Consider the following 288,358-nt stretch of genomic DNA (forward strand, 5'->3'; position numbering starts at 1 on the left):
GCAGACCATTGTCTTCAAAAACAGGTAGGAAAAAATATAAAAGACGAGAAAGGAGACAAAGGAGGTGGGGAGGGAGCTCCGTCCCGGGAAGGGAAGCCCGGCCCGGGAAGGGAATTTTAAGAAGAGAGGTTTCCAAACACCAGGGAACACTCTCCCTGCCGAGTCTGTGGCGAGCCTTGGAAACACAGAGGGCAACATAACAGGAAGGAAAAATAAAGAAATAATTAAAACCAAGAGATTACAAGCCCAACAGTAACTCCCCCAGCGGAAAGGCAGCACAGACGCCTGCATCCGCCACTGGGAAGTGGGGTCAGGGCAGGGACGCGCGGGAGGCGTGGGCTGCAGTGCTTTGTAAGAATTGGGCAGGAATGCCCCACGCGCAACCAGAACCATCTAACTTGGGCTAGGAAACCAGACTGTGGGATAGCTACCACGCGAAAAGCTCGAACATAAGACACCGCCAGGACAGAGCACAGAACAAAGGACAGAATGGAAAAAGCCGGGTGCAGACCATCACCCACCGGGGACAGGCAGCCAGAGCCATAAGGACTAGAAAGGGGCAATTGCAGACCCGGAGAGACTTTACGTACCTAACTGCAAGCAGGCTCCTTTGCTAAGACTTCTGGGGGTGCTGGACAGTCACAATCTGCCTCATGGGGTGCGCCAGCGGTCCACCCAGAAAGCTGAGCAGCAGCGGCAGAAAAGGTGACAAGCCGTGGTGATCGCGCTTGCCAAACTCCTGAGCTACTCGAACCTGGGAAGGGCACAAAGCGCAGTCCCAGCCGAATTTGTGCCTCTGAGGGCTGCCTGAGCACCGAACCTGAGCAGTTTGGACCCGGGAAGTGCACGTAGCCTAGGGCCAGCCCCAGACGGTTCCCGGCTGAACATTGTAGAGCCGAGCGGTTTGTGCGCCTCGAGAAAGGACAGGTCAAGCGGGGCTGAGATACTGTGTTCACACGACAGTGCTATTTGTTTGCAGCATTCCCCCTCCCCACAGCGCGACTGAACTAGTGAGACTAAAAAAACAGCAAACAGAAAAAGTTAAACAGAGGGAACCACCTTGGAAGTGATCCCACACGGACCATAACATCAGAGAAATCAGAGAAGGGCTAGATATATTTTTAGTATTTTTAAAATCATTCCTTTTTTTTTTTTTTTGCTTTTTTTAAAAATTGTTAAGTCTTCCATTTCTCCTCTAATTTTTATTTCTATAACCTATTATTACTATTTTTTTCAAAAAAAAAGGACTTTTTTTTTTTTTTAAGGCAAACACCATATATAGTCTTTGGATGGTTGTTGTTGGTTTTTTTTGTTTGTTTGTTTGTTTGTTTGTTTTTTAAAATTCTTTTTTTTTCTTTCTTCCTTTTTCCTTCTGCTTTTCTTTAATATTGTATCTTTGAAAATCCAACCTCTACTCTAGATTTTCAATCTTTGCTCTTAGGTTTTTGTTGTCAATTTTGTACATTTAAAAACCCAAACTTCACTACCCAAGTTTACCTGAGAGCGAGATTACGGGCTTGACCACTCTCTCCTCCTCTGGACTCTCCTTTTTCTCCACCAGGTGGCCTCTGTCTCTTTTCTCCCCCATCTCTTCTCTATCCAACTCTGTGAATCTCTGTGTGTTCCAGACGGTGGAGAACACCTAAGGAACTGGTTACTGGCAGGATTTGTCTCTCTCCTACTCATTCCTCTCTCTTATCCTCCTGGTCACCTCTGTCTACTTCCTCCCTCTCCTCTGCCCCATATAACTCTGTAAATACCTCTGAGCGGTCCAGACTATAGAGCGCACATAAGGAAGTGACTACTGGCTAGCTTGCTCTCTCCTCTTTTGATCTCACCGCATCTCATTCCCATTACCTCTAACTACCCCCTCCATCTTCTCTTCTCCTTATAACTCAGTGAACCTCTCTGAGTGTCCCTCAATGTGGAGAAACTTTTCATCTTTAACCTAGATGTTTTATCATCGGTGCTGTATAGATGGAGAAGTCTAGAGGCTACTGTAAAATAAAACTGAAAACCAGAAGCAGGAAGCTTAAACCCAAAGCCTGAAAACATTAGAGAACTCTTGAATTCAGGGAACATTAAGCAATAGGAGCTCATCAAATGCCTCCATACCTACACCGAAACCAAGCTCCACCCAAGGGCCAACAAGTTCCAAAACAAGACATACCACACAAATTCTCCAACAACACAGGAACACTCCCCTGAGCTTCAATATACAGGCAGCTCAAAATTATCCCAAAACCTTTGATGTCTCATAACCCATTACAGGTCACTCCACTGCACTCCAGAGAGAAGAAACCCAGCTCCACCCACCAAAACTCCAACACAAGCCTCCCTAACCAGGAAACCTTGACAAGCCACTGATAGAACCCCACCCAAAGTGAGGAAGCTCCATAATAAAGAGAACTCCACAAATTACCAGAATATAAAGAGGCCACCCCAAACGCAGCAATATAACCAAGATGAAGAGACAGAGGAATACTCAGCAGGTAAAGGAACAGGAGAGTTACCCACCAAACCAAACAAAAGAGGAAGAAGTAGGGAATCGACCGGAGAAGGAATTCCAAATATTGATAGTGAAAATGATCCAAAATCTTGAAATCAAAATGGAATCACAGATAAATAGACTAGAGACAAGGATTGAGAAGATGCAAGAAAGGTTTAACAAGGACCTAGAAGAAATTAAAAAGAGTCAAAATATAATGAATAACGCAATAAATGAGATCAGAAACACTCTGGAGGCAACAAATAGTAGAATAACAGAGGCAGAAGATAGGATTAGTGAAATAGAAGATAGAATGGTAGAAATAAATGAATCAGAGAGGAAACAACAAAAATGAATTAAAAGAAACGAGGACAATCTCAGAGACCTCCAGGACAATATGAAATGCTCCAACATTCGAATTATAGGAGTCCCAGAAGAAGAAGACAGAAAGAAAGATCATGAGAAAATCCTTGAGGAGATAATAGTTGAAAACTTCCCTAAAATGGGGAAGGAAATAATCACCCAAGTCCAAGAAACACGGAGAGTTCCAAATAGGATAAACCCAAGGCGAAACACCCCAAGACACATATTAATCAAATTAACAAAGATCAATCACAAAGAACAAATATTAAAAGCAGCAAGGGAAAAACAACAAATAACACACAAGGGGATTCCCATAAGGATAACAGCTGATCTTTCAATAGAAACTCTTCAGGCCAGGAGGGAATGGCAAGACATACTTAAAGTGATGAAAGACAATAACCTACAGCCCAGATTACTGTACCCAGCAAGGATCTCATTCAAATACGAAGGAGAAATCAAAAGCTTTACAGACAAGCAAAAGCTGAGAGAATTCAGCACCATCAAACCAGCTCTCCAACAAATTCTAAAGGATATTCTCTAGATAGGAAACACGAAAAGGGTGTATAAACCCGAACCCAAAACAATAAAGTAAATGGTAACGGGATCATTCTTATCAATAATTACCTTAAACGTAAATGGGTTGAATGTCCCAACCAAAAGACAAAGACTGGCCGAATGGATACAAAAACAAGACCCCTCTAATGCTGCTTACAAGAGACCCACCTCAAAACAAGGGACACATACAGACTGAAAGTGAAGGGCTGGAAAAAGATATACCACGCAAATAGAGACCAAAAGAAAGCAGGAATGGCAATACTCATATCCGATAAAATAGACTTTAAAACAAAGGCTGTGAAAAGAGTCAAAGAAGGCCACTACATAATGATCAAAGGAACAATCCAAGAAGAAGATATAAAAATTATAAATATATATGCACCCAATATAGGAGCACCGCAATATGTAAGACAAATTCTAACAAGTATGAAAGGGGAAATCAACAATAACACAATAATAGTGGGAGACTTTAATACCCCACTCACACCTATGGACAGGTCAACTAAACAGAAAATTAACAAAGAAATGCAAACTTTAAATGATACATTAGATCAGTTAGACCTAATTGATATCTATAGGACATTTCACCCCAAAACAATGAATTTCACCTTTTTTTCAAGTGCTCATGGAACCTTCTCCAGAATAGATCACATCCTGCGCCATAAATCTAAACTTGATAAATTCAAAAAAATCGAAATCATTCCAAGCATCTTTTCTGACCATAATGCATTAAGATTAGATCTCAATTACAGGAGAAAAACTATTAAAAATTCCAACATATGGAGGATGAACAACACACTTCTGAATAACCAACAGATCACAGAAGAAATCAAAAAAGAAATCAAAATATGCATAGAAACTAATGAAAATGAAAACACAACAACCCAAGACCTGTGGGACACTATAAAAGCAGTGCTAAGAGGAAAGTTCATAGCAATACAGGGATACCTCAAGAAACAAGAAAAAAGTCAAATAAATAACCTAACTCTACAACTAAAGCAACTAGAAAAGGAAGAATTGGAGAACCCCAGAGTTAGTAGAAGGAAAGAAAATCTTAAAAATTAGGGCAGAAATAAATGCAAAAGAAACAAAAGAGAGCATAGCAAAAATCAACAAAGCCAAAAGCTGGTTCTTTGAAAGGATAAATAAAATTGACAAGCCATTAGCCAGACTCATCAAGAAGCAAAGAAAGAAAAATCAAATCAATAAAATTAGAAATGAAAATGGAGAGATCACAACAGACAACACAGAAATACAAAGGATCATAAGAGACTACTATCAGCAGTTGTATGCCAATAAAATGGACAACGTGGAAGAAATGGACAAATTCTTAGAAAAGTACAATTTTCCAAAACTGAACCAGGAAGAAATAGAAAATCTTCACAGACCCATCACAAGCACGGAAATTGAAACTGTAATCAGAAATCTTCCAGCAAACAAAAGCCCAGGTCCAGACGGCTTCACAGCTGAATTCTACCAAAAATTTCGAGAAGAGATAACACCTATCCTCCTCAAACTCTTCCAGAAAATTGCAGAGGAAGGTAAACTTCCAAACTCATTCTATGAGGCCACCATCACCCTAATACCAAAACCTGACAAAGATGTCACAAAAAAAGAAAACTACAGGCAGTATCACTGATGAACATAGATGCAAAAATCCTCAACAAAACTCTAGCAATCAGAATCCAACATCACATTAAAAAGATCACACACCATGACCAAGTGGGCTTTATCCCAGGGATGCAAGGATTCTTCAATATCCGCAAATCAATCAATGTAATTCACCACATTAAAAATTGAAAAATAAAAACCATATGATTATCTCAATAGATGCAGAGAAGGCCTTTGACAAAATTCAACATCCATTTATGATAAAAACACTCCAGAAAGCAGGAATGGAAGGAACATACCTCAACATAATAAAAGCTATATATGACAAACCCACAGCAAACATTATCCTCAATGGTGAAAAATTGAAAGCATTTCCCCTAAAGTTAGGAACAAGACAAGGGTGTCCACTTTCACTGCTACTATTCAGCATAGTTCTGGAAGTTTTGGCCACAGCAGTCAGAGCAGAAAAAGAAATAAAAGGAATCCAAATTGGAAAAGAAGAAGTAAAACTCTCGCTATTTGCAGATGACATGATCCTCTAGATGGAAAACCCTAAAGACTCCACCAGAAAATTACTAGAGCTCATCAATGAATATAGTAAAGTTGCAGGATATACAATCAACACACAGAAATCCCTTGCATTCCTATACAGTAATAATGAGAAAGTAGAAAAGAAATTAAGGAAACAATTCCATTCACCATTGCAATGAAAAGAATAAAATACTTAGGAATATATCTACCTAAAGAAACTAAAGACCTATATATAGAAAACTATAAAACACTGATGAAAGAAATCAAAGAGGACACTAATAGATGGAGAAATATACCATGTTCATGGATCGGAAGAATCAATATAGTGCAAATGAGTATACTACCCAAAGCAATCTACAAATTCAATGCAATCCCTATCAAACTACCAGCAATATTTTTCACAGAACTAGAACAATAATTTCAAGATTTCTATGGAGATACAAAAAACCTATAATAGCCAAAGCAATCTTGAGAAAGAAGAATGGAACTGGAGGAATCAACTTGCCTGACTTCAGGCTCTACTACAAAGCCACAGTCAAGACAGTATGGTACTGGCACAAAGACAGACATATAGATCAATGGAACAAAATAGAAAGCCCAGAGATAAATCCACACACATATGGACACCTTATCTTTGACAAAGGAGGCAAGAATATACAATGGAGTAAAGACAATCTCTTTAACAAGTGGTGCTGGGAAAACTGGTCAACCACTTGTAAAAGAATGAAACTAGATCACTTTCTAACACTGCACACAAAAATAAACTCAAAATGGATTAAAGATCTGAATGTGAGATCAGAAACTATAAAACTCCTAGAGGAGAACATAGGCAAAACACTCTCAGACATAAATCACAGCAGGATCCTCTATGATCCACCTCCCAGAATTCTGGAAATAAAAGCAAAAATTAACAAATGGGATCTAATTAAAATTAAAAGCTTCTGCACAACAAAGGAAAATATAAGCAAGGTGAAAAGACAGCCTTCTGAATGGGAGAAAATAATAGCAAATGAAGCAACTGACAAACAACTAATCTCAAAAATATACAAGCAACTTATGCAGCTCAATTCCAGAAAAATAAACGACCCAATCAAAAAATGGGCCAAAGAACTAAATAGACATTTCTCCAAAGAAGACGTACGGATGGCTAACAAACACATGAAAAGATGTTCAACATCACTCATTATTAGAGAAATGCAAATCAAAACCACAATGAGGTACCACTTCACACCAGTCAGAATGGCTGCGATCCAAAAATCTGCAAGCAATAAATGCTGGAGAGGGTGTGGAGAAAAGGGAACCCTCTTACACTGTTGGTGGGAATGCAAACTAGTACAGCCACTATGGAGAACAGTGTGGAGATTCCTTAAAAAATTGCAAATAGAACTACCTTATGACCCAGCAATCCCACTTCTGGGCATACACACCGAGGAAACCAGAACTGAAAGAGACACATGTACCCCAATGTTCATCGCAGCACTGTTTATAATAGCCAGGACATGGAAACAACCTAGATGTCCATCAGCAGATGAATGGATAAGAAAGCTGTGGTACATATACACAATGGAGTATTACTCAGCCATTAAAAAGAATTCATTTGAATCAGTTCTGATGAGATGGATGAAACTGGAGCCGATTATACAGAGTGAAGTAAGCCAGAAAGAAAAACACCAATACAGTACACTAACACATATATATGGAATTTAGGAAGATGGCAATGACGACCCTGTATGCAAGACAGGGAAAGAGACACAGATGTGTATAACGGACTTTTGGACTCAGAGGGAGAGGGAGAGGGTGGGATGATTTGGGAGAATGGCATTCTAACATGTATACTATCATGTAAGAATTGAATCGCCGGTCTATGTCTGACGCAGGATGCAGCATGCTTGGGGCTGGTGCATGGGGATGACCCAGAGAGATGTTATGGGAGGGAGGTGGGAGGGGGTTCATGTTTGGGAACTCTGGTAAGAGTTAAAGATTTTAAAATTAAAAAATAAATAAATAAAATAAAATATTAAAAAAAATTAAATAGGAGACATTGTTGATCACTGCCTTTACCAAAGGAGATATGAGATTTTAAACAACTCAGAAATTAAGAGGAGAAAACAAAAAAAGGTAAAAAGAAATAAGAGATTGTTTATGGTTATTTATTGCCATTCTGTGATTTGAAAAGTTTTTCATCTTTAGAAAGACTAGAGTTGCCCTGCAATTAATGATGAAGACATCAGCTCATCCACACTTTCTCTTACTTCCCCCACCACCTGTGGTTCAATCTCCAGGGGTTCTAATATCCCTTTACCTCTATAATCACAGCAATCTCCTAGAGCAGCTAAGAGTAGGGCTCCTCCTGCCTAGAGAGTCTTCATCTTCATGTATGTTCCTCAGTGCAAGAAGGAGGACAGTCTGTGGAGCTTCCTTGATGAAGAAACAGGAAACATGGGGGGTCAGAAGTGTGTCTTCTGGCTGTGAGAACTGTCTACCCACCTCTGTGCTCTTTCCAATGTGCTAATACTTTAGTTTAATCCTTACTCCACATTAACTATTGCTGTACCATTGGGCAAGTTCTTTTAAGTATCTAAATTTTCTATATATCTATCCTATTCTACTTTCTAGGCACTTTCAGGAATAATCATACTTGCAAAAGGGATATTAAAAGAACAAATTTGATGCACATTTAAAGATGATCACTCTTTTAATTATTTTTTCTCTAGTCTCCTTTATGTGTTTAAAATTGTTTTATATTGAAGTAAAATTGATCAACAATGTTGTGTTAATTTCAGGTGTACAGCAAACTGACTCAGTTATACATATCATGTACTTTTTTTTTTTTTTCAAATTCTTTTCTCATTTACGTTATTATAGAGTATTGAGCACTGTTCTTGTGCTATACAGTAGATCCTTATTGGTTATCTATTTTAAATATAGTAGTTTGTACATGTCAATCCCAAACTACCAATCTATATATTTTTAAATAATAGGCAACTGTTAAATAACAGGGAACTCTGGATTTCTCTTCTTCCCCAGGATTCATACAATCATACCAGTCCAATCTGTTTCATCTATTTTTCTCTCACTTTTAATCATAAAGTAATCAAGAACTTTCAAACTTTACTGTTTTCTTCCTGCAGCCTACAGTCCCTCAGTATGTCTCCTTTGCAGCTGCTGTCAGCTGTGATTTTCCACTAGAGAAGTCCTTTTGTATTTCATCCTGATAATCATGGTGTGTGCCTTTTCAGCTCTTTCGAGTGCAAGAGTTCTCAAATAGCAGTCATTCTTTTCAGGAGAATCATTAGTGAGGCTCATGTTTAAATCTGGTGAATGAGAACATGTAGACAATGAGCTGAAATCGTTTGCTAAAGGTCACATCCTGAGTCAAGGGCAGATATGGAAACAGATAAAAGCAAACTGAAAGTTTAATGTCTTCAAGAATATGACAGCTTTTATGGAGAATATTGTTGAAATTGTTGATCTTTGCTATTTCCTCCCTTCACTTTGACTCTTTCTGGACATTTCCTAAGAATGTGCATTACATTTTATTCTTCCAATCTTCATTCTATAGCCATATTCAAGCATAAGAACCTAGTCCTAAGTTGTTTCCAAACTCGTCTGCATCCTCACTCCTTCTATTCTCACTACAACCACCACTCCCACCAACATCACCATGACCAATACCAAAAGCAACCACAGCTCTAGCCTATTATCTCTGCCACCAAAACTCTAAGACCAGCACTGCCAACACCACCGCTAATACTGCCAACAACAACAATATTGGTGCTACAAGCACTGCCACTGCTACTGTTAACACCGTGATCAGCAGCAGCAGCAGCATCATTGCTCCCACCTCTTTCATCATCATACCAACACCTCCAAGACCACCATCACTGCCACAATCTACCATACTAACCAGCAATTACCACTACTACCAGCAAGCACCACAGCCATGAACACCATCACCACCACTACTGAAACTGTGTAGGTGAGATGGCTGTTATGGAGAACTTCTCTTATTGAACTTTATATTTGTGGATAATTGTAAATTCACTAACAGTTGAAACATTAATAATATAGAGGTCTTATATTCCTTTTATCCCACTTCTTTTGTAATAACACCTTGAAAAATTATAGTTAATTATAGTAACTAGGATATTGACATTAATACAGTCATGATACAGAATATTTTAATAAATTTTCACAAACATACTATACTTTGTCTGCCTTTCAACAGCCACACTTACTGTCCTCCTTTTTCTGCTACCTCATTAATCCTCATCTCCATTTCTATAATTTTCCCATTTCAAAGATGCTATTTAAATGGAATCATACAGAATGTATTCTTTTGAGACTGGCTTTTATTCATTCAGCATAATTCTTTGGATAATCATCAGGTTGAGGGCTTCAGTATCTTTTTATTTTCATTGTTAACTACTGTGTCATTGTATGTATGTATATATATATAAACATATATGTATATAACTATATAACTGTAGTGTGTGTGTGTGTGTGTGTGTGTGTGTGTATAAAATAGTTGATTTACCTGAAGAATGGCTACTAGGTTGTTTCCAGTTTTTCATTTTAACAAATAAAGCTGCTGTAAGCATTTGTGTACAGATTGTTATATAGATGTTAATTCTTTATTTCTCTTGGAATCTATTTCTTTGGGAATTTTCTAAGTGAACTTGGTGAGTTATATGGTAGTTGCATAGTTAGTCATTTTCATGAAACTCCTAAACATTTTCCAAGTGACTGGACCACTTTATATTCCTACAAACACCATGTCAGTGATCCAGTTTCTTTTTATTTTTGCTAATATTTTATTTGCCACTATTTTGTATTTTAGACATTTTATTAAGTATACTTTGATATCCTGTTGTGGTTTTAATTTGTATTTTCCTGATGACTAATGAACATGAATATATTTTAATGTGCTTATTTTTCATCTGTATAGCCTCAATGATAAAACATCTTTTTATGATACTTTTGTCCATTTTTCTAACTGAGTTGAATTTGATATATATACATTCAATAGATTCTGGGTTCTAGTTGCTTATATGATTCATTTGTGGTTTACTGATTTTTTATCTTGGTTAATAGTTTGTCTTTTCATTTTCTTAAAAGGATTTTCCACAGACCAAAATATTTATTTTTGATGAGATCTGATTTATTATTTTCCCCTTAATGGACAGTATTTTTTAATTAATTAATTTACTTTAATTGGAGGCTAATTACTTTACAATGTTGCAGTGGTTGTTGCCATACATTGACATGAATCAGCCATGGGGGATTGTGTTTTTTCTGTCAAATGAGAGATCTCTTTACTCAGCCATAAGTGCCAAATTTTTGCATATTTTTTCTAATATATTTATAGTTTAAAATTTTATATTTACATCTGTGATACATTTAATAACATTTTATATAAGACATAACATTTAGGTTGGGGAGATTCATTTTTCTTTGCCTATGATGGCATGTTGCCTTATTTATGTTTGTCAAAAATGTTAGGGGAAACACTGACAGAAACAGCCCACCCTGGCCAGGCACTATAGTAACCATTTGCTTGAGTTACTTTACAATGGGAGATCCTGGTAAGGAACACAGAACTAACAAACCACCACCAGCTAACAGAATTGGAGAAAGGTTAAAAGGGATGCCATATGTCCTACCAACTTCCTAGAATTTTCCTCATGAGAATCATCTCGGCTGAGCAATGATTGGCCAGAGACAATCTGGAAACTAATATAATCACCATAAAACCCAAAACTTCAAGCCATGTGGCAGAGTAGTCCTCCAGGGTTCCCTTACCCTCTTGCTCTCCACCTGGGCCCTCTTGCCAGTAAAGTCTCTTGCTTTGTCAGCATGTATGTCTCCTTGGACAATTCATTTCTGAGCATTAGACAAGAGCCCATTCTCAGCTCTGGAAGAGACACCCCCACCTCACCCCCCCCAAAAAGTGCTAGTTTTCCTGCACTGAATTTTGTTTTACTTTTTATAGATAGATAGATATAAACTAACAAAACCTGAGCAACATTATAAATCAGCACTATATAATTGATATTTATAAAATATTCTATATGACAACAGTAGAAAGCACATGCTTATCAGGCTTATATGAAATATCCACTAAGATGTGTCCCATGGTGTACCTCATCAAGGTCCTAAACCATATATTAACATTTAAAAGAATAAAAATCAGATAAAGTATGTACTCAGATCACAGTGGGATTAAACTAGAAATCAATCACTGAAAGTTCAAAATTGTACAAATATTTGGAAATTAAGTAGTAGCTTAATTTTTGGCCACATTGAGCAACATGTGGGATCTTAACTTCCTAGTTCAGTTCAGTTCAGTCACTCAGTCGTGTCTGACTCTTTGCGACCCTATGAATCACAGCACGCCAGGCCTCCCTGTCCATCACCAACTCCCAGAATTCACTCAAATTCATGTTAATTGAGTCGGTGATGCCATCCAGCCATCTCATCCTCTGTCATCCACTTCTCCTGCCCCCAATCCCTCCCAGCATCAGAGACTTTTCCAATGAGTCAACACTTTGCATGAGGTGGCCAAAATATTGGAGTTTCAGCTTCAGCATCAATCCTTCCAATGAACACGCAGGCCTGATCTCCTTTTGGATGGATTGGTTGGATCTCCTTGTAGTCCAGGGGACTCTAAAGAGTCTTCTCCAACACCACAGTTCGAAAGCATCAATTCTTCGGTGCTCAGCTTTCTTCACACTCTAACTGTCACATCCATACATGACCACTGGGAAAACCATAGCTTTGACTAGACGGACTTTGGTAGCAAAAAAAATATCTCTGCTTTTCAATGTACGATCTAGGATGGTCATAACTTTCCTTCCAAGCAGCAAGTGTCTTTTAATTTCATGCCTGTAATCATCATCTGCAGTAATTTTGGGGCTCCCAAAAATAAAGTCTGACAATGTTTCCCCATCAATTTCTCACGAAGTGATGGGATCAGATGCCATGATCTTAGTTTTCTGAATGTTGAACCTTTAGCCAACTTTTTCACTCTCCTCTTTCACTTTCATCAAGAGGCTTTTTAGTTCCTCTTCACTTTCTGCCATAAAGATGGTGTCATCTGCATATCAGAGGTTATAGATATTTCTCCTGGCAATCTTGATTCCAGCTTGCGCTTCTTTCAGCCCAGAGCTTCTCATGATGTACTCTGCATAGAAGTTAAACAAGCAGAGTGACAATATACAGCCTTGATGTACTCCTTTTCCTATTTGGAACCAGTCTGTTGTTTCATGACCAGTTCTAACTGTTGCTTCCTGACGTGCCTATAGGTTTCTCAAGAGGCAGGTCAGGTGGTCTGGTATTACCATCTCTGTCAGAATTTTCCACAGTTTATTGTGATCCACACAGTCAAAGGCTATGGCATACTCAATAAAGCAGAAATATATATTTGTTTTTTTTTCTGGAACTCTCTTGCTTTTTTGATGATCCAGCAGATGTTGGCAATTTGATCTCTGGTTCCTCTGCCTTTTCTAAAACCAGCTTGAACATCTGGAAGTTCACGATTCATGTACAGCTGAAGCCTGGCTTGGAGAATTTTAAGCATTACTTTACTAGCGTGTAAGATGAGTGCAATTGTATGGTAATTTGAGCATTCTTTGTCATTGCCTTTCATTGGGATTGGAATAAAAACTGACCTTTTCCAGTCCTGTGGCCACTGCTGAGTTGTCCAAATTTGCTGGCATATTGAGTGGAGCACTTTCACAGCATCATCTTTCATGATTTGAAATAGCTCCACTGGAATTCTATCACCTACACTAGCTTTGTTCATAGTGATGCTTTCTAAGGCCCACTTGACTTCACATTCCAGGATGTCTGGCTCTAGGTGAGTGATCACACCATCATGATTATCTGGATCATGAAGATCTTGTTTGTACAGTTCTTCTGTGTATTCTTGCCACCTCTTCTTGATATCTTCTGCTTCTATTGGGTCCATACCATTTCTGTCCTTTATCGAGCCCATCTTTGCATGAAATGGTCCCTTGGTAGCTCTAATTTTCTTGAAGAGATATCTAATCTTTCCTATTCTGTTGTTTTCCTCTATTCCTTTGCTTTCTTATCTCTCCTTGCTATTCTTTGGTGCCGGGGTCCAGCCCTGGTGGATCCAGGGTGATTCGAAGGTGGGGACAGTGTCGGCGTCCTTGGAGAAATACATATTTAATTACAGATATATAGAGAGATTAGAAATGGAGAGTGTAGTGGGAACATTAGTGGAGAAAAGAGGCTGAATAACTTGGATTACGTGGAATAGCATCCATGCTTCAGATGGGAATTCAGCCAGAAAAACGAGGAGCAAGAAAGAAATGACATGGGGGTATCAGTCTTTCCAGAAACTGATCCGATTTCTTTATTCTTGGGTTTGCTTATATACCTTTTGTTACATGTAGGGATGAATACAGAGTCCTGACCTTTATCAAAATCAGGTGTTTCACATAAATGTATATAAAAATAAAGGTCTTAGGGATATTACATCATCTTCTGGCCATGAGTGAGACCTGCTGACATTTTATGATCCTTTCTTTCTAATAACCAAAAATCATTTTTTCCAAGGGTGTTTTTTCTTAAACCAGGCACCACCCTCCAAATAAAGTTACATTCCTATAGGGTGAGGATCTATTGAGTTACAATCAAGAAAGGAATCTATTTAACCCAAGGTTAACATGATTAATCTTAAAGGTTAATACTTATTTCTCCTATATGCTTAAAGGTTAATACTTATTTCTCCTATGTGTTATATTCATTATAAGGGCAGGGAACATGGAGATTTAGCAGCAAACATCAGCCCAACAAATAAAAATCCTTTTCACCAATGCTCCCCTTAAGATCTATTTAGTCTTAAGATAGTGATAAAGTTACATTTTTACATAGCAAGGACACAGTAATTTATAACAAAATACAGTGATCTATTACAAAAGAGAAAATCCATTAACTCAAAAAGTCTAGTATTGCTAACCTTAAAACTACTATATTTCCTTTTCTATATTCCAAATACATTGATTAATATATTCCCAGGTGCCTAAGGATATGGAGGCTTGGCAGTAATCATTGACTCAACAAGAAGAAAAAGCCCTATGCTAATTAAGACTCTCAAAATACTCCAAAACTCTCTGTGCTGTTTATGGTTAAGAGGTAGTAAACAATAATGTGGCAGGAGTATGGATAATCCTGTCACACAAGCTAGTCTGTCAGCAGAGAGGTTTGACCTGAGACATCCTTGTCCCACACAGATCAGGGAATTAGCAGCGATTATTGACACAACAAATGAAAAACCCTTCACCAATATAATTCCTAACCAACCCACTATACTAATAATTTCTACCTCCCCAAAAGAATTTGCCTTTAGTAAGTGTAAAACATCTCGTGCCTCTCAGTTTGGGAGACTGTAAACAATCACATGTGGCCGGACGAACCTATAGAGGTGGGCTAGATAACCTTCAGAGGAGTCTGTAAGCTGAAACACTCTTGTCACACCCAGGAATTTTTATTGCCTTGGAGCTGCACGTTTACTCCTTCTCCAAGAGAAACAGTTATGGGGGAGAGCCCCCGTAAAGTCAGAGGTGTAGGTGAGAGCATAAAACAGACTCTGGTTTGGGGGTAGATGCTCGGGAAAAAGGGGTTTCCTAAGGCTTGATCACGCCTTTGCGTATGCCAAGCCTCCTTCCTCATGACCTTTGCCATGGGCGGAGTTCTTCACACTGGCCCCCGGGACTTTGGAACTCTGCATTCGGATGCTTATATCTTTCCTTTTCTCCTTTGCTTTTTGCTTCTCTTCTTTTCACAGATATTTGTAAGGCCTCCTCAGACAGCCATTTTGCTTTTTTGCATTTCTTTTCCATGGGGATGGTCTCAATCCCTGTCTCCTGTACAATGTCATGAACCTCCATCCATAGTTCACCAGACACTCTGTCTATCAGATCTAGTCCTTTAAATCTATTTCTAATTTTCATTGTATAATCATAAGGGATTTGATTTAGGTCATACCTGAACGGTCTAGTGGTTTTCCTCACTTTCTTCAGTTTAAGTCTGAATTTGGCAATAAGGAGTTCATGATATGAGCCACAGTCAGCTCCCTGTCTTGTTTTTGCTGACTGTATACAGCTTTTCCATCTTTGGCTGTGAAAAATATAATCAATCTGATTTCGGTGGTGTCCATGTGTAGCGTCTTCTCTTGTGTTGTTGGAAGAGAGTGTTTGTTATGCCCAGTGCGTTCTCTTGGCAAAACTCTATTAGCCTTTCCCCTGCTTCATTCTGTATCCCATGGCCAAATTTGCCTGTTATTCGAGGTGTTTCTTGACTTCCTACTTTTGCATTCCAGTCCCCTATAATGAAAAGGAATTCTTTTTTGGGTATTAGTTCTAAAAGGTCTTGTAGGTCTTCGTAGAACCATTCAACTTCAGTTTCTTCAGCATTACTGATTGGGGCATAGGCTTGGGTTACTGTGATATTGAATGGTTTGCCTTGGAGACGAACAGAGATCATTCTGTTGTTTTTGAGATTGCATCTAAGTACTGCATTTCTGACTTTTTTTTTACCATGATGGCTACTCCATTTCGTCTAAGGGATTCCTGCCCACAGTAGTAGATATAATGTTCATCTGAGTTAAATTCACCCATTCCAGTCCATTTTAGTTCGCTGATTCCTAGAATGTTGATATTCACTCTTGCCATCTCCTGTTTGACCACTTCCAATCTGCCTTGATTCATAGACCTGACATTCCAGGTTCCTATGCAATATCAGTCCTTCCTTCTATCACCAGTCACACCCACAAGTGGGTATTATTTTTGCTTTGGCTCCATCCCTTCATTCTTTCTGGAGTTATTTCTCCTCTGATCTCCAGTAGTATAATGGACACCTACCGACCCAGGGAGTTCCCCTTTCAGTATCCTATCATTTTGCCTTTTCATACTGTTCATGGGGTTCTCAAGGCAAGAATACTGAAATGGTTTGCCATTCCCTTCTCCAGTGGACCACATTCTGCCAGACCTCTCCACCATGACCTCCCTGTCTTGAGTGGCCCCACATGGCATGGCTTAGTTTCATTGAGTTAGACAAGACTGTGACCTGTGTGATCAGATTGTCTAGTTTTCTGTGATTATGGTTTCAGTAAGTCTGCCCTCTGATGCCCTCTCACAACACCAGCCCTCTTACTTGGGTTTCTCTTACCTTGGATGTGGAGTAGCTCCTCTCGGCCCACCTGCACCCACGCAGCCACCACTCATTGGACATGGGGTTGCTTCCCTTACCTTCCTAACCAGGGATCAAATCCATACTCCTCTCAGTGGAAGCATGGAGTCTTAACCACTGGACCCCCAGGCAAGTCCCAGTAGCACCCTTTTAAAGCACATTTGAATCAGATATTAATTTTTGTGTGGCTATTCTGCCGGGGTCCAGACCAGGTGGATCCAGGGAATTTGAAGGGTGGATGGTGTTGGCGTGAGAAAAACTTATTTATTGATTGATATAAGAAATATAAGATTAGATTAGGAAGAAATAGTGTAGTAGGAGAATTAAGTGGAGGAAGAGGGCTGAACAGCTTGGATTACATGGTAGACCAATAAAATTCCAGACAAGGAATTTGCACCATCTGCGTTGGGCCACCGGCGCTCGCTTGAATATCTAAGGGTGCCTCACCTTAGGCTCCCTTTTGCGCTGGTCTTAACAGCCAGGACAAGTAAGTAGACTTGGCAAGCCTCCACGCCCCAGGTAGAAATTCAGCCTGAAATTAGAGTGAAGAGGAGAGGGAGGGAAAGGGAGAGAAGAAGAGAGGGAGAGAAGAAGAGAGAGAGAGACACGGGGGAAACCAGTCCAGCGACTGGCTCTGGCCTCTATCGTTCAGAAGGCCTTTTATACCTTTTTGATTGTACATAGAAATCAATGGGTAATACAAAATTATTCTGCATTAGCAGCCCAGACTCTTATCAAAACCAGGCTTTTCTCTCTGCATACCTAGATGTATACACAAGTTTTAGGTAATTTACATCTTCTTCCAGCCAAAAGAGCCAATTAACTTTTTACAGCCTTTTTGTGATAAGGGTTTGTCAACCAGAAGACTTATTTGTGTTGATCTTCCCAAGGTCTGGTGTCACTCTCAGAAAAGTACTAAACAAAGTTACATTCTCACATAGCAAAGATACAGCAACTTATAACAAGTAGAGGGAGTACAGTGCTTTACAGCAAAAGAGAAGCAATTAATGTGTTGTTGGATTCTGATTGCTAGAATTTTGTTGAGGATTTTTGCATCTATGTTCATCAGTGATATTGGCCTGTAGTTTTCTCTTTTTGTGACATCTTTGTCAGGTTTTGGTATTAGGGTGATGGTGGCCTCATAGAATGAGTTTGGAAGTTTACCTTCCTCTGCAATTTCTGGAAGAGTTTGAGGAGGATAGGTGTTGGCTCTTCTCGAAATTTTTGGTAGAATTCAGCTGTGAAGCCGTCTGGACCTGGGCTTTTGTTTGCTGGAAGATTCCTGATTACAGTTTCAATTTCCATGCTTGTGATGGGTCTGTTAAGATTTTCTATTTCTTCCTGGTTCAGTTTTGGAAAATTGTACTTTTCTAAGAATTTGTCCATTTCTTCCACGTTGTCCATTTTATTGGCATACAACTGCTGATAGTAGTCTCTTATGATCCTTTGTATTTCTGTGTTGTCTGTTGTGATCTCTCCATTTTCATTTCTAATTTTATTGATTTGATTTTTCTTTCTTTGCTTCTTGATGAGTCTGGCTAATGGTTTGTCAATTTTATTTATCCTTTCAAAGAACCAGCTTTTGGCTTTGTTGATTTTTGCTATGGTCTCTTTTGTTTCTTTTGCATTTATTTCTGCCCTAATTTTTAAGATTTCTTTCCTTCTACTAACTCTGGGGTTTCCATTTCTTCCTTTTCTAGTTGCTTTAGTTGTAGAGTTAGGTTATTTATTTGACTTTTTTCTTGTTTCTAGAGGTATGCCTGTATTGCTATGAATTTTCCTCTTAGCACTGCTTTTATAGTGTCCCACAGGTTTTGGGTTGTTGTGTTTTCATTTTCATTTGTTTCTATGCATATTTTGATTTCTTTTTGATTTCTTCTGTGATTTGTTGGTTATTCAGAAGTGTGTTGTTTATCCTCCATATGTTGGAATTTTTAATAGTTTTTCTCCTGTAATTGAGATCTAATCTTAATGCATTATGGTCAGAAAAGATGCTTGGAATGATTTCGATTTTTTGAATTTATCAAGTTTAGATTTATGGCCCAGGATGTGATCTATCCTGGAGAAGGTTCCATGAGCGCTTGAAAAAAAGGTGAAATTCATTGTTTTGGGGTGAAATGTCCTATAGATATCAATTGGGTCTAACTGATCTAATGTATCATTTAAAGTTTGCGTTTCTTTGTTAATTTTCTGTTTGGTTGATCTGTCCATAGGTGTGAGTGGGGTATTAAAGTCTCCCATTATTATTGTGTTATTGTTGATTTCCCCTTTCATACTTGTTAGCATTTGTCTTACATATTGTGGTGCTCCTATATTGGGTGCATATATATTTATAATTGTTTTATCTTCTTCTTGGATTGTTCCTTTGATCATTATGTAGTGGCCTTCTTTGTCTCTTTTCACAGCCTTTGTTTTAAAGTCTATTTTATCGGATATGAGTATTGCCACTCCTGCTTTCTTTTGGTCTCCATTTGCGTGGTATATCTTTTTCCAGCCCTTCACTTTCAGTCTGTATGTGTCCCTTGTTTTGAGGTGGGTCTCTTGTAAGCAGCATATAGAGGGGTCTTGTTTTGTATCCATTCAGCCAGTCTTTGTCTCTTGGTTGGGGATTTATCTCTGGGCTTTCTATTTTGTTCCATTGATCTATATGTCTGTCTTTGTGCCAGTGCCATACTGTCTTGATGACTGTGGCTTTGTAGTAGAGACTGAAGTCAGGCAAGTTGATTCCTCCAGCTCCATTCTTCTTTCTCAAGATTGCTTTGGCTATTCGAGGTTTTTGTATTTCCATACAAATCTTGAAATTATTTGTTCTACTTCTGTGAAAAATGTGGCTGGTAGCTTGATAGGGATTGCATTGAATTTGTAAATTGCTTTGGGTATTATACTCATTTTTACTATATTGATTCTTCCGATCCATGAACATGGTATATTTCTCCATCTATTAGTGTCCTCTTTGGGACACCTTATCTTTGACAAAGGAGGCAAGAATATACAAGGGAGTAAAGACAATCTCTTTAACAAGTGGTGCTGGGAAAACTGGTCAACCACTTGTAAAAGAATGAAACTAGATCACTTTCTAACACTGCACACAAAAATAAACTCAAAATGGATTAAAGATCTAAATGTAAGATCAGAAACTATAAAACTCCTAGAGGAGAACATAGGCAAAACACTCTCAGACATAAATCACAGCAGGATCCTCTATGATCCACCTCCCAGAATTCTGGAAATTAAAGCAAAAATAAACAAATGGGATCTATTTAAAATTAAAAGCTTCTGCACAACAAAGGAAAATATAAGCAAGGTGAAAAGACAGCCTTCTGAATGGGAGAAAATAATAGCAAATGAAGCAACTGACAAACAACTAATCTCAAAAATATACAAGCAACTTATGCAGCTCAATTCCAGAAAAATAAACGACCCAATCAAAAAATGGGCCAAAGAACTAAATAGACATTTCTCCAAATAAGACATATGGATGGCTAACAAACGCATGAAAAGATGCTCAACATCACTCATTATTAGAGAAATGCAAATCAAAACCACAATGAGGTACCACTTCACACCAGTCAGAATGGCTGCGATCCAAAAATCTGCAAGCAATAAATGCTGGAGAGGGTGTGGAGAAAAGGGAACCCTCCTACACTGTTGGTGGGAATGCAAACTAGTACAGCCACTATGGAGAACAGTGTGGAGATTCTTAAAAAAATTGCAAAATGAACTACCTTATGACCCAGCAATCCCACTTCTGGGCATACACACCGAGGAAACCATAATTGAAAGAGACACATGTACCCCAATGTTCATCGCAGCACTGTTTATAATAGCCAGGACATGGAAACAACCTAGATGTCCATCAGCAGATGAATGGATAAGAAAGCTGTGGTACCTATACACAATGGAGTATTACTCAGCCGTAAAAATAATTCATTTGAATCAGTTCTGATGAGATGGATGAAACTGGAGCCGATTATACAGAGTGAAGTAAGCCAGAAAGAAAAACACCAATACAGTATACTAACACATATATATGGAATTTAGGAAGATGGCAATGACGACCCTGTATGCAAGACAGGGAAAGAGACACAGATGTGTATAACGGACTTTTGGACTCAGAGGGAAAGGGAGAGGGTGGGATGATTTGGGAGAATGGCATTCTAACATGTATACTATCATGTAAGAATTGAATCGCCAGTCTATGTCTGACGCAGGATACAGCATGCTTGGGGCTGGTGCATGGGGATGACCCAGAGAGATGTTATGGGGAAGGAGGTGGGAGAGGGGTTCATGTTTGGGAACACATGTAAGAATTAAAGATTTTAAAATTAAAAAAATAAAAAATAAAAATTAAAAAAAAAGAGAGAAGCAATTAACTCAAAAGTCTAGTGTTGCTCACATCAAAACTACTATGCATCTTTTTCTACATCCTGCTTACATTGAGTAACATCCTTCCAGGTGCCTAAAAGATAAAGAATATGGAGGTCTGGCAGCAATCCTTGAGTCAAAAGTGAAAACCCTCTACCAATATAATTTTTAACTCTTTAGAAAAGGCTCTGTATCTTTAAGATGCTTTCAAGCTTTGTGCCTCTCGCAGTTGGGGGGGCTGTAAGCAATTCACAAGCTGTAAGCAGTCTGGGGAACCTGTTAGGGAAGCTAGAGAGCTATCAGAGGGGTTTTAACTGAAACATCCCTTTCAAATGCAGAAGACTAAAGCCCTGAGTTGACTTTTTCCAGAGAATATCAGAAGAGTGGAAAAGCAGGCAGATTCTTATTTTTTGGGGGGGTGGATGCTCAGGAATTTCCAGGGGGAAAACCTGAGGTCTGATTAGCCTTGCCATCAGAGCTCTTGCCTCATGACCTTGTCACTGGTGGAATTCCTCATGCTGGCTCCCGGCACTATTCCTCTGTCAATATCACAGTTTTGATTTTATACCAAATAATAATTCTTGACAGCTGGAGGTTGATTCCTTCCATTTTGTTTTTATTTTAAAATTATTTTTAGCTATTTTAATTCTTTTGTCTTTCAATATAAATTTTAGAATAATTTTGTCTGTGTGGACAGAAATATCTTACAGGGATTTTGATAAGGAATTGCTTTCACCTTGTATATTGGGAGAACTAACACGTTTGATATGCTTTCTGCAAATTCGTAATCACTGTATACTGCTGCTGCTGCTACTGCTAAGTCGCTTCAGTCGTGTCTGACTCTGTGCGACCCCATAGATGGAAGCCCACGAGGCTCCCTGTCCCTGGGATTCTCCAGGTAAGAACACTGGAGTGGGTTGCCATTTCCTTCTCCAATGCATGAAAGTGAAAAGTGGAAGTGAAGTCGCTCAGTCGTGCCTGACTCTTAGCGACCCCATGGACTACAGCCCACCAGGGTCCTCCATCCATGGGATTTTCCAGGCAAGAGTACTGGAGTGGGGTGCCATTGCCTTCTCCAATCACTGTATAGCTCTCCTTTATTTAGATCCTCATTGAGTCTTTGAGTCAACATTTTGTAGTTGTCAGCATACAAGTACTGCACTGGCTTTGCTAAATTTATGCCTATACATTTCATATTTTAAGCGATTTTACACTTTTATTATTTTTTTTTAAAATTTAATTTGTCTCATTTTTCATTGCTAATATGTGTGTATGTACAGTTAATTTTTATGTTGATCTAATAAAGTGCAACTTCACTGGAATCACTTAATAATTCTAGGGGTTTTGAGCAGATTCCTTGGGATTTCTTATGCACACAGTCAACGGCAACTGCAAATAGTGGTAATTTTATTTATTCCTTTGTGATCTGTTGGTTTTTTGTTTTCATATGTTGCTTTCTCACACTGTCTGAATCTTGACGCACTGCACTGAATAAGAGTGAAGAGAGTAGGCATCTTTACTTTATTCAGTCTTTTAGCATTAAATATAATGATAGCAATAGATTGTACATGTTGTTTAACAAATTGAGGAAATTTTCATTTATTCCTATTTTCTGAGAATTTTTATCACAAATGTTACCTATTGCCAAATGCTTTTTCTGCATCAAATAATATGATATGTTTTTTATTCTTTAGTATGTTAATGTTAATTAATTTGAAATGTTTTATGCCTAGCATTCCTGGAATAAACTACACTTTATCACAGTGAGTAATTTTTAAAAACTGTTACATTTTTTGTTTGTTAAGAATTTTTGACTCTATAGTCATGAATAATATTGCTTTTCTCTTATGGATTAATTGCACTTTTTTCCTCTCACAAATTTAAATAATTTTTCCTTAGTTTTAGTTTTTGGAATTTTATGATTTATTTTGGTTTGGACTTCTTTTTAAAATGTATTTTATTGAAATATGATTGATTTAAAATGTGTTAATTTCTACTATACAGCAAAGTGACATATGTATGTGTATATATATATATATAAACATTCTTTTTCATGTTCTTTTCCATTATGTTTTATCACAAGATACTGAATATAGTTAGTTCCCTGTCCTGTACAGTAGGATCCTGTTGTTTATCTATGCTATATATAATAGCTTGCATCTGTTAATCCCAAACTCTCAATCCATCCCTCCCTGACCCACCTGCCCCTTGACAACCATAAGTCTGTGTTCTGTGTCAGCAAATCTATTTCTGTCTCATAGGTAGGCTCATTTGTGTCATATTTTAGATGTGAGTTTCTTTAATTTTGTTTGTGGTTAACCAGATTCATGGATCTGTAGTTTATGCCCTTTTTTTCTCTGAATTTGAGAGGTTTCCATCCAGTATTTCTCTTGAGTACAGGCTCGTTCTCTTCTGGAGGAGAATCTTTGTGCACTAGAGGACTCCACTCTTCTCATGAGTGTTTCTGCAGGGTTGGGCCAGACCACGTCAAGAAGAGAGGTGAAAATAAAGAGATAAAGTTATAAAGGATAAAGATACATCCTCTCCTGACAGCTGAATGTTTTGTGCCTGCCTCACACTGGCAGCTTCACAGAACATAAATGAGTCAGATGCAGGACCTACAGTGACAAAGGCCATTTCTCACTTCTTCACAACATTGAAAGGTGAGCTGACACAGTATCATGACAATTTCTATATAGCTACATGACCTGTTTCAGGTTGTATGTTGTTTGGTAGTAGAGATTCTCCATCAACATGCCTGGTTCACAGTCCTTTGGGAAGGTCTATTGATACCAAGGGTGCTAGAAGCTAAACTACGGATGGACAAAGTGCCCAAGCAATGCTCCTATTGCCACTGTTTGTGCTCCTGAATCTCTGAAGACTGAGAATAAATGCTGTTACATCCGGATTAGATGACCCAAAAATCACAAATCCAACAGAAGGCTATTAATTACTTTATTCATTGATGTGTGTGTGATTCTCCACTGACTTGAAGTAGATGGGAAGAGTGGGAGAACAGCTATCATATGAAAATTGAGTCAAAAATGTGGAGAAAGAATGCCATCATGAGAAGCTGTCCAGAATTGTCATTAACTGAGTGGGATTTCTAACTGTCTGTGCCAAGGAATTCTTGTCCCTTTGGGCCTTAATTCACTATTATACCTATCAGTATTTAGGAAAAAAAAAAAAAAAAAAACCTTTAACATAGTCCATTTCTTTAGAAAATAACTCTGTTCCTGGAGCTATTATTGATAGAGTTACTGCTGCACAGTAATGCTTATGGCCATACTCCAAATCGTACCCTGAGTTTAAGAAATGTCCTGATTGTTCATGAAGCAATATGGTATCTAAGACGCTAGTCTGTAACTTTACCCGTGTCCAACAAGGCCATGCCTTTGCTTTCTGACTATCCAGGTGTGTGCAGGCATACACAGATGCTTGCACACACATGCCCATCACACAGCTGGAATGACATTGCTCCTGGGTTGGTCTCATTCTCATAAAGGGACACAAGCCTGGCGGCCACACTATTGGCCTAAATTGCTCTGACAAGAGACTGGATGCTGAGTGAACTTCCCAACGAGCTGATGTGTGTTTTTCTTCATTGAATCTCCTGTCTTCTCTTTCACTCCTGCGCCCTAAGGCTGAAAAAATTTACTGTAACTCTGAGCAAGACAGGAGAAGCTGATCCTGCTTCCCATTCCCATAGGATTTCATCTTAGTTATACCATCTGAAAGCCAGTATTTCCAACGTTTTTGATAACTGTTTTCCTTCAGTAAAACCCCAGGCATGACGTGTTGGCTGTCTTGTTTGTCAGGGGTGCATGCAGGCGGTCTTTTCTGCTGCTATGAATGAAAGAGCTGGTCACTGATGATCTCTGGTCTGGTATTCCCACAGACGGCAGTAAGATCTCACCTGCCTGGCCCTTCAGAAAACCCTCAGCAGAGGGAAGCTCAGGACCAGTTCTTGAAGGATGAGTTGGAAATAGTAGGAGTGGAGGATGGAGTCTATATATGTGGTGATCTGCTCCCACGTGTGGTCTCCCCACTGCAGGTGTGTCTGGGATCATCCACCTGACCAAGACATCCAAAGGTGAACCCTTGAGCACTGACCTTAACTCCTAAAGAGAAAATATTTTTCCTGAGAGCATGAGAAAGCTATTTCCTCCAGGGTGAAGTGTATGAGTCAAGAGAGTCCACCAGGTGAAGAGGAATAATGTGAGATAAGTGCTCCCATAACCAGTTGCTAAGTTTATTTCTAAAATAAGAATAAAAAGTCTCAAAGAGGCTTGAGCACTTCTTCATAGCAAATAGCAGGTGTTTTTGACAACTTAGATGCCTGGTCTTGACTCTTCCGTTTTTTCTCAGTTTCTTCCTGAAGAAATAAATGAGGTCTCATTGCACTGTGGGTGCTTCACTTGTTCTTATATGTTTGGGAGTTTGTGACAATTCCCATTTTATTCTCTACAATCTCTAGTAAGAAGTCGGTCAGCTCATATTCTGGTAGCATTTGATGTTTTGTATTCTACACGTCATCCTCATTCAATTCAGTCTTGATGAATTGAACTTTCAACCATCACAAATAACAGGTAAGAATACTTCTATTTATACAGAATAGGTCATTTATTGGTGAACTGATTATTTATAAAAAAAATGAGTATATCATTATACAGTTTATAGCCAGATATAATTAATTGATTTTATAGTTTTTAATCTTGTTCCAGAACTCTAATAGGATTGACTGACTCATCAATTGCAAACATTTTTGCGGTTCAGCTTCTCCCTTTGCTTAGACCTGCTTTCCTCATGACCTTACTATTTTATCTCCCCAAAACTCTCCCCAGTGAACCTTCTGCAGCCTGAGCTTATTTCCAGGGTACACAATCTAAGACACACACAAAGCATGCAGAGCACAAATATGGAAAGAGTCCAATGTCACTGGTTGGATATCATAACTGCCCTGAACTGCACTCAGGTGTTTTGCAATACAAGACAAATCAAACTAAATGCACTTAAGCTTCTACCATTTGAACTCCTATTTCTTTTAGCAGAATCCAGTTCTAACTGGCAACTGTAGTCTCACATGCTTGGAAAGTGCTCAAGGTCTTGTCAAACTTGAGAGTGTTATGAATATTATGTTTTTCCTTATGTTATGAGGTTATGTAAATACAAACAGGGTGAAAATGATCCTCAGCTTTCCCTCCTCTCATTCTCCCAAAACCGCTCTTATTCTATGCTTCAGCAATATGGAAGTATCTTTAGAACTCAGATTCTGCTTTATTCCTCTTTACCACATGCTATTATTTCCATCTGAGAATATTTCCCTGAATCTTCCCCTGAAAGGGCTTCCCTAGTGGCTCAGACAGTAAAGAATTCTCCTGCAATCCAAGAGACCTTTGATCCTTGGGTCCAGAAGATCACTTAGAGAAGGGAATGGCAACCCACTCCAGTATTCTTGCCTGGAGAATTCCATGGACAGAGGACCCTGGTGGGCTACGGTCCATGGCATTGTACACTACTGAATGACTAATCCCCTGAAAATATGTCATTCTTCACAACCCAGAGCTGGCTCATTTGCATCATTCCCTGGATGTCCTACACTTCTACTATCTTCCTGTGGTGGGCATAGCTCCTTGCCTGCACAATACCTATTATGCCTTCTATCTTGATGGTGTTTTGAACTATGTTCTCTTAGCTAAATTGGAGCTAACTTCTCCAAATTTCCTCCTGTATGTTTTTGGATAAGGGTTAACCAGAAAATAACTTGTGTAAGATTTAAAAGGCAGAGGTGAAACAGCAGGCATTGTTTAGGCACTGAAGTTTGCATAGAACACTGGTGCTGTTGTTCTCATATATGTTGTCTCTGCATTTTTGGCCCACCTTGCTAGTTCATGGCTCCTGCAGATCCACTAGATTGCCTCCTCCGGCTTCTCTGTGTTTTGGGCAAGGTGTATGCATCACTCCTTGGCAAAGAGCACTGACTTTTCCCATAGGCCACCCATGTGATTAAGATTAGAGGCAGTGAAAGACATATGTAGATTCCACTTTATTCTCATAGCTTGCAGGCTGTTCTCATGCTTAAATCACAGGCTTTGCTTTGTCATTGCAATGACCCATCTCACATCCACCTTTCTTATCTGATTGCCAGGCTGGATTTAAGCTCAGAACCAAAACTGGACATACAGGCAAAAGTCTACATACTTTACTGTCTGCAACTTCAAATGATCTAATGCTGCCAATAAATTTCTTATTCTGTACAACACAGTGATTCTGTTTCTGTTATTGAATTATGACAGATACCCTTAAGAACACATTCCTGACTTATTCAGTGTTAATATGATCAGCTACAAAACTAAATTACCCATACATTACAGTTCAGTTCAGTTCAGTCACTCAGTCAAGTCTGACTCTTTGAAACCCCATGAATTGCAGCATGCCAGGCCTCCGTGTCCATCAACAGCTCCCAGAGTTCACCCAAACTCACTTCCATCGAGTCAGTGATGCCATCCAGCCATCTCATCCTCTGTCATCCCCTTCTCCGCCTGCCCCCGATCCCTCCCAGCATCAGGCTCTTTTCCAATGAGTCAACTCTTTGCATGAGGTGGCCAAAGTATTGGAGTTTCAGCTTTAGCATCATTCCTTCCAAAAAATACCCAGAACTGATCTCGTTTAGAATGGAAAGTTTGTATCTCCTTGAACTCCAGAGGACTCTTATGAGTCTTCTCTAACACCACAGTTCAAAAGCATCAATTCTTTGGTGCTCAGCTTTCTTCACAGTCCAACTCTCATGTCCATACATGACCACTGGAAAATCTATAGCCTTGACTAGACGGACATTTGTTGGCAAAGTAATGTCTCTGCTTTTGAATATGCTATCTAGGTTGGTCATAACTTTCCTTCCAAGGAGTAAGTGTCTTTTAATTTTATGGCTGCAATCACTATCTACAGTGATTTGGGAGCCCCCCAAAATAAAGTCTGACACTGTTTTCACTGTTTCTCCATCTATTTAAGACTGGCTAATGATTTGTGAATGCATACCATTGGATGAAGCTTCTGGGAAACTGAAGGTGAATGTTCTTTTTGTTCCTTGACCTTCCTCTACTTCCCTTTTGGAACTCAGATATAAAGTTGGAGCTCCAGCAGCCATATTGAAACCTTGAGAAAGGAAGATAGAAACCAACATAGTGAAGCAGAAGGAAGGAGCCTGGGTGTCTTGTGTCTTCCTTCAGCTTATAACACAGCCCTGGAGAGTCAACTCTAGGTTTCTTTATGTAAAGGAAGAAATCTACAATTTAATGAAACAACAATAATAAAAACAGCAAAAACACTGAGTCGTGAGTCGATAGTCACTATAAGGCTGTCCAGTGGACAATCCACAAACCAGAGAACAATTATACCAAAGAAGCTCTCAAACTGTTGTGAAAGTTCTAGGCCCTGCAACAGGCTTCACAAGCTGGGGATCTGACAAAGGACTGAGGATCCTCAAGGAATCTGATTGAAAGTTCAGATGACTTTATTACAGAATTCCCACAGGACTGGGGAAATAGAAACTCTTGGAGGGCAAAAAAAAAAAAAAAAAAGAAAGAAAGAAAGAAAGAAAGAAAGAAAGAAAGAAAGAAAGAAAGAAAGTGTGTGCACCAGAACCGAGGAGAAAGGAGCAGGGACCCCACAAGAGACAGAGCCAGACTCCTCTGTGAGTGTTTGGGAGACTCCAGCAGAGGCGTGTCTTGACAGTGGCCTGCCTCTGGTCAAGGGAAACTGACAGTAGCAGTACTGGGAGGTGCAGCATGCTGGTATAAGTTCTTTTGGAGGAGGTTGCCATTTGCCATATCATAGTTTGGCCCCAGGCCAAACTACAGGGAGGGAACACAGCCCTACCCATCAGCAGAAAATTGTAAAAGATTTACTGAGCATGGTTCACCCCACCAGAGCAAGACCCAGTTTTCCCCACAGCCAGTTCTTCCTACCAGGAAGCTTGCACAAGCCTTTTATCCTCATCCAACAGAGGGCAGACAAGATGAAAGCTACAATCACATAAAACTAACCAAAATGATCACATGGATTGCAGTTTTGTGTAAGTTAATGAAACTATGAGCCATGCTGTGTAGGGCCACTCAAGATAGATGGGTTATGGTGGAGAGTTCTGACGAAACATGGTCCACTGGAGAAGGGAATGGAAAACCATTTCAGCATTCATTCCTTCAGAATCTCATCAGCAGTTAAAAAAAAAAAAGTGGCAGGGGAGATATGACACTGAAAGATGAACCCCTCAGATTGGTAGGTGTCCAATATGACTCTGCAAGAGAGTGGAGATATACCTCCACAAAGAATGAAGAGGCTGAGCCAAAGTGGAAGCAATGTGCAGTGGCGGATGCATCTGGTGGTGAAACTTAAGTTCAATACTGTAAAATACAATATTGCATAAGAGCTTGAAATGTTAGATTCGTGAATAAAGGTAAATTTGAAGTGGTCAAACAGGAGATGAAAAATCGACGTTTTAGAAATTAATAAATGAAAATCAATGGGAGTGGGTGAATTTAATTCTGATGACCATTATATCTACTAGTGTGGGCAAGAATCCCTAAGAAAAATAGTCCAAAAAAAAAAAAAAAGAGTCCAAAATGCAATATTTGGGTGCAATCTCAAAAATGACAAAATGATCTAAGTTGGAAAAAAGTACAATAAACATAGAGGAAATATTTAGCATCATTGTGTTATAATGGGGGGCTTAAAGGGACAAAAATTTCTATACTCCATTTAAACTGGCAACATGCCAACAAAAATAGACTCTGCAAAGTTATGTATATACACACATATATTACATATACATAACTTTTCAGAGTCTATCATATGATTAGAGTTCATTTCCAAGGAAAACTACTCAACATCACAATAATCCAAGTCTATGTCCCAACCACTAACGCTGAAGAAGCTGAATGGTTCTATGAAGACCAATAAGATCTTCTAGAATTAACACCAAATAAAAGATGTCCTTTACTTCATAGGGGACTGGAATGCAAAAGTAGGAAGTCAAGAGATACCTAGAGCAACAGGCAAGTTTGACCTTGGAGTATAAAATGAAGCAGGTCAAAGGCTAACATAGTTTTGCCAAGAGAATGCATTGGTTATAGCAAATACCCTCTTCCAACAATACAAGATATGACTTTACACATAGACATGACCAGATGGTCAATACCAAAATCAGATTAATTATATTCTTTGCAACCAAAGATGCAGAAGCTCTATACAGTCAGCAAAAACAAAATTGGAACTGACTGTGGCCCAGATCATCAACCCCTCACTGCAAAATTCAGACTTAAATTGAAGAATGTAGGGGAAAACCATAGGCCATTCAGGTATGATCCCTTAAGATTATACAGAAATGACAGATAGAGTCAAGGGATAAGATCTGCTAGACACAGTGCCTGAAGAACCATGGACAAAGGTTCATAACATTGTACATCAAGTTGTGATCAAAACCATCCAAAAGAAAAAGAAATGTAAAAAGGCAAAATGGTTGTCAGAGGCGGCCTTATAATTAGGAGAGAAAGAAGAGAAGTGACAGGCAAAGGAGAAAAGGAAAGACATAGCCATCTGAATGTAGAGTTCCAAAGGATAGCAAGTGGAGACAAGAAAGTCTTCTTAAGTGAACAATGCAAAGAAATAGAAGAAAACAATAGAATGGAACAAGCTAGAAATCTCAAGATAATTAGAGATATCAAGGGAATATTTCATGCAAAGATGGGTCCAATAAAGGGCAGAAATGGTATGGAACTAACAGAGGCAGAAGATATTAAGAAGAGGTGACAAGACTACACAGAAAACTGTACAAAGAAGATCTTAATCACCAAAGAAGGTTAAGCATCAAAGAATTGATGCCTTTGAACTGTGGTGTTGGAGGAGTCTCTTGAAAGTCCCATGGACTGCTAGACCAAACCAGTTGATCATAAAGGAAATCAATCCTGAATATTCATTGGAAGAACTAATGCCGGCTACCTGATGTGAAGAACTGACTCATTGGAAAAGACCTTGATGCTGGAAAAGACTGAAGGCAAGAGAAGGGGATGACAGAGGATAAGATGGTTGGATGGCGTCACCAACTCAATGGACATGAGTTTGAGCAAACTTCTGGAGATGGTAAAGCACAGGAAAGCCTGGAGTGCTGCATTCCATGGGGTCACAGAGAGTTGGATATGACTTTGTAACTGAACAAAGACCTGGATAATCATAATGGTGTGCTCACTCACTCAGAGCTAGACATCCTGGAGTATGAAGTCAAGTGGACATTGGGAAGCATTACTAGTAACAAATCTAGTGGAGGTAATAAAATTCCAGGTAAGCTATTTCAAATCCTAAAAGATGATGCTGTTAAACTATTGCACTCAATATGCCAACAAATGTGGAAAACTCAGCAGTGACTACAAGACTAGAAAAGGTCAGTTTTCATTTCAATTCCAAGGAATGACAATGCCAAAGAATGTTCAAACTACCCCACAATTGCATTCATTTCACAGGCTAGCAAGAAACTGCTCAAAATCCTTCATGCTAGCCTTCAGTAATATGTGAACCAAGAACTTTCAGATATATAACCTGGATTTAGAAAGGGCAGAGGAACAAGAGATAAATTGCAAATATCCATTGAATCACAGATAAAGCAGGGAAATTCCAGAAAAACAGCTACTTCTGCTTTATTGACTATACTAATGCATTTGACTATGTGGATCACAAGAAACTGTGGAAAGTTCTTAAAGAGATAGGGATACCAGAACAATTTACCTGCCTCCCAGAAGCCTGCATGAGGTCAAGAAGCAACAGCTAGAGCCAGGCATTTAACCATGGACTGGTTCCAAACTGGGAAAGGAGTATGTCAAGGCTGTATATTGTCACCTTGCTTATTAAACTTATATGCAGAGCACATCATACAAAATGCTAGGCTGAATGAAGCTCAAGCTGGCAGCAAAGTTGCAAGGAGAAATATCAATAACCTCAAACATGAAGATAACACCACTCTAATGGCAGAACTGACTCATTGGAAAAGACACTGAAGCTGGGAAAGACTGAAGGCAGGAAGAGAAGGGGATGACAGAGAATAAGATGGTTAGATGGCATCAATGACTTGATGGATATGAATTTGAGCAAGCCTTGGGAGTAGATGATGGACAGGGAAGCCTGGCATGCTGCAGTTCATGGGGTTGCAAAAAGTCAGACACGACTGAACTGAATTGAATGACAGAAAGCAAACAGGGACTAAAGAGCCTATTGGATAAGGTGAAAGATCAGAGTGAAAATTCTGGCTTAAAACTCAATATTCAGAAAACTGAGATCAAAGCATCTGGTCCCATCATATCATGGCAAATAGATGGGGAAAAAATAGAAACAGTGATAGACTTTATTTTCTTGAGCTCCAGAATCACTATGAACAGTGACTGCAGCAATGAAATTAAAACACAGTTGCTCCTTGGAAGAAAAGCTATGACAAAACTAGACAGTGTATTAAAAACAAAGACATCACTTTTCCAACAAAGGTGAACATAGTCAAAGCTATGGTTTTTCCAGCAGTCATTTATGGATTTGAGAGTTGGACCATAAAGAAGGCTGAGCATCAAAGAACTGATGCTTTCAAATTGTGGCACTGAGGAAGATTCTTGAGAGTTCCTTGGACAGCAAGGAAATTAAACCAGTCAATCCTAAAGGAAAGCAAACTGAATATTCATTGGAAGGACTGATGTTGAAGGGAATGCCCAAACTCTGGATACTTTGGCTACCTGATAGGAAGAGCCAACTCACTGGAAAAACCCTGATGCTGAGAAAGAGTGAGGGCAGCAGGAGAAAGGAATGACAGAGGAAAAGATGGTTGCATGGGATCACCGACTCAAAGGACGAGTTTGAGCAAACCCAGGGAGATGTGAAGGACAGGGAGGCCTGGCATGCTGCAGTCCATGGGGTTGTGAAGAGTCGGACATGACTCAGTGACTGAACATCAGCACGTAGTCGGCATGCAGAAAAATCTCTTAACTATGACTGAGCTAAATATTGACCAGGTTATTAATTCCCCTTGAAGAAACTGAAGTCCATTGAAAGAGGAAACCATTTGGAAATCTCATATTGATGCAGACTATCATGAATTGTTTTCTTCCCCATTCATTTTTCCTGTGTCTATCTTTCCTAAAAGAAGTCTAAAGTAGCTACATTTCAGGTTTATTACATGAGCTCACGTTACTCTTTTTTTTTTTTTAATTTTACTTTATTTTACTTTACAATACTGTATTGGTTTTGCCATACATCAACATGAATCTCCCATGGGTGTACGTGAGTTTCCAATCCTGAACCCCCTCCCACCTCCCTCCCTATACCATCTCTCTCTTTACATGAGTTCATCTTCCTCTTCATCTGTACTCTTTCTTCAGTGATGTTTCTGGGGTTTTTCAAAATGTTACAGCCAAAGGTCATGTTCCACTAAGTTGGACCCCAGTGTCTCGGGAAAAAAACAAGATCTGGGTACCAGATAATTCTACAGCTTAGCCACTATCAAGATAAAATAAGGGAAGGGAAACAAGGGAAACTTCATCCACTGGCCAAAAGACCAATAAATGGAAAACCCAGTGGGGATGGGAGGTAAAACTGTTACCAAATCCAAGATCATGCTGCTTTCCACAAAAGGACAATAAATTGAGAGGCAAGTTCTTCTGGCCAAGAATAGTGACTTTGTTTGGAAAACCAGCAGAGCAGCTGATGAACTCATGTCACAAAGAACCACCTTGTCCAGGCTTAGATGCTAGTTTCTATTATATAACAGAGGAAAACATATAAAGGTAAAGTAAAAAAGGTGATAAATTGTTGCAAATATTTCCTGTTTCCAGCCTTACTCAGAGAGGATGTATTAAATTTTCTTTTCTGCAACCATTCACAGGTGGGCCTAGTCAGAATGTTTCCTATGAGCTAAACAAAGGCATTTAGCTTAAAACTCAGGCACCCTTAACAGAAGGGAGGGTTCCTAAAGATGGGCCATTATATATACTTCAACCTATAAGCAATAAACCTCTAGTAATTAACTTGCAGCAAAAGCAATAGAAAACAAAGGTAAAGGTAGAAGAAATGGATTCACTATGTTTTGTTCTTCTCTATTATAAAACCTTCTGTAAGAGGCAGTGACAGCTTATCTGTACACAAGAGACTTTCCAGTGGAATCCAGTGCAGTTCTCCCTCTGCCTCCCACCCACTTGCTGAAACTAGCTTGATTTTCTCAGAATGGAAAAGTCAGCAGAACACTGGAGGGTTTCCGAGCCTGCACACTAAAGCAGGGTGACTAGCGCTGAAACAGCAGATTTAAACAGGATCAAGAATCCGGTAATATAATATCTAAAATATCCAGAACACAGTAAAAAGTCATTTATCACACAAGAACCAGGGAAATAGTGACTTAAATGAAAAAGAAAGTTAAGAGATATCACATTAAGATGAATTTGAGAAGCTGGATATTTTTGCCAGAGATATTTGAGCAGCCATCATAGAAGTGGTTAAACAAAGTAGATAAGAACTCTCTTGGAACAATTGGGGGAAAAAAAAAAAAAAAGGAAGAGTTCAGCAAAGAAACAGAATTTAAGGAAAAAAGAGTCAAATAGACATTATAGAATGGGCAAAGTAAATTAAAATCTTTCTGGAAAGAATTCACCATTACTGATGCCATCAAGAATATTTGTGATTCATAGGAAAAGGCCAAAATATAACATTAATAGGAGTTTGAAAGAAGTTAATTTCAACCCTCGTGGATGTCTTATGTGGAGATGCTTCTTATGGGTTTCAAAAAAGTGGTTTCTTGAGCTGGGTTCTACTCTTGGTGAAGATTCTGTGAAGATTGTTGAAATAACAACAAAAATTTTAGGCTATGATATTGATTTATTTGATAAAGCAGAGGCAGGGTTTGAGAGGATTGACTACAATTTTGAAAAAAGTTCTACTGTGGGTAGAATATTATCTAGCACTATAGCCTGTTACAGAGAGATTGTGAAATGAAGAGTCAGTTGATGCAGCAAACTTTGTTGTTGTCTTACTTTAAGAAATTGTTTTAGCCACACCCACCTTCAGCACCTACCAGCCTGATCAGTCAGCAGCTATCAAAATGGAGGCAAGCCCCTCCACTAGCAAAAAAATTAAACAGAAAAACATTTTTGAAGACTCAGAGGGTAGTACTTTTTTTTTTTCTTTTAGCAATAAAGTGTTTTTAATTAGGGTGAAAAAAAAAAAAGCCAATGTAAAGATCTTGCTGAAATGGCTCAATAAGAGCATGTACATGACAGTAAGTACATATATAGCTTGAAATAGAATGTATTCAATCTGAACAAGAGAGAAAATTGACTAAAATGGACAATGACAATGAAAACAGAGCCTTAGTGACCTGAAAAACAATCATAGAAGATCTAAGATCTATATTATAAATCTGTATCATAAACCTAGAAAGAGTAGGAATGGTACACATAAAAATAAACTCAAATGGATTAAACATATAAACGTAAGACTGGATACTATAAAATTCCTAGAGTAAAATGTAGGTATGACACTCTTTGACATAAATCACAACAGCATCTTTTTAGGATTGGTCTCCTAGAGAAATAGAGATAGAAATAAAAACAAATAAACAAATGGGACCTAATTAAATGTAAAAAAAGTATTTGCATAACAAAGGAAACCATAAACACAACTAAAACACAATTGGGAGGAAATATTTGCAAATGATCTGTCTGACAAGGGATTAATCTCCAAAATATACAAATAGCTCTTATACCTCAATATATTAAAAAAACAACAACAAAAATTAAAAAAGAATGGAATATCTAAATAGACATTTCTCCAAAAAAGATATACAGATGGCCAAAGTGCACCTGAAAACATGGTCAAGATCACTAATTATTAGAGAAATGCAAATCAAAACTACAATGAAGTATCATCTCACACTGATCAGATGGCCATCATCAAAATATCTACAAATAATAAATGTTGGAGAGGATGTGGAGAAGAACGAATACCCCTGCACTGTTAGTGGGAATGTAAATTGGTACAGTCACTATGCAGAACAGCATGAAGGTCTCTTAAAAAAATAAAAACAGAGCTACCATATGGTACTTAAATCCAACTCCTGGGCATATATCCAGAAAAAAACAAAATTCAAAAAGATACATGCACCCTAATGTTCATTGTGGCACTGTTTACAATAACCAAGACATGGAGGCACTCTAAATGCCCTAAAGCAGATGAAAGGATAAAGAAGATGTAGCATGTTTATGTGGGCTTCCCTAGTAGGTCAGCTGGTAAAGAATCTGCCTGCAATGCAGGAGACCCCAGTTCAATTCCTGGGCCGGGAAGAACCCCTGAAGAAAGTATAGGCTACCCACTATAGTAAACTTGGGCTTCCCTGGTGGATCAGACAGTAAGGAATTCACCTATAATGCGGGAGACTTGGGTTTGATCCCTGGGTTGGGAAGATCCCCTGGAGGAGGGCATGGCAACCCACTCCAGTATTGTTACTTGGAGAATCCCCATGGACAGAGGAGCTTGCAGGCTATAGTCCATGGGGTCGCAAAGAGTCAGACACGGCTGAGCAAATAAGCACAGCATAGTAACAACATGTTTATACAATTGAATATTTCTCATCCATAAAACGGAGAAGGCAATGGCAACCCACTCCAGTATTCTTGCCTGGAGAATCTCAGGGACAGAGAAGCCTAGTGGGATGCTGTCTATGGTGTAGCACAGAGTCGGACACTAGTGAAGCAACTTAGCACCAGCAGCAGCAGCAGCAGCAGCAGCAGCATCCACAAAAAAAGAATGAAACAGTGCCATTTGGAACAACAAGTGGCTCTAGATATTATCATATTAAGTAAACAATACTTTGAAAGACAAATGTTGTATCATTTATATGTAGAATCTAAAAAAAAAGGCACAAATGAACTTATATACAACACAAAAAATAAACCCACAGATATAGAAAACAAACATGATTATCAAAGGGGAAAGGGAGAAGGAGGGATAATTAGGAGGTTGGGATAAACATACACAAACTATACTTAACTGGAATGGGTGAATTTAACTCAGATGACCATAATATCTACTACTGTGGGCAGGAATCCCTTAGAAAAAATGGAGTAGCCATCATGGGCAACAAAAGATTCCGAAAGGCAGTACTTGGATGCAATCTCAAAAACAACAGAATAATCTTTGTTCGTTTCCAAGAAAACCATCCATTATCATAGTACTCCAAGTCTATGTCCCAACCAGTAACACTGAAGAAGTTGAATTTGAAAGGTTCTATGAAGACTTCCAAGATCTTTAAGAACTAACACCCAAAAAATATGTCCTTTTCATTATAGGGGACAGGAATGCAAAAGCAGCAAGTCAAGAAACAATTGGAGTAACAGGCAAATTGGACGATGGGATGAGGCAGGGAAAAGGATAATAGAGTTTTATCAAGAGAACACACTGTTCATAGTAAACACCCTCTTCTAACAACACAAGAGAAGACTTTACACATGGACATCACCAGATGGTCAACACCAAAATCAGATTGATTATGTTCTTTGCAGCCAAAGATGGAGAAGCTCAGCAAAAACAAGACTGTGAGCTGACTGTGGCTCAGATCATGAAAACCTTATTGCCAAATTCAGACTTAAAATGAAGAAAGTTGGAAAAACCACTAGACCATTCAGGTATGACCTTAAACAAATTCCTTATGATTATACAGTGAAAGTGAGAAATAGATTTAAAGGACTAAATCTGATAGATAGAGTGCCTGACAAACTATGGGTGGAGGTTCGTGACATTGTACAGGAGACAGGGATCAAGACCGTCCACATGGAAAAGAAATGCAAAAAAGCAAAATGGCTGTCTGAGGAGGCCTTACAAATAGCTGTGAAAAGAAGAGAAGCAAAAAGCAAAGGAGAAAAGGGAAGATATAAGCTTCTGAATACAGAGTTCCAAAGAATAGCAAGGAGAGATAAGAAAGCCTTCCTCAGCAATCAAGGCAAAGAAATAGAGGAAAGCAACAAAATGGGAAAGACTAGAGATCTCTTCAAGAAAAGTAGCAATGCCAAGGGAAGATTTCATGCAAAGATGGGCACAATAAAGGAAAGAATTGGTATGGACCTAACAGAAGCAGAAGATATTAAGAGGAAGTGTCCAGAATACACAGAAGAACTGTAAAAAAAAGATCTTCATGACCCAGATAATCACGATGGTGTGATCACTCACCTAGAGCCAGATATCCTGGAATGTGAAGTCAAGTGGGCCTTAGAAAGCATCATTACGAACAAAGCTAGTGGAGATGATGGAATTCCAGCTGAACTATTTCAAATCCTGGAAGATGATGCTGTGAAAAAGCTGCACTCAATATGCCAGCAAATTTGGAAAACTCAGCAGTGGCCACAGGACTGGAAAAGGTCAGTTTTCATTCCAATCCCCACCCCCCAAAAAGGCAATGCCAACAAATGCTTAAACTGCCACATAATTGCACTCATCTCACTCACTAGTAAAGTAATGCTCAAAAATCTCCAAGCCAGGCTTCGGCAATACATGAACTGTGAACTTCCAGATGTTCAAGCTGGTTTTAGAAAAGGCAGAGGAACTAGAGATCAAATTGCCAACATCTGCTGGATCATTGAAAAAGCAAGATAGTTCCAGAAAAACATCTATTTCTGCTTTATTGACTATGCCATAGCCTTTGACTGTGTGGTTCACAATAAAGTGTTGAAAATTCTGAAAGAGATGGGAATAGAAGACCACCAAACCTGTCTCTTGAGAAACCTATATGCAGATCAGGAAGCAACAGTTAGAACTGGACATGGAACAACAGACTGGTTCCAAATAGGAAAAGGAGTACATCAAGGCTGTATATTGTCACCATGAGAAATGCTGGGCTGGAAGAAGCATGAGCTGGAACCAAGACTGCTGGGAGAAATATCAATAACCTCACATATGCAGATGATGCCACCCTTATGGCAGAAAGTGAAGAAGAACTATAAAGCCTCTTGAAAGTGAAAGAGGAGAGTGAAAAAGTTGGCTTAAAGCTCAACATTCAGAAAATGAAGATCATGGCATCTGGTCCCATCATTTCATGGCAAATAAATGAGGAAACAGTGAAAACAGTGTCAGACTTTATTTTGGGGGCTTCAAAATCACTGCAGATGGTGATTGCAGCCATAAAATTAAAAGATGCTTACTCCTGGGAAGGAAAGTTATGACCAACCTAGATAGCATATTCAAAAACAGAGGCATTATTTTGCCAACAAAGGTCCATCTAGTCAAGGCTATAATTTTCCAGTAGTCATGTATGGATGTGAGAGTTGGACTGTGAAGAAGGCTGAGTGCCGAAAAATTGATGCTTTTGAACTGTGGTGTTGGAGACGACTCTTGAGAGTCCCTTGGACGGTATGGAGATCCAACTAGTCCATTCTAAAGGAGATCAGCCCTGGGTGTTCTTTGGAAAGACTGATGCTAAAGCTGAAACTCCAATACTTTGGACACCTCATGTGAAGTGTTGACTCATTGGAAAAGACTTTGATGCTGAGAGGAATTGGGGGCAGGAGGAGAAGGGGCCGAAAGAGGATGAGATGGCTGGATGGCATCACCGACTCGATGGACATGAGTTTGGGTGAACTCCTGGAGTTGACGATGCACAGGGAGGCCTAGTGTGCTGCAATCCATGTGGCCGCAAAGATTCGGACACGATTGAGTGACTGAACTGAACTGAGTTGAAATAATACAGGGACTTTAGACCAGAGTTGTTTCTTATAATGGTATGTGAGAATAAATTGTTTTTCTGGAGTGATTCATCCTTCCAGAGATAAGCAAGTAAGTTTAACAAGTGCATATTGATTCTCTAACAGACAGTCTTCTATGGAACAAAATCATTTTGCTTGCTAATGAAGTATAATAATCACTTCAATATTATATTAAAATTAATATGTATTTGAAGACTATGTAAAACTGAAATAAAGTTAGACCATAAATTAATAAAAATTATTTTAATGATCCTTTAAAGACTCAAGTAAAGAAGAATAAAAACATTCTATAGAATACTTAGGTGATAGCAAAAGTAAAAAGAGTGCATTATATATAAAAATCTGGGTATGAAATCAAAGCTATACTTACAAAATGTTCAAGTCCAGGAATACTATTACTATTAAATAAGGTAGAATGAATATAACTAAAGTAATTTTTCATGCAAAAAATTAAATACATAAGAAAATCAAATAATAGCTAATAAAGCATATGAAAAATATCATGCCACTTCCTTCTGTTCTCTGTACTATTCAACAAGAAATCTACTGTTATTCAAATTGGTGTTCTTCTATAGTAAATATGTCATTCTCTCTGGTATGCTTTAGGGTAATTTCTTTAATTTTTTAGTAGTTTAAATATAGCTTGTCTTGGTATGAAGTTCTCTGGTGATGGTGGTTTAGTCACTAAGTCATGTTGGATTCTTGCGAACCTATGGACTATTGGGCTCATCAGAATCCACTGTCCATGGGAATTCCCAGTCAAGGATACTGGAATGGGTTACCACTTCCTTCTCTAGGGAACCTTCCTGACCTAGGGTTTACCCTGCTTGGGGTGTGAGAAAGTTTCTGATTCTTTGGGTTTGTCTTATTCCAAATTCAAGATATTTTAAAGCATTGTTTCTCCAAATATATTTTTAACCCATTATTCTTTCTCCGCTCCCTTTTTCTCTTTTTTATTGAAGTATAGTTGGTATACAATGTTGTGTTTAGTTTCGGGTGTTCAGTAAACAGTAAAGTTTCTGGTGCTCAGATTCTTTTCCATATAAGTTATGACAAGATGGTAAGTATCAGTTCGGTTCAGTAGTTGAGTCGTGTTGACTATTTCTGACACCATGAATTCCAGAACAAGAGGCCTCCCTGTCCATCACCAGATCCCGGAGTTCACCCAAACTCACGTGCACTGAGCCAGTGATGCCATCGAGCCATCTCATCCTCTGTCATCCCCTTCTCCTCCTGCCCACAATCCCTCCCAGCATCAGAGTCTTTTCCAATGAGTCAACTCTTCACATGAGGTGGCCAAAGTATTGGAGTTTCAGCTTTAGCATCATTCCTTCCAAAGAACACCCAGGACTGATCTCCTTTAGAATGTACTGGTTGGATCTTCTTGCAGTCCAAGGGACTCTCAAGAGTCTTCTCCAACACCACAGTTCAAAAGTATCAATTCTTCAGCACTCAGCCTTCTTTACAGTCCAACTCTCACATCCATACATGACCACAGGAAAAACCATAGCCTTGACAAGATGGACCTTTGTTGGCAAAGTAATATCTCTGCTTTTTAATATGCTATCTAGGTTGGTCATAATTTTCCTTCCAAAGAGTAAGCATCTTTTAATTTCATGGGTGCAATCATCATCTGCAGTGATTTTAGAGTCCCCCAAAATAAAGTCTGACACTGTTTCCCTGTTTCCCCATCTATTTGCCATGAAAAGATGGGACCAGATGCCATGATATTCATTTTCTGAATGTTGAGCTTTAAGCCAACTTTTTCACTCTCCTCTTTCACTTTCATCAAGAGGCTTTTTAGTTTCTCTTCACTTTCTGCCATAAGGGTGATGTCATCTGCATATCTGAGATTATTGATATTTCTCCTGGCAATCTTGATTCCAGCTTGTGTTTCTTCCAGTCCAGCGTTTCTCATGATGTACTCTGCATATAAGTTAAATAAGCAGGGTGACAATATACAGCCTTGATGTACTCCTTTTCCTGTTTGGAACCAGTCTGTTATTTCATGTCCAGTTCTAACTGTTGCTTCCTGATCTGCATATAGGTTTCTCAAGAGGCAGGTCAGGTGGTCTGTTATTACCATCTCTTTCAGAATTTTCGACACCTTATTGTGATCCACACAGTCAAAGGCTTTAGCATAGTCAATAAAGCAGAAATAGATGTTTTTCTGGAACTATCTTGCTTTTTCGATGATCCAGCAGATGTTGGCAATTTGATCTCTGGTTTCTCTGCGTTTTCTAAAAACAGCTTGAACATCTAGAAGTTCACACTTCATGTATTGCTGAAGCCTGGCTTGGAGATTTTTGAACATTACTTTACTAGTATGTGAGATGAGTGCAATTGTGTGGCAGTTTGAGCATTCTTTGGCATTCCCTTTCTTTGGGATTGGAATGAAAACTGACCTTTTCCAGTCCTGTGGCCACTGCTGAGTTTTCCAAATTTGCTGACATATTGAGTGAAGCTCTTTCACAGCATCATCTTTCAGGATTTTGAAATAGCTCAACTTGAATTCCATCACCTCCACTAGCTTTGTTCATAATGATGCCTTCTAAAGCCCACTTGACTTCACATTCCATATCTGGCTCTAGGTGAGTGATCACACCGTCGTGATTTTCTGTATCATGAAGATCTTTTTTGTACAATTCTCCTGTGTATTCTGGACACTTCTCAATATCTTCTGCTTCTGTTAGGTCCATACCATTTCTTTCCTTTATTGTGCCCATCTTTGCATGAAATGCTCCCTTGGCATCTCTAATTTTCTTGAAGAGCTCTCTAGTCTTTCCCATTCTATTGCTTTCCTCTATTTCTTTGCATTGATCGCTGAGGAAGTCTTTCTTATCTCTCCTTGCTATTCTTTGGAACTCTGTATTCAGAAGCTTATATCTTTCCTTTTCTCCTTTGCTTTTTGCTTCTCTTCTTTTCACAGCTATTTATAAGACCACCCCAGAGAGCCATTTTTTTTTCCCTGCATTTCTTTTCCATGGGGATGATCTTGATCCCTGTCTCCTGTACAATGTCACCAACCTCCATCCATAGTTCATCAGGCACTATATCTATCAAATCCTATCCCTTAGATCTATTTCTCACTTTCACTGTATAATTATAAGGGATTTGATTTAGGTAATACCTGAATGGTCTAGTGGTTTTCCCTACTTTCCTCAATTTAAGTCTGAATTTGCCAATAGGGGTGATGATCTCAGCCACAGTCAACTCCCAGTCTTGTTTTTGCTGACTGTATAAAGCTTCTCCATATTTGGCTGCAAATAATGTAATAAATCTGATTTCGGTGTGGACTATCTGGTGATGTCCATGTGTAGAGTCTTCTCTTGTGTTGTTGAAAGAGGGTGTTTACTATGACCAGTGCATTCTCTTGGCAAAACTCTATTAGCCTTTGCCCTGCTTCATTCAGTATTCCAAGGCCAAATATTCCTGTTACTCCACGTGTTTCCTGACTTCCTACTTTTGCATTCCAGTCCCCTATAATGAAAAGGACATCTTTTTGGTTATTAGTTCTAAAACGTCTTGTAGGTCATCATAGAACCGTTCAACTTCAGTACTTGAGCATTACTGGTCCGGGCATAGACTTGGATTACTGTGATATTGAATGGTTTGCCTTGGAAACGAACAGACATCATTCTGTCGTTTTTGAGATTGCATCCAAGTACTGCAATCTTTGGACTCTTTTGTTGACCATGATGGCTAGTCCATTTTTTCTAAGGGATTCCTGCCCACAGTAGTAGATATAATGATCATCTGTGTTAAATTCACCTATTCCAGTCCATTTTAGTTCGCTGATTCCTAGAATGTCAGTGTTCACTCTTGCCATCTCCTGTTTGACCACTTCCAATTTGCCTTGATTCATGGACCTGACATTCCAGGTACCTATGCAATATTGCTCTTTACAGCACTGGACCTTGCTTTTATCACCAGTCACCTCCACAACTGGGTACTGTTTTTGTTTTGGCTTCATCCATTCATTCTTTCTGGAGTTATTTCTCCACTGATCTCTAGTAGCATAATGGGCACCTACCAACCTGGGGAGTTCCTCTTTCAGTATCCTATCATTTTGCCTTTTCATACTTTTCATGGGGTTCTCAAGGCAAGAATAGTGAAGTAGTTTTCCATTCCCTTTTCCAGTGAACCACTTTCTGTCAGACCTCTCCACCTTGACCCTCCAATCTTAGTTGGTCCAACAGGGCATGGTTTAATTTCATTGAGTTAGACCAGGGTCTGGTCCATGTGATTAGATTAGCTAGTTTTCTGTGATTATGGTTTCACTGTGTCTGCCCTCTGATGCCCTCTCACAACAGTTACTGTCTTACTTGGGTTTCTCTTACCTTTGAAGTGGGATATATCTTCACAGCTGCTTGAGCAAAGCACAGCCACAGCTCTTTACCTTGGACAAGGGGTATCTCCTCACCACTGCCCCTCCTGACCTTGAATGTGGAGTGGCTCCTCTCAGCTAATCTCCTCATGGTGACATTAGATCCTCATGACATTCAGTTCCCACCAGACCCTGCAGGCAGAGCTCCAAGAAGCTAACTCTTGGAATAGAGGCTAACTCTTGAAATAGATGTGGAAACAGTGTCAGACTTTATTTTTTGGGGCTCCAAAATCACTGCAGATGGTGATTGCAGCCATGAAATTAAAAGACACTTACTCCTTGGAAGAAAAGTTATGACCAACCTGGATAACATATTGAAAAGCAGAGATATTACTTTGCCAACAGAGGTCCATCTAGTTAAGGCTATGGTTTTTCCAGTAGTCATGTATGGATGTGAGAGTTGGACTGTGAAGAAAACTGAGCGCCGAAGAATTCCTGCTTTTGAACTGTGGTGTTGGAGAAGACTCTTGCGAGTCCCTTGGACTGCAAGGAGATCCAACCAGTCTATTCTAAAGGAGATCAGTCCTGGGTGTTCTTTGGAAAGACTGATTCTAAAGTTGAAACTCCAGTACTTCGGTCACCTCATGCAAAGTGTTGACTCATTGGAAAAGACTCTGATGTTGGGAGGGATTGAGGGCAGGAGGAGAAGGGGATGACAGGGGATGAGATGGCTGGATGGCATCACCAACTCGATGGACGTGAGTTTGGGTGAACTCTGGGAGTTGGCAATGGATAGGGAGGCCTGGCGTGCTGCAATTCATGGGGTCACAAAGAGTTGGACACAACTGAGCGACTGAACTATATCTGTAAGAAAATCAAAGTAGATGTTCTAATACAGTTTCTAAAGGCCAAATGTGGGCTAGCATGAGAGTATGATAGACTCTAGGGGCTGAAGACAGGAATCTTCACACAAACTTGCAGACTTCCCAGAACTCCATCAGGCTCCTGCAAAGAATGGAGAGACCTGAGAGAAAGCCACCCCCTAGATGGGGGAAGGAAAAAGCAGCCACAGCGAGAGCTGCCAAAACTCATTACAACTATGAATGAACAGTCTTCCCTGGTGGTTCAGCTGGTAAAGCATCTGCCTGCAATGCTGGAGACCCAGATTCAATCCCTGGGTCAGGAAGATTCCCTGGAGAAGGAAGTGGCAACTCATTCCAGTATCCTTGACTGGAAAATCCCATGGACAGAGGAGTCTCATGGGCTATAGTCCACAGGGTCACAAGAATCCAGCATGACTTAATGACTAAACCACCACCACCAAATTTTAGGGGAAAGACAAAAATTATGTAGCCTCAGGGTACCTGTGACAACTCATAACAGCTAGGGGAGAGGGTGGAAAATGGAGGGGACAGCCCTCTGCCTTGGAAGAGGGGTAGGTATATAAACGAGGCCCAGAATTTACCTGGGGGGGAGGGGTATTTGTAAAGACCACACCCCAAGCTGCTTGTTCACAGTGCCTGCTTGAGATTGAGGCTTAAGGCAAACATCAGAAAACATAGCCACAATAAGTTAACATGGATTATGTTAAAATAGGAGATAAGAAAGCTAAGAGAATCTGATGGCACTACCAGAACTTAAAGGCTAATATATGTGCTGTCATAAGTATTAGTGAGAATGAGGAACACAGCTGCTGACAGCATCTACCTGTTCAATTAATGGCTGCCTTCAAATTTTTCTCTTCACCTTTGGTTTTCAGTGGTTTGAAATTTGTTGTGCCCATGGTTTTATGTATATATATGTATGTATGTATGTATGTGTGTGTGTGTGTGTGTGTGTGTGTGTGTGTGTTTATTTCTTAATTTCTGAACTTCCGTGATCTCTGGTTTAGTATATGTTGCTAGTTACTAATTATGGAATATTCTGTTTTTTCTTCAAATATGCATATCTTCAAATCCATTCTCTTTCTTCTTTATCTGGGATTCTAGATAGAGAATTTGTGACTATATCAGTTTACATTTCCATCAGCAGTGAATTAATTTTCTACTTTCTTTGAAAATATGCCAATTAAAAAAAAAGATAATTTGAGCCATTCTGGTAGGTGTGCAATGATATTTTATTGTGAAATTTTCATATTATTTTACTGATAACTAAAAGGTTGGAAAATTGTTTAGTATGAGTAAAATGTTTAAAGAATGTTTATTAAATGAATGACTAAAGAACACAATAAATGAAGCAGAAGGAAAGGCATGACTTAGATTAAAAGTACACATTCCCTGTTTTGTGGCAGGAGAATTCCTCTGATCATTTAGTCCTATGCTCCCATGTGTGTGAAGGTAGATCACCAATGGGACTTAGGTTTGTCTGAACTTGCCATTCCTTGTGCAGTGGCAACCAGTCCTCCTCCTTCCCATGTGCTTGAGACACCAAGTCACAGAATGTTCTCATATCTGCCAGTTCTTCAATTGTGTCTTTTTGTGATATTCGCTTGTTTAGTTGGGTTATCATAAAATAGGACACAGAAACTCTGTGAAGTACTGGCACATGAGTTCCTAGTGAGGTAGAAATTGCTAGGCAGTCAGTGTAGGACTCTGAGACCTTGGTCTTGTTTTCAATAAGCATCTTACTCTGTTAAGCTAAAACTATACCCTTTGTCCTGAATTCCTGGAATGTGTCTTTGGTCTGAAAAATTGTCAGCATTCAGAAGGGCAATAATTAACTTCTCTTCCATATGCCTGAGGGAAAAATAACTGGTGATCATTTATCTTTAGCCCATATATCTGATCCATTGTAAAATGGCTATGGGGCATGAAAAAGGTAAACATAAAGACGTTAAGTTAAACATTTTGACCTCTACACTGATTGGTTAAATATGATGTATTTTAAGGGCTGGAGCCAACCAAAACTGTAGAGATTAATACCGTTAAGGATATAAACTGCTCCAAATCCTGCCTTTACAAGACTCTACGTGCTCTCAGTATTTATGCTGAGAGCTTTGTACTTCCCTTCTCTTTATATATTTTTTAAATTTTTAGTTTTACTTTATTGTACTTTACAATACTGTATTGGTTTTGCCATACATTGACATGAATCCACCATGGGTGTACATGCGTTGCCAAACATGAACGCCCCCCGCCCACCTCCCTCCCCATAACATCTCTCTGGGTCATCCCCGTGCACCAGCCCCAAGCCTGCTGTATCCTGCATCAGACATAGACTGGCGATTCATTTCTTACATGATAGTATACATGTTTCAATGTCATTCTCCCAAATCATCCCACTCTCTCCCTCTCCCTCTGAGTCCAAAAGTCTGCTCTACACATCTGTGTCTCTTTTGCTGTCTTGCGTACAGGGTCATCATTGCCATCTTTCTAAATTCCATATATATGTGTTACTATACTGTATTGGTGTTTTTCTTTCTGGCTTACTTCATTCTGTATAATCAGCTCCAGTTTCATCCATCTCATTAGAACTGATTCAAATGCATTCTTTTTAATGGCTGAGTAATACTCCATTGTATATATGTACCACAGCTTTCTTATCCATTCATCTGCTGATGGACATCTAGGTTGTTTCCATGTCCTGGCTATTGTAAACAGTGCTGCGATGAACATTGGGGTACATGTGTCTCTTTCAATTCTGGTTTCCTCGGTGTGTATGCCCAGCAGTGGGATAGCTGGGTCATAAGGCTGTTCTATTTGCAATTTTTTAAGGAATCTCCACACTGTTCTCCATAGTGGTTGTACTAGTTTGCATTCCCACCAACAGTGTAAGAGGGTTCCCTTTTCTCCACACCCTCTCCAGCATTTATTGCTTGCAGATTTTTGGATCGCAGCCATTCTGACTGGTGTGAAGTGGTACCTCATTGTGGTTTTGATTTGCATTTCTCTAATAATGAGTGATGTTGAGCATCTTTGAGCATCTTTGAGTGATGTTTGTTAGCCATCTGTATGTCTTCTTTGGAGAAATGTCTATTTAGTTCTTTGGCCCATTTTTTGATTGGGTCGTTTATTTTTCTGGAATTGAGTTGAATAAGTTGCTTGCATATTTTTGAGATTAGTTGTTTGTCAGTTGCTTCATTTGCTATTATTTTCTCCAATTCTGAAGGCTGTCTTTTCACCTTACTTATATTTTCCTTTGTTGTGCAGAAGCTTTTAATTTTAATTAGATCCCATTTGTTAATTTTTGCTTTTATTGCCAGAATTCTGGGGGGGGGGGGTGGTGTGTGGATCATAGAGGATCCTGCTGTGATTTATGTCAGAGAGCGTTTTGCCTATGTTCTCCTCTAAGAGTTTTATAGTTTCTGGTCTTACGTTTAGATCTTTAATCCATTTTGAGTTTATTTTTGTGTGTGGTGTTAGAAAGTGATCTAGTTTCATTCTTTTGCAAGTGGTTGACCAGTTTTCCCAGCACCACTTGTTAAAGAGATTGTCTTTTCTCCATTGTATATTCTTGCCTCCTTTGTCAAAGATAAGGTGTCCATATGTGTGTGGATTTATCTCTGGGCTTTCTATTTTGTTCCATTGATCTATATGTCTGTATTTGTGCCAGTACCATACTGTCTTGATGACTGTGGCTTTGTAGTAGAGCCTGAAGTCAGGCAAGTTGATTCCTCCAGTTCCATTCTTCTTTCTCAAGATTGCTTTGGCTATTCGAGGTTTTTGTATTTCCATACAAATCTTGAAATTATTTGTTCTAGTTCTGTGAAAAATGTGGCTGGTAGCTTGATAGGGATTGCATTGAATTTGTACATTGCTTTGGGTAGTATACTCATTTTCATTATATTGATTCTTCTGATCCATGAACATGGTATATTTCTCCATCTATTAGTGTCCTCTTTGATTTCTTTCATCAGTGTTTTATAGTTTTCTATATATAGATCTTTAGTTTCTTTAGGTAGATATATTCCTAAGTATTTTATTCTTTTCGTTGCAATGGTGAATGGAATTGTTTCCTTAATTTCTTTTTCTACTTTCTCATTATTAGTGTATAGGAATGCAAGGGATTTCTGTGTGTTGATTTTATATCCTGCAACTTTACTATATTTATTGATTAGCTCTAGTAATTTTCTGGTGGAGTCTTTAGGGTTTTCTATGTAAAGGATCATGTCATCTGCAAACAGTGAGAGTTTTACTTCTTCTTTTCCAACTTGGATTCCTTTAATTTCTTTTTCTGCTCTGACTGCTGTGGCCAAAACTTCCAGAACTATGTTGAATAGTAGGGGTGAAAGTGGGCACCCTTGTCTTGTTACTGACTTTAGGGGAAATGCTTTCAATTTTTCACCGTGGAGGATAATGTTTGCTGTGGGTTTGTCATATATAGCTTTTATTATGTTGAGGTATGTTCCTTCCATTCCTGCTTTCTGGAGAGTTATTATCATAAATGGATGTTGAATTTTGTCAAAGGCATTTTCTGCATCTATTGAGATAATCATACTGTTTTTATTTTTCAATTTGTTAATGTGGTGAATTGCATTGATTGATTAGTGGATACTGAAGAATCCTTGCATCCCTGGATAAAGCTCACTTGGTCATGGTGTATGATCTTTTTAATGTGTTGTTTGATTCTGATTGCTAGAATTTTGTTGAGGATTTTTGCATCTATGTTCATTAGTGATATTGGCCTGTAGTTTTCTTTTATTCTAGTATCTTTGTCAGGTTTTGGTATTAGGGTGATGGTGGCCTCATAAAATGAGTTTGGAAGTTTACCTTCCTCTGCAAGTTTCTGGAAGAGTTTGAGTAGGTTAGGTGTTAGCTCCTCTCAAAATTTTTGGTAGAATTCAACTGTGAAGCCGTCTGGACCTGGGTTTTTGTTTGCTGGAAGATTTCTGATTACAGTTTCAATTTCCGTGCTTGTGATGGGTCTGTTAAGATTTTCTATTTCTTCCTGGCTCAGTTTTGAAAAGTTGTACTTTTCTAAGAATTTGTCCATTTCTTCCACATTGTCTATTTTATTGGCATATAATTGCTGATAGTAGTCTCTTATGATCCTTTGTATTTCTGTGTTGTCTGTTGTGATCTCTCCATTTTCATTTCTAATTTTATTGATTTGATTTTTCTTTCTTTGTTTCTTGATGAGTCTGGCTAATGGCTTGTCAATTTTATTTATCCTTTCAAAGAACCAGCTTTTGGCTTTGTTGATTTTTGCTATGCTCTCTTTTGTTTCATTTGCATTTATTTCTGCCCTAATTTTTAAGATTTCTTTCCTTCTCCTACTCTGGGGTTTCCATTTCTTCCTTTTCTAGTTGCTTTAGGTGTAGAGTTAGGTTATTTATTTGACTTTTTTTCTTGTTTCTTGAGGTATGCCTCTATTACTATAAACTTTCCCCTTAGCACTGCTCTTATAGTATCCCACAGGTTTTGGGTTGTTGTGTTTTCATATTTATTAGTTTCTATACATATTTTGATTTCTTCTGCAATTTGTTGGTTATTCAGAAGTGTGTTGTCCAGCCTCCATGTGTTGGAATTTTTAATAGTTTTTCTCCTATAATTGAGATCTAATCTTAATGCATTATGGTCAGAAAAGATGCTTGGAATGATTTTGATTTTTTTAAATTTATCATGGTTAGATTTATGGCCCAAGATGTGATCTATCCTGGAGAAGGTTCCGTGAGCACTTGAGAAAGAGGTGAAATTCATTGTTTTAGGGTGAAATGTCCTATAGATATCAATTAGGTCTAACTGATCTATTGTATCTTTTAAAGTTTGTGTTTCCTTGTTAATTTTCTGTTTAGTTGATCTGTCCATAGGTGTGAGTGGGGTATTAAAGTCTCCCACTATTATTGTGTTATTGTTGATTTCCCATTTCATACTTGTTAACATTTGTCTTACATATTGCGGTGCTCCTATATTGGGTGCATATATATTTATAATTGTTATATCTTCTTCTTGGATTGATCCTTTGATCGTTATGTAGTGGCCTTCTTTGTCTCTTTTCACAGCCTTTGTTTTAAAGTCTATTTTATCGGATATGAGTATTGCCACTCCTGCTTTCTTTTGGTCTCTATTTGCGTGGTATATCTTTTTCCAGCCCTTCACTTTCAGTCTGTATGTGTCCCTTGTTTTGAGGTGGGTCCCTTGTAAGCAGCATATAGAGCGGTCTTGTTTTTTTATGCATTCAGCCAGTTTTTGCCTTTTGGTTGGGGCATTCAACCCATTTACATTTAAGGTAATTATTTGTAAGTATGATCCCGTTACCATTTACTTTATTGTTTTGGGTTCGGGTTTAAACACCCTTTTTGTGTTTCCTGTCTAGAGAATATCCTTTAGAATTTGTTGGAGAGCTGGTTTGGTGGTGCTGAATTCTCTCAGCTTTTGCTTGTCTGTAAAGCTTTTGATTTCTCCCTTGTATTTGAATGAGATCCTTGCTGGGTACAGTAATCTGGGCTGTAGGTTATTTTCATTCATCACTTTAAGTATGTCTTGCCATTCCCTCGTGGCCTGAAGAGTTTCTATTGAAAGATCAGCTGTTATCCTTATGGGAATCCCCTTGTGTGTTATTTGTTGTTTTTCCCTTGCTGCTTTTAACATTTGTTCTTTGTGTTTGATCTTTGTTAATTGGATTAATATGTGTCTTGGGGTGTTTCGCCTTGGGTTTATCCTATTTGGAACTCTCCGTTTTTCTTGGACTTGGGTGATTATTTCCTTCCCCATTTTAGGGAAGTTTTCAACTATTATCTCCTCAAGAATTTTCTCATGGTCTTTCTTTTTGTCTTCTTCTTCTGGGACTCCTATATTTCGAATGTTGGAGCATTTCATATTGCCCTGGAGGTCTCTGAGATTGTCCTCATTTCTTTTAATTCGTTTTTATTGTTTCCTCTCTGATTCATTTATTTCTACCATTCTATCTTCTATTTCACTAATCCTATCTTCTGCCTCCGTTATTCTACTATTTGTTGCCTCCAGAGTGTTTCTGATCTCATTTATTGCATTATTCATTATATATTTACTCTTTCTTATTTCTTCTAGGTCCTTGTTAAACCTTTCTTGCATCTTCTCAATCCTTGTCTCCAGGCTATTTATCTGTGATTCCATTTTGATTTCAAGATTTTGGATCATTTTCACTATCAGTATTCAGAATTCGTTCTCAGGTAGATTCCCTATCTCTTCCTCTTTTGTTTGATTTGGTGGGCATTTCTCCTGTTCCTTTACCTGCTGAGTATTCCTCTATCTCTTCATCTTGGTTATATTGCTGTGTTTGGGGTGGCCTTTCTATATTCTGGGAATTTGTGGAGTTCTTTTTATTATGGAGCTTCCTCACTGTGGGTGGGGTTGTATCAGTGGCTTGTCAAGGTTTCCTGGTTAGGGAGGCTTGTGTTGGAGTTCTGGTGGGTGGAGCTGGGTTTCTTCTCTCTGGAGTGCAGTGGAGTGACCAGTAATGGGTTATGAGACGTCAATGGTTTTGGAGTAACTTTGAGCTGCCCGTATGTTGAAGCTCAGTGGTGTGTTCCTGTGTTGCTGGAGAATTTGCATGGTATGTCTTGCTCTGGAACTTGTTGGCCCTTGGGTGGAGCTTGGTTTCAGTGTAGGTATGGAGGTGTTTGATAAGCTCCTATTGATTAATGTTCCCTGAATTCAGGAGTTCTCTGATGTTCTCAGGCTTTGGACTTAAGCCTCCTGCTTCTGGTTTTCAGTTTTATTTTTACAGTAGCCTCTAGAGTTCTCCATCTATACAGCACTGATGATAAAACATCTAGGTTAAAGATGAAAAGTTTCTCCACATTGAAGGACACCCAGAGAGGTTCACTGAATTACATGATATTTCCCTTCTCTTTAATAAATCCTATTATGTTCCTACCATGAGTGTTTGTGTGTTCATGAAGTTCATTCTTCAGCTCCATGAATAAGAACACAGATTCCTGCTTCACTAGTGAGCACACTACTGGAGTCTGACTGAACCATTGCAGTGAGTCTTTGTGGAGACAGCCAAGAATGAAGAATGCCAGAGATCAACTTAATGAAGCCAGGGTTTGTAGACACACGAAGTGTCATAACTGAGGAACACAGTGTAACTATTAGACTCAAAGGGCAAGGTACTGACGAGTATCAAAGACAGGCATTCCAGGGCTATGAGCATAAGGGAGCCAGAAAATATCTGATGTGCTAAATGGTAGGTGAGCAAAGAAGATCCTTCCATGACATTGTCTTCAGTAGAGTCTTGTGCTGAGTAAGCTCAGATGCTGCCAATAATGGTCCCACACAGCATAACTCACCTTTGTGTCCACACCATCATGATGATACTGGTTCATGTCCACTCTGATGCTTAATGAGGTTGACACTGAGTCAGCCTTTCTTTGAAAGAGGACTTTTTTTGAAAGAGGAAAACTAATTGTTTGCTGAGAACATAATCACTGGTATCAGAGTCAGTTCAGTTCAGTCGCTCAGTCGTGTCCAACTCTTTGTGACCCCATGAACCTCAGCATGCCAGGTCTCCCTGTCCATCACCAAATCCAGGAGTCCACCCAAACCCATGTCCATTGAGTCAGTGATGCCATCCAACAATCCCGTCCTCTGTTGTCCCCTTCTCCTCCTGTCCTCTAACTTTCTGAGCATCAGGTCTTTTCCAATGAGTCAGCTCTTCACATCAGGTGGCCAAAGTATTGGAGTTTCAGCTTCAATATCAATTCTCCCAATGAACACCAAGGACTGATCTTCTTTAGGATGGAATGGTTGGATCTCCTTTCACTGCAAGGGACTTTCAAGAGTCTTCTCCAACACCACAGTTCAAAAGCATCAATTCTTTGAGCTCAGCTTTCTTTATAGTCGAATTCTCACATCCATACATGACCACTGGAAAAACCATAGCCTTGACTAGATGGACATTTGTTGACAAAGTAATATCTCTGCTTTTTAATATGCTGTCTAGGTTGGTCATAACTTTCCTACCAAGAAGTAAGAGTCTTTTAATTTCATGGCTGTAATCACCATCTGCAGTGATTTTGAAGCCCAGAAAGATAAAGTCAGCTACTGTTTCCACCGTTTACCCATCTATTTGCCATGACAGGAATCAAGAACATCCCCAAGGGGAAAAAAAAAATGCAAAAAAGCAAAATGGCCATCTGAGGAGCCTTACAGATAGCTGTGAAAAGAAGAGAAGCAAAAACCGAAGAAGAAAAGGAAAGATATACCCATTTGAATGCAGAGTTCCAAAGAATAGCAAGGAGAGATAGGAAAGCCTTCCTCAGTGATCAGTGCAAAGAAATAGAGGAAAACAATAGAATAGGAAAGACTAGAGATCTCTTCAAGAAGATTAGAGATACCAAGGGAACATTTCATGCAAAGATGGGCTCGATAAAGGACAGAAATCGTAGGAACCTAAGAGAAGCAGAAGATATTAAGAAGAGGTGGCAAGAACACACAGAAGAACTGTACAAAAAGGATCTTCACAATCCAGAAAATCATGATGATGTGATCACTCACCTAGAGCCAAACATCTTGGAATGTGAAGTCAGGTGGGCCTTAGGAAACATCACTACAAACAAAGCTAGTGGAGGTGATGGAATTCCAGTTGATCTATTTCAAATCCTGAAAGATGATGCTGTGAAAGTGCTGCACTCAATATGCCAGCAAATTTGGAAAACTCAGCAGTGGCCACAAGACTGGAAAAAGTCAGTTTTCATTCCTATCCCAAAGAAAGGCAATGCTAAAAAAAAATGCTCAAACTACCACACAATTGCACTCATCTCACATGCTAGTAAAGTAATGCTGAAAATTCTCCAAGCCAGGCCTTAGCAATACGTGACCTGTGAACTTCCAGAGTTCAAGCTGGTTTTAGAAAAGGCAGAGGAACGAGGATCAAATTGCCAACATCTGTTGGATCATTAAAAAAGAAAGAGAGTTCCAGACAAACATCTACCTCTGCTTTATTGACTATGCCAAAGCCTTTGACTGTGTGGATCACAATAAACTGTGGAAAATTCTGAAAGAGATGAGAACACCAGACCACATGACCTGCCTCTTGAGAAACCTGTATGTAGGTCAAGAAACAACAGTTAGAACTGGACATGGAAGAGCAGACTGGTTCCAAATAGGAAAAGGAGTATGTCAAGGCTGTATATTGTCACCCTGCTTATTTAATTTATATGCAGAGTGCATCATGAGAAACACGTGGCTGGAAGAAGCACAAGCTGGAATCAAGATTGCTGGGAGAAATATCAATAATCTCAGATATGCAGATGACACCCCCCCCCCACTTTATGGCAGAAAGTGAAGAACTAAAGAGCCTCTTGATGAAAGTGAAAGAAGAGAGTGAAAAAGTAGGCTTAAGGCTCAACATTCAGAAAATTAAGATCATGGCATCCAGTCCTATCACTTCATCTTATCAGAATAGTGGAGACTGATTGATTATTGACATATGCAGAGATGCTGGTACTGCCTTACATCTAAATTCTTGCCCTAAATTAACATCTAGTAGATACTCAGGTAATGATTGATACATTAGTTAATCTAAGATATTTGTTGCTCAGCTGCTCAGATGTTTCTGACTCTTTAAAACCCTTTCAACTGCAGCTTGTCAGGCTCCTCTGTCCATGAGATTTTTCAGGCAAGAATACCAGAGTAGATTGCCCTTTCCTTCTCCAGGGGATCTTCCCAACCCAGGGATGGAACTCATAATCCTGCGGCTCTTTGTTGCAGGCAAAGTTTTTACTGCTGAGTCATTGGGGAAGCCCAATCTAAAGTATACATAAATGAAAAGACTTATGATATATTATGATATATTTTCTGATGTATAATTTTAGTGATGACCACAGGAAAACCAAGTTTCTCTTTTACCCCATCCCTCCCTCTCTTTCTCTCATCCACAGGAGACAGCTCTGTGACAGAAAAAAAATACATACATACATACATATGTACATACATTTATATATATATATAAAGCCCATAGCTAATCAACTCATGACTTAGAATCTTTGCTCTGCCAAGTACTAACTTTATCATCTTGTGTAATTTAAGCTGAATCTGAATTTATCTGTTGATGTGTATTGTACACCTGTGTTCCAGTATTTAGTAATTACATGAGATGTTAGAGCAACCAGCATAAAATTGGTGCTCAAGACATAGCATTTCTTCCTCCTTCTTTCTGCTTTGGGTCCTTATTCTAATTTCCTGTTGACAGGTGAAAGCCACACCACTAAAAGGAATGGTGATCCAATAATACAGGTTTAAACCCTGAACAGCAGTTTTAGAGCCTGATCAGGCTTTTCCTCTACCCTGAGCTCACGTCTCTACCAGATTAATCTTCCTCCAGTTTTCCTCTCATAGTCCCTCTTCTTGCTCACAATCCTTCCATGGTTCCCTGTACCTGAGGATGGATGTTCCAGCTTGTTCACTTGCCATGTCAGAACTCTTTACATTTGGTCAAATCAACTTTCTACTTTCCATCATCTTTTTAATTCAAATGTTATGCTTTTTCAGGAATGAAGACTCCAGCCTATGACTACTACATTAAATGTTCCTGTGTCATTGTCTTTGCTAACGTAATATGTAGCAGACCCTGAAATTTTAACACTCCATAGATTCACTTGACTTTGATTCTTCCAGGCATTAGAGGTATGTTACTCATAACAGGAGCTGGACAAATGGATTCTTGGATCAAGAATGTCTATTGGGAATGATTTACCTTTTAAAAAGGTGACAATTGTACTGTTAACTCAAGCAGTTCTACTAAAAAATCTAAATACTAGACATTTGGATAATTAATGGAAACTCTTAATCTCTTCCACTGGTATTTAATGACAACCCCTGATTACCTTATCATGATGATAATAATCGCTTTACTCTTACCTGGACCCTTTTCTCCATGTATTTACCTCATTCTGCTAATCCACTTCTGTGAGTCCTTAGTGAACACAAATCTTCATGACTATTGTTTTGGCATACTATCTAGTGAAAGATTACATTTTAACATATTTCACATTTTGACAATTCATTATTAATAGTTCCATTAAAACAATGCATGTTAGGATTGGTGAACCTGAATTTTGAAGTTCTATTTCTGCCATGGTTTCATCAAGTAGTCTATGTATGTGAAGAGTGTACATAGTAAACAGAGTTTTCCAGTTTAGCTCATGATTAAAACTAAAACCTCCAGCATCAACTTGTGTTCCTTTTTTGCTTATCCTTTCCAATCTGTAGCTAAGAACTCCCTTTTTTGGGGACAGCATGCAGAAAGCTGGCTGACAAAATGAGTTGTGACTAGACCTAATGGCTAGGGAGAGTTGATTTCTCACCGTCTCTGTGGTGGGTGGTTGGCAAAGTAGTCAAAATAGCTGCTCCAGTCAGTTTCTTAAATGTCTGAAGTTTCACTATGTTCAACTAGTCAGTAGGATCTGTGGGAAATGTATAACAATAGATCAAAGGCATCCAAAATATGATGAGAAGAGACTACACTGAAGAATCTTGTCACTGAGAGTGTAGACAGTAGTCTGAATGCTCTTAATATGTTTTGTACCTTGCAAGTTTAGTTGTTAATTATATTGTTTGGTAATACTATTTTTAAAAGTTTTATATATCCTTTCAGCAACAGTAAAGTCAAAATTTAAGCAGTAAGTCAAAATTTTAAAATAAATGTTTAATGACAAAGTGCTAAAATTAGTTTTTTAAGAATGTTAATAAACATGTACAAAATGCAGATGTAACCATAATGAGAGCTATAGAGCTTTTATTAGTAAAAGTAAAAATTGCTCAGTTGTGTTTGACTCTTTGAGACCCATGGACTATAGAGTCCATGGAATTCTCCAGGTCAGAATACTGGAGTGGGTAGCTTTACCCAGGTCAAACCCAGGTCTTCTGCACTGCAGGCAGATTATTTACCAACTAAACTACCAGGAAGCCCATAGTGTTATTAAGAAACACACAAAAGCAGAAGACAGAGGTCTGAAGAAGGTGCATCAATATTTATTTCAAAAGTCAGTCCTTATTTTAAGAAGATTGCACTCAAAGATAATGTTTTAGTAAATTATCTCCAGAAGGAATATTTACATATTACTCAGTAAAGCACAACTTTTCTTTTAGATCAATTGACTCATTTTCCAAAATAATATATTTTTAATTCTAATATTTCTTGCACACATGCTAAAAAGAGTAGTTGCTGAAAATGAATTGGCTCTGTTATAAGAAAAACTTCCATCAGTTAAATAGTATGAAAAACAGAGTGGGTTGCTAATAAGCAGACCTGTACCAAAAAAGAAATCTAAATGAAAAAAAGATTTGAGCACAAGGATAATGACCGCACAGGAAACAGAACTGTGGGAAAAGATAAAGAGCAATAGACGAGGTATACGTAAAAAAGAAAAAAAAAAAGTGTTTTGAGATTTTAGAACTATTGGGAAAAAGTAAAATTACTAATTTTTCTTAGACTAAGTCAAAATAGCATGCCTTTAGAATATCTAAGATAAATTCTGAATGAATAATGAAAAATCATATCAGTCATAAGTTAATAGAAAAATGCTATTGATGAAAATATCTAATTAATTTAGAAGTTAAACAGGTAAAAAGGAACATTGGAAAGGTATTACAGAAAACAAATAGTAATACAGTAGATAAAAGACAAAATGAATCAATATTTATGTAAAATCAATTTTATATAAAATAGCATGCTTTTCAGGAATGATTAAAACTAAGAATTTTGATAATTGGACATTATTAATATAAAAAACCCAGAATGGTTGCTATGCAAAAACTCACGTAGATACGATGAAAAACAAACTACAGACTGGGTGAAAACATTTGCAAACCACATATTCAGCAAAGTACTACTATATATAATATAAAAGAACTCCAAACATTTAACAGGTTAGAAATTTAAAATTAAAATTAGAAAATGACCAAAGTCATGAACAGAAATTTCAACAAAGAGTTATACAGATGGAAAGTAAGCCCATGAAGTGCTGTTAGCATAATTATCCACCAAGGAGATGCAAATTAAAATCACAATGAGATATCAATATAGACATATGAGAGTAACTAAAGTAAAATTTTAAAAAATAGTGATAACCTCAAATACTTTTTGGACAAGGAAAAACTGAATCCCTTCTATTACTATTGGTAATATAATATGATCCATCATTCAAGAAAACACACCACCACCACTTATGACAAATGTGACACTCCAGTGAATTATGTAAAACTTATTATTTTTAACATACTGTTTTAATTGGCTACCACGTGGGAAAAATAATGTATCTTGGCCCCTACTTCCCAGTTTACACAAAAGTCAATTTCAGGTGGATTGTTCATGTAAATATAGAAAGCAAAACTATTAAACTTTAAGAATACAACATGAAATATATCTTCATGGCTTGATAGTAGGCAGATATTCTTAAATAGGGAATAGAAGTGCTAATTTGTAGAAAACTGCTGCCAACCACACTAAAATTGAGAATTTACATTTATCAGAGGGCATTGTTAAAATGTTAAAAGGCCAGTGCATAGAGCAGAGATTGTATATGATAAATACATCTAGCAATGGTCGTTTGTCCAAAATATATAATACATAGTTTCACAGGGCAAAAGATAAGAACAGTCATTGAAAGGGCCATAAAAAGTAATAAAAATGACAAAATCCATTGATCATCTGGGAAATGTAAATTAACACACAATAATTGCAGCTATATTGTTTGCAAATGAGGCTTCATTAACTTCTTATTTTCTGTAGGCATGGATTTTTGAAATGAGAATTACTTTTTCCTCCCATGAGAAGATAACATTAATTTCTACAAGATTGACATGCTTTCATACAAGACTCCAGAAGGCCTTGAATCTGAAATGACCTTGTAACTTGCTTTGACCAGTAGAATGTCGAAGAACTGTTGCTAGGACCTCCTAGGAATGCTGCAGCTACCATGCAAAAAGCCCAGGCCAGCCCCCTTGAAGATGACAGAACATTTGGAAAGGGAAGCAGAGCCAGTTATGAGTACAAAATGTCCCACATGAGCGTGGCCATGGTGGACCAGCACCAGTTTAGCATCTGCATGACTACAGCAGCATGGGTGTTCCCTGGAAACACTAGCAAAACCACTGCTCTGATGACAATAGGCCAAAACGTTTGACCCATATAATTGGTCCATGTAGCAAAATAATGGTTATTTAAGTGTGTAAGTCTTGGTGCATTTTGTCACACAGCAATCACTAACTAAAACAATGATGCAGCAGTGCACACTCAACAGAGTTACTAAAATGAAAAACCAAATGCAGAGTATCTGGAACTCTTACGGCATAGAGGTGAACAACACTTGACAGTATCTACTAAAGTTAGTGAAGTGAAGTTGCTCAGTCGTGTCCAACTCTTTGCGACCCCATGGACTGTAGCCTATCAGGCTCCTCTGACCGTGGGATTCTCCAGGCAAGAATACTGGAGTGGGTTGCCATTTCCTTCTCCAGATCTACTAAAGTTAGACATACACATACCCTCAGTTCAGTTCAGTTCAGTCGCTCAGTTGTGTCCGACTCTTTGTGACCCCATGAATCCCAGCACGCCAGGCCTCCTTGTCCATCACCAACTCCCAGAGTTCACCCAAACTCACGTCCATCGAGTTGGTGATGCCATCCAGCCATCTCATCCTCTGTCGTGCCCTTCTCCTCCTGCCCCCAATTCCTCTCAGCATCAGAGTCTTTTCCAATGAGTCAACTCTTTGCATGAGGTGGCCAAAGTACTGGAGTTTCACCTTTAGTATCATTCCTTCCAAAGAAATCCCAGGGGGTTGATCTCCTTCAGAATGGACTGGTTGGATCTCCATGCAGTCCAAGGGACTCTCAAGAGTCTTCTCCAACACCACAGTTCAAAAGCATCAATTCTTCGGTGTTCAGCTTTCTTCACAGTCCAACACTCACATCCATACATGACCATAGGAAAAACCATAGCCTTGACTAGATGGATCTTTGTTGGCAAAGTAATGTCTCTGCTTTTGAATATGCTATCTAGGTTGGTCATAACTTTCCTTCCAAGGAGTAAGCGCCTTTTAATTTCATGGCTGCAATCACCATCTGCAGTGATTTCGGAGTCCCAAAAAATAAAGTCTGACACTATTTCCATTGTTTACCCATCTATTTGCCATGAAGTGATGGGACCAGATGCCATGATCTTCGTATTCTGAATGTTGAGCTTTAAGTCAACTTTTCCACTCTCCACTTTCACTTTCATCAAGAGGCTTTTTAGTTCCTCTTCACTTTCTGCCATAAGGGTGGTGTCATCTGCATATCTGAGGTTATTGATATTTCTCCCAGCAATCTTGACTCCAGCTTGTGCTTCTTCCAGTCCAGCATTTCTCATGATATACTCTGTATATAAGTTAAATAAGCAGGGTGACAATATACAGCCTTGATGTACTCCCTTTCCTATTTGGAACCAGTCTGTAGTTCCATGCCCAGTTCTAACTGTTGCTTCCTGATCTGCATATAGGTTTCTCAAGAGGCAGGTCAGGTGGTCTGGTATTCCCATCTCTTTCATAATTTTTGACACTTTATTTTGATCCACACAGTCCAAAGCTTTGGCATAGTCAATAATGCAGAAATAGATGTTTCTCTGAAACGCTCTTGCTTTTTTGATGATCCAGAGTATGTTGGTAATTTGATCTCTGGTTCCTCTGCTTTTTGTAAAACCAGATTGAACATCTGGAATTTCACATTTCACGTATTTTTGAAACCTGGCATGGAGAGTTTTGAGCATTACTTTACAAGCATGTGAGATGAGTGCAATTGTGCGGTAGTTTGAGCATTCTTTGTCATTGCCTCTCTTTGGGATTGGAATGAAAACTGACCTTTTCCAGTCCTGTGGCCACTGCTGAATTTTCCAAATTTGCTGGCATATTGAGTGCAGCACTTTACACCCAACAATTCTACTCCTTAGTTGCATGCTCAAGATAATATGCATCTGAAACACATGTATAATTATTTATTGCAGCACTATTGATAAATATAAAAACTGTGATAACTCAGATATCCTTCTACAGTAAAATGAATAAAAATGTAATTGTGATATAGTTCTACATTATACAGACATGAGAACAAACTATAACTATACACAACAAATACACAGCTATACATATAAGCATCCAAAGCATAATCCTAAGAGAAAGATGTGCAATTGAATTTCTATGAATTTCAAAAGTGAGCAAAAGTAGTTCATTTTGTCAGCAGTGAGGCGAGTAGTTAAATTTGAGGGGGGAGTGTGGGGAGGCAACACAAGCAGGCTTTTGGAGTGCTAGTAACTCTTAATCTCTTGATGTGAATGCTGGTTGCGTGCGTGCTAAGTCACTTCACTCCTGTTGATTCTTTGCCTCCCTGTGGACTCTAGCATGCCAGGCTCCTCTGTCCATGGAATTCTCAGGCAAGAATACTGGGTTGCCATTTCCTCTTCCAGGGGATCTTCTTCACACAGACTTATTTACTTTGTGAGAATTCATCAAACTGTACACTTAGAATCAGTGCACTTCAGTGTGTATATGTGTATGTATATGTATATATATATATAATATATAGTAACATACATGTATTATTCTTCAATACAATTTACAAAAACAAAAACCTACAATGAAAGAGAATACCTTCTTCAGAAAAATAGTAGTGTCTTGTTATTAGAAAGATATGACTGAAAAGTTAGTTGAACTGCATGAATACAAACCAAGGATAAGACTTTAAAATACAATCTTAAGATGTCTACATAATTGATATAAATTTGTTTTTGTAATTTTTGTTTTAAAGTTAATTTATATAGATTATATTTAAAATTATTTTAAAATAGTTTTTGAATAGGATAATTTTGTGGCTCAACAATATAATACAGTTAATTTCTAATCAATAAATAGTTTTCAAACTTTAGATCTTTTTAATGCTTTCTCTCACTCTCAAGTGTTCCCTATTTTTAAACACAAATTATATCATGCTCCACATGTTTTTTCACACACTAACATCTGGAGTTTTATTTCTATTTGCTGATGGTAGCTCAAGGTTTGCTCTTGAGTTTATTTTTAAATATTTTTTCTATAAATGTTTTCTCTGTCTAATAAATTTCATTGCTATTTGCTTCATTTGCTAAACCAGATGGTTTGAGGTATTCAGTTTAGTTGCTCAGTTGTGTCCGATTCTTTCCAACTCCATGGATTGAAGCACACCAGGCTTCCCTGTCCATCACCAACTCCTGGAGTTTACTCAAACTCATGTGAATTGAGTTGGTGATGCCACCCAGCCAATATATCCTCTGTCATCCCCTTCTCCTCCTGCCCTCAATCTTTCCCAGAATGAGGGTTTTTTCCAATGAGTAAGCTCTTCACATCAGGTGGCCAAAGAATTGGAGTTTCAGCTTTAGCATCAATCCTTCCACTGAACATTCAGGACTGATCTCCTTTAGGATGGAATGGTTGGATCTCTTTGCAGTCCAAGGGACTCTCAAGAGTATTCTCCAACACCACAGTTCAAAAGTGTCAATTCTTCGGTGCTCAGCTTTCTTTACAGTCCAACTCTCACATCCATACATGACTACTGGAAAACCATAGCCTTGACTAGATAGACCTTTGTTGGCAAAGTAATGTCTCTGCTTTTGAATATGCTCTCTAGGTTGGTCATAGCTTTTCTTCCAAGGAGTAAGCATCTTCTAATTTCATGGCTGCGGCCACCATCTGCAGTGATTTTGGAGCCCAAGAAAATAAAGTCTATCACTGTTTCCATTGTTTCCCCATCTATTTGCCATGAAATGATGGGACCAGACACTTACTCCGTGGAAGAAAAGTTATGACCAACCTAGATAATATATTCAAAAGCAGAGACATTACTTTGCCGACTAAGGTCCGTCTAGTAAAGGCTATGGTTTTTCCAGTAGTCATGTATGGATGTGAGAGTTGGACTGTGAAGAAGGCTGAGCACCGAAGAATTGATGCTTTTGACCTGTGGTGTTGGAGAAGACTCTTGAGAGTCCTCTGGACTGCAAGGAGATCCAACCAGTCCATTCTGAAGGAGATCAGCCCTGGGATTCCTTTGGAAGGAATGATGCTAAAGCTGAAACTCCAGTACTTTGGCCACCTCATGCAAAGAGTTGACTCATTGGAAAAAACTCTGATGCTGGGAGGGATTAGGGTCAGGAAGAGAAGGGGACGACTGAGGATGAGATGGCTGGATGGCATTACTGACTAGATGGACGTGAGTCTGAGTGAACTACGGGAGTTGGTGATGGACAGGGAGGCCTGGCGTGCTGCGATTCATGGGGTTGCAAAGAGTCAGACATGACTGAGCAACTGAACTGAGCTGAGCTGAACTGAACTGATGGGACCAGATGCCAAGATCTTAGTTTTCTGAATGTTAAGCCAACTTTTTTAACTCTCCTTTTGTTTTCATCAAGAGGCTCTTTAGTTCTTCTTCACTTTCTGCCATAAGGATGGTCTCATCTGAATATCTGAGGTTATTGATATTTCTCCCAGAAACCTTGATTCCAGCTTGTGCTTCCTCCAGCCCAACATTTCTCATGATGTACTCTTCATATAAGTTAAATAAGCAGGGTGACAATATACAGCTTTGACATATTCCTTTCCCGATTTGGAACCAGTCTGTAGTTCCATGTCCAGTTCTAACTGTTACTTCCTGACTTGCATACAGATTTCTCAGGAGGCAGGTCAGGTGATATGGTAGTCCCATCTCTTTAAGAATTTTCCACAGTTTGTTGTGATCCACACAGTCAAAGAGTTTGGCATAATCAATAAAGCAAAAGTAGATGTTTTTTTTCTGGAACTCTTTTGCTTTTTCAGTGATCCCACAGATGCTGGCAATTTGGTCTCTTGTTCTGCTGCGTTTTCTAAATCCAGCTTGAACATCTGGAAGTTCATGGTTCATGTACTGTTGAAGCCTGGCTTGGAGAATTTTGAGCATTACTAAAAATGGTTTGGGGTATGCTCTCCTTCTAACTTACTGCTTCTTAACTGCTCACATTTAGAGCTTTCTTTGCAAATCTTGAGAATTCTGCATCTCCTCTTTGAGAACAGTGTTCCACCTCTTCCACTCACACACATTTTCTTGCAGTGTCAGGGATCATTAGGAGACCTGATCTGAAGGAATCCTCTGGTGGTCTTTAAACCAGGTGCTATTGGTGTGGCCCATTTCCTCAGCTGGGAAGACCCACTTCCTAGCAAAGCCTGGAGATTATAGTGCTGCTCTACGTTTTGCCTGGTGACCTCCTGGGAAGCCTCCTCCCACCACATTCCATGGTAGCTTCACCATTTCTATATGTGGAGCTGGCTCTGCATCTTGTCACCTCTAACTGCTCTCCCACCTTCACTCCTTACAGATTCTGGTGAAACCCCATCAGCACCTTGAACTCTCTCACTTAGCCTATGTGGAATCCTCTCTTTCCTCTGATTTTCTTTGCCATCTGGACTTTGATGAATTTACCTTTTTTAAAATATATATTACTTATTTTTATCTGTAGGTTTCCTGTCTTACCAAGAATATTACACATTTTCTAGGTTTATGGCTGTGATTTGAGATGAACCCATTTCAACAAGATAATCACAATATGAAAAAAATTGCATTTAGTGCTTCATGGATGTTCAACATTATACTTGATTTAAAAACATTTCCCTTGTGCCAACTCCTACTGTGTTAAAGGTATTGGCTATGGATGAAAGAAGTGTTGAACACAGAGGCTCAATGACTTTCATAGGATCTCTTGGCATGATGTGACAGAACTAAAATAGATGCTCTGGTCTGGAATGGGACTCTGGCACATGCCTTGTTCTAGCCAGCTTCTTCTTAGGCCGTGGCTATATCCAGTTCTGACAGGAAACCTAGCTGATTGTGGTGAATTCTTTTTTTTTTTTTTCTCCCTGCATTTATTCCTTTTTGTTTCTCAATACACCACAGCAACCATCAGTTTGGTATCATGTGTTGAAAACTTTTTAATCTCTGGATTTACATAACACCTATTCAAAACTCAGATAAAATGCAGTGATTTTTTTTTTTAACTCAGATAAAATACAGAGGATTGATCGTCTCTTATAGAATTGATTATTTTAAAAAAGCCAAATGTACACATGTACAGATAATGCTGCATATTAAAGATGGGGGAACTTTAAAAATCTGATATCATGGAGCCTGCCTCAGACCACATTATGGTCTCCCTGAGTGCCTGCTTGGAGGTGTCCATGTGTACTTGTCACTGAGCTCTGGTCCCACTACTTGCTTGATGATTGAAAATCGATACCTGTGGGGAAAGTATTGTTCAAAACCAAAATTGCTTTTAAACAGGAAGCCAGCATCTTGGAAGAAAGTGAACTCAGTCTAGTTCAGTTCAATCGCTCAGTCATGTCCGACTTTTTGCAACCCCAAGGACTGCAGCACAGCAGACTTCCCTGTCTATCACCAACTCCCAGAGCTTTCTCTAACTCATGTCCATCTAGTCGGTGATGCCATCCAACCATCTCATCCTCTGTCATCCCCTTCTCCTCCTGCCTTCAATTCTTTCCTAGGATCAGGGTCTTTTCCAGTGAGTCAGTTCTTCGTATCAGGTGGCCAAGATATTGGAGTTTCGGCTTCAGCATCACTCCTTTCAATGAATACTCAGGACTGATTTCCTTTAGGATTGGCTGGTTTGTTCTCCTTGCAGTCTGCACTGGTTTTAGGGCACGTGAGCTCCAGCAGTCACAGCATACAGCTCAGTAGTTGTGGCACATGGGCTTTGTTGCCCCATAGCATGTGGAATCTTCCCAGATCAGGGATTGAATATGTGTCCCCTGCATTGGCAGGTGGATTTCCTTCCACTTTACCACCAAGGAAGTCTGCGGTGAACCCAAATCCCTCAAAACTCTGAAGATTCTGCTTGGCCATGAAAGTCTTTAAAGGGGAAACAGAAAGTAATCTTAGCTAATTATTGAGCTAAGGGGTCAAACTCACAGTCATCTCCCAGTGTTTGCAGGCTTGTTGACTCCTATGATCTTTCTTTAGATGCCATCTTGTTCACACAATTTTCTCACAAGGTGCCTTGTTCACACAGTCTATTCGCAAGATGTCTACTTGCTTAGTTATCTGTTAATTACTTATTCTTCATTTCTACTTCTTTGATCAAGGAAAGAACCAACAAATTAAGCAAGGTACAGTGTGATCAAAAGATTTAAAAGTTGTGCTTGGGCTGGAGATGAGCAGAGCATGGCCTGCTGTTTTAAGGTTGGTTGCAATATAGATCTGCTAAAGTGACAAGACAAAAGGAGCTTCCTGCAGAGAGCTCTTTCATGCAAAAAAAAAAAAAAAAAATTGCTGCTTACATTCACTTTACAAACAAAGGTGAGAACCACAGAGAAGGGGCCATTTCATGGTGAATAGAAATTTCAGTGTCTCTGCCATCATTTCTTGGGGTGAAATATTTCAACATAAGACAGAAATAACTGGTCCCACAGAGATGCTGCAGAAACCTCTTCTTTTCTATTAATAGCTACTTTTTAATGTTTTGCTTTCCTGGAGCATTTTCCTCCTGTAGGGGGAGAACACTGCATGGAAAAAGCAGCTGCTAGACAGACACTTAGGGCTTCACAGGTAGTGCTAGTGGTAAAGAGCCCTCCAGCCAGTGCAGGAGACCTAAGAGATATGGGTTTGATCCCTGGGAAGGGAAGATCCCCTGGAGGAGGCAATGGCATCCCACTCCTGAAGCCTGGTAGGCTTCAGCCCATGGGGTCACAAAGAGACAGACATTTAGAAGAAGCTGAGTCTCAGGCTTCCTTCCTTCATCAAACATACAGTATAGTGCAGTGGTTCAAACTTGGGGGGAGGGGGTGGGAAGCCTGAAAACAATATTGAAATTAATCTTTTTTTCTTCTTAATAAGCTTTGCAGAAAATTCTGTGGCATTAGACAGACAACAAAACAGCATGTAAAATACACAATAAATGTTCAACGTAGAACTTGAAGGTGAGTTATGGAGGTCCTATAAAGGTATATATAAATCAGATCTGGCAAAAGGCAGAGATGAGTGGGCACCAGACATTTGTGTCTCAGAGACTATGTGAAAGACCAAGGCTTGTAGGAGACTGGGGACCCTGCTTTCATCATCTGCTTTCCCAGTGAAGATATTCAGAACTTTCTCTCCAAGATAAAGCAGCAGCTACCAGTGCAGATTCCAGCAATGGAATGATTTGCTGGCTGTGTGATCAAGGGGCATCTCGTGACTGATCTAGTCCCTGTTTTTTACCTGGAACATCTGGATGCTGATGGTACCTATGCTCTGGGGTCGTGGGAACAATTAGACAGGACAAGATGCAGTCTATTACAGCAAAGAGTTTGGTGTATTAGTGCCCAGTAAAGAGTAACTATATGGGTATCACACAGTGCAGTTTTTCACACTGGATGTAAGTGACTTGCTGCTCTACCATACCAGAGATGCCACGGTTTCTCCAAGGGGTGTCTGGGTGCCTCTGTTTAAGACTCAAAGGTCAATATAAAAATAAAAGACAGGACACAGAGTCTGATCTCCTTGTTTAGCATTCTGGAGCAACTAAAATCTCCCTTCCAACCCAAGCATATTTGCATCAGCATTCTTAAATTGAATGCTGTTTTCTGAGGATCATCATGATTTAAATTTTAATAATCTTGTTGAAAAACAAATCAAGAAATGAAAAGAAAAATGAGCTGGAGATATTGCATTTCTCTGGAAGGCTACCACTAATTAAGACATTGAAAGCAATTTTAACACCATTTCTCACCACCGTGACAAATCTGACAGGTTTACAAATTAGCATTCTGGGACTCTCACACTGAATGTTCATGTTTTGTCAGATTCTGTGATGGATCACAAATGGGCTTGATAATTGTCCTAAGTTGATACAATACCTTGCAAAAAGTAAAGCACATTCTCAGGTGATTGCAGGAAACTGGTCTTTTCATTTGCATTAAAAACTATTGTTTTTTGCAGTTATGAGAATAAATGAATAACATTTTGTAAGGCTAAGTTACTAATTCTACTTTAGATAAATTTCAGGTTCAAAAATGATTATATACCAGTCTCTGTGCTAGATATCCAAGCCATGTGGTCTACTTAGTAGGATCCTTCCAGGATATTTGGAACCCAAGATACAGATGGGAAATACTTCACAAAATGTGGGGTGACTCCGAATCAGTACTTTTCCAGCAAATAAGCTGCTCAGAATAATTTCTCATCTTATGCATGGCAGCTGCTACTGGGCTCACTGAATCCCTGTCTCCCATAGGAGAGGAATAATTCAAGGGCAGTTCTGAAAGGTTACTTCTGCCAGGAAATTTTTGATAAATCAGCAGACATAAACCCTGAGTTAGGTTGCAATAGCTGTTTTTTTTTTTTCTTTATCTTTCTTTTTGGTTTCTTCTCCTACACATCCTCACCCCCTTCTTTTCTTCTTCTTAATATAAAGCTATCTTGTGTAGGTAGATTGCTGAGCAGGAGGAGAGGTTCAAGTTGAATTTTTAGAACATCTGGGGTTGAGCTCCAAAGGTTTTGAAGGTTGAGTTTCAAAATAATTTTAGACAGAGGAACCAGAAATAGAAGTATCCCTTTTCTAAATATTGCCCTTTTCCCATACGTAGAGTGTTCTTCCTCTTTAGCCCAAGATAAAGACTTATAATCTTAGCACTGACATCCAGCATAAGTGGATTCTAGCCATGAGTTGGGAAATTACATCCATTATCTTGTTTACTTCCATCAGTTACCAAGTAAATAGTTTTGTTTTTTTGTTTTTTTTTTTCCAGTAGAAAATAGACTCTGAGGAGTTAAGTGACTGATTCAAGGTGACACTGCTAGCAATAAATCAGCATTCAGCTCAAGCCTCTGTGCCTCTGGCCCATGACTTTACTCCTGTTCTGTTTTACTATGGCTTGGTTACTTTTATGGGGCTTCCTTGGTGGTGTGGCAATAAAGAATTTGCCTGCAATGCAGGAGACCCAGGTTTGATCCCTGGATCAGGAGGATCCCCTGGAGAAGGAAATGCAACCCACTCCAGCATTCCTGCCTGGGAAATCCCATGGAGAGAGGACCCTGATGGTTGCTTTTATCTGCTATTCTGTGAAAGACACAGATCATGTCTTTGCTCTGCTTCATAAGTGCCTGTGCAGTGAACCTACAGCAGTTGCTCAACATGGGTTTATTGAAAGAATAAACAAACGAATAAGCAACTGAGTGCATGAAGCTACTCTTGCTCCAATCACTTGCTCAACATTTCTCAATTTAATATCTGCAATGAACCAGGTCAGTGTTCCCAGAAGCACATCCTGAGACAGAGAATCACATGCACTTGATGTGTTAAGAAAGTGATCTCGGGAGAAAGAAGATGAAGAAAGAAAGATAGAACAAGGCATGAAGCTAAACAAAGGTCTCAACTGGAGTCTGACTTCAGCCTGATCTCACAGGGAGTTCTAGAGAGGAGACTGGGCCACAGAGTGCAATTAGACAAGAAGCAGACTTTTCTCAGTCAGTCATTAGCTATGAGCTGCCCATATGGGAGGGGACATAATCTCCCAATCAGACAGTTTCTATCAGTCAAGGGTGATTCTCTGGAGAAAAGGGCAGAAGGAGCTGAGGATGAGTACTCAAGGTGAAGGGGATGGGCAGGACCCAACAGCACCTTTTTGGGCAGACATTATTAGAGTCTTACAGACGTTTCCCGAGAGAAACCTCCATCGGTGTGCACTTCCAATGCCTGAAGCCCACTCTGACATTGCCATTCAGGGCCCACTCTAAGACCAACGTTCCTCAGGATGTCTCCCTGGACCACTGCACACAGGGATCTTTCCTTTTCAGAAGTCCTACAAGTGCTTTCCTGAACCAAATGTTTATACAGTTAATCATTGCTTTTAAATGCCGTGAGATTGTTATATATGCATATGATTATGTCTTTATTAAACCTGAACATTCCTCCAAGGCATAGATTGTGGCATCAAATGGCAATCCTTACCTTGATGCACCTGGCCATGTTAGATGTTGTCAGGGATGTAGTAGAAGGCATTGGTCCTGCATAATAATGAATAATGATAGACTGAAAGTAATAAATAATAATGTACACTCTATAGTGCTTTCTATTTGTCAGGCAGTGTGCTAAGCACTCAAGTATCATTTCACATAATCTCCACAAATTGCTGTCAAGTAGTCTATTATTAGGAATGCTAAGATAAGAGAAAACCTGGATACAGAGTGACTTAAGCAGGTTAGCGATTTTTTTCATCCTGTATCTGGGAAATCTGGAGGGTATTTCTGACCTCAGTTTCAAGGCTCTCTGTGATTCTCTTGGACTTTTCTAAGTGCCTGTTACCCCATGCTTCCACAGTGGCTAATGCTGCTCCCACAAGCATTCGTTTGATTCAAGTCAGGAAGGATAAGTCGTTGCTGGCTGCATCAGACAGAGTAAAACCCTTTCCAAGAGATGCAAGGAAACTTCTGCTTCCATATTATGGGCCAAACCGTGTTATAGGGCCATTCTTTCAGCAGGAAAGGCTGCAAAACTATGCATTTCTTTTTCTCAGATTCTTCCTCATCCCAGTGGGATGAACTACAATAAGAAAGAACAAGAATTTGGAACCTCTATCAGATCAACCCAAAGACATTATCTGCTGCATGTGATTACTAAATTCATCTCCATTTCACAGAATAGGAAACTGATACAATGAAGCAATTATCCACAAACTGGTAAGCAGTGCATCCAGTATTCATATTCAATTATGACTGTATATTTTGCACTTTTGACTACTATCCTGTATTACCTCTTTAGTTACTATATCTTAGAACCACATTTCTATCTCAAAAATGATAACTCCAGGATAAGGATAATTTAGAGCACTACCTTAGAGCATTCGTCATTAACAATAAAAACATCTAAACCTGGGTTAACATTTATTTCCAGCAAAGACTAACTGTGAGGAAGCTGGGTTTAGGTTCATAAGGAGAAGCTCTTATGATGTGAGTACAAAGAGGATGATGACCTCTGTTAAGCAGAGTGATGGAGCAGACATACATGTTGAATCCTCCATGCTTAATACAGAAGTCATCTAAAAAAGTCTACTTTTTTTTTTTTTTTACCTAGGAAAGATCACCACTATTTTTTGATCTCAGAATGCCAAGGTGTTTTATATATCTTCATTTTGGTAGTTCAAACCTTCCTGGGTGAGACAATTCATTTAATTCTTTTTGAATCTCTGTGCAAATAAGACACAGAATAAGGTTTCTTGGAAGAAGGTGTGGTATAAATGTGGAATTCAGGAAAAGTAGGGGTCCTAGCCACCCACTTTTTAATTTACAGGTAGAACTGACTCCCAGGACACAAGCAGAGACAATACAGTTGAGATGGTGTTGCGAAGGTGCCGGACGTGGCACCTGAGTGTACTGGAGTTTGCTCATACTGATACAACAGAGTCCATTGCCACCATTTCTTCCCAACTCTGTGTTCAATGATGTCACATTGATACTTAAAATCATGTACAGTGGAAGTATCGATACTTACAGCACACATGTGATAAACAAACAAGGGATTCCTCCCCCGCTCCCCCGAGAGCCAGTTGTTAAACATTGACTAGCACACCAACTCATTAAACTCTTCAGACAAGTAAAATCACGTTCCAAGACTGAAAAAAAAAAAAAAAAGGAAGAAAGAAAAAAGAGGAAGGGAAACTGAACCAAGCAATATCTAATTTGTCTAGGATTTCAGGGACTCCTCAGATGTGCAATCCCAACTGCTGACTGGACCCCATTATTGATATGAAAGCGATATTATGTTTCCATCAGCGGCCTAGGGCTCTGGGTGGGTGGTGCTTTTTGGGCGACTGGCTTGGATTCCTTTAATCAGTATTTGTTTCTTGTTCTACACACCTGTTATTAACTATTGTAAATCCAATGGCATGTGGTTATATTTATGATAAATTATTTAAATAAGGGGGACACATTTAAACATTATCAAGTTCTTGAAGGCAAGCTTACAGACAAGTTCGCCTTGTGTGATGGAGCTCTACTCTCCCATTCATTATCCCTCTGACGCAATGACTTTTCACAAGCAATCAATAGCTAACCTGATAAATGGGAGGGCTCCTTAAAAATCTATTGCTTGATTGCTGAGACTGAATGTTTTATTCATTGACAGCTGTGATTTATCATTTAGTGGAGAAGAGGAAAATGTTTGTTCTAGCTGTTCTCATCAATGTTGCCCAGCAGTGGGGCTTTCCATCTGCTTCCACAGAGCAGATTGACTTTCAGTTGGGGAATCACAGCTATATTTAGAATGTCAGGTCATTAGCTATCTGTAAACAATCCAGATGCATTATCCTTCTCATTGTTCATAATTAAACTCCTCATTGTGGGAACTGTAGTGCAAAGTCTTTGATCTCATATTCAGGTTCCAAAAACTATGATGTATTTCTATCCACGTGGAAATAGCTCCTGGCACTAGGGAAATAGTCCAGTTCCCTAATGACACAGGGATAGCTACCATCATTGAGGACCTACTATATGCTAGACATTAGATTAGGTCATTATTTGCATTTTATACTCTAAAGTCTTTATAGTAACTATGAATGACTTTCATTATTGGTGCCCATCTGATTCTCTGCAGGGGTGCATGGTGACAATATCAGAGTTCAATATAAAGAGCAGAACCACTAGAAGTGATGAAGAGTAATGGATTGATTACAGGGACTTGATCCTATGCCTTTGTGAAAGCAAGTTAGCACCTTATGTGTGGCTATTTATTCTATATCTGATGTTTTATCTGTGATCAACAGGGCTTCAGCAGGCAGTAGGTAAGGGAAGATGGGCATGCAGTAGAAGAAAGCAAAGACAAATGGAAACCAGCAAAAAGCAGTTGGATCCTATGGAAATGGCCTGGAAGCCACTTTTGATGATGATAATTTGCCATTATTTACGGAGCTGCACATGAATCTGTCCCAAGTGTCCAAGGAGTTGAATGAGAAGACTTCAAAGGAGTTGGTGGAGCTGTCAGCCTAGTTGTGGCCACTGGAATGGGAGCAGACTCAGGAGGAGAGTCAGCAGGGACTGAGGAACTGGCTGCATCTTTACGTCAATGAGTGAGCCAGCAGACCTGCAGCAGCATTCAGGAGCTGCAACACATACTGTGCCTCTGAGGTATAATTCTAGACTGGCTCCATTGACTGCAGCTATTGGCCTGTGTGCTGGTTCTCTCTCCCATGATGGCAGATAACAAACCTTCTATTTCCCACTCTTCAAGAAAGCTCTTCTCTTATCAGGCCTCAGAAGCAATCTGGCCATAAGCAGAAGGGACTCCAGGAGTGGCTCAGGAGCACATACTTGGGAGACCAGACAGAGTTTAAATCTGACTTCAAGTCCTCATGATGATCTCAGGCTTGTGAACTCTGAGCCCAGTTACTTCAAGTGAAAGATAAGTTGGTCATCAGTACACCTCTGGCTTGTGTGAGGATTTCATGAGAAAGGGTTGAATGCAATATGTTGTAATACCCATCAACCATGCTGGCTCCTTTCTCTTTCCCCTGTATCCACAATGGCCTTGTGTCCTTATCCTGACACCATAACCTTGCCTCACTGCCTATTCTTGAAGAACAAGCAGTTCTGTTCCCTTCTCACTGGTGCCCTGATTTGGAGCACAGTCCTCCCTATCCACAGGTCAGAGAATCTTGCCTGGTTGATGGAATCCTTTCTGGGGAACTGCCTTCTGGGAACTTTTAGAGTCTTTCCACTGGTCTCATCAGTGCCTTTGTTCCCTGGTGCATGGCTGAGAGCATGAGGAAAAAGAGTTTTCTGAGCCCTATGAGAACATGGCTTCCCTTGAAGAGTATTATGATGACATGGATGTGGATTCTGTTGAAGGAGAGGATGAGGAAGATCTCAGTGGCTCTGCTACAGATGCCTCAGTACTGCCCCTCTCTGTTGTCCCCACAGATCTCTGTAGATGGTCAGATACCCTCTAGGCACCTGCAGTAGGCTCTGACCCTACCACAACCCCACTCCAGGATGGGGTCCCTTTTCAAGGTCTAGATCATCTCAGTCTTCTCCACTCTTGGAGTTTTCCAGGTCAAGCCTATATGTCACCTGTGTTTATAAATGACAACTAATACTTGGGAATTTCCTAGTTATAAAATATTTTCTCCAAATTTTCTTTACCCATAGATTTTAGGCTTTCATACAGTGATCCCAGCGTGGATATCTTACTCTTCCCTTTGTTCACTCTTCGCTTCCTGAGAGCGGTTGTTCCCATCTCAGTTAACTCTGCCAGTAACCTGTTACACAAGTCATTCCAAATGTCACATTTTCTGTTCACTGACTTCCTGCAACCCTCTGAATAATCTTTCTAATGTTCTCTGTAGTTCATCTATTTCTATTTTGCAGCTGAAGAAAGACTTTGATATTGAGTTCCACAAACTGTTAGGAAAAAAAGTTACACATTGTCTGGTCATCTCCAGTTTTGTAGATGAGGGAATTAGGAATCAGAAAAACAATGGGCTTGTCCCACTCGTGTGATTAATGAGGTTCAATAACAGATCTTTTCTCCCCTTAGTCAATTGACTCTAGTCAGAGGCAACATTCATCTACCTCTAATCTTAAACCAGTGCACTAGAGACTAAGTCCAAGGCCTCTCTACAAGCATGCCCCTTCTTACTTGCTTTATTCTCAGTAGATGCAAAGAGAAGCAACCCCTTGAGTACCATGTACTCTCCCTTCCCAGGTTTATCTGTGATGCCCCTTGATACCTTTGATGCTTTTAAGGAATCAGGGTGAATATCTGAAGTATAAGATATTTTTCCAGCATGATTCAGGCTTTCTTGCCCCTTTTCCTGTAACTCCCAATAGAGTGGTGTCCTCAAGACACAAAGACCCAAGGAGGAGCAGTGATGGGTGAATTAACATCTGGTTCCAAATGTCCTGTGTGGGATCTTACCCAGGAATGGTTGGATCATGCGGCTTAGACTTGTGTGGGGTTTCTTGCTTTCAGTATCCAAGTCTGCTTTCCGGTGGGCCCTAAATCCAAGAGATGACTGATGGTTCCACAGTGCTGCAGGTGCAAGGAAGTAAACTGAAGGCACAATGGCAAGCCTTGTTCCAAAGAAAAACACACAGAACAGGGGCAGGGGGTTGGAGGGAGAGATAGAGAAGACAGGAGGAACAGGGAAAGAAGACTTGACCTCCCCATCTGTCCCCTAAGTTCAGGAAGACACATCTTTCGGACTTCTCTGGTAGTCCAGTGGTCAAGACTCTATGTTCTTCCACTGCAGAGGGCACAAGTTTGATTCCTTGTTGGGGAACTAAGATCCAACATGCCAGAATGTGCAGCCAAATATATGTCAAATTAAGAACATTTCTTTAATAGAAGTTCTTTTAAAATGTGCCATGACAGTGAAAGATTCAAGTGTAAGTGGTCGACCAAAAATCTGAAAAGCAGAAAGAAATGAAGGGCAGAAAAGAGAGGACAGTATAAAAGGATAAGAGAAGACAAAAGAAAAAAAAAAAGAAAAGTAAGGGGAGGGAGCAGAGTAGATGGTAGAGAGGGCAGAGGGAGGGAGTGGAGGAGTGGAGAAGGGGAAAGGGGAAGAGCTCCTACCAGAGCCTGACAAACTGACAGTGCTGGTGGTGGAGGTGTGCAGGGTGTGGACACTCTGCAGGTGGGAGCTTACTTTCTGGTGGAAACAGGGATTAGCTGTTGGCAATTGTCATTTTCCTTCTGTGGTCTACTCTTTGTGAGTAACACTGTCAGCCACCTCCTATTCTAGGATGAAGTACATCTCTGTGATCTCTATAGCCGAAAGAGTGCCTGGAAGAGAGAAGATGCTCAGGTGGGGAAAGGAAAAAATGATTGATTTTGCTCAACACCTAAAGTAAAAGACTAACAGCCACAGACCTAGAAAGGTTAACCCTTTGCAGATAAAGCCTGAATGCACTCTCTGTTTAGCATCAAACCATAGCAGGTGGGATTCAAGGTCAATAAAAGGTCACTTCACTCTTCTCAAGACTTTTCTTTAATAACACTGGTGAGAGCAACTGAGATCCACACCTGGAAAAGCCCCTCTAAAGGTTTCCTGGTAACACAGGAGAAGTGGCATGGGTTAGAAGCTGCTTTCTACATGGTTGGCCCCCATCTCAATTCTTTAGCCAGAGAGATCAGCACAAGTCAGACTAGACCACATCACACTGCTTGGCCCCAGCTAGATTCTTCACATTTAGAAAAAACAAGGGATGAGCTAATCTTAGTCCCAAGGTCTCCTTATCTTTGGAGTAGCCAGGTTCAGGCTTCAGGCTGCAGCCTCTGAGCTTTTCTTGCTACCCAAGATTCTTGCTCTTAATGTCTTTCAGGACACCCTGACTCCACCCTCTCTCTTGGTATTTCACCTGGATGTCCCTGGATCATGGGTACTTTCTTGCAAGATCTGCAAAGGGTCCTTATACTCCTCACCAGTTATCCCTGATCTGATTAATGGTTCAAAAGCCAAACTGCATTCTCTGTGGTAACCCCACATTCTTACAAAGAGGAATATTTTTAAAAATTTATGTGAAGGAGACTGTCAACATTATTATTTAGTTATACTGCTAATTAACCTTCAACTATTTGTATAGCACATAAGTAATAACATTGCCTATATATGCAAGAGAAGTCTGATCACTGAAATCTGCATGACAAAGAGATTATTTAAGTGAATGCCTTTAAAATGTACCAATTAAAAAAATAGCAAAAATATCATTTGACATTTATTTTTGTGGGCCACCATTACAGACCATCACGTCTTGCTGCCAGTTGTGAGACTTTCTTCAAGCACAGCTGCCCTGGATAATCTAACAAGTATATATATCAGCCATATACATAGCATGTATCAATTTTTTTCAAGCCTCACAGCAACACCTCAGAAGAAGGTAAATTCCTTTTACAAATGAATATTTTAATGCACAAATCAATTAAGCAGCTTGGAGCATATCGTGACTGAGTGACAAAGCTGAGACAAAGCTACACTGTGATGTGCTCTGGAGTTCACGCTCTGCTCACTGGACTGGGCTCCTCTCGTATACTATTGGTCAGTGTCTTTCCACTTACAATTACTGTGAGTCTATATTTTCATCTACAGAGCTTCTGGAATGCTAATCTCTGGATGGCACAGTGCTACTCTTAGGGTAATTAATTTTTCTTTCATTAGTTCATTCATACTACATAGACTAGGACAAGAAATATTTCAAAGAAAAACTTCAAAGTGACATTTGGTGATTTTCAAGGAAATTCTATATTCCACCACTTAATTTTGTATTTCTAAAATAATGTCTGTTAATGATTGCTTTTTGTTATGCTATCAATGTTTTTAGTGACCAACTCTTCCTATAATACAAGGCATTCAGATTTGAGGCAAATTGGAGGGAGATCTCACATTGAATGAGAAGAATGAAAAAGATGATCAGACCTGCAAGTTCAGGATACAGAATAGAGAACATGGATTCTGAAATATCCTGTTCTGCCTGTTGTAGTTACAAACAGAATCAGTACTTAGTGGGATGGGAGGAATCCTGTGAAGGTGAGTCATGTGAGAGAAGTATGTTATTGATGCAGTGGTCATAACATCTCTCAAAAACAATGGTTTTCTCTGCTAGCTTCCCAATAATTAAGTATTTCTAATTTAGTTAGCTCACAATTTGTATGCTTTCTGTGCACAAGATAAATTACTGCAGGCTTGAAAAGTAGAGAACCTGGAAACATATTGAGTATAAAGAGAGATTTGACAAAAATGCAGCCAGAATGGGGCTGACTGGCTATGGGCAGGTCTAATCAACTTCTGTCACAAAAGGGCTCTTCTCCCTGACCTTGTGTGTTTGTTGCATTACAGGCCACTATTCAGGCAGTCCTACACAATTTGTGTATAAATAAATTACATAAACAACTATCCAGAGAACTTACCCCCTGAGCAGAAGAACTCAGCTTCAGTGTTTATGTGCTGACCAAGAATTAAACCACTGCTACAGAGTACTTAGGGTTTGTAGGCTAGAAGAGCTTTTAAGTAAGAAAACTGAAGCGCAAGAGGAAAATGAAGATTTGCTCAAATTCTCAAAGATGGTTGTTGGTAGGGGCAGGAAAATTCAGGTCTCTTGATGAAATTCTCTTTTCAATCCTTCTGTGACCCCCACATCAATGTCAGGTAGCATTCCTGAGTATAGGCTTCTTGTTTTTGATGTGTTCAGTGAACACCAAGATCTGTTTTTGGAGAAGTGGCTACTCACTATTCTAAAGGCTACCCACTACTGCCCTGGGTCAGTGACTGCAGACGAGGTGAGCTTTCCTCAGAGAAACCGGTGAGTTGGAACCTCTCCCTATTTCATGAGTTTGATTAACTGGAACAAATCCCTCAAACATCTCGATAAAATTATACCCTCTTTCCACTAGTCGGTAGTCACTAGTGAAGTCGCTCAATGATATCTGACTCTTTACTTCCAGCTATTGTTAATTATTCCTAAAGCAGTTTTATAATCAAACTATATTAGAACAGCTTTCAGTTCAGTTCAGTTCAGTCGCTCAGTCATGTCCGAAACTTTGTGACCCCATGAACCGCAGCACTCCAGGCTTCTCTGTCCATCACCAAGTCCCAGAGTTCACCCAAACCCATGGCCATTGAGTTGGTGATGCCACCCAACAATCTCATCCTCTGTTGGCCCCTTCTCCTCCTGCCCTCAATCTTTCCCAGAATTAGAGTCTTTTGAAATGAGTCCGGTCTTCATATCAGGTGGCCAAAGTATTGGAGTTTCAGCTTCAACATCAGTCCTTGCAATGAACACCCAGGACTAATCTCCTTTAGGATGGACTGATTGGACCTCCTTGCAGTCCAAGGGACTCTCAAGAGTCTTCTCCAACACCACAGTTCAAAAGCATCAATTCTTCTGCACTAAGGTTTCTTTATAGTGCAACTCTCACATCCATACATACATACATACTGGAAAAACCATAATTTTAACTAAACGGATCTTTGTTGGAAAAGTAATGTCTCTGCTTTTTAATATGCCGCCTAGGCCTGGAAAAGGTCAGTTTTCATTCCAATTCCAAAGAAAGGCAATGCCAAAGAATGCTCAAACTACTGCACAATTGCACTCATCTCACACATTAATAAAGTAATGCTGAAAATTCTCCAAGCCAAGCTTCAGCAGTACATGAACTGTGAACTTCCAGATGTTCAAGCTGGTTTTAGAAAAGGCAGAGGAACCAGAGATCAAATTGCCAACATCTGCTGGATCATGGAAAAGCAAGAGAATTCCAGAAAAACATCAATTTCTGCTGTATTGACTATGCCAAAGCCTTTGACTGTGTGGATCACAATAAACTGTGGAAAATTCTGAGAGAGATGGGAATACCAGACCACCTAACCTGCCTCTTGAGAAACCGATATGCAGGTCAGGAAGCAATGGTTAGAACTGGACATGGAACAACAGACTGGTTCCAAATAGGAAAAGGAGTACATCAAGGCTGTATATTGTCACCCTGCTTATTTAACTTCTATGCAGAATACATCGTGAGAAACGCTGGGCTGGAAGAAGCACAAGCTGGAATCAAGATTGCTGGGAGAAATATCAATAACCTCAGATATGCAGATGACACCACCCTTATGGCAGAAAGTGAAGAGGAACTAAAAAGCCTCTTGATGAAAGTGAAAGAGGAGAGTGAAAAAGTTGGCTTAAAGCTCAACATTCAGAAAACGAAGATCATGGCATCTGGTCCCCTCACTTCATGGCAAATAGATGGGGAAACTGTGGAAACAGTGGCTGACTTTATTTTGAGGGCTCCAAAATCACTGCAGATGGTGATTGCAGCCATGAAATTAAAAGACGCTTACTCCTTGGAAGAGAAGTTATGGCCAACCTAGATAGCATATTCAAGAGCAGAGACATTATTTTGTCAACAAAGGTCCTTCTATTCAAGGCTATGGTTTTTCCTATGATCACATACGGATGTGAGAGTTGGACTCTGAAGAAAGCTGAGCGCCGAAGAATTGATGCTTTTGAACTGTGGTGTTGGAGAAGACTCTTGAGAGTCCCTTGGGCTGCAAGGAGATCCAACCAGTCCATCCTAAAGGAGATCAGTCCTGAGTGTTCTTTGGAAGGAATGATGCTAAAGCTGAAACTCCAGTACTTTGGCCACCTCATGTGAAAACTTGACTTATTGGAGAAAACTCTGATACTGGGAGGGATTGGGAACAGGAAGAAAAAGGGATGACAGAGGATGAGATGGCTGGATGGCATCACCAACTCGATGGACGTGAGTTTGAGTGAACTCCAGGAGTTGGTGATGGACAGGGAGGCCTGGCGTGCTGCAATTCATGGGGTCACAAAGAGTCAGACATGACTGAGCATCTGAACTGAACTGAGGTTGACCATAACTTTCCTTCCAAGATGTAAGCATCTTTTAATTTCATGGCTACAATCACCATCTACAGTGACTTTGGAGCTCAGAAAAATAAAGCCAGCCACTGTTTCCACTGTTTTCCCATCTATTTGCCAAGAAGAGATGGGACCAAATGTCATGATCTTTGTTTTCTGAATGTTGAGCTTTAAGCCAACTTTTCACTCTCCTCTTTCACTTTCATCAAGAAGCCCTTTAGTTCTTTTTCACTTTCTGCCATAAGGGTGGTATCATCTGCATATCTGAGGTTATTGATATTTCTTCCAGTAATCTTTATCCCACCTTGCGCCTAATCCAGTGAAGCATTTCTCATGATGTACTCTGCATATAAGTTAAATAAGAACAGCTTTAACACACTTTAAATTCATCTTATGAAGTGAATCTGAATTGGGTTCTAGAACTCTGGAAAGATGGCTCCTAGAACTCCTCCTGGAAATTTTTTTATTGCCTTTGTTCCCTTTTGGAGCGGTATGATGCCAACTGTGCTAAGTTGCTTCAGTCTTGTCTGACTCTTATATCCTATAGACCATAGCCCACTAAGTTCCTTTGTCCATGGGATTCTCTAGGCAATAATACGGGCTTGGATTGCACTTCCTTCTCCAGGAAACCTTCCCCAGCCAGGGATCAAGCCCATGTCTCTTATATCTGCCGCATTGACAGGTGGGTTCCTTACCATTAGTGCCAGCTAGGAAGCCTCACATATGGGCAACAGTTTTCTTCTAATTCTCCTGCCTGTTTTATCCTTATTCAAAGCAAAGAGAAACCCAGGAAACACTAAAACAAAAGTTTTGAGAACAAATCCATTTGATTCTGGGTAGACAGATCATGCTGTAATAACTAACAACCACCAGACTTCAGTCTTACACAACAAAAGTTTATGTCTAATCCCCCTCATGGGATGCCCATTCTGGTATATAGGCAGTTCTTTGGGGCTGCTTTTACTACTTCAGCCAGGAAGAGACACCTGTGTCTGATGCTCTTATTTCATTGACCAGACCTGTCCAGGGCCCCACTTAGTGCCCACTGCAAAGAGCTGGGACTGTAGCCACTTGTGCACTCAGTCAGGAAAGAGGCCTGTATACTGTGAGTGCTTAAGTCTGTATGAGTTTGAGTGAACTCTGGGAGTTGGTGATGGACAGGGAGGCCTGGCGTGCTGCAATTCATGGGGTCGCAAAGAGTCGGACACAACTGAGTGACTGAACTGAACTGAATTGAAGCTTAAGTTCCCATCTTCAGACTCTGTTCCTACTGTTACACAGCCTCCCTTGTGAAGGCTGCCTTATTCCAGCATCCTGAAAGTGTTGGCCTTTGCCATAACTCTTATTTTCCACATCTGATGGGAAAACTGGTCTTGTCAACCTCACCCCCTTAATATCTTCAGTGCACACCTTTCTCTTTATTGCTAATAAGTCCTCATCATGGCTAGAAAGTATCTCTATTAGTAATGTTCCCTTCCAATCTATTCTCCATCTACAGTAAGAATAGTTCTTTAATATAAATCTGATTTTGTCATTCATCTTCTCAACAACCTTTAGGGAACACTTATAGTTTTAGGTTCCTTGGAAGGAAAGCTATGGCAAACCTAGACAGTATATTAAAAGCAGCACCATCACTTTGCCAAGAAACGTCTGTGTCATCAAAGCTGTGGTTTTTCCAGAAGTCATGTATGGATGTGAGAGTTGAACCATAAAGAAGGGTGAATGCTGAAGAATTGATGCTTTTGAACTGTGGTACTGGAGAAGATTCTTGAGAGTCCCTTGGACTTCAAGGAGATCAAACCAGTCAATCCTAAAGGAAATCAACCCTGAAGATTCATTGGAAGGAATATGCTGAAGCTGAAGCTCCAATACTTTGGCCACCCAATGTGAAGAGCCAACTCATTGGAAAAGACCCTAATGCTGGGAAAGATTGAGGCCAGGAAGAGAAGGGGGCAACAGAGAATGAGATGGTTGAATGGCATCACCAACTCTGTGGACATGATTTTGACAAAATTCTGGGAGAGAGTGAAGACCTGGGAAGCCTGGTATATTGCAGTCCATGAAGTCACAAAGAGTTGGACATGACTTAGCAACTGAACAATAATAATAATACATTCAGGCTTTGGTCCAAACTCTGTAGAGGTTAGGCCTTCTTGGCACTCCCTTTCATGGCCCAGTCTCATCCTCCACCACACCACAGCCTGCCCTTTATTCAGGGCACATGGGATGAATTGCAGGTGTGAAAAACCTTTGAAAAACACAATGGCTTTGCACAAATCTCCTCGATTTGCTAGAGTCCCTAATCCCTTCTCTACCTCATTCTTCAAAACCCACCTCACATATCAATCCTTTGTCTAGATGACAACCAGAAGGCATTTACCCTTTCTCTGTGATCCTTTTTTTGTTAGTCACTGTTATAAATTTATCCAGCCACATTTTAATCATTATTTCAAAGGCCTACTTTGACAAATCCAGGGAGACAACTTGAAGGCAGGGCTGTTATTTACAGCCATGTGTCTCACAGGACCAGGCAAACAAATTACCACATGGCAGGAAATCAGTGAATGACTGTGGAATGAAAAACTCTGGAACACCATCTATCAAATGGAGCAAGACTTTTGAGTGACCACAGCCTTATATGTCTGTATGTACCTGTGTGAATTGTTTATGTGAGCATCTATGTGTAATCAAATTTTTCTTAACTTTCTAAATCAATGTGAAGTGCCCATCTTGGTAAGGTATCTTCAGAACTGTGGTTATGGAATGAGAAAAGACAATGGCCTTCAAACCTTGTGCTTATCCTGGGAGGAATTAGATAAAGGCCCTCCCAGAGAGGCCTTCCAAGAAATGCCCACAGTTCTGTTTCTGGGCAACTGGATCTCATTGGGACTGTAGATAAGAAATTTTGTCAAGTTGAGAATTGTGTCATTCCACACTTGGGCTTTAAGTCTCTGTCATTAAGCCTGGGAAAGTTGCTCTAATTTGATCTGGTCAAATTTCCTGATGTCTCCACTGGACTAAGGTATGGCAAGGACAGATGACAGGAGAGCAGTGCTCCAGCCAAGCAGAAGGACAAGGGCAGTGAGTGAACTGGAGTCTTCTTTTGCCAGGAGCCTCCTACTATGAAGCATGAGCAGGTCACAGTTCTGCTCATGAGTCTCCATTGACTGTTTCTTTCCTCCCACCCCCCTCTCTCCATCCCCTTACTCTGAACTCTGGCATTTCCTCAAAATAGGGTACACCATTCATGCCTTTCCTTGCCTATCCTTCCTGACTTAGTGGCTCAGCTATTGATTCAAAGCCCCTCTCATGCCTGTCCCAGCCTGGTTACTTTTCTCTCCTCTGTTCCTGTCCCCCTAGCTCTTCCCCCATCTTTATACCCTCAGTAATGCTACTATGTTCATCTACTACTGGCCCACAAGCCCTTCTCAGCCAGTTACCAGATCTGATTCATCTGTCTCTCACAACAAAACTCACAGCTCCCACAGAGCACTTGGTCAGCAGCCTTTTGTGAGAGAAGCAGGGGTTGGGTAGGCAGCTTAGTGAATGTGGGAGTGGGTGTAGGTCCACATAGGTGAATGGATGGTAGTAAGGGAGGGGGTGAATATGTGGGTAGGGTGTGTTCATGAGTTAGGCAGTGGTGCATGAGTTCAGGGGTTAAGAGTGAGTACATGAGTGAGCTGGAGTGGGCAGTGAGCAAGCTGGCAAGTCAATGGGGGAGTGGGGGTGTCAGTGGGCATCTGAGTGATTTAGGGGTTGAATAGGTGGGTCAGATGTGGAGGGCAAGCAGACAGTGGAGTGGAGTGGAGAAGAGAGCAACATGACAAAGCCAAAGTGGGAGACAGAGCCCTCACTCTCGGCACTTATGCTGCCCCCAACCCTCTCTCTGAATATTAGCTCCTGTCACTTCACACCCTCACTGTCTTCCAATTTATTCAAATATGTGCCAAAGACTCACTCAGAAGCAGAAGGTGCAGACCATGTGGAACCTACTTCAGCCCAGAGACTGATGTGGAGGAAGGCATCTTCTGCTGGACCCTTCACCACAGTCCCTGGAAGAGAAGAGGTGACAAGGCTCAGGATGAACATCTCCTTTCTGAAAGAGCCCTCACATTCAGCTGTGGCACCAAGAGAGACCTGTAGATGACAGGGTACATGCACTACACAGGCACACTGATGTGACCATGGGCATGGCTTTTTGAGAGCAGAGGCAGTGTCCTATTCATCCGTGAGTCCTCAGGACCCAGCTCAAAGCTGACAGACAGGGGCTCAGAGACTAGGAAGTGAAGGGTTCAAGGGAGAGGACTGTCAAATGCCCTGGAGAAAATAACCACCTCTCTGAACTTAACGTTCACATTCACAAGTTGAGAACCCTGAGAGGACCTAGCACTATATTACTTTTGGATTTGAAAAATAAATTGTAACTGAAAAGCTGAGGGCATTAAAAGAATTATAGCAAGTTGGGTAGTGCTTGGAGTCTTAGTTCATGATCAGACTGAAATCACAAGCAATGTCAGTGGGTGAGAATGCTGTTTCCTTAATGGTAGAACCTTAAGAAAGACATGTTTTGAAAGTTAATGAGAAGGGAAGAGACAAAAAGAAACATGATTTGTTTAAAAAAATATGGAGGAAGAATTCTCAACAGATTCACAGCATTAGTAATTCTGATTGTCTGATATTTGTGTGGCAAGGATAGCCCACTGACTTATGAAATCACATTAATGGGCAGTTACAAATTTCATTGCTTTTATTAACTGCTTAAAATGTTATTTACTTGATTGAATTACAGTTCAGGCCATTAACACTTTGAAATAACAGCCCCAGTTAATTAGCATGGCATTACCATGGCAGTGCCATGACTATCCTTGGAGGATTATGTCAGCACCAAAGCGCCCAGGGTGACAGAGGTGCCCAAGGTAAATGCCACCAGAACCAGCAGTATTGGAGTGTCACTGCACACCTTAGCTTATGGGGCTTCTCATCAATACGTCTTCTATTCAGGGAATGAGAAGACCTTCTCCAGGGCTCTTAATGTCCCTTCAGTGGACCCCCAAGTCTAAAAGAGGAGGGACCCAACATGATCTGATGTGCGCCAGGTGACCTAGGTAAGGTATCTCCTTGTAACCTTGTAACAGGAGGGTGCATATTTCTGTCTATATTTACAAATGAGAAAATGAATGTTAAAGTGACTCACTGACATGCCCACATACTACAGCTGTTAAGTGGTAGAGTGGAGCTGGACTCACATTACTCTGGACCACAAGCCACCCAATCTGTCATATTTCAGGAGCTTTCTGAAGCATCAGAATAGGAGGCTACATCGAAGGGTGTGAGTTTTCTATTTCCGCAGTGTGGCAGTGCTGTGACCTCTGCCACCAGCCAAGTTGCCATTGGGGTCTGTGGGCATGTTTTGGATCACATATCAAACCATCAGACTCCTCACAAGGAAGCTCCCCTCTGGTGCAGAGTAAAGTCACGGGTTGCCTGGTAAGTTGAGCCTCTCTTTTGATGAACAGCTTCTGCTACAGTCACTTTTACCTTTTTTTTTTTTTTTCTCTCTCTCTTTTTACAAGAAATAGACAGTGTAATAAACATCTAGCTCCTTTGTTTCTCAGTGGAGCTGTGTGTGTTCAGCACTGGCCTCACTGGCCTTGCATTTGGCTGGAAGCAGTGCTCTTATTAAATCAGAAACCAAAGAGGACCCCTGCCCTTTAGCCCTGACCCCAAGACAAGCCTGAGGCTGGCCTCATCCTGACATCACCAAGGAGTCTGACATTTAAATGCCAACATCTCTCCAAAGATCCGTGATGAAAGCAGTAGGCCATGCACAACTTTTTATACTTCATTTCCCATTATAGGAAAAAAAAGGGAAAATGTCAGAGGAAATTCAGTTCTGAAACCCAAGGCAAATTTCTCATTGGGCAGAGAGGGATACAGCTATGAGGTGACTTCAAGAGACATTGGAGCCCCTCCAGAGTCACTTCATGTCCTCAGACTGCTGTCTGCAATCTTGCCATCAAGTGGCTGGCCATTGCTGAGTATCTGCTATGTGCCAAGGACTGTGCCTGAGCTTTTGCATGCTCTTTCTCTGTTCCTCTACCTCCTTACCTCTCCTGAAAACCAGATGGTGTAGCAAGTCTGAAAAAGATAGGCTTGGCAAAATGGGGAGAAATCCAGATCCTGCCAGACATGTGGCCTTGGCATGGTGATATCCCCACTGTCCAGAGGCTGGTGATCAGCCTGCAGTTTCAGAAATGGAGTTCGGTGAACAGGGCCTTCATTCATTCAGTGTTTGTTGAGTACTTCCTTGGAAAGCTACGTTTATAAGTTCTGAGGATTTACTGGTGCATAATGGAGGCGTTTCTTCATAGAGTTTGTCTTCTGGTTGGGAACCTGCAGGTAAACAAAAATGGTAATTGTGGACCACAGTGCTTACTTGTAAACAACAGTATAGATGAGAGAGAGAAGGGGGGAGGGATGAAAGGGGACAGGTGCCATTAATCAGCTCCTGAAATGACATCCAGAGTATCAGTTCATGAGTTCACTGGGAGAACAAAGTACAAATAGGCCTAGACCCTGTGCTGTTACCAGTGTTTTCTCTGAGATAGATCAATGAACTCAAAACAGTGATGAAAAAGTTCTTGACCAGTTGGGACTCAAACGGATGAGTTCAGTGTAGAAATAGCATGTTCAACTATGGCATATCCACTGAGCCAGCCTGGTGTCTGTGTTACCAACTTGGGAATATTTGAAGGTCCTCTGGACCACACTGACCTTAGGACTTTTGCATTTGTCTTTTTGACTCTGCTTTTGTGACCCCTTGTACCTCTCTTCTAACTGACCTCACGTTTCTATAAGCCACTTTACTTATTGTTTCCCTAGCTTGGCTTCTCAAACAAACAGGGGCTGGAAAAACAAATCTGCATGAGGAACAAAAAGGTAGGAAAATGTCTCAGACAAGAGAAAGTCAAGACAAGGATGAGTACGGAGCTAGCTCTCATGAATACAGGAATCCAGAGAAATTCCTGAAGAGGTCTACGAACACTTTGACCCACTTCAACTCTTGACCCAACTTGGTAGAGGGTGGCCCAAGGTATTAATTCTGTGATGTTTCTATGCTGTACAAGCATCAAGGCTAAGGTACACAGATGCCCCAGCTGTAACAACCGAAGAATCTCAAGGCATAAAGTAGTAGTAGTACTGAAAGTCACTCAGTTGTGTCCAACTCTTGTGGCCCCATGGACTGTAGCCCGCCAGGCTCCTCTGTCCATGGGATTCTCCAGGCAAGAATACTGGAGGGGGTTGCCATTTCCTTCTCCAGGGGATCTTCCTGACCCAGGAATCAAACCTATGCCTCCTGCACTGCAAGCAGATTCTTTACTGACTGAGCTAGGAGAGAATCCCTAAGGCATAAAGGGGGAGATCCAAAACACAGGTCAGAGGTAAGGCTCCATTGAGTAGAACCTGGTAAAGGGGCCTTAACAGTAGTGGCTGGTGTGAGATGAGACTTAGAGGATCTGAGTGGGGCACAAGAGATGTCCTGCACATATTAGTAAAATCCTTCATTTTTAAGTCATTTTTATGCACTAACTTAGCAGTTTATTTCTATTAGGGCAACCAGAGTCTCCAATTTATAAATGTCCCATTAAAACATAAATAAACATTTATCACAAGGCTCAGAAATAAGTTTTCCTCAATTCACCATACCCATTGATGCTGAGAGAGGCCTTAAACATAGTTTGCTACATTTTTACAAATTATGCTCCCAAGAGGCCTGCTAAATTCTGAAATTTTACATATTTTTATTTGGATTGCTTCAATAAATTCTTTTTCTAAATCAACTTGTTTTCTTGTTTGTCTTAATAAGCATTTTAATGCTTCTTCATTGCCTGTAGAAAAGCTTGTGTACACCTTCTAATGGCTTTCAAGATTCTCTAAGAACTTCCCAAACAAAATTCCCTTCTTAATAAACAGTCAGTGAAATGACTGACAGCTCTTAGACACATTTAAGACCTTCATAGTCCCTGCATTTACTATTTATTGTACTTGGCATTCCCTGGAATACAAAAGTAGGAAGTCAAGAAACACCTAGGGAAACATTTGGCCATGGGATACGGAATGATGCAGGGCAAAGGCTAATAGAGTTTTGCCAAGAGAACACATTGGTCATAGCAAACATCCTCTTCCAACAACACAAGGGAAGATTCTACACATGAACATTACCAGATGGTCAACACTGAAATCAGATTGATTATATTCTTTGCAGCCAAAGATGGAAAAGCTCTATACGGTCAGCAAAAACAAGACTGGGAGCTGACTGTGGCTCAGATCATGAACTCCTTATTGCCAAATTCAGACTTAAACTGAAGAAAATAGGGAAAACCACTAGACCATTCAGGTATGACCTAAGTCAAATTCCTTATGTTTATACAGTGGAAGTGAGAAATAGATTTAAAGGACTAGATCTGATAGATAGAGTGCCTGATGAACTATGGATGGAGGTTCGTGACATTGTACAGGAGACAGGGATCAAGACCATCCCCATGGAAAAGAAATGAAAAAAGCAAAATGGCTGTCTGGGGAGGCCTTACAAATAGCTGTGAAAAGAAGAGAAGCAAAAAGCAAAGGTGTCTGATGCAGGATACAGGATGCTTGGGGCTGGTGCACAGGGACGACCCAGAGAGATGTTATGGGGAGGGAGGTGGGAGGAGGGTTCCTATTTGGGAACTCATGTACACCCGTGGTGGATTCATGTCAATGTATGGCAAAACCAATGCAGTATTGTAAAGTAAAATAAAGTAAAAATAAAAATTTAATTAAAAAAAAAGATATACGCATCTGAATGCAGAGTTCTGAAGAATAGCAAGGAGAGATAAGAAAGCCTTCCTCAGTGATCAGTGCAAAGAAATAGAGGAAAACAACAGGATGGGAAAGACTAGATATCTCTTCAAGAAAATTAGAGATACCAAGGGAACATTTCATTCAAAGATGGGCTCAATAAAGGACAGAAATAGTATGGATCTAACAGAAGCAGAAGATATTAAGAAGAGATGGTAAGAATACACAGAAGAACTCTACAAAAAAGATCTTCAAGACCAAGATAATCACGATGGTGTGCTCTCTCACCTAGAGCCAGAAACCCTGGAATGTGAAGTCAACTAGGCCTTAGAGAGCATAACTATGAACAAAGCTAGTGGAGGTGATAGAATTTCAGTCAAGCTTTCTCAAATCCTGGAAGATGATGCTGTGAAGAGCTGCACTCAATATGCCTGCAAATTTGGAAAACTCAGCAATGGCCACAGGACTGGAAAGGTCAGTTTTCATTCCAATCCCAAAGAAAGGCAATGCCAAAGGATGCTCAAACTATCACACAAATGCACTCATCTAACACACTAGTAAAGTAATGTTCAAATTCTCCAAGTCAGGCTTCAGCAGTACGTGAAATGTGGACTTCCAGATGTTCAAGCTGGTCTTAGAAAAGGCAGAGGAACCAGAGATCAAACTGCCAACATCTGCTGGATCATGGAAAAAGCAAGAGAGTTCCAGAAATACATCTATTTCTGCTTTATTGACTATGCCAAAGCCTTTGACTGTGTGGATCACAATAAAGTGTGGAAAATTCTGAAAGAGATAGGAATGCCAAACCACCTGACCTGCCTTTTGAGAAAACTGTATTCAGCTCAGGAAGCACCAGATAGAACTGGACATAGAATAACAGACTGGTTCCAAACAGGAAAAGGAGTACATCAAGGCTGTATATTGTCACCCTGCTTATTTAACTTATATGCAGAGTACATCATGAGAAATGATGGGCTGGAAGAAGCACAAGCTGGAATGAAGATTGCCGGGAAAAATATCAATAACTTCAGATATCCAGATGATGCCACCCTTTTGGCAGAAAGTGAAGAAGAACTAAAAATCCTCTTGATGAAAGTGAAAGAGGAGAGTGAAAAGTTGGCTTAAAGCTCAACATTCAGAAAACGAAGATCATGGCATCTGGTTCCATCACTTCATGGGAAATAGATGGGGAAACAGTGGAAACAGTGTCAGACTTTATTTTGGGGTGCTCCAAAAACACTGCTGATGTTGATTGGAGCCATGAATTTAAAAGACACTCCTTGGAAGGAAGGTTATGACCAACCTAGATAGCATATTGGAAAGCAGAGACATTACTTTGCCAACAAAGGTCAGTTTAGTCAAGGCTATGGTTTTTCCAGTGGTTGTGTATGGATGTGAAATTTGGACTGTGAAGAAGGCTGAGCGCCGAAGAATTGATGCTTTTGAACTGTGGTGTTGGAGAAGACGCTTGAGAGTCCCTTGGACTGCAAGGAGATTCAACCAGTCCATTATAAAGGAGATCAGTCCTGGATGTTCTTTGGAAGGACTGTTTCTAAAGCTGAAACTCCAATACTTTGGCCACCTCATGCGAAGAGCTGACTCAGTGGAAAAGGCTCTGATGCTGGGAAAGGTTGTGGGCAGGAGGAGAAGGGGATGACAGAGGATGAGATGGCTGGATGGCATCACCGACTCTATGGACATGAGTTTGAGTGAACTCCAGGAGTTAGTGATGGATAGGGAGACCTGGCATGCTGCAACTCATGGGGTTGCAAAGAGTCGGGCATGACTGAGCAACTGAACTGAAGTACTTCTGTGTCTCCTAAAATAATGAATGAGATTTGTCAGTGTGTAGAGGATGAATGAATTTGAAAAGCATAATTGGAAAAGCCAAGATTATTTGGAATATAGTGTTAAATATGGAACTCTGCTGAAGTGAATGAGGGAGACTTATAAAAATTCCTCAATTGTCAGGAAAAGCCCAAACTTCAGTGAAGAGACTGTTAATAGACCTCTCTTTTGGACGACACTAGAAGTGAGGACTCAGAAGGAGGTAAGGGATATGGGTTTGGAACTGAAGGAAGGGTCACTCTTGTTATGCAATGGTAGTAGTCTTAGCAACACTGTTCCTTGTACAATCTCACAGAGATTGAAAGAATTAGGAAGATCAGTAAACTACTCGTGGTTTGAAGATGGATGTGCAGTATGTTGGGGAATGCAGTTGGTCTAAAGAGTTGAAAGAAAATCCCACCTTATTGCCACAGGCATGGGGTTCTATAAGTACAAGGCACTGCATTTTGCTAGAAAACCAAATTAACTTAGATAAGAACCCAGGCTGGTCAGCTCCTTGTTTTCAGCCTTGTTAGACTTTAAGGAGAGGAACTGGGTGAACACAACTTACAGGACTGTTTTGTTTTAAGTCCCTGAAAATGAAAGTCACTCAGTCAAGTCTGATTCTTTGTAACCCCATGGACTATACAGTCCACAGAATTCTCCAGGCCAGATTACTGGAGTTTCTTTCTCCAGAGGATCTCCCCAACCTAGGATTGAACCCAGATCTCCCACATTGCAGGCAGATTCTTTACCAGCTGAACCACTAGGAAAGCTCAATTAAAAATCAACTGATTGGCTAGGTTCTTGTCAGTTATTTCTGTAGCCTTGCAGGCAGCACAGTGCTTGTGCTCAGTCATGTCCAGTTCTTTGAGACCTCATGGACTATAGCCTGCCAGGCTCCTCTGTCCATAGAATTTTCCAGGCAAGAATACTGGAGTGGGTTGTCATTTCCTCCTCCTGATCCAGGGACCGCACCCACATCTCCTGTCCCTTGCATTGCAGGAGGATTCTTTACCCACTGAGCTATGGAGGAAGTCCCTGGTTTTGGGTAATTTGTTCTAGCAGCAATGGATAAACACTACACTAAAACACATGGCGCTTCTTAAATCTGTTGTGTGTATCTTTCTTGTTTTGGGACAATTCTCATCCACTCTCACATACGTTTCTTCTAACTCATTCTTCCTATCTCCCCTTTTGTTCTCAAATTATATATGGAATTTAGAGAGATGGTAACGATAACCCTGTATGTGAAATAGCAAAAGAGACACAGATGTATAGAACAGTCTTTTGGACTCTGTCGGAGAGGGCGAGGGTGGGATGATTTGGGAGAATGGCATTGAAACATGTATAATATCATATGTGAAACGAATCGCCAGTCCAGGAACAATGCATGATACAGGATGTTCAGGGCTGGTGCACTGGAATGGCCCAGAGGGATGGTACGGGGAGGGAGGTGGGAGGGGGTTCAGGATGGGGAACATGTGTATACCCATGGCAGGTTCATGTTGATGTATGGCAAAACCAATAAAATATTGTAAAATAGTTAGCCTCCAATTAAAATAAATAAATTTATATTAAAAAATGTATGCTATATATTTTCACTGTGTTCTTTTGTTGTTTTTGTTTTAATGCATGTTTATCTATTTCTCCCCTTAATAATATTTAGACAGATAGGTAATGAGAGTTTATTCTACTAGCTTATCTTTCAGTTTAACAATCCTACTTTCAACTTTGTCCAACATACTGAGTTCTTAATTGCATTTTTTTAATCTCAGTTTTAGAAATTTCATTTGATTCATTTTGATATATTCTAGTCCTCTAATGAATTTATCCATCTTGCCATCTATTTTCTTGACCCTATTATTATGGTTACAGTTATATCTTGGTATATTTTCCATTGTTATATTCCTATTGTTGGATTTGTGGTTATTGTTTTTTCTTCCATTCTTAAGACTCCAAGGGATCTGCTGAGTCACTATTTTCTGCTTTACTTTCTCCTGGGCTGCTCCTCCTTTAACCCACAGCATTTAAACAGCATGTGATGTTGCATTTAAACCTCCATGATGTGGACCTTAGAGATTTGTTAAGGATGTTAGACACTAGAGTGCAGGCTCCTTGGAAACCTTTTATTCTGCCTTGCAGAGAAGGAAACAGGAGGACCTTTAGTTATAGAAGGATTTGATGGGCCAAGCCCAGAAGTAAAATGCACCATTTTGTTCATAATCCATTGGATAAATGTGATCACCTCAATGACAAGGAAGGATGCAAAGTGTGGTCTATACTGGTGACCAGAAAGAAAGAAGACAGAAAACCTGTGTGGTGTCATGGTCTAGACTTAGCAGGTATTTGGTGAGTTTAATAACAATGGAAATGTTGCAAGATAAACCAAATGATGATTGAATATGACTTCAGGCTCAGTCATCCCTGTTCAATTCCTGAATGTGATTTATTTAAGAATTTCCTACAGCAAAATGATAAACAAAAATATAAAAAGATAAAGACTTTCTGCTCATTCTTTTAGGAATTAAATGCTGTATTCATAATAGCAGTGAATTTTCTTGTCTGAGGTGCTAAGATAGTCCTTATGACTTAGAATTTACAATGGACTCTACTAAAAATATCATTCCTGCACAAATTAATTCAACCATAACTCAGGATATTCAGGTTCAATGAGCTGGAATATATGTTCACTGGATATTGGATAACTCAAAAGTTTCATCTAACATAAGGCTAAAATGCTTTCATATCTAAGAAGAATACGAACTTGTTTCAAATTTTCATTATTGTTAAATTATGGTTTAAAGTATGGTTTAACTAAATGCATTTACCACCTTAGGACTTTTAATAGGTATTTGGGGAATGCAAGAAAAGCAAAATCAAAGTACCTTTTCTTGAAGGTATTGTACCATGGCTAATGTAACCTAAGTAAAGAAATGATGATGAAATAGCACAGCCAGAAAACATCAACATTTGGATCTGAATACAAAAATCATGCAAAGAGGGTTTATTATTTGTGGTCAATTTTAGCTTTAGAGAAAAACTGAGCAGAAAAGTTAGATAGCTCTCATAGAGCTCCCTCTTCCTAGTTTCTACTATAATTCATGTCTTGCATTAGTGGGGTACATTTGTTATAACTGATGAATAGATAGTAATATATCATTAATTTGAATCTATAGCTTGCATTAGGGTTCACTTTTCATATTTTAAAGCTAGATTGGCTTTGGAAAATGTGTAATGTCTTGTAGCCACAATTTATGATATCATAAAGAACTGTTTTACTGCCCTAAAAATCCCCTGTGCTATTTCTGTTCATTTCTCCATCCTTCCCCATAAAAGCCCTCTTGAACAATAATTTTTATTTTTTTTTAATTATCCCTGTAGTTTTGCCTTTTCAAGAATGCCATGTAGTTGGTGTTGAGAGGGTAACAGGCAGGAAGGTCAGGGATCTCCAAACGGAGGAAATAGGCCTCAAGTGTCAGACATTTTTCTCTCTCTCTTAAGCATCAGGAGGAAACAAACTACAAGTGTTAAGGTATTTTCCCCTTCGCTATACAAATTTAAAAAGAAATTTGTCTTCAAATTCTGCCTTGCCATGATGATACCTGGCTATATCTGAACTTAACTTTTCTCAAACCTTGGTCTAACCAATGCATTTTTCTTATGGAAATGTTGGTCTTAAGCTATGTTAATGAACTACATATTTACCTTAGACTCTGTCTTCAAGTCAGTTTTCACCTAAGACTAAGAACTGACTTGACAATGCATAAGAAAGCTGTAGTACATATACACAATGGAATATTACTCAACTATTAAAAAGAATGCATTTGAATCAGTTCTAATGATGTGGATGAAACTGGAGCCTATTATACAGAGCAAAGTTAGTCAGAAAGAAAAACACCAATATAGTATATTAAGACATATATAAGGAAGTTAGAAAGATGATAACAATGACCCTATATGTAAGACAGCGAAAGAGACACAAATGTAAATAACAGACTTTTGGACTCTTTGGGAGAAGGCGAGGGTGGGATGATTTGAGAGAATAGCATTGAAATATGTTTATTATCATAGGTGAAACAGGTCGCCACTCCAGGTTTGATGCATGAGACAGGGTGCTCAGAGCCGGTGCACTGGGATGACGCTGAGGAATGGGAAGAGGAGGGAGGTGGGAGGGGGCTTCAGGATGGGGAACACATGTACACCCATGGCTGATTCATGTCAGTGTATGGCAAAAACCACCACAATATTGTAAAGTAGTTAGCCTCCAATTAAAATATTAAAAAAAGAACCAACTTGACAGACTAGTATGTTTTACTCATGAAAATATTCTCTTAAGCTATGTTAATAAGACTTGCATTTGCTCGGAAATCTGCCTTCCTTCAAGATTCATGTCAATTATTTTATGGCCTGGGATGACTCACCTGGTGCCAATGTTATCTCAAAATTACATGTTGTGGGTGAGGGGCCTCGTGTCAGTCTCTGAGTTTTGTGACATTTCCTTTCTCTAATTAGCAGACTTGCAGCCATAAAATTAAAAGACACTTATTCCTTGGAAGAAAAGTTATGACCAACATAGATAGCATATTGAAAAGCAGAGACATTACTTTGCCAACAAAGGTCCGTCTAGTCAAGGCTATGGCTTTTCCAGTGGTCATGTATGGATATGAGAGTTGGACTGTGAAGAAAGCTGGGCACCAAAGAATTGATGCTTTTGAACTGTGTTGTTGGAGAAGACTCTTGAGAGTCCCTTGGACTGCAAGGAGATTCAACCAGTCCATTCTGAAGGAGATCAGTCCTGGGTGTTCTTTGGAAGGAATGATGCTAAAGCTGAAACTCCAGTCAGTACTTTGGCCACCTCATGCGAAGAGTTGATTCATTGGGAAAAACTCTGATGCTGTGAGGGATTGGGGGCAGGAGGAGAAGGGGACGGCAGAGGATGAGATGGCTGGATGGCATCACTGACTCGATGGACGTGAGTCTGAATGAATTTCAGGAGTTGATGATGGACAGGGAGGCGTGGTATGCTGCGATTCATGGGGTCGCAAAGAGTCGGACACGACTGAGCGACTGAACTGAACTGAATTAGAAGACTGCTAGTAGCTATATAAAAGCCAGCTAAAGACTAGCAGGGAGGCACTCTTCCTGCCCCCTTCTGATGTTTATGTCGGAAGCTTTTTCCATCTCTTTTATACTTTACCAAAACTATTGCACAGAAGATCTGAGTGATCAAGCCTCATCACTGGCCCTGGATTGAATTCTCCTCTGGAGGCCAAGAATCCTGGTGTCTTTCTTTCATGGTTCAGCAACAACCTTTCAGTATTAGAGCATGTAAACTTTTAAGATTAACTTCTTTCACTTACCAATATTATCTAAGGTTCTCCCATGTCTTCTAGTTGCTTGATACCTCATTTTTTTTTATTATTGAGTAACATTTCACTGTGTGGATGTACCACAGTTTGTTTATCCATTTACTTATTGGTGGAAAATTTTTGTTGCTATCAAGTTTTAGAATTATTATAAAAATTTGTTTGCAAGTTATTTTGTGAATATAGGCTTTCAACTCATTTAGTTATATTAAAGAATGCAATTATTGGATCATATGGCAAAACTATGTAAATTTTCAACTAACTGGAATGTTGTCTTCCAAAGTGGCTACATCATTATGCATATGTACCAACATCAAATAAGAGTTCTTGTTGCTCACCAGCATTTGATGTTGACTGTATTTTGAATTTAAGCCATTCCAGTAGATGTATCTCATTATAGTAGTATCTATGTTTAATTTGCATTTTTCCAATGCTTTCTTATGCTGATTCCCATCTGTTTATCTTCTTTGATGAGGAATCTGTTAAGGTCTGGGGCCCATTTTTTTTAAATGGCTGTCTAATTTCTTATTGTTGCATTTTAAGTGCTCTTTGTATATTTTGGATGACAGTCTTTCATCAGATATGAGTCTTTCAAACATTTTTCCCCAGTCTGTTGTTTGTTTTTTCATTCTCTTAACCACAGTTTCACAGATCAGAAGTTTTTATTCTTATTGAAGTCCAGTGTATCATTTTTTTTTCCTTTCATGGACCCTACATTTTATTATATCTAAAAAATCATTACCAAACCTAAGCTCACTTAGATTTCCTCCTATATTATCTTTTAGGAATTTTATAATTCCATTTACATTTAGGTCTGTGATCCATCTTGAGTAAATTTTTGTGAAAGGTGAAAAGTAAAACTCCATTTTTTTAATTTATTTTTTTATTTTTTTGCACTTGAATATCCAGTTTCTACAGCACCATTTGTTTCAAGAATTTTATTTCCTCTATTGTATTGTCTTTGGTTCTTTCTCAAAGATCAGTTGACTATATTTATGTGGCTCTATTTCTGTCTCTATTCTCTGTCGCACTGCCCTATTGATCCATTCTTTCACTAAGTGTTGCAATGAGTCACCCTGTCTTAGTGACTGCTGTTTTACAGTAAGTTTTGAAGTCAGGTAGTGTCTACCACCCCCCAACTTTGTTCTTTGATTAGTGATTTTCTTTTTCTTTCTTTTATTACTTTCTTTCTATGGGAGGGGATTAAAGTTTAATTTTGAGTTTTATTTCCAGGCACATGAAAAATTACTTAGAGATATTCCTTATTTATAGGATGAAGTCCAGATGCCTGAGTATTTAAAGACATGTATAGTCTAGATTTTTTTTTTTTTAACATCATCTATTACTACAGCCATTCCATCCACTCCTTGTTCCTCAAATTCCCCCACCTGGATAAATCATCTGATCCTACTGAGAATGTCTCTGAGCCATTCCTATAAATGTGTTTTTGAGAAAATATTTAATTATTTATTTAGCTGTGTGAGGTCTTAGTTGTGGCATGTGAACTCTCAGTCACAGCATATGGGATGTTGTTTCCTGACCAAAGATTGAATCTGGGTCCCCTGCATTGGGAGATTGGAGTCTTACCCACTGGACCACCAAGGAAGTCCCTATAAATTTGTCTTCTGATCTTTCCTAGTCTAATGTGGTACTTCTCTCTATTTATTCTTCCATCACAGACACTGTATTCTAGAGTTACTTTTGGGATACAATAATCTATCCTAGGATAGACCTTTCATCTTGATAAAAGACCAACTAGAAATGTTTAAATAACACAAACCCAGGTCATGTTATGATAATCACTATAAAGAAAAAAAAGGAGGATTCTAGTTCAAGATGGCAGAGTAGAAAGATGTGTGGTCATTTCCTCCTGCAAGAGCACCAAAATCACAACTAGAAGTGTAACAGCCATCAACAGGAGGATGCTAGAACCCACCAGAAAAAATATCTCATGTCCAAAGAGAAAGAAGCTGCAATGAGATGATAGGAGGGGCACAATCACAATAAAATCAAATCCCATGCCTGCCAAGTGGGCGACCCACAAATTGGAGAACAATAATACCAAACAAGTTCTCTGACTGTTGTGAAGGTTCTGAGCCCCATGTCAGGCTTCCTAGCCTGAGGATTTGACAAAGGGATTGGGAATCTGACCTTGAACACTAGTGGGATTTTGATTATAGGGATTCCACAGGACTGAGAGAAACAGAGACTTCACTCTTGGAGGGCATAAACAAAATCTTTCATGCACCAAGAACCAGGGGAAAGGAGCAGTGACCCCACAGGAGCCTGAACCATACCTATTTGCTAGTGTTAGATGGTCTCCTGTGGAGGCATGGGTCAGAACAGGCTCACCACAGGGACTGGGGCACTGGCAGCAGCAGTCATGGAAGTTCCCCTTGGCATAAGTCCTGTTGGAGGTCACCCTACTATGGATCGCATAGAACCCAGGGCTTGGTTGCAACAAGCCAAACAACTAACTGGGAGGGAGTACAACCCTACCAATCAGCAGAAATTAGATTAAAGTTTTACTGAGCAAGGTCCTGCCCACCAGAACAAGATCCAGTTTTTCCCACCCAGTCCTTCCCATCTGAAAGTTTACACAAGCCTTTAAGCCTCATCCACCAAAGGGCAGACAGAAGAAGCAAGAAGAAATACAATTTCACAGTGGCTAAAGCAAAAACCACATTGCAGAAACATATCAGGATAAAAAATCAGGCAGTTATGTCCCAGATGAAGGGAAAGATAAAACCCAGAAAAACTAAATGAAGTGAGATATGCAACTTTACAGAAACAGAATTCAGAATAATGATAGTGAGGGTGATCCAGGATCTCAGAGGCAGAATGGAAAAGATTCAATAAATGTTTTCCAAAGACTTAGATGAACAAAAGAAACAGAAAACTGACATGAACAATACACTAGAAGAAATCAATAGAATAACAGGGAGAATGAATAAGTGACCTGAAAGACAGAATGGTGGAAATCATTATCACAGAACAGAATATAGGAAAAATTTGAAGACAGCCTAAAAGACCTCTGGAACAACATTAAACATACATTGTAGGGGTACCAGAAGGAAAAGGAGCTTCTCTGGTGGCTCAGAGAGTAAAGAATCTGACTGCAATTCAGGAGACCTGAGTTTGATCCTCAGGTCAGGAAGAACCTCTGGAGAGGGGAATGGCTACCTATTCCACTATTCTTGCCTAGAGAATTCCATGGACTGTGGACCATGGGATCACAAAGAGTCAAACATGACTGAGTGACTAATACAGATAAGGAGAAGAGAGAGAGAAAGGCCTAAATAAAATAGTTGAAAAGATAATAGCAAAAGCTTTCCTAACATGGGAAAGGAAATAGTCAACTAAGTCTAATACCAAAGAAGCTGAAGTTGAACGGTTCTATGAGGACCTATAAGACCATCCAGAACTAACACCAAAAAAGATCTCTTTTTCATCATAGGGGACTGAAATACAAAAAAAAAAAAGGAAGTCAAAAGACACCTATAGTAACAAGGAAGTATGGCCTTGGAGTACAAAATGCAGGGCAAAGGCAAACAGGATTTTGCCACGAGAATGCACTGGTCATATCCATCACCCTCTTCAAACAATACAAGAGGCGATCCTACACATGGACATCACCAGATGATCAATACCAAAATTAGATGGATTATATTCTTTGTAGTTTAAGATGGAGAAGCTCTATAAAGTCAGCAAAAATAAGACCAGAAGCTGACTGTGGCTCAGATCATGAACTCCTTATTGCCAAATTCAGACTTAAATTGAAGAAAATAGGGAAAATCACTAGACCTTTCAGGTATGACCAAAATCAAATACCTTATGATTGTACACTGGAAATGAAAAATAAGCTCCAGGGATTAGATTTGATAGACAGAGTGCCTGAAAAACTATGGACAGAGGTTCATGACACTGTACAGGAGACAGTGATCAAGACCATCCTCAAGAAAAGGAAATGCAAAAATGAAAAATGGTTGCCTGAGGAGGCCTTACATATAGCTGAGAAAAGAAGAGAAATAAAAGGCAAAGAATAAAAAGAAAGATGTACTCATTTGAATGCAGAGTTCCAAAGAATGGCAAAGAGAGTTAAGAAGCCTTCCTTAGTGATCAGTGCAAAGAAATAGAGGAAAATAATAGAATGGGAAAGACTAGAGATCTATTCAAGAAAATCAGGGATACCAAGAGAATATTTCATGCAAAGATGGACACAAAAAAAGAACAGAAAATGTACGGACCTAACAGAAGCAGAAGATATTAAGAGTGGTGGAAAAAATGAACAGAAAAACTATACAAAAAATATGTTAATGACCAAGATAATCAGGATTGTATGATCACCTACTTAAGGCCAGACATACTGGAGTGCAGAGTCAGTTGAACCTTAGGAAACATCACTGCAAACAAAGCTAGTGAAGGTAATGGAATTTCAGATGAGATATTTAAAATCCTAAAAGATGTTGCTGCTAAAAATTTGCACTCAGTATGCCAGCAAATTTGGAAAATTCAGCAGTGGTCACAGGACTAGAAAAGGTCAGTTTTCATTTCAACCCCAAAGAGAGGCAATGCCAAAGAATGTTCAAATTACTGCACAATTGAATTAATCTAACATGCTAGCAAAGTAATGCCCAAAATTCTCCAAGCGAGACTTCAACAGTACATGAACTAAGAACTTTCAGATGTTCAAGCTAGATTTATAAAAGGCAGAGGAATTAGAGATCAAATTGCCAACATCCATTGGATCATCAAAAAAGCAAGAGAGTTCAAGAAAAACATCTACTTCTGCTTTGTTGACTATGCCAAAGGCTTTGATGGTGGTTCACAACAAACTGTGGAAAATTCTTAAGAGATGGGAATATCAGATCACTTTACTTGCCTCTTGAGAAATCTGTATGCAGGTCAGGAAGCAACAGTTAGAACTGAACATGGATGAATGGATTGGTTCCAAATCAGGAAAGGAGTATGTCAAGGCTATATATTGTCACCCTGTTAATTTAACTTATATGGAGAGTACACCAAGCAAAATGCTGGACTGGATGAAGCATAAGCTGAAATCAAGACTGCTGGGAGAAGTATCAGTAACCTCAGATGTGCAGATGACACTACCTTTATGGCAGAAAGTGAAGAGGAACTAAAGAGCCATTTGATAAAATTGAAAGAGGACATTGAAAAAGCTGGCTTAAAACTCAACATTCAAAAAACGAAGATCATGGCACCTGGTCCCATCACTTCATGTCAAATAGATGGGGAAGCAGTGGAAGCAGTGACTAATTTTACTTTCTGGGGCTCCAAAATCACTGCAGATGGTGACTGCAGCCATGAAATTAAAAGACATTTGCTCCTTGGAAGAAAAGCTATGACCAACCTAGACAGCGTATTAAAAAGTAAAGACATTACTTTGCCAACAACGTCTATCTAGTCAATGCTATGATTTTTCCAATATGGATGTGAGAGTTGGACCATAACGAAAGCTGAGCACTGAAGAATTGATTCTTTTGAACTGCGGTGTTAGAGAAGACTCTTGAGAGTCCCTTCAACTTCAAGGAGATCCAACCAGTCCATTCTAAAGGAAATCAGTCCTGATTATTCATTGGAAGGACTGATGCTGAAGCTGAAACTCCTATACTTTGGCCACCTGATGTGAAGAACTGACTCATTTGAAAAGATCCTGATACTGGGAAAGATTGAGGGCAGGAGGAAAAGGGGATGACAGAATGAGATGACAGGATGGCATCAGCAACTCAATGGACATGAGTTTGAGCAAGCTCTGGAAGTTGTTGTTGGATAGGGAAGCCTGGCATTGTGCAGTCCATGGGTCACATAGAATTGGACAAGACTGAGTGACTGAACTGACTGAAGTCAACTATACATCAGTTATATATATATATAATATATATATATATATATATATATTAAAGAAGAAATGAAGGACCAAGATAGAAACTAAAAGATAAAGGAGATTATACTTTAAGAAAGAATTAAAGACATTTCTGAGTAGGATCCTTTTGTATTTACTGGAAAAATTGCCACACTGAAAATACATCTCATGAAAAGTCTTGTATTCAGGGAGAAGAGAGCTCCTTGCACTGAAGAGCAAGTATGGGTGGTGGTAGTGAACAAGGGGTGGGGCATGAGATGAGGCTGGACATGTAGTCAACATTCACACTAGGCAGAGCTTTAGATACCCTAGTATACAGGGTCATTTTTATTCTAGGCCCAATGGGCCCAATGAAGGGCTTTATACAGGGCAGTGAAACTATCTGATTTAAACTTAAACACTCATCAACTGCTGTACAGTGAATTATATGAAAGCAGTACTAGGGTCGCCATGTAATTTATCACCGACTGGAACACTTTTCAGTGTGAAAGGGGCATTATTAATAATTATGCTGAGTCAATAGAAACACACTGGGACATGTGAAAGCCCAAGCGACAATAGACACAAGGCAAAACTAATAGTGGCTGCTAGATTTTGAATTAGATGATGGCCTAATAAATAATAAATAAATATTTTAAAAACAAATGATTTCATGATATATTTTTGAAGTAGAATCAAGAATATTATTGCTGATATTGATCTAAAGGATGGAGAGTAATCAAGACCTTTAGTCTCTGATTTAAGCAACTATATGAACAGAATTTCCTGAATTAGGAAAGGAGTTTGGGGGAAAATTTGTTTAGGATAGAGGCAGGGAAAAAGTATATATGTATTCTATGCCATGCTATGCTAACAGAGAAGGCAATGGCAACCTACTCCAGTACGCTTGCCTGGAAAATCCCATGGATGGAGGGACCTGGTGGGCTGCGGTCGATGGTGTCACTGAGAGTCAGACACGACTGAGCGACTTCACTTTCACTTTTCACTTTCATGCATTGGAGAAGGAAATGGCAACCCACTCCAGTGTTCTTGCCTGGAGAATGCCAGGGACAGGGGAGCCTGGTGGGCTACCATCGATGGGGACTCACAGAGTCAGACACGACTGAAGCTGTTGCTAAAATATTTAGTTGAGACAGTGGGTGGATCATTTGTATATGTGTATTCAGGAACTTAGAGGTGCATAATGGATAAGAGATATATGTCTGGGCATCATCAACAAGTAAATGAATTTGAATAAATATAGTGGAAATGGTCAGATATGAAGTGTGAAGAAAATGAATACAAACACAGGTTCAGGCCCTATGAAACAGAAGTATAATATGGCAGAAGACAAGAGAATATGTGAGGCTGAGAAGAAACAGCCTTGAAATGTAAGATGATTCAGAAGACTGTAGACATGGATTTCAAGAGAGGAGAGTGTTTCATGAAGGATTTAACTCTGTAAAATTATGTTGATTGAAGTAGAGGGTATAAGGACAAGGAAGTACCTACTAAATTAGGAGTCATTGTGATCTTAAGAACAGCATTTTCTTTAAGTGGAGCCAGAAGAAACCTGGTTGGAAAATAGTGAAGAATGAATTGCAGGCTTGAAAGAAAGGATACTTTGCTTAAATATCTTTCTATCTATCTTTATCTCTAAATATAGATAGATAGATTGATAAAGTAGATAGATAAATAGATAGACAGATAGATATGTAGATAGATATAATTTCAAGAAATTTGTCACAGAGGGAAAGAAATAATGAGAGGGAAGCCATAGCTGGATGGGGGAATGAGGCTTAAGGAAAGCTATTTTTTTTTTTCTTAAGATGAAAGTTAAAAGAATATATTTGTATTCTGATGAGTATCTATTAGGGGAATTAAATAAATAGTCTTGTTTAGGCTTCAGAGACAAAGTAGGGCAGGCCTCTGACCTTGTTTCTAACCTGCCTGGATAGTGCCATGACTGGGAGTGACTGGGAATGACTGCCTGCTGTGAATGCAAGACTTGCAGCACCCTAGATGAGAGGGGGAGGGGAGGGGAAATCTTGAGATTGTTGAGACCATGGAGGGGGACTGGCCAACCAAGCTACAGCTTAGCTACATTCCAAGTTTTACACAATAAAACAAATAGCGTTAGCAGGAAACCAGGCTGGCAATTTGGTCACAGATTGGTGATAATATCAGTTTTCAAACATTCTGGGGTTGTAAGCGAGAATCCTGAATTGCAGTCTTTGAAGTCTCACCCACGGAGCAGATGCACTGCTTGGGACACTTTCCCAATTGGGACTCCAGATGTACTGTGACACAGGACTTCCCAGTGCTGATTCAGTCTGGATGTTGGTCAAAACCTAATTTGATGATGTATTATCTGCTCTATTTATCTTTTCTTTTAATGTTATTATATTGAAAGTAAGCTAGATAATTCCCAAATAAATATTTGCATTGTTTGTTTGTATATAACGAGTGGCTTATTTTGTTAACAAATCCTTTGTATCTGAGACGAAAGTGAAAAAGTGAAAGTGAAAGTCCCTCAGTAGTCTCCAACTCTTTGTGACCCCATGGAATTCTCCAGGCCAGAATACTGGAGTGGGTAGCCTTTCCTTTCCTCAGTGGATCTTCCCAAACCAGGGATCAAACCCAGGTCTCCTGCATTGCAGGTGGATTCTTTACCAGCTGAGCCACAAGGGAAGCCCAAGGATGTGGGTAGTCTATCCCTTTTCCAGGGTATCTTCCCAACCCGGGACTCAAACCAGGGTCTCCTGTGTTGCAGACAGATTCTTTACCAACTCAGCTACCAGGGAAGCTATGAGGAAAAGAGAAAACTTTCAGCAAAACAATACTCTCCCTTTAAATACCCACAGCAAACTATTTACTTGGTTGTCTTCTCTACTTTCTTTTAAAAATGTTTTATTAAAAGGCTTCAAGGGATCTACTAGATAGCCCAATACAAAACAGTGAACACACAGTCTCTCAGTGAGCTGCACTGAATGAGGACTAGTGCCTGAAAGTACCAGCACTTGTTATTTGTTGTCTTTTTTAATAATTTTTATTTTTACTTTATTTTACTTTACAACACTGTATTGGTTTTGCCATACATTGACATGAATCCGCCACGGGTGTAGGTGTACATGAGTTCCCAATCCTGAACCCCCCTCCCACCTTCTACCCCATATCATCTCTCTGGATCATCCCTGTGCATCAGCCCCAAGCATGCTGTATCCTGCGTCGGACATAGACTGGCGATTTGATTCTTACATGACAGTATACCTGTTACAATGCCATTCTCCCAAATCATCCCACCCTCTCCCTCTCCCTCAGAGTCCAAAAGTCTGCTCTACACATCTGTGTCTCTTTTTCTGTCTCGCATACAGGGTTATCATTACCATCTTTCTAAATTCCGTATATATGTGTTAGTATACTGTATTGGTGTTTTTCTTTCTGGCTTACTTCACTCTGTATAATTGGCTCCAGTTTCATCCATCTCATTAGAACTGATTCAAAAGTATTCTTTTAAATGGCTGAGTAATACTCCATTGTGTATATGTACCACAGCTTTCTTATCCATTCATCTGCTGATGGACATCTAGGTTGTTTCCATGTCCTGGCTATTATAAACAGTGCTGCGATGAACATTGGGGTACATGTGTCTCTTTCAATTCTGGTTTCCTTGGTGTGTATGCCCAGCAGTGGGATTGCTGGGTCATATGGCCTCTAGGAGTTTTATAGTTTCTGGATTTATGTTTAGATATTTAATCCATTTTGAATTTATTTTTCTGTGTGGTGTTAGAAAGTGATCTAGTTTCATTCTTTTACAAGTGGTTGACCAGCTTTCCCAGCACCACTTGTTAAAGAGATTGTCTTTAATCCATTGTATATTCTTGCCTCCTTTGTCAAAGATAAGGTGTCCATAGGTGTGTGGATTTATCTCTGGGCTTTCTGTTTTGTTCCATTGATCTATATTTCTGTCTTTGTGCCAGTACCATACCGTCTTGATGACTGTGGCTTTGTAGTAGAGCCCAAAGTCAGGCAAGTTGATTCCTCCAGTTCCATTCTTCCTTCTCAAGATTGCTTTGGCTATTCGAGGTTTTTTGTATTTCCATACAAATCTTGAAATTTTTGTTCTAGTTCTGTGAAAAATACCGCTGGTAGCTTGATAGGGATTGCATTGAATCTGTAGATTGCTTTGGGTAGTATACTCATTTTCACTATATTGATTCTTCCGATCCATGAACACGGTATATATCTCCATCTATTAGTGTCCTCTTTGATTTCTTTCATCAGTGTTTTATAGTTTTCTATATATAGATCTTTAGTTTCTTTAGGTAAATATATTCCTAAGTATTTTATTCTTTTCATTGCAATGGTGAATGAAATTGTTTCCTTGATTTCTTTTTCTACTTTCTCATTATTCGTGTATAGGAATGCAAGGGATTTCTGTGTGTTGATTTTATATCCTGCAACTTTACTATATTCATTGATTAGCTCTAGTAATTTTCTGGTGGAGTCTTTAGGGTTTTATTTGTTGTCTTTTTGATAACAGCCATTTTGACAGTGGTGCGACAATATCCCATTGCGGTTTTGATTTTCATTTCACTGATGATTAGTGAAATAGAGCATCTTTTCATGTGTTTCTTGACCATCTGTATGTATTCTTTGGAAAAATGTGTATTTAGATACTCTGCCCACTTCGTACTCAGATTGTTTTCTTTTCTTTTTTTTTAATAGCATGTTTTACTGAGTATTTTATTTTTTATTTTAATTTTTTGACTTTACTTCCATTCTTTTTTTTTTTATTTTTATTTTTACTTTACTTTACTTTACAATACTGTCTCGGTTTTGCCATACATTGACATGAATCCACCATGGGTGTACATGAGTTCCCAATATTGTGCTTCTATTAGGTCTTCCAATGTGGCTCAGACAGTAAAGAATCTGCATGCAATGCCAGATACCTGAGTTTGATCCCCAGGTCAAGAAGATTCCCAGGAGAAGGGCATGGCTACCCATTCCAGCATTTTTGCCCAGAGAATCTCCTGGACAGAGGAGTCTGGTGGGCTACTGCCCACAGGATTGCTCTATATTTTGGATATCGATCCTTTATTGGATGTATTATTTGCAAATATCTTCTCCCATGTACTATATGTCTCTTTTGTCTTGTTGACAGTTTCCTTCACTGTGTGAAAGAGAGGTTTTTAGTTCGATGTAGTTCCTCTTATTTATTTTTGCTTTTGTTCCCTTTATGCAAGGTGACATATCCAAAAACATATTACTAAGGCCAATGTCAATGAGCACACAGCCTATGTTTTTTTCTGCATATGCTTTTTATGATCTTACATTTGTTTTCAACCCATTTTAATGAATTTTTGTTCACAACATGAAACTGAAGTCCAATTTGATTTTTTGGCATATACTTGTCTTGTTTTCCCAACACTTTATTGAAGAGGTTCTTTTCCCCCATTTAATGGGCTTGCTGCCTTTGTCATAGATTAATTGCCCTTATATGTTCAGGGTATTTTTGGGCTTTGTATTCTGTTCCATTGATCTATGTGCCTGCTTTTCTGTCAGTACCATCCTGTTTGGATTACTGTAGCTTTGCATTATAGTTTGAAATTAGGGTGTGTGATACCTCTGATCGTGTTCTTCTTTCTTAAGATTGTTTTGGCTTTTTGGGGTCTTTTGCATTTCCATACAAATTTTTTAATTATTTACTCTAGTTATATGTAAATGCCATTGGTGTTTTAATAGATTGCATCAAATCTGTAGGTTGCCTTGAGTAGTAGTATAATTTTAATAATATTCTTCCAATCAAGAATATGGCATATCTTTCCTTGTGTTTGTGTCATCTTCAACAGCTTTAATCATTATTTCATAGATTTCTGAGTACAAGTCTTTTACCTCCTTCAGTGCAGTTCAGTTCAGTTCAGTCACTCAGTGTGTCTGACTCTTTGCAACTCTGTGAATCGCAGCACGCCAGGCCTCCCTGTCCATCACCAACTCCCAGAGTTCACTCAGACTCGCGTCCATTGAGTCAGTGATGCCATCCAGCCATCTCATCCTCTGTCGTCCCCTTCTCCTCCTGCCCTCAATCCCTTCCAGCATCAGAGTATTTTCCAGTGAGTCAACTCTTCGCATGAGGTGGCCAAAGTACTGGAGTTTCAGCTCTAGCATCATTCCCTCCAAAGAAATCCCAGGGCTGATCTCCTTCAGAATGGACTGGTTGGCTGTCCTTACAGTCCAAGGGACTCTCAAGAGTCTTCTCCAACATCACAGTTCAAAAGCATCAATTCTTCAGCGCTCAGATTTCTTCACAGTCCAACTCTCATATCCCTACATGACCATAGGAAAAACCATAGCCTTGACTAGACAGACCTTTGTTGGCAGAGTAATGTCTCTGCTTTTCAATATGCTTACGTAGGCTTTTTCCTAGGTATGTACTCTTTGTGATGCACTCATGAATGGGATTGTCTCATTAATTTTTCTTTCTGATAGTTCATCGTTAGTGCATTGAAATGCGACAGATTTAAGTATATTTACTTGGTATCCTACAAATTTACAGAATTCCTGATGAGAACTAGTAGTGGTAAGGTCTTTAGTATTTTCTATGTATAATATCATGTCATCTGCACACAGTGACAGTTTTACTTCTTCATTTCCAGTTTCACTTCCTTTTAATTATTTTTCTTATCTGATTTTATGTTAGGGCTTCCAATACTATACTAAACAAAGGTGGTAAATGTGGGCATCCTTGTCTTGTTCCTGATCTTAGAGGAAATGCTTTCAATTTTTCACCACTGAATGTGATGTTAGCTGTGAACTTATCATTTACGGCTTTTAATATGAGATATGTTCTCTCTCTACTCACTTTTTGTTAAGAGTTTTTATGATAAATGGATGTTGAATTTTGTCAAATGCTTTTTCTGCATTTATCCAGATGATCATATGATTTTTACTCTTCAGTTGTTAATTTGATATAGCACATTGATTTGTGATTGTTGAGTCACAAATCATTGTGTCTGTAGGATATATGCCACTTGATGATCTATGATCCCTTGATATAGTGTTTATTTTGTTGAGGATTTTTACACCTATGTTCATCAATGATATTGGTCTATTGCTTTTTTCTTTATTTTTTGTTAGTATCTTTGTCACTGGTGGATAAGGCTGAGCTCTGAGGCTAGTGCAGGCCCACTGGTAGGTGGAGTGAATTCCTGGGTCCCTGATAGATAGGACCAAGTCCTGGGGTTGCTATGGGCTTAGAGAGTCTTACCACAACTGGCCTGTCAACCGGTGGAGCTGTTTCCCTGCTCAGATAGTCATTTGACCTGAGATATCCCAGTACTGGTGGTAAAAGGCCAGTGGTAAAACAGGTCTCCGCACTAATAAGCTAGAGGGAGGATTCCAAAATGACACCAACACTAGTGTCCTTGTAATAAAATGAGCTCCTTGGTATGACTGCCACCAGTATCCATGTCCCCAGGGTGAGCTGCAATTGACACGTGACTCTCCCAGAGGCTCTCCAAGATAAGCATCTGGGTCTGAACAGGTCCCTTTCAAATCACTGCTTCTGCTTTGGGTTCCAAAGCATGTGAAACTTTTTGTGCACACTTTATTAGCCTTCAAAGCTGAATATTTTGGGGGTTCATCTTCCTGCAGAGCCCCCAGGCTGCAGAAGGTAATGTGAAGCTCAGCTCTCTTGCTCCTTGAAGAAAACTTCTGCAGTTGCAATTCTATTTCCATTTGTAGCTCAACTGCCTGGGAGTATGGATCTTGACTGTCCTATGTTTCCACCCCTCCCATCCATCTCATTATGGCTCCTTTTTTATATCTTTGGTTGTAGAAGATCTTCCCTAGTAGATTCTGGTCTTCACCATCAATGGTTGTTCTATAAATAGTTGTAGTTTTAGTGCATTCAAGGGAGGAATCGAACTCATGTTCTTCCTACTCTGCTATCTTAGCCATCAATCTCCTCTTTTATACTTTAAATCATATATAGATTATTTATAATACCAAATACAAGGTAAATGTTGTAAAGTAGTTGTCAACATGTGGTAAATTAAATTAAAATTGATTCAAACCAATTGTAATTAATAAATATATTAAATCCATTGTTAATTGAATCCCTTGATGTGAAACCTAAAGATATGGAGGGCCTACTGCCTGGCAACCCACTCCAGAGTTTACACCTGGAAAATCTCATGGACAGAGGAACCTGGCACCTACAAGTGCATAGGATCACAAAATATCAGACATGACTGAAGTGACTTAGCAAACATGCACCACAAATATGATTTTTTATTCACTTATACCAAACGCATAATAAAATAAGGTTGTAAAAGATATTCCAGCTTTTCTGAAGAAATAGAACAAGTGATGACTTGGTCAGTGAGGAAAACCGTGTACTTCTGTACAAACACATATTTTTCCCTGAAAAGAGTTAGGATTAAAAATAAGGGCAGTCCTTGACAGGTGGAAGCAGAAAATGCTTTTGTTTTAAAGTAAAAAGAGTCAGAGTTGTGTTTTGATCAAGCATGAAGATGAGTTTATCTCGACTTTCTTTTTTAGCAAGCAGGAAGTTCCTGATAGAGTGAGCATGGATTCTCCCTTCAGCTCTGACCCCAATCATAGTGGATTATGATCCTATCTAAGAGGGATGATGAGCAAGAAGTCATAGTTGGGGGTGTCAGAGTGTGTCCCAGGCTGACAAAGCAACTGTAGACCATGGCTTTTCTCCCCAGTTCTGGATGCCACAGATCTGATCTTAGCTCTTACTTTTTTTTTTTTTTCAGGTCTTCCTTACTTGTAGCAACTTTCCTCTTTGCAGCTAAAACAAAAGTAATGACTTCAATCTTAATTTTTAAGATTTTAAGCTTTAAGGGAAAAGCTTAATTTTAAGCCTTAAGGGAAATGCAGTTCACTAGTAATAAATACAGTGCAACTAGGTTATAGTATATGAAGCTGAAGATAGGACTTCATATTCAATCACAGTGGCCACTCTTCTGACAGCTAATTCATACATTTTCCCTAAATTACACTGAGACCCAAGAAGGATGAACAAAAATATATTCAGAATAATAATGAAAAAAACAGTGTAATTAAACTGAAATATTCAAGAGTATCAACAAAGAAATGACAACTGGACTAAGGCTTCTCTTTACAATAACAGAAACCAAAAAAATAGTATCTACAAAGTGATCATAAGCAGGTTATTGAAATAAGTTTTTTTTTTTTTCAAATAAACAAAGGCTAATACACAGCTATGGATGTGACTGGTGATAGAAGCAAGGTCCGATGCTGTAAAGAGTAATATTGCATAGGAACCTGGAATGTCAGGTCCATGAATCAAGGCTAATTGGAAGTGGTCAAACAAGAGATAGCAAGAGTGAATGTCGACATTCTAGGAATCAGAGAACTAAAATGGACTGGAATGGGTGAATTTAACTCAGATGACCATTATATCTACTACTGGGGGCAGGAATCCCTCAGAAGAAATGGAGTAACCATCATGGTCAACAAGAGTCCGAAATGCAGTACTCGAATGCATCTCAAAAACCACAGAATGATCTCTGTTCGTCTCCAAGGCAAACCGTTCAATATCACGGTAATCCAACTCTATGCCCCAAGCAGTAACACTGAAGAAGATGAAGTTGAACGGTTCTATGAAAACCTACAAGACCTTTTAGAACTAACACCCAAAAAAGATGTTCTTTTCTTCATAGGGGACTGGAATGCAAAAGTAGGAAGTCAAGAAACACCTGGAGTAACAGGCAAATTTGGCCTTGGATTGTGGAATGAAGCAGAGCAAAGACTAACAGAGTTTTGCCAAGAAAATGCACTGGTCATAGCAAACACCCTCTTCCAACAACGCAAGAGAAGACTCTACACATGGACATCACCAGATGGTCAACACGGAAATCAGATTGATTATATTCTTTGCAGCCAATGATGGAGAAGCTCTATACAGTCAACAAAAACAAAAACCAGGAGCTGACTGTAGCTCAGATCATGAACTCATTATTACCAAATTCAGACTTAAATTGAAGAAAGTAGGGAAAACTACTAGACCATTCAGGTATGACATAAATCGAATTCCTTATGATTATACAGTGGAAGTGAGAAATAGATTTAAGGGCCTAGATCTGATAGATTGAGTGCCTGATGAACTATGGAATGAGGTCTGTGACACTGTACAGGAGACAGGGATCAAGACCATCCCCATGGAGAAGAAATGCAAAAAAACAAAATGGCTGTCTGAAGAGGCCTTACAAATAGCTGTGAAAAGAAGAGAAGCAAAAGCAAAGGAGAAAAGGAAAGATATAAGTATCTGAATGCAGAGTTCCAAAGAATAGCAAGAAGAGATAAAAAAAAAAAAGCCTTCTTCAGCGATCAACGCAAAGAAATAGATGAAAAGAACAGAATGGGAATGACTAGAGCTCTCTTCAGGAAAATTAGAGATATCAAGGGAACATTTCATGCAAAGATGGGCTTGATAAAGGTTCTGTATGGACCTAACAGAAGCAGATGATATTAAGAGGTGGTAAGAATACACAGAAGAACTGTACGAAAAAGATCTTCATGACCTGGATAATCATGATGGTGTGATCTTTCATCTAGAGCCAGACATACTGGAATGTGAAGTCAAGTGGGCCTTAGAAAGCATCACTACAAACAAAGCTAGTGGAGGTGATGGAATCCTAGTTGAGCTATTTCAAATCCTGAAAGATGATGCTGTGAAAGTGTTGCATTCAATATGCCAGCAAATTAGGAAAACTCAGCAGTGGCCACAGGACTGGAAAAGGTCAGTTTTCATTCCAACCCCAAAGAAAGGCAATGCCAAAGAACGCTCAAACTACCTCACAATTGCACTCATCTCACATGCAAGTAAAATAATGCTCAAAATTCTCCAAGCCAGGCTTCAGCAATACGTGAACCGTGAACTTCCTGATGTTCGGGCTGGTTTTAGAAAAGGCAGAGGAACCAGAGATCAAATTGCCAAGATCCCCTGGATCATGGAAAAAGCAAGAGAGTTCCAGAAAAACATCTATTTCTGCTTTATTGACTATGTCAAAGCCTTTGACTGTGTGGATCACAATAAACTGTGGAAAATTCTGAGAGAGATGGGAATACCAGACCACCTGACTTGCCTCTTGAGAAATCTTGCAGAGCAGGAAGCAACAGTTAGAACTGGACATGGACCAACAGACTGGTTCCAAATAGGAAAAGGAGTGCGTCAAGTCTGTATATTGTCACCCTGCTTATTTAACTTATATGCAGAGTACATCATGAGAAATGCTGGGCCGGATGAAGCATAAGCTGGAATCAAGATTGTCAGGAGAAATATCAATAACCTCAGATATGCAGATGACAGCACCCTTATGGCAGAAAGTGAAGAGGAACTAAAAAGCCTCTTGATGAAGGTGAAGGAGGAGAGTGAAAAAGTTGGCTTAAAGCTCAACATTCAGAAAACGAAGATCATTGCATACAGTCCCATCACTTCATGGGAAATTAATAGGGAAACAGTGAAAACAGTGTCAGACTTTATTTTTGGGGGCTTCGAAATCACTGCATATGGTGACTGCAGCCATGAAATTAAAGGACACTTACTCCTTGGAAGAAAAGTTATGGCCAACCTAGGTAGCATATTGAAAAGCAGAGACATTACTTTGCCAACTAAGGTCTGTCTAGTCAAGGCTATGGTTTTTCTATTGGTTATGTATAGATGTGAGAGTTGGACTGTGAAGAAAGCTGAGCGCCAAAGAATTGATGCTTTTGAACTGAGGTGTTTTAGAAGACTCTTGAGAGTCCCTTGGACTGCACGGAGATCCAATCAGTCCATTCTGAAGGAGATCAACTCTGGGATTTCTTTGGAAGGAATGGTGCTAAAGCTGAAACTCCAGTACTTTGGCCACCTGATGCGAAGTGTTCAGTCATTGGAAAAGACTCTGATGCTGGGAGGGATTGAGCACAGGAAGAAAAGGGGACGACGGAGGATGAGATGGCTGGATAGCATCACTGAGTTGATGGACGTGAATCTGTGCGAACTCCAGGTGTTGGTGATGGACAGGGAGCCCTTGTGTGCTGCGATTCATGGGGTCGCAAAGAGTCAGACACAACTAAGGGACTGATCTGAACTGAATTGGACTGAAGTTAACAATCAACAGATTGAAAGAGCTAATAACATGTATACTTCATGGAGAAAGAAATTAAATCCTGAACAAAGGTCTGAGATAAATAAGAAAATAAAGAAAGAGGTAGTGATACAGATAGAATACATTGAATGAGAATTAGCTATGGAAACACAGTGGAAGAGAAATGGTAAGAACATGCCAACTGGTAGGGGTGAGTATTCAGAGCTTCAAGAGACAAGTTTCCAAATTCTTACTTTTTTTTTTTTTCTGACTAAAGGTAGAAATTACATGTCAACTCTATACATTTTGAAATGAAGTATACCTCTTCAAAGCTCAGATATGACCACCAAGAGGACAAAACTCAGATTTCTACCAACCAAAGCAATAGAAGTATAGAGTAAATATAATACCTTAATCAATCTAGTAGAAGGTGAAAAAAGAGAAAAGAAAGAGTAATCATAGAAACTTCAGTGGAAATATCTCAGAAAAACATAGTTATAAAAATAGGTATAAAATTATCACTAACCAAAATAAGTTGATTAAACTTTCTAGTTAAAAACAATGCCTTAAATTATATATTAAACCAAATCTATTTGCTAGTTATGAGACATAAAAATATTAATAAAGTCGCTGAGCAGTACTCATACCAGCAAATATACTTTATTTTGAGAAAAACAACATTAAGGATAAAGAAACTTGCTAGCTGATAAAATACACAGGAAGATATAAGAATTCTTAACTTTATTTGTTAATTTGCATAACATTCAATTGGACAAAGCAAGCATTGACAGGTTTAGCAGAAAATTATAGGTCCAACATCATATGAGTAATTTAATGATTCTCTCAGTGATTTATTTACTTCATGAGAAAAAAGCAGCAAATTTATAGGATTAAAAATATAATAAAAAAATCTTTATTTAAAACCATCTCACCTCAATAATGCAAGAAAATAGCTTATATTTAACTATGCTAATCAAACACTTAACCACAAAGTCCCCACGTTAACTAAGGAACTGGTATTTGAGGTACCTTAAAGACCATTTCATCTGAATAACATAAAATTAAGTAAATCAAGTTTTAAAAATCCCACATATTCAGACCAAAGGGGTGGGGGGGAAAGGGAGAGAGAAACAACATAACTTCTTCATGAATCTTGGGTCAAAGAAGAAAGTAATAGAAGGGAAATTTTGCAAAACCTCTTCCATATTATTAACTTCAGTAGTCAATTCCAACCTCTTCCACATTATTAAATTCAGTAGTCAATTCCAAAGCTTTATTTTGTTTTCTGTTGACAGGATCACTCACCTCATTGTAAAGCTTTCTTTGTCTGTCCTTCCAGCACCTCCTTCTCATCAATCCTTCTTCTCAGTCTCCTTTGCTGCTTCCTCCTCTTCTAACTTCTTCCCACGGGAGCACCTCAAAAGTTGGCTGTTGAGCTAATTTCCTTCTCTCTCCTCTTGGGCATCTCATCCACAGCATGTCTTTAAATGCTACCTGTACACCTAGAACTCTCACCTTGCATTTCCAGCTGGGCAAATTCCCAGGTCTCACCTTCATATCTTCTCCACGTGGATGCCTAAGAAGCACCTTGAACCTTGCTGGCCACCACATGAGTCCCTGATCTTTCCCCACCTTAGTCCACTTATAGATTCCCTTTTCAGTTCATAGAAAAGCTATTCTTTTTGCTACCCAGGCCACAAACCTAGAATCTTTATGGATTATTCTTTTTCTCATATATTTTATACTGAATCTCCAGAAAGTCTTATAGGCAGTTGTTTTACAATATATTCAGAATTTTGTCTTTGCATTGACTGCTACTACCCTGTTCTCAGCCTCTGTCTTGGCTTACCACTTATTCCTGTCTTGCTGCTTTTACTTTTCTAACCTCTACAGTCTATTTCCCATGAAAATTTTAGTACTCTTGCTCAGAATCTCCAATGGCTCTTCATTCTGCTCAAGGTAAAAGTCAAAAGCCTTGCACTATAGCACCAGTCTCTAAAAACCTCCCTCATCCCATTCTGTTTTTGATCTCCCTTGATGTTGTTCAGTCACTAAATCGAGTCCGACTCTTTGTGACCCCATGGACTACAGCACGCCAAGCTTCTTTTTCCCTCACCATCTCCCAGAATTTGCCCAAGTTCATGTCCATTGAATTGGTGATGCCATCCAATCATCTTATCCTCTTTCACCCTCTTGTTCTGCCTTCAATATTTTCCAGGGTCTTTTCCAATGAGAAGGCTGTTCACATCAGGTGGCCAAAGTGTTTGAGCTTCAGTTTCAGCATCAGTCCTTACAATGAGTATTCAGAGCTGACTTCCTTTAGGATCAACTAATTTGATCTCTTAGTTGTCCAAGGGATTCTCAAGAGTCTTCTCCAGCACCACAGGTCAAAAGCATCAATTCTTCATCACTCTGCCGTCTTTATGGTCTAACTCTAGTATCTATACATGACTACTAGAAAGACCTAACCTTGATTACACAGAACTTTGTTGACAAAGTGATGTCTTTGTTTATTAATACGCTGTCTAGGTTTGTCATAGCTTTCCTTCCGAGATGCAATCTTCTTCTAATTTCATGGCTAACGTCACCATCTGCAGTGATTTTAGAGCTCAAGAAGAGGAAATCTGTTACTGCTTCCACCTTTTTCCCCTTCTATTTGCCATGAAGTGATGGGACCAGATGCCATGATCTTAGTTTTAATATTGAGTGTCAAGCTGGCTTTTACACTCTCTTCTTTCACTCTCTTCAAGAGACTCTTCATTTCTGCCATTAGAGTGGCATCATCTGCATATCTGAGGTTGTTGATATTTCTCCCAACAGATTTGATTCTAGCTTATAACTCATCCAGCCCAGCATTTCACATGAAGTGCTTTTCATATAAGTTAAACAGACAGGGTGACAATATACAGTTTTGTCACACTCCTTTCTCAATATTGATCCAGTCAGTTGTCATGTAAGATTCCAACTGTTGCTTCTTGACATACATACAGGTTTCTCAGGTTACAGTTAAAATAATCTGGTACTCCCATCTTTCTAAGAGTTTTCCACAGTTTGTTATGATCCACATATCTCCCTGGTTGTCATCCAAAGTGACAGGCACAGTCTTATCTTCACAGGCCTTTGCATCTGCTGTTCCCTCCAGTTGGATCCTCAACCCCTAGATTTTGCTTATCTCCAAACCTCCTTCAAATCTGTGCCCAAATATCATACGCTTGTTGAAGCTTACCCTCCTGAACCCAGAGCTCCTGTTACCCCTGCTCTACACCATGTTTTCTATCTGGTATTTAGCACCTTCTAACAGAGGACATGAATGAAGCTCCTTGGGTCATTGTCTGCTTCCTCCTCTAGAATATAAACCCTGGGAGAGCAGAAGCTTGGATATTTCTTTCACCAGCTGTATCCTCAGCACCCAGAGCAAGACATCCAGCTCATAGTAAACACTTAAGTAATATTTGTTAAAAGATTAATAGAGAATAATGAAAATGCTATATAAAAATGAATGGGATACAGCTGAATAGTTTCTAGAATGAAATTGTCTTACATGCTTATATTAACAGTGAAGGATACTAATAAGAGATGATTCATTGGAAAAGACCCTGATGCTGGGAAAGATGGAAGGCAAAAGGAAAAAGGAGTAGCAGAGGATGAGATAGTTAGATAGTATCATTGACTCAATGAACATGAATTTGAGCAAATTCTTACAGATAGTGAAGGACAAAGGAGCCTGGCATACTACAGCCCATGGGGTCATAAAGAGTTGGATACGACTTAGTGACTAAACAACAACAAATACTAATAAAATAAACATCCAAATTTACGATATAATAAAAATAACAGATTAAACTAATGGAAAAAGTGAAAAGAAAGAAATATTAAAAGACCAGAGATAGATATAATGACAGTATCAAGAAACACAAAATTGGTTCTTTGGCAATCACTGTCTAATAGTACTTTCTATGTTGTGAGAATGTCCTGTGCTGTATAATATGGTAGCTGTTGGTAGATTAAAATGAGCAACTTAGATGTGTCTCAGAGTCTGACTGAAGATTTGAATTTTTTATTTGATTTAAGTTAATTTCAATAGCCATATATATATACACACATATATATGGAACATTGTGCCCGCTGGGAAGCCCTAAGTGTGTTTGTATGTATATATATATATCAATGTTTATGTATACTTCCCCAGGTGTGCTTCCTAGGAATGTATATTGTGCTTCCCAGCTGGCACACAGTGTTCCATATGTGTATGCATGTGTGTATATATATACATATATATGTGTATATATATATGTATGTATGTATATATATATATATATATATATATATATATACACACACAAAGGGTGACACAGTGATAAAGAATCCACTTGCCAGTTCAGGAGACGCAAAAGACTCAGGTTTGATTCCTGGGTTGGGAAGATCCCCTGAAGCAGGAAATGGAAACTCACTCCAGTATTCTTCCCTGGAAAATTCCATGGACAGAGGATCCTGGTGCGGTACAGCCCATAGAGTCTCAAAATGTCAGACATGACTGAAGTGACTTAGCACACACACACACACACACACACACACACACACACACACACACATATACATATATATACATAAGAATTCTTGTGAAAACAAAATGGGAAATAACTAGAGACACCCTAAATGACTGTCAGTATTTAAATATATAAATAAAGTGTGATAAATTCATACAATATTATTTTTACAATTTATTAACTAGGTTAATTCCATTGAACAATATGTAGTGCTAACATTAAAGAGTCTGAGAAAACAGTTGTTTCAAAGATTTAAACATAATGCATCTATGAATATTTTGCTTATTATATATTCCAAAATATTCTTTTGAGTAAAAACTAAATGAAAAATAATTACTTAGAGTATCATACTATGTACTTAAAATTTTTAAACTGCAAAATTAGTACTTTGTGTTTTCAAGATAGTAATATTTGCAAGAAAGCTGTTTATTGGTATTTGACAAAACTCTTTATTCACAGAAATTGCTCCCTTTGTGATGGAGGTCAAGAATGGCCTTGAGGTGGGAGAAGCAGGGTCCTTGCATTATTTCATTTCTTAAAAATCTGAAGCTAATGGGTAACATATTAAAACTTGTCAAAGTTGGTGGTGGGTAAGTGATGTTCTGGAGAAGGCAATGGCACCCCACTCCAGTACTCTTGCCTGGAAAATCTCATGGATGGAGGAGCCTGGTAGGCTGCAGTCCATGAGGTTGCACCGATTGGGACATGACTGAAGTGACTTAGCAGCAGCAAGCGGTGTTCATTATATCATTCTCTACAACTTCTCGCACATTTGCAATACTTCATAATGAAAAAGAGAAAACAATGAAGAGAAGGAACATGAATATAAACTCTAAAGTTCCTGATCCTGTTTCCAAAACTTCTAATGAGATACTCCCCATGAGGGTCAGCAAGGCCCCTGCTGTGGAGATATACCAGATGCAACCTGTAGAAAACACAGCTTACTTAGTTTCCTTCTGAGCCAAATCCTTTGGAGGTTTAGGAGGGGATGAGCAAGTGGCAGGGCAAGGCTTGACGGGCTGGACACCTCCTGGATCTCCACCCGTGGTGTTTTTTTGGAAGACCACAGGGAGACTTCATGTCACCTGGCAGCATTTCACATGGCAGTTAACAACTTGTCCAAGCCTGATATCAGCATAGGGGGAATCACCTCCATCGTAAGTGGCTTGACACCCTTAACCTAGAATACACTTGCACCCAATACAGTGACACCCAACCCAAGCTGCTTCCTTTATGAAATCATTTTCTGTCCTGTAGGCCTTTCCTTTCCTCAATGTCTCCAAAGTGTCTGTTCCACCTCCATTTGTCAAAAGCACCTGGTCCACTACCCATTCCACTGTAGAGACTGTGGCAAAGCCAGCTCAAAGCCACATCCCTTGCTGTGACAGGGCTAACCCCACCATCTGCTTGTCCTTTTGGTTTAGATTTCCTCAGTCTTGTTTTCTCTGGACAGGGGAAATGCCTCTGAGTGAGAGAAAGCTGTGTGGATGTACATCAGAGTGTCATCTGGCAATGATGGAGTTGCTGAGGAGGACTGTTCTCACACTGAATGGTATGTTGGCTCAAGCCACTGAGTCACAGGAAGGAGCAAAGCTTTAGGACTCCCTTCCTGGGCAGAACCTGTGTCTCCATTTCAGTTCAGTTCAGTTCAATCACTCAGTCATGTCCAACTCTTTGCGACCCCATGAATCGCAGCACGCCAGGCCTCCCTGTCCATCACCAACTCCCAGAGTTCACTCAGATTCACGTCCATCGAGTCAGTGATGCCATCCAGCCATCTCACCCTCTGTCGTCCCCTTCTCCTCCTGCCCTCAATCCCTCCCAGCATTAGAGTATTTTCCAATGAGTCAACTCTTTGCATGAGGTGGCCAAATACTGGAATTTCAGCTTTAGCATCATTCCTTCCAAAGAAATCCCAGGGCTGTTCTCCTTCAGAATGGACTGGTGTGTCCATTTGGGTGGCCAAATTAAGGTTCTCACAGGTGGCCAATTCCCAGGAGATAAGAAAAAGACACTGAACCACACGTGCTCTGTTCCTGCTCCAAAATTTACCAGTCAGCTAATTCACTTCTTTCATTGCAGGGAGAGGGGTTGACTCTTAACTCAGTGCAGGTTCTTACACAGGGAGGGAGCAGTTAAGAGCTTTCCTCCAAGAGATCTCATGAGATTGCTAAGAGGAAAAATGAGATGATGAATGTAATGAACTTGGAATGGTGACTAGTACACAGTAAAAATTCAATAGTGACAGGATCGTTGTCATTGTTGTTGTTGTGTACTATGACCAGGACAAAAAAGTGAAAGCAAAAGTAGTGTCTTCCCAACCCAGGGATCAAACACAGGTCTCCCGCATTGCAGGTGAAGCCCAAATGAAATAAGCCAATCACAAAAGCACAAATATTATATAAGGCACCTACTTAAATTCTGTACCCATTAAGCATGCTCCATTTCTCCTTCAACCTAGCCCCTGGCAACAACCATTCTACTTCCTGTCTCTATGAATTTGACTAATCTAGATAGTCACATGCTTATTGCTTATCTGTTCATCATTTGGGTTGCTTCCCTGGTGGCTCAGAGGTTAAAGTGTCTGCCTGCAATGTGGGAGATCTGGGCTAGATCCCTGCGTCAGGAAGATCCCCTGAAGAAGGAAATGGCAACCCACTCCAGTATTCTTGCCTGGAGAATCCCATGGACAGAGAAGCCTGGTAGGCTACAGTCCATGGGGTCACAAAGAGCACGACTGAGCGACTTCACTTTCACTTTTCACTTTCACTTTTCACTTTCACTTTCCACCTATTGGTTATTGTGAATAATAGTCCTATGAACTAGGGTATATAAATATCTTTCCTTTTACTTCTTTTGTATTATACATAGATGAAGAAGTAAAATTCCACTAATTCCATGGTAATTCCAGGTTTAAATTTTGGAGAATTATCATACCATTCGTCACAATGTCTACACCATTTTATATTCTTACCAGAAATTCACTAGTGTTTCAGTTCCTCTATATCCTCTCTTGCTATTTTTGTTTGTTTGTTTGTCTTAATCTTTGTAGTAATCACCCTTAATGGGTATGAAATGGTATTGAATTCTGATTTTGAAGATTTTAAACATTTTGAAGTGCATAATTCAGCATCATTCACAATGTACATTCAGTACATTCAAAATGTGATGTGATCTTTACCACTATTTAGTTCCAAAATATTTTATCATATGAAAAGGAAATTCAGTACCCATTAGCATCACTCTCAGTTCACTTTACAACTACTGATCTGTTATCTATCCCTATGAATTTGCCTATTCTGAATAATTTATAAAATGGAACCACACAATATGCAACTTTTCTGTCTGATTTCTTTTATTTATAATATTTTTAAGATTCATTCATGTATAGCATGTATAAATACCAGAGGCTGCTAATTGTATGTATCAACTTGGTTAACCACAATGCCTTCCCAGTTGGCTCAGATGGTAAAGAATCTGCCTGCAGTGTAGAAGACTTGGGTTTGATCCCTAGATTGGGAAGGTCCCCTGGAGAAGGGAATGGCTATGCACTCCAGTATTCTTGCTTGGAGAATCCCATGACCAGAGAACTCTGGAGGGCTACAGTCCATAGGGTTACAAAGAATCAGACATGACTGAGTGACTTTCACACTTCACAATTGATTTATACCACAGTAGCTAGATATTTGTTGCTTAGAAGGTATTTTTCAGATGAGATAAGTGTTTAAATCAGTAGACTTCAAGTAAAAAATGTGCCTTTTAAAACTTTATTTTTAATTGAAATATAATTGCTTTACAGTATTGGGTTGTTTTCAGCCAACATCAACATGAATCAGCGATGGGTATACAAAAGTCACCTCCTTCTCAAATTGCTTTTATAATATGGATGGGTTACATCCAACCAGTTGAAGGCATTGATGAAACAGCTGAATTTTGTTGAGGAAGATAGAATTCTGCCAGCAGAATTCACACTTCCCAATCTCCCAGTTCAGTTACTCAGTCATGTCTGACTCTTCGCACCCCCATGGACTGCAGCATGTCCAGCTTCCCTGTCCATCACCAACTCCTGGAGCTTACTCAAACTCGTGTACATTGAGTCAGTGATACCACCCAAACATTCATCCTCTGTCATCCCCTTTTTCTCCTGCCTTCAATCTTTCCCAGCTTCAGGGTTTTTCAAATGAGTCAGTTCTTCACATCATGTGGACAAAGCATTGGAGTTTCAGCTTCAGCATCAGTCCTTCCAATGAATATTCAGGACTGATTTCCTTTAGGATAGACTGGTTGGATCTCCTTGCAGTCCAAGGGACTCTCAAGAGTCTTCTCCAGCATCACAGTTCAAAAGCATGAATTCTTAGGCACTCAGCTTTCTTTACAGTCCAACTCTCACATCTATACATGACTACTGGAAAAAACCATAGCTTTGACTAGATGGACCTTTGTTGGCAAACCAATGTCTCTGCTTTTTAATATGCTTTCTAGGTTAGTCATAGCTTTTCTTCCAAGGAGCAAGCATCTTTTAATTTCATGGCTTGGGAATCCATGAAATTAAAAGTGATTTTAAAGTCCAAGAAAATCTGCAGTGATTTAAAGCTCAAGAAAAAAGAAAATAAAGTATCTTACTGTTTCCATTGTTTCCCCATCTATTTGCCATTAAGTGATGGGACTAGATGCCATGATCTTAGTTTTAATATTGAATTTCAAGCCAGCTTTTACACTCTCCTCTTTCACCCTCATCTAAAAACTCTTTATTTCTGCCATAAGAGTGGTGTTATCTGCATATATGAGATTGTTAATATTTCTCCCAGCAAAATTGATTCCAACTTGTAACTCATCCAGCCATTTCACATGATGTACTCTGCATTAAGTTAAATAAACAAGGGGACAATATACAGCCTTGATGTACTTCTTTCCCAATTTGGAACCAGTCTATTGTTCCACGTCTGGTTCTAATTGTTGCTTCTTGACCTGCATACAGATTTCTCAGGAGGCAAGTAAGGTGATCTGGTATTCCCATCTTTTAAAAAATTTTCCTTAGAAAGTTTTTCTAAAAAATGTTTTCAAAGTCCAGACATTTGTAGCATATATAAGTACTTTATTCATTTTTATTGTTAAAAGGTATATAACTATATGGGTATACCTCCATTTTATTTACTCATTCATGAATTGATAGGGATTTGAGTTTTTTCCAGTTTGGGGATATTATGAAGAATGTTCTGTACAAGTGTGTAGACATATGTTTTCATTTCTATTGAATATATACCTAGGAGTGAAATTTCTGGTTCATTTGGTAAATATATGTTTAGCACTTATTAATAGCTGCACCTTTTGAATCCTATCAGCAATAGATGATGATTCATATTTTGATCTTTGCCAACACTTGGTATTTTATGCCGTCATGTATTTTAGCCATCTTAGTGAATGTGCAATGATATCCCATTGTGATTTTTATTTGCCTTTCCCTAATTGTTGCAAAAAAATTGGGATGTGAGAGGAAGATCATGTCCAGGCATTGGGTGAGTCCCTGAGATAGGCTGGGTTCTAACAGGAAAGAATTCAAGAACAAACTAGAGTAAACTGAAAGCAAGTTTATTTAAAAGAGTACACACTCCTTAGAATCTCAGAAGGCTGAGAAGTGGTCCCAGGGCACGGGGTCATCTTGGAAAGTAAGAGCACCCCCAAAATATGGCATGGTTAATTTTTATGGTCTGGGAAGTTTCATAGGCTAATGAATGGGAGGATTATTCCAACTATTTTGGGGAGTTCAAGGAACTGGACCATATTTTGGCCTTTCCTGGTCAGTCAGAACTGTCAAGGTGCCTGTGGGTGTGTTGCTTAGCTAATGTATTACAGTGAAAATATGAGAGGCTTAAGGACTGCTGGAAGTCCAATCTTCTGCCATCTTAGGCCTAGTGCTTCTGCTATCTTAGGCCTTGGTCATTCTATCCAGTCTATGTCCTATCTGTTCTCAGTGATTATGTCATTCTTTTAACAGTTTTGCTCTGTCTCCTTCCTTCTTATCTCATAACGACTAATGAGAGTAACCATCTTTTCATATCCTTATTGGCCATCTCTGTGACTTCTTTCCAAATTTGCTGACATATTTAATGCAGCACTTTCACAGCATCATCTTTTAGGATTTGAAATAGCTCAACTGGAATTTCATCATCTCTAGCTTTGTTCATAGGGTTACTTCCTAAGGCCCACTTGACTTCACATTCCAGGATGTCTGGCTCTAGGTGCGTGATCACACCATCATGGTTATCTGGGTCATGAAGGTCTTTTTGATACAGTTCCTCTGTGTATTCTTGCCACATGTTCTTAATAGTTTCTGCTTCTGTTAGGTCCATACCATTTCTGTCAATTTTTCCCATTTTTGCATGAAATGTTCCCTTGATATCTCTAATTTTCTTGAAGAGGTCTCTAGTCCTTCCCATTCTATTATTTTCCTCTATATCTTTGCATTGACCTCTGAGAAAGGCTTTCTTATCTCTCCTTGCTATTCTTTGGATCTCTGCATTCAAGTGAGTATATCTTTCCTTTTCTCCTTTGCTTTTCACTTCTCTTCTTTTCACAGCTATTTGAAAGGCCACCTCAGACAACCACTTTGCCTTTTTAAATTTCTTTTTCTTGAGGATGGTCTTAGTCCCTGCCTCCTGCACAATGTCAGGTACTTCCATCCATGGTTCTTCAGGCACTCTGTCTATCAGATCTTATCCTTTGAATATATTTCTTACTTCCACTATATAATCATAAGGGATTTGATTTAGGTCATACTTGAATGGCCTAGTTGTTTTCCCTACTTTCTTCAATTTAAGTCTGAATATGGCAATGAAGAGTTCATGATCTGAGCCACAGTCAGCTCCCACGTCTTGTTTATGCTTATTCAGCAGTGGCCACAGGACTGGAAAAGTTCACTTTTCATTCCAATCTCAAAGAAAAGCAATGACAAAGAATGCTCAAACCACTGCACAACTGTACTCATCTCACCTGTTAGCAAAGTAATGCTCAAAATTCTACAATCCAGGCTTCAACAGTGTGCAAACTGTGAACTTAAAGATGTTCAAGTTGGACTTAGAAAAGGCAGAGGAACCACATATCAAACTGGTTGATCTCTGGTTGGATCATCAGTTGGGTCATCAAAAAAGTAAGAGAGTCTCAGAAAAAAACATCTACTTCTGCTTTATTGATTATGCCAAAGCCTTTGACTGTGTGAATCACAACAAACTGGGAAATTCTTCAAGAGATGGGACTACAAGACCACCTTATCTGCCTCTTGAGAAATCTGCATGCAGGTCAGGAAGCAACAGTTAGAATTAGACATGAAAGAACAGAATGGTTCCATATCGAGAAAGGTGTACATCAAAGCTGTGTATGGTCACCCTGCTTATTTAACTCATATGCAGAGTACATCATGAGTAACGCTGGGCAAGATAAAGTACAAGCTGGAATCAAGATTGCTGGAGGAAATATCAATAACCTCAGATATTCAGATGACACCAGCCTTATGGCAGAAAGTGAAGAACTAAAGAGCCTCTTGATGAAAGTGAAACAGCAGAGTGAAAAAGTTGACTCAAAACTCAAGATTCAGAAAACTGAGATCATGGAGCCTGGTCCAGTTACTTCATGGCAAATAGATGGGGAAACAGTGGAAACAGTGTCAGACTTTATTTTCTTGGGCTCCAGAATCACTGCAGATGGTGACTGCAGCCATGAAACTAAAAGACGCTTACTCCTTGGAAGGAAAGTTATGACCAACCTAGACAGCATATTCAAAAGCAGAGGCATTATTTTGCCAACAAAGGTCCATCTAGTCAGAGCTATGGTTTTTCCAGTAGTCATGAGAATTGAACTATAAAGAAAGCTTAGCACCAAAGAATTGATGCTTTTGAATTGTGGTGTTGGAGAAGACTCTTGAGAGTCCCTTGGACTGCAAAGAGATCCAATCAATCCATCATAAAGGAAATAAGTCCTGAATATTCATTGGAAAAACTGATGCTGAAGCTGAAACACCAATACTTTGTCCATCTGATGCGAAGAATTGACTCATTGGAAAAGACCTGGTGTGCTGCAGTTCCAGGGGTTGCAAAGAGTTGGACACGACTGAGCGATTGAACTGAACTGTTTCTTCATTGGAGAAACGTTGATTGACATTTTCCAACTGGCCAATTGCCAATTGGCCTTTGCCAATAATTATTGAGTTATCTATTTTACTATTGAGTTGTGAGTTTTCTTTATATATTGTTGGTAAAAGTCTTTGTCAAATACTTCTGTTATTCTATTGGTTGTTTTTAACTTCCTTTGGCGGCATATATATATATATATATATATATATATATACATACATATATACATATATATATATATATTTCTAATTTTTACAGAGTCCAAAATTTTAGGTAGCCCCCAGACAAGTTAGAAAAGAAATACACAATAGTTTATGGATAACGTTGTCATGATTTCCTCTGATTTTCTGGAAGGAACTGAGAACTGGGCTGCTGCTGCTCAACACCAAAACCACCGTGGCTATACTGTGAGAGACTGAGGCAAGGTGAGTAAACACAGTATTGAACATTGCTTTTGGATTGGGTGTCTGCTTAGTTGCTGTATGCCTTTGATTGGTTACCAAAGACCCTACAAAGTTGACCTAGATGGCTTTTTGTCTAAGAAGGAGAACTTGGAGCTTTCTAGCTCATCATTTTGATAAAGTTTTAGTCCTTCAATTTTGATATTCTTTTTTCAAAATTGTTTTCACTATTAGATACCCCTTCACTTTTCCATATAAATTTCAGAATTATTGTGTCTATTTCTGCAAAAAAAAAAAAACAGTAAAACAAAACAAACCTAAAACAGCTAGTTTTTTGATAAAGAAATATAGCAATTTTGAAAAAAAATTTTTGAACAAATTGCTCTCTAAACAATTTCAAATCTTATTTGGATCTTTAACTTCTTTCAGTGATATTTTAGACTTTTGAAAATATTAGCCTTCTGCTTCTTTGATAAATTTATCCCTAAGTGTTTTATTCCTTTTTATTCTATTATAAATGGAATTGTTTCCTTCATTTCATTTTTGGATTGTTCATTTTTAGTGTACAGAAGTACAACATTTTTATTAATTGCTGAACTTGTTGCACTTACTTTCTTTCTGAACTAATTTTTAGTAGTGATTAGTAAAAGCAAAGGAGAAAAAGGAACGATATAAGCATCTGAATGCAGAATTCCAAAGAACAGCAAGAACAGATAAGAAAGCCTTCTTCACCGATCAATGCAAAGAAATAGAGGAAAACAACAGAATGTGAAAGACTAGAGATCTCTTCAACAAAATCAGAGATACCAAGGGAACATTTCATGCAAAGATGGGCTCGATAAAGGACAGAAATGGTATGCAACTAACAGAAACAGAAGATATTAAGAAGAGGTGGCAAGAATACACAGAAGAACAGTACAGAAAAGATCTTCATGACCCGGATAATCACGATGGTGTGATTATTCATCTAGAGCCAGACATCCTGGAATGTGAAGTCAAGTGGGCCTTAGAAAGCATCACTACGAACAAAGCTAGTGGAGGTGATGGCATTTCAGTGGAGCTATTTCAAATCCTGAAAGATGATCCTGTGAAAGTGCTGCACTCAATATGCCAGCAACTTTGGAAAACTCAGCAGTGGCCACAGGACTGAAAAGGTCAGTTTTCATTCCAACCCCAAAGAAAGGCAATGCCAAAGAATGCTCAAACTACCACACAATTGCACTCATCTCACATGCTAGTAAAGTAATGCTCAAAATTCTCCAAGCCAGGCTTCAGCAATACATGAACTGTGAACTTCCTGATGTTCAAGCTGGTTTTAGAAAAGGCAGAGGAACCAGAGATCAAATTGCCAAGATCCCCTGGATCATGGAAAAAGCAACAGAGTTCCAGAAAAACATCTATTTCTGCTTTATTGACTATGCCAAAGCCTTTGACTGTGTGGATCACAATAAACTGTGGAAAATTCTGAGAGATGGGAATACCAGACCACCTGACCTGCCTCTTGAGAAATCGGTATGCAGGTCAGGAAGCAACAATTAGAACTGGACATGGACGCAGGATGCAGCATGCTTGGGGCTGGTGCATGGGGATGACCCAGAAAGTTGTTATGGGGAGGGAGGTGGGAGGGGGTTCATGTTTGGGAATGCATGTAAGAATTAAAGATTTTAAAATTTAAAAAATAAAAAACTAAAATTAAAAAAAAAAAAAAAAACAAACAAACAAAAAAAAAGAACTGGACATGGACCAACAGACTGGTTCCAAACAGGAAAAGGAGTGCATCAAGGCTGTATATTGTCATCCTGCTTGTTTAACTTATATGCAGAGTACATCATGAGAAATGCTGGACTGGAAGAAACACAAGCTGGAATCAAGATTGCTGGGAGAAATATCAATAACCTCAGCTATGCAGATGACACCACCCTTATGGCAGAAAATGAAGAGGAACTAAAGAGCCTCTTGATGAAAGTGAAAGAGGGGAGTGAAAAAGTTGGCTTAAAGCTCAACATTCAGAAAACGAAGATCATAGCATCTGGTCCCATCACATCATGGGAAATAGATGGGGAAACAGTGGAAACAGTGTCAGACTTTATTATTTTGGGATCCAAAATCACTGCAGATGGTGACTGCAGCTATGAAAGTAAAAGACGTTTACTCCTTGGAAGAAAAGTTATGACCAACCTAGATAGCATATTCAAATGCAGAGACATTACTTTGCCGACTAAGGTCCACCTAGTCAAGACTATGGTTTTTCCAGTAGTCATGTATGGATGTGAGAATTGGACTGTGAAGAAAGCTGAGCGCCGAAGAATTGATGCTTTTGAACTGAGGTGTTGGAGAAGACTCTTGAGAGTACCTTGGACTGCATGGAGATCCAACCAGTCCGTTCTGAAGGCAATCAGCCCTGGGATTTTTTTGAAAGAATGATGCTAAAGCTGAAACTCCGGTACTTTGGCCACCTCATGCCAAGAGTTGACTCATTGGAAAAGACTCTGATGCTGGGAGAAATTGTGGGCAGGAGGAGAAGGGTCCGACAGAGGATGACATGGCTGGATGGCATCACTGACTCAATGGACATTAATCTGAGTGAACTCCGGGAGTTGGTAATGGACAGGGAGGCCTGGCGTGCTGCGATTCATGGGGTCACAAAGAGTCGGACACAGCTGAGCGACTGAACTGAACTGAACTGAACTGAACATATCTTTTTACCATCAGTGAAGTGAGCAGGGGAAATAACCTCTGGTCTTCTCAGCCTGCTATTTTCAGCATAGAAACTCCACCCTCCATGCGGGAGATGGGGCATGGGATATTGGTGCTCAGTATACTTATTTGGGGTAGAGCTTTCAACTTCCAACTGGGTAGTAGGTAGATTAAGAGATTCTGAGATCTCTTGTAAACTCTTGGTTGATATTAAACTTCTTTAACATAGAACAGTGTAGATGAGAGATTCTGGTGGTCTACTTCTCTAAGGAAGACACTACAGTCTTAGACTAGGAATTGGATAACAGGAAGCCCTGTGTTCTTGGTTGAACCCTCCTGAGATAGAACTTCCATCACATTGAACCAGCGGGGTGGGAGTGTGTCATGGCTTAGATGTCACACTCTTATTTGCTTAATGAGATTTAGTAGATGTTCTTGAATAAATGTTCCCCCATTTCCCATACATCCTTAGGGCCACTTCCGCAGTCTTAAAATATTTTCTAAAATAATTTTCACCATTTATGGTAAGTACACAGAACTCTTCATACTGCCATTCAGGAAGTCACCTACACACTTATAGATAATTTTTACTTCTTACTAATGCTTTAAAAATAAGTTCTAACTTTTCTACAGTAAGCAGAATTTCTCTTTTGAAAGAAAATCCCAATTAGCAACATAAACATTAAAATCTAGGCATTTTCTGTGGAGGGAGTCCACAAGGACAAACATAGACTTTATAACCAATTCATTAGAAGGATATCTGTGCATTTAACCTGAGCTCTAGGAAAGGGTTGGTCTCTTTTGAGGAGGAAAAATAAAATTTCCTCATTTGCAACAGCATGGAAAAGTCTGGTCAGAATGTAACTAAGGCTACCATAAAATGGTTAAGAGGTCTGATGCATTGAAATTTTTATAACATGTGAATCTAGATCTTGGTGGGATATTATTTAAATATAACCTACACCAATTTACTCATTTTATAGATGAAAATTCTGTGTAGTCATAGTGAGATTGCCAGGGCTGGGGTCAGGCCTCCAGATTCCCAGGTCTGGGTGTTTCCAATGGGAATACCATTTGACCTACTATTAGCTTCATCCCTGAAATACATATGATTCTCTGATAAAGGACACAAATTCTGGCAAAGACTTGCAATATTTAAGTCTAAATTCTGGCACCTACTAGTTGAGTTATTACCTAGGTGAGCCACTCCTCTGAGTTGGAGAAAATACTCAGTTTTCAGTATCTAAGGCCCAAATAGAAAATTATAATAGAAAATAACTTTACAAACTCCAAAATATTCATCTATTCCAGGATTTCTAGCCACAAACAACAGAACTTGGGCTAGCTAGCTTAGAAAAGTGCTGATTGAATAAGACTGCATAGTGTAAAGGATGAGTGAGAAGGCTGGAAAATCACACTTAGCAAACAGGGGGCACAGGTGGGGACAGGGCCAACCAGTAGCAGGTGCTGTCACAGTCTGGACACCAAAGAGCTGAGGATAATACTCCTGACCCCAACCAGATCCTCACTGCTACATCTTGTTCTCCCCATCACCCTACTTCTCATTATTGCTACCTCACCTGAATTCCGATCTTCCTCAAGATTTCAACCATCCAAACCTGTCTTTGGATGAGTGATGGGGCAGCAGCATCCAGCTTCTCCAACTCCCATGGTGGGAATGGAGTCTAGATTCTGAGCAGCCAAATGACAAAGATCCACTGTAAAAATTATTGCTGCTAAGATCCATGTGATCTCCCCTCATTCCTGAGAAGCAGTCTAGGAACTTCCAACCTGGCTTGTGATGCAAAAACTTTGAGGCCACAGAGACTGAGTGTCTTGCCCAGGCCAAACAGCCAGGGATTCATGGAACAAAACCAGGAGGACACTGACCCTGGTATTTTCACACAAACACAACACATTGCCCTCTCTTCGATTCTCAAATCCATGTAAATCCATATATTCTTTAGGTTGGATGTGCAGACATTATATTTCACAGTTTGTTACTAACCCTACACATAAAGACATGCATTTTTACAGTTCTGTAAGTGCCATAATTTTTGCCGCGTTTTCTAGTTGTCTTTATTGCTATAGGACAACTAAGAACATGACTAATTTATTGAGACAAATCATACCCCAAGAAAGCCAAGAGGGGAATGAAGAAGGGATTGCTGAGCCTCTTCAATCTTAGGAACCAAATATTTATCATTCTATTAAGATTTTATTTAGTGGCTCTTAGGAATCCAGCATAAGGATTCACCATCTGAGGGGAGACAGAGACAGAAAATATGACCCTTGTATAGAAGCTAAGTTTTGGGGGAAATACAATTTAGATGGTAAAAAAAGCACAAATCATTTGTGATTATTGGGGACCCACAGCTAATAAGGTGAAAAAAGAAAACATAATTTAAAAAATTAGTTTTTTTAAACTTGCTCAAAATTGGAAAAGGCATACAACAAGGCTGCATATTGTCATCCTGCTTATTTAACTTCTATGCAGAGTACATCATGCAAAATACTGGACTGGATGAATCACAAGGTAGAATCAAGATTTCCAGGAGAAATATCAACAACCTCAGATATGCAAATGATTCCATTCTAATGGCAGAAAATGTAGAGAAATTAAAGAGTCTCTTGATGAGAGTAAAAGAAGAAAGTGAAAAGGCTGACTTAGGAGATGGTGTGGAGAAAACTGAATGGTCTTGCACTTTTGGTGGGAATGTAAATTGATACCACCACTGTAGAAGACAATATGGAGATTCCTTTAAAAAATAGGAATAAAACCACCATATGTTCCAGTAATCCCACTCCTAGGCACATACCCTGAGGAAAATAAAATGGAAAAATACACATGTATCCCATTGTTCATTGCAGCACTAGCTAAAACACGGAAGCAACCTAGATGTCCATTGACAGATGAATGGATAAAGAAGTTGTAGTACTTGTACACAATGGAATATTACTCAGCCATAAACAGGAACAAATTTCAGTCAGTTCCAATGAAGTGGATGAACCTAGAACCTATTACACAGAGTGAAGTAAATCAGAAAGAGAAAGATAAATATATTCTAACACACACATATATAGAATCCATAAAAATGGTACTGAAGAATTTATTAACAGGGCAGCAATGGAGAAACAGACATAGAAAGTAGACTTATGGACATGGGGAGAGGGGAGGAGAGGGTGAGCTGTACGGAAAGAGTAACATGAAAACTTACATTACCATACATAAAATAGATAGCCAATGGGAATTTGCTGTACGGCTCAGGAAACTCAAACAGGGGCTCTGTATCAACCTAGAGGGGTGGGATGGGGAGAGAAATGGGAGGGAGATTCAAAAGGGAGGGGATATATGTATACCTATGGCTGATTCATGTCAAGGTTTGACAGAAAACAACAAAATTATGTAAAGCAATTATCCAATTAAAAATATATTTTTTTAAATTCAATGGAAAACTCAACATTCAAAAAACCAAAAACATGGCATCTGGTTCCATCACTTCATACCAAAAAAAAAAAAAAAAAAAAGGAAAAAGTTGAAACTATGACAGATTTTATTTTCTTGGGCTCCAAAATACCTGAGGTTGGTGATTGCAGCCTTTAAATTAAAAGACACTTGCTCTTTGGAAGGAAAGCTATGGCAAGCCTAGACAGCATGTTAAAAAGGAGAGAAATCATCTTGCCAACAAAGGTCCTTGTAGTCAAAGTTTCTCCAGGAGGCTTCTCAGGTGGCCCTAGTGGTGAGGAACCCACATGCCAAGGCAGAAGATGTAAGAGACAGGGGTTGAATCCCTGGGTTGAGAAGATCTCCTGGAGGAGGAAATGGCAACCTACTCCAGTATTCTTGCCTGGAGAATCCTATGGACAGAGAGCCTGGAAGGGTACAGTCCATAGTGTCACAAAGAGTGCAAAGGCTCAAAAGACACAACTGAAACAACTTAGCACTCACGCACATGGTTTTTCCAGCAGTCAAGTATGGATGTGAGAGTTGGACTATAAAGAAGGCTGGACATCAAAAAATTGATGCTTTAGATCTGTGGTGCTAGGGAAGATTCTTGAGACTGCAGATTCTTGAGATTCTTGAGAAGATTCCTTGGACTGCAAGAAAATCAAGCTAGTCCATCCTAAAGGAAATCAACCCTGAATATTTATTGGAAAGATTGATGCTGAAGCTGAACCTCCAGCCTTAGCCACCTGATGAGACAATCTGACTCATTGGAAAAGATCCTAATGCTTGGAAAGATTGAAGGCAAAAAGAGGAGGGGGCAACAGAGGATGAGATGGTTAGATAGCGTCAACTGCTCAATGGTCATTAATTTGAGCCAACTCCGGGAGATAAAGAAGGACAACGAAACCTGGCATGCTATAGTCCGTGGGGTAGCAAAGAGTTGTACAAGACTTAGTGAGTAAACAACAGCAAATTTGCTTCCTTTGTTGAAGTTGACATTTAACTTTGATTTAAAACCTCAACTTTTAAAATTGGATTGCTTTCTTTTCAAATTTAAAATCTCAAGTCTTTAAAATACAAACTCTTAGGTACCATTTGAAATTTTTATTTCTGAAACTGGGCAATTTCTAGATCTTATCTACCAGTCTACCGATCTTTTCCCTTTGTAGAGACATATATGCTGTCATTAATATTTTTAAGTAATGCTCAAAATTCTCCAAGCCAAACTTCAGGAATACATGAACCGTGAACTTCCAGATGTTCAAGCTGGTTTTAGAAAAGGCAGAGGAACCAGAGATCAAATTGCCAATATCTGCTGGATGATGGAAAAAGCAAAAAAAAAAAACCATCTATTTCTTCTTTATTGACTATGCCAAAGCCTTTGACTGTGTGGATCATAATAAAGTGTGGAAAACTCTGAAAGAGAAGGGAATACCAGACCACCTGCCCTGCATCTTGAGAAACCTATACGCAGCTCAGGAAGCAACAGTTAGAACTGGACATGGAACAACAGACTGGTTCCAAATAGGAAAAGGAGTGCATCAAGGCTGTATATTGTCATCCTGCTTCTTAAACTTCTATGCAGAGTACATCATGAGAAACGCTGGACTGGAAGAAGCACAGCTGGAATCAAGATTGCCGGGAGAAATATCAATAACCTCAGAGAGTCCCTTGGACTGCAAGGAGATCCAACCAGTCCATTCTGAAGGAGATCAGCCCTGGGATTTCTTTTGGAAGGAATGATGCTAAAGCTGAAACTCCAGTACTTTCGTCACCTCATGCGAAGAGTTGACTCATTGGAAAAGACTCTGATGCTGGGAGGGATTGGGGGAAGGAGGAGAAGGGGACGACCGAGGATGACATGGCTGGATGGCATCACTGACTCGATGGACATGAGTCTGAATGAACTCCAGGAGTTGGTGATGGACAGGGAGGCCTGGGTGCTGCGATTCTGGGGTTGCAAAGAGTCGGACACGACTGAGCGACTGAACTGAACTGATGCAGATGACACCACTCTTATGGCAGAAAGTGAAGAGGAACTAAAATGTCTCTTGATGAAAGTGAAAGAGGAGAGTGAAAAAGTTGGCTTAAAGCTCAAAATTCAGAAAACGAAGATCATGGCATCTGGTCCCATCAGTTCATGGGAAATAGGTGGGGAACAGTGGAAACAGTGGCAGACTTTATCTTTTTGGGCTCCAAAAATCACTGCAGATGGTGATTGCAGCCATGAAATTAAAAGACGCTTACTCCTTGGAAGAAAAGTTACGGCTAACCTAGATAGCATATTGAAAAGCAGAGACATTATTTTGCCAACAGAGATCCGTCTAGTCAAGGCTAGACAGAGATTTTTCCAGTAGTCATGTATGTATGTGAAAGTTGGACTGTGAAGAAAGCTGAGCGCCAAAGAATCAATGCTTTTGAACTGTGGTGTTGGAGAAGACTCTTGAGCGTCTCCTGGACTGCAAGGAGATCCAACCATTCCATTCTAAAGGAGATCAGTCCTGGGATTTCTTTGGAAGGAATGATGCTAATGCTGAAACTCCAATACTTTGGCCACCTCATGCAAAGAGTTGACTCATTGGAAAAGACTCTGATGCTGGGATGGATTGGGGGCAGGAGGAGAAGTGGACGACAGAGGATGAGATGGCTGGATGGCATCACCGACTTGATGGATGTGAGTTTGAGTGAACTCCGGGATATTGTGATGGACAGGGAGGCCTGGCATGCTGCGATTCTTGGGGTCGCAAAGAGTTGGACACGACTCAGCACCTGAATTGAATTGAATTGAATGTTTTTATATCACCCCTCATTCAAAGCATCTGAATGTGATACACATTTCTTCAAGATTTAACTCATCTTTGAGTGCTTGAAGTTCTGAACACAACACAACTGAACTATTTCAAATACTGTGAGCATTTTTTCTCATGAGAAATTTTAGATTTCAATAAAATATTCAGTGTACTGGAAAAGAATGTAGAAGCAGCAGTGAGTGACCAAGTCCATCATTGCCTTCAGTCACACTGGCAAGGTGTGCAAACTACAGCCGTTTCCTTTTTGTTGATCTAAAGGAGACCTTTCTTTCCAAGGAGACCGAGTTCTATATTGATTTGATTGAAGTCCCACCCCAGGGTTCCTCTAGGGCTCTTCACAATAACTGTGTTTCAATTCAGGTTGATGTTGTGTTCTTGGATGTCTCCTAAAGTGGTTTTCATTCTCACAGTATACACAGCAATGTTATTTTGATTTTGAAGTTTCCTCCAATTGTACTTTACCAAATGCCGTTTCTTTGGTGACATTTCCCCTCCTCTTTGCTTGGATCTAACTCTTCTGATATTAGGAAAAGGAACTATGGGTCGGAAAACCCAACTCCTCTTAGATAGTTTACCACTTATTTTGATGGAAAGCCATTTTTTTTTTCTTTTTGAGTTGTCTTCTTTTGTGTGGTACTAGTCATTCCCAATATAGATGTTGTGTGGGGTGACTTTGATGGGAGTGTTGTGTTATTCAGCTCTCTCTGTCACTGAATCAGCACTTCGCTCTTAGAAAAGCCTGAGGGAGCTACCAAGAAACAATTTAGATCATGAGAGCTTAGTATTTCTGTATTTTCTACTGTGGACTCTGGTCACCAAATGCAGAGAAAAGACCCACTCAGCACCATTACACAGACGGCTTGCTTTTTATTATAACTACTAAAGGTTCTCAAAGAAAAGAGAGTTGTGTAGGATCTGGTGCTCAATCAAAGTTTCTTAAAGGAGTTAGACAGACTACTGACTTAAAAACTGATTTCATAATCCTGAAGCAACCTAACCCCTATAAAACTTAATCAAATGTCTGGGCATATTTTAGAGTTTGTAGATTTTTGGCATGTTCTGAATATACAACCAAAAATAGATAGTTCTGTTGCCAAGTGTGTAGTGTGACAGTCATTATTCCTCTGACTCATGAGTTTGCTAAATTAATAGATAGTGGATATTACATATTCAAGAGAAAACGGAAAACACTTGCAAATGGTATGGTAAGGACTAATGAAAATCTATCTCCCCATAAAGCAATGAGAACACTGGAAAAATTTTTGATGGCAATCTCTCAAAACCCTGGAGAATAACCCAAAATTAACACCCAAGGAAAATGGCTAAATATAAGTAATAACAGAGAGTTTGTGTAATTTTAATTTACCTTATTTCCATCTTGCTATACTCAGTAACCTTGAAAACTGACAGAATTGCCATCATAATAGTTTTGGTAAACAATAGGCTAAAGGCTACCAGGCAGAATAGATTTTGAGGTTCCCCCCAAAGCCTCATTTGCATAGAATTATCATTATTTAAAATATATAGCAGTTCCCTTGAAAAAGCCTCCTCACAGCCTTTGTTTTTATTTGACTTGACCCAGAGCACATTCAATGCAAATAGCTTTTTCCCAAAGTCATCTATCAAATAATCAGTGTAAATTGATTAACATTGCAGCTGCTTTCTGTGGTAGTAACAGTTGGAACTAACACAAAGCCACCAAAAAAATTAAAAGGAAAATCTGAAGAATTCGATATCCATAAAGGGTCATGAATTAGGTATCCATAAAAGTATCCATAAAGGGGGTTCCCTGGTGGCTCAGAGGGTAAAAAGTCTGCCTAAAGTGTGGGAGACGGAAATGCAACCCATTCTAGTGTTCTTGCCTGGAAAAGCCCATGGACAGAGGAGCCTTGCTGGTTACAGTCCATGGGATTGCAAAGAGTTGAACATGACTGAGGAACTTCACATTTTTACAAAGGGTCCTGAAAGCTCTGATGTATTAATGAAAATCTGGAAGATATCATGCATTTGCAGGTCTGAATGTCATAGAAAATTCTGAGACAGTCCTATTCTCTCCCTTGGGGTGAACATGAGTCTATGCACAAACAAGCAATGAGGGCTAAGGCAAAGTTACCATCTACCAGGCTGATTGTTAAACCAGAGCCCTAACCTACATGCAGAGCTCCTCACTAGAGGCTGAAGGACTTCTCAGATCAAAATATTAGATAAGTATCTGTGTAGTCATTGACTGATCTCTTAGATAGCCAAGCAGAGACTTCAGTGGCTACATACAAAAAAGAGTACAGAATTTACACATTTAGTTCAGAAAGGCCAATAAACAAACAATAACTACTAATTGGCCCTAGCATGATAATAGGCATATTGATCAGTTGATTAGTATCAAGAGTCCATTAATAAACCCTTGCATTTATGTTCAATCAATCTTCAACCAGAGTGCTAAAGCAATTAAGTAGAAAAATAGTGTTTCAACAAATTTTGTTAGGATAACTGGATATCCATATTCAAGACAATGAAGAGAACCCCTTATAACTACCTCTTCTTTTGCCTATATACTTTATTTTCCTCCATATAATTCTAAAAAACAATTTCAGTATGCTTCATCCAGACTTGTTTAAAACATAGCCATTTCTTTTTCATTTATTTCTGCTTGGATTTTTATGATTTATTTCCTTCTATTGACTTCTTTTTCGTCCTTCTTTATCTAGTTGCTTTACGTGTGAATTTGTGTTGTTTATGTGATATCTTTCTTATTTCATGAGGTAGGCTGGTATTGCTATGAACCTCCTTCTTAGCACTATTTTTACTGAATCCCACAGGTGTGGGCTGTCATGTTTTCACTGTCATTTATTTCTTTGCATATTTTTGATTATTTTTTTAAATTTCTTTAGTGATCTGTTTGTTATTCAGAAGTGTGCTTTTTAGCCTCCATATGTTTGTGTTTTTAATATCCACCCCCTACCCTGTGGCTGATATCTAATCTTATAGCACTATGATCAGAAAAGATGCTTGTGATGATTGCAATTTTTTTTTTAAATTCACTAAGGCTGGATTTTTTGGCCCAGTATGTGATCTATCCTGGAGAATGTTCCATGTGCACTTGAGAAAAAGGTGAAATCTGTTGTATGGGGTGGAACACCCTGTAGATAACAATTAGGTCTAACTGGTCTAATATATCATTTAAATCTTGTATTTTCTTGTTAATTTTCTGTCTGGATTATCTGTTCCTTGTTGTGAGTGGGGTATTAAAGTCTGCCACTATTACAGTTTTTCTGTCAATTTCTCTTTTAATACTTGTTAGTATTTGTCTTATGTATTGAGATGCTCCTATACTGGGTGCATATGTGTTTATAATTGTTATATATCCTTGTTGGATTGATCCCTTGATCATTAAGTAGTGTCCCTCTTTGTTTTTTATAAGTTTTTATTTTTAAATTGATTTTATCTGATACGGGTATTGCTACTCCCACTTTCTTTTGGTCTCCATTTGCATGAAATATGGTTTGCCTTGGAAATGAACAGAGATCATTCTGTCATTTTGAGATTGCATCTAAGTACTGCCTTTCGGACTTTGTTGACCCTGATGGCTACTCCATTTCTTCTAAGGGATTCCTGCCCACAGTAGTAGATTTAATGGTCATCTGAGTTAAATTCAACCATTCCAGTCCATTTGAGTTCGCTGATTCCTAGAATGTCGACGTTCACTCTTGCCATCTCCTGTTTGACCACTTCCAATTTGCCTTGAGTCATGGACCTAACATTCCATGTTCTTATGCAATATTGCACTTTACAGCATTGGACCTTGGTTCTATCACCACTCACATCCACAACTGGGTATTGTTTTTGCTTTGGCTCCATCCCTTCATTCTTTCTGGAGTTATTTCTCCACTGATCTCTTGCAGCATATTGGGCACCTACCAAACTGGGGAGTTCCTCTTTCAGTATCCTATCATTTGCTGTTTCATACTGTTCATGGGGTTCTCAAGGCAAGGATACTGAAGTGGTTTGCCACTCCCTTCTCCAGTGGACCACATAATGTCAGACCTCTCCACCATGACCCATCCATCTTGGGTGGCCCCACACAGCATGGCTTAGTTGCATTCAGTTAGACAAGGCTGTGGTACATGTGATCAGATTCTGTGATTATGGTTTCAGTGTGTCTGCCCTCTGATGCCCTCTCCCAACACCTATCATCTCACTTGGGTTTCTCTTACCTTTGGCATTGGGTATTTCTTCACAGCTGCTCCTGCAAAGCACAGCCACTGCTCCTTACCTTGGACGAGGTTGCCCCTCCTGACCTTGAAGTAGCTCCTCTAGGCCCTCCTGCACTTGCACAGCTGCCGCTCCTTGGACAACAGAATGATTTCTGTTCATTGCCAAGGCAAACCATTCAATATCGCGGTGATATAAGCCTATGCCCAACCAGTAATGCTGAAAAAGCTGACATTGAATGGTTCTATGAAGACCTACAAGACCTTTTAGAACTAACACCCCCAAAAGATATCCTTTTCATTATAGGGGACTGAAATACAAAAATAGGAAGTCAAAAAACACCTGGAGTAACAGGCAAATTTGGCCTTGGAATATGGAATGAAGCAGGGCAAAAGCTAATAGAGTTTGCCAAGAGAACGCACTGGTCATAGCAAACACTCTCTTCCAACAACACAAGGGAAGAGTCTATATATGGGCATCACCAGACGATCAACACTGAAATCAGATTGATAATATTCTTTGCAGCCAAAGATGGAGAGGCTCTATACAGTCAGCAAAAACAAGACCAGGAGCTGACTGTGGCTCAGATCATGAATTCCTTATTGCCAAATTCAGACTTAAATTGAAGAAAGTAGGGAGAGCCTCTAGACCATTCAGGTATGACCTAAATCAAATCACTTATGATTATACAGTGGAAGTGAGAAATAGACGTATGGGACTAGATTTGATAGAAAACCTGATAAACTATGGACAGAGGTTGATGACGTTGTATAGGAGACAAAGATCAAGACCATCCACATGAAAAAGAAATGCAAAAAAGCAAAATAGCTGTCTGAGGAGGTCTTACAAATAACTGTGAAAAGAAGAGAAGTGAAAAGCAAAGGAGAAAAGGAAAGATATAAACATCTGAATGCAGACTTCCAAAGAACAGCAAGGAGAGATAAGAAAGCCTTCCTCAGAGATCAATGCAAAGAAATAGAGGAAAACAACAGAATGGGAAAGACTAGAGATCTCTTCAGGAAAATTAGAGATACCAAGGGAATATTTCATGCAAAGATGGGCTCGAAAAAGGACAGAAATGGTATGGAACTAACAGAAGCAGAAGATTTTAAGAAGAGGTGGCAAGAGTACACAGAAGAATTACACAAAAAAGATCTTCAGGACCAAGATAATCAGGATGGTGTGCTCACTCACCTAAAGCCAGACATCCCGGAATGTGAAGTCAAGTGGGCCTTAGAAAGTATCACTATGAAAAAACCTAGTGGAGGTCATGGAATTCCAGTCGAGTTATTTCAAATCCTGAAAGATGATGCTGTGAAAGTGCTCCACTCAATATGCCAGCACATTTGGAAAATTCAACAGTGGCCACAGGACTGGAAAAGGTCAGTTTTCATTCCAATCCCAAAGAAAGGCAATGCCAAAGAGTGATCAAACTACTGCACAATTGCACTCATCTAACACACTAGTAAAGTAATGTTCAAAATTCTCCAAGCCAGGCTTCAGCAGTATGTGAACTGTGGACTTTCTGATGTTCAAGCTGGTTTTAGAAAAGGCAGAGGAACCAGAGGTCAAATTGCCAACATCAACTGGATCACAGAAAAAAGAAGAGAGTTCCAGAAAAATATCTATTTCTGTTTTATTGACTATGCCAAAGACTTTGATTGTGTAGATCACAATAAACTGTGGAAAATTCTGAAAGAGATAGGAATACCAGACCACCTGACCTGCCTTTTGAGAAAACTGTATTCAGCTCAGGAAGCAACAGTTAGAACTGGACATAGAATAACAGACTGGTTCTAAATAAGAAAATGGAGTACATCAAGGCTGTATATTATCACTCTGCTTATTTAACTTATATGCAGAATACATCATGAGAAATGCTGGGCTGGAATAAACACTAGCTGGGATCAAGACTGTCAGGAGAAATATCCATAACCTCAGATATGCAGAGGACACCATCCTTATGGCAGAAAGTGAAGAACTAAAAACCCTCTTGATGAAATTGAAAGAGGAGAGTGAAAACGTTGGCTTAAAACTCAACATTCAGAAAACGAATATCATGGCATCTGGTCCCATCACTTCATGGGAAATAGATGGGGAACAGTGGAAACAGTGTCAGACTTCATTTTTGGGGGGCTCCAAAATCACTGCAGATGGTGACTGCAGCCATGAAATTAAAAGACGCTTACTTCTTGGAAGGAAAGTTATGACCAACCTAGATAGCATATTCAAATGCAGAGACATTACTTTGCCAACAAAGGTCCATCTAGTCAAGGATATGGCTTTTCCATTGGTCATGTATGGATGTGAGAGTTGGACTGTGAAGAAAGCTGAGCACCGAAGAATTGATGCCTTTGAACTGTGGTGTTGGAGAAGACTCTTGAGAGTCCCTTGGAGTGCAAGGAAATCCAACCAGTCCATTCTGAAGGAGATAGCCCTGGGATTTCTTTGGAAGGAATGATGCTAAAGCTGAAACTCCAGTACTCTGGCCACCTGATGCAAAGTGTTGAGTCATTGGAAAAGACTCTGATGCTGGGAGGGATGGGGAGCAGGAGGAGAAGGGGACGATAGACGATGAGATGGCTGGATGGCATCATCAACTCGATGCACGAGTTTGGGTGAACTTTAGGAGTTGGTGATGGACAGGGAGACCTGGCATGCTGCGATTCATGGGGTTGGAAACAGTTGGACATGACTGAGTGACTAAGCTGAACTGAACTGAACTTCATGAAGTATATTTTTCCAGCCTCTCACTTTCAATCTGTATACATCTCTAGGCTTGAGGTAGGTCTCTTGTAGACAGTATATATAGGGGTCTTGTTGTTGTATCCATTCAGCCAGTCTTTGACTTTTTGTTGGAGCATTTAGACCATTTATGTTTAAGGTAATTGTTGATAAGTATAATCCTGTTACCATTTACTGTATTGTTTTGAGTTCAATTTTATAAATCTTGTCTGTATTTCCTGTCTAGAGAAGATTTTTTTAGCATTTGTTGAAGAGCTGGTTTGGCGGTGCTAAATTCTTAGATTTTGCTTGTCTATAACTGTTTTGATTTTTCCTTGCTGCATAGAGTTATTTTGATTGTGTGTGTTTTTTTTTTTTCTTTCCTTCATCACTTTATTCCAGAAAAATGCAGAGGAAGGAAATCTCCCAAACTCATCTAAGAGGCCACTGATACCAAAACCGGACAAAGATGCCACAATAAAAGAAAACCTTCAGGCCAATATCACTGATGAATATAGATGCAAAATCCTCAAGAAAACTCTAGCAAACATAATCCAATAACCTATTAAAAAGATCATACCTCATAACCAAGTAGGCTTTATTTCAGGGATGCAAGGATTCTTCAGCATTCACAAATCAATCAATGTGTTACACCATATTAACAAATTGAAAGATAAAAACAATATGATTATTTCATTAAATGCAGAAGAAGCCTTTGACAAAATTCAACACTCCTTTCTGGTAAAAGCTCTCAAGAAAGTAGGCATAGAAGGAACATATCTCAACATAAAAATGACATATACTACAAACCCACAGCAAACATTATCCTCATTGGTGAACAATTGAAAGCATTACCTCTAAAATCAGGAACAAGACAAGGAAGTCCACTCTCATCACTACTAATTAACAGAGTTTTGGAGTCATAGCCACATAAATCAGAGAAGAAAAAGAAATAAAATAAATTCAGATTGGAATAAAGTAATAAAACTCTCACTGTTTGCAGATGGCATGATCTTCTACATAGGCAACTCTAAAGTTGACAACAGAAAACTACTAGAGCTAATCAATGAACAGAGTAAAGTTTCTGGATAAAAAATTAATACACAGAAATTTGCATTCCTGTAAACTAACAACAGAAAATCACAAAGAGAAATTAAGGAACCAATCCCATTCATCTTTGCAACAAAAAAAGAATGAAATATTTAGGAATAAATTTACCTAAAGAAACAAAAGACTTGTACACAGAAAGCTATAAAACACTGAAAAAGAATTCACATATGACACAAATAGATGGAGAAATATACCATGTTCCTGGATTGGAAGAATTAATATAGTGAAAATGAGTATACTCCCCAAAGTAACCTATAGATTCAATGCAATCCCTATCAAACTACCAATGGTATTTTACACAGAATTAGGACAAATATTTTCATAATTTTTATGGAAACACAAAACACTTTGAATAGCCAAAACAATCTTTTGAAAGAAAAATGGAATTAGAGGAATCAACCTTCCTGACTTCAGACTGATTAAACTTAAAATTTTAAGTTTAAATTAAATTTAGTCTAAATTTAATTAATTTAATTTTATACCTAATTAAACTTGCACTCCTATAGACTAACAATGAGAAAACAGAAAGAGAAATTAAGGAAACAATTTCATTCACTATTGCAAAGAAAAGAATAAAATACTTAGGTATATATATATATATATATAATACTTAGGTATATATATATATATCTAATACTTAGGTAATATATATATATAAATACTTAGGTATATATATATATATTATATATATATATTATATATATTATATATATATATAATTTATTTATTTATTTATTTATAATTTATTTATATATAAATACTACATAAATACCTATATATATATATATATATAGGTATATATATATATATATATATCTTAGGTAATACTTAGGTATTTGCAATAGTGAATTTCACTATTCACTTTGCAATATCTAATACTTAGGTATATATATATATATATATATATATAATACTTAGGTAATATATATATATAAATACTTAGGTATATATATATAATATATAATATATATTATATATATATTATGTATATATAATTTATTTATTTATTATTATTTATTTATAATTTATTTATATATAAATACTATATAAATACCTATATATATATAGGTGTATATATATATATCTAATACTTAGGTAATATATATATATATATATACTTAGGTGTATATATATATAATATATATATAATTTATTTATTTTTTATTAATTTATTTATAATTTATTTATATATAAATACTTAGGTACATATATATATATCTAATACTTAGGTATATATATATATCTAATACTTAGGTATATATATATATATCTAATACTTAGGTAATATATATATCTAAAGAAGCAAAAGACCTATATATAGAAGACTATAAAACATTGGTGAAAGAAATCAAAGAGGACACTAATAGATGGAGAAATATACAATGTTCATGGAATGGAAGAAAATGAGTATACTACCCAAAGAAATCTACAGATTCAGTGCAATCCCTATCAAGCTATCAACAGTATTTTTCACAGAACTAGAACAAATAATTTCACAATTTGTATGGAAATCCATAAAACCTTGAATAGCCAATGCAATCTTTAGAAAGAAGAATGGAACAGGAGGAATCAACCTGCCTGACTTCATGGTATACTACAAAGCTAGTCATCAAGACAGTATGGTGCTGGCACAAAGACAGAAATATAGATCCATGGAACAAAATAGAAAGCCCAGAGATAAATCTACACACCTATGGACACCTTATCTTTGACAAAGGAGGGAAGAATATACAAGGGAGAAAAGGCAATCTCTTTAACAAGTGGTTCTGGGAAGACTGGTCAACCACTTGCAAAAGAATGAAACTAGAACACTTTCTAACACCATACCAAAAATAAACTCAAAATGGATTAAAGATCTAAACATAAGACCAGAAACTATAAAACTCCTAGAAGAAAACATAGGCAAAACTCTCTCTGACATAAATCACAGCAGGACCCTCTATGATACACCTTCCAGAGTAATGGAAATAAAATCAAAAATAAACAAATGGGACCTAATTAAAATTAAAAGCTTTTGCACAACGAAGGAAACTATAAGAGAGTGAAAAGACAGCCTTTAGAATGAGAGAAAATAATTGCAAATGAAGCAACTAAAAAAGAGTTAATCTCAAAAATATATAATGAACTCCTACAGCTCAATTTCAGAAAAATTAGAGACCCAGTGAAAAAAATGGGTCCAAGAACTAAACAGTCATCTCTCCAAAGAAGACACACAGATGGCTAACAAACATGAAAAGATGCTCAACATCACTCGTTATCAGAGAAATGCAAATCAAACCACAATGAGGTACCATTTCATGCCAGTCAGAATGGCTTCTATTTAAAAATCTACAAACAATAAATGCTGGAGAGGGTGTGGAGAAGGGAGAACCCTCTTACACTGTTGGCGGTAATGAAAACTATTACAGCCACTATGGAGAACAGAGTGAAGATTCCTTAATAATCTGGAAATAGAACTGCCATATGATCCAGCAATCCCACCGCTGGGCATACACACAGAGGAAACTAGAATTTAAAGAGCCATATAGTAGAGCCTGAAGTCAGGCAAGTTGATTCCTCCAGTTCCATTCTTCTTTCTCAAGATTGCTTTGGCTATTCGAGGTTTTTTGTATTTCCATACAAATCTTGAAATTATTTGTTCTAGTTCTGTGAAAAATCTGGCTGGTAGCTTGATAGGGATTGCATTGAATTTGTAAATTGCTTTGGGTAGTATACTCATTTTCACTATATTGATTCTTCCGATCCATGAACATGGTATATTTCTCCATCTATTAGTGTCCTCTTTGATTTCTTTCATCAGTGTTTTATAGTTTTCTATATATAGGTCTTTAGTTTCTTTAGGTAGATATATTCCTAAGTATTTTATTCTTTTCGTTGCAATGGTGAATGGAATTGTTTCCTTAATTTCTTTTTCTACTTTCTCATTATTCGTGTATAGGAATGCAAGGGATTTATGTGTGTTGATTTTATATCCTGCAACTTTACTTTATCAATATTCATTGATTAGCTCTAGTAATTTTCTGGTGGAGTCTTTAGGATTTTCCATGTAGAGGATCATGTCATCTGCAAACAGTGAGAGTTTTACTTCTTCTTTTCCAATTTGGATTCCTTTTATTTCTTTTTCTGCTCTGATTGCTGTGGCCAAAACTTTCCAGAACTATGTTGAATAGTAGCGGTGAAAGTGGACACCCTTGTCTTGTTTCTGACTTTAGGGGAAATGCTTTCAATTTTTCACCATTGAGGATAATGTTTGCTGTGGGTTTGTCATATATAGCTTTTATTATGTTGAGCTATGTTCCTTCTATTCCTGCTTTCTGGAGAGTTTTTATCATAAATGGATGTTGAATTTTGTCAAAGGCCTTCTCTGCATCTATTGAGATAATCATATGGTTTTTATTTTTCAATTGGTTAATGTGGTGAATTACATTGATTGATTTGCGGATATTGAAGAATCCTTGCATCCCTGGGATAAAGCCCACTTGGTCATGGTGTATGATCTTTTTAATGTGTTGTTGGATTCTGATTGCTAGAATTTTGTTGAGGATTTTTGCATCTATGTTCATCAGTGATATTGGCCTGTAGTTTTCTTTTTTTGTGACATCTTTGTCAGGGTTTGGTATTAGGGTGATGGTGGCCTCATAGAATGAGTTTGGAAGTTTACCTTCCTCTGCAATTTTCTGGAAGAGTTTGAGGAGGATAGGTGTTAGCTCTTCTCGAAATTTTTGGTAGAATTCAGCTGTGAAGCCGTCTGGACCCGGGCTTTTGTTTGCTGGATGGTACTGGCACAAAGACAGACATATAGATCAATGGAACAAAATAGAAAGCCCAGAGATAAATCCACACACATATGGACACCTTATCTTTGACAAAGGAGGCAAGAACATACAATGGAATAAAGACAATCTCTTTAACAAGTGGTGCTGGGAAAACTGGTCAACCACTTGTAAAAGAATGAAACTAGATCACTTTCTAACACCGCACACAAAAATAAACTCAAAATGGATTAAAGATCTAAATGTAAGATCAGAAACTATAAAACTCCTAGAGGAGAACATAGGCAAAACACTCTCAGACATAAATCACAGCAGGATCCTCTATGATCCACCTCCAAGAATTCTGGAAATAAAAGCAAAAATAAACAAATGGGATCTAATTAAAATTAAAAGCTTCTGCACAACAAAGGAAAATATAAGCAAGATGAAAAGACAGCCTTCTGAATGGGAGAAAATAATAGCAAATGAAGCAACTGACAAACAACTAATCTCAAAAATATACAAGCAACTTCTGCAGCTCAATTCCAGAAAAATAAACGACCCAATCAAAAAATGGGCCAAAGAACTAAACAGACATTTCTCCAAAGAAGACGTACGGATGGCTAACAAACACATGAAAAGATGCTCAACATCACTCATTATTAGAGAAATGCAAATCAAAACCACAATGAGGTACCACTTCACACCAGTCAGAATGGCTGCGATCCAAAAATCTGCAAGCAATAAATGCTGGAGAGGGTGTGGAGAAAAGGGAACCCTCCTACACTGTTGGTGGGAATGCAAACTAGTACAGCCACTATGGAGAACAGTGTGGAGATTCCTTAAAAAATTGCAAATAGAACTACCTTATGACCCAGCAATCCCCCTGCTGGGCATACACACCGAGGAAACCAGAATTGAAAGAGACACATGTACCCCAATGTTCATCGCAGCACTGTTTATATTAGCCAGGACATGGAAACAACCTAGATGTCCATCAGCAGATGAATGGATAAGAAAGCTGTGGTACATATACACAATGGAGTATTACTCAGCCGTAAAAAAGAATTCATTTGAATCAGTTCTGATGAGATGGATGAAACTGGAGCCGATTATACAGAGTGAAGTAAGCCAGAAAGAAAAACACCAATACAGTATACTAACACATATATATGGAATTTAGGAAGATGGCAATGACGACCCTGTATGCAAGACAGGGAAAGAGACACAGAAGTGTATAACGGACTTTTGGACTCAGAGGGAGAGGGAGAGGGTGGGATGATTTGGGAGAATGGCATTCTAACATGTATACTATCATGTAAGAATTGAATCGCCAGTCTATGTCTGACGCAGGATACAGCATGCTTGGCACTGGTGCATGGGGGTGACCCAGAGAGATGTTATGGGGAGGGAGGTGGGAGGGGGGTTCATGTTTGGGAATGCATGTAAGAATTAAAGATATTGAAATTAAAAAAAAAAAATAAAATAAAAAAAGAGCCATGTATATACCCCAATGTTCATCGCAGCACTGCTTATAATAGCCAGGACATGGAAGCAACATAGATGTCCATCAGCAGATGAATGGATAAGAAAGCTGCAGTACATATACACAATGGAGTATTCAGTTCAGTTTAGTTCAGTTGCTCAGTCATGTCCGACTCTTGGCGACCCCATGAATCGCAGCACGCCAGGCCTCCCTGTCCATCACCAACTCCCAGAGTTCACTCAGACTCACGTTCATTGAGTCCGTGATGCCATCCAGCTATCTCATCCTCTGTCGTCCCCTTTTCCTCCTGCCCCCAATCCCTCTCAGCATCAGAGTCTTTTCCAATGAGTATTACTCAGCCATTAAAAAGAATACACTTGAATCAGTTCTAATGAGGTGGATGAAACTGGAGCTTATTATACAGAGTGAAGTAAGTGAGAAAGAAAAACACCAATACAGTATACTATCTCATATATATGGAATTTAGAAAGATGGTAACAATAATCCTATATGCGAGACAGGAAAAGAGACACAGATGTATGGAACAGTCTTTTGTACTCTGTGGGAGAAGGCAAGGGTGGGATGATTTGAGACAGTAGTGTTGAAATATGAGTATTATCATATGTGAAACAGATTGCCAGTCCAGGTTCAATGCATGAGACAGGGTGCTCAGGGCTGGTGCACTGGGATGACCCAGAGGGATGGAATGGGGAGGGAGTTGGTTTCAGGATGGGGAACACAAGTACACCTGTGGCAGATTCATGTCAATGTATGGCAAAAACCACTACAATCTTATAAAGTAATTAGACTCCAATTAAAATAAGTAAATAAATAAATTACCTCCTAATTATATATTTTAAGAAAAGCAGAGACATTATTTTGCCAACAAAGGTCTGTCTAGTTAAGGCTATGGTTTTCACAGTAGTCACTTATGGATGTGAGAGTTGGAATATAAAGAAAGCTGAGTGCAAAAGAATTAATGCTTTTGAACTGTGGTGTTGGAGAAGACTCTTGAGAGTCCCTTGGATTGCAAGGAGATCAAACCAGTCCATCCTAAAGGAAATAATCCTGAATATTCATTGGATGGACTGAAGCTGAATCTGAAACTCCAATACTCTGGCCACCTGATGCAAAGAACTGACTCATTTGAAAAGACCTTGATGCTGGGAAAGATTGAAGGTGGGAGGAGAAGGGGCCGACAGAGGATGAAATGGTTGGATGGCATCACTGACTCAGTGGATATGAGTTTGAGTAAACTCCAGGAGTTGGCAATGAACAGGGAAGTGTGGCATGCTGCAGTCCATGGGGTAGCAAAGAGTTGGACATGAACTGAACTTTCTCAATATGATTCTTTGAATTAGGGTTCACATTATTCATTTGACTCCCAAGCCCTCAATTCCTATTTCTTTTTTCCCTGCAATTTAGTTATTGAAGAAAGACCAGTGATCCTACTGAGTTTCCACATCCTGGATTTTCCTAATTGCATCCTTGTGATGTCATTGAGCATGTGCTTTTGTCAACTGAATTTCCTACAAACTGGAAGAGGTATATAAAAAAAAATGACACATCAAAAAACTATATATTCAATTTGATACATATTTAACATTTTGCTGTGGCTTTTTGTGTTTCCATATAAATCTTGGGATGCACTCAAAAATTTTTAGTGGTTTTCTTGATTTATTTACTTCAATTTGCCTTATTTTGGCTCATTTCTTTCTTTTCTTATCCCTGGACTAAATGTTGTTCATATTATATTTCCCAAATAGTTCCAATGATTTCTGAGTCTCTGCTCATTTTATCCAACTCTTTTTTTTCCCCTTTGCTATTTATATTTAATAATTAGCTTGAGTCTATTTCCAAGATTCTGTTTTCTTTTCTTTCCATTCTACTATTGAGCTCATCTAACATTTCCTGTCATAGGCTATAGTTTCAATTTCTAATATTTATTTTATTTTGTTTTCATAGTTTTTATTTCTTTTCTAAGAATATTTATTTTTCTATTCACTGCGAAGTGTTTTGTTTGTTTGCATTTACCAAATATGGGACAAGGTAATTATAGCCACTGTATAATTTTTTGTCTGCATTTATCCATTGAGCACTCAATTTGCTTCCATGTCTTGGCTGTTGGAAATAAAGCTGTAATGAACATTGGAGTGTAGATATCTCTTTAATATCTAGATGGTATTGCTGGATCATATGATAGTTCTGTATTTATTTTTTGAGAATTCATAATGTTTGGGTTTCCTTGGTAGCTCAGACAGTAAAGAATCTGCCCACAATGTAGGAGACCCGGGTTCAATCCCTGGGTTGGGAAGATCCTCTGGAAAGCAATAACAAAACATATTTCCCATAATAGCTACAGCAATTTGCACTCTCAGTCACAATGCACAGGGAGACTTCCCTGGTGTTCCAGGGTTTAACACTTCTTGCTCCCAATACAGTAGGCCTGGGTTGTATCCTTGGCCAGGGAACTAGATCCCACATGCCACAACTAAATGTTTTCATGCCACAACTAAAGATCCTGCTGGCCACGACGATGATCAAAGATCCCACTGCTGCTGCTGCTAAGTCGCTTCAGTCGTGTCCGACTCTTTGTGACTTCATGGACTACAGCCTACCAGGCACTCCCATCCATGGGATTTTCCAAGCAAGAGTACTGGAGTGGATTGCCATTGCCTTCTCCAAAAGATCCTGCATGGTATAGCTAAGACCAGGCACAACCAAATAAATAAATAAAATAATATTGCACAGATATCTCTTTTTTTTTCCATATCATTTCCAATACTTGTTATCACTTACCTTTTTGATAATAGACATTCTAACAAGTGTAGAGATTGATATCTCATTGCAGATTTGATTTGTATTTTCTTGATACCTGATAATTAGTGAAGTCAAGCATCATTTTTATGTAGGAGTTGGACATTTACATGTCTTCTTTGAACATACAAAGAAGATTCTCTGCTCACTTTTAATTGTATTGCTTGCTGTTTTGTTATTGAATTGTGTGAGCTCTGTATAAACTTTTGATATTAACCCCTTTATATGTTTTTATATTAACCACTCTGATTTCTTGTAGGAGATTTTTGTTGTTGTTGTTTCAGTTCTTACATTTAAGTCTATAATTTATTTTAATTTATCTTTTGTGAACAGTGTAAAATAGGCATCTAATTTTACGCTCCTGCCTGTGGTTATTCAGTTTTCAAGCCACCATGTATAAGACACTATACACTCTCTAATTAATATTCTTGACTTCTTTGTCAAATATTACTTGACTGACTATGTGAGATTTTATTACTGGTTTCTTAACTCTATAGCATTGGCAAATGCATCTATTTTTTTTTATACCAAGGACATATGTATTTAGATTATTATAGTAGTATAGTTTGATATTAGGAATTATAATAAATCCAGGTTTTTCTCAAGATTGCTTTGGCTAGGCAGGGTATTTTGTGATTTTATACAACTTATAGGATTTTTTTTTCTTGTATTAGAAAATAGCATTCGAATTTTGATAAGGATTGCACTGAACCTATAGGTTATTCTGGGTACTTTGGACATTTTAGCAATATTATTTTCAATCCATGAACATTGAATATTTGTCTGTTTGTGTACAGATCTTTCAAATCCTTGGTTAAATTTATTCCTAAGTATTTTATTATTTTTTTCCATGAAAATGCATTTATCACCTACTATGTGATTAATAAAGGCTTCTCTGGTAGCTCAGCTGGTAAAGAATCTGCCTGCAAAGCAGGAGATCCCAATTTGATTTCTGGGTCAGGAAGATCCCCTGCAGAAGGGATAGGCTACCCCCTCCAGTATTCTTTTGCTTCCCTAGTGGCTCAGCTGGTAAAAAATCTGCCTGCAATGTGGGAGACCTAGATTCGATTCCTGGGTTGTGAGATCCTCTGTGAAAGGGAAAGGCTACCCACTCCAGTATTCTGGCCTGGAGAATTCCTAGTCCATGGGGTCGCAAAGAATCAGACATGACTGAGCGACTTTCACTTCATTTGTGACTAGTATATGGCAACGATAAAAAAGAAAACTGTAGTCACCGACTCCACAGATCAGCAACGTGGTGGAGCAAAAGCTCCTTTTGTCTTTCCCCTTCAAGCTACAACCAGTAAATGTGACCAGTTAATGCAAGTAAGAAAAATCAAAAGCCTGTGCTAAAGCACCACTTCCTGGAAAACAAAAGTCCTCTAATTTCTCACCTATTGGTACTTCAAATGTGCTTGCAGAAAACACATCAAGTACTATGATGAACCATTGTAACACTGTACCACAAAAATAGAATGACATTTTGTTTATCATTTCCTATGCTGTGCAAAACCTTTTTAAGTTTAATTAGGTTCCATTTATTTATTTTTGTTTTTGTTTTCATTAGTCTAGAAGGTAGATCAAAAAAGATCGTACTGTGATCTGTGTTAGAGAGTGTTCTGCCTATGTTTTCCTCTTCAGAGTTTTAGAGTATCCAACCTTATATTAGGTATTTAGTCCATCTGGAGTTTATTTTTGTGTATGGTGTGCTCTAATTTCATTCTTTTACATGTAGCTGTACAATTGTTCCAGCATCATTTATTGAAGAGGCTGTCTTTTCTCCATTGTATATTTTTGTCTCTTTTATTACAGATTAGATAACCATGAAAGTGAAAGTGAAGTCTCTCAGTCTTAGCGACTTCTCCAGGGGATCTTCCCGACCCAGGAATCGAACCCAGGTCTCCCGCATTGCAGGCAGACGCTTTACCGTCTATAGGTGAGTGAATTTATCTCGGAACTTTCTCATTCCATTGATCTATATTTCTGCTTTTGTACCAATATAATACCATTTGATAACTGTAGCTTTTTAGTATAGTATGAAGTCAGGGAGTCTGACTTCTCCAGCTTTGTTTTTCTTTCTCAAGATTGCTTTGGCTATTCAAGGTCTTTTGTGTTTCCATACAAATTGCAAAATTTTTTGTTCTAATTCTGTGAAAAATTGCCATTGGTAGTTTGATTTGGATTACACTGAATCTGTGTAAACCATAAACACCCTCAGAACAGAAATTATTTGCAAATGAAGCAACTGATAAAAGATTAATCTCCAAATTATACAAACAACTCATGTAGCTCAATTAAAAAAAAAATCAGTGGAAGATCTAAGTAGACATTTCTGCAAAGAAGTCATGCTGCTGTTGCTGCTAAGTCACTTCAGTCGTGTCCAACTCTGTGTGACCCCATAGACGGCAGCCACCAGGCTCCCCCATCCCTGGGATTCTCCAGGCAAGAACATTGGAGTGGGTTGCCATTTCCTTCTCCAATGCATGAAAATGAAAAGTGAAAGGGAAGTCTTTCAGTCATGTCCGACTCTTCACAACCCCATGGGCTGCAGCCTATCAGGCTCCTCCATCCATGGGATTTTCCAGGCGAGAGTCATGGAGTGGGGTGCCATCGCCTTCTTTGCCAAAAAAGTCACACACGCAGTTAAAAAGCATGTTCAAAGATGTTCAACATCACTACTTATGGAGAAATTAAATCAAAACTACAATGAGGTATCATCTAACACCCACAAGAATGACCATCATCAAGAAATCTACAAACAATAAATGCTGCGAGCGTGCAGAAAAGGAAGCCATCTACAAGGTGTATAGGAATACAAATTGATATAGCTACTATGGAGAAAGTTAGAGGTTCCTTGAAAAAAAAGAGCTACCTTATGATCCTGCAATCACACTCCTGGGCATATATAGAGAGAAAATCATAGTTACAAATGATACATGCACCCTAATATTCATTTCAGCACTATTTACAATAGTCAGGACATAGAAGCAAACTAAATGTCCATCAGGAGAGGGATGAATAAAGAATTGGTGATACATATATACAATAGAATATTCCTCAACCATAGAAAAGAACAAAATAACACCATTTACAGGAACATAGGTGGACCTAGAATTTGTCATACTGAGTGAAATAGGTCAGGCAGAGAAAAACAAATATCATACTATATTGTTTATGTGTGGAATATACTTTTTAAAAAGATACAAATCAACTTATCTATAAAACAGAAATAGAGTTATAGATGTAGAAAATGAGGGAGGAAAGGGGAAGTGATAAATTGAAAGATTAAAATTAACATACACAGAAAATACTATATATAAAATAGAAACAATAAGGATTTACTGTACAGTACAGGGAGTTTGCTTCAATAATTTGTAATGGCCTATATAGGAAAAGAATCTTAAAAAGAGTTAATTTAGTTATGTGTATAATAGATTCACTTTGCTGTATAGTAGAAACTAATACAACATTGTACATCAACTATATCTCAATAAAAAGTAAAATAAAATAAAATAGAATAAAATTACCCTATGAGTCCATTAGCAGACTTCTCAGTATAAACCCTACAGGCAAAGAGGGAGTGGAATGCCATTGTTAAAATATAAAAAGATAAGAACTGTCCCCCAAGAACACTCTATCCAGCAAAGTTGTCCTTTAGATACAAAGAAGAAATAAAGGCTTTCTAAGACAGACAAAAGCTGAGGAAGTTCACTAACACTAGACCTTCCTTACAAGAAATACTGAAAGATGCTCTTCCATCAGAAAAATAAAGGCAAAAGTACACAAGACTTTGAGTAAGGTGAGAAATAAACAGAATCAGAAAATTGCAATTCTTCAACAGAATAGGTTATTAAACAATTTATTATAGCATAAAGATTAGAAAGGGGGACAAATAACTATAGTTCCTTCAATTTGGAAACAAACACAAAATAAAAAAAAAAAGATAATTTAACATAACAAAAACAAAAGGGGAAGAAGAGAAGGATGGAACCTGAACAAGTAAATGAAGAAGATACAGTTTATTGGTAGACTAGAGATAGGTTTATCTATTAGATGATTTACACATCTCATGTTGCTGTTGTTCAGTTGCTAAGTTGTCTCTGATTCTGCAACCCATGCACTACAGCACACCAGGCTTCCTTGTACTTCACTCCTTCACTGTCTCCCAGAGTTTGCTCAAATGCATGTCCATTGAGTTGTTGATGGAATCCAACCATTGAATCAGGTGATCAAAGTATTGGAGCTTCAGCTTCAGCATCAGTCTTCCTAATGAATATTCAGGGTTGGTTTTCTTTAGGATTGACTTGTTTGATCTCCTTGCAGTCCAAGGGACTCTCAAGAGTCTTCTCCAGCACCACAGTTCCAAACCACCAATTCTTTAGCTCTCAGTCTTCTTTATGGTCCAACTCTCACATCCATACATGACTACTGGAAAAACATATCTCTGACTATAGACCATTGTTGGTAAAGTAATGTCTCTACTTTTTAATATGCTGTCTAGGGTTGTCATAGCTTTTCTTCCAAAGAGTAAGCATCTTTGAATTGGTGACTGCAGTCACCATCCACAGTGATTTTATTTTATTTTTTTTATTTTTATTTTTACTTTATTTTACTTTACAATACTGTATTGGTTTTGCCATACATTGACATGAATCCAGTGATTTTAGAGCTCAAGAAAGTAAAGTCTATCACTGTTTTCATTTTTTTCCCATCATGAAGTGATGGGACTGAATGCCATAATTTTTTGAATGTTGAGTTTTAAGCCCGTTTTTTTTTTTTTTTTCCACTCTCCTCTTTCACCTTAATCAAGAGGCTCTTTGGTTCCTCTTCACTTCCTGCCATAAAGGTGGTGTTATCTGCATACCTGAGGTTATTGGCATTTCTCCCAGAAATCTTGATTCCAGCTTAAGCTTCATCCAGGCCAACATTTCCCATGATGTACTCTGCATAGAATTTACATAAGCAGGGTGACAACATACAGCCTTGATGTACTCCTTTCTCAATTTTGAGCCAGTCTGTTGCTCCATTTCTAGTTCTAACTGTTGCTTCTTGACATGCATACAAGTTTTTAGGGAGGCAGGTAAGGTGTTCTGGTATTCCCATCCCTTTAAGAATTTTCCACAGTTTGTTGTTATCTGCACAGTCAAAGGCTTTAGCATAGTCAATGAAGCAGAAGTAGATATTTTTCTGGAATTCCTTTGCTATTTCTATGACCCAACGAATGTTGGCAGCTTGACTCTGGTTCCTCTGCCTATTTTAAATCCAACTTGTACATCTGTAATTCCTGGTTCATGTACTATTGAAGCCTAGCTTGCAGGATTTTGAACAATTCCTTGCTAGCATGTGTAATGAATGCAATTGTGCAGTAGCTTGAGCATTCTCTATAATAGCCTTTTTTTGGAATTGGAATGAAAACTGATCTTTTCCAGTCTTGTGGCCACTGCTGAATTTTCCAAATATGCTGGCATATTGAGTGCAGTACTTTCACAGCATCAACTTTAGAATTTAAATAGCTCAGTTGGTCTCTAATAACTTTGTTGGTAGTAATGCTTCCGAAGGCCCACTTGACTTCACACTCCAGGATGTCTAGCTCAAGGTTAATGATCACACCATCGTGGTTATCCACGTTATTAAAACCTTTTTTGTACCATTCTTCTGTGAATTCTTGCCACCTCTTCTAAATCTCTTCTGCTTCTGTTAGGTCCTTATCATTTTTCATTTATTGTGCCCATCTTTATGTTAAATATTTCCTTAGTATCTCTAATTTTCTCAATGAGATCTCTAGTTTTTCCTTTTCTGTTTTTTTTTTTCTTTTATTTCTTTTCATTGTTCAGTTAAGAAGGCTTTCTTATTTCTCATTGCTATTCTTTGGAACACTGGATTCAGATGGGTAAAACTTTCCTTTTCCCCTTTGCCTTTCATGTCTCTTCTAAAAATCTCATGGTAACCTCAAATCATGCATTTAGAGCAGAGACAGAAAGTATTTTAAAGAGGAAACTGATAAAAATTTCACAGAAAACTATGAAACGAAAATGCCAGGCAGAAACACAAGGGAAAAGAAATAATGAAGATACAGAGCAAGCAGAAAACAAAACACAGAATGGCAGAACTAAATCCTCATCACCTTAAATGTAAGTAGATTGAATTCACCAATCAGAAGATGCAGAATGGCTAAGTGGATTTTTAAAAAATCAAAAGCAAAATATGCACTGTCTCCAAGACAATCACCTCTAAAGGTCAGCTCTAGAGAGAAGCATAGGCTCAAAGAGAAAGGATGGAAAATGATATTGCAAGCTAGCTGCTGCCAGAAGAAACTAGGTTTAGCCATACTCATATAAGACAAAACAGACTTCATGTCAAAGAATGTAACAAGAGACTAAAATGGTCGTTTCATCAAGGAGACATACAGTGTTTAATATGCATGCAGCTAACATAGCAGCACCAAAATATAAAAAGCAATTGTTAAGAGACCTTTAGGGAGAAATTGATAGCAGAACAATGATCATAGGAGAATTTAATACTCTACTTACATCAATGGATAGATTATTCAGACAGAAAGTCAACAATGAAACAGCAGCCTTAAATAAAACTTTAGACCAGATGAACTTAATAGATTTATACAGAACATTTCATACATATGCAGCTTAATACACATTCTTCTCAATTGCACATGAAATATTCTCAAGAATAGTTCATATGTTGGGACATAAAACAAGTCAAAATAAATTTGAGCATTTTGAAATCATACCAGTCATGTTTTCCAATAACAAGTATATGAAACTAGAAATCAGCTACAAGAAACTGGAGAAATCACATGTGACAACTTAAAAATATACTACTGAATAATTATTGACTCAAAAAAGATATCAAAGGAGAAATAAAAATTCATCTAAAGACAAATAATAATATATACCAAAATATATGGGATAGAGCAAAAACAGTACTAGGAAGGAAGTTTATCATAATACAGGCCTAACCTAGAGAAATAAGAATCTCAAATAGACAATCTCATCGTATACTTAAAGGAACTAGACAGAAAGTAATGAAGCCCAAAGTCAGCAGAATGAAAGAAATTATAAAAATCAGAGCAGAAATAAATGAAAGAGTCTAAAAAACCAATGAAATTAAGACTTGGTTCTTTGGAAAGAGAAAATTGACAAAACAATAGCTAGACTCACTAAGAACAAAAGAGAGAACGCTCAGATAAAAATCAGAAATGAAAGAGAAGTAACAATGGATACCACAGAAGCACAAAAGATTATAAGAGAATGTTGTGAACAGCTCAGTAAAGAGTCTGCCCGCAGTGTGGGAGACCTGTGTTTGATCCCTGGGTTGGAAAGATACCCTGGAGAAGGAAATAGCAACCCACTCCAGTATTCTTGCCTGGAAAATTCCATGGATTGAGGAGCCTCGTGGGCTAGAGTCCATGGGGTCACAAAGAGTCAGACACGACTGAGAGACTTCGCTCTCATACCATAACAAGTGGGCTTCCCTGGTGGCTCAGTGGTTAATTCTGACTGCCAATGCAGAAGATGTGGGTTTGATCCCCGAGTTGAGAAGATCCTCTGGAGAAGCAAATGGCAACCCCCTCCAGACTCCAGCATTCTTGCCTGGGAAATCCCATTAACAGAGGAGCCTGGTGGGCTACAGTCAATGAGATTGCAAAAGAGTCATGCATGATTTAGTAACTAACTAATCGGATAACCTAGAAGAAACACAGAAATTCTTAGAATCATACAACTTTCTAAGACCAAATCATGAAAAAATAGAAAACCTGAATAGACTGAGTTATTGAGAGGGGCATTAGTAGTGTCTGACTGTTTGCAACCCTATGAACTGTAGGCTGCCAGACCCCTCTGTCCATGATTTTATCCATGGGATTTTTCAGGCAAGAACACTGAAGTTGGTTGCCATTTCCTCCTCCAGGGGATCTTCCTGACTCAGGGATTGAACCCGGATTTCTTCTGTCTCCTGCATTGTAGGCTGATTCCTTATCCACTGAGCCACTGGGGTAATCCCCAAAGAGATTGAAATAGTAATCAAAAACCTCCTTCAAACCAAAAGTTCAGGATCAGATAGCTCAATAGTCCTCAGCTCAGTGATCTGTAATGACCTAGAGAGATGGGATGGGAGGGATAAGAAGGAGGCTCAAAGAGGAGAGGATATATGTATGCATATAGCTGATTCACTTCATCGTACAGCAAGACTCAGCATTAGAAGGCAATGAAACCCCAATAAAAAAAGAAATAGTAAAAAGAAGAGGTGAAAGCCCTTACACATCTGTGGGTGGAGGCATGCTGGAGTATGCTGTGATCCTGCTCCAGTGGTGCTGGGTGCCGTATTCAGGGGTGTGTGGTAGCACTGGTCCAGGAGGGTGGGAGGTCTGGGTCAGGATATTGGGGTCAATAGCATCAACTGTGTGTACTTGTTGAACACTCTAGGGGAAAGCCACAGAAACTGCCAAGGCTGTTAGGGTCTTCAGTGGCACCTCTACGTCCAGCAGCTAGGGACCACAGCAGGCAGTGTGGGAGGCCAGAGCTGTTGTTGTACACCTACAGCTGCAGCAGTAGAGGCCAGCCAGAAATGGCTGGGTATTATCAGGGGCTGATTGCTGACGCACATGTAGTGATGGGGGCAGGTTGGGCGGCAAGGGCAGGGGCCAACTTCAGACACAAAAGTAGTGAAGGAGCGTTTGCTGTTGACATGTACTACAGTGACTGTTGAGTCTCACCATCAGTGCACTGCTGTGTGTGTTGGAGACAGAGGTTGAATAAGGGCCATGTGGATGCCCAGCTGCAGGTGAGTGTAGGGCATAGGCCAGTGACAGAAAGAAGGTACTGATCTGGGCAAATAAGCCACTGTGAGTGGCCTGCCTGCTGGCGGCACAGTCTCCTACTCTGTGCATGCATACAGTGGAAACTGATGAATGGTGTCAGAACGGCAGCATTCATGTCTACAGCTGGAGGGACTAGCCTAGCATATGTGTATGGTGGTAAAGGTCACCTGTTTTTGCTTGTGGCTAGCCATCAACTGCCGATCTTTATGGCGAATTGGAAGTTGGGGTCTTGTTAATGTCACTCCAGAACTGAAATATATTTCTTCTCCTAGATAGTAGCTTCAGACCAGAGGTTTTGCCTAAACTGAGTACAGTATTTTTTTTAAAAGCTTTTGCTGTACTATTGTGGATCTGTCCCACACATGTACTACTCAGGTTGTAGTTTGACTAGTATTATGGTTTAAATTCTATTTCAGTTCTCAAAACCTCCGTGCTGGTTTGGTTTTACTATGCATGTGGTGCTCAGGGGTGACACTGAGATACTGAGTGTGGATTTATGTAGTGAGCAATGTGTTCCTTTCTCAGCAATTTCCTATTAGGGACCACTCCACCAATGCTCTCAGAGCACAGAGCTTTCTGTTAAGAGTTCTAATTTCTCATCCTTCTGCACTGCCTCACAACTGGGCCCGCCATGGGACAGAGTTGTGAGAAAAATGGCATCTTCAGTTCCTTGATGGTCACTTCCCTATGTTTTAATTCTCTTCCACGTTTCTCCTGCTTTAGTTTACATTTATTAGTTCTTAGGTAGCTGCTTTATGTGGATCGCCTTGAGATTTTCATTTTAGTGAGCAAGAAACATATGTTGTGATGTATTTATACGATCATAGCAGGACTGAAAATTCTCTGGCTGCTATTTAAATGTTCTTAGTCATATTTCTAAGAGAAAATTTTCTACTCTTGTTAGTGCACAAAACTTCTTATATATGTATATCTATGTCAACTATTTTAGAATATTTTTTACCTTCTGTCTTCAGTTTTGCTTCCACCCCATTCATCTGTCTTATGGGAAGACAATAGCCCATATTTTAGATTTTCTCACAGTATCTTCTGCTTTCTACCATTTCTTTTCTCTTTTTCATTACTTTTTTCCTCTTTGTGCTTCTAAGTAGTTGTTTTGTTGGTTTGTTTTTTCAGTTGGGTGTAATTTATGAAACCAGTCCATTGAGTCTGTCATTTTAGTTATTCCAGTCTTCACTCTCAAATTTCTATTTGGTCCTTTTTATGGTCTCTGATTCTGTGGTTAAATTTTAATGTTGCTATTTTTATTTATTTGAATAAGTGGAATTTCTGTTTGAGTCATTTACATTGCTTGTCTCCTCATGTGCATGCTTATTTTGTTTGTTTGTGTGGCATTTATTTTGTTAGATGATTTGTAAAAATTATTTGAAGCCTAGGATGGTGTTATATGGGGCTTCTCTGGTGGCTCAGAGGGTAAAGAGTCTGCCTGTAATGTGGGAGACCCAGATTCAATCCCTGGGTTGGGAAGATCCCCTGGAGAAGGAAATGGCAACTCACTCCAGTAGTTTTGCCTGGAAAATCCAAATAGACAAAGGAGCCTGGGCTACAGTTCATAGGGTCACAAAGAATTTGACATGACTGAGCGACTTCACTTTCTTTCTTTTCTTTCTACAGTGTTATATTATCCCAGGGCGGGAGATAAGGGGTGGGAAACTTGCCTGACACAGCTTAGATCCTTGGGTCAGGAATATCCCCTGGAGGAGGGCATGTCAACCCAGTTCAGTATCCTTGCCTGGAAAATCTCATGAACTGAGGAGCTTGGAAGGCTACAGTTCATGGTGTTGCCCAGAGTCACATGCGACTGAAGGGAATTAGCACACATACACATATCGTAGTTCCATCTTGAGTGACTGTCAAACAAACAAACAACAACAAAACCAGAAAAACACCAAAAACCTTCTGTGAGTCACCTAAGTAACCTCTTTGAAATCAACAAGCAATTCCAGGGAAAAAGATGCCTCAAACTCTATGGTTACTTCCCTGAGCCTTCATCTTCCCCTAGATCATTGCATAGAGGTTCACTATTTCAATCTCTTTAAAGTGTTCAAGTAGCCTTTAAAGATACCTTCTTTTGCTTTTATGTTGTCCTTAGTGGCAGCTTTGATTCGTATTCCTTAGTTCGCCATTGCTGCAGAAATCCCCAAGATTAAGGTATAAGCTGCCAGGCAAGTATGCACAATGAAGGATGTTGAAGGTAAACCTGAAAACCAACCAGTTGTTTTATTCAGGGATCAACGGTTGGTTAATGTTTCTTTTCTTTCCTTAACATGAAATCTTCCAAATATTTTATGGACAACTAAAACATCTAATTCTCTTTCCTTTTCAGCTACAAATACAAGGATTTTGAGTCATTTTGTAAAAAGGAATGGCCAAGCCTCCCTTCCTCTTGGTCTCTTCATTGACTGGAATGTGACTGTGGTGCTGAGCCATTTTTCATTATCCAAAGGCAACACTCTAGAGATGTTGCAAAACCATCATACTTGCCTTAAGCTATATACCCAGATATTGCATGAGAAAGGATGTATTTTTATTCTATTCAAGCCATTGTAGGTGAAGATTTCTTGTTTCCAGTCTGTTCTGTTCCAGTCTAATTTCATTAACATAAGATATATTACCAACAGTGGATTGCTGCTAAATGAACCAAATGTATATGTACAAATGTACAAATAAGTTTTTGTACATTTCGTACAATCGCTCAGTCGTGTCTAATTATTTGTGACCCCATGGACTGTAGCCTGCCAGGCTCCTCTGTTCATGGGGATTCTCCAGCAAGAATACTGTAGAAGGTTGCCATGCCCTCCCATAGGGGATCTTCCGAGCCCAGGGAAAGAACCCAGGTTTCCCACATTGCAGGTGGATTATTTACCATCTGACCCACCAGCGAAGCCCAAGAATGCTAGTGTGGGTAGCCTATCCTGTCTCCAGGGGATATTCCCAACCCAGGAATCGAGCCAGGATTTTCTGCATTGCAAGTGAATTCTTTTCCAGCTGAGTTACCACTGAAGCCTAGTGCACATGTAACATTACCTTAGTGCAGGTATCCTATAGAAATAGGAGATGACAAGAAAATGGATTTCCCTTTGGAGCCTCCAGAAAGGTTGGCAGGGTTTGTAGCCCTGCCAGTATCTTGATGTTATCCCTGTCAGATATTCCAGGCTTCTGGCCCTCCAGAACATTAAGGTAATAGAGTTGTGTTGTTTTTTAGTCACCAAGTTTGTCATAATTTGTTAGCCTTGTAAGAACTGAGGTAGTAGATGGATGGGCTCCAGGTTAATAATTTATAAGTAGCCTCCTGTTTACATATCCTGAGGAAGGAAACAGGAGACTTTGAGGCTAGGTATTTACAATCCACCTCTTGTTTGCATTTCAATAGAAATAACAATAGAGATAGGGTAAATAACCAGGCTTTGCCTCCTGTAGACACAGTAAAATAACAGTTATGACAGAAACAGAGCATAAAAGATCAAGATGTCATATTTCCCATCTTTGGGGCAAGGGAGACACTGCACATGCACAGAAAGACTCCTTGGGGGTAAAAAATGAGGGGGTACCACCCAAGAATAAATGATGCCAAGGCCTGCTTCAGAGGTCTCTGGGCTGGATCCATGCAACATGCCTATTGGGAGGAATCTTAAGGCAGGTCAGGTGTGGAAAAAGGAACCAGACAATTGGCCAAAGGTAAACAAGACCTGGAAGAACTGCCCATATACATGGCTTAGCCATCTCTTTACTGTACTCCCCACCACCAAGGAGGACACTCATATGCTTACTCCCCGAGCGTGCATCTCTATATTGCTTCTGGCTTAAAAATAAACTATTCCTCTATGTGCTCTCCCACTTGTGCTGTGTTTCTGGTAATAAACTTTGTGTCTCTCTTTTAGTTTTTGGCTCCTTGGAAATGCATTTTTCAATGGATGCAAGACCCAGGGGAATTTTCCTTCTAGCCTCTAACTCCTGGTGGACTAGTGATTATGATTGCTGGTTTTCATACAGGCTACTCAGGTTCAATTCCTGGGCAGGGAACTAAGGTCTTCCCTCAGGCTACAGCTCACTGATGCCTCTCTGAGGTCATTATGAATAAACTGAGGTAGGCTTCAGATCCACATCATCTAACTCCTGTTCTAAACTATGTCTTTTGTTTAGTGACTTTCATTATATCATAGAAAATCATTTCACAAAATTTTATGTTGCAAAACCTTGAAAAGGAGACCACAATTTCATCTTCACTAAAGCCTTCAAGGAAGAAAAATTTGAGCCTTTGAAGAAAAGTTTCTGAAGAACGTACTTTTCAGTCAACAGATTCTGGTTTGAAGGCATTATGTAGCAGTTTAAGTTATAAACCCTGAGCTAGGAAACGGGGCCATCACTGTGGCATAAATCACTAAAGGGAGTAATTCCTATCCAAGCCTCTGGTTTCAGATGACCCCTAAGACAGGTATCTGTGTGTGTGTGTGTGTGTGTGTGTGTGTGTGTGTGTGTGTGTGTGTGTGTGAGAGAGAGAGAGAGAGAGAGAGAAAGAGAAGAAAAGGAGAGAGGGGAGAGTTCATTAATCAAAGACCAGATGTTTCGAGACTGCATATTTAGAAGGAGTCTCTTGGGCTATAAATGCAAACATTGTAGATACATAAACACTGTTTGAAGAAATTGATTTCAGAAGCAATTCCAAGTTTAGTCTTAGATATCCAGGATGCCAACATTCACCTCTAGGAAACTGCCTATGAAAGGTTAGCAATCCAGCAATCCCCCAAAAGGGCCTTGTCTCCGATGTCCATTTCATACCAGGGTGTGGAGAATAATAGACAAAGAACAACCTCTCAGAGGGAAAATTTGGCATTGCCAGATGGGCATTCCATTCCACTGCCAAGGAAGCAAGTGATTGTGATTCTTGAAAACTGTGATCCCTGCAAGAACTGAATGGGGATTCGGGTTTTGTTCCTTTCAGAAGCAATGAGTATGGTATTTGGTAGGAACAAGGGTACTACTCATGGGTATTTGAGTGTGTTCTAGGAGGTGGACTGGCCCCCTTTCCATAACAGAACTCTTGACTTCCCTACCCTGGTTGCCCTTGCAGTTAGGTGTGGCCGCCTAACAACATTCTGCTCAACCATGTCAGCCTTAGTGGCCTCTCCTCCTTTCTTCTCCATTCTCCTATGGCTAGAATGTGGCTAAGGTTCTGAGCCATCCTAGGCTTTGTGAATGAGTGAAATGTCTTATCCCTGGCAGAGATCCAGGAAAGGAGACTGAGGTTCAGCACCACTGATCCATCACATTTGCCATGGACTGACTGTCCTGATAGCTATTCCGTAGAAAATAAATCTCTGCCTTGTTTAAATGTCTGCCTTTGAAGTCTCTTGTTAACAGTAACATCATTTGTAATTTAACAACATCAACAAATTGACAAAACATTTCCTGCTTTTGATTCAGTAATGAAGAAAATAGTTAAATTTGAGAATGCATAAAACCGGAGTCAGTAAATGTATGCTTTTATTCAGCATTCTTTTCCAAGAAATGGACAGTCAGTATAAAATACTTCTCTCCCATGTAAAAGTATTCTGGCTGTCATGAAGAAAGTTGTTTATGTTACTTTATAGAATGAAGACAAAGATAAAAGTGTATTTCTTCCTGGTACTGAAAATGCCAGCAAAAGCCATTTATGTAGTTTTAAGAGGTTTGTTCAAGTTTCAAGTCCTATATCATATCAGTAAATTGAGTAGCTTGAAAAGCCTCAAACTATCACTTATAGAGCTGAAGAACCTGTAAAGGAGGAAATAATCAGATTTTGTAAGACTAAATGTGGTCCCAACTGCTCAGTCATTGGATTTGACTCATTCTCAACACTTAATGTTTCCTTTTCTCTTCTGATAACGAAATTAAGAAATATGTAAAAACCACATCCAATTACTGCAGCAAATCAAGGAAATGAGACCTTTTGCTTAATGTAATCACACAGGGGGACTAAGAATTAATCTGCTACTCTATTTCAATCTCCCAACCCCCTTTGTAGTGTCTGATGAAGCTCTCAAAATAATTTTTTTAAGAATGGCTTTTATGTAACATTGAACAGATAAAATTTAGGGTGTGTGTGAGTGTGTGTCTGTGTTAGAAGGCACCATCTTATTTAACCTAATTACAGAAGTGAAGTGAAGTAAAATTGCTCAGTCATGTCCGACTCTTTGAGATTCCGTGGACTATAGCCTACCAGGCTCCTCCATCCATGGGATTCTTCAGGAAAGAATACTGGAGTGGGTTGCCATTTCTTTCTCCCAGGGATCTTCCTGTCCCAGGGATTGAACCCAGGTCTCCCACATTGCAGGCAGACACTTTAACCTCTGAGCCACCAGAGAGGCAAAGGGCATCTTATTATCATTTCCCTCTAGAAGTAAGCCCTATCCTATATTTTATGTTTAATTTTTTCTTATTATTTCTTCATAATTTTATTTTGAAAATGCTTATACTTGTCATAATATTTTGTTTTTCATGGTATATCATGCTTTAAACTTTGTATACATTTAAGCATACTGCATACCATAAAACTTCTCTGACTTAAAAAAAACTAATGTGTCCCTGAAATATGTTTGTGTTGTTATATGTCACTGCTGAATACTATTTCATTATATGAGCATCCAGTTGTGACATATAGGCTAATATTCAATTTCCAGTTCTTTGTTATCACAAATGGTTAAAGTGAACAGTCCTTTATGCTTCCTGGTACATGTATTTCAGGTTTTCTCCAGGTAGTAGAACTGTTGGCTCATAAACAGTGCATATTTCTAACATGAACTGGTTATAAAAAGTTGTTTTTTCAAAGTGGTTGAACAATTTATAACATCCACCAACAATGTATGAGGGTTTTCTACATGACTTTTACAAAATTTGGTATTGTGAGATTTTTCAGCTTTGTTTCTAACCTCAGTTCAGTTCAGTTGCTTAGTCGTGTCCGACTCTTTGCGACCCCATGAATCGCAGCACGCCAGGCCTCCCTGTCCATCACCATCTCCTGGAGCTCACTCAGACTCACATCCATCGAGTCCGTGATGCCATCCAGCCATCTCATCCTCGGTCGTCCCCTTCTCCTCCTGCCCCCAATCCCTCCCAGCATCAGAGTCTTTTCCAATGAGTCAACTCTTTGCATGAGGTGGCCAAAGTACTGGAATTTCAGCTTTAGCATCATTCCTTCCAGAGAAATCCCAGGGTTGATCTCCTTCAGATGGACTGGTTGGATCTCCTTTGCAGTCCAAGGGACTCTCAAGAGTCTTCTCCAACACCACAGTTCAAAAGCATCAATTCTTTGGTGCTCAGCCTTCTTCACAGTCCAACTCTCACATCCATAAATGACCACAGGAAAAACCATAGCCTTGACTAGACAGACCTTAGTCGGCAAAGTAATGTCTCTGCTTTTGAATATACTATCTAGGTTGGTCATCACTTTTCTTCCAAGGAGTAAGCGTCTTTTTTTTTTTTTTAATTTTTTATTTTTACTTTATTTTACTTTTCAATACTGTATTGGTTTTGCCATACATTGACATGAATCCACTACGGGTGTACATGCGTTCCCAAACATGAACCCCCTCCCACCTCCCTCCCCATAACATCGCTCTGGGTAATTTCATGGCTGCAATCACCATCTGCAGTGATTTTGGACCCCCCTAAAATAAAGTCTGACACTGTTTCCACTGTTTCCCCATCTATTTCCCATGAAGTGATGGGACCAGATGCCATGATCTTCGTTTTCTGAATGTTGAGCTTTAAGCCAACTTTTTCACTCTCCTCTTTCACTTTCATCAAGAGGCTTTTTAGCTCCTCTTCACTTTTTGCCGTAAGGGTGGTGTCATCTGCATATCTGAAGTTATTGATATTTCTCCCGGCAGTCTTGATTCCAGCTTGTGTTTCTTCCAGTCCAGCGTTCTCATGATGTACTCTGCATATAAGTTAAATAAGCAGGGTGACAATATACAGCCTTGACCTGGTAGGTATTAAAAAGCATCTCATTGTCTATTAATTTACATTTATTGATGGGGTTGCTGCATGTTGGTCTGTTGCTTTCTACTCTGAAGGCCATGTTTTGTTCTTTCCATCTTTTGGTGTTTCTGCTGGTTGCTTTCATTTATTTAATTTATTTATTTTAATTGGAGGTTAATTACTTTACAATATTGTATTGGTTTTGCCATACATCAACATGTATCCGCCACAGGTATACACGTGTTCCCCATCCTGAAACCCCCTCCCTCCTCCCTCCCTGTACCATCCCTCTGGGTCCTTCCAGTGCACCAGCCCCAAGCATCCAGTATCATGCATTGAACCTGGGCTGGTGAGGTTATATCATAATATCATATCATTTCATGTATGATATTATGCATGTTTCAATGCCATTCTCCCAAATCATCCCACCCCCTCCCTCTCCCACAAAGTCCAAAAGACTGTTGTATACATCTGTGTCTCTTTTGCTGTCTTGCATACAGGGTTATCATTACAGTTCATTTTTCAGTCCATGGCTTACTATTTTACTTACTTTCTGAAGCATTATATTTATGTGATAGTATTTATGTGTTTTTATCTTTAGATTTTGCACTTTTAAAATTCTTATTTAAGAAGTTCCCACTCCCCTACCCAAAATGAAAATATAATCTTTCAAATGTTATTATATTGTCTTTAACACATAAGTCTTTTAACCATCTGGAATTGTACAGATGCTGTGGTATGGGTATATCATGTGAGAAGGAGGTCCAAGTTATTTTCTATATGGGTAATCACATGGATCAGCACCATTTATTAAGAACTCTGTCTTTTCCTCATGGATCTCCCATAAAAATGTTTTCTTGCATGATGGTGTCTGTTCTGATGATCCAATTGTCCATTTCTGTTCTAATATCACTCTATGTAAATTATTATGCTGTTTAAGTTTTGATATGTTATTCGTTAGGAGTGCTTAGACTATTCTTATGATTCTGTGTTTCCATGTAAATTTTAGAGCTAATCTTGCAGGGTATACACACACATACACATCCAAAACAGCTTTAATATGCTGATTTGATTTTCCATTAAATTTGTTTACTAATTCAGGGATGATTTGCATTATTTGAAGTTGAGGGGTTTTTTTGCACACAGTATGAATTTTTACTTATTTAAAATGTATTAATAACTGCAAATAATTATATATATTATATATATTTCCATATCATCTTACATTTATTTTGTTAGATTTTGTGTTTAATTAAATATTCTTGCTAAAGTGAAGCTCTTTTCACTATGCCAAAACAGTTCATCCTTAAAATATGTTCATACTTAAAATCTATTGTCTTATATAACTATAGGTGAAGCAGCTTTCTTCTCTTTTTATATTTTTTGGATGCTATTGTAAACAGGCTTAAAAGATATATATATATATATATATATATATATATACATTCTACCTGTCTTTTGTGATGTAGACAGATGCAATTGATTTTGTACATTGATTTTGTATCTAGCAGCATTACCAAATTAATTTCATTTATTCTAACATTTTATCCTGGAATGTTTGGGCATTTGCTATATGAACAATTAAAAGATAGATGTATAATGAGAGTTTTCTTATTTCATAATATTAAAGTCTTTGATATCTATTTTCATTTTGCTCAACTTGCCAAGATATTTAGTATAATTAGAAAAATAAAACATAATAATAGCAAGAAATCTTTCTAATCACAAGGGTAAGCTTTTACACTTGTATATAAAATGTTTATCATATATATTTAAATAAACTATTAGCTTTAAAATAGGTTTAGATTTACAAACAAATTGTGTTTCTAGTACAGAGAATTACCATATACCTCACAGTCAGTTCCCCCAGTTGCTAATATTTTATGTTAGTTTCACCTGTATTACTCACAGTGGCTCAGGCTTTATTTTAAACCACTCCTCACTGTTTTGAGGAGGTAGAATTTTCTCCAGCTGGGGTATTTTTCTCATGACTAGTCTGGTTATTCACTTATCTATTGAAAGATATCTCCATTCCCTCCAGTTTTATTAAATTATGAATAAGACTTCTATAAACTTTTGCCTACTGGTTTTGTGTGAATATAAGTTTTAACTTACTTTGGCAATGCCTAAGAAATACAACTGCTGGATTCTATAGTAAGTCTATACTTAAGTTTTGTAAGAAACTGACATATTGTCTTCCAAAGCAGCTGTACCATTTTGCATTTCCACTTGCAATGAATGACAGTTCTTATTGCTACATATCCTTGCCACAGTTAATACTATCAATCAATATTTTTGTAGTTCAGCTATTCTAATAGATGCATGGTGGCATTGCATTATTGTTTTAATTTTTAATCCTCTAATCATAAATGAGGGCTTCCCTTGTGGCTCAGTTGTTAAAGAATCTGTCTGCGATGAAGGTAACTGCGTGAAATGCAGAAGACCCAAGTTCAATCGTTGGGTCAGGAAGATACCCTGGAGGAAGACATGACAACCCACTCCAAGATTCTTGCCTGGAAAAATTCCGTGGACAAAGGAATCTGTCAGGATACAGTCCATGGAGTTGTAAGAGTCAGACACGACTTAGGGACTAAACAGACACCACCAATCATAAGTGATGTTGAGCAATTTTCACATACATAATCATCATCTGAAAATCTTTGGTGAGATGTATGTTCGGTTCTCTGCTCATTTGCAATTAGGTTGTTAGTTTTTAGTTTTTTTTTTGTTTGTTTGTTACTGTAGTTTCTTACTCTATACATCTTTAATAGACTCCTTACTGTTTTTTACTCAATGGATTTTGAATTTTGCCAAAAGGTTTTTGTTTATGTAAACCATTGAGTTGATTATATAATTAATTTCCCTTCAATCTGACATTGAAATGGATTATATCAATTTGTTAATAAAAACTAAAGTGTGTTACTGAAATAATTTTAACTCACTGTATTACCTTTTCACACACTGGTTAATTGGGGAGGGATAAATTGAGAGGTTGACATATACTAATACATACTACTATATATAGAATAGATAACTGATAACATGGCACAGTGATAAAGAATCCACCTGCCAATGCAGGAGATGCAGGAGACGTGGTTTCAATCCCGGGTTAGGAAGATCCCCTAGAGAAAGAAGTGGCAACCCCTCCAGTATTCTTGCCTGGAAGATTCCATGGACAGAGGAGCCTGGTGGGCTATAGTCCATGAGGTCACAAAGAGTAGAAGGCAGCTGAGTGACTGAGAACATGCGCAGGCACACACACATATGCGCACACAATGAAGACCTGCAGGATAGCGCAGAGAACTGCTACTCAACACTCTGTAATGGACTACGTGAGAAAAGGATCTTAAAAGGAGTGGATATGTATGTATATATTCAACAGATTCACTTTGTTGTACATCTGAAACTAACACAACATTGTAAATCAAACATACTCCAATACAAATTTAAAATAAATAGCTATTTTTTTTTAAATAAGAAAAAAATAGTGCCTCTAATGGTTATAGACGTTTTTAGATCTTTTACCCTCACGTCTTATGTCAATTTTGGTAGGGTATTTCTGGAAATGTGTTTATTTCATCTAAGTTAAAGCTTAGATATAATGGCATGAAACTGGCTAACATATCCTTATCTTAAGACTTTTTACATGTTTGCTTATTTAATGACATTTATCTTTATTGTCACTCTGTTTATTTGATTTATTTGCAGAGTACATCATGCAAAATGCCAGGCTGGATAAAGCACAAGCTGGAATCAAGATTGCTGGGAGAAATATTAACAACCTCAGACATGCAGATGACACCACAATTATGGCAGAAAGTGAAGAACTAAAGAGCCTATTGATGAAAGTGGAAGAGAGTTTAAAAGTTGGTTTTAAACTCAGCATTCAGAAAATTAAGATCATGGCATGTGGTCCAATCACTTCATGGCAAATAGATGGGGAATCAATGGAAACAGTGACAGACTTTATTTTTTTGGAGCTCCAAAATCACTGCAGATGGTGACTGAAGCTACGAAATCAAAAGGCATGTGCACCTTAGAAAGAAAACTATGACAAATCTGGATAGCATATTTAAAAGCAGAGGCATAACTTTGCCAACAAAATCCGTCTAGTCAAAGCTATGGTTTTCCCAGAAGTCATGTACAGATGTGAGATTTAGACCATAGAGAAGGCTGGACACCAAAGAACTGATGATTTTGAACTGTGGCATTGGAGAAGATTCTTGAGTCCTTTGAACTGCAAGCAGATCAAACCAGTCAATCCTAAATGAAATCAGTCCTGAATATTCACTGGAAGGACTGATGCTGAAGCAAAACTCTGATATTTTGACTATCTGATACAAAGAGCCGACTAACTGGAAAAGACCCTGATGCTGGGAAAGATTGAAGGCGGGAGGAGAAGGGGATGATAGAGGATGAGATGGTTGGATGGCATCACCGATGCGATGGACATGAGTTTGAGTAGGCTCCAGAAGTTGGTGATGGACAGGGAAGCCTGGCATGCTGCAGCCCATGGGGTCACAAAGATTTCAACATGACTGAGCTACTAAACAGAAACTGAGATCCTTATGTGTTTTAAAATCGCTGATAGCATTTACATGTACTGTTCTCTTTCTCTTTGATCAGATTCAATATAGGTTTAACAATTTTTCTGTTTTCAAAGACCATACTTTAGACATCCTGATTCTATATATGCTTTCTTTTTATAGAAATACTTTATGGTCTAATGTTTATATTCCCTTCCTTCTACTTTCTTTGTGTCTTTTTAGGTTATTTTTATAAGTTTTAAATTAGACATTTTATTGTAACTTTCCTTCTTTTTATACTATAACATTTAGTGTTAAAAGATTCATGTTGATGTATGGCAAAACCAATACAATATTGTAAAGTAATTAACCTCCAATTAAAATAAATGAATTTTTAAAAAAACTGTCTTCAGCAATATCCCAAGAGATTTGAAACATTATACTTTACATCTAAATTTAAAATCTTAATTGAACTGTGATTTCTTTAAAAGTGTGTTTCTTAACTTTCACATGTATGTGGTTTTAAAGTTCTTTTTCTATGCACTTCTGACATGTTAATTTTGATCCAAGAGCATGCTTGGTGTGCATGGTGGTTATCTGTGACAGAATGATGTTGTGTAATAAACTTCCCTCAAAATAATTGGCTTATCATAAGGTTTTATTTAGGTTCTGGGTCTACAGGGTAGCTGGGAAGTTTTGTTGGTCTTGGTTGGGCTTTGTCACATTTTGGAGTTTAGGTAGCTGTCATTTTATTTAAGATGACCTTCACTTGGATGATTAGGCTGATTCCTCTCTAGCCTGTAAATATATTTCATCTTTCAGTACGTACTCATGGTGATAGCAGAAGACAAGAGAGAAGGTAGAAAGATACCAAAGGAAGGCACAATATCAGCCCACATTTAAGAGGTAGCGAATGGAGTTCACCTCTTTACTAAGAGGACTGACATAAGATACAGGGAGGGAGGAAGTATTAAGCTATTAATACAATCAATCTACACACTAAGTTACAAATTTTATAAATATTTTTATAGCTTGCTTTATGAATAAGTTATCAATTTCTATAAATGTCCTACAACTTTAAAAAATATTATATAGTCTTTTTTGGGAGGTGTATGAAACTCAGAAAAGTCTATTATATTCAACTTGCTGAATGTCTTTTAAATGTATATAAAAAGCACTTTAAAATGCTTTAAACAATCACTTTATTTTCTAGTTTGATTAAAATATTAAGATATAATTGATGTAACACTGAGTACGTTTCAAGTGTATAACAAAGATTTGATATCTGCATATATTGAAGTGATTAGCACAAAAGTTTAGATAACATGAATTACTGCACAGTTATATCTTTTTCTTGTGATGAGAACCTCTAAGGTCTACTCTCAATAACTTCCAAATATGCGACCCAGTAGTGTCAACTGGAGTCACCATGCTGTATGTTACATCCACAGAACGTGTGAAGATGATCAAAAGTTCAAACTTTCAGTTTTAATGAATTTATCTTATACCTGGAAGTTTGAATTCTTGATCACCTTCAACATTTCATCCATCCCCTACCCACTGTTTCTGGCAACAACCATTATACAGTATTTGTCTTTCTCTGTCTGACATCTCACTTGACGTAAAGTCTCCAAGTTTTATTTGTGTTGTCACAAATGAGAGGATTTTCAACTTTTTATGGCTGAATAACATTCGTGTGTGCATGTGTGTGCCACATTTTCTTTATGTGTTCATTCTTTTGATGGATATAGTTTCCATGATTTGATTATTATAAATATATTAAAATGAACAGGGGTGGCAGATATCTTTCAAAATAATGGTTTCAATTCCCTCCAATAAAAACCCAGAAGTGTGATTGCTCAATCATGTGGTAGTTCTATTTTTAACTTTTTGAGAAAACTCCATACTGTTTTCCACATGTGACTGAATAAATTTACATTCCCACTAACAGTATACAAGGGTTCCCTTTTCTCCAGATCCTTGCCATCATTTGCCTTTTCTATGACAGCCATTCTAATAGGCCTGAGGTGATATCTTGTGTAGTATAAATCTGAGCTGTAAAGTGGCATAAGGGTCTCACTGTAGTTATGGATTATTATTTTTTTAAATCACTTAACACAAATATCCTAGGCAGAGAATTTTCTTCCCAGCTTTTGGTGTGTTTGGAGGAGGTTTTATTTAGTTTATACTTACATCAAGTTTTGTAGCCCCTTGGTTGGGGTCCCAGAAATATAAGAATCTCTTATTAGATATCCCTACCTGGGATTTCCCTGAGATTTGTGTCATAAATTTAGAACCCTGTATGACAACAAAAATTAATCCTCAATTTACTAAAGATTTTTCAATTCTCTCAGAGTAAAAGCCTGATTCACTGCACATTGCACCTCTCTAATTTGTCTTTTTTCTTTTACTTTTAAGTTTCTCTTGTAATGGGCCCCTATTCTTAATTTTTTCCTGCTAACTCATCAAAACCTCTAAAATGTGATCTTTAAAAAAGTTCAATCTAGAATTCTATTGTTTTAATGGATCTATTATGGTGTGACTGAAAGTCACTCAGTCAAGTCCAACTTTTTGCAACCTCATGGACTATACACTTCATGGAATTCTCTAGGCCAGAAGGGATCTTCCCAACCCAGGGATCGAGCCCAGGTCTCCCACATTGCAGGCAGATTCTTTGCCAGCTGAGCCATAGAGGAAGCCCAAGAATACTGTAGTGGGTAGCCTATCCCTTCCAGATCCTACAAAACAATAACAACAATCCCAATTAAAATACTAACCTCATTTTAAAGACATATTAACTTTCTAATGGAACCAGAGATCACATTCCTAACATTCAATGGATCATAGAGAAAGCAAGGGAATTCCAGAAAAACATCAACTTCTGCTTCATTGGCTACACTAAAGCCTTTGACTATGTTGATCACAACAAACGGTGGACAATTCTCAAGGAGATGAGAATACCAGACCATTTTACCTCTCTCTTGAAAAATCTAGACAAGGACAAGGGCTTCCCTTCTGGCTCAGCTGGTAAAGAATCTGCCCACAGTGCAAGATACCTGGGTTCACTTCCTGGGTTGGGAAGATCCCCTGGAGAAGGGAAAGGCTGCCTACTCTCGTATTCTGGCCTGGAGAATTCCATGGACTGTACAGTCCATGGAGTCACAAAGAGTCAAACAGAACTGAGTGACTTTCACTTTCCCTGAGAAATCTATACGTAGATCAAGAAGCAACAGTTAGAATTGGACATAGAACAACAGACTGGTTCACAGTTGGGAAAGGTGTATGTCGAGGCTGTATATTGCCATCCTGCTTATTCAACTTACATGAAGAGTACATCTGCAAAATATTGGGCTGGATGAATCAAAAGCTACATTCAAGATTGCTGGGAGAAAGAGCAACCGAATATATGCAAATGACACCACCCTTATAGCAGAAACAAAGAGGAACTAAAGGGCCTCTTGATGAGGGTGAGAGAAGACAGGAAAATAGCTGGCTTGAAACTCAACGTTCAAAAAAACTAAGATCACGGCACCTACTCCCATCACTCAGTTCAAATAGAAGGGGAGAAAGTGGTACCGGTGGCAGATTTGATTTTCCTAGACTCAAAAATCACTGAGGACAGTAACTGCAGCCATGAAATTAAAAGACACTTACTCTTTGGAAGGAAATTATAACAAACAATGTATTAAAAAGCAGAAACATCACTTTGCCAACAAAGTTCTGTATAGTCAAAGCTTTGGTTTTTCCAGTACTCATATATGGATGTGAGAGTTGGACCATAAAGAAAGCTAAGCAGTGAAGAATCCATGCTTTTGAACTGTGGCGCTGAAGAAGACTTTTGGGAGTCCCTTGTATTGCAAGGAGATCCAATCAGTCATTCTTAAAGGAAATCAATCCTGAATATTCATTGGAAGAAATGATGCTGAAGCTGCAATACTTTGGACACCTGATGTGAACAGCTGACTCATTGGAAAAGACCCTGATGCTGGGAAAGATTGAGGGCAGGAGGAGGAAGAGAAAGGGGTAACAGAAGATTAGATGATTGGATGGCATCACTGACTCAATGGATACGAGTTTGAGCAAACTCCAGGAGACGGTAAAGGGCAAGGAAGCCTGGCGTGCTGCAATCCATGGAGTCGCAAAGAGCTGAACATGACTTAGTGACTGAACAACAAAGACAATAAAACTTTTTAATGAATAAAAGAGCTACAGTTGATAAAATTTCACTGTAATAAAACACGTGAGAGTAATCTGATGGAAGCGGGTGTAAGAAACAGCTGAAGCCTTGGAGTTAATAGAGATAAAGCAATGGTATACCCTCACTACCAGGAGATTCAGGTACAAAGCAGCAGCTGGTATTGTGCAACATGCAACCATCCATCCAGAGATGGCTGGCTTTGACTCATTGATACATGCTGGTTTCTTAGGGTACCATGAGAACATTTAATGCAAAGCAATGGCCAACCTCAACTAGAAGGAGGACTTCAGGGAACAGCTACTCCATGGAGCATGTATCCCCCATGGCTTGCTGTGCCCACTTTTTTTGTTGTTGTTTATTTGTTTGTTTGCTTTTTTTTTTTTTAGTATCAGTAATGCTCATCATTTTTTTTAGCTAATTCTGCTATGACTTGGTTTTGTGATGCAAAACCATACTAAAGCACCTTGAGTTTATACTGACAGTTGCTTATGTACTAATTATGTATGAGCTAATTTTCTCTACAAAAAGACATCTGTGACAAAACAGATAGTACATAATTAAAAACCTGAGCCCTATGATTTTTTAAGCATGTATTTTTAAGGTTATGCTTTGAAATAAAATAGAACAAGTTAATAGATATAAATACTCAATATGTATCTGTATTGCTATCATATAAACTTTACATGTATTAATATTTATTTTATTTTTCTCCTTTACCAAATCTGAGCTTCTTGAGTGTAGGGTCATGTGACACTCTTATTGGTATTCCAATACCTCTCATAGAGCTAGGCAGAGGTGTTTAGTAAAGTGTTTGCAGAATGAACACATGTATAACCACATATGTGATTGACTGAACGGGCAGCCTTGGTCCCCCACCAGACATAAATCTATCTGTGTGATAATGGAGGAGGCTGTCCAGGTGCTTCCTTACAGGGTGCAATTTCATGGGTGCCCTTATTTACAGAACACCTACTGTGTACCACGTTGTAATGTAGACACACTACCTATAATTCCCCTGACAGACCTCGATCTTCAAGTTTCAGAGGAAGACAGTGAGGCTTAAAAAGAGGCAAAGTGGCTTGTCCTCTGCCCTGTGGCGGTGAGACATGAGCTGAGAACCTCTTTCTAGTCTGCCTGGCAGCAGAGCTTCCCAGTCTTAACTGCCCATCTGGAAATATTCTTATGATGTTATTTATTTCTTTGTTAATGATCAAAAAATCACTTAATAAGAAGTTACGTAAATATTTTAAAGAATGAGATGTGACCATGTAGTGAAAAGAAAACAATATAAATATAAAAGTGGGTTTGAATCCTGGGAACTTTTCCAAACTGTGTTTTTTGTGTGTTTATATACACACATTTTCCTCTCAGACTTATTTATGGGATGAAAGGAAACCCATGGAAATGAAATAATAATATTCTCCTCAGAGGAGGAAGTTGAAAAAATTTACATATGCATGTAAATTTGTGTGTGTACATATTATGTATACATTATGTATGAACAAATATATGTATACAAATACATATGTGTGTGATTTATATGTATATTATTCATGTTTGTCAATACATGCATGTATACTATGCATATTACTTATGTATGTACTGTATGTATATATCTATATAATGTAAGTAAATTTACCCTATCCTCTCTTCTGGAAGGGTCTTCCCTGGTGGCTCAGTAGGTAAGGAATCTGCCTGTGATGCAAGGGACCATCTACAATACAGGCTACCCAGGTTTGATCCCTGGGTCTAGAAGATCCCCTGAAGAAGGAAATGGCAACCCACTTTAGTGTCCTTACCTGGGAAATCAGATGGACAGAGGAGCCTGGTGGGCTGCAATCCATGGTGGCTACAAGAGTCAAACACGCCTTAATGACTAAACCACCACCTTCACTCCTCTGAGGGGATATCATTGTTTCTTTTCCATGGGTTTCTGTTGGCCATCCCATGAAGTCATTGGGTCAGGATTCAACCCCAAGCCTCCCTGTCCTTGGGCATGCTCTTTAAACTCTACTACAGGGTCTTTCTGGAGGCATCCACTGTGCCAACATTCCTATGGGCATCTTGTTGACGGGTGGCTGTATCCTGGCACACGTCTGACTTCTTGTGTCTCCTCTAGCATGTGTCACTACTAACTTCAGTCGTGCTAGTCAACAGAGAAATGGAAGAAAGCTGGGTGGGTAGGCTTTCATCCTGCTCTCTTCTCATAATTTCCCAGCTAGCTGAAGGACAAAGATGACTCAAGTGTTTTCTGGTTTGTCGGTTCATTCAAGTAAGAGTCTTAAATGGTAACACGTCAGTCATGATATGTTTGCTTAAAACATAATTCAAAAGCAGGACTTCCCTAGTGGTCCAGGGGCTAAGACTCTATGCTCCCAATGCAGGTGCCCCGAGTTGGATCCCTGGTCAGGGAACTAGAGCCCACACACCACAACTAAAAAGATTCTGCATGCCGCAAAAAAAGATTGAAGATCCAGTGTGCCACAATTAAAATTTGGCAGTCAAATAAATAAATCTTTTTAAAAACCGTAGTTCAAAAGCAGTATCATGATAGAATTATCAAATCAGAAACCTCAGCCCAACAGCACACAAAGAGAAATGAAGAGTGAGGCAACACTGACAGGTTTCCTGTAATGAGACTTTGATACTGTGCACACAAAAAAAGTAAAGCTCTCCTGTCTGTAACCAGCAGTACTAATTAGAATTGATGGTGCTGAGTCATATTCAGTGACACTGCAGGGTTTTAATGCCAGCCCAGAAAATCTATGATGCTATATGATGGAAAGGAAGTCGATAATAGCCATGGCAGGATTTGATTTCAAGTAAAGCACCAACATTGTAAACAGGTACTAAATTCATTGTATTCTTATAGAACAGGCTGAGTTTGCAACCCTTCCTTACTGGTCATGTTATCCCCTGACCTGGGGGGAGGTAAAGTATGAACCAGAGATGATACCAAATCTGTCAGAAGATTTATTACTGATTTCTGAGGCCCAACAGGTGACTAGCTATGCAGGTGCATCATATCTATACAACCTAAGGGACTGTGCTCACACTCAGAAGAAGAAGGCTCCAATCTTCCCAACTTTGTCTCACACTCCAGGATATGATTCTCTTTATTTTCTTTCAGACTCTTTAGTGGGTCATGTTATCTTTTACCTCCATGCCATTGCATAGACTCTTCCCTATGTCAAGAATTCTCTCCCTGTACACTTTTTTTTACAGCCTCCATAGCATAAAACTCCTGGAAGTTCTCACTACCTCTGGAGTTTATTTCTGGCCTCCAGAGTTGGATTGTAGGCATTCCTCCTCTGGTGTCTCAATGCTCTGTTTCTCTTTTAATTCAGTGCTATCTGTATTTATTCCTGTGGGCTACCAGAGCATGCTATCGCAAACTTAGTGACTTCCTAGAAATTTATTATGTATTTTATTCCGCTTTGGAGTCTGGAAGTCCAAAATTGAGATGTGAGTGGGATCACTCCCTTTCTGAAGACTCTGGGTGAGGACAGGATTCTCCCTCTCCCTTCCAGCTTCTGGCAGTCAATGTCAGTTCTTAGCTTCCCTTGCCTTGTAGACACTTCACTCTGACATCTGCCCGCCTGATCACAGGGAGTTCTCCCCTGTGTGTCTCCACACTGTCCTCCTCTGTGTATCTGTGCCCACAATTTCTTTTCCTTAATAAGAACACGAGACCCTGGATTAGGGCTCACTCTAATCCTGTAAGAACACATCTCAACTCAATTACACTTTCAAGACTATTTCCAAATAGAGTTACCATTTTTGAGGTTCTGGATAGACACAAGTATTAGGGGGCAGTATTCGATCTAGTGAAGTATCAGTTATTATATTTTCTTATTCACTTGCCCTGCTCTACCAGATCATACCGTTTGTTAGGGCAGAACTGGGGTTTATTACATTGACTGTTGTAACCAATGTGCTTACAATTCTTGGTACATCCTACATGCTCAGTTAGTGGTGACTGAATGAATAAATAAATGTGTATCAATCTTAAGGCAGTATCTCTGAATAGGAAGTTATCATACACTGGATCTCAAGAATCAATCCAGTGATTCTGGTGAGGTGATCTAAATGCCAACCCCAAGTCTAGGAAGTCAGGAGAGAAACAGCACATGGAGGTACAGCAGAGACCAGAGATCAGGTGAAAGCTGAATCAAAATGGGAATACTGAGTATGCAGTAAAGGTTTAGCAGGTATGCTTTGCTCAAAGCCTGCACATTCAAAGTAAGGCCTTGGCCCTTGATTGGCCAAGGTTCAGGATTGGCCCTTGACCATCTTCTGGGAAATAATCTTTGAGCCCTTGGAATGCGTGACCTGATGAGACTGCTTTGTTTGTTTCCAGCCTTGGGCTGTGCTGTATCAGTTTTGTCTCTCCTGGGATTGGAGACTGAGTAGCCAATGTCAGTCTTGTAAGCACTGCATGCTTATGTGAAAGAAAAGTGAAAGTGTTAGTCACTCAGTTGGTTCCGACTCTTTGCAACATCACGGAATATAAATGCCAGGTTCCTTTGTCAATGGAATTCTCCAGGCAAGAATACAGGATTGGGTTGCCATTCGCTTCTTGAGGGATTGTCCTGACCCAGGAATTGAACCTGGGTGTTCTGCATTGCCACAGCTTCTTTATTGTCTGAGCCACCAGGTAAACAACCCCCAAATAAAAAGTCCAATACCATGCAGCAGTAAGCCTCCCTGTTGAGAATATGTCACGTGTATGGTCATGTATAATTGCTGGGAGAATTAATTGTGTTAATATGCAACTCCACTGAGAGCCTAGAAGCTTGTATCTGGTTTCTCCTGGACATTGCCTCATACATCCTTCCCTTTGTGAATTTTAATTTATGTCCTTTTCCTGTAAAAAAAATAATAATAATGAATATAGTGGCTTTCTCAGTCCTATGAGTTCTAGAAAATTACTAGGCCTAGGAGAGAGAATTATAAGAAACGTGATACTTGGCACACAGTATGTGCCCAATAAAATATTAGCTGAATGAGTGAATATCTGTGGTGCATTCATAGGTCACCTTACCTGATATTGGGGGATGAGCTGAGATTTCTCTCAGGCTGATATCAAAGTCCAGACTCAGGCAGGTCCCCCTCCTGCCTTCCTCCAGGCTACAAGAGCGCCTTCACATACTCCCTTCTCTCTGGGTTCCTCTCTGCAAAAACAAAAAAGAAAAAAAGAGAAATATTTCTCACACTTTCAAGCTTCCTGAGAACAGGGGCGACGGCATCTCCTGCTGGATCTACCTAGTACTGCATCGAGCACAGCGTCAGTACTGGGGGAAGCTGGTCTGTTTGCCTGCAGTTAACTGTTTGCCTTTTCCCTGATCCATCTGCACGGGGCCTGGGAAGCTCTGTGGGAGCCCTGGAGCAGAGAGACAGAGAAAGGAAGACACCGCCCACCTTGTATGGGTGCAAATTGGCAGAAGTAGTTTCAGTTCTCAAAGTGGCCCATGGTTGCTGGGCTTCAGCCACACAACTCTGTTCTTTTTCCCTTGAGGCTAGAGGCAGAGGCAGAGGCAGTGTCCTGCTTAATAAATCTCTGGATTGCCTTGTCTCCCAGGTTGCTGAAGAAATTTAACAACTCAGAGTTATTTCTCTTTTACTGTGGGGTCCCAGCTGATACACAGTCCATCTCGAGGCCTGCATGACACTCTGGCTGTCCTGATGGGTGGATTATAGATAACAAGAAAATGGCAGAATTCAGTTCACTTCAGTCCAGTTTAGTTCAGTCATTCAGTCATGTCAGACTCTTTGTGACCCCATGGACTGCAGCATACCAGGCTTCCCTGTCCATCACCAACTCCCAAAGCTTGCTCAAACTCATGTCCTTTGAGTTGGTGATGCCATCCAACCATCACATCCTCTGTTGTCCCCTTCTCCTCCTGCCTTCAATCTTTCTCAACATCAGGGTCTTTTCCAAGGAGTCATTTATTTGCAATAGGTGGCCAAAGTACTAGAGTTCAAGCTTTAGCATCAGTCCTTCCAATGAATATTCAGGACTGATTTCCTTTAGGATTATTTGTTTGATCTCCTTGCAGTCCAAGGGACTCTCCAATACCACAGTTCAAAAGCATAAATTCTTTGGTGGTTGGTTTTCTTTATGGTCCAACTCTCACTTCCATACATGACTATTGGAGAAACCATAGCTTTGACTAGATGAATCTTTGTCAGCAAAATAATATCTCTGCTTTTTAATATGCTATCTAGTTTGATCATAGCTGGGGCTTTCCTTGTGGCTCAGCTGGTAAAGAATCTGTCTGCAATGCAGGAGACCTGGGTTCACACCCTGGGTTGGGAAGATCCCCTGGATAAGGGGAAGGCTACCCACTCCAGAATTCTGGCCTAGAGAATTTTATGGACAGTCCATGTGTTTGCAAAGAGTCTAGCTTGTGATTCATGCAGTCTTGCATTTTGCATGATGTCCTTTGCAATAAGTTAAATAAGCAGGGTGACAATATACAACCTTGAAGTACTGCTTTCCCAATTTGGAACCAGTCCATTGTTCCATGTCCGGTTCCAACTGTTGCTTTTTGACCTGCACACAGGTTTCTCAGGAGGCAGGTCAGGTGGTCTGGTATTCCCATCTCTTGAAGAATTTTCCACAGTTTGTTGTGATCCACACAGTCAAAGGCTTTGGCATAGTAAATGAAGCAGAAGTAGTTGTTTTTCTGGAAGTCTCTTGCTTTTTCTATGTTGAATGGATGTTAGCAATTTGATCTCTGGTTCCTTTTCCTTTTCTAAATCCAGCTTGAACATCTGGAATTTCTTGGTTCATGTACTGTTGAAACCTAGCTCAGAAAATTTTGAGCATTACTTTGCTAGTGTGTGACATGAGTGCAACTGTGTGGTAGTTTGAATACTCTTTGGCTCTGTCTTTCTATGGGATTGGAGTGAAAACTGACCTTTTCCAACCCTATGACCACTGCTGAGTTTTCCAAATTTGCTGCCATATTGAGTGTAGCACTTTAACAGCATCACCTTTTAAGATCTGAACTAACTCAGCTTCAATACCATCACTTGCACTAGCCATGTTTGTAGTGATGCTTCCTAAAGCCCACTTGACCTCATAGGGTTAGCATATCCTAAGTACATCACCCAGGACAGGGAACATAGGCAGTCATGGGTAGATTTTATCTTGCCTACAGTAGGGAGTTGGCCAGGGACAAATTCTCACAACTTTCTACCACTTTAATGACTATCATTGTAAATTCCAGATATAAAAACAGGCATGTGGGTGAAAGGGTATGAGAAGAACCTGAGTCCTTGGTCCCCTGTTGTGGCTGTGACTGTGTCAACTGAGCTAAGCTGGAACCACAGCCACCATATTCCACTTGCTGTAGGAATCTCAGTTAGTGTTGCCCTCAAGGGACATTTTGCAATCATATTAAGCTCTGAAGATGGGGACAAAGATGCAGTTCATGCCTGCTGATTCCAACTGGCAGCCAGAAGGCAGCACTGAGATCCACGTGGTATCTCTGGTCTCCGTGGAGTCTCATCTTTCGGCTTCTTCAAGGCTTAGGCCAGGTGCAGGGTCAGCTACATGGCCAAGGCAGCCATGTTCCACTATAGGTTGCTACAGCATCACAGGTATAGAGGGAGACCTACATTCCAGTGCGACGTTCCTGGTCCCAGTTTCCCTTGATCTTTGGCCTTGTCTACAGGCAGTTTCTTGTTTTTCTACCACTGCCCTATTGGGAAGACTCAGGTCAATAATGAATGTAGTAGTCTGCCCAGACTACGCTACCAACCCCACACAGTGTAAGCTATAGTTCTTATAGTAAACCCCTAATTTACACCATGGGTAGTTATTGTTGCCACTCAGATAGAAGGCAGAAAGAAAAAAATGTTTAATTGGGATGGAGTACAGGGTGTATGCATGGAAAAATGGATAAATTGCAGGAGAGGAGTCATCAGAAGCAGGCCTGGACAGCTCCTAGGGATGTGTGTGGTCAGGACTGCGGCAATGTCCACCTCACATTTCTCTTTGTGCCCTGATCCAGGACACATGTTCACTTCTCTGGAGAGTTCCCCAGAGCTCCTGTCAGGAGAGCTTACTCCTCAGAAGTGACCTTTGGCTTAAAGGGAGCTCAAAAAGTGGAATCATAGTTGAAGAAGGGCTGTCGTAGACTCTGAGCTTGGCCCATATGTTTTACTTAAGCTCAGAAATGACTCCGAGCCCAGAGGGGACCTATAATGGATGAGCTATGTCAACCAGCCCGCTTTCTTTCTGCAAATGGGCTCTGCTTGGAAGGCTGATTTATTTGTGTTTTATGGCTTATTTTGTGGTGAACAAAAAAATCAATAAAGGCATTCATTTTCACATTCTAAATGTGCCAGGCAAAATCAGACCATTGTCACATGTGTGCTTTACACGCTCCATTTTCAAAGGTGAATGGGTGTGAATGAAATTAAACATTGACTTGGAAGTTACCCACAGGCTTTTTTCTCTTACTCAAGTTCTACTCATTTATAGCAGCAGACTGGAGGGTGACCTTGTACCTGCTACCTGGAACTGAAGCTTGTCTGCCCAAGTCACTGATGTGCTTTGTGGCCTTCAGCACTGAGCCTACTTTTCTCCACTGTCACCTGGATGCAGACAGCAGGACAGAGGGCCCACTCCTGGGCTCTGTGTCTAGGAGTAGAGCTGGGACTCTAGTCACCTGGGGGCCAGGAGACCAGAAGTATATTTAAGACTGGGCAGGACATGATGTGCTGCCCACAGAGATAACCCATTAGGTCAAGGCCAGGAGTACTGTTACCTGACTTCTGCCTTAGCCCACCTGAAAAATGACAAGATCCAATGAAAGTGCTGGCCATGAGGGCAGAGAAGAGGAGCTGAGAAGTCAAGGTAATTCATATTTCAGATACTCAAGGCATGGACATGAAGGCAAGGAGAAAAAGAACGGGGGTAGTCTGAGAAGTTGGAGACTTCTACCTGGTGAAACTAGGTGGGTGGTAAAAGCAAGTATAATCTTATGTTCTATTAGACTTCAAAGGACTTTCTTTGGAATTATTTAATGTAATTGTTAAAATCACGTTATAATTAAGTCTTAGAGGGAATGCAAGCTCTATAGAAATATAGTTTATAGGACATGTTATCCATGGGAGGTATTCAGAAACACATGTCCAAAAGGGTCAGGACATGAAGGTCCACCTGTAACATACCTAGTCCATTAGAGGCAGATGACAGGATCTGGATGCTTGAGCAGAAGCTGGACTTGGGTTCAATCCCTGATTCGGGAAAATCCCCCAGAGAAAGACATGGCTACCCACACCAGTATTCCTACCTGGAGAATAACATGGACAAAGGAATCTGGTGAGCTACCGTCCATGGGATCACAAAGAATTGGACACAGCTGAGCAACTAACACACACACACATATACCTGATTAAATGTCCCTTTGAGCAGACGACACAGAGTAGAAACAAAAGGAGCTAGGGGAGAATTGGGATGGACGGGCTGGGAGAAGAAAAATTTCAGGAGACAAAATGACAAGCACTTTACCTGAAGCCTGCCAGAGTCATGTGGGAGGTCAATGTACTGATGGCTTCTTGCTATTCATTTGTTTTTCCTGGAGAGAAGTGTGTTCCAGGTGTATCCAGAGGAGTTAGCCAATTCCACATGGATGGTGGGAAACAACAGTATCACAAGTTGGATATTAATTTTATAATCACAAGCTGCTGCTGCTAAGTCGCTTCAGTTGTGTCCGACTCTGTGCAACCCCATAGACGGCAGCCCACCAGGCTCCCCCGTCCCTGGGATTCTTCAGGCAAGAACACTGAAGTGGGTTGCCATTTTCTTCTCCATTGCATGAAAGTGAAAAGTGAAAGTGAAGTCGCTCAGTCGTGTCTGACTCTTAGCGACCCCATGGACTGCAGCCTACCAGCCTCCTCCATCCATGGGATTTTCCAGGCAAGAATACTGCAGTGGGGTGCCATTGCCTTCTCAAATCACAAGCTAGAAGAACAGAGATATCTAGAAAACAATGACACAACAATACTGAAAATGAAGTACTGCCAATGTGTGAGTGATCTCCCTCAAGACAGATGAAGCTGAATCAAGTGTCAGGTTACCAGGAGATGTGGGGTTCACCATCTGCAGTATGGCAAAAGCTATTTCTGACACTCAGCTCAGAGGGTAGGACTTGTGTGTTTGGCGGACTGAGATGTCCCTTTGCTGAACAGGCAACATGTTTTACATAACACAAAGGATGTCATCGATCTTCATCACTCCATTCATCCCACTTACTGTCATTATACCTCATCCCATTCACCAAGTCAGAGGAAGTGACCCAGCCATGGAGCTTTGTTTCCTGGGAGGGGAAAAAAAAAAAATTGAATTAAATACAAATTGGAAGATCTGATGTATCTGTGTACTGGGCATGTAGTTCTTCATGTCCTTTTGGCCCAGAAATCAAGGTCATGATGAGATTAGAAGAAGATCCTCTCAAACACCCGGGCCTTTCCTATGACTTCTGGGACTGGACCAGGAGCGGCATACACTGGCACAGCCCTTGACTCTAGAGATGGAGGGGATTTGAGATCATCCAAGTAAACAAGAAAAGGGATGGGCAAACAATATATCTTGACTATTGATCCAAATAGAGCTCTTCTCATTTAAAAATCAATGAATTACCAAAACAATAGTTTCTAAAATGACAAAACAAGGGATACAGGGAAAATATAAATGACTGCATTTTAGAAAAATATTTACCTTTTCAATAGGGTGAAAGAAGAAAGTTTCTATGAATCTGAGCAAAACACTCAATAGAAAACAGGTTGAACTTTTTAAGGCCACAGGATGAGCTTAAAGGGAAGGTTGGTGGAACCCTTAAGATTGCAAAGGAATGAATACATGTTACCAATGAATATATCTTTGAGGTAACATAATGCAAACTTCACATTTGGGATAGCTAAGTGATGCAGAATACATGCCTGAGTAGCTTTTTCAGAAGGAAGAACTAAGCCATAAGTGCACAGAAATGATAAGAGGGAAAATGAGATCCAAGTAGGGCAAAGGACAGAAATGTGACATACGGTCAGGAGTCTTTCCCCCCAAAATCAAGATAACCAGAGTAGCATCCTTGCTGCTCTGACAAATAGTTTGACTATGAAAATTGAAAATATCATTTTAATTTCACATTCTTAACATCTCTGAAAACATATTTTGTATTAAAGATGTTTGGCGGTGGGGGTGGTGGGGTGGGTGGGGAGGAATAACCTTTTAGTCACTTGGGCAGAAAGAGGGAAATAGACAATCTACAAGGGGACCACATCGAGACTGGCACACTACCCTACTTGCTCCACAAAAGCTGGAAGAGAAAGGATCATTCACATGGGGTCTTGAGCTGGTTCTGAGAGTGAAAGGCTGTACCAGTCTGGGTAGTGTTCATTTGAAACAATTTCTCAGATATGCAGGAGTTCAATCTACACTACCCAAGTCTCATCCTGAAAAAAGTTACCTGAAGAGAAACTTCAACTGATTAAATGAATGAAGAGTTATTCTGAATCATCAGAGTGAATATTGTTGCTATGCATTGCCAATGCAGAACATTATTCTTGGCAAAGCAGAATCTAATGTAAGAAAAATTAGTAATAGCATTTTGAGGCTAACACTATGTCTTATAGTATATTAATAAAAACAGCAAAGTAGAAAGAGATTTGGGGGAATAAAATTCTGCTAAATATCCTGTCCTACATTGGGAAACTCAAAATATGATATTTGATTTTTGTCTTTGATATGTATAGAAGTGTTTTGAAAACTCAATCACGATATTGCAAAAAGACATATCTACTCCAAATATCAGAAGGAAATAGTGACAAAATGGGCATTTTTTATTTATCAAAATATATAGAACAGATGAAAGAAGTCCAAACATTTTAGTTTTAAGGAATGTAATTCTCTGAATCAAAGACAGATATCAGATTGCTATTGTAAAACTAAAAATCCAACATCATACATCTCACAAAAGGCATGGTTAAAACAATATTTTGGAAATTTTAAATACAAAATTTGGCAGTATAGGCACTAAAACATAAGTGGAAGCTTATGGAAGTCATGGCAGTATAATTTAGACAAAGATACTTGGGAAGCTCTTTTTATACTATAAGAAGGTGCGACTCACAGGGAATCTCTAATAGGCTTTAAATTTAGTGGTCCAAACACAGCTTTGCACTCCGGCCTCAGTACTGAGGTACTGAGTACTGAGGCATAGAATCACATCACTCTTTTAGGGTTGTGTCCATCTGAACATAGTTACTTCATCACACATATTTGATTGTCTTCTCCAGTAAATACAAATGCAATTAATTTTGCTCTGAGAAATGTTTGGTATTTGTAGCCTCAATTAAATTACTATCTCACATGTACTCAACAGACTAAGGGCTCAGTGCCCTTAGAGTATCTGGTTCAGAAGAGACCTAGAAAATTATAGAACTTGCAGAACCCTGGGTCTTGCTTCAAACCCCCAGGCTCCATGGTAGAAATGCAGGAAGAGTGTTGGAATGAAAACAAGTCATAGACTGACAACTGAGGAAAGTGAGCTGCATTTTCCTTATGTGGCCTTGTCCCCACCTCCATCTCTTCTTTGCTTCTTTTTCCTCCTTTTCCTCTCCTTGCACCTCCTCCTTCTCCTTCTCTTAATTCTTTTCCTTTTTGCTCTTTACCTTCTTCAGTTAAAGTACATATTTTCCAGTAAACTCTATATTGTGTCAAGGGGTCATGTGAGTAAAAAGTGGAAAGTGGGGTTGCTGTGGAACTGACAATTTTCTGTTTCTTTCCTGGGTTCTGGTAACAGTGATATTTTCAATTTGTTTCTTTTTATATTTGCTATTATATATATGTTCCACATTTATATTGTTCCTCCACATATTTTTAAAAAGCAGTTTCCATCATTTAGTAAATGGGATATTTCACATCATAAATGGAATATCCAGCTTGTCTTGAATCAAATGACGGTTCTGTTGAACAGAGTTGGAGTATTGAGTAACTTCTGCCTTCACAAGAAACGTTACCTTTCTTGCTCACCTGAGGTCCAGCTGGTTAACTTTATTTCCTCTGCAGTATAGAGAGTCATTCCTCTGTGGTCAGCACAGATCTGCTTCAGTGCCACCTCCCTCCCTTCCCACTTCTGTACACAAAATGTGTAACTGTTCCCTTTATTCTAAAAAGTGTAACCCTGTAAGCAGAGGCTCTATTTCCACGTTTAGGACATTTTTTTTTTATCAGTTTACATAATACATGTCCCTGCAATTTGTATTTATATCTGTACCAAACAACCAGATTTCTCTGTAGTTTGTCAAATATAGTCACCAACACAGTAAATAATCCCAGTTCATTCCCAAGAACATACCAAATTTGATTCATTTGTCTTGATGGGATTGTACGCTTCTCTCAGGCCCATTAAAAAACCATCACTTTAGAAGGAGCCTTGGGAGTGTGGTCAGGGAGACAGAATGTATAGGGCTTTCTTCACCTCTTACCTTTGTGATGTAACACTTACCTCTGGCACCTCTTAATCCTGTTGCAGACCAGCTTATGAGCTGACCACTTATCAAGGGAAGCCAATTTCAGACATTGTACATTGCCCAAGCACAGAAAATCAGCTTATCTTACAAGCCACTTTTGTTGGACTCAAGATTGAGAAGAGCAGCCCCACTATGGACAGAACACCCACAGGAGATGAGGGCCAACGTCTTTCATGTACTGCTCACCATTTAGTAGATGGCTCATCTTCATTGGAAAGAAACCTTCTCTTCAAGTTATGTGTTCAGGAGTAGTGTGTGTTGGCTTGAGTGGGTCTCTTGATGGTTTGACGCCAGAAGGACTTGTGCCTGTGTGACAGTTTGAAGGAGTCAGAGGGGCTTAGTGAGCTTACCAAGGTGAGGCTGAGATTCCCCTGCTTCGCTGACTAAGACTCTGCCCTTCCAATGTGGGGGAGCAGGTTGTACTGCTGATTGGGGAACTAAGATCCCATCTACCACAGGGAGCTGCCAGAAAGAAGAGTGAGACTGCCTGCACATTTCTCTCACAGTCTCTGTGATAAAAGAATCTTCTCACCTAAATGAAAAAAAAAAAAAAAAAAAACCTCTTAACTGATGGCATTTGGAATAGCTGCTTTGTATTTTGGCACCGCAAGTGAGGGGGAAAAATGCATACCATCTCATTCAGATGAGCTGAATAAATCTTTGAATAAGAACTTCTCAAATGGCCATAACTGGAATAGTAACCTAAGGAGGGAGAAAGAAAGAAATGTGTTTTGGCCAAAGGCCACTAGCTTCCCTGGTTAGATAAAGCCAGTTCATGAATTGATTTAAAAATAAATTACCAATGGGAGGAGGAGGGGGCTGCCTGCCAACATTCAGAAATATGCATAGTGCATCACAGAAAAATAGTTTGTATAATAAGCTCTCAACTCTTGCTTTAAAAATCTACAGAAATGGAGAAATAGATGTAATTCATCACACCTAAGTATTAATCCTAAGTGACAAGAAGTTTTACGTAGTAGATAAACAGACAATTGTTGATAAACCATGTTTATGCCACGTACTGTGCTAGGCAGTCAACCATATTTTTCTAAAGTATTTTAATATATTCCTATCAACAATGTTGTTTTATGCCTATAAATTGATAATCACTTCTATTATTGTTTTTAGTCTAAATATAAAGAAACTGATGATAAAACATCTAGGTTAAAAATGAAAATTTTCTCCACATTGAGGGACACCCAGAGAGGTTCACTGAGTTACATGGAGAAGAGAAGAGCATGGGGATGATCCAGAGAGATGATATGGGGTGGGAGGTGGGAGGGGGGTTCATGTTTGGGGACTCATATACACCTGTGGCAGATTCATGTCAATGTATGGCAAAATCAATACAGTATTGTAAAGTAAAATAAAGTAAAAATAAAAATTTAAATTAAAAAAAAAGAAACTGAGAGTCATATATTTTAAATAATTCCGAGGACAAATACGTAATACAGGTAAATCCAGAGTTGGAATTTAGGGTTGTCTTGAGAGAAATATTGAAAAGCACAAAAGTAATAACAATGTGTTTGGCTTCTTCTTCCACCATTCCACACTATTGGCTAATTAGTAAACTGAAAATGTATACACAAAATTGCTTTTAATCATTGAACAAACACAAAAATATGATCACTAAGATAAACAGAAAAAGTGAAGCGACAGATATCTAAGTTTCCCCAGTTTTCTGCAGGAGATACTTTACAGATAAGAGCAGAGAAAGAACACCCCAGAGCACCATGGTCTCAACAAACTGAGCAAATAAATGGAATTATAAAGCAGATATGGCTAAAACATATAGAATTAAGTAATGGAGAATGGTCACTTTAAGTTTGTTGTTGAATACAAAGCTACGCTGGGTTAGATGAAATGCCAACAGGCCAAACAAGAAACTTTCAGAGTGATGAAGGTTGAATACTTCGTGTAACTCATACAGTATAAGAAGGCTTTAAATTACAAAGAGCCAAGTGGAGTTACCTTGTTAAAAAAACCTAGGACAGTCTATCAAAACTGAAGAAAATCATCTCTTAACAGTAAAAGTAAACTGTACCTATAATAGAAACTGTTTTACACAGTTCAGTTCATTTCAGTCGCTCAGTCATGTCCGACTCCTTGTGACCCCATGAATTGCAGCACGCCAGGCCTCCCTGTCCATCACCAACTCCCGGAGTTCACTCAGACTCACGTCCATCGAGTCAGTAATGCCATCCAGCCATCTCCTCTGTCGTCCCCTTCTCCTTTTACCCCCAGTCCCTCCCAGCATCAGAGTCTTTTCCAATGAGACAACTCTTCGCATGAGGTGGCCAAAGTACTGGAGTTTCAGCTTTAGCATCATTCTTTCCAAAGAAATCCCAGGGCTGATCTCCTTCAGAATGGACTGGTTGGATCTCCTTGCAGTCCAAGGGACACTCAAGAGTCTTCTCCAACACCACAGTTCAAAAGTATCATTCTTCAGCGCTCAGCCTTCTTCACAGTCCAACTCTCACATCCATACATGACCACAGGAAGAACCATAGCCTTGACTAGATGGACCTCAGTCAGCAAAGTAATGTCTCTGCTTTTGAATATGCTGTCTAGGTTGGTCATAACTTTTCTTTCAAGGAGTAAGTGTCTTTTAATTTCATGGCTGCAGTCACCATCTGCAGTGATTTTGGAGCCCAAAAGACAAAGTCTGACACTGTTTCCACCATTTCCCATCTATTTCCCATGAAGTGATGGGACCAGATGCCATGATCTTCATTTTCTGAATGTTGAGCTTTAAGCCAACTTTTTCACTCTCCACTTTCACTTTTATCAAGAGGCTTTTTAGCTCCTCTTCACTTTCTGCCTTAAGGGTGGTGTCATCTGCATATCTGAGGTTATTGATATTTCTCCCAGCAATCTTGATTCCAGCTTGTGTTTCTTCCAGTCCAGGGTTTCTTGTGATGTACTCTGCATAGAAGTTAAATAAGCAGGGTGACAATATACAGCCTTGACGTACTCCTCTTCTTATTTGAAACCAATCTGTTGTTCCATGTCCAGTTCTAACTGTTGCTTCCTGACCTGCATACAGATTTCTCAAGAGGCAGGTCAGGTGGTCTGATATTCCCATCTCTTTCAGAATTTTCCACAGTTTCTTGTGATCCACACAGTCAAAGGCTTTGACATAGTCAATAAACAAGTCTCATATGAATTGTGATTTTTTTGTTTGTTTTGGGTCTGTGAAAAATGTCATTGGTAATTTGATAAGGATTGTATTGAATCTGTACATTTCTTTGGGTACTATGGTCATTTTCACAATATTAATTCTTCCAAGAACATGATTTATCTTTCCATCTGTTTATGTCATCTTTGATTTCTTTCATCAGTGTCTTGTAGATTTCTATGTGCAGCTCTTTTGTCTCCTTAGAAAAATCTGTGTTGCACAACAAACTGATCGTCAAGTAAATTAATATCCAAAACTTAAAATCAATAATCTTTAAAAAGTGACCTTCCCCAAATCCAGATGCTCAACAACATAAGAATCACAACGTCATTATCCAACAAAAGAATTAATAAACATAAAAAAGAAGAGAAAATATCAACTATATACAGAAGAAAAATCAGTCACAGACTCAAATTGTATAGATGATGGAATTCCATCATCTATACATCTATTAGAAGACAAGGACCTTAAAACATCCATTATAAGAAGTGATGTCGCTCAGTCATGTCCTACTCTTTGCAACCTCATGGACTGTTGCCTATCTGGCTCCTCAGTACATGGAATTTTCCAGGCAAGAGTAGTGAAGTGAGTTGCCATTTCCTTCTCCAGGGCATCTTCCCAACCCAGGGACTGAACCCAGGTTTCCCACATTGCAGGCAGACACTTTACCATCTGAGCCACTAAATGTTTAAAATAAAACATAAAACATAATGAGAAAGAGATTGAAAATGTAAAAATAAATTAAATGAAGCTTTCAGGGATAAAGAAAATGACAATATGTGAAGTATAGTTTAACAGATTGACTAATACAAGACTGTTGTTGCTAAGTCACTTCAGTCGCGTCTGACTCTCTGCAACCCCATAGACGGCAGCTCACCAGGCTCCCCTGTCCCTGGGATTCTCCAGGCAAGAACACTGGAGTGGGTTGCCATTTTCTTCTCCAAGTACAAGACTAGACACTACATAAGAATAGATTTGGAAAGTTAAAGCATTACAATATAAACTATTCAACTGAAGCACACAAAGGAAGAAAATTAAAGATAAAGATTTAGCGACTTTGGGATAGCTTCAAGTTTCAACAGATGTGCAATTAGAGTTCAAGAAGGAAGGGGTGAAAAAAAGTCCCTCAATAAATAAAAACCAAAAAGCTTTCAAATTTGGTACGAATTATATTGCCTGGAGAATCCCATGGACAGTGGAGCCTGGTAAGCTACAGTCCACAGGGTAGCAGAGTCGGACATGACTGAGTGACTTCACTTTCACTTTTTTTTAAATAAGCCCATAAATCTAAGAAGATAACAAAATTGAAGTAAGATTAACACAAATAAAACCAACCAAAATCACTTCAAAATACAATTGCTGATAAATCAGGACTTATTAGGAACTTATCAGGGCTTATCTGGGCTTTCCCAATGGCTCAGATAGTAAAGAATCTGAAGGAGAGACCCAGGTTCAATTTCTGGGTTGGGAAGATCCTGTGGAGAAGAAAATGGCAATCCACCCCAGTATTCTTGCCTGGTAAATTCCATTGACAGAGGAGTCTGGAGGGCTACAGTCCATGGGTTGCAAAGAGTTGAGCATGACTGTGACTAACAATTATCTAGTATTAAATACTTACGTGAAGAAATATATGAAGTCAATGACCTAAATTTCTATGTTGATAAAATAGAAAACTAAACACAAAGTACAGGAAAGGAATAATAAAACAAAAGTGTAATTCAATTAGAAACTAGAGAAATAAAAGAAAAAATTAATAAACCACAGTGGAAAAAATATGGGAAAAACTACAAAATATGAATCACTGTACTGTACGCTAGAAACTAGCCCATTGTAAATCGACATAAAAAATCAATGACACTAAAAGTTGTTTGTTTCAAAATAGCAATGAAATTGTTAGACTTATAGCTAGACTTTTTCAAGAAAAATTAAAGGAAACAAAAATACCAAATCAGGAGCAAGAATAAACTATATATTTGTCAAGTGTTAAAAGAATATTAGGTAGATATTATTTTATTAATAACATTATGTCAACAAATTTGACAATACAGATGAGTCACATTTCCTGAAAAAAATTACTTACAGAGTATGAAACAGAAAATTTGAATGACATATTTTAAATAGAAATATGTAAAGATAGGCCTTCCCTAGTAGCTCAGTTGGTAAAGAATACAGGAGACCTCAGTTTGATTCCTGGGTTGGGAAGATCCCCTGGAGAAGGGACAAGCTACCCACTCCAGTATTCTTGGGCTTCCCTTGTAGCTCAGCTGGTAAAGTATCCTGCCATTTCCTGAAGTGAAATGGAAACCCACTCCAGTATTCTTTGCCTGGAGAATCCCATGGGCAGAGGAGTCTGGCAGACTACAGTCTGTGGGGTCGCCAGAGTAGGACACGATGTACTGACTGAACTACCACATGTAAAGATAAAGACATCTGTAGAGAAAGTATAGGCCCAGATAATTTCACTGGTAATTTATTCCAAACGTTAAAGGAAGAAATTCACTTCTACAAAAAAGTCTTTTAGAAAAACAGTAAGATAGAATTCTTGCAAATTTATTTTATGAGGAACTAATTACTCTGACATCAAAAACAAAAAAAATTGAAGTCAATCAATCTTATAAGCCTACAAACAAACATTCTTTGAAATATTAGTGAATTTATTTCTTGATACATCATGAGAAACTTGAGTTTGTTCAAAGAATACAAGGTTGATTTAATCGTTGAAAATTGATCATTGTAATTCTCCACATAAACAGAATAAGAAAACCTGCATTATATATATATATATATATATATATGTATGTATGTGTGTGTATGTATATATATGTAATCAACATCAATTCATGATAAAAACTGTCAGAGCAGTCAGTATAGGAATGAATTTTTCAATTTAATGAAAATTATCTTAAAAAAAACACCTTTAACTAACATAATAATGATGAAGGAATGCTATTCCTTAAAAATTGTTAATACTTGCAAGAAGTTCTATACTCAGCATGTGTATTCAAAATTGCATCTCAATCAAAATTCTAGCAAGTTTTCTGTCAAAAATGACAAGGTTTTACCCAAACTTATACGAAGGAGGATTGAAGGATTATATTATTTGATATTAAGAATTTTTAATACTATAAAACTACATCTAAAGACAGTGGGACTTTTGTGTATCAATAGATACAGCTCATTGGATCATGACTGACTTCTAACAAAAGCCTAAAGGCAATTCAGTGGGAAGAAATTATACCTTTCACAGAACTTGTGCTTTGACTATGGGATACTCATATGAAAGGAAAAAAATTTACACACTACTTCATGGCATATATGATATTTACTTTTTAAGTTTCTTATAAATAAATTGAAAGCTGAAACTATTAAACCTCCAGGATAAAATGGCAGAAAATCTTCAGAATGAACAAAAGTCTGGGACCAGATAGCTTCACAGGGAAATTCTACCAAACTTTAAAAGAAGTTAAAAACCTTCACAAACTATAGCCCCAAAATTGAAAAGGAACACTTTCACACTCATTCTCGAAGCCAGCATAACCCTGATACCAAAATCATACAAAGGAACTATAGAAAAATAAAATTACAGACAAATATCACTGATGAACATAGATGCAAAACTATTCAACAAAACATGAGCAAATCGAATTCAATAATGCATTTGAAGGATCATACATCATGCTGAAGTGGGATTTATTGTGGGGATGAAAATATTTCAATATCCACAAATCAATCAATGTGATATAGCACATTAAAAAATAAAAGATAACAATTACATGATAATTTCAATAGAAGGAGAAAAAAACATTTGAAAAAATTCAAAATACATTCATGATAAAATTTCTCATCAAAGTGTGTGTACAGGAAACATATTTCAATGTAATAAATGCTATTTATGACAATTGTACAGCCAACACCATATTTAATGGTGAAAAGCAAAAAGCTTCTCTTCTAAGATCACAAAGAAGACAAGGGTGCCCACTTTTGCCACATCTATTTAGTATAATATTGGATGTTCTAGCCACAGCAAATCAGATAATAAAAAGAAATAAAAGACCTCCAAATTGGAAAGGAAGAAGTAAAACTGTCACTCGTTGCAGATGGCATATTATATACAGAAAACCTTAAAGATCCCCACAATCTGTTAGAACTGATATTTGAATTCAGTAAAGCTGTAGGACACAAAAATTAATATACATAAATCTTTCAATTTCTGTGCACTAATTGTGAACTATCAGAAAGAGAAATCAAGAAGTGTTGGTGAAGTAAGTGAGAAAGAGAAAAGCAAATATTATATATAAATGCATATATGTGGAAACTAGAAAAATGGTATAGATGACCCTTTTGTAGGGCAGGAATAGAGATGCAAACATAGAGAACAAACTTGTGGACATGGTGGGGGAGAGGTGGGATGAACTGGGAGATTGGGATTGACATATATACATTACCATGTGTAAATTAGCTAGTGGAAACCTGATGTGTAGTACAGGAAGCTCGGCTCAGTGCTCTATGATGACTTAGGTAGGCGAGTGGGGAGTGTGGTCCAAGAGGGAGGGGATATAAGTATACCTATGGTTGATTTCCTTGGTTGTACTGCAGAAATTAACACAATATTGTAAAGCAACTATACTTCAATTTAAAAAAAGAGAGAGAGAAAAGAGAAATCAAGAAAACAATTTCATTTACAGTTGTATTAAACAGAATAAAACACTTAGAAATAAATTTAACCAAAGAGATAAAAAAATGACAGTTGAAATGACTGTATCGTGCTAGGAAAATGATAAGAAATTGAAGACAGTATGAATAAATGCAAAGGTATTTCAAGTTCATATGACATCCTTTACATGTGGAGTCTAAAAAAGAAATGATATGAACGAACTTATCTACAAACAGAACCAAACTGACAGAGAACAAACTTATGGTTGCCATGGGGGAAGAATGGGGGAACAGGATAGTTAGAGACTTTGGGATCAACATGTACACACTGCTGCATTTAAAACTGATAACCAACAATGCCCTACTGTATAGCACATGGAACTGTGCTCAATGTTATGTGGTAGCTTGAATGGGTGAGAATGGATACATATATATGTATGGCTGAGTCCCTTTGCTGTCCAACTGAAACTATCACAGCATTATTAATTGGCTATGATCCAATGTAACATAATTTTTTTTTTAAGTAGAAAGAAAATGAAAACACTAATTCAAAAAGAAGCATGTACCCTGATGCTTATCGCAGCATTAACCATGCAACCTAGAAATTACATTTCTTGGTATTTGCCCAAGCTAATTATAAACATATACACACACAACTCAAATATTTATGCCAGTTTTACTTATAACATCTCAAAACTAGAAACCACTGAGAAGACCAACAAAATGTGAATAAGTAAATTGTGGTATGTCCATAAAGCAAAATAATATTAAAAAATAAAAGATACAGACGTGAATGACTAAAAAAACAATTGTGAATAAAACAGAAAAGTGGTAGCATCAGTCTATCCAATCTCAGCATTAATATAGCTTCAGTAATCAAGTTTGTGTATTATTGAGGCAGAACTAGAGACATAAGTCAATGGAACTGAGTAAAGAATACAAAATGTCTGTGTTTTTCTTGTTTGTTTAATTTTGACAAATGTGCACAAGAAGTCAATGAAGAAAAGATAGTCATTTCAACAAATGTTGTTGGAGAAATTGGATATCCATGGGAGAAAAAACAAAGCAAGCAAACAAAAAGACATTAAGAAAAGAAAACAAAACTAAAACTTAGACTTATATCTATTAGTAAATTCACTCAAATTAGAGCATAGGCTTTTGTTGTCATTCGGTCACTAAGTTGTGTCTAACTCTGTGACCCCATGGACTGCAGCACATCAGAATTCCTTGTCCTTCACCATCTTCCAGAATTTGCTCAAACTCATATCCACTTAGTCGGTGATGCCATCAAACCATCTCATCCTCTGTCATCCCCCTCACCTCCTGCCTTCAATCATGGGCATAAAGAAAAATTTTTTAAAAAACTGGAGAAGATCATCAACATCTATGACTAGGAAGAGTTATTGGACTTAATGCCAAAAGTGAAAGTGTGAAAGTGTTAGTTATTCAGTCATGTCTGACTTTTTGTGACCCCATGGACTGTAGCCTGCCAGGCTCCTGTGTCCATAGAATTCTCTAGCAAGATTACTGGAGTGGGTAGCCATTTCCTTCTCCAGCAGATCTACCTGACCCAGGGATTGAACCCAGATCTCTTGCATTTCAGGCAGATTCTTTACCATCTGAGCCACATGATCCATAAAAGAGAAAAGAAGTGGACCTCATCAAAATTAAAAATTTCTCCCCAGGAAAAGACCTAGTTAAGATAATGAAATAGAAGAGACAGACAAGGAGAAAACATTTGAAGACCACGTATTTGACAAAAGACCAGTATTTGAATTATAAAAAGAATTCTCAGAAAGTCAACATAAAATAACAAAGAATTCAATTTGAAAATGGACAAAAAACAACAATTGGAATTTTATCAAAAGGTCTGTACAGGTGACAAAGGAGCATATGAAATACAGATTATAACCACAATGAACTATTACTACATACCTATCAGAATAATGTAAAACTTAGTGGTAATACTAAATCTTAAAATGTATCCAGAAATTATTAATAGAACACTAATATATTGCTGGTGGGAATGTAAAATGATGCCACTTTGTTGAAGTTTGGTAGTTTCTTGGACAGCTAAGTATGCAACAACTATTAACACAGCAACTTCTCTCTTGAATATAATCACAGAGAAATGAAAACTTGTATTTACACAAAATCCTAGCTTTACTCTTACTTGCTAAAAACTATAATCAACCCAGATGAACTTAGTTGGGTGAATGGTTAAGCAATCTGTGGTATGTGCATAAAACAGAATACTCAGAACAGAACTGAATATTATCTGACTCTCCAGGAATTGTTGTGAATGTCAGAAAGAAATCTCAAAATGATACACTGCATTATTCCACCCATATAACATTCTAGAATAACATCACAGAAATGAAGACAATATTGTGGCTGCCAGCATTAACTAGTGGAGAGCAATAGGGAACAGAGTGTTTCTGTAAAAGGACAACCTGAAAGATACTTGTAATGAATATATTCTATATCTTGACTGGATTGAAGTCAATATTATGGTTGTAACATTATGCTATAGTTTTTCAAGAGGTTAACATAAAGAAAACTGAGTACAAGTCATAAAGGTATATTTGTACTATTTCTCAAAATGTTATATTATTAATAATTTATGGTGATCTCAAAATAAAAATTTTAATTAAAAACCATTGCCCCAAGACCTCATTTGTTTTAATATATAGGTTCAGTTCAGTACAGTTCAGTCGCTCAATCGTGTCCGACTCTGCGACCCCATGAATTGCAGCACACCATGCCTCCCTGTCCATCACCAACTCCTGGAGTTCACTCAGACTCACGTCCATCGAGTCAGTGATGCCATCCAGCCATCTCATCCTCTGTCGTCCCCTTCTCCTGCCCCCAATCCCTCCCAGCATCAGAGTCTTTTCCAATCACTCAACTCTTTGCATCAGGTGGCCAAAGTACTGGAGTTTCAGCTTTAGCATCATTCCTTCCAAAGAAATCCCAGGGCTGATCTCCTTTAGAATGGACTGGTTGGATCTCCTTGCAGTCCAAGGGACTCTCAACAGTCTTCTCCAACACCACAGTTCAAAAGCATCAATTCTTCGGCGCTCAGCTTTCTTCACAGTCCAACTCTCGCACCCATACATGACCACCAGAAAAACCATAGCCTTGACTAGACGGACCTTAGTCTGCAAAGTAATGTCTCTGCTTTTGAATATGCTATCTAGGTTGGTCATAACTTTTCTTCCAAGAAGTAAGTGTCTTTTAATTTCATGGCTGCAGTCACCATCTGCAGTGATTTTGGAGCCCCAAAAAACAAAGTCTGACACTGTTTCCTCTGTTTCCCCATCTATTTCCCATGAAGTGATGGAACCAGATGCCATGATCTTTGTTTTCTGAATGTTAAGCTTTAAGCCAACTTCATCACTCCCCTCTTTCACATTCATCAAGAGGCTTTTAGTTCCTCTTCACTTTCTGCCATAAGGGTTAGATATATGCACACTTACCTGTATACAAAAACTTACAGTTGGTCCTGCATATCTGTGAATTCCACATCTGTTGATTCAATCATCTTCAGATAAAAAACATTTGAAAAAAAAAAATTACAGAATGTACCAAAAGCAAAACTTGAATTTGCCACCCATGGGCAACTGTTAACATTTATATAGCATTTGCATTGTATTTGCTACTATTTGCAAAGCATTTGCATGTATTATATCTTAACAATCTAGAGATTATTTAAAGTATATGGGAATGTGTAACTTATATGCAAATACTATGCCTTTTTATGAAGGAATTCAAGTATGCATGGATTTTGGTATCTTTGCAGGGTTCTGGAAACAAATCCCCATAGATATTGATGGGCAATTGTATTAGTATGTACATATGCATAGATACTGGAGAAGGAAATTGCAACCCACTCCAATATTCTTGCCTGGGAAATTCCATGGATAGAAGAGTCTCGTGGGCTACAGTCCATGGGTTTTCAAAAATAGGACATGACTCAGTGACTAAACCACCACTACCATGCATGCAATATATGCATATATATATATATATATATATAATGTACATAAATATACTCTATTTCCATCTACTGAGAGGACCTCAAATCAGTGACATTACAGTAACAGTGAGCAGAGTCAGAGCCCAGATCTTAATTCCTAATTATCATGCTCCAATAAAATGAATTAAGGTTTCTTGGAGAAATGGATTATACTAGAACTGGGTCTTAGAAAACACATACTGAGCCTGGGGCATCTTATGCCAAAAATTAAGGAGGAACTTTAAAAAAAGATATGTAATGCCAGCCTGAAAGAGTTCCATAAACCAAAGTTGAAAAAATATGAGCAACAAAATAAACAATGTGGCATTGCATTATAATTCAAAATAGAAAATAAATATATGTCAATGCTAATTTAAATAAGTGATTAAATGTATAAACTGGAAGAAAGAATATGTCTTTCTTACAGAAGGATTCTAAATAATAAATGTACATGGAATGTGGGAAATAGAAAATCACCTTTAAAATACCACTGTAATAAATACTGTTGGCAAGATCCACTAATGAATTCTAAAATTAGAAAACTAAACTTTAAGGAAAAACAGAACATTTGTATAGTTTCAAAGTATTAAAATGGTTATTAATTATTCTGATGGTTTTAATGTGTATACACATATTGTATTGCCTCTATCCAAGAAGTGGAGTTAATTCCCCCTGTTTAAAAGTGGACTGGTCTTAATGACTTCTTTCTAACTTCTTTCTAACAGAGTGTGAAAAGGAGATAAGTTTCTTTACAGTGGAGATAGCTGACAGGTAATAACTGAGGTCAATGTTAGTATCACCCATAATAAGTCATACTGATATCACATCCTTTGTTGATGTGATGAGATGTGACTGGCACCTCACTTCTGTTGTATTATTCCATAAATTCTATCACTCCAGCACACATGAGAACATATTAGGTGAATACAAATGGAAATACATACTATAAAATACCTGTGTAAAGTTTCAATGTGTCGGGTCACAAAAACACAAGACTGAGAAACTATAAACACTGGACAAGATTAAAGAGATTTGATGGCCAAATGCAATAATGTCTTCTTCTGGATTAGATCTTGAAATAGAAAAAAAAAAAGACATTATTCAAAAAAGTTGCAAAGTATGAATAAAGTCTATCAATTCAGTTCAGTTCAGTTGATCAGTCCTTTCCAACTCTGAGACCCCCATGGACTGCAGCACTCCAGGCCTCCTTGTCCATCACCAACTCCCGAAGCTTGCTGAAACTCATGTCCATTGAGTCAGTGATGCCATCCAACCATCTCATCCTCTGTTATCCCCTTCTCCTCCTGCCTTCAATGTTTCCTAGAATCAGGGTCTTTACCAATTAGTCAGTTCTTCACATCTAGTGTCCAAAGTATTGGACTTTCAGCTTTAGCATCAGTCCTTCCAATGAATATTCAGGACTGATTTCCTTTAGGATTGACTGATTGGATCTTCTTGCAGTCCAAGAGACTCTCAAGAGTCTTATCCTACACCACAGTTCAAAAGCAAAAATTCTTCAACACTCAGCTTTCTTTATAGTCTAGCTCTCACATCCATACATGACTAGTAGAAAAACCATAGTTTTGACTAGATGGACTTTTGTTGGCAAAGTAATGTCTCTGCTTCTTAATATGCTGTCCAGGTTGATCATAGCTTCTCTTCCAAGGAGAAAGTGTCTTTTAATTTCATGGCTGCAGTCACCATCTACAGTGATTTTGGAACCCAAGAAAACTAAGTCTCTCACCGTTTCCACTGTTTCCACTCTTCCCCATCTATTTGCCATGAAGTGATGGGACTGGATGCCATGATGTTAGTTTTCTGAATGTTGAGAGTTAAGCTAACATTTTCACTCTCCTCTTTCACTTTCATCAAGAGGCTCTTTAGTTCTTCTTTGCTTTCTACCATAGGGGTGGTATCATCTACATATCTGAGGTTATTGATATTTCTCCCAGCAGTCTTGATTCCAGCTTGTGCTTCATCCAGCCTGACATTTCACATAATATATTCTGCATATAAATTAGGTAAGCAGGGTGACAAATTATAGCCTTGACATACTCCTTTCCCGATTTAGAACCAGTCTGTTTTTCCATGTTCAGTTCTAGCTGTTGCTCCTTGATCTGCATACAGATTTCTCAGGAGGCACGTCAGGTGGTCTGGTATTCCCATCGCTTGAAGAATTTTCCACAATTTGTTGTGACCCTCAATCAAAGCCTTTGAGATAATCAATAAAGCAGAAGTAGATGTTTTACTGGAACTCTCTTGTTTTCTTAATGATCCAATGGATGTTGGCAATTTGATCTCTGGTTCCTCTGCCTTTTCTAAATCCAGCTTGAACATCTGGAAGTTCATGGTTCATGTACTGTTGAAGCCTAGCTTGAAGAATTTTGAACATTACTTTGCTAGTGTGTGAGATCCATGCAATTGTGTGGTAGTTTGAACATTCTTTGACAATGCCTTTCTTTGGGATTGGAATGAAAACTGAGCTTTTCCAGTCCTGTGGCCACAGCTGAGTTTTCCAAATTTGCTCCCATATTGAGTGCAGCACTTTCACAGCATCATCTTTTAGGATCTGAAATATTTCAACTGGAATTCCATCATCTCCACTACCTTTGTTCATAGTGATGGTTCCTAAGACCCACTTGACTTTGCATTCCAAGATGTTTGGCTCTAGGTGAGTGATTGCACTATTGTGATTAGCTGGGTTATAAAGATCTTCTTTGTATAGTGCTTCTGTGTATTCTTTTTTTTTTTTTTTTTAGTTTTTTATTTTTTAAATTTTAAAATCTTTAATTCTTACATGCATTCCCAAACATGAACCCCCCTCCCACCTCCCTCCCCATAACATCTTTCTGGGTCATCCCCATGCACCAGCCCCAAGCATGCTGCATCCTGCGTCAGACATAGACTGGCGATTCAATTCACATGATAGTATACATGTTAGAATGTCATTCTCCCAAATCATCCCACCCTCTCCCTCTCCCTCTGAGTCCAAAAGTCCGTTATACACATCTGTGTCTCTTTCCCTGTCTTGCATACAGGGTCGTCATTGCCATCTTCCTAAATTCCATATATATGTGTTAGTATACTGTATTGGTGTTTTTCTTTCTGGCTTACCTTCTGTGTATTCTTGCCACATCTTCTTAATATCTTTTGTTTCTTTATAAAGTCTATAGTTTAAATGATAATTTTATCTAAATGTTAGTGGGGTTTTTGGATAATATCACACACACATACACACACACAAACCCTCTCATCTTAGAAAGATACCTTTAAAATGGCAAACTATAGAGTGAGAGAAATGCTATTCTAAATAATTGCATCCTACAAGGACTTTATGCTTAGAATATTTTGCAAAATCTTAGAGTCAATGGTAAGACAAAAATATCAAAATGGGAAACACTTTTGAACAGACAACTTCAACAAAGAAGAGGTGCAGATTGCAAATATATTCAACATCTTTTGTCATCAAGAAATGTAAAATGAAGTAAGTACACAGTAAGATGTAATGACACATCAATAAGAATAGATAAGATTAAAACAAGTTTTAATAACAAGTGTGAGCTGTATATTGAAGAACTGAAACTCTCATACATTGCTGTTAGGAATATAAAATTGCACAGATATACTGCAAAACAGTTTGGCAATTTCTTATAAAGATGAGTATATATTTCTCATAGAATCTAGTAACTCCACTCTTAGATAAATACTCAAGATAATAAAAGCATATATCTACACAAATACTCGTGCATAGATATTATAGTAGCTTTACTAACAATAACAAAAACTGGGAAAAAATTAAAATGTCCTCCTGCTCATGAATGCATAAGCAAATCGTGTCTATACATATGATAGACTACTTCTCAGTAATATAAAGGCATGAATATAGTACTTGAAACAACATGAAAACATTTTAAAAAACATTATGGAAAATTAAATAATCTAGTCCAAAAATGAATATATACTATATGATGCTATTTGTGTGAAATTCCAGAACAGACAACATCAAGCTCTGTTGACAGAATCCCTTCCAGTAGTTACCTAGAATGGGACTGACTGATGAAAAAAGAACACTTTATGCTGTTATGGAAATGTTTGCTATTTTGACTGGCTTGATTTATTCATGGATGAATAGAATGTGAATACTCATTTAACTGCACTTAAAATGGATGAAATATGTCTTATCTAAATCATTGCTCAGTAAAGTGACTTTTAAAAAGTCTTTGTATTTCATTTTCTGCAAGATTGTTTTCAGTGAAAATACAACAGTAGTTCACACTTAAGTGACGTAAATTGTAGGTTAATCTAGAATGTTTTCAGCACGTGATTTTAAAATGAGCATTTATTCAAGTCCAAGAGGATGAGAGGATAGATGATAGCAGTGAATGTCCCTGTGCTTATAGTAGGGCTCAGAGGGATGGGAGGGCATGCAAATATGATCAAAATATCCAAAATGGAGTGGGGAGCCTTTCCCTTCTTCAGCAGATCTTCCCAACCCAGGAGTTGAACCAGGGTCTCCTGCATTGCAGGTGGATTCTTTACCAGCTGAGCTATCAGGGAAGCCCTGATCTACTTTTCAAGTAGTCTTTTAAAACCAAGTAACTATGAAAAGCCATGACAAGCTTTGCAAAAGAGAACAATGAACAAGAAAACAAAATATAATTCTTGCTAAAAAAAGAAAAAATGCACCAAGTATCTCCAGAGATATTCATGAACATGTAGCTCCAATTGATCAGGTGGAAACCCCCATATCGCATCTCTATCACAGAATCTAGTGGGATCAGAGTGCTGAATTGTTCAGAATTGCCTCTACCTCTTTTGATACCTCTTAAGGTGCTCCGTTTCTTGGAAGGTATTGCCAAGCTCTGCAAAGATCTGAGTGTGAGAACGAAATCTGTTATCTTAGATCTGGGCTCTATCCTTACTGAGATGTCATAGGGCAGAGTCCTGGGCCAATTCATACAATCTTGGGAATGACAGCCACACCTGGCAGAGTTATTTCAGAGAAAAAGAATGAGTACTTCCTTAGAGGCTGTCTGAAGTAAACCCAAGGGAAGAGTTTGAGATACAAGTGGAATGAGGCTAGAAGGATGATAAAAAGGCTTCAGACAAAAAACAGAGCTCAGTGTAGACCTGGAGCAGGTCTCTATGTGAGACCAGGCTTTCAGGTGTGAGCACAGGCTTGAGGTGAGGTGCTCATCACAGAATATGATTTCAGTACATCAGTTGAGTACCCCCCCCCCTCTCTTTTGATATATTTTTATTGACCAAAAACACATCCAACAGCTCTGGAAGATCATTTCTCTGTACATTCAAGTGATACATCAGATATGCTGTCAGTCTCAGGAGGAAAACAACCAGAATATCTGACAGGCACACGGTAGCCCTGACGACCAGGAACCAGGCCTGAGATGACAACCAGGAAGGTAAACACTGCTTGGACAGCTGAAGCCTGGAGGTGCAGCTGAGCAGGGGATGAGCCTTCATGTTCACCTGGGGAATGAATCTACCTTGGAGCCCCACAGTGAGGTGATGGTCCCAGTCTACTCTGCCTTGTGTTTCTGAAAACTAGCAGTAAATAAAGACAGAAGGGAGCTGATAAAAGCAAATCATTCTGACTGATGGGTCAATCTAGAAGAAGCATTTACTTGAATATACCCCTAGGGCACTGAACACAGTAGGAGAATTATGGTTCTGGAAAGAGCTGGGACAGAAGAGGAGGCCAGGGGTACCAATCCCAAAGGAAATGGAGAGGATGCTGCCATAGCGAGATGAAGGAAGGCTGTGCAGGGCAGCATGGGAGCCCATTGCCAAGTCCTCAGAGCTTTCCTAAAATGATCATGTACATAAAAATCCTAATGTGTTTTCATTCTTGGTGCTAAAAAATAAGTGAAGGGTCATAACTGTGGATGTGTGTTTGGTGTGGGTTTAACCCTAAATACAGCAGCTCATTAGGCTGCTACTCTGTGTGCACCATTTTCTGAAACCCTCAGTTGGCAAAGCAACAACAAACCTCAAAGAGGAGAAGAGCCCAGCAGGGCCATAGATTTCCCATGAAAAGTTGTCATAAGTTTCTAGACTGAGCTGTAGATCCAGCTACAGCTCATCTTATAGCTTTGTTTAAAATTGATGTGGTAAAAATTTATTCATACTTTCACTTATACAAATTAAAAGTCCTTATTTTAAGGACATTTCATTTAGGCAGTATATACTAAAGTCTTGTTTTTTTATATAATCTGAAATTCTCTGCCTTTTAATTGGATATCTATACTATTCACATTTAATATGATTTTCTTGTTTTTATTTTCCATCTGTGCTTTATCCCACCCTTCCTATTTTTCTGTTTACATTCATATTATTTGAAAAGTTTTATAATTTAATTTTATCTTTTTGATGGGCTCCTTGATTTTTTGATGTAATATTTTAGTGGTTATCTTAGGGTTTATATATCTTTGACTTGTCACATGACTTATCACAATCCACCTTCAAGTTATGTGACACTATATCGTGTACAGTATAAGAATGTCACCACATGATACATTTTTCTCTTCAAACTTTTGTTCTATTGTTATACATTTTATCCTAAACCTCATAATGCATTGTTATTGCTTTGGTTTAAATAGCCAATTATCTCTTAAATAAATACAAAACTGATTCTTGTGTGTAGTTACCATTCTACACGTAGTTACCATTCCTGCTCTTTTATTTATTTGTTTAGCTTCAAATTCCTACCTGGTATCATTTTCCTTCTGCTTAAAGAACTCTTAAATTTTCTGCAGCACTTGTGTACTGGCAATAATATTTTCTAGATTTATATATTTATAAAAAGTATTCCATACTTCTTTTGGAAAGATAGTGCTCTGGTTAAAGGTTTTTTGGTTGAGAAGTGTGTTTCATTTGGCTTTGTTTTCTGGCTAGTATTATAAAGATATTATTCTTTACTGTCTTCTAGCTTACATCATTTTTAGTAAGAAATCTGCTACCATCCTTATCTCACTTCCACTTTTAACTGTACACAAAGTGCATATGTTTTTCTCTGCTTTACCATTTGTCATAATATATTTGATTACTGTGTACTTTGGTACCCTTCTTTTCCCTGTTTCTTATACTTCAGTCACTGATCATGGATGCATAGATTTATAATTTTTTATTAATTTATACACTTTAGTCACTATTTCCTCATATATTTTATGCCCGCACTTAACTGGCAATTCAAATCATATAAATCCAGGTCCTTGGAGTTTTCCCACAGTTCACTGGTCCTCTGCTCTGCCCACTCTCCCATTTTTCTTTCTTTATGAATTTCTTGTTATATAGTTTGTATCCCTATGTTTTCAAGTTCATTAAACATTTCTTCTGCAATATCTAAGTTGTTCTTAATTTCATCCAGATTCTGTTTCATTTTGCACATTATAATCTTCATCAACAGTTTGATTGGAGATGTTTTTAACAGCCTCTTTTCATTACCTAACATGTATAAAATTATCTCTTGTTTACTGAATATACGAATTGAAGTGAAAACAATTGATTTAATGTCCTTGTCTACTGAATTCTGAATTCTATGATTGTTAATCCTAGGTTGATTTTTATATCTTATATTTTGGAACTCTATTTTAAAATTATTTTAGATTTATAAGAAGTGAAAAATATAGAGAAGTCCCATAAATTCTTTACCCAGTTTTCCGCTACCTTACATAACTTACATAAAATACATAATTTATAAAATACATATTTTACATAATTATAATACAATATCAAAATTAAAAACTTCACATTGGTACATCGCCATTTTATTAGATATGTAGATTCCTATAGGGCTTCCCTGGTAGCTCAGTGGTAAAGAATCTGCCTGCCAATGCAGGAGATGCAGGTCCAGTCTCTGGGTCGATGAGATCACCTGGAGAAGGAAATGGCAACCCACTTTAATATTGTTGCCTTGGAAATCCCATGGACAGATGAGCTTGGCAGGCTACAGTCCATGGGGTCGCAGAAGAGTCAGACTTGATTTAGTAACTAAACAACAAGATTCCTATAGGTACATGAAAAAATACAAAAATAATCCACCATCATAATAATCTACTTGTGTTACCCTTATACACCTACACTTTGAAACCTCTAATTTGTAGTTCATATCTTAAACATTGTGATTTTGAGAATGTTATAGAAATGCTTTATCACTCTATTATTATTATCTTTTTTTTAATTTTTTATTTGTTTAAATTTTTACTTTTACTTTATTTTACTTTACAATACTGTATTGGTTTTGCCATACATTGACATGAATCCACCACGGGTGTACATGCGTTCCCAAACATGAACCCCACTCCCACCTCCCTCCCCATAACATCTCTCTGGGTCATCCTTGTGCACCAGCCCCAAGCATCCTGTATCCTGCATTGGACATAGACTGGCGATTTGTTTCTTACATGATAGTATACGTGTTTCAATGCCATTCTCCCAAATCATCCCACCCTCTCCCTCTCCCTCAGAGTCTAAAAGTCCACTCTACATATCTGTGTCTCTTTTGCTGTCTCGCATACAGGGTCATCATTGCCATCTTTCTGAATTCCATATGTATGTGTTCGTATACTGTATTGGTGTTTTTCTTTCTGGCTTACTTCACTCTGTATAATCGGCTCCAGTTTCATCCATCTCATTAGAACTGATTCCAATGTATTCTTTTTAATGGCTGAGTAATACTCCATTGTGTATATGTACCACAGCTTTCTTACCCATTCATCTGCTGATGGGCATTTAGGTTGTTTCCATGTCCTGGCTATTATAAACAGTGCTGCGATGAACATTGGGGTACATGTGTCTCTTTCAATTCTGGTTTCCTCGGTGTGTATGCCCAGAAGTGGGATTGCTGGGTCATAAGGTAGTTCTATTTGCAATCTTTTAAGGAATCTCCACACTGTTTTCCATAGTGGCTGTACTAGTTTGCATTCCCGCCAGCAGTGTAGGAGGGTTCCCTTTTCTCCACACCCTCTCCAGCATTTATTGCTTGCAGACTTTTGGATCGCAGACATTCTGACTGGTGTGAAGTGGTACCTCATTGCGGTTTTGATTTGCATTTCTCTAATAATGAGTGATGTTGAGCATCTTTTCGTGTGTTCGTTAGCCATCCGTATGTCTTCTTTGGAGAAATGTCTATTTAGTTCTTTGGCCTTTCAAGGATAACTTATAGTTTAGTAGGGTCATAGTCTTTGTTTGGTTTTTTTTTTTTTTTTTAATTTTTAGTTTTTTATTTTTTAAATTTTAAAATCTTTAATTCTTACATGCATTCCCAAACATGAACCCCCCTCCCACCTCCCTCCCATAACATCTTTCTGGGTCATCCCCATGCACCAGCCCCAAGCATGCCGCATCCTGCGTCAGACATAGACTGGCGATTCAATTCACATGATAGTATACATGTTAGAATGTCATTCTCCCAAATCATCCCACCCTCTCCCTCTCCCTCTGAGTCCAAAAGTCCATTATACACATCTGTGTCTCTTTCCCTGTCTTGCATACAGGGTCGTCATTGCCATCTTCCTAAATTCCATATATATGTGTTAGTATACTGTATTGGTGTTTTTCTTTCTGGCTTACTTCACTCTGTATAATCGGCTCCAGTTTCATCCATCTCATCAGAACTGATTCAAATGAATTCTTTTTTACAGCTGAGTAATACTCCATTGTGTATATGTACCACAGCTTTCTTATCCATTCATCTGCTGATGGACATCTAGGTTGTTTCCATGTCCTGGCTATTATAAACAGTGCTGCGATGCACATTGGGGTGCATGTGTCTCTTTCAATTCTGGTTTCCTCGGTGTGTATGCCCAGAAGTGGGATTGCTGGGTCATAAGGTAGTTCTATTTGCAATTTTTTAAGGAATCTCCACACTGTTCTCCATAGTGGCTGTACTAGTTTGCATTCCCACCAACAGTGTAGGAGGGTTCCCTTTTCTCCACACCCTCTCCAGCATTTATTGCTTGCAGATTTTTGGATCGCAGCCATTCTGACTGGTGTGAAGTGGTACCTCATTGTGGTCTATTAAAAATGACTTGTAGTCAGTCCATGTGAGCTTCCCAGGTGGCGCTACTGGTAAATCCTACCTGCCAATACAAGAGATACAAAACACAAGGGTTTGATCCCTGCATCGAACCCTATATTCCAAGGGTCAGGAATATCCCTTAGAGAAGGGCATGGCAACCCACTCCAGTACTCTTGCCTGGAGAATTCCCTGGACTAAGGAGCCTGGTGGGTTACAGTCCACAGGATTGCAAACAGTCAGATGACTCAGCACATATAAATGGAATTGGAGAGTGACTCTTTTGGGCTCACAACACTAATTCCCTTGAGATTCAACCAAGCGGTTGCACAAATTGATAGTTCGTTCCTTCTTATTGCTGAGCAGTATTACATGATATAGATGCATCTTTTTTTTTTAATTAGTCAACTATTGAAGGGTGTTTGACTATGCCAAATCCTTTACTGTGTGAATCACAATAAACTGAGGAAAATTCTGAAAGAGATGGGAATACAGGCCACCTGACCTGCCTCTTGAGAAACCTATATGCAGGTCAGGAAGCAACAGTTAGAACTGGACATGGAACAACAGACTGGTTCCAAATAGGAAAAGGAGTACGTCAAGGCTGTATCTTGTCACCCTGCTTATTTAACTTCTATGCAGAGTACATCATGAGAAACGCTGGGCTGGAAGAAGCACAAGCTGGAATCAAGATTGCTGGGAGAAATATCAATAATCTCAGATATGCAGATGACACCACCCTTATGGCAGAAAGCAAAGAGGAACTAAAAAGCCTCTTGATGAAAGTGAAAGTGGAGAGTGAAAAAGTTGGCTTAAAGATCATGGTATCCGGTCCCATCACTTCATGGGAAATAGATGGGGAAACAGTGGAAACAGTGTCAGACTTTATTTTTGGGGGCTCCAAAATCACTGCAGATGGTGACTGCAGCCATGAAATTGAAAGACGCTTACTCCTTGGAAGAAAAGTTATGACCAACCTAGACAGTATATTGAAAAGCAGAGACATTACTTAGCCATCAAAGGTCCGTCTAGTCAAGGCTATGGTTTTTCCAGTGGTCATGTATGGCTGTTAGCGCTGGACTGTGAAGAAAGCTGAGTGTCTAAGAATTGATGCTTTTGAACTGTGGTGTTGGAGAAGATGCTTGAGAGTCCCTTGGACTGCAAGGAGATCCAACCAGTCCATTCTGAAGGAGATCAGCCCTGGGATTTCTTTGGAAGGAATGATGCTAAAGCTGAAACTCCAGTACTTTGGCCGCCTCATGCGAAGTGTTGAGTCATTGGAAAAGACTCTGATGCTGGGAGGGATTGGGGGCAGGAGGAGAAGGGGACGACCCAGGATGAGATGGCTGGATGGCATCACTGACTTGATGGATGTGAGTCTGAGTGAACTCTGGAGTTTGGTGATGGACAGGGAGGTCTGGCGTGCTGCAATTCATGGGGTCACAAAGACTTGGACACTACTGAGCTACTGAACTGAAGTGACTGAACTGAAGGGTGTTTTGTCTGTTTCCAGTTTGGGTTATCACAAATACTTTTGTGTATAGGTTGTTGTGTTAACATGGTTTTGCTTCTCTGGGATAAATGCCCAGAATACAATTTCAGTGTTGCATGATCGTTACGTATTTAGCTCTTAAAGAAAGTGCCAAACTGGTTTTCATACTGGCTCTGCAATTTTATATTCCCAATAGGAGTGTATGGGAGAAGGCAATGGCACACTTTCACTTTTCACTTTCATGCACTGGAGAAGGAAATGGCAACCCAGTTCAGTGTTCTTGCCTGGAGAATCCCAGGAACAGGGGAGCCTGTTGGGCTGCCATCTATGGGGTCGGGAAGAGTCGGACACAACTGAAGCGACTTAGCAGCAGCAGCAGCAGCAGGAAGGTATGAGTGATCTAGTCTTTCTGCATCTTCTCCCAGCATTTGGTGTTGTCAATAATTGCTGTCACCCATTCTGACAGGTACACAGAGATACCTCACTGTGACTTTAACCTGCATTTTCCCAATCACCCAATAATTTTGAACATATTTTCATGTGCTTATTTGCTATCTGTAAATCATTTCTGAAGTGCAAGTTCAGTGTATGAAGCAGGGCTCTGGGAGAATCCAGAAGGATAGGGTGGGGAGCGGGGAAGAGGGAGGGTTCAGGTTGAGGGGGACACATGTATATCTGTGGACGATTCATCTTGGTGTATGGCAAAACCCACCACAATATTGTAAAGTAATTATCCTCTAATTAAAATTAACTAATTAAAAAAAGAAATGCTTCCTCATATCTTTGGCCCATTTTTTAGTTGGATGTTTTTTACTGTTCACTTTTGAGAGTTCTTAATATATTATTTTTCAGATACATTGTTTGCAAATATTTTCTCCCAAAATGCAATTTGTCTTTTTAATCCTATTATCAGAGTATTTCAGAGAGCGAAAATTTTCAACTATAAGTCCAGTTTATCACCTTTTACTTTTATCAGTCATGCTTTTAACATCATATCTAAGAATTCTTCACCAAGGAAATTTTTAGCCTGTTTTCTTCTAAAAGCTTTGTGTTTTTTTCAGTTTACACTTGGAACTATGACCTATTTTGAATTAATTTTTCTATGATATGTAGTTTCTTTTCTCTTTTGCTTGTGGATAGCCAGTCTCTCTCTGTGCATTTTGTTTTGTACAGTCTTCTTCCAGCACCATTTGTTGAAAAGGTTATCCTTCTTCCATTGAATTGCTTTTACTTGTCAAGAATCAATTGACTGTAGTTGTGTGAGTCTATTTCTGGGTTCCCTGTTCTGTTTCATTGATGTCTATGACTATCTCTCCAATACAACACAGTCCTGACTACCGTAGCTGTACAATGTCTTGAAATCAGGTATGTGAATCCTCCTATTTTATGCTTCTTTTCAAAATTATTTGATCTAGTTTAGTTCCTTACCCTTTACAAATATATTTTAGTGTAATCTTGGCAATATCTGCCAGAATAACCCCAAACACTTACTGGCATTTAATTTAAACATATGTTAAACCTGTATATTAGTTTTAAGAATATTGACCTGTTAGCTCCATTGCATTATTTAGTCCATGAAAATCATATATCTCTCCAATAATTTAGCTCCTTTTATATGGGTTTCATTAACATTTTGGAATTTTCAAAATATAAATGATGTATCTTTATTAGATTTATATCTTTTTCATTTTATTAGTCATTTTAAATGTTTTATTTTTTAATTTTCATTGCTCACATGTAGAAAGCCAGTTGTTTTCATATTGAAAACATATCCCGTGACCTTGTTGGACTCACTCATTAGTTTGAGGTTTTTGATTTTTGGCCTTTTTTTGTTTGTTTTTGTAAATTCCTTGAGATATCGTACATAAACTATCATGTTATCTGCAAAGAAGGAAAGCGCAATTGATCTACTATTCTGAACCCTATGTGTTTTATTCCCTTTTACTTGCTTTACTTTGCTGTATAGGACTTCCAGTACTAGGATGAATACTAGTGACGTGTACAGACATTCTTATCTTCTTCCCAGTTCATGGGAAAGAATTCAGTCTCTCTTAAATGTTATTTTAGGTGAAGGGTTTTTGTTGATTGTGCTTTATTAAGTTGAGGATGTTTCTCTCAAACTTGCTTTTCTATTGTTTTATTTTTGTTAGAGTAGATATTGGATTTTGTTTTGTGGGTGAATTGCTATGGCTGTGATTTTTCTGTTTAATCTGTTAATATTGTCCAGTACATTGGTAGAGTTTTAAATATTAATATTTAACCAGTCTTACAAAGACATCTGACTTTGTCACAGTGTATACATATGCCTATATAATGCAGAATTCTATATGCTAATATTTCCTTAAGGCTTTTCATTGTCTATATTCATTAAAGATATTGGTTTGCAATTTTCTTTCTTCCTCTTTTTATATTATCTTTGTTTTGATATCAGGGCAAGTGACCTCATAAAAGGAATTGGAAAGATCTTACTTATCTTGTAATTTTTTGGAAGAATTTGTATAGAATTAATATTTTTGTGGGTAGAATTCTCCAGCAAAACTATCTGGACCTGGATATTTCATTTCTAGTGATTTTAAATTGCAAATTCAACTTCCTTTAATTTATAGTGCTATTCAAATGACCTATGTCATACTATGTATGTTGTGGTAGTTTGTGCTTTTTGAGGAATTGATACATTTTTGCCTACATTGCATATTTATGTGTATAGAATTATTCATAGATTTTCTTATTATCCTCCAAATAACTGTAGTGTATTTTATGATATCTCCTATGTCATTTTTAATATTGGTGACTTGTGTACCAACACACACACAAATACACACACACACACACACACACACACATATATACATAGTCTTGTTAGAGATTTTTCAATTTTATTGATTTTTTCCCAGAGAATCAACACTTTTATAGACTTCTTTACTATTTTTCTCTTTTCAAAATTTTGCAATTTATTTAATCCTGAAGGTAATTTTATCAATTCAAAATAATTCTGAGATGACTGTTCTTTTCTATCTGTGCTTTGAAATAATACTGTGCCCCTTCCTTCCGGCCTCCCTGGCTTCTAATGATGGATGGGCATCCTAGTGGCCCCTCAGCTCTCTGCTGCACTGCACTTGCTGGGAGAAAGGTAACTTTCTGCTGCTTCCCACATGGCATACCTGACACCATACTGGGAGTCAGGTCTTTTTACCATCAGCTAAGGATGAAGGTCCCAGCTACCTACCTCACATTTTCAAACCCACCCCAGTAGGGTTTTTGGTTTGTTTGTTTGTGCCCACTGGCATTTCCCAGATGCCAAATTCTTCAGCACTCACTGTATAACACTACCCAAAAGGAAGACGCAAGAAACTTAGCACTCTATCACTTCTCAATTCCAATTCCTAAGGCTCCTATCCAGTCTGTCCCCTTTGCTCCATCTTTCAGAGTTAAATCTATAATGCTCAGTGCTTTTAGGCATTTTTGAAGGGAATAATGGAAAGAAATTTGTCTAATGCCTCTTACCTGAATCCAGAGCTTTAAGTCCATTTTTTTCAAGCAAAGTGAGTATGTTTTTTATATCCACATTTTCCACCAAAAAAGCTTCTCAACCATATTTTCTATTTCAAAGGCCTTTTAAATGCAAGTAACAATTTTTTAAATTATTGTTTTAAATGAAGCAAAGTTATTGTACACATTTATATAAGTTACAGGAGTATAATACAGTGATTCACAATTTCTAAAGGTTATACTCCATTTATAGTTATTAAAAATATTGGCTATATTCCCCATGTTGTACATTAATACTTATCATTTACTTTATACCTTTTAGTTTTTATCTCTTATTCTCCTCATGGGCTGTGCTTTCTTGCTTCTTTTCATTCCTTTCATGACATTCACATTTCACTGTCAAACATTGTAAATTTTTATTTTTTGGGTGCTGAATACTTTTGTATTCCTATAAGTACTCTTGATTTTTTTTCTTTCTGGGACATAGTTAAGTTGATTGATACACTTTGATCACTTCATGACTTGTTTTTAGTACCCACACAAAGTCTAAGGCTAATTCTCACCACTACTGAAGCAAGAACCTTCTTAGAACTCTAACTGATGCCCTATTAATCATAAGATTTTCTGCTCTGGCTTTTGGGATCAAGCAGTATATTGAAATCTATTTAGGGTCCAGGCACCCTTCTCCACGATTTTTTCATACTTTGATTAGTTTCCTCATGTGTGTGAACTAACCGATCAGTAGGCAGCTGAATCCTGGACCACTCCCCGTGAAGATTTCTACTTCTATCTGGGCAGATCTCTCCTCCTGGGCTCTGCCTCATTAACTCACACTGCCTTGCTGACTCCTGAGGTCTGCTTCCATTCAATCTACTCAGGTCCACCAGCAGGTTCTCCAGGGTTCCCCATCTTGGTACTGTATTCTAAACCCCTTCTCCACCTGGTAATCTGGGACAACCCTAGGGCTCAAGCTGTTATTGTTTTATCCCTACTTCTCAGGAGTCACCGTACTTCAGAGCTTTGTTGAGTACTATCTTGATAGTAATTGTTCCATGTGTTTTTTCTGTATTTTTTGATGTTTCATGAAGGTGGATAAATCTAATTCTTGTGACTTCATTTTGGCAGGACATGAAAGTCTGAAAGAGCTTTAATCCTGGATACAATTCCCATTTACATATTAACAGAGTAACAGACCTTCCCAAAAAGCAGTAGTAGGCATTGACAAGGCATTCTCAGAGTTCAGCCTTGTGTTCTCAGAGCTCTTCACAGATCCACGCATCAATTGGGATGAAAATCAAAACTCAAGATGGAAATTCTTGAGACGAGGATGTTAACTTTCTGACTGTGTAAAGATAAGGTGGCGGGGAGGGGGGTGGCAAGAACGTCAATATATGTGTTTCAAGCTGATTTTTTTTTTCTTTTGCAAAGAATCACATGTCATGAGGCTCTTAGGCATATTTGAAAAAACTGAGCTCAGATGGAGAAGGTTTCCAAGGGATCAATTTATAGGAATACTTTCTGAAAACTTTTTTTGTTCCAAAAGGGTTACCAAAACTCAAACCCACAGCTTCTGACTTTCAACCCAAAATCAAACAGGGAAAACAAAAAGAAATGTGCCTAGAGAAGGCCAGAGGTGAGAAATATAAAAATAAATGTATCCATTTGCTCATGTATTACCCATGTATTTTTGCCTATTAAGTATTCATCTATTAGAGGGAAGGGCTTATATAAATGCCTTTGGTTTGGGAAGGAAAACTTATCACTTCAGCCTTTTCTACTCTGTGGTCACCAGGACACCCACCCAAATTTTTATCCCTAACCATGTGCACACAACAGTTCCTGACAGTCTGTGTGCTATGACCACACTACCTGTCATCCTTCCCGGGCATCTAGCCGGCAAGATGCAATCTTAAGGCTCCTAAAGTTCTAACAGACACCCCTAAGGCCTGGGAGTGTGCAACACTTTTACTGCTTCTAAGCCTAGACTTGGAGTGATGAAGGGGCTTTCCTATAAGTAGGAAGCATGAAGATCAAGTGGTGAAGGGGGCCTGAACAGGGGTGTGTTTGCTGTGTGCTAAGTTGCCTAAGTCATGTTTGATTCTTTGGGACCTTAGAGACTGTAGCACACCAGGCTCCTCTGTCCATGGGATTCTCCAGGCAAGAATACTGGAGTGGGTTGCCATGCTCTCCCCCAGGGGATCTTCCCAACCAAGGGATCGAACCCACATTTCTTATATCTCCTGCATTGGCAGGTGGGTTCTTTACCACTAATGCCACCTGGAAGCCTGAACAGCAATGGCAAAGATCAAATAATTGTTCTGCCATGCCACAAAGGATACTTTTCTCTAAAACTTGAACTCTTTGAAACCCTATGGACTGCAGCACTTCAGACTTCCCTGTCTGTCACCAACTCCTGGAGCTTGCTCAAACTAATGTCCATTGAGTCGCTGATGCCATCTAACCATCTCATCCTCTGTCATCTCCTTCTCCTCCTGCCTTCAGTGTTTCCCAGCATCAGGATCTTTTCCAATGAGTCAGTTCTTCGCATCAGGTGGCCAAAGTATTGGAGCTTCAGCTTAAGCATCAGTCCTTCCAATGAATATTCAGGACTGATTTACTTTAGGATTGACTGGTTTGATCTCCTTACAGTCCAAGGGACTCTCAGGAGTCTTCTCCAACACCACATCTCAAAAGCATCAATTCTTCCACACTCAGCTTTCTTTACAGTCCAACTCTCATATCCATACATGACTACTGGGAAAACCATAGCTTTGACTATGCATACCTTTGTTGCCAATGTAATGTCTCTGCTTTTTAGTATTAAAAAGCATGTTTAAGTCATAGTGGGGAATCTATCTAAAAATATTGGGACAAAATGGAAACTATTTGTCCAGTTGGATTTTAACCAAAGGGAAAAGTGCTACGAATATACGATTCTGTGTTTTCCAAACCTGTCAGGTCCCTGTGACAATGGACAGGAGTCATGAGGCCATATGGTGAACTTACTACCATTACTTTTGCTTCTGGAGAATTGGGAGGTACAACAGTGCACTGTTTATAAACTGCAGTTAACTGAGGCATCTCTAACTTTCCAACAAACTCTAAATCCTGGAGTAAAAGAAAGAAAAAGTGAAGTTGCCACCTAGCCCAGACCAGCTGTTCCTCTTCATGGCCAGATTATTCACACAGAATGTGAAAAATATCACCAGGCTCCTGGGTGTGCCATCTGTCACCAGCCCAACATGTGGCTGTGAGGAAGCCCCTGTCAGAGGCCTTGCTTCTCTGCACCTTCCCATCAAGATGATGCCCATGTTCACCATACTGCTGCTTTAGTCCTCTATGCTAAGGCCTCGTATGTATGTATGTATGTATGTAGGTATGTATGTATGTGTGGCCAATGCTTTAATGTAGTAGCATACAAAATTCAGAAACTTAAAAAACTAGGCCATATATTATTTGTACTAGAAAGATATTTGCCTTCATCACTGCTAAGTGTTTCTAGTTACTTGTATCCACATATAAACTTCATTTTAGTGGCAATTCTTCTCTGGTCCAAAGTTCCCCCTTAACTATCATCTGTTTTTTTTGTTTGTTTGTTTTCCCCTATCTTATGCTGTGAGTCTTTCCTCCGGGAGAGAGGCTCTTGCCCCAGCACCTGGGGCAACAGAGCAAGAGGCTCTCCACATCCACCTGAGCATCATTTCAGCCTGACTCTCTCATTCCAGACACGACAATCTAGGCCCTCCTACCTGCAAGCCCACATTGGTGTGACAGCCTGCTGTCACCCCCTCACCTAGCTCCATCTGGTCAACTTTGGGCATGCACTGGGGACAGCATGGCCCGATAAACGGAACCAGCATACTCTAGCTCCAGACACACCTGAGATCAAACCCAAATTCAGTCCCAGTTCTGGCTAAATAGCATTGTCTCTCAAATCTCACTTTCTTTAGTTAAATGGGGTATTTGCATGAATGATTAAGGTATTTTTGAGAATTAAAAGAGATATTGTGCATCTAATGGGTACAATGTCCAATAATGTTAATTTCCCTCTCTTGCCTCTTCTGAAATAAGTATAGGAACCAATTCTATTTTGCCTTTCAGCTACAACAATTGGCAGCAGCTTCCCACTGCTCTGCTTTGAAAGATCCTGAGGCTGCATATGAATTCTTTGGGAAAGAATGCGTGTCTGCATGGTTAAGGGTATGTGGGAGGATGGCATGCCTGTCACTCACCATTCCTGGAGGAGACTGTACCCTGAGGGCAAAGACCAGGTGTATTTAACTGTGCTCCTCACTACTGAGCCCATTGTAGCAATCTGTGTCGGTTGACTCCTTACATGATTGAACTGGAGGCTGAGTGAAGTAATGTGTCAATGGACGTATGGATAGACAGAAGAGCAGATGGTGGGTAAATTAATGAATTCTCATGCACGCTGCTGTTTTCTCCTACCTGCTTCTGGCATCTGGATTTTTTAAAACACCAATGGATTCTTGTCTTCATAATGCTATTGCATGTGATAACTAAGATACTCCAGAGGAAACTGCTCACTAGTACCCTGGGCTGCGTCTGTCCAAGTTTTGTCAGCTCAGGGCCTTGTCTTTGAGCCCAAAGGACACTTATCAGGGAAAACATGAGGCAAAAATAACTTAGATACTGATAATACTGATAATAATGAGTTGGAACCATTTCTTCAACTCAGCTATGTTGTTGCTCTGGGTAGACGTTTGTCTTTATGACCTGCAAATGGAAGGAAAATGATCAAATATTGTATTACTAGAGCTATACCTGACCCCAGCTGGACCAGGTGGAGAAAGTGAATTTGGCTGAAATAACTTCAGTCCAGTGGCTCCCGACTCTAATCTCTGCCAGGTTGGTCGTTATTGCGGGTGGGGAGTTGTCTTATTTACTACAGCAGTTATCTTGCTGTATCTCGCTGTTCACTGAACCGAGTGTGAGCAGGGAAGCGGGAAGAAAACTCTAGGAGCCTTGGGAGCTGCACACATGTTTATTCTCTCTGGGCTAGTGCAGAGGCTGTAGCAGCAGCAGACATGCTGTATTCGCTCCCTCGGGGTTGATCCAGTGGACGCAGCCATAATGCAGACTCACTGCCGTAACACAGCCACAACATAGCCCCAGCACAGCCTCCAGGTCTTTTTCAGGTGGAGCTGATATACGCTTACAGAACAAAAGTAGCCCATGGCCAAGCGGGTTGCTCATGATGTGCATGGGCAGCGCTATAAGTAATCTTAGCTGTGACATCATCACTATTTACAAAACATGGGGCAAGAGCGAGAGGGCATGGGGCAGGAGAGCCTGACCACCACCATCTTGGCTGATTTGCTTTTTCCCTACAGGAGGAGTGAAAGATGAAGCTTCCTTGGCCTCATCCCTGAAGATTCTGATTCTCAGGATCTATATATTTAACAAGCTCCCAGGTAACTCTGATGCATAGCCAGCACCAGAACCTGCTCTATTTATATCTACCAGCATCAAAACCCTAGTTCCAGGGAGAGAAAGAAAACATCTTTCCTGCACAACACAGCTTAATCAGCTGTCTGCACACAAACCCCTTGGGATGGCATGTAGGGGATGGGCAATTCCCAGATGTGGCAAGTCTTGGCCAGTATCCACCACTAGTCCATGTATCCCATGCACTCTTGTCCTCATGTGGGTCTGAGCCTGGCTACCTCTCTGTGCAGACCTCTAGTCCTCACCTGTAGCAGTTGGCCTGTGCTACTCAGTGCGATGAATTGCTGCCATCTGGGACCCTATGTTTATATGCTAATTTTCTTCTACACAAGGGAGCCAGATTCCTGCAGCTTCCTTCAATATGGATATTTCTCTTTTGATAAATGTTTCCCTTGGGGACTTACTAGCTCTTCTGCCTGCACACATCTCAGAAACCCACAGTGGCAAGAACACACCCGCGAAGAGAATATTTTTACAAGCCCTGTGGCAGTAACCATAATAAATTATCTCTTCTTCTGTCAGAGTTCAATATGAAAACTATTCTAAGGGTGGGGATTTTTACCATCTTTTGTTTGACTAGATGCCAAGAGGGCCCCACTTGGTATGTGACAATGTTGATGCACACCTGATGACTTCAAGGAGATAAGAATGGCCCAACGAAGGTCAGCAGGTCCCAGGACTCAGAAATGAACAAAAGTTACCAACACCAAGACGTGGCATGTGTCAGGGTTAGGTCAGAGACTGGGTTCACTGAAAACTTGCAAAGCAGCAGAGCCCAGGGTCAACATAGCTATAGAGCTTAGCTGCAAAATGGCAGAGAAATGTGGACAGGACATGATGGAGCAGAGGAAACTCTGGCATGGAGGTCTATCATGAATGGGAGGTGGTGGCAAGACCAGATAGGGAATGTGGAGGTCCCAGCATGGGGTGAGATGTTAAAGTTCATTCTGATAACCTCAGGATGGGGTGTTTTAAACTCGTGTGGACCTGCAAGAGTTATGGTAGGGGCAACTACAGCCGAGTTTGGGAAAGAGCAGGTATAAAGGTAATCAGTCAGGGCAAAGGGAATAGAGAAGAGATCAAGGCCTAGGGGTGAGTTTTTTGAGCAGATCTCAGTCTGGGCAGAACTTAAAGCATGAAACTGGACCAGTACTTAAGTACGTAAGTCTGCATGAAAGCCCAATGAAAAATCTGAATACAGAGTGAGTGAAGCCATTCATGATTTCTCTCATTTGATATCATCACAGCGTATCTTTTCCCATATTTTTCCTTTTCACCAGCCATTCTTATAAGCAACACATAGTTGCTGCTGCTGAAAAGTACTCAGTCATGTCTGATTCTTTGTGACCCCATGCACTGTAGCCCACCAGGCTCCTCTGTCCATGGGATTTCCTAGGCAAGAATATTGGAGTAGGTTGTCATTTCCTTCTCCAGGGCATCTTCCCAACCCAGGGATCAAATCTGGGTCTCTTGCATCTGTTGCACTGGCAAGCAGATTCTTTTTCACTAGCGCCACCTGGGAAACCCCAGCACATAGTTGGGTCTGACCGTCTGACCATCTCTGCTTTTCTTCCTCAACACTTATCTGTCACAAACCATTTCTCTTCAGGGATTCCAACTACATGTATGTTAGGCTACTTGAGGTCTTCCTGGGTGGCTCAACTGATAAAGAACCCACCTGCCAATGCAGGAGATGCAAGAGATGCAGTTTCAACCCCTGGGTTGGGAAGATTACCTGGAGAAGTAAGTGGCAATGCTCCAGTATTTGTGCCTGGAAAACTCCATGGAGAGAGGAGCCTGTTACGGCTCATGGGGTCACAAAGAGTCAGATATGATGGCCAGCATGCACTAGGCTGCATGAAGCTAACTCTCAATCACTGATACATTTTTTATTCTTTAACTGTGTTTCTCTGTCTCCTTTTGCATATTCCAGCATTTTCCTTAATGTTTACATCCTTTTCTCCCCACCGTATTTAATGCTATTAATCTCATCCAGTGTATTTTTTTTTGTTTTACTTCAAACATTGTAGTTTTAAACTCTAGAAGTTTAATTTGGGTGTTTGTAATGTCTTCCATATCTCTTTTAAACCATTTTGCCATTTTGTAATAACTGCTTAGTAAATGTGTCTGTTAATTCTAATACCTATATCAGTTTGGGGTCAGTTTTGCTTGATTGATTTTTTCCTTGTTATTGTAGGTTTGTATTTCCTTGATTGTTTATATCCTGGGTGAATTCAAACTCTGCTGATTATCATTTTTTTAAATATATTTTTATAGATGGGGAAACAGTGGAAACAGTGTCAGACTTTATTTTGGGGGGCTCCAAAATCACTGCAGATGGTGACTGCAGCCATGAAATTAAAAGATGCTTACTCCTTGTAAGAAAAGTTATGACCAACCTAGATAGTACATTGAAAAGCAGAGACATTACTTTGCCAACAAAGGTCTGTCTAGTCAAGACTATGGTTTTTCCAGTGGTCATGTATGGATATAAGAGTTGTACTGTGAAGAAAGCTGAGCACTGAAGAATTGATGCTTTTGAAGTGTGGTGTTGGAGAAGACTCTTGAGAGTCCCTTGGACTGCAAGGAGATCCCACCAGTCCATTCTGAAGGAGATCAGCCCTGAGATTTCTTTGGAAGGAATGATGCTAAAGCTGAAGCTCCAGTACTTTGGCCACCTCATGTGAAGTGTTGAGTCATTGGAAAAGACTCTGATGCTGGGAGGGATTGGGGGCAGGAGGAGAAGGGGACGACCGAGGATGAGATGGCTGGATGGCATCACTGACTCAATGGACGTGAGTCTGAGTGAACTCTGGGAGTTAGTGATGGACAGGGAGGCCTGGTGTGCTGCGATTCATGGGGTTGCAAAGGTTCAGATACGACTGAGCGACTGAACTGAACTGAACTGATCACTGTTCCTCCTGAGATTGCTTGTGTGTGTGTGTGCATCTGTGTAAGTTACTTGGAAAGCTTGTTTTTTTTCCTGGTTTGCTTTTAAGGCTTGTGAGACAGGACAAAATTGTGCTCTGTCTGGCATTAATTATCCCTGTTATTAAGACACCATCTTTCTGAGTTCCCTTCTCAGTGACCCATGAATTATGGGTTTTCTGGTTTGGTGAGAGGGAACAGACAATGGTAGCATGTCCTCTTGCCTGTTAGGCCAGGCTTTTGTCATTTTGACTAGTCTTCTCACATGAATGTAAGTACCAGCAGTCTTCTGCACAATTAGGCTGAACTCTGTATGCATCTTCACAATTCTCTTTCCAGCATTTATGTGCTCTGTCTCATCTATGTGCTCTGTCCCATGAACTTCAGCTGTATTGGCCTCCTTGGTTCTGCAGCACAGTCTCCTCGACTCAGGGAGACTTCTGTACTCTGCGTCAGCTCCCTTTTTCTCCCCCAGCACCTGGAAGCTTTCCAGAGAAGTGAACCGTGTCAGAAGGTTCATCTCATCTGGTTTTCATTTGCCAGGGATCCCTGTCCTTTGCTTAATATTTTGTGTCTTAAACCTGTTACTTCATATATTTTGTCCATTTGTTGCTCTTGTTTCTGACAGGAGGATAAATCTAGTTCCTTTTACTTTATCTGGGCTATAGGCAGAAATCCCAGAGCATCACTTCTACATTGTAATTCTTGATATGTTTATGTGCCACTAGAACATGTCAGTGAAACTCTCACTGAAGTTTATGTTCTGTATCCAAATAAAAGTAGGAACTATCATTCACTTAACATCTGCTGTGTGATAGGCATCAGTGTATTATTTCTAATTCTTATAGGAAACCCTGTAAGGTAAACATTGCTATCTTCACTTTATGATGAGAAAACGGGGCCCAGCAACCACTGTGTCAGTGGTAGGGCTAAAGAGGTGATTTACCTGGATTACTGTGAGTTTGAAAGGAGGCTTCCTTTCCTACACAGGTTGCTGAGTTGTGAGAAACCATCTTTCTGGATACCTTATGCTCTGTGACACAGGGCACCAGCTTTAAACCAAATCACCAGTAGTCTCCAAGTAGACTCCAAGACAGAATCCATAGTTACCAAGGAACCTGCTCCTAGATACACCCTTGATAAAGTGAAGACTAAAACTCTCCTCTCGCTAGTGCCATGGGGCCCAGACAGGAGCCGCACACAGAGACAGCTGCTTCTCCCAGGGGGCAGGGATCCTTGGCAATATTGATTTGATGCAGCTGCCAGAGGCCCAAACTCCACATACACTTAATGGGTCTGACTCTGTCGGATGAAATTCAGCTGCCTACCTTGGCCAGTAAGCACCCCCTGAATGATGAGGCCCAATGGGCTACTGCCACTTAGTGGGACATCTGAATCTAACAGGTCTCCAGGATGGCTGTGACTTGGGAAAGTCACTTCCTCTCACCTCCCCATTGTTGTGAGCTAATTGCCTGCAGGGAGATTGACAGTTACTCCCCATGCTGCAGACAATTTCTGACCATCAGCTCGATAGAAGAGCCCTAGGCCCAGGTGGATCTCTTTTAACGAGAGGCCTCTGGCTGAGGGGCCAGTGGATCAAGCTCCCAGCTCAGTGTCTATGCTTGAATTTCCTGTCTAAATATAAAGAATAAGAAGGTCTGTCTTGCCCACTTTGTTTAATGGTCCAGAAGTTTAATGAGATGTTTACTCAGTCCTTCATTTATTCTACAAGTATTTACCCAGTCCTATAGCTTTTCAGGAGAAGGAAATGGCAACCCACTCCAGCATTATTGTCTGGGAAGTCCCATAAACAGAGGAGCCTGCCGAGCTACAGTCCATGGGGGCGCAAAAGAGTCAGATATGACTTAGCCCCTAAACCACAACTTTTCTAAATGCTGTGAACACAGAGTAGAAAAGTCATAGCTGAGTCTCTGATCAGTGGGAGCTCACAGCTGAGGGAGGTAGTGGAGCAGAAAATTTACTATATTTTGCAATGTGATCTGGGCTATGTGGCATAGGGTGAAGGGGGGGTTATAATGAGCAAAAGAAGCTCCAGGAAGAGCACAGTGATCCAGTGACAATTGTGGAGGGCTGCCTCCAGGAGGTGCCATGAGCTGACCATGGAAGAGGACTTAGAATTAACAAGAGGAAGCTGAATCAGAAGTAATGGGCATACACAGTCATAAAGGTCTCCCAAAGCTGTAACAGCTACATGTCCAAAGGCCCTTTTTCCTTCTCTTCTTTCTCTCCATCCTCAGCAGCAGCAGTTTCCTCAGTTTACCCCTCTTGGAATAGGACAAAGTTACAGAGATCTCAGATAAGAGCAATAGTCAACTAAAAAATGGAACCCACAATCTATCATGGTCCTTATCTCACCAGAGTTTAACAGCTTTACCTGTGGAAATCCAGCCACCACTGATTTTATTATTCCTCTTTCATTGTAGGATCTTGTTTTTCTGAATCTCATAGAAAAAGATATTTATAGGCAGAAGGGCCTAAGAATCATCTCTTTCACTTTTCTTTTGGGTGTAGAAAGTTATTCTACAATATTTCTGCCAGACCATCACACTGCCCCAGTTCACAACCCTACCCCCACAAAGAAGACTCTACTTTGAATTACCTCCTGGTGAGAAAATTTGCCTCCAATAGTTGCAATCTATATATCCCAGTTCTATATTTTGGGATCACACAGCATATATATATATATATATATATATATATATATATATATATATATATATGAACTGAACTGAACACTTTGCACATATCACTGGAGTTTGTTCAACAGCTATTTATCAATTGTCAGTGCTTTTCGAGGAGCTCACATAACTGTGACAGGAGGAACAGTAGATAGTGCTCAGACAGCTGGTCTTTTTTTTTTATTTTTACTTTATTTTGCTTTACAATACTGTATTGGTTTTGCCATGTATTGACATGAATCCACCACGGGTGTACATGAGTTCCCAATCCTCAACCCGTATCCCACCTCCCACCCCATAGCATCTCTCTGGATCATCCCCGTGCACCAGCCCCAAGCATCCTGTATCCTTTATTTAATGATATCTAAGCTTTCTCTTTGGAGAAGGCAATGGCTCCCCACTCCAGTACTCTTGCCTGGAAAATCCCATGGACGGAGGAGCCTGGTAGGCTGCAGTCCATGGGGTCGCTAAGACGGACACGACTGAGCGACTTCACTTTCATGAATTGGAGAAGGAAATGGCAACCCACTCCAGGGTTCTTGCCTGGAGAATCCCAGGGATGGGGAAGCCTGTTGGGCTGCCATCTATGGGGTCGCACAGAGTCGGACACGACTGAAGTGACTTAGCAGCAGCAAGCTTTCTCTTTATCCATGAGGCTGACTCTTCTGGTGTCTGTCACACCCCTCAGAGCCTCACTGACTTCAGATGCCGGTGCAGTGGATGGTTCCATGGGAGCTCAAACTTGTCTCATGCATTACCCTTCCTTGCTCTCTTAGCAAGACTCTTGATGGGTGAGTCCAGATAAGGGAATTATGTCCAGTGCAAGTTACACTCAGTGGGAGCCAGCCCAATGATAAGTGTCCATTCTCCTGCCTTCTAGGGCATGGGGGACTGGGTGTTCCAGGAGGCATTCTGTGCACTTCTCAGGGGTTCTAGTAAAATTGTCCTGTACCCTCAGGAGACACGTCAGTGACATACTTTATGGCTTCTTTCCTCCCCCTGTATCTCACACTCATTTCCCTCTCATTTCTACTTCCCAGGATCACCTTCTGAATAAATATCTTCTGCCTGAGTCTTTGTCTCAGGCTCTGCTTCTAGGGAACCCATGGAAGGAAGGGAGGTGGGGGATGAATGACCTCTGCATTTCTACACTTTGCCCCACCAAGCCCTTCATTTCCATGTGCACTTGGCTTGAAGTTAGCTCAGGACAGCCTTTGTCACGTGTATCCTCTAAACTTAGAACACGATGCTCTCTGTCCTTCTCAGACTCCAGAACGCTTGATTTTCAACAACATTGACATTGTGCCACACAGTGTCTCATCACCAGTATAACTGTCACATCTCCCAGCCTTATTTTTGTGTTAGTTATGGTTTTCAGACATCTACACTTTACAGCCCTAGGATTTCTTTGGAAGGAATGATGCTAAAGCTGAAACTCCAGTACTTTGGCCACCCCATGCGAAGAGTTGACTCATTGGAAAAGACTCTGATGCTGGGAGGGATTGGGGGCAGGAGGAGAAGGGGACGACCGAGGATGAGATGGCTGGATGGTATCACTGACTCGACGGATGTGAGTCTGGGTGAACTCCGGGAGTTGGTGATGGACAGGGAGGCCTGGAGTGCTGCGATTCATGGGTCGCAAAGAGTAGGACACAACTGAGTGACTGAACTGAACTGAACACTTTGCATACATTCATTGTACAAAAATTACTTATTAACATGTTTCAACTGTTAGCCTCATTGTCTTTATCTGGAAAACGACGTGATAAAAATCATTTAGGAAAGATTGTTTGGAAAGCAACATATGGTTGCAGCCTAGTGCCTGGAAACCACCAAGCACGCCTTCTCTGCCTATTCTTTTCCTCTTTTCATCTCTGAGACCCAGGATGATGTCTTTACAGCAGAGTATTACCAAGAGTACCTCTTAGTAGAATGCGTAGTTAGCAGAGATTTTACAACCATTTTCAGAAGGCAGAAGAGGAGCTACGGAAAAGGGGGAATCAGTGAAATTAAAGATGCTCAAAGTTGGAGGCTGCCTGTTTTCCTTTGAGATTCTTAGGTATTTGCCCAGTTATGTCCCAATTAAAATCAGAACATCCATGCTTTCATCTCTTTAGTAGTAATAAAAATAAATTCAAAAGAAAGAAAAAAAAAAAGAAAATCTCAAAAGGCCAAAAAGGAAGGTGACAGATTCCACACTTACAAATGAAGACCCTGAGGCTCAGAGAGGTGAAGTGATTTGTTGAATGCAGCACAGTTTCTTGTTGACCTGCCTTTACCTGCCTTCAAAGGCTGCCTCCTCAAAGTGCTGGCCATCTCTTAGGAGATCACTCAGGCCCAGAACTGACCTTTAGGACTCTGATTCACAGGAAGCCCACAGGAAGTTCTTTCAGCCTCTAAGTCACAAGGGACTTTCTCAGTATTTATGCATGATTCTTAGTCTATGTAACATTTATATCACATTGTTTTCTCTTTTACTTTCAGCTTTTTTGGACCTTCATGTTGTATCATTTTGATTATTTTCTAGAAGATATAAATACATGAGAATGAACTTAGATATGTTGTGAGACCATGGGGTAATAATCCTGCAGAAGGAGGCCACACAGTGGTAAACAGGAAAGGAATGGACAAGCAGTCCAGTGAAACAGGCTGACTTTGCTAATGATGGAAGGACATTCCTCATTGAAGTATGTAGTGGGTGTGATGCAGGTAGATCTGATTCCTCAACACAAGCTTGACTTAGCAGTATGATCCCATATCTTAAATGGTACTGTGGCTAACCTACAGCCCCAGATCAAATCCAGACGGAGTCTGGAGATTTCTGTTCTCTCTCACTGTCTTCCCTGGGAAGGCTGAGTCCAGGGATTAACTTGAATTTTTCAGCAAGTATAACCTAACTTGAAAGTAAAATGATACACTGGTGAAAATCCCAGTTCCTTATCATCATATTAACTGAAATTATGTGAATTTAAGGAAAAAGTAAAAATAATAGGATAAAGTAAGGAGAGAGGAAAAAGGAAGGACGAGAAGAACTAGCCCTCAGATAAACAATGTGGGACACTATAGTCTGCTTCTTGTTCAAAACATGTATTCATTGCATATGATAGTATCATATAATTGACCCTGAACAGAGAACTTCTCCAACACTTCTCCCACCTTAAGTATGATAACATTTGGTTCAGCTCATTTCAAAAACTGGCCTTCTGTGTGGCTTCGTTATGGGCTCCATCACTGATGGATGTGCTCAGCTGGGTTCTTGGCTTGGCTTATAGGGTTCCACTTCTTACAAGGAGGTCCTGGAAAATCTGCACTGTCATTTGAGGTGTAGGATGAAGGCTTCTAGAAGTGACTATAGTGGGCTGTCTTTTGATGCAGAAGTGCTGCCTGGCAGTTTATTTATAGAGCAGGAGGAATGGAGACATGCCAATTATAAGCCTAAAATAATAATCTTTTCAGATTTTCATAAGTGATACAGTTAATCAAACATGGGAGTGACAACGCATCCAGAAAATTCCTTTATGTCTCATGGAATATATGTGTGACTGGTGTGGGGGGGTGTATTTCATTTTTCTAATAAAATAGAGAATCTGATACCACCACAGGCTCCATGTCCACTGTGAAATGCAGCTCTATAATTTAACTTCTTTCCTGTCTTCTAACGAGAGATGGGAAAGTGTCTCACCTAGCTGCTGACCTTTCCCCATTTATTCCCAGTTGTGTCACCAGCTACTTCACTACAATTCAAATCAACAAAAATATTTGAACAATTGTTACTATAGAAAGCCTACATGGACAAATTGAAAAAAAAAAAAAAAAAAGGTTTCTCTGCTCATAGAGATGAAGGGCAGCAAGGGAGACAGATGGACCGCTTAACCACAGTGTGTGGTTGGTAGGAAGGAGGCATGAAAGCGTCAGGAAAAGAGAGATGGTTCACCTGGGAGTGTGGTGGCTGGTAGGTTTCATAGCGAAGGTGGCACGGAGACTATGCTTGAATGTATGGATATGTCTGTAAGTGAAAAATAGGGGAAAATGAGATGGAAACTTCTCCACATTATGGACCATGGTAACAGCAAATATGTAGACATGACAAAATTCAAGGCATATTTAAACAACAGGAATTATTCTGGTATTATTATACACTAGATCCAGCTTCTCCAACTTCAAGAAGAATAATCTCAGATGCTTCTTGAATGCAAGGCTTATGCTCCCCTGCTAAATATTCAGATCCAGTTCATTTCAGGTCATAAGCTCATTCACGTTCGACTTTTTGTGACCCCATGGACTGCAACACAAAACACTTCCCAGTCCATTGAGTCATTGATGCCATCCAACCATCTCATCCTCTGTCATCCCCTTCTCCTCCTGTCTTCACAGCATAAGGGTCTTTTCCAATGAGTCAGTTCTTTGCATCAGGTGGCCAAAGTATTGAAGCTTCAACTTTGGCATTAATCCTTCAAATGAATATTCAGGACTGATCTCCTTTAGGATGGACTGGGTGGATCTCCTTGCAGTCTAAGGGACTCTCAAGAGTCTTCTCCAACACCACAGTTCAAAAGCATCAATTCTCTGGTGCTCAGCTTTCTTTATGGCCCAATTCTCACATCCACACATAACTACTGGAAAAACCATAGCTTTGACTAGTCGGAACTTTGTTGACAAAGTAATGTCTCTGCTTTTTAATATGCTGTCCAGCTTGGTCTTAGTTTTTCCTCCAAGGAGCAAATGTCTTTTAATTTCATGGCTGCAGTCACCATCTGCTGTGATGCTGGAGCTCAAGAAAATAAAGTCTCTCACTGTTTCCACTGTTTTCCCATCTATTTGCCATGAAGTGATGGGACCAGAGGCCATGATCTAAGTTTTTTGAATGCTGAGTTTTAAGCCAGCTTTTTCACTCTCCTCTTTCACTTTCATCAAGAGGCTCTTTAGTTTCTCTTTACTTTCTGCCATAAGGAGGGGGTGTCATTTGCATTTCTGAGGTTATTGATATATCTCCCGGCAATCTTGATTCCAGCTTGTGCTTTATCCAGCCTGGCATTTTGAATGGCATACTCTGCATATAAGTTGAATAAGCAGGGTGACAATATACAGCCTTGATGTACTCCTTTTCCTATTTGGAACCAATCAGTTGTTTCATTCCTAGTTCTAAATGTTGCTTCTTGACCTGCATACAGATTTCTCAGGAGGTCAGGTGGTCTGGTATTCCTATCTCTTGAACAAGTTTTGAGTTTGTTGTGATCACACAGTCAAAGGCTTTGGCGTACTCAATAAAGCAGAAGGAGATTTTTTTCTGGAACATTTTTGCTTTTTCTATGATGCAATGGATGTTGGCAATTTGACCTCTGGTTCCTCTGCCTTTTCTAAATCCAGTATGAACATCTGGAAGTTCTCAGTTCAGGTACTTTTGAAGCCTCACTTGAATTTTGAGCATTCCTTTGCTAGTGTGTGACATGAGTGCAACTGTGTAGTAGTTTGAACATTCTTTGACATTACCTTTCTTTGAGATTGGAATGAAAACTGACCTTTTCCAGTCTGTTGCCAATGCTGAGTTTTCCAAATCTGCTGGCATATTGAGTGCATTATTTTAACAGCATCATCTTTTAGGATTTGAAATAGCTCAACTGGAATTCCATTACCTCCACTGTCTTTGTTTGTAGTGATGCTTCCTAAGGCACCCCACTTGACTTTGCATTCCAGGATATCTAGCTCTGGGTGAGCGATCTCACCATCATGGTTATCTGGGTCATTAAAGTCTTTTTTGCATAGTTCTGTGTATTCTTGCCACCTCTTCTTAGTATTTTCTGCTTCTCTTAGGTCCATTGTGCCCATCTTTGCATGAAATGTTCCCTTGGTATCTCTTCTTTCCTTGAGAAAATCTCCAATCTTTCCCATTCTATTGTTTTCCTCTGTTTCTTTGCATTGTTCGCTGAGGAAGGCTTTCTTATCTCTCCTTGCTATTCTTTGGAATTTTGCATTCAGATGAGTATATCTTTCCTTTTCTCCTTTGCCATTGACTACTCTTCTTTTCTCAGCTATTTGTATGATCTCCTCAGACAACAATTTTGTCATTTTGCATTTCTTTTTCTTGGGGAGAGTCTTCATCACAGCCTCCTCTACAATGCCACAAACCTCCATAGTTCTTTGGGCACTCTATCAAATCTAACCCCTTGAATCTATTTGTTACTTCCTCTGTAAGGGATTTGATTTAGATAATACCGGAAAGATCTAGTGGTTTTCTTCAGTTTAAGTCTGAGTTTTGCAATAAGGAGTTCATGATCTGAGCCACATTCAGCACCTGGTCTTGTCTGTGCTGACAGTATTAGTTAGTTACTTCAAATGCTCAGTCGTGTCTGACTCTTCATGACCCCATGGACCACAGCACACCAGGCTCCCTGTCCATCACCAACTCCCAGAGTTTACGCAAACTTATGTCCATTGAGTCAGTGATGCCATCTAACCATCTCATCCTCTGCCATCTCCTTCTCCTCCTGCCCTCAATCCCTCCCAGCATCAGAGTCTTTTCCAATAAGTCAGCTCTTCACATCAGGTGGCCAAAGTATTGGAGTTTCAGCTTTAACATCAGTCCTTCCAATGAACACCCAGGACTAATCTCCTTTAGGGTGGACTGGTAGGATTTCCTTGCAGTCCAAGGGACTCTCAGGAGTCTTTTCCAACACCACGCTTCAAAAGCATCAATTCTTCAGCGCTTAGCTTACTTCACAGTCCAACTCTCACATCCATACATGACCACTGGAAAAACCATAGCCTTGACTAGATGGACCTTTTTTGGCAAAGTAATGTCTCTGCTTTTTAATATGCTCTCTAGGTTGATCACCGCATCCCTTCCAAGGATTAAGCGTCTTTTAATTTCATGGCTTCAGTCACCATCTGCAGTGATTTTGGAGCCCCCCAAAATAAAGTCTGACACTGTTTCCACTGTTTCCCCATCTATTTGCCATGAAGTGATAGGACCAGATGCCATGATCTTAGTCTTCTAAATGTTGAACTTTAAGCCAAGATTTTCACTCTTCTCTTTCAATTTCATCAAGAGAATCTTTAGTTCTTCTTCACTTTCTGCCATAAGGGTGGTGTCATCTACATATCTGAGGTTATTGATTTTCTCCCAGCAATCTTGATGACTGTATAGAGCTTCTCAATCTTCAGTTGCAAAGAACATAATCAATCTGATTTCAGTGTTGACCATCTGTTGATGTCCATGTGTAGAATCATCTCTTGTGTTGTTGGAAAAAAGTGTTTGCTATAACCAGTGTGGTCTCTTGGAAAATCTCTGTTAGCCTTTGCCCTGTTTCATTTTTGTACTCCAAGGCCAAACTTGCCTGTTACTTCAGGTATCTCTTGACTCCAGGTATCTCCAGATTCCTCTATCAGATCCAGAGTGGGAGTCAATTATGAATCTGTATTTGTAACAAGATCCACAGGGGTCACTATAAAGAACCTCATTTTGAGAAGCAGTTAGGTTGGAGATTTCTGAAGTGTGAAGTGAGACAGATGAAGGGGAGTGAAGGGAGACCCCAGGGCTATAGAGAACCTCAATAATATCAGTGAACTTTAACTCTGTTCTCTATATAACTGAAGAATTCCTGATGTTTTTGGAATCAGATTGAAGTTTACTGCATTAGCTTAGATAGTTGGTAATAAAAACCCTAAATAAATCCCTTTCATTACTGATATTTAAAAGAAAGAGAAGCTGTTAGGTATAGCATAGAGGTCAAAATGAAGAGACTTTAATTCTGGACATCCAGGGTCTGAAATTTGTTTTGCCACTAAACATACAGCCTTGGGCAGGCATGGAGCTTCTGATTCTCAAAAATTTCAATAGACAAATAAGGACTGTAGTTGATGTGTACATTTTCTATATGGTTTTCTTTAATTTGGAGACTCTCAAATGTATGTATCTTGGCTGAATTGATGGCCAGGTATTCCCTCAGCCCATCACCTAGGAACTAGATCTGGGCAAGTGACCCAGGCTTGGCCCAGCCAGTGCACTACTTGGAGCTTTGGATTTTGCAAGAATAATACAAGTATGGAAGAGCTGAGAAATTTCTCATGGCAACAGTGATATGGATACATTCATCAGGAGCTGTAGGACAGAGAGAATAGAGCTGATGGAGAATCGCCAAGTTCATCAGCATTGACATGAAATGTCCAGCATCTGTTTAGAGTTGTGGCCTAGATTGGTTCTCCATCCTTCCCAATAATTATCTGAGGAGCTGCTTAGCAGTCTGTCTCTTCTTCTTAACGCAGTCATTCATTTACTGTTGGCTCGTTGCAACTATGAACTCTGAGTAATGCAGAATATAAATGATAAAAATGTATTATTCATGAAGTTGTTTTACAAACCATGGACTATATTCTGTGGTGTAAACACATATTAAGCTTCTGAATCTGGACATTTATAATAACAACATGATTTATTTAATTGTAAAAAGAGAAATTTGGAGGCATTTCTAGAAGATTTGACAAAATCAGTTTCAGATACACTGAGTTTAAGGTATCACTAGAACAATCATTCAGGCAGATAGAAAAAAAAAATGGTCCATTAATCAGGATTGATTAGGCTAAGCTGTAATAAAAAATAAACCTCAATACCTTAATACAACAATATTTTATTTCTTTCCAATGGCAACAGGGGGAAATAGAGCATGGAAAAGAAGGGGCCTTGTGCCCCAAGGAGGCAAAGCTTAACTGTACACTCTTCATTGTGGGTGGTACATAGTGACATCACGGTAAGCTGTTACTTAGTATAGGGCACAGTATGAGAAATAAAGGGAAACAGTCACTTTACTGTGGAGAAACCTAATAAGCACTGCCTTACCCAGGTGATCAAGGTTATATCGACAGTGAAAAGACATGTCAATCATACATACTCTTGATATGATGAAAATGGTGTATTACCTCCCCAAAACACATAGCCCTAGTCTAATCATGAGATAATCATCAGGCAAATTCCAATTGAGGGGCATTCTATAAAATACCTGACTACAAAATACCTCAAAACTGTCAAGATTACTTAAAAATAGGGAAGTCAGAGAAACTGTCAGAGCCAGGAGGAGTCTGAAGAGACATAATGAAGAAATGTAATGTTTTATCCTGGATGAATTTCTGGAACAGAAAAAGGATATTAGGGAAAAACTAAGAAAATTTGAATAGTCTATGAATCTTAATAATGTGAGAGTATTGGTTCATTAACTGCCAGGAGCCAGCGTGAGGAATTCCACCTGTGACAAGGTCGTGTGGCAGAGCTCTGATGGCAAGGCTAATCAAACCTCAGGTTTTCCCCCTGGAATTTCCTGAGCATCCACCCCCCAAAAAATAAGAATCTGCCTGCTTTTCCACTCTTCTGACATTCTCTGGAAAAAGTCAATTCAGGGCTTTAGTCTTCTGCATTTGAGAGTGTTTCAATCCAAAAACCCCTCTGATGGCTTTCTAGCCTGCCTGCAGGACTCATACAGCTGCGCATGTGATTGTTTGAGGCCTCCTGACCGCAGGAGGCACAGGAAGCTTAAAACATCCTAGGAATGTAGGAGTCAAAATCATTAGAATAGGACTGATTAAAAGTTGCATTTGTTAAGCCAATACTTGCTGCCAAATTTTCATATCCTTTATTTTTAGATATAGTTGGTATATAGAAAAACAAGTAGTAGACCTGGTATTAGCAACATTAGATCTTTGAGTTAAGTACCTTCTTTGTTATAACCCACTGCACATTTGTTCTATAGAGATGTAACTTTAATGCTTTAAGGAGATGCAGATTAAAGAAAAACATCAGGGGAAACGAAATTAACATTCATTAAGGAAAAGAGCCAAAAACTGTTAACAAGTCTCTTGGCCAGAAAATAATGTGAATCACCTGAGACCTTTTGTATACAAAAATATATACAGAAAGAGTCTGGTCTGCGAACACTACATAATTTTGTATTACCCATTGATCTCTATGTATAATCAAAAGTATAAAAGGCCTTGAAGGACAATAGAAGGAGAGCCAGTCGCTGGACTGGTTTCCCCCATGTCTCCTCTTTATTCTGATTTCAGGCTGAATTCCCATCTGAGGCTCACTATGTCTACTTACTTGTCGAGGCTTTTAAGATCCATAAGAGAGAGAGCCCAAGGTGGGACACTCTCCGATATTCAAATGGGCGCCAGCGGCCTAATGTAGACGGTGCAAGCTCCTTGTCTGGAACTTTATTGGTTTTCCACGTAATCCAAGTTAATTAGCCTCTTCTCTCCACTTAATTTTCCTACTACACTATTTCTTCCTAATCTAATCTTATATTAATAAATAAATAAGTTTTTCTCACGCCAACGCCGTCCCCGCTTCGAATTCCCTGGATCCACCGGGGCTGGACCCCAGCAGTTAACTGTGACAAAGTTACCATATTAGTGTAAGGTGTTAATAAAAGAGAACCTAGACATGGAACATGGCTCAAAGGGTAAAGAATCTTTCTTCAATGCAGGAGACTTAGTTCAATCCCCAGGTTAGGAAGATCCCCTGAAGAAGGCAATGGCAACCTCCTCCAGTATTCTTCGCTGGAGAATCCCATGGACAGCAGAGCCTGGTGAGATATAGGGCATGGCATAGCAAAGAGTCAGACATGACTGAGTGATTCACACATACACACATACACACACACACACATACACACACACACAGAGGCATGGAACATACAGGAACCATCTGTACTATCTTTACAAACTTTTAAAAATCTGAAACTATTTTAAAATTTATTTATTTATTTTTAATTTTATTTTTACTTTATTTTACTTTACAATACTGTATTGGTTTTGCCATACATTGGCATGAATCCGCCACGAGTGTACATGAGTTCCCAATCCTGAATCCCCCTCCCACCTCCCACCCCATATCATCTCTCTGGATCATCCCCGTGCACCAGCCCCAAGCATCCTGTATCCTGTATCAAACATAGACTGGCGCTTTGTTTCTTACATGATAGTATACATGTTTCAATGCCATTCTCCCAAATCATCCCACCCTCTCCCTCTCCCTCTGAGTCCAAAAGTCCGTTCTATACATCTGTGTCTCTTTTGCTGTCTCGCATACAGGGTCATCATTACCATCTTTCTAAATTCCATATATATGTGTCAGTATACTGTATTGGTGTTTTTCTTTCTGGCTTACTTCACTCTATAATAGGCTCGAGTTTCATCCATCTCATTAGAACTGATTCAAATATATTCTTTTTAATGGCTGAGTAATACTCCATTGTGTATATGTACCACAGCGTTCTTATCCATTCATCTGTTAATGGATATCTAGGTTGTTTCCATGTCCTGGCTATTATAAACAGTGCTGCAATGAACATTGGGGTACATGTGTCTCTACCAATTCTGGTTTCCTCGGTGTGTATGCCCAGCAGTGGGATTGCTGGGTCATAAGGCAGTTCTATTTGCAATTTTTAAAGGAATCTCCACACTGTTTTCCATAGTGGCTGTACTAGTTTGCATTCCCACCAACAGTGTAAGAGGGTTCCCTTTTCTCCACATCCTCTCCAGCATTTATTGTTTGTAGACTTTAAAAAAAAATTATTTAAAAAAAGTGGATTTTAAATACTTTGGTCTAATAGTGAAATATGTCACTTTTGCTCCCATTACTTTGGACAGATATAGTCGCATGGTCCCACCTAAACACAAAGGGGCTCAGAAAGGTCTCCCTTTGTAGCCAGAAAGGAGAGGAGAGTTGTGATGGGCAAGCACTGTAGGTGGATGAGGAGAAGCTTAGGGCGAAAGAGTCATCTCCAGAAAGGTGATGGATGTTCTCTCCAAGGTGAACGCCAGAAGCTTAACTGGTGGGGAAGGTGCTTATGGGAGAAGAAGAAATAAGGAACAGGTCCAGGAGCCCATGAAGTGAAAGTGAAATGGCGAAGCCCAAAAATGTCAGGTAAAGTATAACAAAGGGAAGGCCACCAGTCTCTTAGCCTATCTCAGAGTGTTGAAGGTGTGTAAACTGAGAGGGAGGAGAGATGAATGTTTCAGCAAGTAGCGATAGGGAAGAATAAAAGGTGAAGGAAAGAAGACATCAGAGTAAGAGTATCACGTGCAGATTTAAAAAGTTAATCTTGAAGAAAAACAGAAAAACTTTTTCTGTTTAAAATGGTATTTCTGTCCTTAATCTCACCTTTACTAACATTCCTCTAAAATGATAGTTCAAGACTGAGGACCATATAGAAACTACAACACTGAGAACAGACCTTTTCCTTACCCCCATCCCAATGAAGAGCCATTAGGGCCTTCAGGTACAGACCACAGCTCCCAGAAGACAGCAGGCAAGGCAGCTGTCGGGGGGGCGGGGTGGGGGGTGGGGGCTCTGCCCCTGCATCCTGTGAGCTTCATCTCCACATCTAGGGGTCATGGAAGTGGCAATATCTAGATGCAGCTGGGAGCAGGACATATTGAATGTGCAAATATGGTGCATTTTTCATCAGTTTAGAGAAGTAGGCCACGAGATTAAGAGAAGATCCACTTTCACCTAGAAAAAGATAGGTACTTTGCATATTTTCTAAAACCTAGTCAAGCAAATTAAACTTCTCCATGTCTAGGCCTGAGTAACAGAGTATTAACAACACCTGTGAGTACTGCCAAGGCAGTCTGAGTCATTTTCCTCAGGTGAGGTGCAGAAAAGAGGCATAACAAACCATACAAAGATCTAAAAAATCCACACAATAAGTAAATGGAACTAACCTGGAGCTTTAATTAAAAAGTGTATGTAGAAAATGATACACCATAGCAAACAGAAGAATGTTTGGACATTATCCTTTGGTGTCCTCAAAAGGATGCAAACACATAGGTTCTATGAAAATGTAGCAGAAAATAAGTGATTACGACAAGCTGAACTAGAAATGGAAGAAAAAAGAAACAGTGCAAGAGTTCAAGGAAATTAAACACTGACTAGCAGAATTAAAACTGCATTGGAGGCAGGGGGGTGCATAAATGACATTAAGAAAAAGTAAAATAACATCAGGAACTAAGTTAAATACAATTTCTAGAAGTAGAGAAAGAGGCAAAGAGAAAATAATAACAACAGAGAGGATGCTATAAATTGAGAACTGAAAAAGGAGACTCAACCTAAGAAATGTAGACAATACTTAGGAGTAACAGAGCAATAATCAGGTACATGATTAAAGAAGTGTTTTTTTCTATCTTGAAATAGATTATATGGCCTCAGGATTCACATTGCTCTTGGAAGAAGCCATCCATTCATTCAGCTGTGTCTCCCATGCCCACATGCTCTGGGTTCACTGGCTGTCTTTCCTACTCCTCTGGAGCTGAAGGACTGTGGGGAGAGATAAGTAAAAAGCAACTCAAAGAACAAGACACTTGCAGTGAGTGGTAGTTAGAGTAATAATATAAATATTTATCCGTGTTCAATTCAGTTCAGTCACATCCAACTCTTTGCAACCCCAAGGACTGCAGGATGCCAGGCTTCTCTGTCCATCAGCAACTCCACCCCCCCAACCCCCGACCAGGCTTGCAAAATCTCATGTCCATTGAGTCATCTGATGCCATCTAACCATCTCATCCTCTGTCATCCCCTTCTCCTGCCTTCAATATTTCCTGTCATCAGGGTTTTCTTCAGAGTCAGCTCTTCACATCAGGTGACCAAAGTATTGGAGCTTCAGCTTCAGCATCAGTCCTTCCAATGAATACTCAGGACCGGTTTTCTTTAGGATTGGCTGATTTGATCTCTTTGCAATCCAAGGGACTCTCAAGAGTCTTCTCCAACACCACAGTTCAAAAGCATCAGTTCTTTGGTACTCAGCTTTCTTTATGGTACAAATCTCACATCCATACATAACAATTGGAAAAATCACAGCTTTGACTATACTGATCTTTGTCAGCAAGCTAATGTCTCTGCTTTTAAATATGCTGTCTAGGTTGGTCATAGCTTTTCTTCCAAGGAGCAAGTGTCTTAATTCAGTGGCTGCAGTCACCATTTGCAGTGATTTGGGAGCCCAAGAAAATAAAGTCTGTCACTGTTTCCATTGTTTCCCCATCTGATTGCCATGAAGTGATGGGAATGGATGCCATGATCTTCATTTTTTGAATGCCGAATTTTAATCCAGTTTTTTTACCCTCCTCTTTCACTTTCATCAAGAGGCTTTCTAGTTCTTCTTCACTTTCTGCCATAAGGATAGTGTCATCTGCGTATCTGAGGTTACTGATAATTCTTTTGGCAATCTTGATTCCAGTTTGTGCTTTATCCAGCTCAGCATTTCTCATGATGTACTCTGTGTATAAATTAAATAAGCAGGGTGACAATATACAGTCTTAATGTACTCCTTTCTCAATTTGGAAAAAGTCCATTTTTCTATTTCTGGTTCAAGAAATGTTATTTCTTGACTTGTATACAGATTTCTCAGTAAGCAGGTAAGGTGGTCTAGTATTCCCATCACTTTAATAATCTTCCACAGTTTGTGTGATCTACACAATCAAAGGCTTTAGTGTTAGTCAATAAACCAAAAATAGATGTTTTTCTAGAATATTCTTTTTTTTTTCTTTTCTATGCTGCAACAGATGTTAGCAATTTGATCTCTGGTTCCTCTGACTTTTCTAAATACAGTTTGAAACTTGAGAAGATCTCAGTTCAAGTACTGCTGAAGCCTGTCTTGGAGAATTTTGAATATTACTTTGCTAACATGTGAGATGAGTGCAATTGTGCAGTAGTTAGAACATCCTTTGAAATTGCCCTTCTTTGGTACTGGAATGAAAACTGACCTTTTCTGATCCTTTGGCCACTTCTAAGTTTTCCAAATTGGCTGACATATTGAGTGCAACACTTTCACAACATCATCCTTTAGGATTTCAAATAATTCAGCTGGAATTCCATCACCTCCACTAGCTTTGTTTGTAGTGATGCTTCCTAAGGTTCATTTGGCATTCCAGGATGTCTGGCTCTAGGTGAGTGACCACACCATCATGGTTATCTGGGTCATTAAGATCATTTAGTATAGTTCTGTGCATTTTTGCCACCTCTTCTTAATATCTTCTGCTTCTGTTAGGTCCATACCATTTCTGTCCTTTATTGTATCCATCTTTACATGCAATGTTCCCTTGGTATCTCTAATTTTCTTGAAGACATCTCTAGTCTTTCCCATTCTATTGTTTTCCTCTATTTATTTGCAATGATCACTAAGGAATGCTTTCTTATCTTTCTTTGCTATTCTTTGGAACTCTGCATTCAGATGGATATACTTTCCTTCTCTCCTTTGCCTTTCAGTTCTCTTATTTTCTCAGCTATTTGTAAGGCCTTCTCAGACAGCTGTTTTGCCTTTTTGCATTTATTTTTTCTTAGGGATAGTTTTGATCCTGCCTTCTGTACAGTGTTATGAACCTCTTTCCATAGTTCTTCAGGCACTCTATAAGCTCTAATCCTCTGAATCTATTTGTCATTTACTCTGTATTATCATAAGGGATTTCGTTTAGGTTGTACCTGAATGGCCTAATGGTTTTCCCTACTTTCTTCATTTTAAGTCTGAATTTTGCAATAAAGAGTTCATGATCTGAGCCACAGTCAGCTCCCGGTCTTGTTTTTGCTGATTGTATAGAGCTTCTCCATCTTCAGCTGCAAATAATATAATCAATCTGATTTCAGTGTTGACCATCTGGTGGTGTCCATGTGTAGAGTCATCTCTTGAGTTGTTGGAAGAGGGTTTTTGCTATGGCCAGTGTGTCATCTTGACAAAACCTGTTAGTCTTTGCCCTGCCTCATTTTGTACTCGAAGGCCAAACTTGCCTGTTACTCTGGTTATCTCTTAACTTCCTACTTTTGCATTCCAGTCTCCCATGATGAAAAGGACATCATTTTTTTTTTTCCTTTTGGTGTTAGTTCTAGAAGATCTTGTATATCTTCATAGAACTGTTCAACATCAGCTTCTTCAGCATTAGTGGTTGGGATATAGACTTGGATTGCTGTGATCTTGAATGGTTTGTCTTGGAAATGAACAGAGGTCATTCTTTCATTTTTGAGATTGCACCCAAGTACTGCATTTCAAACTCTTTTGTTACTATGAAGATTACTCCATTTCTTCTAAGGAATTCTTGCCCACAGTAGTAGATATAATAGTCATCAATTAAATTCACCCATTCTGGTCCATTTTAGTTCACTGATTCCTAAAATGTCGATGTTCACTCTTGCCATCTCCTGTTTGACCACTTCCAATTTACCTTGATTCATGGACCTGACATTCCAGGTGCCTATGTAATGCTGTTTTTTACAGCATTGAACTTTATTTCCATCACCAGTCACATCCACCACTGGGTGTCGGGAACTTTACTTCCATCACCAGTCACATCCACCACTGGGTGTTGGGAACTTTACTTCCATCACCAGTCACATCCACCACTGGGTGTTGGGAACTTTACTTCCATCACCAGTCACATCCACCACTGGGTGTCGGGAACTTTACTTCCATCACCAGTCACATCTACTACTGGGTGTTGTTTTCACTTTGGCTCAGCCTCTTTATTCTTTCTGGAGCTATTTCTCCACTTCTCTCCCATAGCATATTGGGTACCTACTGACCTGGGGAGTTCATCTTTCAGTGTCATATCCGTTTGCCTTTTCATACTGTTCATGGAGTTCTCATGGCAAGAATATTGACGTTGTTTGCCATTCCCTTTTCCAGCGGACCATGTTTTGTCAGAACTCTCCACCATGACCCATCTGTCTTGGGTGGCCCTAACACAGCACGGCTCATAGTTTCATTGGATTAGAGAAGACTGTGATCCAAGTGGTCAATTTGGTTAGTTTTCTGTAACTGTGATTTCCATTCTATCTCTCCTCTGATAGATAATGATAAAAGGCTTGTGGAAGCTTCCTGATGGGAGGGACTGGCTATGGGTAATCTGAGTCTTATTCTGATGGGTGAGGTCATGTTCAGTAAATCTTTAATCCAATTTTCTGTTGATTGACAGGGGGCTGTGTTCCCTCCCTGTAGTTTGGCTTGAGGCCAAGTTTTGTATGGGTAATGGCAACATCATTCAAAAGGATTTATGCCAGAACTATTGTAATCAGTGCCTCTGATCCCACAGCAGCCACTGTCAACCCACGCTTCCACCAGAGACTCCTGGACACTCACAGGAAAGTCTGAATCACTCTCCTGTGTGGTCACTGCTTCTTTATCCTGGGTCATGGTGCACCCAGGGTTTTGTTTGTGCCCTCCTAGAGTCTGTTTCTCCAGCACTGCGGAAGTTATGTAATCAAATCACCCTGGCCTTCAAAGTCAAGTTCCCTGGGAGTTCTCAGTCCCATTGCCAGATCCCCATGTGGGAAATCTGTTGTGGACCATAGAATATTCAAAACAGTGTGTGAACTTCTTTGATATAATTATTCTCCAGTTTGTGGATTGTCTGTTTGGTGCTCTATGGTGGGGCTCACATGGCATGCTTCCCAGGTCTGCTGCAGCCAGAGCCCCTTTCCTCACGATAGGCCACTGCTGACATGCGCCTCCACAGGAGATACACAAACATTCAAACGTAGGTCTGGCTCAGTCTCTCTTGTGGGGTCCCTGGGTCCTGGTTTGAGCCTTCCAATCATCTCTGGCAGGTATGGGGTTTGATTCTAAATGTGATTTTGCCCCTCCTGCCATCTTGTTGGGGCTCCTCCTTTGCCCTTGGATGTGGGGTATCTTTTTTGGTGGGATCCAACATTCTCCTGTTGGTGGTTCTTCAGCAGTTAGTTGCAATTTTGGAGTTCTCACTGGAGAAGATGAGCACGTGTCCTTCTACTCTGCCATTTTGTTCAGTCCAGTTCAGTTCAGTTCATTCACTCAGTCGTGTCCAACTCTTCGAGACCCCATGAATCATAGCATGCCAGGTCTCCTTGTCCATCACCATCTCCTGGAGTTCACTCAAACTCACATCCATCGAGTCAGTGATGCCATCCAGCCATCTCATCCTCTGTCGTCCCCTTCTCCTCCTGCCCCCAAACCCTCCCAGCATCAGAGTCTTTTCCAATGAGTCAACTCTTCGCATGAGGTGGCCAAAGTACTGGAGTCTCAGCTTCAGCATCATTCCCTCCAAAGAAATCCCAGGGCTGATCTCCTTCAGAATGGACTGGTTGGATTTCCTTGCAGTCCAAGGGACTCTCATTTTGTTAGTACAACATAAATCTCATAAATCAGACTGAAGACCATGAGCAACTATGAGAGATGTTGAAGTAAACAAACAAATAGTTTAGTTCACTTTTTATATACAGTCTGAGTATAAATGCCAGTGGTCAGTGATAGGGAAAAACAAAAACAAACAAGCAAACAAATGAATAAAAAAAACATCCTTTCAGTGATAGAAAGAGGTGGCAGCAGGGTGGACAAAATCTTGGGCAGTAAAGATGTTTCTGAAAAAGTGGTCTAGAAGCTTGGACCTGACCTGTCAAGAACCTTGGGATGGGGTATTTCAGGGAGAAGACACAGAGGAAGCAGGGATCTATGGTGGTAACAAGCCAGCAGCACAACTGGGTAAGGATTACCTTAGCATGAGTCAAAGGAGGCAAGCTGCAAGTGTGGCAAGAAAGAACACCAGAAAGGCCTGCATAATCCAAAATACACCATCCTCCTAGCTATGGAGAGACATAGACTCTCTGCTAGATACCACTGGGGAGATACTGTAGGTTTATAAACAGGTGGCAACAGTTTGACTTATATTCTATAAAGACCCACTTGGCTAGTATTTAAGGATGGATTCTAGGGAAGCAGAACAGAGCACTCCAAAGAGATCAACCTCCCAGGTATGTTATTTTTCCCTGGAGTATAATTGACATATAACATATTAGTATCTGGTGTACAACATAATGATTCAGTATTTGTATATATTGTAAAATGCTCCAGCATGATAAGTCTGATTAGGATCTGTCACCATACAGAGCAGCAGTATTTTTTTTTCTTGTGCTAAGAACTTTTAAAACCTATTCTCTCAATAACTTTCAAGTAGTCACCATGCTATGCATTGTATCCCCTGACATTTATTTTATAACTAAACATTTGTAGCTTTTGACCATTTTCACCTATTATGCCCATGCCACACCCACCTCCTGCCTCTGACAGCCACCAATATGTTCTCAGAATCTGTGAGTTTGGTTGTTTGAGGATATTTTTTTTAGATTGCATATATAAGTGAGACCATAAGGCATTTGTCTCTGTCTGATTTATTTCATTTAGCTTAATGTCCTCAATGTTTATCCATGTTTTCACAAATGGCAAAAATTCCTTTCTTATGGCTGAATACTATCCCACTATATATATCTGTGTACATCTTCTTGATCCATTCAATTGATGGTCACTTAGGTGCTTCCATGTGTTAGCTCTCATAAGTAATGCTGCTGTGAACATGGGGATGCATATACCTTTTTGAGGTAGTGTTTTTGTTTCCTTTGGATAAAGACCCAAAAATGGAGTTGTCAGATGACGTGATAGTTCTGTTTTTCATAGTGACTGCACCAATTTACTTTTCCACCAATACTGCACAGGAGGTTTCTCTTCTTGAAATGCTTGCCAACGACTGTTACCTTTTGTCTTTTTTGATAATAGTCATTTTAACAAGTGTGATATCCAACCCTATTTTTCAGCTGCAATTTTAAAATATATATATATATATATATATATATATGCGCTACTGCTAGGTCACTTCAGTCATGTCCTCCGACTCTTTGTGACTCCATAGACAGCAGCCCACCAGGCTCCCTCGTCCCTGGGATTCTCCAGGCAAGAACACTGGAGTGGGTTACCATTTCCTTCTCCAATTAATGAAAGTGAAAAGTGAAAGTGAAGTCACTCAGTCGTATCCAACTCTTGGCGACCCAATGGACTGTGGCCTACCAGGCTCCTCCATCCATGGGATTTTCCAGCTGGAGTGGGGTGCCATTGCCTTCTCATATATATATATATATACATACACACACATATACATATATATATATATACACATATACATATATACATATACACATATACATATATACATATATATATATATATATATATATATATATATATATATGACTTCCCAGATCCACAACTATATTCAAATTCAACTCACCTTAGGCCTCTTCTCCGGAGAAGGTGATGGCACCCCACTCCAGTACTCTTGCCTGGAAAATCCTATGGATGGAGGAGCCTGGTAGGCTGCAGTCCATGGGGCCGCAAAGAGTCTGACTTGACTGAGGGACTTCACTTTCACTTCTCACTTTCACGCATTGGAGAGGAAATGGCAACCCACTCCAGTGTTCTTGCCTGGAGAATCCCAGGGACGGGGGAGCCTGGTGGGTGGCCATCTATGGAGTCACACAGAGTTGGACACGACTGAAGTGACAAAGCAGCAGCAGCAGTAGGCCTCTTCTCTAAAACACGAAATGCAACAGAAATATTTTTGAACTCAAGAGAAATTTTAAGGCCACTGAATTACTTATTAGAAGCTGCTACACAGCACCCACTTCCTGCTGCAATGCTTCGCTTCCAGGCCACTTCTCAGCATGGACCATGGGTAGGAGTGGAACCAGCACCCTATCCATATTTGACTCATCTTTCAAACAGATACACTGTGTCTCCATCATATTCTTCCCCTCAGAACTCCTAATAGAGTACTCTACAATTATTGGGGCAATTGGACTTTTTATGAGGGTTTTATTTTCTGACTGATGGTGATAACAGGGATGACAGGGCCTGTGAAGGCATGTTCCAGAAAATGGAATAAGGGCTGAATTTTGTAATTGCAACAAAAATAATATTGAAAGCAACAATGGATATCATGAAGGAAGGTCCTGACATACGTTTGGCCTCTGAGCTAAAGTGTCAATAAACAGTCAAGGTAGATACCAAAATCCCTACATATTACAGAAGGAGACACTGGGGATTAAGAAAGTAAGTTAATTTCCCCAAAAAGTGAGAAAATGAAGGTTGACTATAATTTATTGTATTCCAAAGCTGCTTTCAAACATGGTCTGAATTTACTGGGTGGAGAGGAGAGAGAGATGTGGAGTGAAGAAATACATTGTTGATATGCAACATCAAGGGAGTGAGGGATGAAGGGAAGCCTTCAGATTTATAAGCCTTGCCTTATACACTGGACTTAAGAGCACACTTTGGAAAAGTAAGTTTTGAAGCAGTCAGATGAGGACTGTGTTACAATGCCCAGATCAGTCAGATTGGGGTTGCAGGAAGCCACCCACTGCAAATAAGTTTTCTCTAATTTATCACCATTAGAAATGTCAGATTTGCTATTTTAAAAAATTTCCCTTCTGTATACATTTTTTCACAGTTGAATAAATTAATAATAACTTTTTAATTCTGCTAAGGAGCTTTCACAAATGGCTTACTTCCCTCAACATTGTACAGGTAGCCTCTGCTACATATAGATTTGTGCTTCCAAATTTGAGATAACTAGCTCCTGACCAATAAGATCATTGCTCCAGGCCAGCACACTGCCTGGAACTTCAGAGGGTAGAAGGGTACAAATGAACTGTCAGTGGTCTTGAATTCAAAGCTGTGACCCTGAACTTGAAAACACAAAGATAAATGGGAGATAAACCACCATGGGCTTTGAGGGAGGCAAAAGAAAAATCCTTTGTTTCTGTTTAAATCCAGCTCTAGCCCTGTTTGTGCTACATTCTGCCCTTGCAGCCATTCTTGGCTGACACCCCAGGGTGGTCTCCCCTGGCCCCTTCCATTCTGTCTGGTCATGCAGAGGTCCTGCTGAGAAGAGGGATTACATATGGGTGCATTGTCTGTCTTACTTACCACATCAGATAGAGCTTTCTCCATGGGGTCTGCGATGAGCCATGCTATCACTCAGAAACACACAGGCCTGGAGAAAATTCTGATGCAGAAGTAGGGGGAGAAGACAAAACCTGCACTGAAGTGGTTGCAGTTCCTAGCAGACACATCTCAGGAGCTGCATAAAGGCCTAGGCTACTCTGACATACTACTCCTCATCAAGGGCAACAAATCCTAAAATAATGGGATGCCAGGGAAGTACTTGTTTAAAGGCCATCCAAATTAAGCTCTTAGTTCATTTCTTTTAGAACATATTTCCAAGAAATATTATCTTCCTTTTTCTCATTTTTAGAGATTCTGGGGGAAAGCAATGATACAGTTTCAGATGTTAAAGAAGGTAATTTATTTATGAAGTCAGGAAATAAACAGAATTAACACAATGTAAATAGATTTGTGTAGTTCTTAACTTGCATAATTTTACCCATTGGCCTAGACAAAGAAGTTCATAACATTTGGGGTAACCCTCAGTAAATGAATCAAAGGAAAACAAAGTCAGGGTATATAGCTTGAGGATGTGTTTGTCAATAAATGCAAGACTATTGTTATGTAAATCAGCAATAAATATAAAATAGAACTAAAGTATTTTCAGATATTTACACATATATGCATAGAATCAAATGAAAAACATAAGTCAAATGAAATCAGGAATATCTGGCAGCTGGGATTCTTAATACATTTCATTTTCTGCTCTAATACTTTCCTGTGTTTTTGCCCTATGTTTTCTAATTTATACAAAAAGCAGATGCTATTTTAATAATCAGAATACATGTTATCAATAAATATCTCACCAATTGGTGATAAAAAAGAATAAACAACGATAAATCTCATAGTGAAAATATATAGTCATTAAAATATCCATGAGTATAATAACATGTAACTTGGACATGTAAGGAAATTATGAGTGATTTTCAATTCATCCAAAACACAAAATAGAGAGATAATAAAATAAAAGATATGCAGGATCTATCAAGAGCCTACAATATCTATCTAATAGGAATATCAGAAATAAAGACAATGAGGAATGGTAGAGAAGCAACATTCAAAACTGAACAAAACACATACCTTTAGATTTTAAAAAAATGTTTAATTCTTAAAATAATAAATAAAAAATAACGCTAATCTGGACAGACATTACTTTGCTAGCAAAAGTCCATTTGGTCAAGCTGTTTTTTCCAGTAGTCATGTGTGGATGTGAGAGTTGGACTATAAAGAATGCTGAGTGCTGAAGAATTGATGCTTTCTAATTGTGGTATTGAAGAAGTCTTTTGAGAGTCCCTTGCACTTCAAGATCAAACCAGTCAATACTAAAGGAAATCAGTCCTTAATATTCATTGGAAGGGCTGATGCTGAAGCTGAAGCTCCAATATTTTGGCCAACTGATTCAAAGACCTGACTCATTAGAAAAGAGCTTGAGACTGAGAAACCTTGAAGGCAGGAGGAGAAGGGGATGACAGAGGGTGAGATGGTTGGGTGGCATCACTGACTCAATGGACGTGAGTTTGAGCAAGTTCCAAGAGACGGTGAAGGACAGGGAAGCCTGGCATGCTGCAGTCCATGAGGTCACAAAATTCGACATAACTGAGTGACTGAACAACAACAAATCGTGACAGATCAGGGTAAAAGACAACATATAAAGCCAAAAGAGAAAAATGTATGAAGCATAGGAGAAAAGATAGATTTCTAACAAGAAATGGCAAGAGACTAATACTAGGTACCTCATCCTAAAAAAAAAAAGAACAACAAATGCATAAACATGGAAGATTTTTATGTTTTGATGGAAAATAGCTGTCATATTTAGATTCTGTAATCAGCTAAACTTAATTTAAAAATGAAAAAAATTGAAAATATGAAAAAAAATTTGGAGTAAGGCATTTTAAGAATCAGTATCCATTAAAACAACTATAAACTGGCTATGTCTTATAGAATTAACATTTTTGGAACAATAAAAGCAACAACAACAAAGCAAAAGCTGAAATAAAAACTTTATAAGAGGGATTAAACAAAAGACTTGATCACACAGAAGAAAGAATCAGCAAACTTAAAGATAGGACAATTAAAAAATAATTAAAATAAGTGGATAGAGACTGAAGGATCTATGTGGCTTTATCAGGTGCATAATGTAAGAACCATAAGAATCCCAGAAGTAGGTAAAAGAGGAAGGGGAAGAAAGAAAATATGAAGAAAGAATGGCATCAAATTTCCCAAACTTCACAGAATGCCTGAATCTACAAATCAAAGAATCTCAGTAAACTGTATGACGCTACCAAATAAATCCACATCAAAGCACATTATAATGAAGCATCAAAAAACAAAGGTAAAAGAAAACAGCAAGGGACAGCAACTTGTCAGGTACAAGGGATTCCTAATAAAATTTATTGCAGATTTCCATGGAGGCAAAAAAGGAGTGAATGATATATTTAAACTATGAAAAAAAATACCATTAATCAAAAATTCTATATTGGGATAAACTATCTTTCAAAAATGAAGGAGAAATTATGATATTCTCAAGTAAACCAAAGTTAAAGGGGTTTATCATTAATAAACCTATCCTTCAAAGAAAACCAAAAGGAGTCCTTCAGGTTGAAATAAAAGGGCAACAGACATAAAGCTATGTGAAGAAATAAAGGTCTCCCATAAAGACAAGTACACTAGTCAATATAAAACTCATTATTAATGTACTTTTGAATTGTGGCTCCTCTTTTATTTCTTACTGTATTTAAAAGTCAATGCATTAATAAATATATTCTGCTATTGTTCAACCACTGAGTCATGTCTGACTCTTTGCAACCCCATGGACTACAGCACCTCAGGCTCTTCTGTCTTCTACTATCTCCTGGCATTTGCTGAAATTCACATCCATTGAGTCCATGATGCTATCTAACCATTTCATCCTCTGCCACTATTATTTTAATTTAGTCTTTTCCAGCATCAGGTTCTTTTTCACGAGTCAGCTCTTTACATCAAGTGGCCAAAATATTGGAGCTTCAGCTTCAGCATCAGTCCTTCTAATGAATATTCATGGTTGAATTCCTTTAGAATTGACTGGTTTGATCTTCTTGCAGTCCAAGGGACTCTCAAGGGTCTTCTTCAGTACCACATTTTGAAATCATAAATTCTAGCACTCAGCCTACTTCATGTGGTCCAACTCTCACATCCATACATGACTACTGAAAAGAAAACAAAACAAAAACATATCTTTGACTATACAGACATGTATTGCTAAATGATGTCTCTGCTTTTTAATACACTGTCTAGTGTGTCATAGCTTTCCTTCCAAGGAGCAAGTGTCTTTAAACTTCATGGCTGCAATTACCATCTGTATTGACTTTCGAGTCCAAGGAAAGAAAATCTCACTGTTTCCATTTTTTACCACCTATTTGCCATGAAGTGATGGGACTGGATGCTATGATCTTAGTTTTTTGAATGTTGAATTTTAAGCCAGCTTTTGCCACTCTTTTTTTTCATACTTATCAAGAGCCTCTGCACTTTCTGCCATTAGACTGGTATCATCTTCATAACTGAGGTTGTTGATATTTCTTCCAGCAATCTAGATGCCAGCTTTTAATTCATCCAGCCCTGCATCTCCCATAGTTTCAATAAATATGTATGCTGCTGCTGCTAAGTCACTTCACTTGTGTCTGACTCTGTGCAACCCCAGAGACGGCAGCCCACCAGGCTCCCCCATCCCTGGGATTCTCCAGGCAAGAACACTGGAGTGGGTTGCCATTTCCTTCTCCAATGCATAACATTGAAAAGTGAAAGTGAAGCCGCTCAGTTGTGTCCGACTCCTAGTGACCCCATGGACTGCAGTGCACCAGGCTCCTCCATCCATGGGATTTGCCAGGCAAGAGTACTGGAGTGGGTTGCCATTACCTTCTCCGAATAAATATGTATAAATATCTATCAATACATACATAATATGTAAAGATGTAATTGTGATAATTAATAAAATAATGGAAGTGGAGTTTTAATATGTTTATCGAAATTACTGCTGCTGCTGCTAAGTCACTTCAGGCATGTCCGACTCTGTACAACCCCATAGACGGCAGCCCACCAGGCTCCTCTGTCCACGGGATTCTCTAGGCAAGAATACTGGAGCGGGTTGCCATTTCATTTTCCTTATCAAAATTAAGTTGATGTTAATTTAAATTGTTGTAAATTTATAGCAGAGAAGGAAATGGCAACTCATTTCAATATTCTTGCTTGGAGAATCCCATGGGTAGAGGAGACAAGTGGGATACAGTCCATGGCATTGCAAAGGGTAGGACACGACTGAGTGACTATACAACAACAAATAAATTAATATTGTTAGTTATAACCTTCCTTTTAAACAATAATATCTGAAATGTATACAAAAAGAAAATGAAAAGAGAAGCAAAGTGGAACAAAGAAAAATCTTGACCCCAAAGTGTGGTGAAACAAAGAACAAAAAAGTTATAAGATAACAGAAAACAAGTAGAAAAATGGCAAAAAATTATTACTAATAATAAGGTTTTAAATGTAAATGGATTAAAATCTTCAATCAAAAGGCAAGTATTGGCAGAATGGAATAAAATTGACACATGATATAACCCTATGCTCCTACAAGAGTGTCACTTTAGATAAAAATACACAAATATTTTGAAATTTAAAGGTCCTTCATACAAGTTGTAACCTAAAAGAAGTTGAAATAGCTATATACTATCAGACAAAATAAAATTTAAATAAAACTCTATTGCAGGAGAAAAAAGGACATACATTGATAGAAGGAAACTAATATAAACATATATTCAATAAACAACAAAGTCCAAAACATATGATGCAAAATTGACAGAACTGAACGGAGAAATGAACAATTCTATGATACAGTAAGTTCCCTACATATAAACACTCAAGTTGCAAACTTTAAAGATGCAAGTATGTGTTCCATCAACATCAGGTTATGAGGAAATTACAGCTTGCCCTCTGTTTTCTGTTGTTGAAGATCTTTTATCTCTACCAGCTCCCACCTCCTCTCCCTCCTCTGATAAGTAACTCTTCTTGCCTGTCCACTTGATGCCAGCCACTGTATACTGTTACACTATAGTGCAGTACTTTTCAAGGTACTGTAAGATTTAGAGTATTTTCTTTAATTTTTTATTTGCCTTCATATATTATTTGTGTGAAAAGTGTTGTAAATCTATTACAATGTAGTACTGTATAGCCAATGGTGTTACTTGTGTAACTAAGCTAACTTTGTTGGACTTAAGAACAAATTGAGCTTACAAACATACTATCAGAATGGAACTTGTTCATATGTAGGGGACTTATTTTAATGGTTGCAGACTTTAATATCCCAACTGCACTAGTGGATAGAACAATTGCTCCATCATGTCCAACTCTTTGCAACCCCATGAATTGCAGCATGCCAGGCCTCCCTGTTCATCACCATCTCCCGGAGTTCACTCAGACTCACGCCCATCGAGTCAGTGATGCCATTCAGCCATCTCATCCTCGGTCATCCCCTTCTCCTCCTGCCCTCAATCCCTCCCAGCATCAGAGTCTTTTCCAAGGAGTCAACTCTTCACATGAGGTGGCCAAAGTATTGGAGTTTCAGCTTTAGCATCATTCCTTCCAAAGAGATCCCAGGGTTGATCTCCTTCAGAATGGACTGGTTGGATCTCCTTGCAGTCCAAGGGACTCTTAAGAGTCTTCTCCAACACCACAATTCAAAAGCATCAATTCTTCGGCACTCAGCCTTCTTCACAGTCCAACTCTCACATCCATTCATGACCACAGGAAAAACCATAGCCTTGACTAGACAGACCTTAGTCAGCAAAGTAATGTCTCTGCTTTTCAATATACTATCTAGGTTGGTCATCACTTTTCTTCCAAGGAGTAAGCGTCTTTTAATTTCATGGCTGCAGTCACCATCTGCAGTGATTTTGGAGCCCCCCAAAATACAGTCTAACACTGTTTGCACTCTTTCCCCGTCCATTTCCCATGAAGTGATGGGACCAGATGCCATGATCTTCGTTTTCTGAACATTGAGCTTTAAGCCAACTTTTTCGCTCTCCTCTTTCAGTTTCATCAAGAGGCTTTTTAGCTCCTCTTCACTTTCTGCCATAAGGGTGGTGTCATCTGCATATCTGAGGTTATTGATATTTCTTCAAGCAATCTTGATTCCAGCTTGTGTTTCTTCCAGTCCAGCGTTTCTCATTATGTACTCTGCATAGAAGTTAAATAAGCAGGCTGACAATATACAGCCTTGAGGTACTCCTTTTTATATTTGGAACCAGTTAGCTATAGCAAAATAAAATGAAGTACATACTACAAATCATGTCATTAGTGAAGTTGCTCAGTCATGCCTGACTCTTTGTGACCCCCATGGACTATTACCTGCAAGGCTCCTCCATCCGTGGAATTCTCCAGGACAGAATATTGGAATGGGTTGCCATTTCCTTCTCCAGGGGATCTTCCCAACCCAGGTATTGAACCCATGTCTCCCACATTGCAGGCAGACTCTTTACCATCTGAGCCACAAGGGAAGCTCCATGTCATTAAAAGGATAGCAATTTAATTAATCAATAAGAAAATGTAGATGCCTTGGGTATATTTCTTGGAAGACACAAATTACTGCAGAAGAAATAAGTAACCTGAATATCTATATCTATTGGGGAAAAAAATTTGTTAAACTCTTTCTCACAAAGAAAATTCCTGACCCAGAAATCTTCACAGGTGAATTAAAAATAACACTTAAGAAAACTATAATTTCTACAAAGACATTTCCAGAAAATAGCAAAAATAGAAACAATTTCCAAATGATTTTATGAGGACAGTAGTATATGATGCCAAACTTAAACCAAGAAGATATATTCTAGAAAAAAAAAAAAAAAAACTAAAAATAAAACTACAGCAGGGGCTCACCAAAGGAATGAATGCCCTATTATTCTGTACATAGAAATACCAGGCTACTTAAAAAGCCATTTACTTTGTTAGAATTCTAGCCTCATCGTGCATCCAGCTTGTGCTGGCAAATAACTGTGTTATTGCCTAACCCATATTCCTGGATGGGATGGCTGCTTTAGCAGAAGGAGGCTTTGAAGGCCTCAAGAGTGTCTCTTTTGAGACATTTACTACTAGGAACAGCACTTAAGACACCCATTTAGCTCCATTTGCCATTAAGACATTCCTGGGAAAAATAAATATAGGCCCTCTCAAGCATTCTAGAAGTCGACAGCTATCTCCAAATGACTCAGCAAAAAGGGGAAGAAACAAAAAGATTATTTCGAATTTCAGTGGAGAGTCTTATCTAGGTGTGCTCAGTTGCTGAGTCGTGCAGCCTGCCAGGTTTAATCCTAAGCATGGAGATTAACTTCCTAAAACCAGGTTATCCACAAAGCATTACTATTCCCAAAGAAGTAAATTAGAGGATCCTTCATGGTATCCCAAGTCTGCACTCTGTAGATTCACAAGTTACTTATGCTTACTTTCTATTCTACTCAGTTTTCTTATTGCTATTTATTTTGGATTCTATTGCTTTTTCCTAAAGTTCACTAGTTCTAATCTTTTTCATAATTCATCTCCACTCTAGCATTTAACTCATATGGTGAAGATTTTTTTTTTTCAATTCTGTTACTATATTTTTCAGTTCTGTAAGTTCTATTTGACTCTTTCAAACAACATCTATTTCTTTCCTGTAATATGATTTTTTTAATTTGTTTCAAGAATGGAATTGAATATTGAAAGAATTTTTTAATGGCTCCTTAAAATGTTTTTTGTCTGTATGACCCAGTTTGTCCTCCTGATCGATGTTGATTGTCTGCGGTGCTCCCAGAGTTGCAGGGCCTTGGAGATCTTTTAAATGAGTTCTTAGAACAGTAAATGACATTAAAGCTTTTCAAATTTTGTTGTAACTTCAGTGGCTGGATCTGCATCCCGTCTCACCTCGAACTAGTCTCCATTATTCACCCTATGACCCGAGTTAGCAGATGGAGTTGCTGCCCTGATCTCTCAAGACTGACAGTCCAGAACTCAAATACACCTGGGCTGGGTTGCCCTAGGGGCAAGCTGAGGTTCCAGTCCCACCCAGTGGCAAATGATTTAAATTATTGGTCTCCCCTCTGATCTCTACAGTTACTAGACTCATACCCAGAAAGTACCTTTTAGATGCACACCTATGCAATCTGGCACATAGCATCCTGTTGCTGACTAGGGTTCTTGGCCTAAAAATAGATAACAGGCCAGATGAGAAATTCAGGCAAGGTTTTATTGCCTTGCCTGCTGCAGCAGCAGGGAGCAAAAACAAATAAGAGGTTCTTCTGTTCGCTAGTTCCCTGGTTTGAGAGGGCAAGCTGGTTTCCTATATGGAGTGAGGTAGGGGTAGGTGCAGAGGTTGAGCCAGAAGGGTGGCTTAGGTGGTTTGCCCATTCCTTTGTTATTGTTGTATACAAGGGACATATGCTGTACGTTGCTTTCCTCTCTGACTCCAGCTTTTGTTCCCAGCTCTTCAAAAGTGTCAGAAATTCGTGTGTCTTTTTCCTATCTTGTTGTTCATAATTTGCCCTAACTATGAATGCACATAGTCATTTTTAGTCCCCTGTAGTTTCTTTGTATTTTGTTGCTCAAGGAGACATTTGTCCAGGTGCAAGCACTGCAGCAAAGGGTCCAGGTCCCAGCCTGCCTCAATCCCTACCTTCTGAAAAGTCTCTCCCTTCTTTTCTGTTTAGAACATCTTTTCTTCAGATTGAACTCAGGTGTCATGTATGCAGCAAGCTCTCTGTGATTCCTCTGGGCTGAGTGAGGTGCGGCCCTACCTGTGCTTTCTCAGGCCCTCATAGATTTATCATAAAATGATTTAGTGTACCATCATGTATTCTGATTGCCATTTTCCCTGCATCTCTACCGTCACAAGTCAGCCTGGTTAGGCAAGGGCTGGGTATTATATATGTCTTTTATCATCTAGGACTTAGCACAGGGAAGGCCCGCAATAAATGGTAGCCTATGGAATGAAAAGTACACAGAATCAGGAATCACTGTTGGTTTACTCATGTATCCTCAGTGCTGGGCATTCAGTACATGCTCAGTAAATATTTGTTAAATGAACAAATGACTGTCTGGAGGGAAAAGATTATAAAGAGAAGAAAAGAAGCTGACAGGAGGTTATGTTCTTTCCATTTAGAACTTATAAACAAATCCTCCTGGAAAGCTGCTTCTTTCATGCTCTTTGATCTCCCACAGTTCTTAGAAATTCTCTGTCCCTCTATAAGCAATTATAATTGCTGCATGTTGCAAACTGCCAGAATAAGGCTACAGTCACTCACTCTATCATTTGCAGAATCAAAGAACCTATTATTTTGTTCTGCACAGCATCAATAACCTCAATGGAGTTAATAAGAAATTTGTGAACTTTATCAATAGATTTGTGTACCTTGAGTTGTGAAATGCCAGTTTCACACATTAGAAAAAAAGTCAACAAGAATGATGAGTACACGTGTCTCTTTCAATTCTGATTTCCTCCGTGTGTATGCCCAGCAGTGAGACTGCTGGGTCATACGGCAGTTCTATTCCCAGTTTTTTAAGGAATGTGGTACACATACACAATGGAGTATTACTCAGCCATTAAAAAGAATACATTTGAATCAGTTCTAATGAGGTGGACGAAACTGGAACTTATTATACAGAGTGAAGTAAGCCAGAAAGAAAAACACCAATACAGTAAACTAATGCATATCTATGGAATTTAGAAAGATGGGAACGATAACCCTGTATGCGAGACAGCAAAAGAGACACAGATGTATAGAACAGTCTTTTGGACTCAGTTGGAGAGGGAAAGAGTGGGATGATCTGGGAGAATGGCATTGAAACATGTAAAATATCATATATGAAACAAGTTGCCAACCCAGGTTCAATGCATGATACTGGATTCTTGGGGCTGGTGCACTGAGACAACCCAGAAGGATGGTACGGGGAGGGAGGAGAGAGGGGGGTTCAGGATGGGGAACACGTGTATACCTGTGACGGATACATGTTGATGTATGGCAAAACCAATACAATATTGTAAAGTAACTAACCTCCAATTAAAATACATAAATTTATATTAAAAAAAGAATGATGAGTAACTCACATGCATCATTTTGCCATCTGACTTGCCAGACTGCAGTAACCCCAAGGCTTGAAATGTTGGTCAGAAACGTGACTTTTCTGCCCATAATACTAGGATGCAAGTTTACTTGTCTTATATGAGGGCCTGGGTATGGGAGCTGGTTTTCCAGGAGCTGGGATAAAAACAGAAATATTTAATCTTTGATTGCAGGAATGTTGAACCAAGGAAAGTCTGTTGCAAAACATAGACCCGTATACTGAAGAGAGTAATCTCACACAACATCCATTCCTATATCCCGTAACCGCTCATTGTGAACCTACTAAGTGCCAAGCCTCTTCTGGACATTTAATGCATATGGACTGCAAATTCTGACAGGTTAAAGACTGAAATAGAAATTAAAGACTAAAACAGAGGTTGACAAAAGTAGCCAAAATAAAATCCTTCAGAAATTCCCATACATACCCTAATCTCTGTGAATATGATACCCTAGGTGACAAACAGACTTTGCATATATGATTAAGGTTAGAGACCTTCAGATATGGAGATTATCCTGGGTCACCCTCATGGGCCCAGTCGAATCACGTCAATTATTTTTTTTAAATATGTATTTATTTGTTTGTTAAAGAATCTGCCTGTAATTCAGGAGACTCGGGTTTAATCCCTGCGTTGGGAAGATCCCTTGGAGAAGGGAATGGCTATCCACTCCAATATTCTTACGTGGAGAATTCCATGGACAGAGGAGCCTGGCTACAGTCCATGGGGTCACAAAGCATTGGGCATGACTATGTGACTAACTCTTTCACTTTCACTTATTTATTTGGCTGCATCTTAGGTCTTCGTTGTGGCAAGCAGAACTTTGTTGCAGCATGTGGGATCTTTTGTTGCAGCACACAAGCTCTCTAACTGTGGCACATGGGCTCAGTACCTGCAGCATATGGGATCCAGAGCTTGAGGGCTTTGGTGGTTGCCGTGCTCAGGCTTGGTTGCCCCATGACATATGGGACCTTAGTTCCCTTACCAGGGATTGTGTCCCTTGCATTGCAAGGTGGATTCTTAACTACTGGACCCACCAGAGAAATCTCTGATTACATGAATTATTAAAAGATGAGAACCTTCCCTGGCTGTGGTCAGAAAGATGCAACCTGCAAGATGAAGAGAAGAGCCACAAGCCAAGGAAGGCTGGTGAATTCTAGAAGTTAGATTGACCCTCATCTTAAAGCGAGCAAGAAAATAGAGGTCTCTCAACTATAATTCGAGGAGTTGAATAATGCCAACAACTCAAATGGTCAAGAAAAAATATCAATATATCATCCCCTAGAACTTCCAGAAGCTAATGTAGACCTACTGATATCCTGATATTAGCCCAGTGAAACCAGTATGGAAGTCCTGACCTATAGGACTGTAAGAAAATAAATTTGTGTTGTTTTTAAGCCATTACATTGTTGATAATTTGTTACAGAAGTAATAGAAAACTAATACAGCAAACAAAAATTCCAAGGTAAGTATAAATAAAATCAAAGCAAAATTTTGCAAATTGACAAGAGCTTCTTAAACATTGACTGGGACTTGAAACTCACTGTCTTTGGGTGCTGGAGCATGGTATTGAAGCCATGTACAACCCCTGTGTTCTTGTCTTTTAAAGTAAAATGCTGATACAAGAGTTAATGATTGGGAAGTGTGATGGTCTAGAAACAAGGAACAGCTGATAACAACTTAGACTGTGCTTCTGCAACATAACAGAATCACTGAACTCCAAGTTCCCTGAAAGATATAAAGACCTGATACACATTCCTAAGTTGTTTTTACAGGAAGATGAAAACTGCTGACCATAAGAACATAGACCCTAGACTGGTTGAAATCAGGTTGATGATACTTAAAACTTCACCTTGATGCAAACCAATCCAAGAATTATCCATGAGTTTATCATGCTCTTCTCCTTGAACACTATAAAACTCATTACTACCTTCTCCTGGGAGAGCCACATGGTCTTCAGGGCATTAGCCCAGTATGGCCCCAGGGCATTACCCCGGTATTTGCCTGGCAAAGCAATTAAAACCACCCTTTTCTACTTCACCCAAAACTCTGTCTCCATGTTTCTATTCAGCACCAGTGAATGCCGGGGTCCAGCCCCAGTGGATCCAGGGTGATTCGAAGGTGGGGGGACGGAGTCAGCGTCTTTGGAAAAATACATATTTAATCACAGATATAGAGAGATTAGAAATGGATAGTGTAGTAGGAAGATTAGTGGAGAAAAGGAGGCTGAATAACTTGGATTACGTGGAATAGCATCCATGCTCCAGATGGGAATTCAGCCAGAAAAACAGGAGCAAGAAAGAAGCGACATGGGGGAATCAGTCTTTCCGGAAACTGATCCTATTTCTTTATTTTTGGGTTTGCTTATATACCTTTTGTTACACATAGGGATGAATACAGAGTCACGTGGGGGTCAGCAGTCCTGACCTTTATCAAAATCAGGTGCTTCACATAAATGTATTAAAAAAAAAAGGTCTTAGGGATATTACATCATCTTCTGGCCATGAGTGAGACCTGCTGACATTTTATGATCCTTTCTTTCTGGTAACCAAAAAACTTATTTCTTCCAAGGGTGTTTTTTCTTAAACCAGGCACCATCTTCCAAATAAAGTTACATTCCTGTAGGGTGAGGGTGTAGTGAGTTACAATCAAGAAAGGAATTTATTTAACCCAAGGTTAACATGATTAGTCTTAAAGGTTAATACTTATTTCTCCTATATGCTTAAAGGTTAATACTTATTTCTTCCTATATGCTAGTTATATTCATTATAAGGGTAGGGAACATGGAGATTTAGCAGCAAACATCAGCCCAACAAATGAAAATCCTTTCACCAATGCTCCCCTTAAGATCTATTTAGTCTTAAGATATGATAAAGTTACATTTTTACATAGCAAGGACACAGTGATTTATAACAAAGTACAGTGATCTATTACAAAAGAGAAAATCCATTAGCTCAAAAAGTCTAGTATTGCTAACATCAAAAACTACTGTATTTCCTTTTCTATATTCCAAATACATTGATTAATATATTCCCAGGTGCCTAAGGATATGGAGGCCTGGCGGCAATCATTGACTCAACAAGAAGAAAAAGTCCTATGCTAATTAAGACTCCCAAAATACTCCAAAACTCTGTGCTGTTTATGGTTGAGAGGTAGTAAACAATCATGTGACAGGCATATGGATAATCCTGTCACACAAGCTAGTCTGTCAGCAGAGAGGTTTGACCTGAGACATCCTTGTCCCACCCAGAGCACGGAATTAGTAGCAATTATTGACACAACAAATGAAGAACCCTTCACCAATATAATTCCTAACCAACACACAATACTAATAATTTCCAACTCCCCCAAATAATTTGCCTTTAGTAAGTCTAAAACATCTCGTGCCTCTCAGATTGGGAGGCTGTAAACAATCACATGTGGCCGGACAAACCTATACAGGTGGGCTAGATACCCTTCAGAGGAGTCTGTAAGCTGAAACACTCTTGTCACGCCCAAGAATTTTTATTGCCTTGGAGCTGCGCGTCTACTCCTTCTCCAAGAGAAACGGTTATGGGGGAGAGACCCCCGTAAAGTCAGAGGTGTAGGTGAGAGCATAAAACAGACTCTGGTTTTGGGGTTAGATGCTCGGGAACAGGGGGTTTCCTGAGGCTTGATCACGCCTTTGCCTATGCCAAGCCTCCTTCCTCATGGCCTTTGCCATGGGCGGAATTCCTCACGCTGGCCCCCGGCAAGTGAACACAGGCTGAATTTCAGAAACCCTATAGACAGGCATACAGGTGACAAAGAAAATTGGATACTGGGTAGACAAATACACCTGTCAAAATATTTTATCTGTTCCCAATGCCTCCCCAAAACAGGACTGTTTTTGTTATGAATGAAGAAGAGCAGAATAGGAAAAAAAAAAAAAAAATGGTGGAGTTAATAGCAAATGAAGAACAAAATATGTGTAGAATTTTCAACAGAGATCAAATCCAAGCAATGACAAGACAAAACTGGCTTTTCCCAAAAAAATTAAAGCAAATTAGAAACACCTGTTGAGCATAAAAGATCTTGAAAATACCATTGATTGTGCTGAATTTCTAAGGGACTGAGTCTTAGTCTGGTCTGTGGCTCACTAATAAGTGCTTTATTTTTGGTGGAAGTGCTTATGTATAATGAGGGTTGAGAAATCGTAGGTTAAGGGATGACTGATCCCTGAGCTTTTAAAAATATTTCTTTGTCAATGTGGGAGAATACATGATTGACTAGAGAGAGGCCTTAAGCCAAGGAAGATGAGTTTGGAAGTACTAGGGGAGAAAAACAGGGAAGATGGGAAAAGGTGTCGTATCAAGCAAATTCTTACCATTGCTCAGCTTGATTTTTGATCACACACCAACATGCCTACGTAAACAGCAGAATCAGACACCAGCTTTGTCTACTGAAATGTCCCTGATGGCCTTTCCTTGCACAGTTTCCTCTCTCATTCTGGCTGTGTCTTGCTGTTGGCTACTCTCAGAATAATCTTGATTTGAGCTTGGCTCCTTGACTGACCTTGACACACCTCTCACCTCCTCCAGAGACATGGGGAGTTCAGCAGCTCTTCTCCCACAGGAGAAAATTAGGCTCTGGGCATAGTTTTCATAATGTTTTTGTGGTAAAAAAAAAAAATCAAATTATGTGCTCTCTTACATGTCTGATATGATTAAGGAAGGCACAGTATCAGTTGCTTGAGTCCCATGGATGCTTAGGGGCAGATATGTAGTCAGCTTTACTCATTCACTCCCTTACCCTAAGAGTGTCCAAGGAACTAACATGTGCCATGCATGTCACCATGTACAGATGACTCAGTGCTGATGGATTTAGACAAAAATAGGCCTTGCACTGTAGAAACTGACAAACAAGCAACTCTCAGTTATCATGGTGAATTTTAAGCCAGGTAAGCACAGAATGCTATGGAAGAACTGCTCCAAAATGCAACTATGGGAACAAGTTTAATACTGATCAGGGGTTAGACTGAACCTAGAACTGTTAGATAGAAAGAAACCTTAATAAATTACCCTATACTTCTAATTTTGTATGTAAGGAATCTCAAGTGTACAGAGGGGATGTTGCCCCAGGGTGACTTAGGAAGCTCTAAGCTCGTGACACTTCACCACATCATAAGATTTCTCTTGTGGTTTTAATTTTGGGAGCATTTGAGGTGGATGAACCTCGAATCTATCATACAGAGTGAGTAGGTCAGAAAAAGAAAGATAAATATAGTATTCTAATACACATATATGAAATCTGGAAAAATGGTACTGAATAGTTTACTTACAGGGCAGAGTGGAGAAGCAGACATAGAGAATAGATTTAATTCAGCAACTCTCAATCTGCCTCTGTCCCCATCTATGGTGCTATGTTTTTGCACATGGGAAGTAGGCCAAAGCAAGATGTATGATACCAATTTCCTGACCCACACAAATACACTTTTGCTGTGTCTTGCATAAAAGGCCTGGAAACTAGGTCTGCTCTTCCAATAGTCAGGATATTCCTTTCATATTGAAATATTAAGATCTTTTAATACAGGCCCCCCAAAGAATTTTTATATTAAAAATGAATTATGGAGACATATTGCTTAGCCTAAAATTTGAACTCCTTCCTGTCTGTTGAAATTACATGCTGTTTGTTCATTACACTTTTAGACATTTTTTTTTCTGTTGCCAGATGACAATCAATTCCTAAATACTATCATTACCCACATACAAGCACTACAAAATAATCATCATTCAACAGAGACTTTGCCAATTATTCATTCCCTTGTTAGACCAAAAATGATCATTTGGCCTGATTATCTATTCTCAGCTTTCAGTTAATTAGCTGAGTAATCTCTGCTCATCTTACTTTGTTAGTACTCTGCACAGACCCAGAGAAAAGTGCTCCAGGAAGGACAGTCTGGCTTTTGCATTAATATGGCAGCCAGTAGAGTTTAGTTAATGAAAATTGCAGCTTTTTGACTCTTTTAACCTTTCAAAGTTCATCCATGATAGATCTGTGCTATCTATGATCCTGCTCAAATCAAGCCAAGGGAAAGATATATTTTGCATTTCATTCATCTAAAAATTAACACTTCATTAGAGCAAATAGAGCTACTTTCTACATTCCTATGGAAAATGAAAGTTCAAGGCAATTAATAATAGGTCACAGATCTACTGGGATGTGATGAGCCCTGGATTACAGTCCTGCAGTGTTTGATGCACACAATTTCCCACAAGTTCCTCCAAGAAATGATGATGAGGTCATTTAGGATAAAGATGTTGGATGTTTTAAGTCTCAAGCCAAAATGCTTTCATGTTAGAAGGAAAAGAAGGATTAGGAAATAGTCATTATAGGATTAATTTTACTTTCTAATCCCAAACCTACTTCTCAGTTTAAGACAGTCACCCATGAAAAGTTAACTGCTTTCTTCTACTCACACTCAATACTTCTTACATCAGATGTGAAGGTCTGTTTCCACACCAGTCAAGTCTATGGCACCAACTGGGTACCCTACAATTCAATTCACTACTGACACTATCCACCTTGAATTAGTATCAGATCCCTCAAGTTAAGAGCCCAGTCCCACAGGACTGTCCCCAGTTAAGATGCCAATTGCAAGTCCCAGGCTGTGCCTGATACATCTGACTGATAACCACCTTGTTTTTAACAATTCTCTAGAATAGCTCACAGAGCTCGGGGCAACACCTATATTTACCAATGTATTATACAGGATACAAGTAAAGATACAAGTGAACTGATAGATAAGGTGGGGTATGGAGAGAGTTGCAGAGCATCCCTACCCTCTCTGGTTATACTAGCTTTCCAGCACCTCCAAGTGCTTTGCAACCTGGAAGTTCCCTGAATGTTCTACTTCTGTAATTTTTACTGAAACTACATCACATATCCCCAGCTGATCACTAACTCAATCTCCCTCCCAGAGGAGGAGGTGGGTTTGGGCAGAAAGTTCTAACCTTCTAATCATGGCTTAGTCTTTCTAGTAACTCATTCTGAAGTTACACAGTAGCCTACCAACAGTCAACCCCTTAGAACAAAAGATCTATAACTCAGGCAATCTTAAGGGATTTAAGATCTGTCAGAAACCAGCCTCAAAGAAGAAATCACAAAACAAAATATCTTCCTGGTATTCTAATCACTTAAGCAATTGCAAAGGTTTTCGAAACTCTGTCCCAAGAAATTACTGCATGATTACTAACCTTGTAACCTAATTATTCCAGTTTCCGGAGTCCATGACCTGTAGAAAATAATGTAAGCAATGGCATGTATACATACAGGTATTTATTCCCAAAGAGTGTTTATACAAGAAAAATCAGATGAATCTTGGTGGTAGTTTAAGTTACACTATTCCTATCACCCGCTTCCTGGCTCAGTAGTAGCATTGAAAATAATAGCCTTTATTCTGGGTACTAGAGTGAGCAGTTCAGTTCAGTTGAGTCACTCAGTCATGTCCGACTCTTTGCAACCCCATGGACCTCAGCACACCAGGCTTCCCTGCCCATCACCAACTCCTGGAGCTTACTAAAACTCATGTCCATCAAGTCAGTGATACCATCCTACCATCTCATTCTCTGTTATCCCCTTCTCCTCCTACCTTCAATCTTTCCCAGCATCAAGGTCTTTTCCAATGAATCAGTTCTTTGCATCAAGTGGCCAAAGTATTGGAGTTTCAGCTTGAGCCTCAGTACTTTCATTGAATATTTAGGACTGACTTCCTTTAGGATGGACTGGTTGGATCTCCTTGCAGTCCAATGGACTCTCAAGAGTCTTCTCCAGCACCGCAGTTCAAAAGGAACAATTCTTTGGTGCTCAGCTTTCTTTATAGTCCAACTCATATCCATACATGACTACTAGAAAAACCATAGCTTTGACTAGATGGGCATATGTTGGCAAAGTAATGTCTCTGCTTTTTAATATGCTGACTAAATTGGTCACAGCTCTTGTTTCATGAGGCAAATATCTTTTAATTTCATGGCTGCAGTCACCATCTGCTGTGATCTTGGAGCCCAAGAAAATAAAGTCTATCACTGTTTCCATTGTTTCCTCATTTATTTGCCATGAAGTGATGGGACCGGATGCTGGAGAAATGTCATATCCAAATAATTTCTTTTGATCTATCTAAAAGTTTACTGGGATACTTGACCTGAAAGGCTTCATTTTATTGGTGATCCAATGCTTATATCAGTTTCCTGATGGCCAATGTGTTTGTTGAAATATATACAAGCAAATGTTTAAAGGTATGCTAAATTAAATAATAGCTAATAGCCAGTGCAAACAATAGACTAATCAAAATTCTGAAGAGGAAAAACTAAGGTGTGAGATGTTAGAAGGACTTTGAAAAGCTCCATCAATTTCAGTTCAGTTCAGTCCTTCAGTCGTGTCCGACACTTTGTTACCCCATGAATCGCAGCACGCCCTGTCCATCACCAACTCCCGGAGTTCACTCAGACTCACGTCCATCGAGTCAGTGATACCATCCAGCCATCTCATCCTCTGTCGTCCTCTTCTCCTCCTGCCCCCAATCCCTCCCAGCATCAGAGTCTTTTCCAATGAGTCAACTCTTTGCATGAGGTGGCCAAAGTACTGGTGTTTCAGCTTTAGCATCATTCCTTCCAAAGAAATCCCAGGGCTGATCTTCAGAATGGACTGATTGGATCTCTTTGCAGTCCAAGAGACTTTCAAGAGTCTTAAACTTTTAGAATTATAGAATGCCATGCACACATGCAGGGCTGTGCATATGATCAGGAAAGACCTGCACAAGCAGGAAGTGAAGTTTAAGGCAGAGTGGTACGTGGCATTGTCTGGGTTTAAAGGTATACCCAACACACACACAGAACTCCTGGGAAAGACACAGATAATATTGGTGCCAGGAATTTCAGGAAATCTCTGTCCATCATTAAGTGATCACTAATTTAAGTAGAGATATCAGTGGTCACATGCAACAAAAAAAATGCAGAGTATACAAAATTAGTTCAGAAGTCATTAAATAAATACCAACAATACTAGCAGCAGCAACAACAAACTCTGGGGAGTTAGGCAAATCTTATTCTAGAGTTGTCACACTATGTTATTTGAAATTCCACTTTTCAACAATAACAACAAAAAATCAAGATGGGAAAAAATTAGATATAGCCCATATACAGGAAAGAAAAAAAACAAAGCAATCAATTGAAACAGCCGTTGAAAAAGAATAGATTTTGAAATTACTAGACAAAGAGTTTAAATCAGACATTTAAAATATGTTCAAAGATCTAAAGAAACTATGTTTAAAAAAATAAAGGAAAGTATGATAATAATATTTCCCTAAGCATGAAATGTTAATAAAGAGAAATTATTTTAAAAAGCCAAATGGAAATTCTGAAAGTGAAAAGTACCACAAATAAAAATGTATTAGAGGGGGTTCAACAATAGATTCAAAGCCACCGAGACACCAGGGTTTGAATGATCAAATGATCACCAGGTTTGGAGAAAGAAAACACTTCAGGGTCTCAAATTCACAGTGGCATTTTACCCTAGAACATTTGACAATGTTCAGCTGGAGACATAAAGACTAAGAGGAAAGCATTATGCTTAGCTCTTTCAGCAGTCTTACTGGGACAGAGCGTCACAAATTGGAGTTCAGGGCTACCCCCATAGCCATGATATCAGGGATCTGCCAAGCCTGATCTAAGCAGTCACTTCAGTTATCTAAAAGGGTAGTATAATAGCAAAAGAAAAGTAGAAGGAAAAATAAAAATGAAAGAAAAGCAAAAAAATATGGAAAGGAGAAAATATGAGATAGCAAAGCAAAGATGATTTTAAAAAAAACTTGTTATAAATCTTTAGAGACAGAGACAGAGAGATAGAAAAATACAGTGAGAGGGAGAGGGAAAGAGAAAGATATGGTGACAAAGTCAGGAAATTAATGGGAACATAACTACAGATTCTGTAGACATAAAAAACTATTGAAAGGTATGAAAATTTATATGAGAAAATTTGAAAACTCAGATGAAACAGGCATTAATCAGTAAAGTATATGAATAAATCTATGTGCATTAAACACATTTAATCCATAATTTAAGAAATTTATTCACAAAAGAATTTGTAGGCCCAGATTACTGAATGGTGAGTTCTTCCAGATATTAAGGGAAAAAAAAATTAGCTTTACACAAACTCTATCAGAAAATAGAAAAAGAAAAATCACTTTCAACTTCATCTATCAAACCATCAACCTGAATAAGAAAATCTGAAAAAGATATAGGAAAATAATTGCATATGAGCTCCCATTAAACTCCCTCATGAATATTAGTGCAATTTTTTTTAATACATGCAAACTGAATATATATTATATACATAAAGCCCATAGCAATATATATTTTATATATATATAATATACATATATATAAAAGATCATGGCATCTGGTCCCATCACTTCATGGGAAATAGATGGGGAAACAGTGGAAACAGTGCCAGACTTTATTTTTTTGAGGCTCCAAAATCACTGCAGATGGTGATTGCAGCCATGAAATTAAAAGATGCTTAGCCTTGGAAGGAAATTTATGACCAACCTAGAAGGCATATTCAAAAGCAGAGACATTACTTTGCCAACAAAGGTCCACCTAGTCAAGGCTATGGTTGTTCCAGAGGTCATGTATGGATGTGAGAGTTGGATTGTGAAGAAAGCTGAGCACTGAAGAATTGATGCTTTTGAACTGTGGTGTTGGAGAAGACTCTTGAGAGTCTCTTGGACTACAAGGAGAACCAACCAGTCCATGGAAGATCAGTCCTGGGAATTCATTGGAAGGACTGATGCTGAAGCTGAAACTCCAATACTTCGCCCACCTCATGTGAAGAGTTGACTCATTGGAAAAGACCCTGATGCTGGGAGGGACTGGGGGCAGGAGGAGAAGGGGATGACAGAGGATGAGATGGCTGGATGGCATCACCAACTTGATGGACATGAGTTTGAGTGAACTCCAGGACTTGGTGATGGATAGAGAGGCCTGGCGTACTGTGATTCATGGGGTTGCAAAGAGATGGACATGACTGAGCAACTGAGCTGAATTGAGATATATCCCATAGTTTATATGTATACGTTTATAGTGCAACATTAAAAAAATGAAGATCAAATATCTGGTCCCATCACTTCATGGCAAATAGATTGGGTAACAGTGATAGTGCAGAATTTTCCACCTCCTCCTAGCAGAAACAGTGACAGTGTTTATTTTCTTGGGCTCCAAAATCACTGCTGATTGTGACTGCAGCCATGAAATTCAAAGAAACTTGCTCAATGGAAGAAAAACTTTGACAAAACAAAACAGCATATTAAAAAGCAGAGACATTATTACTTTGCCAACAGAGGTCTGTATAGTCAAAGCTATGGTTTTCCAGTAGACATGTATGGATATGAGAGTCGGACCATAAAGAACGCTGAGCACTGAACAACCGGTGCTTTTGAACTGTAATGCTGTAGAAGGTTCTTGAGAGTCCCTTGGATTGCAAGGAGATCAGTTCAGTCAGTCATAAAGGAAATTGGTCCTGAACATTCATTGGAAGGACTGATGCTGAAGCTGGAGCTCCAATATTTTGGCCACATGATGCAAAGAGCTGACTGGAAAAGACCCTGATGCTGGGAAAGATTGAAGGCAGGAGGAGAAAGGGAGGACAGAGGGTGAGATGGCTGGATAACATCACCAAATTTTGAGCAAGCTCCAGGAGATGGTGAGAGACAGGGAGGCCTGATGCAGTAGTCTATTAATTTCAAAGAGTCAGCTATAACTGAGCAACTGAATGACAATAGCCCATAGCAACCAAATTGGATTGATTTAGAAATATGCCCTTCTTAATATTAAGAAAATGATCACTGGAACTATTCACAATTATTAAAAAAGGAGAAAAGCATATCCAAATGGCTACAAAACAAACAAAACAACTGTTTCATAAAATGCAACACCTAAATGTTTCTTTTTCTTTTTTTCTTTTTTACTTTAATTTACTTTACCATGGGCACAATAAAGGGCAAAAATGGTATGGAACTAACAGAAGCAGAAGATATTAGGAAGAGGTGGCAAAAATACACAGAAGAACTATCCAAAAAAGATCTTGATGACCCAGATAATCACAATGGTATGATCACTCACCTAGAGCCAGACATCCTGGAATGTGAACTCATAAGAAGGTCTTAGGAAGTATCACTATGAATAAAGCTAGTGGAAGTAATTGGAATTCCAGTTGAGTCATTTCAAATCCTAAAAGTGTGAAAGTGAAAGATGCTGTGAAAGTGCTGCACTCAATATGCCAGCAAATTTGGAAAACTCAGCAGTGGCCACAGGACTGGAAAAGGTCAGTTTTCATTCCAATCCCAAAGAAAGGCAATGCCAAAGAATGTTCAAACTATCGTACAATTGCACTCATCTCACATGCTAGCAGAGTAGTGCTCAAAATTCTCCAAGCCAGGCTTCGACAGTACATGAAACGAGAACTTCCAAATGTTCAAACTGGATTTAGAAAAGGCAGAGGAACCAGAGATCAAATTGTCAACATCTGTTGTATCACAAAAAAAGCAAAAGAGTTCCATAAAAACTTCTACTTCTGTTTTATTGACTACACAAAAACCTTTGTCTGTGTGGATCACAGTAAACTGTGGAAAATTCTAAAAGAGATGGGAATAGCAGACCACTTGACTTGCCTCTTGAGAAATCTGCATGCAGGTCAAGAAGCAACAGTTAGAAATGAACATGGAACAACGGACTGTTTCCAGATTGGGAAAGGAGTATGTCAAGGGTGTATATTATTACTCTGCTTATTTAACTTATATGCATAGTACATCATGCAAAATGCTAGGCTGGATAAGGTACAAGCTGGAATCAAGAGTGCCAGGAGAAATATCAATAACCTCAGATATGCAGATGACACCACACTTATGGCAGAAAGTGAAGCAGAACTAAAGAGCCTCTTGATGAAAGTGAAAGAGGAGAGTGAAAATTTTGGCTTAAAACTCAACATTCCAAAAATAAAGATCATGGCATCCAGTCCCATCACTTCATGGCAAATAGATATAGAGCAGTGGAAACAATGAGAGATTTAATTTTCTTGGGCCCCAAAATCACTGCTGATGATGAGTGCTGCCATGAAATTAAAAGCTGATTGCTCCCTGGAAGAAAAGTTATGATCAACCTAGACAGCATATTAAAAAGCAGAGACATTACTTTGCCAACAAAGGTCCATCTAGTCAAAGCTATTGTTTTGTCAGTACTCATGTATGGATGTGAGAGTTGGACTACAAAAAAAAAAAGAAGTGCCAAAGGATTGATACTTTTGAACTGTGTTGTTGGAGAAGATTCTTGAGAGTCCCTTGGACTGCAGGAAGATTAAACCAGTCAATCTGAAAGGAAATCAGTCCTGAATATTCATGAAAGGACTAATGCTGAAGCTGAAACTTCAATACTTTGGGACCTGTTGCAAAGAGATGACTTATTGGAAAAGACCCTGATGCAGGAAAATGTTGAAGGCACGCAGAGAAGGGGACAACAGAAGATGGTTGGATGCCATCTCTGATTCAATGGACATGAGTTTGAGCAAGCTCCTGAAGTTGGTGATTGACAGGGAAGTCTGCAGTGTTGCAGTCCATGGGTTTGCAAAGAGTCGTACACAACTGAGTGACTGAACTGAACTGAACTGAACACGCATAAAACAAAAATCACAATTGTGTGTAAAATATGGAAAGATTAGTCTTTGATTAAGGTGTAAAACAAAGCTTTCCACTTTTATTTAATTGTGTTCTATACAGTATAATAAGAGAAGAAGAATGAAAGTTATACTTATTTGAAAGGAAAAATTAAAATATTAGTATTTGAGATTAAGGCAATTATTCATACAGATAATCCAAAAGGATATGCATAAGGATTACTTGAATTAATAAGCAAATTTAACACATATAAATTAGCCATAGGTAGGAATGAGAGATCAAACTGCCGACATTCATTGGATCATGGAAAAAGCAAAGGAATTACAGAAAAATATTTATTGCTTCCTCATTGACTAGGCTAAAGCCTTTGACTGTGTGGGTCCCAACAAATTGTGAAAAATTCTTAAAGAAATGGGAGCTTCAGACCACCTCACTTGTCTCCTGAGAAATTTGTGTGTGGGTCAAGAAGCAATAGTTAGAACAAGGCGTGGAATAAGAGACTGGTTCCAAATTGGGAAAGGAGCACAACAAAGCTACATATTGTCATTCTTCTTATTTAACTTCTATGCAGAGAACATCATATGAAATGCTGGGCTGGGTTAATTACAGGCTGAAATCAAGATTGCTGAGATAAATATCAACAAACTGATATGCAGATGATGTCACTCTAATAGCACAAAGTGAAGAGGAACTAAACAGCATCTTGATGAAGGTGAAAGAGGAGAGTGAAAAATTGACTTAAAACTCAACATTCCAAAAACGAGGATCATGGGATCTGGTCCCATCACTTCATGGAAAAAAAGATGGGGAAAAAGTGGGAACATGACAGTTTTTATTTTCTTGGGCTCCAAAATCTGGTGGATGGTGACTGCAGCCAATTAATTTAAAGATGCATGTTCCTTAGAAGAAAAGCTATGACAAACCTAGACAATTTATTTAAAACCAGAGACATCACTTTGCCAGCAAATCCATATAGTCAAAGCTATGGTTTTTGCAGTAACAATGTACTTATATAAGAGTTGGATCATAAAGAAGGCTGAGCAGAGAAGAATTGGTGCTTTCAAATTGTGGTGCTGGAGAAGACTCTTGAGAATCCCTTGTACTGCAAGGAGATCGAACCAGATAGTCTTAAAGGAAATCAATCCTGAATATTCATTGGAAGGACTGATTCTGAAGCTGAAGCTCCAATACTTTGGTCACCTGATGCAAAGAGCTGACTCTTTGGAAAAGACTCTGATTCTGGGAAAGATTGAAGGCCAAAGGAGAAAAGGGGACAGCAGATGATGAGAGGGTTGGATGGCATCACTGACTCAATGGACATGAATTTGAGCAAACTCCAGTAGATAGTGAAGGACAGTCTGTGGGGTTACAAAGAGTCAGACATGACTTATTGACTGAACAACTACAACACCAGCAAGTATTTGCTACTTTTCCTCAACTCTTGGTAAGAAGCAGACCTGCCTACCTCACTGAACATGGCCATAGCACTTGCTTCAGCAAGGGGAACATGGGCAGAAATGAATGATGTGCTTAGGCTTTGGGAGTTTTATGATTGAGCCATCTGCGAGGTTTTTACCTCCTCCCAGGAGAGAACACATATTGGGTATGTCTGTCCATCTGTCCTGTGTGTGGGAATGATACACATGGAGCAGAGCTGTCCCAAACAAATCCCAGATTCTCATTCAGAGGCAAAGGAGCCCCAGCTAATTCTCAATCACAGATTCCCATTCAGATCTTCATCAGTTTATCCATTATCACTGAACTCTTAGTTGATTTCTTATGCATTATTCTTTGGCTAATAGCTGATTATTGTAAAAAGATGCCTGATACAATGTCAATATGTAACATTTAGTTCAGTTCAGTTCAGGTCAGTAGCTCAGTTGTGTCCGACTCTTTGCGACCCCATGAATTGCAGCACGCCAAGCCTCCCTGTCCAGACCAACTCCTGGAGTTCACTCAGACTCACGTCCATTGAGTCAGTGATGCCATCCAGCCATCTCATCCTCTGTCGTCCCCTTCTCCTCCTGCCCCCAATCTTCCCAGCATCAGAGTATTTTCCAATGAGTCAACTCTTTGCATGAGGTGGCCAAAGTACTGGAGTTTCAGCTTTAGCATTACATTATCCCAATTTGTTATTTTAATGGAAAGCAATATTTAAAATATTTTAAAATATGATATAATTTATAAAAGCATAGAACTCAAATTCCTAGAAATAAATTTGATCAAAGACGTGTGACATCTCTGCAAAGAAAAAAAATAGAGAGGAAAAAAAATTGAACAAATGGAGTAATAAATAATGCTTATTTATTTTCACATTTATTGATTCATAGACTTTTAATAACTTACTTTTCTTACCTGCCTCCCAAGAAACCTGAACTCAGGTCATGAAGCAACAGTTAGAACTAATCATGGAATAACAGACTGATTCAAAATAGAGAAAGGAATACATCAAGGCTGTATATTTTCACCCTGCTTATTTAACTTAAATGCAGAGTACAGCATGCGGTGGACAGGGAAGCCTGGCATGCTGCAGTCCATGAGGTCACAAAGAGTCAGACATGACTGAGTGACTGAACTGAATGGAACTGAACATCATGTGAAATGCCAAGCTGGATGAAGCACAAACTGGAATCAAGATTGCTGGGAGAAATATCAATAAAATATCAACAACCTCAGATATGCAGATGACACCACCCTTACGGTAGAAAGTGAAGAGGAACTGAAGAGCTTCTTGATGAAAGTGAAAGAAGAGGGTGAAAGAGCTGGCTTAAAACTCAACATTCAAAAAATGAAGATCATGGAATCCAGTCCCATCACTGCACACAAATAGATGGGGAAACAGTGGAGACAGCGACAGACTTCATTTTCTTGGGCTCCAGAATCACTACAGATGGTGACTGCAGCTATGAAATTAAAAGACACTTGTTCCTTGAAAGAAAAGCTATGACAAACCTAGGCAGCATGTTAAAAAAGCAGAGACATTACTTTGCCAACAAAGGTCCATATAATCAAAACTATGCCTTTTTCAGTAGTCATTTATGTTTGTGGAGATGGACCATAAAGAAGGCTGAGCATCAAAGAGTTCATGCGTTTGAACTGTGGTATTGAGAAGATTCTTGAGGGTCGGTTGGACTTAAGGAGATCAAACCAGTAAATCTTAAATTAATCCTGAATACTCATTGAAAGGATTGATTGTGAAGCTGAAGTGCCAGTACTTTGGTCACCTGATGCAAAGAGCCTACTCCATGAACAGAGAAACCTGGTGGGCTACAGCCCATGGGGTCACAAAGAGTCTTATCTATATGTGATTTGCTTTTGGCCTTTCTTAATGTTGTGGCAGCAAATAGAAGTTCTTAATTTTGATGTCAAATTTATCAGTCTTTTCCTTTGTGGTCAGGGACCTATTTAAACACATGTTGTCTACTCAAATATTCTTCTGTATTTCCTTAAAGAAACTTTGCATATTTACCTTTCATAAACAGGTATGTGACCCATCGGGAATCTGTTTTCGTTCTTGATGTAAAGGTAGGTCAACGTCTGTTATTTCCCATGTGAGTGTCCAATTCATCCATTTGAAAAGACCACAATGAGATACTGGTACACACTCAAGAAAAAATGGTAGAATGTTTCATAAAATGGCTATATTAAAGAATATCAAAGATATTAGAACTGGAATTTTCTTTGCTGGTGAATATATGTAGAACAACTACTTTGGAAAACTGTGCAGCAGTACCTATTAATGATTTTGTGTTGTTCAAAGTTGCTTCAGCAATGTCTGACTCTTTGTGACCCTATGGACCATAGGCCTGCAGGTTCCTCTGACCATGGGATTTTCCAAGCAAGAATATTGGAGTGGGTTGCCATTCTCTTCTCCTAGGGATCTACTTGACCCACGGATTGAACCCACAGTTGTGTCTGACTGTTTGCAACCCCATAAACTGTAGCACATCAGGCTTCTCTGTTCCTCACCATCCCCTGGAGTTTGCCCAAGTTAGTGTCCATTGAATTGGTGATACCATCCAACCATCTCATCCTCTGTCATCCCCTACTCCCCCTGCCCTTAATCTCTCTCAGCATCAGGGTCTTTACCAATGAGTGAGTTCTTCGCATCAGATGGCCAAAGTATTGGAGTTTCAGCTTCAACATCAGTCCTTTAATGAGTATTCAAGATTTATTTCCTTTCCAATTGACTAGTTTGATCTTCTTGTGGTCCAAGCAGCTCTCAAGAGTCTTCTCCAGCACCACAGTTCAAAAGAATCAGTTCTTAAATGCTCAGCCTTCTTTATGGTCCATCTCCCACATCCATACATGACTACTGGAAAAGCTGTAGGTTTGACTCTATGGAGCTTTGTAGGCAAAGTGATGACTCTGGTTTTTAATACACTGCTTAGGTCCATCATAACTTTCCTGCCAAGAAGCAATTGCCTTCTAATTTCATGGTTGCAGTCACCATCTTCAGTGATTTTAGAGCCCATGAAGAGAAAATCTGTCAGTGCTTCCAACTAGATTTTTCCTAATGATAAAAATAAGTATATACAAATCCTAAAAGATCCTAAAATTCCTAAAAGATGATGCTGTGAAAATGATGCACTCAATATGCCAGCAAATTTGGAAAACTCAGCAGTGGCCACAGGACTGGAAAAGGACAGTTTTCATTCCAATCCCAGAGAAAGACAATGCCCCAAAATGTTCAAACTACCAAAAAGTTGCACTCATCTCACACGCTAGCAAAGTAGTGCTCAAAATTCTCCAAGCCAGCCTTCAACAGTATGTGAAGAGTGAACTTCCACATATTCAAGCTGGATTTAGAAAAGGCAGAGAAACCAGAGATCAAATTGCCAGCATCCTTTGGATCATGGAAAAAGCAAGAGAGTTCCAGAAAAACATATATTTCTGCTTTATTTACTGTGCCAAAACCTTTGACTGTGTGGGTCACAATATACTATGGAAAATTCTTCCAGAGATGGGAATACCGGACCACTTGACCTGCTCTTGAGAAACCTATATGCAAGTCAGGAAGCAACAGTTAGAACTGGACATGGAACAACAGACTGGTTCCAAATAGGAAAAGGAGTATATCGAGGCTGTATATTGTCATCCTGCTTATTTAACTTCTATGCAGAGTACATTATGAGCACCGCTGGGCTGGAGTAAGCACAAGCTGAAATCAAGACTTCTGGAAGAAATATCAATAACCTGAGATATGCAGATGATACTACTCTTATGGCAGAAAGCAAAGAAGAACTAAAGAGTCTCTTGATGAAAGTAAAAGTCCAGTTCAGTTCAGTCACTCAGTCGTGTCCGACTCTTTGGGACCCCATGAATCACAGCATGCCAGGCCTCCCTGTCCAACACCAACACCCGGAGTTCACTCAGACTCACATCCATCGAGTCAGTGATGCCATCCAGCCATCTCATCCTCTGTCGTCCCCTTCTCCTCCTGCCCTCAATCCCTTCCAGCATCAGAGTCTTTTCCAATGAGTCAAATCTTCACATGAGGTGGCCAAAATACTGAAGTTTCAGCTTTAGCATCACTCCTTCCAAAGAAATCCCAGGGCTGATCTCCTTCAGAATGGACTGGTTGAATCTCCTTGCAGTCCAAGGGACTCTCAAGAGTCTTCTCCAACACCACACTTCAAAAGCATCAATTCTTCGGTGCTCAGCCTTCTTCACAGTCCAATTCTCACATCCATACATGACTACTGGAAAACCATAGCCTTGACTAGATGGACCTTAGTTGGCAAAGTAATGTCTCTGCTTTTGAATATGTTATCTAGGTTGGTCATAATGTTTCTTCCAAGGAGTAAACGTCTTTTAATTTCATGGCTGCAATCACCATCTGCAGTGATTTTGGAGCCCCGAAAAATAAAGTCTGACACTGTCTCTACTGTTTCCCCATCTATTTCCCATGAAGTGATGGGACCACATGCCATAATCTTCATTTTCTGAATGTTGAGCTTTAAGCCAACTGTTTCACTCTCCTCTTTCACTTTCATCAAGAGGCTTTTTATCTCCTCTTCACTTTCTGCCATAAGGGTGGTGTCATCTGCATATCTCAGGTTATTAATATTTCTCCCGGCAATCTTGATTCCAGCTTGTGCTTCTTCCAGCCCAGCGTTTCTCATGATGTACTCTGCATATAAGTTAAATAAGCAGAGGAGAGTGAAAAAGTTGGCTTAAAGCTCAACATTCAGAAAACTAAGATCATGGCATCTGGTCCAGTTACTTCATGGCAAATAGATGGGGAAACAGTGGCATACTTTATTTTGGGGGGCTCCAAAATCACTGCAGATGGTGACTGCATCCATGAAATTAAAAGATGCTTACTCCTTGGAAGGTAAGCTATGACCAAACTAGATAGCATATTAGAAAGCAGAGTCATTACTTTGACAGCAAAGGTCCATCTTGTCAAGGCTATGGTTTTCCAATAGTCGTGTATGGATATGAAAGTTGGACTATAAAGAAAGCTGAGCACCAAAAAACTGATGCTTTTGAAGTGTGGTGTTGGAGAAGACTCTCATGAGTCCCTTGGACTGCAAGGAGATCCAACCAGTCCATCCTAAAGGATATCCTTCCTGAATGTCCATTGGAAGGACTGATATTGAAGCTGAAACTCTGATACTTTGGCCACCTGATGTGGAGAACTGACTCATTGGAAAAGTCCCTGATGCTGGGAAAGATTAAAGATGGGAGAAGAAGGGGAAGACAGAGGATGAGATGGTTGGATGGCATCACCAACTCAATGGACATGAGTTTCAGCAAGCTTCAGGAGTTGGTGATGGACAGGGAGGCCTGGAGTGCTGCAGTCCATGGGGTCCCAAAAAGAGTCGGACACAACTGAGTGACTGAACTGAACTGAACCGAATACAATTCCTATTGATAAGGTGAATGATGTTAGATTTGTGATCTCCGAAGAAGATTTAGCTTCAGTACCAGAGACCAAGCTTGATCACTCAAGAGATTTTGGGTAGCACAGTTTTATTAAAGTGAAAAAGGGGCAGAGAAAGCTTCTGACATAGACATCAGAAGGGGGACAGAGAGTGCCCCCCTCGCTAGTCTAAGCAAAGGAATTGTATATATATTTTTAAATTAGTTATTGTAATAAATCAAAATAATGTCTCAAGCTTGTAAAAAATTTACCAGACCCACTCCCAAAATTTGCATTTTAAGATAATAGGTTTAGAATTTAACAATAGATAAATTTACCAGACCCACTCCCACAATATACATTCTAAGATATTAGTATTAGTCAGAAGGTTTCCAAGAAGGAGAAACTGTCCTCAGGCAGGATGCATTGTTGTTATATAATCTTTGGTACAGAGTTTAAGCTGAATTTTTTTTTTTTGTTAATCATTAGTTCTGATCTTTACAAATAAAAAAGTTTTGACTAAGGAATGTAGAGAAAATAAAATGAATTTCAGACCCCTATCTGATCTTTGAGAGCCCCAGACCCCTCTCTCCTTTTGGGGAACCCAGACTTCCTATCAACATGCCTAGGAATTGACTCTCTCACTATGACCCAGAAAGTCCTCCCTCTTAGATATGGGAGAGTAGGTCAACTTCAGGAAAGGGATGCATCTTTATGGCAATAAAGGTATTATTTACAGATATCTTAAGAAAAGCTATGACAAACCTAAGCCACATATTAAAAAGCAGAGATATCACTTTGCCAACAAACATCCATATAATCGAAGGTATGGTTTTTCCAGTAACAGTGTACTTATGTGAGATTTGTACCATAAAGAAGGCTGAGCACAGAATAATTAATGGCTTTGAGTTGTGGCACTGGAGAAGTCTCTTGTGAGTCTCTTGGATCACAAGGAGATGAAACCAGTCAATCCTAAAGGAAATCAACCTGAATATTCTTTGGAAGGACTTATGCTAAAGCTGAAGCTCCAATGCTTTGGCCACCTAATGTGGAGAGCCAACTCATTGGAAAAGACTCTGATGCTGGGAAAGAGCAGGAGGAGAAGGGGGCAACAGAGGATGAGATGGTTGGATGGTATCACTAACTCAATGGATATGAGTTTGGGCAAACTCCATAAAATAGTGAAAGACAGGGAAGTCTGGTGTGCTGCAAGTTCATGGAGTTGCAAAGAGTCAAACATGACTTGGCGAGTGAACAACAACAGAAGTAGTCACCAAAACACATGTATGAGTATGCTCATAGCGATTCTAGGTGTAGCAGAAACACATGTGTGAGTATGCTCATAGCGATTCTAGGTATAGCATCAAATATAATTTCTAAGTTATAGCCAAGTTGAAATTGCTGGCATCAAATATACATTTTCCTATTCTGAGTAGAAGTTGGTTAAAATATATGACAACAACGTGTAGACTGAAAGCAATGACTATATTAGGGCTCTTATCTTTGGGAGAATGGAAACACACAAGAAGAATTTCACATTCATCTTAGCTTCCTCTATGATATGCAAGATAGGGAATAAGGGGAACAGTACAGTAAAGGATTCCTGCTGCTACTACTGCTAAGTCGCTTCAGTCGTGTCCGACTCTGTGCGACCCCCATAGACGGCAGCCCACCAGGCTCCTCCGTCCCTGGGATTCTTTAGAAAAGAACAGTGGAGTGGATTGTCATTTCCTTCTCCAACGCATGAAAATGAAAAGTGAAAGGGAAGTCGCTCAGTCGTGTCCGACTCTTAGCGAACCCATGGACTGCAGCCCACCAGGCTCCTCCATCCATGGGATTTTCCAGGCAAAAGTACTGGAGTGGGGTGCCATTGCCTTCTGCAAAAGAATTCCTAGCATTCATATAAAAATTCCTACTGAGTTCTTGACCTCAACACAGACTGTTCATAGGCATGATAGTAGTCTGGAAGGCCTAGCAGAGATTTCTTGGAGGATGGAGAATTATGCTGATATTTTAGAGACTACAAAGTGATGGGTAATGTTGAGTCCAGTGCAGTCACATCGATGATTGAGGGTCAAGAAATGCTCACAGTATAAAAACAAGATGCACCCTCTAGACACAAGATAAATAATGAAACATGCCTGCCTCAACAAACCTTAATGCCAGATCTCAAGAAAATCAAGGAGATTTACTGGTGATTTAATTTCCATCCAGAAAAAAAAAATTTTGGATTTGTTCCTTTGTATTTTATGTTTTATTTTTTAATAGCAATTTATTTATTTTAATTGGAGGCTAATTACTTTACAATATTGTATTGGTTTTACCATACATTGACATGAATCTGCCACAGGAGTACATGTGTTCTATTTAACATAATTTGAAGGAAGAATATGTAATCCAAAACTTCTGAAATGTATCACTCATATGAAAAGTTCACAATAAAAATGCACTGCATACTAGATATGTGAATATGCAGGCCAAATGATTAGAAATCAGTAGTAGAAATAGTCAATAGAAGCAGATCTGGAGATGATTTAGTTATTAAAATTAGAAGACAAAGACTAATTTAATATGTTAAACTAATATTTTAAATAAAAATAAAGCAGAAGATGGAAAATAGTTTAAAAAGCATATCAACACATAATTTGAATTTATAAAGCTCAACTGTATATTCTGAAAGCTAAGAAACAACTGTTTTGAGACTAAGAACTCATTGCATGCATTTAATTGAAATTAACCACAGGTGAAGATAAGAGACGTAAAGACAAACACAGGTCAATAAAGTTTACTCAAAATGAAGTACACAAAAGTAAAGAATCAGTTGAGTTCAGTCACTCAGTCATGTCCGACACTTTGTGACCCCATGGGCCACAGCACACCAGGCCTCCCTGTCCATCACCAACTCCTGGAGTTTACTCAAACTCATCGCCATTGAGTCAGTAATGCCTTCCAGCCATCGCATCCATTGTCATCCCCTCTCCTCCTGACTTCAATCTTTCCCAGCATAAGGCTCTCTTGCAACAAGTCAGCTCTTCACATCAGGTGGCCAAATTATTGGAGTTTCTGCTTCAACATCAGTCCTTCCAGTGAACCCTCAGGACTGATCTCCTTTAGGATGGACTTGTTGGGTCCCCTTGCAGTCCAAGGGACTCTCAAGAATCTTCTCCAACACCATAGTTCAAAAGCATCAATTCTTCAGTGCTCAGCTTTCTTCATAGGCCAATTCTCACATTCATACATGACTACTGGAAAAACCATAGCCTTGACGAGATGGATATTTGCTGGCAAAGTAGTTTCTCTGCTTTTTAATATGCTGTCTAAGTTGATCATAAGCTTCCTTCCAAGGAGCAAGCATCTTTTAATTTCATGGCTGCAGTCACCAGCTGCAGTGATTTTGGAGCCCCTCCCCCAAAACAAAGTATGCCACTGTTTCCACTGTTTCCCCATCTATTTCCCAGGAAGTGATGGGACCGGATGCCATGATTTTAGTTTTCTGAATGTTGAGTTTTAAGCCTACTTTTTCACTCTCCTCTTTCACTTTTGTCAACAGGCCCTTTAGTTCTTCACTTTCTTCCATAAGGGTGGTGTCATGCATATCTGAGGTCCCTCTTCTTTTTTTTTTTTTTTTTTTTTTGTCCTTGGTATGAAATGTTGGTTGAGTAATTTGGGTTGATTTTTTGTTAAGGGTGACTTGTGCCTGTGTTCTTGCCTCCTAAAGTGCATGTTCCAGGGAGGCAATGGCTGTGTGGCTGGGGGGGTGGGGGGGGGGGGGAGGGGCAGAGGGGGGCTGGTGTTCTCAGTCAGGAACAGAGTGGGTTCTCAGAGTGCCAGAATAAAGGAGGCAGTTCTGCCCCTGGCCCTCCATGCATCTTGACATAATTGACAATTTCCTTAATTTTTGCCCCTGCCTCCAACCTATGACCAACCAACCACACGGACTCCTGCTCCTAATTACCTCACTTGCAGCTTCCCTGGGCCAGTAGCCTCCAGTCAAGGCACACTTGAAGCCTTCTTTGTTCTTCATTACAAAGTTTTCCCACTCCTCTGCCTGCCTTTGAGTGTCTGCCAAAGGCAATTGATGTGGCAACCTCTGAATACTCAATTCTCACTAATTTCAACAGTGATTTCAACTACACAGTGTAGAGAAAGGGCAAATTAGCCAAGATGGTGTGGTCAGGCTCTCTTGCCCCACATTTTGTACATAATTGCCGGGAGCCAGCACGGGCGATTCCACCCATGACAAGGTCATGTGGAGAGACCTGATGGGCAAGGCGATTCAGGCTTCAGGTGTTCCCCCTGGGTTTTCCTGAACATCTAACCCCAAAATCTGCCTGCCTTATTGTACTGTGCTTTCCACTCTTTTGCCTCTAAAAGGAATTAACTTAGGGTTCCAGTTCAGTCTCCTGCATATAAAAAGAATGTCTCGGCTTAAACCCCTTTGATTGCTTTTCAACTTATTTGACCGGTCTGCCTGGACTTTACAACTTATGGATTGTTTACAGCCTCCAACCATGAGAGGCACGAAGCTTAAAACATCTTAAAGATATAGAGCCTTTTAGAGCTAAGAATTAGTTTGGTGAAGGGTTCCATTGTTGAGTTAATGTTTGCTGCCAGGCATCCATATCCTTTATCTTTTAGGCACCTGGGAGGATATTAATCAATGTAATCAGGATGCAGAAATAGGAATATAGTAGTCTTGATGTTAGCAATACTAGACTTTTGAGTTAATTAATTTTCTCTTTGTTATAAATCACTGTACTCCACCTTCTTGTTATAAAATGTTGTATCCTTGCTATGTAAGAATGTAACTTCAGTTAGTGCTTTCTGAGAGTGGCACCAGACTTTGGGAAGAACAACACTATTACCCTTATCAGAAAAGGGCTGTAAAATGTTAATTAGCCTTCTGGCCAGAAGATGATGTAAATCACCTAAGACTTATGTATACAACTAGGTATGCAGAGAGAAAGTCTAATCTTGATAAGAGTCAGGGCTGCTGATGCTGCATAATTTTGTATTATCCATTGATCTCTATGTAAAATCAAAAGTATATAAGGCCTTTCCGGACAATAGAGGATGGGCCAGTCACTGGACTGATTTGCCCCGTGTCTTCTTTACTCTATTTTCAGGCTGAATTCCCATCTGGGGCGTGGAGGCTCGCCATGTTTATTTACTTGCCCTGGCTTCTA

At 39.2% G+C, this 288,358-nt stretch overlaps 1 non-coding gene across 1 annotated transcript; it reads right to left on the reverse strand.

Annotated features, from left to right (window-relative positions):
- Nucleotides 1–77,674: 77,674 nt before the first annotated feature.
- LOC114113402 (small nucleolar RNA SNORA19) lies at nt 77,675–77,804 on the reverse strand. Its single transcript, XR_003588438.2, has one exon. It is a non-coding gene; the product is annotated as a small nucleolar RNA SNORA19 (small nucleolar RNA).
- Nucleotides 77,805–288,358: the final 210,554 nt, after the last annotated feature.

Source organism: Ovis aries, chromosome 2, assembly GCF_016772045.2.
Source record: "Ovis aries strain OAR_USU_Benz2616 breed Rambouillet chromosome 2, ARS-UI_Ramb_v3.0, whole genome shotgun sequence".
NCBI classification, from domain to species: domain Eukaryota; kingdom Metazoa; phylum Chordata; class Mammalia; order Artiodactyla; family Bovidae; genus Ovis; species Ovis aries.